Source organism: Amblyomma maculatum, unplaced genomic scaffold (assembly GCF_055883805.1).
Source record: "Amblyomma maculatum isolate TAMU_Amacu unplaced genomic scaffold, ASM5588380v1 scaffold_13, whole genome shotgun sequence".
NCBI classification, from domain to species: domain Eukaryota; kingdom Metazoa; phylum Arthropoda; class Arachnida; order Ixodida; family Ixodidae; genus Amblyomma; species Amblyomma maculatum.
Window position 1 is genome coordinate 22300735 of NW_028146738.1, and position 286547 is coordinate 22587281.

General features: G+C 49.7%; 1 protein-coding gene across 3 annotated transcripts; it reads left to right on the forward strand.

The window, feature by feature from the left end:
• The first annotated feature begins 16181 nt into the window (after window positions 1-16181).
• On the forward strand, window positions 16182-232099 carry pan (transcription factor pangolin). 3 transcript variants are annotated; one of them, XM_084585841.1, is made up of 10 exons: window positions 16183-16493; window positions 16638-16725; window positions 44739-44830; window positions 176054-176189; window positions 179541-179631; window positions 209282-209479; window positions 215117-215495; window positions 217714-217873; window positions 222100-222172; window positions 227646-232099. In XM_084585841.1, the coding sequence occupies exons 1-10, from the start codon at window positions 16356-16358 to the stop codon at window positions 228013-228015; spliced, it is 1725 nt and encodes a 574-aa protein (XP_084441967.1). In that variant the 5' UTR covers window positions 16183-16355; the 3' UTR covers window positions 228016-232099. The 3 variants fall into 3 exon arrangements, with proteins under 3 accessions (XP_084441965.1, XP_084441966.1, XP_084441967.1); XM_084585839.1 differs by having other exon boundaries at window positions 16182-16725; XM_084585840.1 differs by having other exon boundaries at window positions 16182-16725; window positions 215138-215495.
• Window positions 232100-286547: the final 54448 nt, after the last annotated feature.

Consider the following 286547-nt stretch of genomic DNA (forward strand, 5'->3'; position numbering starts at 1 on the left):
CGCCCGCTTCTTTTGTCGGTGTTTTGAGCCTAGAAATAAACGCCCAGCAGGCAGCCAGGGCTCGTCCGTGCCTCTCCGGCTTGTGTCGTGTGGCTCCCGCGTTGTTTATGCTTCCCTACATCACTCCAGCTGGCCGAAACTGCCACCACTGCCCAAGCCCAGGGGGCCAAGCCTGCCACTACAAAAATCCTCCGGCGCCCACTCGTGGCGCGGCCTGTTCGCCGCGAGTGCTGCCCCGGGGTTTCTGCACGGGGCCCACTCTAAATTTGATATTGAGGGCGAAGAGACGTGCCCCACTGCGGTGGTGCAGTGGTTAAGAGGCCCGACTATACTGTGCCGGAGTACCCGGCTCGATTCCGACCGCCGGCGGCTGCGTTTCGATGCAGGCGAAATGAAGAGGCGTCCGTGTGCTGTGCGATGTCAGCGTATGCTACATATCCCCAGGTGGTCGAAATTACTCTGTAGTCCTCCACTACCGGCTCCTCTTTCTCTCTTAGCACTTTCACTTTTACCTTCTTCCCTTTCCATACGGCGCAGTTCAGGTGTCCACAGAAACAAGTGGGACAGATACCGCGCCTTTCCCTTCCTGTGAACCAATTATTATTATTATTATTATTATTATTATTATTATTATTATTATTATTATTATTATTATTATTATTAGTAGTAGTAGTAGTAGTAGTAGTAGTAGTAGTAGTAGTAGTAGTAGTAGCAGTAGTAGTAGTAGTAGTAGTAGTAGTAGTGGTAGTAGTAGCAGCAGCAGCAGTAGTAGTAGTATAACTAACGCTCTGGCGTGAAAACACATTAGGAATCTTAGTACGGCGGCTGCGCCCAAACTGCGCATCCTGATATTAAAAAAAAAAAAAAAAAGCAGCAAGCTAACAGCCGATTAGAACAGACAGACGACGTGCCGATCTCCGAGACGATGCGGCGCTGACAGGCGCATTTCACTCTGCACGTCATGATTCTTCGCTCCGGCAATGCGAGAATGGAATTCCAAGCACAGCCTCGGCATTGCAGAACTCCGGTATAATTTACGCCAGCGGGTAACGCGACACCGCAGCAACGACATCGTTGGAATGCCATTATGTTCGAAGCGTACCACACGACCCTCGTTGTCCGATAGGCTGATTGGACAGCGGCGCCGGAAAGTGCTGTTGCCTGGGCAGTAGTCGCTACGCGCTGCAGCACGTTCGCGCGTAAAGCAACCCACGCAGTGACATCGGTGCCGTTTTGCCGTCTTATAGAAAACAACATCCGAAGCCGCTCACTAATTCGTCGCTGACAGGGCTCTCGTCAGTCAGCGTCACTGGCTCAACGCAGTGAGGTATGCAAGCACTAGCTCAAGGTTAAATCCATTCTACACAAACGCGAGCTATACATGCTACGTCGAGGAATCTCGAGGACTTGGCGTTGGATGGGCGCGAATGACGGTGGTCACTATTTGGAGACACGAGAAAAAAAAGCAGGGCTGCATTAAGAAGGGCGCAGGGAGGGACATTAGTCAAAAATATTCATCCCATAAGAGTTGCGCATCCACAGCGTTCGCAGTCTCGCAGGCGACGAGGTGTAGGATACTGTCATGAACATAACGATGCGAATGCTCAAACCCTCCAAATAGTAAATCTTGATTTCGAATTTCGTCTTGCGATTGCGCAGAATAGTTAAGACGGTCACTGAAAATCAAGAGGATGAGTTTTCGCACTTACTCTGAGGAAACTACGGCATACTTGTAAGGGGCGCTCATGTATTTCTCATGTTGAGATCTTTAAAAAAGGAAAAGATAAAATTGCCTCCGCTCGCAGCAAGTCTGTAGGTACAAAATGATCACCACATCCAAACAGCAATCACAATAGAGAAACTTGGCTTTATTTTTTTTTTTCTTGAAATGAGGAGGGGAGAGGGGAGGGCGTATTGCTGTGCCGCCGCACAGTGGGCCACCGACTCAAAAGCGACGCCACTGCTGAGATAACGGTTGAAAATTGCGATAGTTTAAGAAATAATGAGATTTATCATCATCATCATCATCATCAGCCTGACTATACCCACTGCAGGGCGAAGGCCTCTCCCATATCTCTCCAATTAACCCGGTTCTGTGCTAGCGTCATCCACTTGGCCCCTGCCATAGCCTCCTCTATAAAGGAGGTTATATGCCCCTGCGAACTTCTTATCTCATCCGCCCACCTAACTTTCTGCCGCCCCCTGCTACGCTTTGCCCCCTGCTACGAGTGGGTCAGAGAAATAACTCAAGTTACCGACATTCTAGTGGAAATTAAGAAGAAGAAATGGACATGGGCAGGACATGTAGTGCGAACAGAGGATAACCGATGGTCGCTTAGGGTAACAAAATGAGATTTATACTTCAAACAAAAGCTCCAAAAGTCGTTCGGCTTGGAAAAAAAAAAAGTACTATATGGCGGAATGTACCACCGCCTTGCTTCAATATAGAGGCACGCGGACAATAATTGATCCAGTTTCCTTCATAACAAAATTTGTGATGCATGGATTTAGGAATGAACACTTGTGATATTCAGCATCTGGGCTGGTAAACAGGACCAGGTTATCTCCGGCGTCTGCTGAAAGAATGCACTTCCTCCCATTTCTGGGGCTGGAGAAAACACGAGCCCACCGATCGATTCCAGTTCAGCTGCATCTTGCCGTCATCGGCTGCGTGTCAGTCGAGCTCAGCTGTGCCTCGTTTTGGCGTCCTTACTGCTGCAGACAAACAGCATAACTGCCCAGCAATGCCTTGTCATGGCTTATCTTTGTAAATGCCTGTCTGTATATACCGAAACCATGCACTTGTTTGTCAAGCACTCGCCTTTAGACATTTCCTTTTCATCTCAGCACTTGAAATCTGTGGCCGAGCAGCACAACTGTTCACAGCGCCACAAGAATTCACACCTTCCTAGGGCGATGCACAGTACACGAGACATTAAATCTGTTCAGGTGGCATTCATTCTTAAAATGTTGGTACGCAAACACGGCAAGCAATACAGGAAGCTGGTGCATACTCGAAAGAAAAGATATGAAGCAAGCACTTGAATAACACATTGCGGGCTAGTTGGTTGATCACCACAAGGTAAAATAGCGCAGAAACCACACACAGGACGCAGAAAGGTGAGACGAACTCAGGCGCTGACTATATAGCTTCTGTAGGTTCAGGCTTTGACAAAATTTTTTGGCCCTGTTCTTTACCTTGTTTAAGGACACGTTGCTGCATTCATCGAAGGATGAACCGATGGCTTGAACGGCTGTGGGCACGTCGCAAGCACGTCGCATTTCATACATTGTGATTGAAGAGCAATTGATTGTTTTGTTTTTTGTGTGTGTGTGTGTATGTGTGTCTAGTTTCTACAGCAATTATGTAGAGTCCATTGAAACACGAGAGAATATGGAGTGAAATTCATGCACCACATGGCAATAAGAAAGGTGCGATGAAAACGAAGATCACCTATCTTAACTAAATCTGTATTTATGTCGTACGGGTCTATCCGTTACTAACCTCTATGAGTCTTGTGGAGAAATTGAATCCATAGACCATTTTTTTCCTCTTCTGCCGACGGTTCACATCTCCGTAAAATTTACTTAGCGACTCCCCATTTCTAGATTAGGGCTTCCTTTAACCATACCAGCTCTCTCCTTCGGGGCAAGCGTCACGGGATATGGCTTGAAATCAATGTGCAATTCTGTTCATGATTACATAACTTCTTCAGGTAGGTTCCTATGCTAGGTGAGATTTCATTGTTTTTTCTTTTCCCTTTTTTTTCCAAATTCTAGTTAAACACACACATTTATCTAAATACTTCACTCCTTGAATGTATCTTGAATGTATTAATATCTGAAATGTAGCCTGGACAATCCGCCGCTGTGGCTATGTGCCATTTTGACTGAGGTCATCATCATCATCAAACCCAGGGCGTGCCAAGCGACCTACGGCAAAGAAGCCTGGAATGTTTCTAGAGAGCACGTACACACACCTTTCACGGCAATATGAGCGGCTGAAGGGCATGCCGGTGAGCGTCTACCACAAATATGTATTCATCAAGTGTTCGCAGTGGCATGGCCATGCTACAGTGAACTACGCCTATCTCTGAAACAATCTGAATGGCCTCCATGACCGTGCCATATCTTTTATCGCTTCCGACACCGGTACCACGACATAGAGCCGTCTTAAAGTGTCCAGCCAATGTCCAGCGCGGCGGATCAGCTATACGGCGTGCGGAGGGCCATCGGATGTACATACATGGCAAATATCCTGTCGGCACCACTCCACAGACGGGCATGCACTTTCTGGACCTGGAGAACCTGCAGTGGCTTCACGTTGACTCAACTGACGAGAATCCCCAAAAGCATGTGTGCTATTCGGGAGCTGCCATCGGACTCGCATGTACAGTAGGGCTGCTGGTTCGTGGAGCCTCATCAAGGTGATCCCAGTGTCAAAAATTCGCTCTTCTTTGGACACGGCCACGTCAACCTGTGCCCGCCTGCGGGTGGATGGCGTGCCAATCGAGGAGCGTGAACACTCAGCCTTCGTGTACAACGAGGAACTATATTTGGAGGTTCGAAGTACGGTCACTGGACATGCTCGGGTAACATAGTACAAGCACAGCCCCGCAAAGTCATGATGAAGCCACCTGAAGGTAACACGGTCAGCCTTTCCCTGGAGGCGCTCAGTGTCATTGACTAAATTTCTGGCCTGAGCCTTCATTGCAACCCGCAGTACATGCAAGAGATGGAGCAGGAGTCCAGAAGGAGCGTATCAGGATCGAGCGAACTAGACTTTGCTCCAAAGCTGAAGACCATGTGCCTGCTGGCTGTCACTGCAATATGCTCGCGTGCATGCAGACTGTCTACCGCCGGCCATCAGGAGCGAGGTTGTTGCCACGGACCACTAAAAGCAACGTTTTGCACTGTCATTGGTCTGACGTCGCACACATCAGTGACAGAATGTGTTCAGTGGAACAATGCGGGATAGTTATGGTACATGACAGCTGTCGTCACTCCTGTAGACAACAAATGTTAACTCGAATAAACCACGCGCCCCATTTGGGGGCGGTTTGCGTTGAAAAGCGGCAGGTGTGCGTGTGTTTGGTTCGATCTTATAGCTTAACTCCTTTCCCGATGACAGTAATATCAAAATGTTACTTAAATTATAGTATATCCCCTCTTCTTAGCTCCGTTTTCGCGTCCAGCTTCTGCCACTGCAGTAAAATATATATCTCGCGCCCCTTCATTAATCACTATATCTCGCAAAGTCACCCGTAATCTGCTAGTGATGTTTAGCTCGGCTGTTTGAACGGCCTCGATTTTGGAGTCATAGCATGTTTCATCTCTGGAAAAATGTCAAATACGAAAACATCTGGAAGCAACAGCGTGTCCAGTTCATAGCTTATAGTTGCTGTGAATAGGGCGGGTTTTGAAGCGAAAGCTTCACTACCCGTGTCAGACCGAACTTCGCGTGGCTCCACATAGCCTAGTTCTGCGCATGTGCGTGACGTCATAGCCAAGGCCAGCAGCGCAGGCCCCTCGCCAAGCTGGCATAAGGCATTTTTGCCATCTTATAGATGGCATAAGGCATCTTTGAAAAATGCCCCATCTTCGAACCTTGCCCTGCACTACAGGGACTGCCCTTTAAATAATGACCCGAGATATCCTGATAAAAAACTATGCACACCTCTTTTTAATAACACTAATGTAATCTACAGGCATAAGGATCAACTAACCAGGGAGTTATCGGAAGCCTATCACATTCATAGAAAAGGGGATAGTTGCGTGAGCACGCCATCGGTGCTTCTGCATGACACTCAGATTGTATATTTGGATTCCCATGATTAGACTGATGCTTGTTTGGGAGCGCATGCGTCCTGCTTCTTGAGAAAAAAGTGTATATTACCTGTGCCTTTTTCGAATAAACTTCAGTTGTTAGTCAGCGCTTGTCCGTTATTCTCCTCTCTGTTTGTCCCAAGTAGCCGCGCTGTTTTTTGATCTCGCCAAGCTCTGCCAGCGTTGCCTAGCAACGCTTAAGAGGTGTGCGACTACTCCTCAAAAAAAAAATATATATTAGACTCCACAGGGAATCGAACCTTCATCCCCCTGATCCCAAGCCTAGCGCTTTAATCAACTGCGCCACACCCGTATTTTTGTTGATTATTATTATTATTATTATTATTATTATTATTATTATTATTATTATTATTATTATTATTATTATTATTATTATTATTATTATTATTATTATTATTATTATTATTATTATTATTATTATTATTATTATTATTATTATTATTATTATTATTATTATTATTATTATTATTGCCGGCCAACAATTTATACACAGGCAGAGAAATCACTAGCCTACCTTTGACTTAAGCGATGTATTAAAGCTTTTTCATTTTGATCAATGCGTCAATCACATTCATCCACTGAGGCTGACTGCGGAGAACATCTCTGAGAAATATGACACTTTAAATGAAGTTGTCCCAGACCGATCGCACATTTTCTTCAGCATGGCAATGCCATCCGCGTTTTCCAAATGCTGTGGAGGCCCAGCACCATAATCATGTCGTATGGGACCTCGTCACTTTGTACGGGTAAAAACCGTATGCCGTAAGGAATAATGGGTATGTTCTTTTTTAAAGTTCGTATCCCAGTGAAAAACGGGATCCCAGCAGTCTATAAAAACGTGATCGATGTTCTCTGGTTTTTTACAGATTGTGCAGGTGAGGGTTCAAGGTACAGATATACCTTTATCATTAATCCACGTTTTTACGGGAAGGGTACCGGAGTGAAGCTTGAAGAAAAACGATTTGACGGTTGGTTTTACCGGCATCTTCCTAACTCCTTTTAGGACATCTTGTCGGCCTCCTCAATATATGGATCGGTATAGAGGTACGGGTACAAATAGGTTAAGCAAGTCCTTATACAATCTTTTCCTGCATACAGCACTAAGATACTCAACCGAAAAATGAGCACGCAAAATTTGTAAGGCAAAAACAGCTTCTCTTGAAAATCCATTGACAGCGCGATTTCTGGCCGGATAACTAGACACAACAAAGTCCGGTATCACGTTACCTAAGCACATCTGCATCATTGTGCGCAGCAAAGGGTCTGTTTGATTGCGCAAAAAAAAAAAAAAAAAAGAAAGAAAACGTGATACTTCTTGTCGCAGAAACAAGTTCGAAAGACCAAGGCCACCCCTTTTCGTGGGAAGAAACAAATTAGTGCGGCTAGTTCGCTCCCAATTTGAGCTCCAAATAAAAACTGCCAATACTCTATGCAGTTTCTGCACATTTAAGCGGGAGATACATAAAGATTGCAGCAAATACGAAATTTGGGTAATCAAAAACCAATTACAGACACTTGCACGTCCTATCACTGAGAGGTCGCGCCCTTTCCACCCATCCGCTTTTTGCTTAGTCTTTTGCGTTGTGTCGTTCCACAACTCTCTGCTGCTCTTATAATGCTCTAATTGTACACCCAAGTACTTCGCTGGAACAGTCGTCCACCGCATATTAGCAAACATTGCCGGTTTATTATCCCATTCACCGTGCCAGCAATCAATGCTCTTCTCCCAATTGATTTCACACCCTGTGATCGTGACCAGCCGATAGAGACGAAGAAGCGGGCAGTGGCGTGGCTAGGAGCGCTAGCGCTAGGCCCAGTCCGGTAGAGGTTAATGAGTGGTGTCAATCGAGAGAGGGTGACGTAATGTTGTATCCGAAAAAATAATTAGGCCAATAAGTTATTTAGGTAATGAATTAAATGCAAAAATGTAAAAGTAAAGGCAAAAATGGTCTCATTAGCCAATGGCTTGACGCCACATTTGAATGTATCAAATAATTAAGTCAATAGTTAAATCAGTCAATTAGGGTGACGTGGAGATATGTATCAAATACTAAATAGTTAATTAAATTAGTCAATTGAGCTCACGTCACGCAACCAGAAGCCGAGCCAAAAAAGGGCATAGGAAAGAATTGGCGCGCAATTTGAAAGTACTAAAGACTAAAATAGTTAATTAGGTCAGTCAATTAGGGTGACGCCAAGGATGTGACGTCACGCAACCAGAAGTAGAGCCGAAAAAGGGCATAGGAAGGGATTGTCGCGCAATTTGAAAGTAGCAAAGACTAAAATGGATAAACAAGAAGTGAATTAATGTGACGTAGAGGATGTGACGTCACGCAAGCGGAAGTAGAGCCGAAAAAGGGCTTAGGAAGGGATTGGCGCGCAATTTGAAAGTAGCTAAGACTACAATGGGTAAACAAGAAGCGAATTAAGCTACTAGAAGCAACCACAAGCAAACAGCAGCATCCGTGCTTTTGCCTTATTCCAATGCACATTCTACACTGCTCTTTAATTTTTTAAAAATGAATTTCGCTGACGAGCAATCCCCTTGTTCTCTATATTATCGACGAATTGTGTTTATATAGACACGAAGTTAATGGTGTTTCTCTAGCTCTACGTGTTCGTGTACTTATTCATTACATATACATCTAGTTACATACGCTCGCAAGCATAAGTTATCTAAACGGTGTAATGCAGTGCAATTAAATGAAACCTCAAGGCCTCTTAAGTAGCTTGCTGCTCATGCGGCAAGCCTCATCGCCCGCCATTTTCATCTCTCATTCGCGGCGGGGCAGTTCGTTGTACGTGTTTTTTACTGTATGCATCCAACCGCCGGACGAGCAACAGGACAATAATCTGTATGGCGCTCTCCACGGAGGTCAGTGCGTCTAAATATTTATTCATTGTTAATAACTGGCGACAAAATTACATTAATTAATGTACTGGAAGTTCGAAAGAAGGTTGCTATCGAGTTTATTTTTTCTTTTTTTCAAGATTTCCCTCTGATATCCAACTTTGTTCCAGTGAATATTCTGCAGCCGTTTCTGGGATGATGCGTCTGTTTATTGCAGTAATTGAGCTTGAGACCACCCATCGTCTTTTGAGGCTAAAATTTTTTAGGAATACATCAAGTAGCTGTTCCCTAGTCAGTTGTTTTACATTGTTCCTTTGCCAGTTTTAGAACGGAGCCGGCGAGGAAAGGAATGCACCTAACTACACACGGCTCATCGGGCATCATGAGCTCTGCGCATGTATATGCACTGGCGCTCCACTATGCTTACACGCCTTGATAGCTGCCCACCTTTTTTTTTTTTCTTCTTCTTTTTTTTTCTTTCTTTTTTTTTTTTTTTTTTTTTTAACGCAGAAATGCCGCTGAGTTTACCGCACGTTTCCCTCCCGCCTTTCCCCGAGGAATGCTCAGTCTGCTTCCCTTCCACAGTTCACGAGCATGCTCAATTGCTGAATGCTAAGCGCGGGAAGACAGGACAACAGGAACACTGTAAACTGGACAGGACACAGCCCTGTGTCCTGTCTTGTTTTCAGTTTTCCTGTTGTCCTGTCTTCCCGCGCTTAGCATCCAGCAAAATCCATGCACCAACTAGCCTTCATGATCAATTGGCGCTCCCATAAAAGTATTTCCGCATTCAGCTCTAGAAAAGAGGAGGGAACAAGGTTTCTGGGCACGCCAACTTGATCAAGTGGACAGTGATTGCCCGTCCTCTTTGTGTTTGCAACACTAGTCACGGTTGTAGTCAGGAATCATGTCTTCCTTGTACTCGGCCTTTGAGTGCGCTTTATGCTCGTTTTTCGACTGAGTCCATGCGCGGCATGCTCATGGACTCAGTCGAAAAACGAGCATATTCATATTATATGACAATAGCCACGGCCAGTCATATTCTTTTTATTCGCAACTTTCACGGGCTATAGGCGGCGCCACTGGAAATCCAATATGGCTGCCCTTAAGGTGATCCGGCTGTCACGCTTCAAGTGCGTTGTGCTGGGACGCTGGGCTACGTTTCCTGAAGCTGCATTAAAATATTCGCGCGAGTGTTCTGTGGAGCGAACGTATGCACGGCGTTGTCAGTCAGCGTATGCAAGCCCTTTGTGAGCATGCGTTGCAGGGGTGCGATACAAAGGACCCCTCGAGTGTGGCGGGTCAGGTATGTGAAACATCCTACTGCTGACTGTGTTGTGCGCAAGTACAACAGGTTCCCAGGCGACTCTAATCGCGCCACAAAGTGCTACAGAGAAACGTTCGACAATAAACATGCATATAGATAAAACTTTCCACTTTTATCCAGGGATCACGGGCACTCGCGAACTGCAGCATTTCAAGAAGTCGTGCTGTGCATTCACGCGCGTAGCACAGGCATGCCGAGCAGCCAACCCCGAATTTTATGTGGCCAAAGTTTTTCCTTGACTTCAAAATATACGCCGTCGCATCGAAGTACCTACTACCCTGTTTGGGCACAAGAAAACATCACTACAAGGTAATAATGATGGTCTACTATGATGACCTTAACCGCCCGTGTGCTGTGCGTTGTCAGTGCACGTTAAAGAACCCCAGGTGGTCGAAATTTCCGGAATCCTCCACTACGGCGTCTCTCATAGCCTGAGTTGCTTTGGGACGTTAAACCCCACAAACCAACCAACCAACCAACCTGTTTTACTTTTCTTTCTTTTTTTTTTTTGCTGCACCTCTGATAGGCAGTGATTTTGACTTTCGCAAGTGATGACCCAGTGCTGACACAGACAGTTTTTCAGGAACAGTTACTTGAAAAGCAAGACAGCTAGAGCGCCGGCTTTGAGAACAGTCTAAATGTGGAGTGCGAGTGTATGTTCCGTAACGTTCAATACATGCTCCTAATCTAGCGTTCATATGGCAGGTGCTGATTGCAAACACTGCATTCACTCAACCGGGTAGGAAACAAACATTCTTAATTTCTCAAACATGTGTGGGCCATGAATTGGTCGGCATCAAAAATGATATCAGGCAGGTATGGCTCGCAACTTACGCCAGTCTAACTTTTCACATCAAAAATGCGCACCGAAAACCGTCATAGCTTTAGTCGCAGTTTTTTTTTTTTTTTTTGCGAAACTTGGTTGTGCTCAGAATTTATAGCGGCAATGAAAAACGAGACCCATGCATAACCCCAGAAATGAGATAGCTACGCCGCTCATACTGTCACTAAGGGGGTGTTTCTTTGTCGACCAGGATTTATCACAATGCTTTTCACGATAAAGTAACCGACTTGATCTTACCGAAATCTTAATTAACTTAATTATCCTCTCCTTCCGGGGCATATAATCTGGAGGTAACATGTGAAAGTTTATCCCGCCTTTGACCGTGCAGTCAGAACACATCGGTGTATGGAAGATTCGACTGCTTTTATGTTTTCCCCTCATACTACGCGTGCCCCACATACCAAAATAGAAGTTATATTATTAATCTATTGTCATGGCTGCGAGCCAAAGTCAACTCGAAAAGCAGTTACACACTACAGGAGCTGCAGTACCGAGCTCCACGTAAAGAATTTTCGCGGGAGACGCAGCAGCAAGCTGGAGGAGCACGAGCCGTTTTCCGAGTATCCCCTTAAGGGCGGTACCGGAAGCGGCCGCGTGGCGGCGGCACTGTACGTGAAAGTTGCGAATATTTTATTAAACCACTAGCACCACCACCTTTCCGGCTGAAGCTCACACTAGGAGGCTAGAACCACGCTACTCGCATTGCAGAGCGGCGCCATCACATGCACTTTTTGGCAGCAAAGTGGAGCAAGTGTGCGAAAAATAAATCATGAGGCAGAGGTGCAATAGCATTTTTTTTTCTTCAGAACACGCGTTACGTAAAGTTTTGCGACCGATAGAATAAAAGAGCAGAAACCAGCCCTCGAAAAAAAGAACTGAACAAATCCCACGAGCACGAAAGAAATCAGCCTTCATAGCATCTGCCCGTTTCACATAAAGGTTATTAAAGATTGCCTGAGAGGGGCGCATACGAAACGGGGAAAAAAAAAAAAAAAAAAAAAACTGGTTTAGAGGGCAGTGGTGAATTTTGAGAGGGGTATCTTGACTGTTGTCTCCTTCGGTGCCATTTTTGCGTTTTACATCTTTACACTTTATATATTGTAAATTTCATTAGTAATCATTAGCTGTTTTGTTTTCTTGTTGGTTCTTTAGGTTTGTGTTCTGGAACATTTCGTTTTATATATTTTTGAGTTTACTCGGCGGGCTTCTCATTTACCGCAGGCTTTTGTTGTTTTTGTCCTCAACACTCTCATCATGCTTCTATTGCCCGGCCACGGTGGCTCAGTGGTTCGGCGTTCCACTACCAAGGGCGCAGAATCATGGACCCTTTGCAAAACTCTGGAAGTCAGCTTCTCTGCTTTGCAAAAACCCCTCACCATGGCGGCCAAACCTGTTTTGGGGGCAGAAATTAGGTGCAGTGCAGGAGACGTCTATTGTGGCAATAATGACCACGTCCATTTCCTGCACCCCTCTTGTTGTCGCGATTATGGGACTAAGAACCCCTCCGTTTGCAAGTGCCATTCATGACGCCTCCCCCGCGTCTACCTCCTCTAGGCTCTCAATAGTGAAGGAATTCTGCTCAACAGGTTTGTGCATGACATCAGGCTGGACATAGAAGTGTTCTGCGCTGCACCCAGCTTCTGTCCTCAGAACAGGTTTGACCGCCATGGTGAAGGGGTTTTTGCTCTGCAGAGAAGCTGACTTCTAGGTCTCTGCAACCCACCTATTGGTTGCAGCGGCCGCTTTCCGACAGAGGCGAAAAGCAAGACGCCCGAGTACTGTACAATGTCAGTGCACGTTAAACAACCCTAGGTGGTTGAAATTTCCGGAGCCCTCCACTACGGCGTCCCTCATAGCCTGAGTCGGTTTGAGAGGGCTAAACTCTTAATCCAGGCGTCTCGAGCACGTATCGCTATGCGGGCTGCACTAAGAAAATTTTATCCATTGCGGGCCAGGAGCCAGAAAGTAGCAGCATAAAAAATTGTAAAAAACAAAAAACAAAATCAATAGTTAAAACAATAACAATAAAAAAAAAACTGAAATCAGCCAAAGCGTCTAGTTCTCAGACCACACTCTCCCATTCTCAGTAAAAGGTGTGCGTGAACGATTCTGGCACGTGCTTTCAGAACAGGGGCTAACATTTTTGGAGCTGGTGGGCCGCGTGTTTGAGATCCCTGCTTTAACCGAACCAAAAACTGCTTGTGTCGTTTCGTACAACAAACGGTTTGATCCGCGTTTCCGGCTTCTGCTGCGTGCAGCAGTTTATATTTTTCATCTGCGATCATAGATTTCAGTCTTGCTAGACGCAAATTAACTATATAGGAATCTGGGCTCTGTTTACACGTGTGCATGCTTTTGAACAAAAGGAGGGTCGTGCTGAGGGGTGGCTTCGCTTGTATCGCACCTGGCTTACAAGCGTTCTGAATAATTTTGATTTTCGCATTGTGGTATTTCTTCGCGGCTTTATGTAGTAAGTTAAAATTCTCCACTCCATGCAAGGAGCCTTTATGTCGGAAGTTCTTCACTCCGCCTCTTTTCCCACTGAAGGCTAAGCAGAAGGCTTGCACGTGGCCAATAGATAGTCGGCCGAAGAGTTCAGAAGAAGACATGCGTTTCTCAGAACACGGGTAAAAGAGAGACCGGTGGGCGAAGAGAAGGTTCAGTGGTGAAGGACATTCAAGTGACCACTCGTCTACTGTTTGGCTGTAGACTCAGGGGTACGCCAGCGACAGGCAGCCATTGTACTAAAATTGGCGGAAGGCTTGACTTCCTTTCTTTTTTTCCTTCAAATTCTTCATACCCATCCTTTATATTTCCTTCGCGCACGTTGAGAGTTTTACGGCCGGCACCCTTCTCTCTTTCCGCCCTTTTGTTACTCTACCCCATGTGCTGCAGCATAGCCATGACCTTTTTTGACCTGAAACATGGAATGTTGCCCTCTGGACCCGTAAGAATGAAAACAGGGTGCTTTGCGGTGTAAGCGGCACAAGTCTATCCGTAAATAGGATCTACGTACCCGCTCATACTCACGTACGCCAGAACGAAGGACGCGCAAGTGGCAAGAATGGTGGTGGCCAAAATGCGGTGCCTCACTCTTTCCTCAAGTTCACTGAGCGAATGGGGATGCAAGGCGCATTCGATGTTCGTTTTCGTGTTGAATATCGGAGACACACTGTAGAAAAGCCTGTGTTTTACGAACTTTCTGGAGAGCAAGGAAAAAGCGTTAAAAGAATGGTATTTTTCCGTGATGAACCCTATCGCTGGTTTATTTCGCCGGCCTGCAACTTTCTAACTACACTCGTATCGTAGCTGATGTGGTTTAAACCTCAGTAACTATTTATTTCGAACAGCGCAAAATCACGCACGATCCTCTTTACTTTGGGCGAAGGAAGGATTTCTGTCTCCATTTTGCAGAGAACTGCAGCTGAGGATTGAAAGCCTTTCCACGGAATAAGCGTCGCCACTTTCTCGAGCCAAAATTGCTCAATGAATCACGGTACTAAACTTCGCCTTCAGGACTCAGCAACCTCGCCACCATGGCTCAGTGGTTAGGGCACCGATCCCGGCCTTGGCTTTTCGAGGAGGGCGAAACTCATAGCATCCGTCTACTGTACAGTGTGGGAGCACATTAAAGAACCCTGGATGGCCGAAATTGTTCTGGAGCCCTCCCCTAGCCCTGTGCCTCGACTCGATAGTGTTTACATGCCTCCTGAAGCGGGGTCGAGTCCAGCCAATCCACCCCCTGCGGCGGAGTTGACTCGACCCAACCCAACAGCGTTTACATCAACCATGTAACCGGTTTCAACTCGATAACTCAATTCATTCCGCTGCTGTCGGGTCCATGTAAACACCGCTACTATTGCGTCCCGCATAGACTGAGCCGCTTTGGGACGTTGAACACTGAAACCATGGAATCAAAATAGGCGACCTAAGTAACGTCCAGCATGCCGCAGTTTTCAGTGGACAGCGCTAAGGCGGCGTGCGTTTCAGGCCTTGCACAGTGCAGTCTTCGTTATATAGTCACGAAACCAGCAAACCCGCATTCGCGCAAGCGTACCTGTAAACATCGAAGACTGCAAAAAAAATATAGAAGTAAAAGAGTAAAATTTTGTAAATTGGTTTAGATGAAAGAGTGCTTCTGCTGTGATTGGAGTGCACGCGAAGCTTCTTGTGGCCATGGTATATTATCTTGGAGCCAAATTCACGATGTTGCGCAACTTGCCGTTTTGTGGCCATGTGGGACATTAATTTCTTGCATGGAGAGCGAGCGCTGACCGTTTGGAGACGCTCTCCAGTTTTCGCTCGAAGTCTGATGAGTATAAGTATAGTTCGCTGCATGTTGATACCAGTACAGAATGGTCCAGGGCCGCCATCAGCGCGCACTGCGTTAAGAGCTGACGTCAAACAGTCAATGGCATTCAGAAAAGTTGAATTTTCTTTTAGAGCCGATTCCACGTAGCCCTGCGGCGCCGTCACCGCTCGTCTTCAAGAGAGGGCAGCACTGCGGCGGCGCGCTGCCACGCGTAAAGAAAGCGCGACCACGGGAAGCTAGAGTTGATTCGCGGTGTCTCGCGGGCGGGAGGTTTTGAAACACTCAGCGGTCTTCGAAGCTATTGCTGCGAGAATAGTTGTTTTGAAGCAACTATTTTTACAGGGCAAGAAGAGTAAACGAGTTCCTTGCTTGCGAGCAGCAAGTAAGCTGCTTGTCTGGAATGTTTACACGGCGTTAAATGACTACTGTGCCGGTGGCACGAGTATTGAAAATGTGTTAAAATATTTTAGTGTAACCCTGTAAAAAGCAGCCGGTCCGGCATTTGCCACTCCGGTGTATCAGATTACCTAAGCATGTGCGAATGAGCGGCTGTTTGATCATCCGCGCCGCATTCGTGAACCCACCAAAAGCGAACGTGGAGAAAGTGACTACGGAAGCGTGTCCGTGGCAGCGCGCGAGCGCGCGTCGAGTGGTCGCGCAGCGAGGCGGAGACAGACGCCGCACCTCTGGCCGCACCATCTCGTTAGCGTTTTCACGGGCCCGTGCGGGGCGAGGGAGAGCGGCCGTCGCGCGGTCACGCTGCTCCGGAATGTTTACCCTTTTGGCGCGCCTCCTCGCCCCCAGCGCGGACAAAGGCGCCCTCTCCAGCCCAGCACTATACCAGCACCAACACGTGTTGTTGTTTATTTTGCCGAGGCGGGCGCGCGAAGCAGGCGCCGGAATTTCGGCAGCAGCGGCGCGCAGATCGCCTGCAGCCCGATTCCGAGGCTCCCTACCGGTGCCCCCGCGTCTCCATTGGCTGTGGCTGGCGGTGCTCGCAGCACACGTGCTCTCTGATTTGTCCCAGCCACAAGTAGCGCGAGCGAAGCGGACCGGCGATGTCGCGTTGCTGTGGTGGTGGCGACGAGCGCTGCCGTTGAAGGCGGGCCAGCTTCGCGTGTAGCGCGGCCGTGTCTGTGTGCGCGTGCGGTGCAGTGGCGTGTGTGCGGGCACGATGCCGCATGGCAGCGGCGGAGACGACTTGGCCTCCTCGGACGAAATCAAAGTGTTCAAAGATGAAGGCGAAGAAGAGAAGCGATCATCGGAGAACTTGACGGACCTGAAGTCCAGCTTGGTAACTGAAGGCGAGGAGGTAAGTGCCGCCGTCGCCGCTGCCAGGACCTCAGCTTGCCTCGCCGCGTCGTGCCACGCTGACTTTGGAGTATCTCGGCTGCAGCAAGACGCGTCGACCGCGAGGGGTTTGACGCCGACCTCGGGTTTGTGCCGGTTTTTGCAGGAGAAGATAGTGGGCCTACCGGGGCAAGCGACCGCCGGCTACGCTTCACCAAAACCCACGCGACCGGACGCCTTCGGATCTCTATTCGGTGAGTGGTGATGGATGTCCTGACGGCTTCATTAACTTTCCACTAATCGCCGAGATCGATCGAATGGGCAGAATTAATGCCGCAGCCGATGCCTGACATTATTCGGGCTGGCTTGGTCTGGCCTCGCTGTCATCGCCCTCTCATTTCATGCGCTTCCACGGCGCATTACGTGAGAAAGCGATGGCACCTGTAGTACCTGTGTACAATACGCATGTGTGTTTGTTGTGCTAAGTTACCGCGCCATGAATTTTTCTTGTATGAATCCTGCGTAGCGGTGCTTTATTGCGTTCGTACTGGAGGATTGTTAATTCGTAGTGTTAGGTAAGCTCTCTGCACTCTGGTGAATTAACTCTGCCTCATTAGTTGTGGAGTGCGGTGTTCCCTCGTACTGAGCGTTCTCCGTATTGCGTTTCCCGCACTTCTAGCTCGAAGTTTCCGTTGCCATTTTGTGCAGATCAGTTGTACTATTTTAGTTGGATCAAATATTATGGTCACTCCCTTCGAGTCGGGGTCGTCTCTTTCGTGCAAAATATTCTTGTTTGCTTATCGCTACAGGCGTTAAGAAAATACCTCTGGTCTGCCAGTGTAAGGTGCCCATTCGGGAGCATATGTCATGTCGGAGAAGCTGCCAGCAGTGTTGTGCTTTCGCTGCCCTACGGTAGATGTTTCTGCGCAAGATGTCTATTGTCCTGCACAAGAATGCTGAATTGGGCGAGTTGGTGCGTTTGCATTTTGGGAAACGTAGCGCTACGTTTCCTAAAATGTCTATTGTCTTGCCCAGTAGCGCGGATGGTTCAAATTGTAACGCCTTTCTTTGTGGCCAGGTTCATAGGTGTTCATGTATTAACTGTTGTGCAAAGTGTGTGAATGAGTTCCGTCCATTATTTTGCTCTCTTGGGTTTTAGCCTCTGTGCTACTGTTTCCCTTGCCATTGCCGCTTAGCGCGTATCTCTCGCTCTCTTATACTTTCGATTGTAAAACTTGATAAGAGCGGCTGTAAGCGTGGCGTTTGGTCCTAGTTGAACCGCTGACAAAAGGCAGGGCGGGCTATACAGATAAGATAAGCCGGGTGCGTGATACGCGAACTACCGAGGGCCCTGACGGAACGGTCGCCGGTGGAACCCAAAGTGGGGGGTGCGGCCCTGTCTTGAGCGGGCGCCCGGAGGGACAGCGGAGAACGCGGGAGGGGGGAAGGCCCTCTGTCGGAATGCGGTTTCTTCTCCTGCGGCTGGTGCTAGTGACGTGTTCTGCTTTCTCGTCCCTCTGTTCTGCTGAGAAACGGCGGGTGCTTCCGAGGATATCTTTGGTTTGCCTTTACATTCATTGTCGACTGAAAAGAGGGGACCACGCCACGGATCCTTCTTGTCTTCGCTTGACACGATGGCGGGGCGCAGCCGGGAGCTTTGTCTGGTGACCAGCGCTAGAGTTTCAGGATCTTCCACGCCGTAATGTAAGAACGGCCATGGAGCGAGTCGGTTGCTGGTTGGGATAAAAGCCAAGAGCGACGTCTAAAACGATTCAAGGAACAGGCCTGGCACTTATACGAACTGTGCTCCTTAGGTCAAGTAGCGACAAGCTGCGGCTCGATTGTTCGGGCCTGTTCGTTTCACTTCGCGCAAGGCGCGCTATTGTGGCCGCTGCGGGATGTAATCCATTGTCTCAAGTGTGGCGGCACCTAGCATTCTGAAGATCCGTTGCTGTTGCCCTCTCCGGGGCACTGACGCAGTTGGTCATGACAGGTTCGCGCCACCTTATTATCAGGAGTGTGCTCTGTCAAACTTCTTTTCGCATTCAGGCACTTTTTGTAAGCCAGATAACCATTAGCCTCGATACATCTCCAGGTTGGTTTCGTACGCTGCTAACCACGCTGTAAAAGCGCAGTTTTATTCCTGCCAGCAATTTTCTTCAGCCACTGCTTTCGTATTTGCCGGCGCCGTGCGTTGTGAACGGCGAAACTGTGGAACGTTTTCGTCTGATACACGTTCACAGTTTTGTAGTGTATTACGTCCCGAAGCAGTTGATGCTGTGAATCACGCCGTTGTCGATGCCTCCAGGTTATACTGACTTCCTGGTGGTTCTTCGACGTCCACTGCCACCACACACTACTGGGGAGTGCAACGCGGCAGGGTCTCTCGGCTTGGTAGTCTACTGCCATAACTACTGACCGTTCATGGTTCGTCGTTAAACAGGCGGCCGCAGCTAATGATGTGCTGTAGTACTTTCGAGCACCTGGAGGCTGCGCGAAGAGGCAGATAACAAAACGAGTCAAGAGTGAGGCGTCTACAGGAATTGGCAAGCCCGTTAGAAGCGCGTACCTACCGTAATGCACGTGCAGTGACAGTGTCATTTAAGAAGCGTCTCCGAAGTGCTGTGTAAGCACCAGCTAGCCTGATCTGTCATACTTGGGGACAAAATGCGTTTTTTTTTCTTTTTTTTTTTTTTCTGGCTACACCGCAATTGTCATTGTAGGTTCATTTTGCTGCCGCGAAGTGATCGTGAGAGCTAGCTCCAGTGGGCGCAAATCGGGACCACTAGCATATATGCTAATAGTACAGGAGTTTTGCTATGGCAGCCAGTGCAATTTTTCTTCGTTCTTGTATTTGTTTACGAGGGCATACAAATCGCGATTATACACGAGAAACTAACGCTGCGCGATGCTTTCCAAGCAGTAAACGCGCGCTCTGAAGTGGTGCTCAGTCATTGTCTTCCTCCTCTGCCTGCGATCGCATTGCAGCATGCGACTGTCGGCGAGATTCATCGGCGTTGACATGAACAAGACGGGCTGGCACGTCTTTGAAGCAGCACTTCGCAACTAGCCGCGCTGCTCTCGTTGGCGTATTGGTCACGTTATCTTTTCCAACTTTATAAAATTATTTTAGCCCCCTGACTTGCGGCCCGAGCGGTGCATGTCTGGCTGCACATGACAAACGAGGTGCCATCTGCGTGAGCTGCCGTCCTTACAAAATGTGCGAGCGCTTGTGGAAGCTATGGGTATTAGTGGTCATTCCCTTTATAGCGGGCGGGCGTCTTGGTTCCGCAGTCGGAAAAGTAGGCGTAAAAAAAGGGGCGGGAAAGGAAAGCATGAGATCCCCAGCGCACCTGCGCGCGTAATATTCAGGCAGGCGTAGCCCACCAGCTTGGTCGGCCGTCGCTTGATCGTAGACACATCCCCAGACCGCGGTATTTGTGGAGCAACTTCGGTTTTCGGCCATGGTAGGGGAAGGGCTAAACCGAGCGCCTGTGGCAAGGAGGCGGTGTGCGGGAACAGCTTTACACCCAGGAGTGCCAGGTCATCAACGCCTTTATCAGATTTGCCCCCCAGAGCCGCTTGGACGTCGGGAGAAAAGTCTGGTACACAAGTGTGCGCCGATGCCGTTGTCGCATAGTTGCTGATCCACGGTACCCTTCATGTGTCGGCGGTATATAGCATGCGTAGATATGCCTTGCACCCGCTTCGGCCAGTCGGTGTATTCCACACTGGGACGCGCCTCCGCGGTCCATCCAGTGCAGAGTTTGCACCTATCGGGGTATCAAAGAGGCCATATTTGCTTTCGATGCGGTAGATTCGGTACACTCAATTTGATAAAAAAAAAAAAAAAAAAGAAAGCGTTCTCGAGGCGTAAATTGAGAGTCCATCGGCTTCCAGGCGGCGTCTTGTCGTTTACACCACATTCTTGCATGGCCTTGCGCACCAGCGGTATTGCAAGATTTTTCATGGGCGTCACAAGGTGGATTATAATGCACGTTTCACGATCCCGGCCGTGGCGTAGTTCGTTCGGCTGGGTATCCGGGGGATGGAGGTTCGATTCCCGATGGAGACCGAATTTTAAGTTGTACTTGACGTTAGTTTCGGGTGATGACGTCATTTGAATGATAGCTATAGTGTGACCGGACGAACAAACACCGACAGTATGAGCCATTAAAGGTCTGCCGCCTGCGCTATAGTAATGCGATGGGCTCTTGTAGATTTTTATGATGCGGGTAGGCGCTGTGGCAAGGAGCTGCGTAAGATGTTGACGAGTTCTTTTGTTTTCTGCGGAACCCGTACGATTGAACAGGGCAGTTTCGTTTTGAGTTTAGACTTTTCATTTTCCCGCCCTGCTGGTGCAGTGTTGGGGTGCTCGATTGAATCCCTGCCGCGGTGGCCGCTTTTCGATGGAGGCGAAAAGCAAAGCGTCCGTGCGATGTAAGTGCACTTTAAAGAATCCCAGGGGGTCAAAATTTCCGGAGCCCTCCACTGCGGCGTCTCCCTTAGCCCAGCTGAATCGCTTTATTTAGGACGTTAAACCCCATAAACCAAACCAACCTCCTCTTTTTGTTTTCGCGACGTGGACAAGACGGCAGGATTTAAATTAGCTATAGGAGGTATTCACGTGACGTCATCCGCTAGGGGCGCTAGCGGCCAGCGCAGAATTCGCCATACGCGTGGTCGTGCATGGGTCGTGTGTGTGGCCGCCGCACCCAGCCGCAGTATTCAACTCGTTCTTATCCGTGGGGTAAGCCTTTCGCGCCTTTACAGAATTTCTGCGTGCGCCAGCGAAAACCATGCGAGCGAGTGGATACACCCGTGGACTTCGTGGAACAAGAAAAACGACTGTCTGGACAAAATGTTTGACTTCGTGAAAACACCGGCTCGTACGACCGCGGTAACTTCGTCGAGGTGTGTCGTGTACTACAAGACCACTGCTTCGCGTTGAATTCCCTGACATCGGTGCCTGTGAAGTACGGTCTGAAGTTTTGCGACAGGTGAAGAAATTAAAACGTACTAAGCCACGAATGTGTTTTAATTTTTGGCAAGAAAGCGAGGCCAAGAGCCACATGTGCGTGAGGGTGTCGATGACCGGCGTGTCGTTTTTAGAGGTGAGCACATTGCGACGTGTCTGTCCTCCTCAAACTTGCAAGTAACAAGTTACAACTTTATCAAGCGTTATCGCTGTACATCGCGTTGTTGCGAACCTAGGTTCCATGGGTTACGTGCATTTCGAGCAGAGCTACGTAGCCGATACTACATTTGTAAAACATGCTCTCTGGGATCCTGCGAGGACATGACAGTACTTTTTTTTTTCTCGACCTTCTGTCACCCAAATTAAGCAACTGCATTGATTCGCTTTACTGCTGGAACAGCGCCTGTGGAAGCTTCGGTAGTTTGCCGACTACCGCCACTAAAAGTGTATGTTTCGCTGCCATGCCAGCTTTGGAATTGGAGAATTTAATGCGCTCGCTGTCTTTTCACGATGTGTTCTGCCTCAGTGGCAGCCAACGACGGGTTTAACGAGCTGCAAGTCGTTTTTCGCTAAATGGGTAACCGGCCACTTTTGCTGTCGAGCTGTTGCACGGGTGCTGCCTGGTGCAACACTGAACGGCGTGTTATGTCCCGGAGCATCAAAATATCGCTGCAAACTCCGTGCCCATAAAGGGCTCAACAAAGAAAAGTTTATGTGGACGTATTTACCAGCTTGATAAAACTTTGCGGATCACTTCCAATATACGGCGGGCACCTGACAGCGAACCTGAAACAGCGCGAGCCGACGCGCGCCGATGCCACCGGCGACCTCCGACATGGCGGACGAGGCGGGACGATGCTTGCGCCTTCTGGTAGTACGACCTCAGTGAATACCTCCTATACGCGCCAAAGTTGAGCATTCCATTCCGTACTGCTAGTTGGGCTGCGGATTTCGGGCAGCTGCAAGTGATTCGGCGTTTTCGGGCTGTCGTTTTCGAGAGGATCGATTCACTTGTGGTTACCTTTGATGGCGTGCTAGGCGGCGCTTCACCCACATGGCGCGGATTCGGGCCAGCTGAGGGCACAACCTCCCGACAGGCGCATGAACAGCTACATAACGACATGTCCATTTTCCCCTCCTCTTGACGTGCTTGCAGAATGCAGCCGGCACAGCCTCGAAGTCGCGGAAGCGTTTTGATTTATTACAATCCGCCTTTTTCGCAAAATGTGGCGCCCTCTGGGAATGGTTGAAGATTCGTCTGCTACTGGTTGAAAACTGCCTTGGCGCCAGCTAAATGACGGTGTGTGTTCTTGACACGCCATCTATCGCATACACCTGTCACTACACATGGCTTCCGAGATCAGCTGCGCCGATCGCGGAGGCCAAGACTGGGGTTGGTGGTTTGTTTTCAACCAGGGGAGAGGCGCGCAGAGCGGCCTTGTGAAAAAGGCGGATTGTAATTAGAACGGCGCCGGTGATTTTCAGCTCGACGCTTAATTTTTAAATAAAGCGCACTGTAATGGTCGTCTCTACTACCTAAGCAAGGTGACAAGCTCTTAAGTATCTGCATTAAGCGGTAGGACATACCGGGGGGCCAGATTTTAAGTGATCTGAAAAACTCAAGTCCAGGTTTTGGCCACTGCATTATCAATAAGCGTGTATGGAATAATGAACACGCAGCGTTTACTCGTCAGTTGCAGCTACGACTGCGTCATTGATAATTATTGAATGCCCGTTGCGGTTTCCTTTACGTTCTCATGCCGCGCTCTGTTGAGTCTGGGTGTATGCAGCGTCACCAGCTCTTGTCTTTGGTTGTAGCCACTGTTATAGTACCACTGTCGCGTAGCGGAAGAGCGAAAGGAAACAGCACCTCTTGGAAAGGAAACGAGTGCTAATAACCACCCTTCTGTTTTGTGTGTGAACTACCAGGCCAGCAGGTCTAATAACGACATCGAGTGCCCAAATCACCTGACTATAGTAGTGATCCGCGTTGCGTCAGCTGCTACTAATAGTTTACTCGGCTGCAAGCGTCGCTGACGCCGTTGCGTCTGAGGCCTCCAGCGGCGTTTGGCGTCGATGAGTAGGGAGGATTGATTGTCTGTCTGCCCGAGCAGCTTAGCACGGTAGCTCGCCGTCTTCTTTTGCCAGTTTGCAGACACACTTAGTGGTCGGGCTGCATTTTAACTCGGCGTAGGCGTGCCGGATTAGTCTGGTGCATGCTGCTCACGTGCAGAGCTAGGGCTCACCTCATCACTGCGCATCTGGCAACCTTTTCAACACCAGCGGTCCTTACCCGTTTGAATGCTTCGTTGGTTTTCCTTGTAGGGTGCTGTGAAAGACGCCACAGTGGAGGGCTCCGAATAGTCTCGACCACTTGGATGTTCTTTGGCGTGCACTGAACAGCCGGGTTAGTTTGAATGGGGGACAGAGGTTGGAGACCGCTGATATTGCGTGTTTGGAAAATTTCGTCAGGTTTAACTCGGCGTTGTCCAAGCGATGTTTTCTTCGTTCACGTCACTGTGGCATGCACTCACTGACAGACATGTTGGGCAATAACTCACGAATTGCCTTGTGTGTTCGTGCCTCCGGAGAATCCCAGTGTGCGCGGGGTGGTGATGTTTGTCATGTTTTTGAATAAATAGTTTGAAGGCAGCGTCCCACACTATCATTCGCCATATAATTCGTCGAAGTGGAGCTCGTACGTATCCACACCAGTAATACATGCTTGATTTGACTGCGAATAAGTTTTTTTAAAGAAAGGTCACTGTGACAGCTACAGGCAGACGTTATTCCCTCTGTATCGGGGCGATAGCGAGTGGTCTTTTCCCCGAGTTCGCGCCCATGCCGTGTACGGCATCCGGGGGTTATTTCAGGTTCGGTCAACCGAATTTGTGACGTCGCAAACATGGCCGTACGTTTATGCCTGTTTCCAGTTTGTCGAGAGATAAGTTGAACGCTTGCGTCCGATGACCGTGGTAGTTGCTTTTTCATAGATTTAATGCTGGTATGAAATTTTTGCAGCCTTGTGACGGTCATCGCGGAAAGACTCCCCTCTTACCGTGCAGCGAAGTCAGCTTTCAGTTTTGGCTGTTTTACTGCATTCTGTTATTTTATTCTAGCAGAAGAATAGATCCTCTGACTGTATATGACTAAGGAGTTATATGAATCCACTGTAACTCCAAATGCTCAATTAAAAAGAAAAAGTAATACCGCCGGAGTTGGCTTTTATATATACGGCTTATCCCATATTCCGCGATATATTTTCCTTCGCTTTGTGCTATTTTACGGCTCGTCATTCTTCCGAAGGGGAACCGAGCGAGAAGCTTTCTCTCCCTGAATCGGAATAGCGTTCACTTTTCTCCCCACAGGGGTGTAACTTCCAGAGAGGATCGGTGGCACCTTTTCGGGCGAACAGCCCCGAGGCTTCGGACAGCTGTCGCGAGCTTCCGAGCTGATCGCTACCGGCGCGCTTGCGTCGTGGCCTCTTGCCGCCACTCCTGGCCTGCCGGCGGAGAGGGCAACGTGTTGGCGACATGGCTGCCCAGCATTCTAAATGATGGGGCGCCACGGCGGTTATCACTCATCCGAATCATCGCGCCGCCCAACCCTGCCGTTACTTGCGCTGGATGCGCTCCGGGGCAGGCCCGGCCGCTGAGCAAAGTTCACCGGGCGACCCCCCCTCGCCTCCTCACCCGCGGCGGGGCTCGTTGAGGGTCGTCTTTCGAGATCGGACAAGGTAGTGATTAAGCCGGTCATCCCGTGACTGACGATGAGAATTCGCTCGAGCCCCTAATTGTGGATGCTAATGGCCAGTGTCCCCCAAGTGGCCAATTTTACGGCAGTGAGTGTGTGTGCCAACACACTGCGTATAGGCTGTCGCCTGGACTCCGCCCTCCTGTCTGCTGTTTTATTTGTCCTTCGTGCCATCAACTCGGTAAATTTGGACGGCCAGCGGCGTCGGGACATTCCCCATGGACCCAGGCTGTCGTCGCGCTGATTCCGGAGCGCTCGGGGTCCTCCGACAGCGAAGTGCTGCTCCCCCAAACTGACACCGCGTTGTCTCGCACCCGTGTTTGTCAAGTTCCACCCTCTTGGTCATCGTCAGCCGCCATGTTCCGTGCTAGCGTGGGCGCTCTTGGATGTCTGCGCGTTCCATGCGATCGTCTCTAAGGGCGCCCCACGGGGGACGACTTCAGAATGTGCTGCCAGGAGACGGTGAACAAGGCTGGGCGGAGCCTGCCCGCGGGAGCCCCGTTCGTCTAATGAGATTGCCGCCCTGTCAGGTTCGTTGCCCCTGTCAGGCGCGTTCGTGGCAGCCGCAACCTGGGGCATGTTTCGCCTCAAAACGAGCCTGTCACTCTGGAGCAGCGTCGTGACCCGGTGCCCCGCGCGTTGTGCGCTAATCGGCCCCTCTCGCGGAAGTGGCGTCCGAAAGGCATGCGCCACGTCCCTCTGCCGAGGATGCTCGCATCGCGCCCGAGTTACGTATCAGTTCCCAATGCCTGTCGCTGGCCGTTCTTCTGCCCAGGCGCGTCTCGACGGCTCATTTCTGGTTCTGTCGCGCAGGGCTTTGCGTGGTGTGACCGGCTGGGTGCCCCAACACGTGTTCAGGTATTAGCACGAGCGTATGTATGCAGTGCACCCGAGAACGGTAGTGTCAGCTGTTAACTGGTGCTGTTACTGGCGAAAAGGTACTGCCGCAAGTGGACAGTATACTGACGGAATTTAATACAGACCGCGCCTTGGCGTTCGAGGGCAGTCGTGCGGCGGAAACCAGCCGCATACCGTTCGCGACCGCTTCACAACGCAAAGTGCCAAGGCTCACTTTTTTTTTCGTTCGAGCAGCGCTCGACAGCGGGGGGTGAAACCCGAATCGGCCTGAGTGGGACAGCGCGCCGCGTTCAGGACGCGTTCGTGAAGGGGAAGGCGCTGTGTGGCGGCCCTTTCCGCCGCATGTGGAATGCGCACTCATTAAGCCCTCCGGGGCCCACAATGACCACGCTGATTAGCCGCAGCTGCTGCGACACCGGCTCGGCGCGCCCCGGTCAACCGAAAGAACGATAGCCGAGACGAAACGCTTTTCGTGAGTGTCGGATATGTAGAGAGGCTCCCGGGCACTGAGAGACAGCGACGCCAGGAAGGTTCTCGATACGCCGCATAAAAACCTTCTCTTGCGTGTTTAAGGATTTCTCTACTCTGACGGATTTTGGGGGGGATAAGTTTGTTTCTCTCGTGGCTGCAACAACGGTACAGTCGCACCTTAAGCGGGTTCAGGAAAGATGGGTTGCGACCCCTCGAACATGGCTGGTAGCACGCCGTCACGTTCGAGCACGGCGTTTGAGCACACGCAAAGAAAGTCGTGAATGACGAAGGGTTGAAGGGCGCGGTGATAGCTGCCGCAGTGGGGCCGCCTCTCTTTCGATTGCGGAGTATCGGCCCACGCTGCTGAGCGCCCATTTCAGTGACCTCTTCAAGTGCGAGCTCGTATCAGGCTGCGTGTGACAGCGCCGGAGACTGTCTCCTTGTTTGTCCTTTCTTGCAGCTGATACGGAAACGCCGGCCCGTTGCGAGTGGGGCAGGCGTCGCTCATTAGTTGGGGCAGCTTGTTTCTGCCGCTGCGCGGAACACTTCTTTTGCGCGTTGGCAAGCGAATGTCGAACTGTGGCTACCCAGCTCTTCCGTGGTTTTTCTCTGGTCGCAGTCTTGTAATCTGAGCTCGCCGATGTCATGATTTCAACTGCGATTTGCTTTTGTTATCCCGCGATTCGTGGCTCAGAAAGGGTTTTCAAACCTAGACGTTTAACCTGCTGCTGCATACCGCGCCCTTTCTAGATCCGGGATGCTGCTGTCCGGCATGCAAAAGCAATTTTTCTTTTTGTTCGTGGTTTGTAAACCTTTGTTTATAGGCGGCTTTTCAATATATTGGCAGGAGTTCACTTGCTTAGGTTCCTTGTCCCGCAGTTGAGCTTTACATATCTACTTTAATGTTTTGAGATAATTTACAGCGTGGTACTGCTCCGCCAGATCAGCTTGTCCTGTCCCATATATACGGCTATGTCCTCTCCGTGCGGGAAAACGCTCAGACATCAGTCTGTCGCATATGTAGGCACTGTGTTGGTGAGCGCTGCGGTTTCAGTTCGCAGAGAGCAGTAGTTAAGCGAGTTGTTGCGACAAATTGTTGATGCAGCCGCGGTGTACGATAACTTAGGTGATAGTGCGAATTGATGCCGAGGTTACGTTCGCGTTTCCGTTTTTGGTAGAGCTATTTTCGGCTGGAGATGTCTTCCCTTTTGGTATTTTCTGATCACGAATGAAATTCGAGCACTTCTACCGAGTGGCAGCGAGTTCTGCTAGCCAAGCGCGTGAAAATTCAAGCAGGGCGCTGAGTCGGGCTTGTTGGCGTTTGTTGACGGAAACAACTCAATTGCGCGCTAACAAACACGTGTCTGTGTTCTCTCCCGTCTGTTAGCAAAGTTCACTTGTTTCCGTTGCGCGAAAATGTTTCCAGTATTTTCGGCAGGCGTATTCGTAGCAGCCTAGGCCGCGCCGCTAAAGCTGCCACGGGTGTAGGTAAAAAAGTCCCCGGAAGATACGTCCCCGGAAGAAACGGCCCCTGAAGAAGCGGCAACTACGAAAAAACGTCCCCAAGGCAAAAACCGGCCCTAAAAATGATTTCTTCCGATACCCACATGAAAAAAAAAAAAATATGCCAGCATTTCTTAGCTTTGAGTTAAATGCAATCATCATTTGGAACCTGCGTCCTCCGGGCGCCCGAAATGTTTACAAGAACTGCGTAAAAGCATGGTGAAAGAGCCATCTGGCTTTTTATACATTGCGAGGTTCCGAGCTCCGCAGCTCGTTAAGCAATCATATGTCTAATAAGCTTGATAATACTGCCCACTGAGAAAGGTGCAAGCTGATCGGCGTATGGTAGTCTCGGGGAAGCGCCCAAAAAAGGCGTCACTAGAATTACTTTTCAGTCCTTTTAGCGATGAGGTTCAACCGTTCTTCTGATGATCGCATACAATTGTGATAAGGGTGTAAGCAGGACGAGGCTTAACTGGTCGTACGTCATGGCCATACTAAAGCATTGCTCCAAGTTTCTCTGGTAAAGCCGGTGGTCAGCTCGCCTTTTCCCGCAAACAAAGCGAAGACGAGGCTATGTCACTGTATTACCGCTGCCATTATTTTTTTTTTTCTTCTTATGAATGCCCGCATCAGTTCGATGTTCGTGGCAAATTCCAATCCGACAGGTGAAACTGTTGTAATAAAGTTAACATGCATCATTCATCACTGCAGCTCGCCACGGGGAAACGTAGTCTACGTCCTATAGCCCAAGACTTCAGTCTCCTTTTGGGGACATTTTTTCCTACTTCGCAAATAGGGACATTTTTTCCGGGGACATTTTTACCGGATCCCAGCTGCCACGCGTGGCAGCTGGAACCAGTTGGTCGTGTCGAGCTCAGCGAGGGAGCTTGGGTAATCTGTAGCTTGGAGATTAGAGCATGTTGGTTTGAGAGTGGATCAACCACCTCAACTTCCGGGCCGCGGGGCTGTTAAGCTCAGGTACTGTCAGGCATTGGCAGGCGGGAGTGTCTGATAACGAGAGCGGCGATAAAGGAGAGCGACCGCTCTCTCTCTTCCTTTAGTTCGGCGCGAACGCGACAGTGCAGTTTGCGATAAGCCCGCGAGCTTTCGCGGTAATGTCTGCGTATTTTTACTTTTTTTTTTTTTTTTTTTTTTTTTTCAGCGAGAGCACAGAAGGCTCCGCGCATTCGACAGATCTCGTTCTTTCTGTGGAGTATCTGCTGGATATCGCGAGTTTTTGATCATGGGGACGTTATCAGTTAAGTAACTCGTGGAACAGCGGTGCGCGAAGGCGCTGATGAGTGCTGCCCGTCAAGGGCGAATGATGCAGCTTTCGTTATGGGTATCATCATCATCAGCCTGATTATACCCACTGCAGGGCGAAGGCCTCTCCCATATTTCTCCACTTAACCCGGTTCTGTGCTAGCTACATCCACTTGACCCCTGCGAACTTCTTAATCTCATCCGCCCACTTAACTTTCTGCCGCCCCCTGCTACGCTTTCCTTCCCTTGGAATCCAGTTTGTTACCCTCAGCGACCATCGGTTATCCTCTCTTCGCACTACATGTCCTGCCCATGTCCATTTCTTCTTAATTTCTACTAGAATGTCGGTAACTTGAGTTATTTCTCTGACCCACTCTGCACGCTTTCTATCTCTTAATGTTACCCCTACCATTTTTCGTTCCATAGCCCTCTGGGTTGTCCTCAACTTAAGTAGAACTCTCTTGGTTAGCCTCCACGTTTCAGCCCCATAGGTGAGTACAGGCAAGATGCAACTGTTGTATACTTTCCTCTTGAGCGATACCGGTAAGCTGCTAGTCATAATCTGCGAGTGCTTGCCAAATGCGCTCCATCCCAATCGTATTCTTCTCGTTATTTCCTTTTCATGGTCCGGATCTGCGGTTACTACCTGTAAGACATGATCGCCTACTACGTCCAGTACTTCGCTACCTAATGTAAACTGCTGTTCCTTCTCGAGGCTGTTGAACATTAACTTAGTCTTCTGCATATTGATTTTCAAGCCTACTTTTCTACTTTTCCTGTCTAGGTCATCAATCATTATTTGCAGTTCATCCCCCGAGTTGCTTAGCAAGGCAATGCCATCAGCAAATCGCAGATTACTGAGGTATTCTGCATCTACCCTTATCCCTAACTACTCAGATTCCAAGTCTCTGAATATCTCCCCTAAGCAAGGGTATTCTGCATCTACCCTTATCCCTAACTACTCAGATTCCAAGTCTCTGAATATCTCCCCTAAGCAAGCTGTGAATATTACTGGGGAGATCGTGTCTCCTTGCCTAACACCTTTCTTTATGGGAATTTTGTTACTTTCTTTATGCAGAACTATGGGTATGTGCCCCTCTATCCGCCTGTCCTCCTGAAGATAGAAACACGCTGTTCTAAAACTGACTTATATGACGTTAAAGTCTGAATGTAAGCAGATGCAGTGTAGAGCCATGTATTGAGTCGATGTGGTGCCATTTGAGGCACATCACGGGGCGAATCAGGTGCGTGAGTGAAAGCGATTCGAGGAGCACGACAAATACGTCGACGCCGGCAGCATCTGCTTGCCTTTTCGGGACTTGTAGCTCACGAGAGGAGTGTCCACTCTTGAGTGCCCTTGGCGGCCTCGGCAGTACGCGGGGTGCAGGCGTCGTGCTGAGGGGAGAGGCGGGCTGTAATCGGATACGTGTGTCCGAGCAGGCGAATCCGGATGTGCGGTGACCCCTGCTCAGTATTAAGAGCCGACCGGCGAGTGCTCATCGCAGCCTTTCTGGAGGGAAGTGGCAGCAAACACCCAAGTTTTGCCCTCCCCGCCGCGCTACTCGGCGGCTTGTTTGTTTGGCTTGGCTCGTGTAAACGCGCGCCAGGCGGCGCCGCCAGGCTCTCGGGCGTGTGAGGTGCAACGCTGCTTTGTTCTTGCCTACATAGTTAGTATTATTAATACAGTTGTTGCCGAAGGCTGCTGTCTATCCTGCCGGGAGGAAGATACCGGAATGCCGCGACTTGGTTTCTTCCGACGGCAAGCGAAGCGCCACGTATTGCGATGCGAGTGAATTTCCGGGTTCCTCCAACTCCTCGGATAATTTGAACAGCGTTGGTTTCCACGGTACGCTCCGAGGGCCCTTTAGTCTCTTTGAAAGGAGTGACGCTGTAAAACCCATGTTTGCAAATCGCGGTGGTTTTAAACGCGTGCTCACAAGTATAGTGTTGCTACGCGGTATTGTCGAGCTACCAGATCATTGCTAATGGGTGGACGCCAAAAGCGGTCCAACAAGAGTGCTGGCTTACATCCCATCTGCTTTAGTGTGGCGCCAAGCTATAAGGCAACTTGTTTGCTGTACGCAACAAGGGCTTTTAGAATGTGTCTGCTCACGACTGGCATCCTGGACCCTCGGTCTGGAAGCGCAAGAACGTAGTCTCGGTGCCTTGCTAGCGTAGGTGACTCATGGATGGGGCGTGTATTGACAGTGAAAGTGACAACCTCTAGCCTACTCCTCTATGTGAGCAAGCAGTTGGGGAAGGATGTGATGGGCTGTAATGGGTGAGAGCGAGTATGTAAAAGTTAGAACACAGACTGACTACTGGTGGACCTACAAGCAGGCATGTGACACTGAAGATTGGAACATGATATGTACTGCGGAAAGTCCTACTTCCTGCTTGCTTAGTCGCCAGGACATAGACTTCTACTCCTCAGCATGAGAAAATTCCCACCAAGCGTATTACGTAATCTGCTTCAAGTCGATTGGCGTCCGGGACAGCTGTGGCCAAATCTCCACCGATAAGTTCGCTCGCTGCTACTTCGCCAGCAGTTCTTGCACCGTCGCCTGCTGGCACTCGTCATTGTGGGCCTGTTTACAGGCGTTTTTTAAGGCTACACAAATTTGTTTCTTTGTGTTGGGATCTTTCAGGCAACGTTGACATTTGTCCATTTTCCCGCCTTTAGACTCGGCTTGTGACGTCGAGACGGAAAATAATTATATGGTCGTCGTTAGAGAGGGAATGGCGATTTAGCTAGCTTCAAGGATTGGTTAAAAAAAAAAAAAAGCTTGAAACATTGTCAGCGTAACGGGCCGATACCGTTACTTCATTTTATATGCCCCTTATAGCTTATGACTGCTTCGCAAGTCCGGGATTTTTGGATATCTCTTCATATCGAGGAAACTGGGGGATATTGCAAGAAGCTGCTTTGCACATGCGCAGCTTCCAATGCGTAGCTACAACTTTCTTTTGAAGCTTTTCCCGCGCCCTACTGCAATTTAGGTTGTTATAGAAAACTAATGGGGTGCGTTTTTTGTTTTTGGAAATGCGCAATAAACTACAATCTTGCCGATGGAGCATCTGCGAATATATTGACTGCCGTGACGCAGTTATACAACATGTAACGAAAATTGCGTTCAAGTGCTTGTGGGTGTGGTCTTCAGTGAAGATGAGCTCTTGGTGCGGCACCGTGTCGATACAGGCCTACATCAGCATGTCCTCCGAGACCATGTGAAGTTGTCGCATGACCAGGTTGTAGAGCGCCGCTCTTATGCGCCAGATCATCGGTTGAACCGCGTCTCCATTGTTGCACGCGTAACGGAGCGTGCCACCAGCCAAAGAAAATTTCTCTGGGAAGGACGAGCTTCCCGCTGCTCACTCGTGGCTCTTCTCTCTGGCTGAGAAAACCTGTTTTGCTTAGTAACTGCACCTCGGTGCGTACAAGCCTCTCTCAAAATGATTGCCTCAGTATAATCGCATAGCAGTATAATTTGGCATAGCGGCGCCGAAATTTCGCATTAGGGAGGAATTCTTTTTTTTCTTGCTGTTAGACGTCTCTTTGGAAGGAAAATGAGAGGAATGTGTTAAACGCCTGCATCCAGGAGCTGCTGAGCCTCGTTCCAGAAGGCGCTAAAGTGAATGAAATGATCACGTTTATCGCAGTGCAGTGAACGGACTGGAAATAAGTAGCAACAGCTCGAGCTATGCAAAGTCCTGTTCTGGCTCGCGCGAAGGTTAATCGGCAGTTCCATCGCTTCATATACCACGCGAGCAGGCCCCATTCTCTCGTTCGGCACATCACAGCCTAGCGGAAACATAGCAGCTCACCAACATAGCAGCTCACCTTTTTGGCAATCGACGTTTGTCTGACGGTTCCACATTGATTAATTTTTTAAATGACAGTTTTCGCCGCATACTAATGCTGCCTATAAATACCGAAAATAAACGGTTAGTCTATTAGTCGAAACGAGCATTCGCCGAAAAATGACACTCCCATTCCCCCCCTCCCCCCTCCCTCCCTGAAAACTGCGTTCTTATATCAAAGCAAAGTCCCGCGAATTCTAATATATATATATATATATATATATATATATATATATATATATACTTGCATTCCTAAGACACGATTACACTAGTACAGACACATAATTCGGGTTAGTTTTGAGCGGATGGCTGTATTTTTGACGTTTTCTGAGCGACCGCCGGGTCAGAGGCAGCGCGCTCCCGACTGCGAGCAACTGCGAGCCGGCAGGTGTGACGTCACAACTACCCTCAGCAACGTCATGACCCCGCGATCCCGCCGCCGCCGCTCCCGCACCTGAAGTTGGTTGATCAGCTACACGCAGTGTCGGTTCCCCCGCGTCGCGCCTGTGCACAATGCTGCGAAGTGTGGAATGCTGCATAGGAGGGAGGTCGAGGGGGACGCGTACGAAGGGCGCGTATTCGGACAATTGTTTGCGCGCTGGGACGGAACGTTAAATTGTTTGCAGGAACACGAGCAGGAAAAAAAAAAAAAAAAAAAAAAAAAAAAAAAAAAAAAAAAACTGCGTTTTGTGAGCGCCACGGGGAAAAGGAAAAATGAACAGGTGCGACCGGCTGCGATGGGAGTAGTTGTGACGTGATATCCGGTTTTGTCAGAGCTTTCACAAGAGCCCGCTAGGTGCGGCGATTTGAGATATTAACTAAAATACTTACTTTCCGCTAATTTCTGTTCATAAAGTAGATTGTTTTGGTCACTCCTAATGCGATAGCTGCCATCACTTGCGCGGGCAGGCGATTTTTTTTTCGAGGGAGCTTCACGACACCACTCGCTTTTTAACAGCGACCATTGCAATGACACGCGGTCCTTAAAGTGGAGTCGTATTGATATTCCGCCCAGCGGCTTATTTTAAGTGTTCTGAAACGTGTGAGAGCATTGTTGTCACCACGCAGAAAAAAAACAAAAACAAGAAAACCTCTTGTGGATAGCGACAGGAAGGCTGCTTGAGCGTGACCAGTGTGCTTTGCTGTTGGACACTTCCTGCCCTGTCGTTAGTGTTTCATAGGTGGACGCACGCCATAATATTGCGTTACAGACTCTTGAACGCTGAATCAAGGGCCGTATTTCATAAGATTCTATTTTGCACGTGATTTGGGTGCTGGCGCTAATAGATCAGTGGTCCTGTCAGTAACAGGCTCTGCAAGTAACAACTGTCTCCGTAACAACTGCAGCGTGGTTGTGCGGTTGCAGTGCTATTAAACCGAGTGTAGTACGTCGGACATTCCGGTTGCTACTCGCTGTTTCATGAGCGCGTGCCGTCCTGCTTTTTTCTTCGTCGAAATCCTTTTGCACTGTTTCATCGACCGTTGTATCGGTGGCATGTTGAGGTTCTGGTGATCGCGTGAAGCCCGCAAATAGGTGAAGAACGGTAGATTGTTATGGAGAGTTCTTGCAGTCACGTCTGCAGTATGAGCACAGACTTCATTGCCTTCGATAGAACACTGTAAACAGTCGTAGGATGAATGTTTGTCTGTGCCGATGCCACTAGTGCGTTTCAAGGAAACAAACTATTGATTCTTTGTGCGAAGCATTGCTTCGTACGGTCAAACCTAACCGAGAATGCTGGCATCTGCCGAGCTCTTGCGAAAACAACCAGTCGGAGCGGATTAGAAAGAACGTAAGGTTTTCTCGTCTCGTGGGAAGCGAGCTCGGAACCTTGTAACGATCGCCGCAGCGATAACCCGTCGTTCCCCATCAACTCCCATCTCTGCGCAGAAGCATTCGCACGTGCTATTAGGTTGAGCCTATGGTAAATTCATACGATTTTTTTTTTTTTTCATCCCTGGAAATGACTTGAGCACTGTGCCAGACGTGGTCAGAAAAGCTGCAGCGCGAACACCGCCTCCGTCCAAAGGCGAACGCTTCAAAGCGGCGTTATCTCTCTTCCCGTCATGCCGCAGTCTCACTATCGCCGTAGGAAAGTGCCGAGTGCAAGGTTCCCGATTCGATACTGGGTATGGCGGCCGCATTTTGTCTGAGGCGAGATGCAGAAACATTTTGGGTTTCTTTAGACTTCCTTGATTTGAAGTTCCACAGTTCGTAGAAACTGATGATATGGCTGCAGTTGGAGCTACTACATCCGTTTCTGTCCCCATCTTTGTTGTCGTAGCTGGGACTGAGGAAGCTTGACTGAGCAGGGCGGGCAGGGGCAGTGCTGAGAAGTGGAAAATGGTTGTGGTTTGTGGGGTTTAACGTCCCAAGAAATGAAAAATGTTCCACCTTGCATTCTTCCCCAGCTCTTGGAAATCTCTTCCGAGAAATGCTGCTGTTAATTTCCATGCACAGTCACAGCTGACTTTGCATGAAGGTGCACTCACTATACTTGGTCTCGCAAGATGTTTGTAGCACTGGGAAAGGCAGAGGAGCCCTTGCAATTGTGCTCTTAAGTGCCTCTCGCCTAGAGAATTGTGCTCCTACTGTCACCCCCGCCAATTTGGGGGACGAGAGGCCGGTAGGTGCACAATTGCCTATTGTAGGGCGCGTGGTCCTGATGGGACCAGGGTACTTCTCTGCCTTTTGTAGTGCTGCAGACATCTTGTGAGACGAAGTAGTACCATCCTTTCGCTTGCTGCTAACGTTCGCTTATTTGTCACTGGACGCCGCCGCGAGTCTGTTTTCTCATGCTGTTTTTTTTTTTTTTTTTTTTTTTTGGCCGCCGCAAATAATTTCGGGTGGTTTACGGAGTGGATGAAAATATATTGTATTGATCGGTATATTGTCACCGACACAGTCCAGAGAGATTTAACAATTTATCGGTGAGAAGGACGGCAAGGCGCCTTCCCTGTGTATGGGCAAAATGTAGAGCATTCATATCGGTTGATACCGCTGTGGAGGCATACTTCCACCCAGTGCAGGCAAAGCGAGCCAGCGCTGCTATCGACATTGCACAAAAGCCCCCTCCCTTCATTCCAAAAGAAACGACTCCTTCGAGCATTTCTTCAGGTATACTGTTGATTATCGCGGAACTCTCCGAGCATGAAGGCCAGGTTGCGGAGAGCTTTCATCGTGGTGCGTCTTACGAGGGACTGCGTTGGGGCTCCGTTGAACGTGGATGACGAGGCCTTGCCCCGATAGCGGGAGCCTTACACCGTCGACGCCAATGACGGTCGAAGGCTCAGCGGGACCATGAACCTTGCTCCCGCAGGATGTGGGCTGCGGTCAGCTGATCGCGGTCAACCGCATCTCTCTCACGCTGCGCGGTTTGTCGAGAGTGCTGCGCCGATCGGAGATCGATTTCTCCCTCCTTTGCGCGCGCATTGTAAGGCAGGACCGCTTTTGAGACTTGATGTCCCAGTGTCATGGCGTCTCCCCGGGGCTCCGAAACGCGTGCAGTTGCAACGCAGCGAAGCCATATTTGTGTCAGATGTGCCAAACGACAGCAGCTGGCGCTATTCTGATAAAATGGGGCGGCACCAAACTGCTCCACACTCGCGGGGCTTGAATCGGGTGCCGCCGTACTTCGGAAGTGCACGGATCCGTAACCCTGGTTCTCGCAGCAACGCGGGCTAACAAGTTGGAATTTTCAAGATATGCCCTCACGCTACCTTCTTCTCTGTCGCTTAAGTGACACGATTGGCGCCCGCATCGAGTTTGAGGCCGATGACAGCCTCCGGTTTGCGTGTGTTATAGAATCGACGCGATTCCGATTGGCCCCTGCCGATTAGGCTTAGCGTGAGTTGAACCGATCGAAGGTTTCGCTACTTATAACGCAGCAGCAGTTTGCTGGTGCGATTGACATGCGCAAATACGCCGATTTCTGCGAATAATCGCATTAAATCGGTCTGCATATTGTTCCTCCTGGGCGCTGACGAACGCCATCTGTTCGAGTAGTGCACACGCCGACGTCACGCCTGGCTACGGCCTGTAAGTGAGGAAGGCGTTCCATGTTATGTAATTAAATGCTTGGACCGAGTGAAGGGCAGTTACTCTAGTTAAGGCAGTTCTTGTATATGTATGGCAGTGTGGCGAAAGTAACGATCCAAATGGAGGTCCACTGGTTGGTTCCGCTGTGTTTGCAATTTGCCATTTGTTTCAATTGTGCAGCTTGGTTTCCTCGGCGCTCCGTCGTTTGTTTTGAAAATCGAGGATCAGATAGACTAGGCGCACGCTTTGTGCGCACTGCAGGCAGCGAAAAGGTTTGGTATTATTGCGCTGATTTACCAGCGTCTGCGTGAGGGAAGCACGAACGAGCGTAATATGTGGCGGAGCTGGGTGACATAAATAAAGAATCGGAGGTTTTGGTTCGCGCAAGGTCTAATGGAGTCTGATAACTGCGAATGAAAGTGAAAAGTCGCATATTGGTACATTTGAGTGCTTGCGAGTACATCGAAAGTGCGGGTTCTTCGGGGGAACATTGTTTGGCGTATTTCCCGAGGGTGCGTTTGTATTTAATTACGCAGCATAAAACACAAGCAAAAAAATGTCGGGCGGTTTTGGCTGATAGTGACAACTTTCATGGTTCGACACTTTTCGCATCACGCTAGCTTCCCAGCATTGTTTGCCGACATAAGGGATTTAGTAAGTACAAGCTTCGAGAACCAGATTGCTTCTAAATTGGTTGTTTATTCCTCCAAAAGTATTCGTGTTTGACGTTAAAGTGCTCCTAAATTGGCGTTCCTTTGCTGGGCTCCATATTCGAAATTCTGGTTCTGCCTGTAGGATCACTGGCAACGGTGTGTTTTTATTGGCCGGGTCTTGTTTTATATTTTTCTCTGCGTGTCAGCAAGAATTTCTTCGGTGGTTCGTGTATCAGTGATACTTTTTTATGAGTGCAGAAGCCCACATCTCTTTCAGGCCGCTTGCTAATTAACACGTAGTAATGGCTGCTGCCATTAAGAAAGGGACCCAGGAGGGAGGGAGAGAGTAGTGGGAAGCGCCCCTCCTTATACCCTGTTTTCGCTTATTCTTTTGCGGACAAAACAGGCAAGTGCTGTGGTGGGAAGTCATTTTAATCAGGCATGTGAAATGTAGAATGCTCTTTTCTCGATACATGCAATCATCACTGACGTAGCCACAGAGCCCAGAATTTCGAAATGGATTATCATCAGCATGGTCACACCTTGATACAAGCAGTCTTTGACTGCGGTTTGCTTGTTGGTGTTCGCTGTCGAAATGAGAGGTCCGGTCTGTGGATTACATGCGTTATCTCGTCGGAGACTGTTTTTCTTATTTTACCCGAAGTAGCGTCGAGTCCCGCTTGCTGTAGCGTCCGTCTTGACGACACTCCCTTGATTTTCCTTTCCGTCGCTCGCCGCCCCGTCCTTGCATCGGTCCCGTGGGTGCTAAGGGGAAACGTGCACCTTTGCTTTAGTCCGTAGCTCGGTAGCGACTTAACGGGACAGGATAAACAAAAGCTCTGAAAAGAAAAAAAAAAACATCGATTTTTTTTTTCTAATAATGAAAGGACATTTTTTTGTGCATCTTTTCCAGTATTACAGTTAATCCTGCACAAATTTTAGCGACATCAAAAAGCGATCTGGAAGCAAAGCGACCAGCGACACGCATCCGTTTTTGCAGTTTTTTTTTTCTTAACTTTCTTACAGCGTAAATCTACAGAAAACAGAACTTTCCTGATTTTAGCTAAAAGAGGCCGTCTGGCAACAGTGTTCAAGTTGTTAGCCAAAAGAATCCTCGAACGCTGTCTCGCTCCTGTCACGTGTCTTTCACCGGTTGAGCGGTGGTAGCGTTGCCTCTGGCGAATGTGCCGCGTCTTCTGCGACGGGCTATTTACTGAATGTGTTTGAGTTTTTTTTTTTTTTTTGACGTGTGCCAAGATGGGGAGGCAAAAAGTATTTCAAAAGCGCCGGTTTCACGGAAAACAATATACTTAGGATTCTGCACGAAAGCTTTAGCCGGGAGACCTATCAAGGGACCTACCAAGGAACCAGTGGTGGCATAAAAGTTTCGGGTGAACTGCAAATTTTTGGCAGAAGTGGGAACGCCGTGGAGTGCAATACATAAAAGTATCATGGAGGTGGTGACAGTAAGGTGTTTCTGGCGGCGACAGAATGCTGCCCCCAATGCTGCCCCCAAATGGTTATTTGGGGGCAGCATTGAAGTTACAAAGATGAATGTATTGAACACGTTCAGAAGAGAATGGGCACGATATTGAGATGGCTAAAAAAAAAAAAAAATAGAGAGAGAGAAGACAGAAAAATTCTCTGATGGAAATCGGGCAGAGGACAACTTGCGGACGCAGCCATATACAAACTTCACAAACTTACTACGGCTTGACAATAAGGAGAAACCGTTGGAAGCTTAGAAGAGATGCGGAAGGCCGTTTGGGCAACCTATTTTCACGTGGCATCATTTGCACGGGCCCATGTCACGGTCCGTGTCCAAAGCGGCCCGGCTCCTGGTGTGTAGAAAGGCAAGCCGTGCGTGCACGAAGAGAGTCTTCCGCCACCAGTCCGGGACGCGTTGAAGCCCATTTATCGGCAGCTTTCACATCCAGAACTTCTGTCCAAATGTCTGCACGGACGAACCCAGAAACGAAATGAGTCGTTAAATAGCGTAGTGTGGTAGCGTGCTCCAATAAATGTCTTTGTGGGCCTAAAGACATTGAAGGTTGCTACATTCGATTCGATCCTAACATTCAAAGATGGCAACACAGCAAGAACTGGGGTTTTTGAGGCATGCGGTGTACAAACTCTCCGCTGGCTAAAAGAAGTCGATCGGCGTTGAGCTCACTTCGCTGACAGAGCAACCACAGGACCGGGAAGCTAAAGCACAGGAATAGAAGCGCGAAGCTGGTCAAGATGATCACTATGCAGCTGGCTCATACTGAATAATTGCGTCAAAAATTGTTGGCTGTGTAAAAGACGTGGGATGAAAGTTACTGCTTACGTTAAACTAAGTTTTCTTAAAAGTTTTCGTTACATCGGTACCGCTATTTTCAATATTACAAAAGATACCACGCTGATTGTTTAGGTACACGGACTACATGGCAATATAATGAACCAAATTTAAAACTGCAGAGTGAATAGTGTTTGTTTAATGATAAGAAAATGTCCAAAACGTCGTTTAAAATTAAGTCTCAAAAAAAAAAAAGAAAAACGATAATAATTCGCTTTTTTTTTTTTGCATAACAAAATACTTTTGGTTTAGCAGACAGACGACAAAGTACTGAACAGAATCAAAGCAACCCCTTGGCGATATCTGTAATAGTTTTTGGAAAAAGTAACCACAATATGCCCAAATGTACAAGGGAAGTATGGGGCTTACCCGGTCCCGTTAAAAAAGCCGCAACTATTTATTCTATTTATTCTATTGGCCCGCTCATTTCTTCCTTGCTATATTTGCACCCGGTTGCAAGCGTCAGCCCGTGTGACGTCAGTGGCGATGCGGGGGCGCTGGCGACAGCAGTGACTTTTGTGGTGTAGGCAAAAGCCCCGGGCCACCTGCCTGCATTGGGTGCGCAGCACTTGCTGTGTATTTGAGCTTATATAATTCCCGATATTCCAGCAAGTTGTGGTGCGGTAGGTTGGGCCGCGAGGCACGTGAAAGAAAACGGCACCTCTTAACACAAATTCCCTGCGGTTGGACAAAGATGTAAGCGAAGGGCAGCGGAGTGGAGCGCGACAAGTATAGGCCCTTCGGCAACGGTTCGCCTTCGCGGCTAACGAGCATTGCGCTTCTGCATTGACATTTTATCAGTTCGTTTGCGGCTCTTAATCCTAATGGTTGATCGATGTTCAGTCGCGCGGTCAAATAGCGCAAGAACGAACGCCTGCAGGTTGAACGCAGGGAGCCACGATGTCAGATCCCACTCGTCTGTTCGTACAGAAGTGGACGCGAAAGGTGCTGCCAGTTACATTGAGCTGTCTCACTTGAGCACTAAGCGCGATGTTGCTCGAATAGCACGTGCCGGACTCGTGAAAGTAGCGCGCTTTTCTGCTTTCACTTTCGCGAGTTTCAGTAAGCCACTCTTTCGTGATTGGTTCTAGAAAGAGGGTAAACGCAGCAGGGATTAATTTACGCCGTTATTTACTTGAATGCCTGAATTTTCTTATTGCTGGTCGTTATAAGAACCTGACGAACACGCGATATATGTGCTACACAATCTGATCAAGCAGGAGAAGTATGATAATAAGGTATATGGAGTTTAAATAAAGCCCCAAAGTGAAATCTGCTAAGAGGGATGCCTTTTCGCACATGCACCTCTTCTGTGAAGCCAACATAGCGAAAGGAGAACGTTCTTACGGACCTCCATGTATGCATTAAGCTGTCAATGACCTTGAGTAGTGCCTCACAGCTTTCTTTCATATCGAGGGGAGTAAAACAACGCGCTAGGTGAGGTTACAAATAACTAAAGGATCGAGTTCTTACGCTAAGAAACTCCTATGACTAGCTAAGTTGCCTGCAATTTGCTTAAATTCTCTCGAGTGAATGTGTTTGGAGGAAAAAGACAAAAAAGATCGTCGTATGAAAGAAAAAAAAAAAAAGGATGGTGCAATCGTTCATGGCGTCGTCCCCCTTTCGGCATGCGCTAGCAATAGGCCCGGAAGTTGGAGTGTAGACGGCTAATATTTCTTATACCTTACACTTTATTATTTTCAGTTAATTTCATCAGTCATTGTACAGTCGCCTACCGTAGCCTTACCATACCGTTGGTGCCACGGAAGGAATCTGGTATAACACTCTGCCTGGTAATTTCGCCTAAGGAATTGGCTGAAAAATTTCAGTATTACTATCCAGGTATAAAACGAAACATTTAGTAGCAGAAGAGACGTACACGCTTTGAAATATTAGCATGCGCGAGCTCGTTTCAAAGGCAGGGTCGCTTGGTGCCGTACAGCACGCTGCGTTTTTGCCTGCACCCCCAAGTCGCTGCCAATCTCGCAGCGCCGCCTTTGTTTACAAACATGACGCTGTTTTATCGGCTGCCCGTTGACCGCCTGTTTATTTTGAAGTGGGCGAGATACTGCAGTATTATCAACTTGCGTGATCTACAGGACGCGTGTGCCGATTCATAGTCGGGAGCAGTGTTCTGGCCCGGTGTTCGCGCCCAGCGAGGATGTTCGTGTTCGGTGGCGACGAGCAGCAGCGGTGGAACAAAAGGCAAACGCGCCTTGTACGTGCGAGGAGGCCGCTCAAGGATCTGTGAAGCGTGGTGCTAGCTGAGCGCCCGGCGCCGCCGGTTGGGCCGGAGGAGAAGACAGTTGTGGCAGTGTGTTGCTCGGGAGGCAACGGCCGAGGGGGGGAGGTGGCGGGGCAGCACGCCGCGGGACTCAAGATGGCCCCGGCGCTGCTCTTTATCGCGGCCGGGTTCAGAGGTGGCCTGCGTGACTGGGGCCCGCTCCCCTCTCTTCCCCCCGCTGCCCCTCCTTTCTGTTTCGATCTTTGGCGCAGCGAGGGCATTTGTTTTTATAAAGGTAATGGGATTTTGGTCGGAAGGTGGGGGGGTGCGCTAACGCGTAACCTTCTTTCTCAGATGCGCGCCTTCGCGGCTCGCTGTTATGTTTTTGCCTGACTGCGAAGGGATGTTTTTTTTTTTTCTTTTCTTTCTTTCTGCCCTCTCGTTGAGTAACGGAGGATCGTGCCTCGCTCCTGGCGGCGGAACCCGCGAGGCTGCACCGAAACGAGCGCGTCTCGTCTGCTGCGCTCTCCCCTCGCTTCCTTCCTCGCGTCACGTGCCACATTTGCCCTCGTGGTGACGTCCCGTCTTCTTCCCGCCGGTCCGCGGCGACGCCGTCAACTTTCTCGCCGTGCAGTGTTCACCTCCGGCCATGTGTGGTCTCCCGAATGGACCTAGTTTTTGCTCCTCCTTTTACTACCAGTGTGCTGTCGTTGGGTTCTGCTCCGCCAGAGCCCCCGTTCGAGAGGGTTTTCCGCTGTGCCGGCGTGGCTTGCCGACCCCGGCCGTATTGGATTAGCATCGGCCGCACCTGTGGCCGTCTGCGTGATGGATGAAACGCCGCCAGCGGAGGCGTGCGCCGGGGGTATCCTGCGGGCGGCCCTCCGCTGGCTGCGCGCTCTCTTCTCGACGTTTCCCCTCCACTGCTTCGTCGGTGCTGGATGAAACTGGCGAAGCCCGTGCGTGGGGACGCTCTCGATGCACGCCCGGAACATGCGCCAAAGTTAGTCCTCTCGCCTGCCGCATTTCAGCGCAGATTCGCTCCGCGGCATTTTGAGCGAAGAAACGCTCCTCTTCTGACGTCTTGCGTGCGACCAGTGGCTCTTTTAATTATCCGTGTTTTCCATGCTCGTTTCATTCCGGAGCACGAAGCTGGGAAAAGGCGCTGCAGCTCTGCCAACGCCAGCTGCTCTCTTGCAAGTTAAGGCGCGGAAATTTTATTTACGGAAGGAAGAAAGCGAACCAGCTGGGCTGTGCTGCGGGGCGTAATCTGATGGTCGTTTCACCGTGCACTTTATTTTGCCGTCAGGCAGAGAATGTCGGCGCCACTTCACCGTTCGATAAGCACTTTCTTCAGTTGGCGCGCATTCGAGCGCTGGAAAATCGATGGTGCAATTCGCGGTTTGTTCTCCTGGCATTAGCTGGTTGGCTTCTCACGAAGAGGATCTGCTCGGCCTGGAGTATAGCGGACAAATGTCATTTAGAGCAGTTTATTTATGCTCAGAGAAAGTGTTTTTACTACTACTACTACTACTATTTACCAAAAATAAATATGCCTAAACTTCGTTCCGGTGAATTATTAGAGAAGCAGAATTTTATCGAAATGAACTGTGTTTACGTAATGATTTTGACGAAGGATCATTTTACGTAGGGGGCAGACTGACCAGCAGAAAGCGTGGCTAGGCTGGGATTCGAGGTTAACACAACAGCGTGAACATCTCTGAGCTGGCAAGGGCTAAGAGCGCCGTGGCCTCTCCACTAACAGTGCAGAGACACAGTGTCTAGATCGGTTTACTGAAAACTGTGGGGCAATTGGCGCAGTGTTTCTTCCAGTATCGATGTTTGTGCCGCTGCCACTTGGGATTGGACACCACGCGAGTGTGCTGCACGTGTACCGAAATGGCGACCGCTGTGGCATCGCTAAGCTCCCCCTAGCGTCTCGAGCGTAACGCTGTTTCTAACGCGCTAGCGGAGATCCGCCCTGTCGTCCTAACTAACGCAGTGTGCTCGACAACCACTGGCCAAATTCACGAGTGGGAGCGCTCCAACGAGCCCACCGCGCAGTTACGGTGACTGTCGAGCATTCGGAAAGCACAGCTACGTGAGCGTTTTGAGAATTCGAGCACGTTTGTCGACTGCATGCGTAGATCTCGCTGAACGTTGCCGGTATTCGGCGTCGGGCGGTCGTGCCTCGTAAACAGGGCAGTACGAGAAGTGCCCCGCGTCATGCGATGGCCGCAGTAAACGGCGGCGGTGCCTTATCTTGCATGCGATGCTGGCGCCGGTGGCTGTCCCAACAGTATCCTGTGCTTTTTCATTTTTCCAGGAAAGCCTTCTTTCGAACCCATTCCGGGGCCGTTTGGATATGTCGTTCCCAATCCGTACCACAACGGAGCCCTCGGCGCCGCCGTCTCAATGGTGAGTCAGAGCACGTTTTTATAGCGCACATTTCTTTTTGTTTTCTTTGGGCCGATGTGCGGCAGTTAGCGGCCGTGTTTGGAGGCTCGCTGGAGGTCCCCGCGGCGCGACCTGTTGCCGAGGGGGCGCGACGAAAGGGAAAGGTGACCGCCGCGTTTGCGGCAGTCCCGCCGCCGCCGGGCGTGTCCGCCAATGACGTCACGGCTGCGGCGAGTCTGCCCCGGGCGCGCTTGTCGCGGGTGCGCGCGCTCCTGGCTTGCGTCTGCGTTTCTTTCCAGGAGAGGTCGCTTGGTATGGTCCACCAAGAGGCCATGCATGCGCTTACATTGTTGTTCCCGATTTCTCTGCCGACACGCGTTTTGTGTGCATTGCACGGAACGTCGGAGTTGCGTTACGGCGGGAAAAGGGGTGACGAGTTGTGTGTGGATATGCTGGCGTTTCACAGGTGTGTTACCCTCCCAGGAACGTTGCGTGAGCACGAAAGCGGTCCCATGACTGCGCGTTCTTTTTTTTTTTTTTTTTTTGTAAGGCGTGTCACTTGATTCTTGTGCGTGCGTGTGTGCGTGTGCAATCATGATCGGCTAAGGTAGACGCTCGCCCTTTGTGTGCAATACATCTGACACCCGTGTTATGTCACTTGTACTACTGGGGCTCTCGATCAACGAGTCTAGCGGTCATTCGCAGTCTTTCATAACTCTTGTTTGGGCTAGTTGCTTTGGGGTTCACAGTAGGATGCAGTGCGTGCAGTCTTTAACCACGTTAATGAAACTCGCGTTGCTGTGTACAACGGTTGTCATTACGATATCGATGCCCAGAATGAGGTTTCGCAATTGCATTCAACTGCTGCGCTTCCATGCCTGGTAGTTGCGTGCAATCTGTTGTGCTCGTTGGGATGTCGTGTCGCGCGAGAAATACTGGCAGCGGTTGTCCATGTACAGTATTAGCCAAAAATATACGTATAGGCCAAGTTGTTTGCTTCTAAGCTCTGTAACTGGGCTCGTTGCGCGACTCCAGCGTTTGCAATCTCCCAGGTGACGAAGGATCTCGTCCTGCACCTTTTCAAGCTTAGATATTCTAACAGTGCTTCCAGGAGTCCCGTTATAGGGCTTATAATCAAATACCTTGGGCTATTATACAGTTTGTCAAAGGCTACATTGATTCATTTCTTTTCCCGCCATCGTTAAGCTGGTCGATTTTTGATGGCGGCGGAGAGCTTGCGCCGGACTTAATTGCATGCCAATATGCTACCAAGAGCGTAACCATTTGTGTAACTATTTGTGACGCGTTCTGTAGCGAGCAGATGACAGAGGTGAACATGCGTCTATATATGTCCGCTTCCACGAGAACCTCTCATGATCAATAGCTTTCTGGCGTCGGTTGTTGTTGCGACTGTAAGAAGGAGGAAAAGAAAATGCACGGGCCTGCAAACTGGCTCTTTAGCTGAGCCACCTCCGCTGCCTCGTGCGGACATAAGAGGAAATAGAGTAGAAAGAAAAAGAAGGGGGAGAGAAAGACGCGCGTCCCTACAGCCGTCGTCCACCACCGAAACGGTAGCGGGTGCAGTGACGGCCAACATAGAAATCCAGTGGCAGGCTAGCCCCCGCCGCAAGCAGCGGTGACCTACCAGTGCTACCAGTCCCAGCCCCGCAGGGCCAGGAGCAGCCACCCCTTCTGGGGTCTCTGGCTTTGGGACGTTAAATTAAACCCCATACACCAAACCAAAACACCATAGCTTCTGTCCAGGTCGCGGTGGTTTCTGGGCGGAGCGCTAGTGCAGGTTCGCTCGCTGACATTCTCCATCGCTTTGCAAGAGACTGCTATTTCACGTAGGAGCTTGCGGCTGGTGATGACTACTTGTTCGGGGCGATTACGTTGTCGTGTCGAGAACCTTTTGAACAGTTGCTGACAGGGTTCCCATGTGGGCGTGCACCGCATCTTGTAGCGTTTCTGAAGTCTCCCATTGACGCTGTGACGAATTGTGGAGGCAGGTAACGTCTTTACTGGCATCGTGTAGGCGGGACACCTTGCGTCTGTTGTGGGAGCGTACCTTCGAGTGCCAGCCAGTTCAATTGTGTAAAGCGAAAGGTAGCTCTCCTAAATGGGCAGTCGCTCTACGAATTGAGCTAACCAGGAAGTCTAGCGGATGGTGGGGCGAGAGCGAATTGATGAATAAACTCGAATCGGGAGCGGTGTCGGTTCAATGTTGTTAAGGGGGCCGGGACGACTGTGTTTAAATCTGCGAAGTATCTGATAAAGCTGTATAGTTTTCCTTTGTAGCCGCGCGGGTGCAGTCCGATAGATGCTTATGAGTAGTCTCCTGTTAGTCAACCGATTAACTGCAGTAAGCAATTCACGATCACAATAGCGAACAAATCGCGCTCAGCCAGGTGGAAGCGAGGAAGTGGTGCTCTCCAGTGTACAGGTGTGTGCTAGGTACTGGTGTAGCCGTACCTAATAGTACAAATTCGTTTCTTATCGATTCAAACTGAAAAGTTCTGTTGCGAGAAGAATACATATAAGGCCTCTGACCTTGCTCAAGTGTTGCATAGTTTTTGAAATCTATCAAAAATGCTCTCTCGCCAGGTTGCCCAATTTCAAATGTGTTTTTCTTCTTTTGCAAAGCAAGCAAAATGTTAAAAAAAAAGCCTCTGAATCGCGCTGCTTTCCGCCATACGACACACACACACACACACACACACACACACACACACACACACACACACACACACACACACACACACACACACACACACACACACACACACACACACACACACACACACACACACACACACACACACACACACACACACACACACACACACACACACACGTGTCAGAAGGTTATAAAATAGGTGTCGCTTTTTGACTATATACCGACATACTCCGTAACGCACGAAATGGTGCGATTTGTGTGTTCCTATCACATTTAAAAGCTATGTTCAGTGTAGGCGTATACACCAGCTATAGTAGTAGATCGTATTGTTAGAATCATCTCAATTCGAAATAGCGATTTTCGCGAGGTTCCTTTTCTCGCTCATCAAAAATGGTCGCATGGGCCCATTCATGAAGTCGGCGCTTTCTATGGCACGAACGCCGCTGTGCGTAACACTGTGTCCGTACTTGACTGCGGGATGATTATCGCATTGATCCCACGGCGGCCTGGGAGTGTCGTTTCGCAGTCGTCGCCGGCTGGCCCAGCACCACGCGCGTCGGGACCTCCGCGGGAGCTTCGTCCCTCCGCGTTCCAAGTGGGGGAGGGTTCTGAATTCTTTCCCCCGCTGATGCCTCTGGGCGTGGTTTGTTTGGGCTCGCTGCTGGTCAAATACGTTTCCCGGGAGGACGCGCTTCCTGCGGCCGTCCATCTTCGGCGGGGCCTGTTTTCTGCCGCAGAGGCGCCTCTCGCGAGCCGCGCTCGCCCGCTGGGCGCTTTCTCTCCCGCTGCTGCTGGCTGAGTCAGCCGGAGGCGCCAGATACAATGTAGACTGCCCTGCCCCGCTTCTTACCTGGCCTGACCCCACGGTACCGTCAGATGGCGTGGATTGTAAGCCTGCTTTCTGGCTGATCGTTATAAAATTATTTAATCGCAGTTACTGACCGAAGGTGAGGGACTAGGTAGCGGGTGCCGAAGAACGCTTCACAGTAATGTCCTGAAAGACGTTCCGACTGTTTGTTACCCGAGTAAGCTAGCTTTATTTCTATCGCCAGGTGCTCACCACGCAGGTAATGAAAGCTTACGCAATCACAACGCTATTGTTACAGTAATTTGGGCGCCTGTTACCCGTATTAATACGCGAGGAAAGTAACATATTTTGCTGCAATATAATATGTCTAGTTTCTTCGTCTTGTGCCGGTCGTCTGTACTGCAAAGTGAATGTTGATAGGTCAGATGAACAGAGGTGTTTGTTGGCTCTGACCTTTGCTCAGCATCTCCCTTGCAGGCAAATGTCGTAATTATTCTTGAAATTGATTGATCTATCTTGCTCGCTGTCGAGTCTCGAAATTCTTGAAATCTGGCACCGCGAACGGGTTGTAAATTCTCGAAGCGCCCGGGATATGTTATTCCCTCGAAATCGTTGCGTGCTGCCTGCCTCACGTTACCGCAGACGGGAGGCGGAGTAAAAAGTCTAGAAAACTACTGCTCTCGCAATATTAGCGTGCGCATGGCCACGTCAGGCGGCTGAGTACCACGGGACATAATCGTTGCACGGCTGAGCCTTGTCCTTGCTCGTGTCATTCCTGTCGGTATGCGGCTCGTGCTGTTTGCGTCCCCGTGCGCGACGTCGCCGTGGCAAGGAAGGCGAGCTGCGTCGCCCTAGCGCTTCTCTTCGGCCATTGTTTCACTGACGCGGGTGTTAGGTATCTGCGACGGACGACAGTAGTCAAAGGCTCCACCGGGTCAAACGGCGGTCGTTTCCACGCGCTCCCCCACCCTCTGCATCGATGATGCGCGCGAGTGGCGCGCCGGACGCGAAATGCAACGCCGGTTTGTCGCCTGGCCCATAGAAATATAGCGTTTAGGCGAAAAATGGTCGCGCGGTGCGCCTATTTATTTCTTTCTCTCGCGCTCCTCTTTGTGTGGCGGCCGGTCCTTGTGGCGAGGCACCTGTAACGGAAGCGGGGACCGCGTGGCGGCCAGCCCACGAGCAAGGTCACGAGCGACGTTGCGTATGCTCCTCGCAGCGCGTTTCTGGAGAAAACGGGAGGCGCGCGCTCCGAGGAGGAAGAGGAGGAAAAGATAAAGTCCGCCGTAGTGTTCCCGCCTCGGGACCGCGCTCCGTAAAGAAAAAAAAAAAAAAAAAAAGCGCATTGCCGGCTTCTCGCGAAAAGCAATTACGCTACCGGCGCCAGGTTGCGCGCTGTGCTAACACACTGGCCTCATGCTTTGCCCGCAGCATCGTCGTGCGTGCTCTGCGTTTGACGTGGTTCTCCCCCTGTCGTCGTTTCCGAAACCTGCGCATGACGGCGCTGATTGCTATGCGGAGAAATTCGCGGTGCTTTCCGGCCACCCTCTTCGGAGGCCTAACCGCATCTCCAAGCAACCCGCAACCTTCTGCCGAAGAGGCGTTATCCCAAGCCGTGCTAGTATTGTGCGGCACTGTATTCCTTGTGCGACCTGCAAATATGTCAAGATTTTTCACGACCGAGGGCTTTTTAATTGTCTGCCATTAAGGCTGTGACGCGCGTCTCTGCGCGGTAGGCGGGCCGCGATCGTAGCACAGGTTCTTGGAGCTGCAGCCTTTCCGGCCGCGTGCTGCAGAGTCGGTCACGGTGCAATCAAGCCCGGCGGAGCGTTCGCATAAACACGTCCGTATGCGGCTAGCAATTAGCCCAAGCTGGGAACACAGGTGTTCATGATTATGAAACGCGACTGGCAGAACTTTGGCGCGGAGGAAGCTGCGAAGCGAAGCCATTGCTTCTCCGGCCGCCTTTCTTTAACCGGATTACACGCGGGGCTCGAGTCCCCGCGATTGCGTTTGTTTTCTCGGCCCTCGCGGTTTGGATTCCCTCGGGAGGGGGAGGGGCGCTTGCCTTGAAGTGCGTCGCGGCATTCCCCTCCTCGCCGTGGCGCCTTCTTCGTCTTTTGTTTCTCACTTTGCGCGGAACCTGTTCTGCTCTCTCCGCTCCCTTCCTGGGCTCCCGTGGCGCGCTCCGGAGCACGGCGACATGCCGTCGATGAGGAAGGAACGCATCATGCTGTCATGGGACGTGCCTGGGCGTACGCTACCGGCTACTGCACGCTATTCGCCCGATTGTGCGTTTTCCTTTTTCTGCTGCTTTGCTCTCGCGCGTGGCGTGAGAACTACGGGGACCGCGAGCCAGCGTGCTCTGGTCAACTGCGCGCCGCCTTCCTTTTGTCGGCCGGAACGGGCGTCGTAGGGGGCTTGTTTGGCGCGAGGGCCATCGCGCCAGAACGAGGTTTCGCTGCTGTCATTCGTGGAGTCTCCGCCGGCCTCAGCGCGCGTCTGCAGGGTGCGTTGTTCGTCGGTCGTGCGACGGCGGTTTATCGGCCTCCCTGGATGTTTTCAAGCCTTTCTGTGGTTCCTGATTGGTGGCGTGTTCGCACGCACGCCCTTCGCGTGTAGAGTGTATCCAGCCAGGGATGATCTCCTGCTTGCACGGGATGAGGATGGGCGCACGCAGCATATCGAGCACCGCGGTTTTGATGGCGACACTGTTGGCGCACCGCGTGATGGCCGGAAGCTGTGCCTCATTCTGGGTGACGTGGTATGAGGAGCGCTGACTTGCAAGCGACGCGTTTTTTTTTTTTTTTCCTTTTCTTGCCGTGCGTGCTTTTCAGGGCGCCGTGCTTTTTTGCCGAATGCGTCTGCGCATTGCACACCCACATTCTTGGCATGATAGTATTTCGATGTTGTGTGACTGCATTTACCGTGGCGAGGTAACGCTAAGTATAGCAAGTTTAAGTTGCAATAATTTACAACTAAAACCAACCAGTTGGTAAGAATGGGCTATGCCTCTGTTAGTCTCTTGAGCAACCGCAAGAGGCCACGAAATAAATTTTGTAATGCTTGGTTATATCAGATAAGCGGGAGGATTAAAACAAAAATTATTGAGATTATAATTTAATCTTAGCTTACCTTTAGATAACAAACAAAGCTTGAACAGTGGACTCATTTTTCTTTTATCACGGAGGAATTCTGAGCAGCAGCCACCCACGGTAGCAGCAGTCGAGAGCATTCATGGCTTTTGACCTCTGCGACGCGGCTCCAACTGCGGCCGTGATGACAATGGTGAACAAGAAAGCGGAGGAATTTTCGCTGTGCGGAATTAAGCGGCTGGAGCGGAAAGCGTCACTTCTCGTCACGTGGTCGCCGAAGACAGTCGGCTTCTGGGACGAAAGACGTGGCGCAGCCACCGCACATGGCGCAACGTGCCGATTGCTTGATTTGTGCAGACCTAATGAAACTTGCGAGATGTGCAGTGGAGCGCAGCCTGGAGTCCTGTAAGCTCCGAGTTGCGAGTGGTCCTTCGGGAAGATTATGAATACCGACGATTTTAAGCGAGCTACGCTACATTGGAGTAGGAGTAGACCCCGTGATACGTGTATTTTCGACGAAGGCGAGGAATGAAAGCGGTTGCTGAAGCGCACTAGTGTCTTCTTCCCCGAAGGATTACGCAGCGTCGTGCACGAGCAGCGCACGCGCCGGAAAATCACGCCTTCCTTCACGCTTCGCCTCCTCTGCATCTCCCGCCTGGTCGCCAAGTGGGATGCGAAAACCGGCAGGCTCTTACATTTGGCAGTATGGTCGGGGCTGTGAACGTCCGTATAAAGGTCGTTGACCGCGAAGTCACTGCGGGAGTTGTCATCAGGTGAGGGATATTGGCCACAAGCTCAACTCAGAAGCAGGGCCGCGATTCTTGAATGGGGATAGAGCCTCGTGGGCCTGTTTCTCTCTCGACGCAGTGCAATCTAAGCAGCCTGCAGCTGCGCACTTGGGCCCCGTGCCCCTCTCACTCTGAAAGGCACACCACCGATGGTGTCTCATGCGTGGAGAAAAGAAACGCAGGCTGACTCCGGGGCCGCTCTGCTGTCTCTTTTCGTGGAAAGACGTCTCCCGCCTTCCAGCCCCCCCTTGCTGCCCAGCGCTACGCTTCTTTTTTCTTTTTTTTCTTCTTCTTTTTCGGGCCGTGTGGCTGCTTTGAGAGAAGCGAGCCTCGGCTTGAATTTTTTCTTTTTATTTGTGTACGAAGAAAACTGCTGTCCCTGCACGGAGAGAGTGGCTCGGGTGTGCGCTGTCTTCTTCGCCCTCCTGCGTGTGGAGCCTCCGATTGTGCTCGGATTCCGTCGCCGGTTGTGGGTTATTGCTTACAGTAACAACGCCCGCGCACATACAAGCAAGAGAGAACGTGCGACGCTGTTACTCTCCTTAATTGTCGGCGACTGGTACTGCTAGGCAAGGAAGTGAAAGCAATCTCAAAGACGGCTTTGCCCATCTCGGAAACAAGAGGAAACCGTGGTCAGGCAAGAGAGGGGGCGTAAATGACGTCGTCGTCGGAAAGGGGAGTGAACGTGCTCGCGGGATTTTCGAAATGCATGGGAGGGGCCGGGAAGAGGTGGCTTTATTTGGCTTTGCCCCCTAGCCCCAGTCTAGCAAAATGGACGGAACAACGCAGCCTCGAAGAAAACGCGCTCTCCCCCCGCTCGGGGAAAAAGCGCGCCGGGTGGAGGGGGACATGGCTCGTCGACGGCGGATTACCGACGAGCCCTTCCCAGGCTCTCTCCGGAGAGCTCTTTCTGGCTTCTTCAGGGGGGGCACAGTTTGTAATTTGAGGATAGGGAGGAGCGCCCCTGTCTATTTATTTGGGGTCCCGTCGTGCTCTGCGCCGGGAGAGTACCACGAGGCGACGGGGGGAGCATTCGCACGGAGCGCCAAGTTGGCGTGACGCTTCAAGGACGTTCGAGGAGACCTGCTGCCGGTGGGCAGTCGGCCGCAGTGCTTGTCGGCCCACCGACGGTTTTTTCTTTTTTCTCCCTCCGCGCGGACTTTTCGCACTGCGTCGCGGGGACTGCATCGCGTGCTGCGAGGGCCGGTTCTGCTTTGTGCCACCATTTGCTTGTGTGGTCAGCGGAAGAACCATGCCAAAAGTGACCGGCGGTGATTGGCGGTCCGGGATCGCATGCGGCTCTGCTTTTCTCTCGCAGTGCGGCATGCGCCTTCCAAGTCACCGTGTATCAATACACGAGAGGGAATCAACTTCGTTTTCGACCCTTTGCCGCCGCACGTCTTCTCACTTTTTAAGCTGGGGTGCACGAAAAAGACTGTGGTAAAAGGTGCGTCGCATTCCTAGTGCCGCGGTTTTTGCGCCACACATGGCTACGCTGTTGTTTTTATTTTTTTTTTCGCTCATTTTTTTGAACCATGCCTGTTTCTAAGTCTGGTGTTTACCTTGCTCCTGCAGCCTTCGTTGCGTTTTAATGCGTAGAGTATCCAACGAAGGACTACGGAAGTAGCAGGCCGCAATATCTAAGGCTGGATAATGAACTGGGCGTTGAAATGGCGCTGCGCGTTTTGTCCCAGGGGTAAAAACCGTGCGAGAGAGCCACTTGACACGGTCCTTTTAGTTCGAAGAACGTGCCTACTGAAAGAAAGAGAGGTGAATGCACCCCCCCCTTTCCCTCGCGACTTTTCGGTGAACATTTTTGCGCCTCCCGGGAACCAAAGATCCACTGTAGCGACGACGTGTCTTTTCTTTTCTTTTTTTTTTTTTTTTCCGCATCGTAGATCCGTGCCGAAAGTTTTTCTTGCCACGTGGCATTGGTTTTGAGCAGTGTCCTCTCTTCGGCACGCAACATTCCACGCAAGGCGTAAGCAGACGTTTCCATCACAGGCGCATCTTGGGAGGTGTGAAATCTGAGAAAACATCGAGTGTGGGGCTGCCGGCTCTCCATCGGAATATGGCGACTTGGGTCGGGGAAGGTGCGCAGGCGCCATTGAAAAGGCAGAGCTTTCAGGGGCGCGTCTCCGTTTATGACCCGATGCTCGTTTCCTTGGGCTTCGAGATTGATGCGGCCATTTGGGAGAAACGATGCGCGATTCGATTGGCTGGTCCCGGCAGCGCAGTGCTGCAAAACCGGGCGGCAGCCGCTATCTCGGCGAAGGAGCCGATGAGGTGCGGCTGCCTGCGCGTTCGCTCACCTCGGCCGCCTTTCTGCCTACGTATTCCGTCCTCGTGCGCTGCGCGTTGACAAGCGCCCGGCTGACCGTCCGTCCCGTTCTCTCCGCTGGATGGGATGGATGGTTCGTCCGGCTCCGCGACTGCTCTGGCGGGCCCCACCAGGAGACACGCGCGATAAATGTAGACTGCTGCAACTCCGTCTCACCGAGTGCACGCAAAAGTGTCTATTGTGGCTGTCTCCGTATTCCTAGCTTCCCGAGTTTACAGAAGCACAGGTGATCTCACAGGACTGTTGTCGAGGTTAGTGTCGCATTTCGAGCGCGCATGTGAAAATCTGGCCTGAAGGCCCAAGACGGCATTTCTGTGTAATAAAAAGGAAAGGTGGCGCGTTTCTTAGCACCGTGTTGTGACGCCGAGGGTGGGCGCGTTGCGCCATTTCTTCACCGGTGAGTGTTGCTCAACAGGTTTAGTTCATTTCCATGACTTGAGTTTGCGAAGCGGTTAAGAGTTGAGGTATGGTGAGCAGGCTGTCTCCTTTTCCTCCTTTCGCAGAATAACGGGTTTCTCGTGTGCTTCTAAATTGCATGTAATGTGGAGTGCGAGATTTTTCACTGGTGTTCCTATTTGGTCTAGGTGGGGCGATTCCAACCGCGATAACATACTCTATAGTGTAGCTGAGTGTTTCCTCAGGCTTTTTTTTTTTCTACTTCTTTTCGCCACCCGTGCAAACGAGTGCGGTAGCAGCGATGATTAACGCCGGCTGTCTTGCAGATCGCCTGGCGCACTCCAAAACAACTGCACACGTCGTGTGCTGTGCGATGTCAGCGCACGTTAAAGATCCCCAGGTGGTCGAAATTACTCCGTAGCCCTCCACTACGGCTCCTCTTTCTCTCTTTACACTTTCATTCCCACCTTCCTCCCTTCCCTTACGGCGCGGTTCGGGTGTCCACAGAGCAAGTGTGACAGTTACTGCGCCTTTCCCTTCCTGTGAACCAATTTAACTTTAACTTAACGCCATAAGTCTGCTTCGGCACCTGCGTTCCGCGGCGATCAGCATCAAATGTGTGTTTTGGCTTCTTAACTCGAATTCAGCCGTATTCCTCAATAGCTTCAGAAGGCGCTGTAATTCCACTAGAGTTACTATATACTGGGCTTTTCTAGAGTTCCGCGTTCCTTTTCTTTCGCCGCCAAGCAACCGCGCAGCACCGTGAAGCCAGCTACGGGCACCCCGACTTCATTGCATCATTCGTCGTGGGTGCGACGTGCCGTGCTGTGTGCGAGCTGTAGTGACGGTGACTTATTTTCGATTAGGAAAGTTATCCTTCTCGACTGCTTTCCAGTATGGCTGTTTGGCTTCTGAGGTAAGACTCGCGTTAACAGCCTAGTTCTAATCGCGTCATACAGGTTCGCTGTATTCAAAAACGAGACAAGCGATTGCCCGCTGTGAAAGCGGGATTGAACAGCTGCATGCTTCGCGTTCCTTCGCTCGACCGGCGGGCTCAGTGGTGGAGAGCGGGAGGCGGGGTCCTGCGTTTTTTCTTCTGAAGGTTCGCCGAAGCCTGAGCCGGCGGTGGTGAGGCCGTGGTGTCCCGGACTAGCTGAGTGAGACGTCTCACCCAGTTTGTCGACCACGTAATCCCGCGTAGTCTAGTCGGGATGATGATAATGGATTCGCGGCGCCGGGGCTTAAAACGCAAACCTGTTTGCAGTGCTAACGCGGCGTCGAGAGCGCGCGTGCGTCGCCCGGCGTGCCCCGAAAAACCGGCACCGCCTCGCTCATCCGCTGGTCGGTCCCCTCCGCCCGCGGCATGTAATGCGGGCCCTTGGTGCGCGAGCCCTTTCCGGCGAGAGTCCGACTGTGGGCTTGAGAAGGGCTGCTTCTCGGAAGTCGTCAAGCTCCCTCCCTTCGTTCTCCTGGTGGGGGCCTTCGGAGACAAAGAACGGCCGTGTTTTCTTTGGCTGCGCTTACGTGGGTGGTGGGGTGTTTCCTGCCGCGGAGGCCCGTGCCAGATGAGAGGAGGGGGGGGGGGGGTTGACTCTAATTCGAGTGGCGTCCGCAGACAGCTGGGCGCGAACCTCTCCGCTGCCGGCGGAGTCCGCGTACCCTGTTCTCGCGCGCACCGGGATGAAGACGGATTAAGCGCCGAGGGGGGCGGAGGGTACTTCTTCTCGCCGGCGAGAGAGGGCGGCCTCCGCTGCACGGTGGCCCGTAAAAAGCCGTAAAGGCGACGACGATGTAGCCACGCCGGCGCGGCAAAGTTCAAAGGAGCAGTTACGCGGCCGACCTGGCTAGGACAGCGGAGGGGGCAGTTCGGCCACTGGCGCCTTGTTCCCGGGGGCGGTCGCAGGGACCCCCTCACGCTAACGGGGCTTCGTTGAGAGAAACAATTAGGAACTCATCCGTGGCCGTGTCCCGCCCTCGTTGTATGTCGTTCGGCTTCTCGTTTCGCGCCGCACGGCCTGGTAACTGTCATGATTTGCGGCCTTCGCTGTCGGCGAGCGTCGCCCGGTTGTCGTCGCCGGGCCACGTGGCTGGGCGCGCGCCTTTCTTGAAAAGCTGCTGCGGAGCGGGTCAGGGATGCTGTGCACCCATGCGCCGAGGTCATCGTTTCCGTTTTCATATGCGACATTCCTCTTCGAAGATACCACCGACCGACTGGAACAGTGAGAACCGAAACGTTTGGAACGAAAGTGGAGGGAAAAAAAAAAAATAAAAAGTACGTGTGTGAGACAGGTACCCTGGGTTGTTTTCTTTGCGGCTGAAGTTGAGGCCACTGCTGGCACTAACCGCAGCGCAGCGACCGTGGTATAATAGCCGACAGGAAATGATACTCTGGCTGTACGTTTACCTCTCTTTGGAGTAAATGGAAGAAAAAGTACAGTTTGCTTTCTGTTTCTTCGTGTGAAGCGCACAGCTAATAGAAAAACAAAAGAAAAAAACCGAGGCAGCGGTCGGGGGTCGCAGCCGTTCCGTGTAGGCTGGAGTGCGTGGTAATAAGCACAGTGGCGTTTCGGCGTCTGCAGAATGGTCATGGTAGGCAGGGAGGGACGGGAGAGGGGGCGATCCGCAACGAGATGATTTTTTTTTCTCCGTTTCGCCGGCGGCAGGCTATGCTGGGCGCGCTAATGGAATCTGAACGACGGCCGCTCGCGCCCAGGCCGCCTCCGAACGTCTATGTCACTAGAGCGTTCGTTGTTAAGGTCTCGGGCGAGCCGTCTCGTCTACGCAGCCAGAAACAAGGAACAAAAGAGATTTGCGAGTCGTGGGAAAACTGAACGACGCTAGCGGGGAAAGTGGGGGTTACCCGCGAAGTCGTGCGGCCGCTGCCGTCGGGGCAGATTTCTCCGCTGCCCTGCCCCCAAACCCGGAGGTGGTGCGGGTTGCCTTTCTGCACAACCGGAGCACTCCATGAGCGTCTCATCGCCCCCGCTTGCGGTGGCTCCTTTTCAAGGCGCATCGCTGTCGGTTTGGATCGCTTTGGTGCCATTGTGGTTTTGTTGCCCCACTCCTCTGTGTTTTGTTTGTTTGTTTTCATTCACGGAAGGCCGTGTCTCATTTGCTGCATTACGCGGCGCGTTTCCCTCCTCAGATGGAGAGGAATGTGAATTCCGAATGACAGACACGGTACAGCACCTCGGCAGTACTTGGAACGGGTCGAAGGATCGTTCCTTGACAGGCGCAGCGCATTGGCGGTTAACGTGGACGCTCTTCAGCTTGTGCCGGAACGGGGCGTTCGGGCTGTGCGCGGCGCCTCCTCGGTCAAGGTGCGCTGTGCAGCGAGTGCTCGTTGCCGCGCGGAGGTGTTGGGCATTCCGGCCGGCTGTCGCCGGGCGGCAGCAGGCATCCGCGGCGCTCTCCGTGCTCCTCGCTGTTGCAGCGTGCGGTGACGGGCGCCCCTCCTCTACGGCTGAGAAACAGGTTTTGCGCCACCGCTTTCGCCCCCCCCCCACCCCGCCCCCTGCTTTCTCCGGCTTGTTGCTGTGCCTCGCACTTCGCTCGCGATGTTTGCTTGGCATTCAGAGGAGCGCGCGGCGGGAAAAGTCAAAACAAACCTAAAAGAAGGAGTTATTGCTGAAGCGCCGCGCGAGGATGTGATGGCCAGAAATGCTCGCCTCCTCGTCCGAGCAATTTGTCAGCGCTTTGCGCCCGAGCCCCCTTTGTGTTTGTGTCCGTGATTAACGCCGCGGGCTGCTTGCCGTCTGTGTAGCCCGGCCGTTCTGTCCGCGACACGACTTGCTTGGTGGCTGTCGCAGAGGCCGCTTTCGGATGGCCCCCACGCTACTGAGCGGCTGCGGTTTCCTCTTTCGTTGTTGCCCACTTTCTGCTTCCGAGGTGTACAACCGTTGAGCTGGTCATAAGGGGCCGCGTAGGTCCTTCAGCTCGCATGGTACTGCAGCTAGCGCTGGCAATCACAATTACTTGGCTCATGTAATACGTCTAGTGTGGAAACCTCTGTGGAGCGCGCGGACTTTAGAGCGTTCGCCCGGCGCGTCGATCTCGGGAGGTTTTATTTTTTTTTTCCGTGCAGTTTTTTTTGCTGAAAGACGTCCGCGGATGATTTATTTGTCGAGCTCGTCTTGTCGCCGTTTGCATTTCGGAGCGGCAGTCAGTGCGATGAATGGTGGCTTGTTTAGTCCCATGCACACAATACTAGGCTGTAGATTCCCGCGCGTGCGCGTCGTTTCTCCTCGCCTCCCGCAACGCATCGGTTTTTCGGCGACCGTTACACTTTCGGTGCCAAGTGATGCCGAGGAGCTGGTGGTGCCGCCGCGGCCCGCGCTGTCTCCGCCCGAGACGGAAGCGACGCTGCGCGATTGTCAGCCGGGCGGCGGGGAGGGGGCAGGCAGCAAGTTCAAGGACTCCGGCGAGGGAGAGCCACTTTCCTGCGCACGATGTGGGCGCAGTCCTCCTCGCGCCGAGGCCCGGCTGCGTGGCTGATGAATGGTTGTTTCGCAGTTGGCGCTGTCTGGCCGCTTGGCCGGGCCACGCTGCAGCGCCTATCGGCCAGATAGGGTGAGCCACCCTCCCTGACGCCAAATAGCGGCTGTTATTTATATCCGCCTTATTTATTCTCGATCTCGCCTCCTGATCGGGCCCGTCTCGTTTCGGGCACCCCTCCCCGTTCTCCGTCCATCCAGTTTATTATAATCTTTCTGTATCGCCTCCACTGTTGCCGTCCGTTGTATTCGCCCAACTCTCCTCCGGCGAATGCGCTCCACCTGCCGTCGGCGCTGCGCGTTCGGGGCTCGGCATGAAATTCCTCTGTTGGAATTGCAACTGTTTGACGCGGGTGCGTTACTCGCTTTTTAAAGTTTCCGAAGCGTGTGCGCGCGCAGTTCGCGTAAAAAGGCTTTTGTCTGTTTCTTCAAAACAAACTATTCGCTATCCCGCGTCGTTGAACCCCAGAGCGAGCTTCCCACATTCTTGCGTGCCGTGGGTCTTGCCCGCGGGAGGAGCGCGTGTCGGGATCGATTGCGCACCGGCGTCACGCAAAGGGGGTGGTAGGACAGTGGTTGCTGCCGCTCCTCCGGGCCACGGGGCGAGGACGCGTGCACACTGGCGCGGTCACGTTTTCTCTTCCGGCCGCTGTCGGAACGTGGCAGCTTATCGGCGTTCACAGCGCTCTGCTCGGCACACCGCAGGGGGCGCTTTTCCCCTCGCCTGCCCACGGGGGAAGCTTGGGACGCCACGGGGCAAGGTGTGCGTTCGGCGTCCTCGTGAGCCACTGACTTTCTTCCATTTTATGCAGCTTTCTTTTCTCACACGTTTTGGTGAGGAGCTCGAGCGACGAATGGACTGCGAGCCCCTGTGCGCGCACTCAGTATTGCATAAGCTGTGACGTTCATTTGCTGTCATCCGCACGAGACAGCTTTAGTGGTTAGGTCAGCGCAGAATTTGCCGTCCGTGACAGGTTGCTAAACTGCCTGAGAAAATTCTTCGAGCCAACCGTTCATTCTAAGTACGTCTAGGCGCAGCTGTCAACGATTCTTTTAAAGGCCCAGCCACGTGGTAGCGTTTCTTCGACGTCGCGTCACCGTCTTGTCTTTGAGCGTCGTCCTCGGCGCGCGCCAGAGAGGGTGACCAAACACACGACGGCGTACGAAGTGGCGTCTACAAGCCAAGCCATTGAGGAATCCTGGAAGTTCGAACAACTTTCCCCCGTCCAAAGCTAAAATCATCCTATTCAGCGACAGCAAGATCTTACTGGGGAGGGTGGGGGAGGCAGGAGGAACAAAGGCGCAGGCATGCGCGCGCACAAAAGAGGAACCCTTGCTTCCGCGTAAACGAGTTGCGCCTGTGGCGGTGGGTGCTGCAGCTGCCCATGCGTGGCTTGTCATTTGTCCCCACCTGCGAATCATTTCCGGCGTCGACGCTGAGATCTGGCACCGCCAGATACCTGCGTCTTTCAGCGTCGCCTCGCTTCCAGGGCCAGAATTGCGCCTCCGGCGACGCCGATAGCCGAGACGCTGACGCGGCGCCGAAGAAACGCTGCCATGTGGTTCGGCCTTTAGACGCTAAGATGGTGGACAGACGCGACACACAGCGCAAATGTCTGTCTCGCTCTCTTGTCCAGTCTCTCTCTTAGCTCTCTTAGTGTCAACAGGGCCGTTTTTGTTTTGTTTTTTTAACCTACACCACCTACACTAGTGTAGCAAATCTCCTATATCTCCAATGGTTTGTCATTACACCAGTATAGCTGGTGTAGGTTAAAAAAAAAAAAAAATGGCCCTAATATTTAGCAACCAAGCCCGTATTCCCGATCTTAGAATGCATTTTAACGTGTACGACCTGCATGCACTATGTTGTCCAGTCCATCGACTTGCGAGAGACAAGCACAGATGACTGCTGTATAACCACTGCGGCTTGGATGCACACAAATTGATTGAAATATTCCCCCCCCCCCCCCCCCAAAAAAAAAAGAAACTTTGGCTGTTCCTTTTTCTCTCAAACGAGGCTCGCACTGACCCTGTACGTTAATGAAACTCGTGGACTGCCAGCAAAACAAGGACGCATATTTGTAGACGTAACTCTTCGCTTAAAAAGAAAAAAATCTTTTCACGCATAAACGACGGGAAGAAAGCTTTTTGGATGTGTAAGGTTTGCACCTTTAAATCGAGGACACAGCGTGGCTGAATGGCGAAGGGGACAGAGGCAGGCTACTGAGGTTCTAATAGAAATCAAGACAAAGAAAAGGATACACAATGCGAAGACAACAAGGTAGCATGCAGGTAGTTTCCAAGGGTGACAGACTGGACTCCGAGTGAAGGCAAGCGTAGTTAGGTGGCGCAGAAGATTAGGTGGGAGGATGAGATTGGGAAGTTTGCATATGAGCTGGCACAAGACAGGAGTAATTGGAAGAATATGCTTAATGGTCATTTGCCCTGCAGTGGACATAGTGAAGCTGGTGATGATGACGACACAGGAATCACGCGTATAGGCATCCTTTGCGTCGAACAACTACCCCTTACATGTGGAAGGAACGTAAACACGAAGAAATATCCCATTGTTACGTACAAAGTGACCGTCTAGAAGAACACCGTTCCACAAGAAACCCCAAGGGTTCACACAACTCCCCTTCCTCATTTGAAGAAGACATGCTGCCAAGAATTCTGCGCACAGGGCCCAATATTTCCACGAAACGAGACCCACTGCGACTGTGGTACATCTTTACGTGCTGCGATTCTAAAACAGCAGCTTTCTACGTTGGCAGTACAGTAATACATCGGAAATTGAGGAAGATAGGCAGGCTGCTGCCTAAATACGGAATGTTACGCATTTGCCGTCTCTGTAAAAATGTTAATAACGGAAATTATTGAAAGCTGTATTTGCAGCACTACACCCGGAAAACTGCAGGTAACCATTAACAGGAGACATACATAATGTATTGGCGGTTAGAAGACAAGAGCATGTAATTGTAAATTCTGCTGGGGCTCTTGCCTCGTGGGCACGAAAGGGCTGAGCCCTATGCTGCACGCGCTCTAAACACCAAAGTAAAAAAAAAGAAAAAAAGAAAGACGTAAAAGTTGCACAAATTTTATGCCGAGTCATCAAGCATGCTTTATTGACGGAGGCAATATTTTGCCGGCCTTGTGTTGGACTCGCATACAACTCGATACTGTTGAACAAGACAAAGCCTGAATGTGAAACATTTAAGCTGACAATCAAACTCATCCTACTATTGTGCTCTGAAGTAGAGAAACTAATAAAAAAAATGTTAAGTGATTTTATAATGAACAGCTTCCATTGTTTTCTAGCTTGCTGCCAAGAGGAAATGCCTTCGATCAGCTTTTGTGTGTTTGCGCACTTAATATATGCCGCGCGATTGCCTTAGTTGCTTATGCGCCACTAGACCCAACAAGCTTGACGCGAAAGGTGCGGTTTGGGACGTCAAACTGCTAGGTTCACAACGGAAGTCCAGCGGTAGCATGAAAACAAACAAACTTGTGCGCGTTTGTTTTGTGACGCCTGCGGCCGAGTAACATGCTCGCATTGGAGGAAATTCCTTAGCGATTCTCGTAGGGGTGATATTTTCACGACACTCGCTGTCTTGAGAAAGGCAAGCCCATCTTGAGTTTTGTTGCAGGTTTGCGACTGTTGTGGCCTGTATGTCACCGCGGGAGGCGGAAGAGGGCTGCGTTTGAAGAAGCTAGGCTGTGATGGAGACTGACAACTAAAGCAGTGGATAAATTGCCTCCAGCGGAACGATCGATAACGTCAGTTGCATTTACCCACATCACCATACTGGTGGCGGACGCTCCATTGCCGGAGGTGGAAGTGCGGCCGGTCTTCCTGTCGTCGTGTTGATGGGCATTCCCCGTCGCGAGAGGGTGCAGCAGTGCAGAGAAATGCACGAGCGAGAGATAGGAGAGAAGAAATGTCGGTTGGGGATTGCGGAGCTCTCTCTGTTGGAGCGGTGGTCGCTAATGGATCGCCGTTTCCGCGTGCACCGGCGTACCAACTTTTTTTTTGCTGGCGACGCGGACCTGGGGGACCATTTCGAAGCCAGCCTTCCTGAGCATCGTCCCCTACTCGAGGAGAGTGCGCAGGTGGTTCGCTATTCATGGTGGCTGTGCGGTCAAGAACTTTTGCCATCGTCTATTTTCCTGCTTCTATTGCTGCCCTTTGCAGCTGCTGGCGCGATTATTTTGTTTTCCTGTTAGATATGTTTCTTTTGTTTTCTCTGCGTTGAATTGTGAATTGCAATGAATTGTAACAGTCTGTTGGCCTTGTCAATCAGGGGTGGGAGCCTCGTCAAGCTACTGCGTTTGTGGCTTTTTGCTCCTACCCTAGCATTTCTTTTCTGTTCCTCAGGACAAAAATGCTGAATAAAGTTGATTTGATTTAATTTGTTCGGGTTGGTTGTGGCGAATGCAGGGAGGGCTTAAAAGAATACGCAATGTGGGCGAGAACCGCTGTTGTACCTAAGGTAAAGTTGAGTTGTCTTCTGTAGCAGGGAAGCTCTGAAGACGCAGCCTCTGGGCCCTCTTCGCGCCACACGAGCCCTCCGTGCCTACCTGCGAGGGAGCGGGTTTCCCTGTTCGGCCTGGCTCCAGCCCGAGCGTGTTGAGCTCGGAGGCTAGTCGGCAGCGTCGTTAAAGAGGCTCGCGAGTGCGACACGTACGTGAAAAGCAGCAGCAGTATCGCCAGCCGCGAGTGACAGCTTTTCTCTCTCTTTTTTTTTTTTTTTTTTCTTTCCGGCCGGGGGAGCGAATGATTTAGCAGCCACCTGTGCCGAGACGTAAAGCAGTGGACGGAGCGGGGCTCTGCGTAATTGCCGCCGCCATGGCGGTCTCGTCGCAGGCCCCCGGTCGGTCCTCTGGCCGTTGGTCGGCTGCGCGTAATCGCCTCGGCCATTACGAAAAGAAGCTGGCCCTGAACGCGCGCGCCTCGTGAATGTGGTAGACCAGGGGAGGTCGAGCTTGACGCTTTTCCGGACGAGCAGTGGTAATATATGCGCGCCGCGTGCGAGAACTGCCCGGTCGCACTGGCGCTGCCCCATGTCTGTCCCAGCGTCTTCCAGTCATATTCGTTTCCACGTTGTACCCACGCGTTCTGTCGCCAGGGCCTTTCTTTTCTGCCGTTCTTCGGTGAGGAGTCTGTGAAAACCTGCCCACTCCAGATTTGCACTTGATACTGGGGGACGCAGTGAAAAATAAAATTCTTCCTTCGTGTAGATTTAAGTAGTAAATGCATCGCGCTCACCAGGATGTTCTTCTCGCCGCATTCTCTAAATAGCCCTAGTCCAGGTTATGCCTGGCCATATCACGGTGTGCAAAGCCATGGTGACAGGGAACGGAATAGCTTTACCTTGCAGTGTTACGGAGCTACAGCTGGCAAGCCGATATTCGCCCTGATAGCATGATCCCTGAAAGACGGCGTATTTCCGGTCTCTGCGCGCTGATAACCGTTCGGGCGAAGTTTTGGCAGGTTAGCTTCAGGTTCGGCGTGATCTTCTCGCACCGGATCTTAGCGGTCCCTTCGCTCCCGCCTAATAGCTCCGGCCTTGTAGATATTGCTTACTAGGCTGTGTAGATCAAACAGTGATGCGCGCCGGTATCGCAAATGTACATAAAACAGTGAAATTATTGTGATGCGAAAGCTTTCCCCCCTGGAAGGTGACGAGTGTCGCCTTTCACCTGCCACTGCTGGCGATTTGAAGAATGAAAATTGAGGCACGTCCCCCCCTCCCCCCTTTTGTTAATCCTCTCAGAATGACAAAAAAAAAAAAAAAATTGAAAGAACGAGCCTGGAGCAGCAAAGCTTCGCCAGGCTTAATCCAGTTTAAAATAAAAGAGGAGCTAAAAAACAAAAAGACACTTCCCCTGGTATAAGACTGGGATAAAAAGGGGAATTCGGATGTAACAACAATTTGAATAATACAACGAAATACTCCGATTTAACGATGACCCGAATATAGTGAAATTTTTTGTGTTGCTCATTACTCCATAAACGGTTGGTACTCATTACTTCATAGCGGAGTCGCATTTTTCGCACCAGCCAAATTGATCGCTTTTTGTCCACCTTTGCGTGGCTACTTTGTTGCATCGTTCGAGGCTCTGGCGTCTTCATTGTGCCACCGTTACGCTGCTTGGTGACCGAATTGCGTGGAAGGCTGTCAGCAGGTGACCATGCGGGCAGACGTCCCGCGGTCATCTGCGCCCTCCTCGCAGATGAAGGCGCCGCTGTGTGCGCGGACAGACAGATTTCGTTTGCCCCAGGGAGATGGGTGCAAACACCGACCGCAACCCAGCTCCCGCCCTCGCCCCTTCCGGACCAGGCACAGTCCTGAGCAACGTTTCTTGCCATCCGCACTCTGGCTCCAGCAGAGAGAAGGAACTGTGTCGAGACAGGGCGCCTGGCTCGTGCTTGGGAGTGCCGTTGCTTTTCCTCTTGCGCGCGTCCTCCTCGCGTGCGAACACTCGCCTTGACGGGGCCCAACTCTCGCTGACGAATCTGGCGCGGCGTTTCGGCAGTGGCGGGCTGCAGGCGTTGGTGCCGAGGTTGTCACCCTGAGCCGCGGCGCTGCATCCAAAGCGTGCTGTCGACGGCACGCGTGGCGCGTGCGGTTCCCCAGACTTTGTTGCTATCGCTAAGGTCGCTGCTTTCCATTTCCAGGCATTTGCGCTGTTGCTTGGGCGCGACCGAATCTGCCTTGCTGGTGTGCTATCTTATCCGTTCTGGAACTTGTCACTCCGACTCTGGCGGCGCGGAGATTGATCGCGCGCGCGGCGACGCACAGCGCCGGCGGCTGCGTGCACGGCCGGCGTCAAGTGGAGCCCTCCGCCATTTTCTCCGCACGGAAGAGATACCAGCCCCCGTCTGGATTGAATCCGGCAACGGAGTGGCCACGCGCTGTCTCGGGGGCCTCCCTTGCGCCGCCACTGGGCCGGCCTGTCGAATCTGCCGTGCCCGGAGCTGGCGGAACCGGTTTTGCTGTTTCCACGGCCACTATCACTTCGCTTCGGCTGATCGCTACGCGATGTCATCGCCGGCGCAGCTTTTTACCGCGCTCTTTATCGGCTTTGTTGGTTTTAAGAAATCAAGTGGGGGGAGACCGGCGTACGGTGCCCGCTGGCGGAACTCTCCGACAGATGCCGGCAGGTGCTCTGCCGTGGTGCGCGGTTTGTCCGACCTGGGGTGGGCGCTGCGGCGCGTTAGGGTTGTAATGTAACTCAGCTGGTAAAGGCATCGAGCATGCTATACACCGTGGCCGCAAGCCACACGTGCGGAACGGAGGGAGGCGTTAGAGACCACTGACATATTTCTTTTTCATTCGTTCGCGGAAACCGGCGTCGCTTACGCGTTTTTAAATCCTACAGAAAGCATTAAAGGCGATGGACTACTGGCGGTTGTAGGAGCTCCTGTTTCTAGAAAATCCAGTGGTTGGTTATTCGTTCCACCCAATTTTCCGCACAAATCCTCGTTCGTGTCGTGCTGAAGGGGCAGCGAAAACCGCCGATTCTCGAATGCGAGCCTCACACGATCAGCGCGCGCTGCTGCGAAATGCGCCGGGCGCGTCGGGCTTTGCTTCGATTCGGTCCATTGTCGCCGTGAATACGCTTGCGTCAGCCCCGTGGCGACGTGCGTGTAACAAGTGTAAGGAACCTCTGGGACGACTCAATTCCTCGGGGGAGGACCTCGTTGGCACGCTTGTCCCGCAGGCGGCGACGCCCAGTGTTTTGTGGCAGTGCTCCGGTACGATTCGGGCGCGCGCTGCCGCGGAAGAACGCGCGGGCTGCGTCGCATCCGCCCCCATTGTGCACCCGCGTTCTTCACACTCCCCCCCCACCGGTCTTGCGGGGAGGGAGTGGCTGTGCCTCCGCATTGTCGTCCACGCGTTGTGCGGAGGATGAAGGGGGCCTCCTTTCCCAGCCTCCCCGGACTTTTCCTTCGACGGCGTTCAATATCGGACGGCGCGTTGGACAGATCGTCGATGGAATGCCGTTCCACTTCAAAGGGGAATCGCGGAGGGGGTGGCGTTCTTCCTTGCAGTCTGGCCGGCTCTTTCTCTTCCTAATACAATTTCTCCGTCTTTTGGAAAACGTGGAAGGTGCGTTCCTTTCGCTCTCTTTGTTTCGCTATTTCGTTGGATCGGCGGCCATCGCGTACGCCTGTGCGTGATAGCGCCGGGTGTGTTGCGCGCTTCTCGAAGGCGCAGGCGGTGAACTGGCCCCCTGAATTCATCCCTGCTGCTCCGGAATTTCCACTCTTCGGGTTATTGGTTTCCAAGGCTCCGGTTGGGTATTCTTTCTTTTTCCACCCCCCACTAGCGCCTCACCGTCTTGTCTCTCTTGCAGGAGGAGATAAATTGGAGAAGTTCGGAGTTCATTGTTCAGAGACCCTGCTTGCGCCGGTCTTCGTCGGCGCTGCTGGCTGTACCGACTCTATTTTAGGAGCTTTTTATTCCGATAGTTTTTTTTCCTTGTCCTCGCGGAATAAACAGGTGATTTTTTGGTGGGTTGCTGCGGCAAGAAAGAAAAATGAAATCAGCTTAGCTTACCTGACCGGGAAGGAGGAACGGCTCGTTTGTGCTGCTTAGCCGGAACGTGTGTTGGGAATGCTCAAGATTGGTTTTTTTTTTTTTTTTTTTTTTTTTTTTTTTTTTTTTTTTTTTTTTTGCTGTTGTGCCCGGCGTGAGGGGTTCGTGTTCGGCCTGTTTATGCGGGCGTTGCGGAGCCCGCTGTTTGGACCCGGTGTGCAAAGATAGCAAGGAGGAATCCGTCCAGATACGCTCGGCCCGCATGAAGAGATCTCAGCCGCGTGCGCTCTTTTTGCTTCGCGGTGCGAGCCGTGCTCAGTGGAGCGGCCGAACCTCGCCGGATGCCTGGGATGCTTCCGAGCGAGTTGCGCCGGTCCCTGTTGGACCGAAACGTCGCCACCAGAAACGCGTGCACTGGGACGTGCTGCGTGCAAGCGCGAGTGGTTCGTTGCTCGGTGCTATCCCGCAGTGTTAGCATGGCGCGGTATACCCACGTACGCTTGAAGTCAGTCGCTCATCAGTGGCTCATCAATCGATGATGGGCCCGGCTGTATAACAGAAGTAAATTTGTGCACTGATTGCGGACTTAAAACAACACCATTCGATTATTTGTCTCCAACATAATCCTGTTGTCGGCCGTTTTAGGCTCTGTTGTTTTTTCGGTAGCGAAAGACAAATTTTGCGTTTTGGATATATTATCCCGCCACTTGATTCGAGCCCTCTGGCAATGACATCGAGCGATGTACGGATTCCGTGATCGTTGGTGAAAGTGGGTTTTTGGTCTTACATGCCAGCACCATCATCATATGTACGCTCTGTATGGCTGCGAAGGTGTAGAACTGCTCGGCGTGGACGCCGTTACCTCGATGAACCGGCCTGTGACGTCAATACGGGTATTTCATTTCTTCACCTTTCCTAGCGTGGGAAGCTCCGATTTCAGTGCAGGTAGCGTCATGCTGTAACGCAGTAATCGATCAATGGTGGCCAACTTAAGTTTACGTCCACTGAAACGAAAAACGTCTTTTTTTTTTTTGGCATTTGAGTTTGGGGACTGTGACAGTGAAGCTTGACCGCGGATACTGCTGTTGATTAGGCTGCCGAAATTACACGCAACACGCTTACGTCGCCCCAACTCGCGCTGTGAGAGCCAAGGGTAGCTAGGAGCCGTGGTGGTTCTGCCGCTTTATATGCGCTTACACTGTTTACTACTTAGTGTGGATTGCGTTTTGCGAACGAGTAAGGTTTTATCCGGCATGTAGGTGGGAAGGACTACCCCTTTCCGCACTTGGCAGTATTCCTCGCGAGTATTTTCCATCTGTTTGGATTATTAATAACGATGGCAGCTGATGCTATGCAGAAAAAATAAGTTGTGAAATTTAAAAACGAAATCGGGACGGCCAGGTATGATGTAGTGGATGGGGAGAGAGTAATTGACGCCTTTTGTACTATAGTCACACACCACTGCGTACAACTGAAGGAGTGACATCCTCTTTCTCGGTTTGCGGCCGCCGCTTCTTTTCTCTCGCGATGTTGCTGTAGGAAGGCGTGCATTCCAAAGCGGATGTAGGCGTCGAACCTTTGTGGTGGAGGAGGCGCACATGTCTGGCAAAGACGGTCAGCCGCGGCGGCACCACTGCTCGGCGACGACTGCGGCTCGAGTGGCGGCATCCGCGACCCCGACAGCGTGTCGCGCTGATCGCTGGCGCGCACACTGGCCTCGCTTTGTGCGCCAGACAGATGGCGACGGTGTCTCGCAATTTGAGCAGCTCGCCCCTCCACTCGTCTCTGGGCAGCAGCGACCTCAGTGTGCGCGATGGGCGCCTCTACCCCCTTCCCGATGACGAATGTCCGTGCAGTTGATTCCCGCCTGGAGACAGAAAGCAGAGCGGCAAAAAGAGGGTGCGTGGCTGTTGCCCATGGTCGCGGGGCGACTGCGGATGGCTGTAAAAGCTGATCGCCGGCCGCGCATGAGTGCATTTTCCCGTTAGATGGTCGAGGGGGGGGGGGGGGGGGGGTTGCGGTGCGCGCAGAATGTCCTAGGTAACGCTGTGCCCAGGCGTGATACTGCGGCGGTGGTCGGAATAAGTTGCGAGGTAATAAGTTGCAAGGCTGCGTAGCATGACCCCGTGCACGTTGATCTCTACGATTAACACGATCGTTGGGTGAGAGAGAAAGACGCATCAGCGCCGTCGAGAGCGGCATCACCACCCTCAATGACTGCAGAACGACGACAGCCTGCCTACGCCGACGAGGAAGGATGGAGAGCAGTTGCCATAGCGGTACACGACTGCGGTTGGTTGGTGATGGGGAACGCCGCTCTGGTTGCAGCCGTATGTGGTCCCACTTGGATTTCGGCGAAAAGCAGAAACGCCCGTAAGCTGTTTGGGTAACTGAGTTGAGGCCTGGTATGGCTCAGCGAAAGGGAACAGCGTAGCGTAAATGCGCAAAGGCTGTTCTCTTTAGAAATTGATGCAGGCAGAATAGGGGAATTGGGCGACATTATCCACGCAACTACCTCGCTTGTCAAAGGAAATAGCTAGTCTGTGTGAAGTGCAGGGGTGGAAGTGCTGCTCCACTTGCTCCTTTCTGCTCCAGAGTGCTTTCCCTGCTCCATCCTGCTCCAAAATGCAATTTTGCTCCAAAACTGCTCCAAACTGGCTGCCTTGATTAGAAAAACACAGGGAACAATGTCACAGCACCGGGGGCATTACGCATCTTGCACTGAGCACAAATGAAGCTTTTGTAAGCGAGGGAAGCACAGAGTATAATAAATATTTGTTCGCGAGCAAATTTAGTGTGAGCCACAGGCAATTGAAGGAAATAATTGCAATAAAATGCAGTGTGTGTGACATAGCACCTCCTCTCAGCCTTTTGAATCACCGGTGGAGAGAGAAGCGAGAGCAGCAAGTGAAGTAGATAGCGCAAACTACTGTGAGCCGTTAGGAAACTTGTCAGACTGCAAAAACTTCATGAGTTTTCTTATGGTTCTGCTGTGAGAACAAGCAGGCATTTCACCATCGAACCTCTTAGTCAGTGGCAAGCTTGTCAGGCCTATGGCAGACAAAATCATACTTGAAGCGTTATGGGTTGGTATGCCAAAAGTGTCAATCACTAGGAAGCCTTGCAAGAGTGTTAGAAAGCCATACTGGGCCTATCGCCGAGATGTTAAAAATGAGCCCCCAGCATTACTCAAGCAAAGAATGATAGAACTATTGGCAGGAGACAGTGAAGTAAAAATTCTGAAGGATGAAAAGGTTGCCCTTCAGTGCCATCTATATTTCTTGAAGGCACTACTGGTCAGTGTTCAGGAATTCATCAGCATAGGCGTAGGATCAAAAAAGATATGCACAAGATAGAGAGCGGAAATGTCGTGCTCATTAACTTGAGCTCCAAATTAGTGGTGCTGCTCGAGCGCATCAATGTGGTAGACTCAGCATTTTAATCCGTGAATAGGGAAATGCTTTAGGTCACACTAGGTGTTCAGTGATGAGAAGCGTCCCTTTTGCTGCGGTTCTGTTCCAAGTTGTTAGCCGTTTGTCTTGTCAGAGATGAGTGCAAAGTTAAAAAGGCATTGAAACTTGCATAAAAAGGAATCAGATTGGAGGTTTTGTATATCAGGAAGAGAAAACTGCAATTATCAGAGGCGTTTAACCTTAGAAACCTGCTCCAAAACATCATTCAATTGCTCCAAAACTCTTTTCATTGCTCCAAATCTGCTCCAAAATGGCTTTATTACTGCTCCCAAAGCTGCACCAAAATTCTCAAGCCTGCTTCCACCCCTCGAAGTGGTTTGCTCGCAAATGTAACGCGCATACTTGGGGACGGCCTGTGAGGACATTACTCGTGCCTTGAGTAAGGAGGCGCGACTTTAGGATAGGAGCAACTAAAATGCCGCCTCGTTTGCCGAGAGCGTACCCGGTGAGGCGCGGACCAGCTGAGCCTGTAGCAACAACGGTGCCTACGTACCTACGTTGCGGATGTAGTTGCTCATTCCATCCGTGGTTCCCCATTTCCATCGCATACCGCCGGCTCTCAGGTTTCGCGCTGCGGCGACGGTGCCAGGAGCCTCCGCTCCGGCGCCGGTCCCGTTGGGCGGCGGAATCGTCGGATGGCGCGCAGTTCGGATGACCGGCCCTCTCCCACGGGCCGTAGCCGGTACACCCGATGCCGTGGCGACTGCGGACATAGTTCCCATCGCCGCGCCCCGCCTGCGCGGCTCCGCTCGAGCAGGTAGCATTGTCTTCCCTTTGGACTCGCTCCAAGATCCGAGGTATCCGCTGCGGTCTCTGCGCTTCTGAAGGACAGAACGCCGCCGCTTTGCTGTTGTGGCAGTACGGGCCCTAGTGCACAGCGTGCTCATTGAACGAATTACTATGTTTAGCATGGTTGAGGAGAATACTCAAGTCCTAGTTAAGGTTTTTTTTTTTTCTTTTTTTTTTTCTCATCATTCTCGTTGATAGGTGCTGAACATGTCCTGTCTGATGTTCATATCTTGTGACGTGAACTTCGGGAAGCTGGCCCATGGCGCTCCCGCTGTACTTGTTCGGAACTGAAGGGTAACCATAAAGAGTGCGTCGCGAAGGGTTGCCCAACGCTCTTATCAGTGGCAAACGGAATTGTCTGGTGGGTCTGAACGTTGCTGGGAATGTAGGCATTTTTTTTTTTTTTTTTTTTTTCATGGTTCGATGTGTACGAGGAGGGCAGGGTGAGGAGGGGGCGGGGGTGATGTGATTGCGAGTTCGCTTTCTCGGTGAGCTTCTAGCGCCTTCTTAGTACGGCGTAGCCATTGTTCCATGTGGAGCTTTCCGTTGCCAAGATATTGTGGGAACCCGCCTGCCCAGTGCCGCTATGGCGGCCAGTGCACCACGTCACGAGGAAGATGGCGTGGGCCTCGTGTGCGATTTGTGCGCGAGATGTGCGATTTTCGCGTATGCCCTTGGGTTCTTGACTGCCGAATTCACACACACCTCCACTCCACTGGATGGATGGGTAGCGTTTTGAACGCCGGCCACTGTTCCTTCCGATGGGGGGCGTTTCGGGAACCGTGTCTGCTTCGAGGAAGCATGGATGGCAGATGGAGACTAGAGTAAGGCGGGAAGTTCTTCGTACAACGTCATATTCCTGTCTATTGCATGCACATTTTGTCGCGTTGTATCTGAAGAACCTTCACAAAGAACTTACACGTTCTTTGAAGGAAGTTTGTTTAGCTTTGTAACTTATCTTTCGTGATCTGTATACGAACGAAGCAGCAGTCGGAAACGGCCTGGAATATCCTCATGTCTAGCTGCCTTCGCCGTTAATGGCATGCTGCGGGTGCGTTCAGTTATGGAGTGAGAAAACAATTCGGCATTTGTACGAAATTTTTCTCGCCCGCGGCGTGGTTGCTGGTGCGTTGCAACACCCAAGTCCGAAGTAACGAAACGATTCTGCAGAAAACCAACACCGCTTGTCTATTGGGATCCAGCTGGGAGCCGTAATTGTAAACGCTCTTTGAAGGAGCCGTGCACGCCGTACGAAGCTGTTACGCAATACTACGCCGTTCTCCACAGGCGCACAGCTGCCTGCCGAAGCTTCACAACGCGGGCAAAGAGCGAGCTCGCAATTAGCTCCGCAATTCAGCTCGTGGCGGAGTGTGAAACATAGGTCTTGAGTGTCGTATTGAAGCCTGCCCTTCCTTACCTTATAAGCCTGGTATGATGGAACAACTACCGTACTGGAGGTCGCGACTATCCGCGCGCTCAGTCGGCGACAGGCACGCGTACCTGAGGGAGGTTAGCCGCTGTTGTCTTCGCACGAAGGTGACGTGTACCGTCAGTCAGCTGATACTTCGGCACAGGACACCCACAGATCGAGCAAACAAGCGATGCTATGCGTTCGAGGAGTTCTCGAAATGTAGTTGTTATTAGTTATTAGTATGGTTCGCAGAACGAAATTTAATGGATCGTGAACGCCTTCCACAAACCAGAGAAACAGAAATGGACGTGGAATAGCCCGAATGCAGAAATGACGTCCCAGGTGTCCCAGCTTACTTGAGGGAAACCTTGCAGGACGTGTTCGGTAAGATCAGAATGGTAACCACTGTCACCATTTAGCCGAATAGGGAAGAGAGGGAGCTGCTTACGGAGAATCACCATCAAGGATTCAGCGGTAAGCTGGAAAGTAGAGGAATTTGGGACCTCGCTGGAAAGCAGGTACTGCGCGTCTACGACCTCAGTGTTCCATCAATGGCTGCTAGTCTTTGAAAGGTCGTTACACAGTTGCACAAAGGAAGTAAGGATAACTATAGATAAGACACTGCTAAGCTCTTTCTGCAGTTTCGAGGGAACTCGAAACTGCAGGTGTATGACGTTTACAGAACTCGGGAAAAAAAAAAACAAAAAAAAAAAAAACGGAGGGATCAGATGTTTGCTCAAAGAGACAAATTATTTACCGCTATATATTGTATCAGGCGGTTTCGCGCTGATAAGCGACTGGCGACGCAGTGGGCGACGCGTGCCCTTGCGTATTTTTGGTGCCGGCTGTAGTGGTAGGAGGCGCTCACTAAAGGTTCTCAGGGTTGCTCGGTACGTTTCCCCGCTCTTCGGCAACCGCGTCGTCGTTGGTGCCGTACAGTGAGCATATGCGAGTAGCTTAGAGCGCTGCATAGTGCCCAATTAAGCCGCGAGAAGTGTGGCTTTCGCTGGTGCATCAGCACTGTGCCGTAGTCGTTTCTGCCGCGTTCTCGGGACGCATCCTTTTAGACTGTTCCCGTGCTAGTTGGCATGATCTTTGTACAAAACAAAAATAATAAAAAAAAGCGCAACCAGTAATCACGCTACATTCATTTGTTTTTATGAGCACCTAGTGCAAGCTTATATATTTTGAAAGATCGCGTTGGTGCAGTGGGCAGCTAACTGAAAGACGGCGATGAAATCCCACGCCCTCTGTGTCTTAAGATGCTGCGGTTGTGCATCTGTGCTGTCTTGCTCATTAGTTGCTAGCATCGATTTTCTGCTTGTGCAGAAAGTATTTGACTGTTGCACGAGTATATATATATCCTTGCTTCGCGGACACCGCGAGAGTGATTCTCGCTGAAAAAAAAAAAAAAAAAAATCACGAGTTGTCGCGGAAAATTCTAGCTCGGGCCGGTTCACTCGATGGCCTTGGCTTGTGTGTCCTGGTCCTCGATGGTCCCTAGCAGGCCCCTTCCTCTGAGGGATCTGGCAGGATGACCTCTAGAGGTCTATGACGCCGACAGGACCGCGCCATGATGTACTCAGTTGTCCCCGCATCACTGGCGAATATCATTTATTCCGTTCATAAAATTTAACAAAGCAGTTCGGATTAGGGTAAGTGTCTGCATTTATCTCCTGGGTTGGTGCCTCGTCAGCGATTTATGTAATGGTGGGAGAGTTCTGGTTCGCTTCCTGTGATTTCATAGTATACTTGGTGGATGGGTTTTCGGGGGCATCCTGGTTGTTAGGGGTGTCACCTGCGCTGCCGGCTAGTACACGCGCATGCCGGTGTGCTGCCTCATTATCGCGGTTATTCGCGTGACCCGAGGTTCGAATCATTCTCTTTGCCGAAGATTCTCTTTTCGTGTGCCTTCTAGAGCTAGGCCGCTTCTCTAGAGAGCCACGAAGAATGGCGTTTCTCTCTCTGCGCGTAAAGAATTCTCTTCATCGGCGCATCCTTGTTTCGCTGTAATGAAGTCCGACGTCGAGGGGCGGCTTTGTTTCCGTTTGCCGTGGGCGTCGGGGAGGCTGCGCCTTGGCAGTGCGGCTGGGGCTAGCACGGTCAGCGCCGGAAGGGCCGTCCTTTCTGCGGGCAAGCTCATTTCGCACTGTTTGTTGATCAGGCTGTGATAGGGTTTTATCTTGCGTACACCCGCGGGAGGATGCTTGTCGGCGCCCCGCGTGACAGCTGGACGTCCCGGCCCGAGGGAAGGGTGCGCGCGAGTTGCGTGAGGTCTGGTCGCCTCGAAACGGGCGCACCCACCGCGCCCGTGGGAGGAGGATGTGGGGGGTGATAAGAAGGGGAAGCGTGATTTACGGACACCAAGCGTGCCGGACCGCGCCGCGGTTCTGCATTGTGCGCCTACCGGCTCTTGCAGCAACGCGAGTTCTGCCGGCTTTTTCGTACGTGTATCCCCTTCCTTCTCCTCCTTGTTTCGACGGCGCTGCGGCGATTCCGCGGACTAACGAGTAGAAGACGTCGCCTGGTGTTGTCTGGATATCGCTGCCTTGTGGAGCTAAACCTTGCCTTCTTAACCCATTTTCAGTCTGTGGCGTGTTGCGCACCCGTTGCTTTCCTTATTGCCGGGATCGTATAAAGTGCAGGCGCAGCAGCAACCTTTCGGGCCGCGAGAGGCGACGCTGGGCTTGTGACACTATACGATGGCTTCGCTGATGTTCGAAAGGGTGCGCCGACCGTGGCGTAATTTACGGAGATGTCATGGCGTTCTATGTTTGACGCAAATTGTAATCACTGAAAAAACTTTCCTCCCTCTTGTTTCTCGTCGTGATCATGGCATCATATTCGCCGAGTGATATTCTTTCTCGAGCCTCCTTTTGAGCACTCGGAGGAGACTTCAGTGGCGCTTCCCCAGAGACGCCCCTTGGCACGCGCGAGCAGCAGCGGGGAGTCTGCGCCACCCAGGCAGCCGCGACTCCCAAAGGGTGGCTCGTCGTCCCCCTGCGAGACAGCGGCGGACGTGTTTCTTTTCTGGAAAACGTGTCGCCCGACCGGGGCGGCTGACGCGGGGTCGGTGGGGGTCACCACCCACGTGCTTCCATCTTTCTTTTCTGCCCCACCTTCCCGCCCCTTCCAGGGCGCCCGATGGGCAGCCTCGAATATTTGTCCCATCCGCTCATCATTCTTCTCCGGAGGCTGCACTTTCCCGCCACTCGCAGCGCGCATGTGTCGCCGATGCACCACGCTTGGGAGGCCCGCTTACAACCGGCGTCTCGTCGTTGCAGGATTGGTTTGTATTTCGCAGTGGACTGTTTGGCCTTCTCGGCCCGCTTTCTCGGTGTACGATCACCCAGGCGCGTACCGCGGATTATCGGCCATTCCAGGGTGCTCGAGGGTAATTTGCTGCCGCCGCGGACAGTTATCCGCCCCGCGTGGCGATGAATTCACGCGTCTGTTCGAGCTGGTTCCCCTGGCGGCCAGGCCACTGCGCGGCTCTTAATTGCGGCTTTCCCCGGACCACTATTAACGGGTCAGCAAAGCGTGACTGTGTGCCCGTCTCCCGCGCCGGCTGTGCACGTAACGAGATACGCGGTCGTGAGGTTGCCAGGCGTTCACGCGCAATCGTGAACAGCCGCGGCGCTGAAGGGCGCCCCTCTGCCGGCGAAGGGCCTTCGGCTGTTTCTTTGTTCTTCGGCCTGCCTTGGGGGCGTACGCCGGGAATTCCACCAATGCGAGCACCTTTTTGCGCTCCGGTCTAAGGGTTAAAAGTTATAAGGAACGAATTTGTGAAAGCCCTTTCCCAAACCAGTTGCTTTTAGTGCGAATAACTGCAGTGAGGCGCCAAGTTACATCGTTGTTTATCCACCGATAGCAATCGCAAAAGCCTCCTATTGCGGTTTCTGCGCCCCGTGTTCTCTGCAAGTGAAAGCTTCGTTTCCTGGCCAAACCTTCTTAGCGGGAGCAGTCCCTCCGCATGGAGATGTTGCGCGGTGTGCTTTGCACCTGATGCGGCGGAAAGGGCGGCCGTGATTGGCTGCCGCGGCCTCTTCAAAGGAAGCCGCTCGCAGCGCCCCGCGTTGTTTCTGCGCGGCCGATGCCGCCACCGCCCCGGGTCGCAATTAAAGGACCATCGCTGCTCTCGTTGCCGGCTGATCGGAGCGAATGGATTGATCGCGGTGCATGGCCCCCTTGTTAGCGCGCTGTCCTCGCTCCCGAGAAAGTGGCTAATCTGGTCATTGGCCGCGCGCTCAACGTGGCGGCTCGTTAAGGCAGCTGTACTGATCGAAACCTCCTTTGTCCCAGTCTGTCTGCTGCCTGGATGTCTCGCACTTGTTCGCTTACGGAGGTGTGAAACCCGTGGCACTGCTCTCGTTGCGAACTTCCGAGGAGCTCTTGGCATATCGGTACCACCAGACTGGCAGCCGCTGCCTGTTGTGCTGAACAAAAACTCCCCCTCTCCCGTTGGCTAATAATTTTCAATGAGTACACACGCACATAGAAGGAAGGAGAAACTGATGGGCGAGTTTAAAGTAACCGCACGGTAGTAAGGGAAGGAAATGGCTCCCAGTTAGCATACCTACACTAAATGCGACACAGGACCGCTAGCACGCTTTGTCCTTATTTGGCTTTGTTTATCTTTTGCGTTTGTGGCTCCTCTTGTGGATCGTCTTTCGCGTACAGAGTCGATCACGCTTAACTAGTGGCGCTCCAGCGGCGTTGTGCGGAAGATGTAAAGTGAAATTGTCAAGCAGGTACTGATATTTACTAGTAATGCCCGCTTTAAAATGTTGCTGCAAAGTCGTACTAACAGCGCAGACACAAGAGCATTGACCCTGACATTGCAGCTGCGTTAAGATTTGATTTAATCGGCTCCGCATCACCGTTCGAGCGCTCTAGACAAGTGTGATCGACGGTATGTACATGCACTCTGCGAGTCGCTTCATCACTAACCCGTTACCATTCCGTAATGTTGATTTTCTGCAACGCGTATGGTTGCGTTGCAGAAGGTAGGGAAATTATAGCCTTTCTGTCTGGATTGTAGTGTCGTTACCTCTAAAACATTTGTTATGCATATTTTTTTTTTTAACTGCCGGACGACCGGGGCCGTATAGTAGAGGCAGCTAGGCGAGCGCTTGCCCTTACGGAAAAACAAACGAAAAGGACCCAGTCGACGGCGTGGACGATTCAAGAAGCCAATGGGCCCACTGTTCGACGGCCCGCAAACTTTGTGCCTCTGTACTTGAGCATACAGTCGTTACGCTACCACATTGGATGGAAGGCCACCCGATATGTTCTCGGGGCCCGATTCCCATCTCAGAGGAGCTACCCGAGTTGCCAGCTCGGCCATTTCATGTGGTCGCGTGACCCGCCGACCAATTAGTGACCGCCCATTTGCCGACTGTCACCTGCCAGAGGCTTCACTAGGACACGGCCTTTTTTCGTTGGTGATCCATTTAGTGCTAGCGCAGTAATATAGGCGAAACTTTTAAAACGACGAAAATAAAAGTAAGTTAAAATAAATGTGGCAATATACGGAAGGCCTTTTTTACAGAGGGTAATCCTCAAGTCGAACTGTCACGGTGAACCTCGAACGGCCGCCTTTAGGCGAGAAAATACGGTGCCGTCTTTTTATTTCCTTTCCCATTCGCCTGAGCGTATTACAGCCGGTGGGAAGCAGCTTCTCGCTTCGGCGCCTTGTCTTCCCTCCGAGGTGGACTCCTGCACGGGGCTCTCGAATGACGCGCTGCCCAGCGCGCGGATTTCTCCTGAGAACGCGGTCTTCGTGAACGCCACGGCGGATCGGATTGCGTATTGCTATCACGCCTGCATCGCGCTCCTCCCTCGGCTGAACGTCGGAGCGGTGAAGCAGACACAACAGGGTTGATATCGCTATTGTTATTCCACCCGTACGTGCGTACCCTTCCTTCCGTATTATTGCGTAAGACTTGGACCTCGCTGCGACGAGCCTGATCCAACGAAAAACCACGTTCGTCGAGGAGGAGGAGGAGGAAAAACTTTATTTAGTCCTATATTATTTGGCGGTTTTTGGACGTCTTCAGAGATGTCTGCTTGTTGTATCCACAAGAGTCTTCTCCGTCGACTTCGTCCACTTTTTACAATGGTCGGTTGCCCTCAGTCCAGGGCTCCGCTGGCTGCTGCCGCCCGTTGGGCTCGCTGTACCAGACCTTTCTGGTCTTCGCAGCGGTCGCTGGACAGCAGAGTCTCCCATTGCTCCGCTCTCGGGTTTCGAATTTTGGGGACCACATCTATGTTTTGACATGCCCATGTGATGTGATATAGTGTTGGTTTTTCATAGCACCACGGACATCTGTCAGCGTATATGGTAGGGTGCATTTTGTTTAGTATGTGTAGGTTTCGGTATGAACCCGTCTGTAATTGTCTCCATATGACAGTTTCCTCTCTGGTGAGAGAACTGTGCGGTGGGGGATATCGCATTCTTCTTCCTCTATAGTTTTCTAGTATGGCCGAGTATGCCTTCGGTGCTGGCAAAAGTTCCGCGGACCAGTCGGATGCTCGGAAAGTAGTGTATGCTCGAGCTATCCTGTCAGCCTCTTGGTTCCCTGCCACCCCCATGTGCCCCGGTACCCATATAATTTTGTGTCTGGTCTTGTTTTCTTCGTGGTTTTTAAATCTGTCGCTCGCTTCGAGGAGTATACGAAGCGCGTGACGACCAATCCTACCATTCATGAAATTTCGACAGGCTGTTTGAGAGTCCGTGAGTATCGTTAGCGACCGCCCAGCTCTATAGACCGTTTACAGCGAGTAGTTCAACTCTTCCCTAACAGGTGGCGCCACTAGGACGGCCGTCATTGCTGGCCTTCGGAACGCATAGGCGCGCAGTGCTAACTGCTGCTGTGTATCTTGTGTAAGAATACCAGCTGACTTTTAAACAGCGCTGCCTTGATACAGGTGTCATCTGTATTATCGAAGTATTCCGCGAGGAAGTAGAGCTAATGACCCTGTTGTTTATTGGCGGAAGAACAGAAGACGATAAGGTGCACAATATGGCCTAGGCAACCGTTTTTCTGGGAGATGTATCACGAGTTCATGTTCCTTTCTGGGACAAGAAAGCGCCTGTGAATTGAAGAGAATGGCTATACCTCACGCCCCAGCTTGTTTTAGCGCCGGCAGTAGCCATGGCAATGCGAGAACGACCCTGACGTTTTCTCAGGAATTGGATATATTGAGTCTTTGCACTGCTGCCGAGTTTTTTTCGGAGGGCGTTAAGGTACCTTGACGTTGCTATTAATGTCTATGCAGTTATACGAATTGAATGCGCAGAGAAGGAAAGTTAGTGTGGCCATGTAAGTGAATCTGTTTACTTTAATTAGGTACTATTCCCTAGGATATGCGGGATCGAATCTCGGCCTCGGCGGCTGCTTTTCGCTGGAGCCAAAAACCCAGGCGACCGTGTTTTGTGCGATATCAGTGCACATTAAAGAACCCCAAGGGATGGGAATTTCCGCAGTCCTCCACTCATAGCCTGAGTCGCTTTGGGACGTAACACCGCACAAACAAAACCAAACTTTAATTAGACAAGTACTGCTGAAATACATGTAATAACTGCTGCTTTTATGAAACTAATGCACGGGCCAATGATGAAATTTACCATGATAAGATTTTTTTATATCCCCGCTTGCTTGGGCTGCGTACTGTGCGTTCTGAATTCCGGTGCAGTTTCCAGTCACCTTCGCCCGAGCGCAGGTGAACGCCGCTGAGCGCCTGATGCGGCCTTCAAGCAGCGTAATAGTCTTTTGAAGCCAGGACGTTTACAGGAGATACAATTATATCTTATCAATTGTCGGGGATTACACGCGCGTCCATATTGAGCAGTAAGTATTGTGCACAATGTTAAATGAATATTCATAATGCGTCTCAGCCAGCATAGTCTGAGCATGCGTTCGCTCTTTGCGCAAGAAAATTAAAAAAAAAAAAGTTTGAGGGGACAATCAGTTTGTAATCTTTTCAGTTTTACAGAAAATGTTTTCCACTGAGAGCGCTAGAGAGGGTATTGGTGAAAAAAAAGTTAAAAAAAAATGAGTCGACGGCTGACGGTTTGTCGAAACGTCTAGCCAATGCAGATAGTTAGGAGGATGCAATAAATGAAATACATGGTTAAATTAAACCTTTTTTAGCACCTACAAACACACTATGAGCATTCACAGGAAGTTTTTCGGCTGTCTACAAGCTGGTTGTCCCCAGCGATAGCGGGTACGCCGCACCGTGCAGCCGAGTACTAGCGCGCCGAAAGCCGTCAAACCAGAAGGCCCGAAGGCCAGCGATGGCGGAAGGGTCACATGATCAAATATGGCAGCGCCCATGCGCTCGCGCTGTAAAGGGTCTATAGCCCTCCGCCACCGCTAGAGAAATGGCTACTTCCTCGGCCTCTGCTGCTGTGCAGTGTCGGATAGAGGCGCTGGTCACTTCGCGTAGAGACGAATTGACCACCGTGGCCACTGCAATTTTGTTCTGTCCTCCTCTCGAGGACGCGTCTGCATACATAGTCGTGTCTTCAGGAGCGTATGTTTTTTGAATAAAATTGGCCCTTGCTTCTCTTCTACCTTGGTGGAGGTTAGGGTCCATGTTTCTCGGGATTGGAGCTACCTTGAGGGACTTGCGAAGTTCGTCGGGGATCGTTACCGTCCTCGCTATTTCTCGCATCTGCTCACAGTATCCGAGTCTCTGTAAAAGCGCTCTTCCAGTCGTTGTCTGCAGCAGCCTCAGAAGATGTTGCTTTCGCTGGGCGATTTATTGAGGGCGCGCGTCATTTCCCCGTGTAGTCCGAAACCGAAATCGCTCAACCGGAGGAGACCACACGCAAAAACTGACACCGAAAACGATGGCGCGCGTTTGATTGGAGGCCTTGAGCTCTTTTCTCTCTTTTTTTTTTTTTTTAAGTTGCGCGTGTTATCCGCCTGAGCGGCGCGACGACTCAAGTGGCAACCGCTCTTTGTGGCGCCTACCTGTGCGTCATGCGATCCTGCCACGGAGCCGGAAGGCGCGGCCAACAGAGAGTGGGATGGCGCCTTGCAACCGGAGTCCCGGGCAAAGCTCGTGAGCACTTGGCCAGATTGCCCCGGCACTCGGCGCGACCGCTGTGTGCAGCAACGAGGCGTGCACCAGCGAAACAAGCGAGCCATAAACAAAGCCGGACGAGGATGGTGGCGACCGGGCAGCGTGGCGCCCGCCGCTGTCGACTGCCGAGCAGCCGGGGTCTTATTACTGGCGCCGCAGGTCCGCTTGCGCGGCGAGCCGCAGTTCAGTCTCGCCTGGGCAGTCGACTGACTCGACTTGCGGCCGCGGATAGCTGCGCGGGCTGTTCAAGTGCGCGCAGGAATGCGGGGATGCTGTCGGCCCCGGCTCGCAGACCCAGACGGTGAGGCGTGCGTTGCTGTGGACGGGAACGCAGCAGCACGCTCTGGTTTCGCTTCTTGTTGAGAGCTTTCTTGTGCGTGTGAACAGACCGTTTTGCCAGTTGGGGCTCTTGGGAGCTGTTGAGGATGTCTGATTGCCCCCCCTAGTGACCACGTGAGAAAGCGCGGGCCCACTTCTAAACAGAGCATGGCAGAATCGTAAAGTGCGGAATTTGCTCATAATCTGAGATTTTTCACGACCACATAAGAATTCCACAGCGTGTTATGCTATCTTTGCCTCTGTAGAGGAAATTATAGAAGACAACATAGGAAAAAATTACTGTTTACGCAAATTATTTACGTAATTCCACTCAAGAAATGCAGTTATATCGCGACTGGGATGCACCATACACAATATAGCAACACTTAGGATAGATGACGAAACTTGAAAGTCTACTGGGTCCCCCCAGTCATGTTGGAATCGAGGGTAGTGAGAGAGCGGACGTATACGCTGCTGAGACTCGAGACAAGAAAGTAAAGTACCATCGAAAGATTTTATGGAATTGGTGCATAGTATATAGATGCGAAAATGGCAGTTAATTAATGATTAAGTAACTAATGACTAATTAATTACTAATTAGTGCCAGTTGCGTAGCAGAATGCGGCACTCAGGCTTTCGTCTTTCATTACTTTAGTCGCTAAAGTCCCTCGTAATATTTCTCATAATAATAATAATAATAATAATAATAATAATAATAATAATAATAATAATAATAATAATAATAATAATTGGCCCTAGGAAAAGGAATTTCAAAAATGAATGCTTTTCTTGAGAAATGCTGTCCCATACGGTGGGTGTTTTTACTGACAGCCTCATAGCAGCTGGCTTCCGCCGGTGCGGTGCCCGTGTTCTATACCCTGCACGCTAGCTCCGCTGCTAAGGCATCACCGAAAATAATCATTTTATTTCCTACGAAACATGGCGGGTTGAGAGTAAGGAATGTTCATGATCGAGGGGTCCATTTGCTGAAACGCCTCGCTGATCACTTACAAAGCGCCGTCCGCTGTGGCTTCGATAAGAAAGTAATCGGCATCGTTGCGGTAAGCTTGCGGCATCCGGTTCTCGTGCGCCTTTCGTACTCAGGTGCCGACGTGTACATGAATCCCAGACGGCTCTCTTTCTTAGGTCAAGAACGGTAACAGCGATCGAAATGTTCAGCTTGCAAGAACAGCGGGTAGCGGCATGACTGCTGTTTGATCCACCGCGTCGGCCTATCGCGGTTTCGCTAACCGCGGTTGACGCTGTTCGTGCACAGAACATGCGGCAGACGAGGCGGCGTCGGATTTGTCGGCACCGGCTGCGCCGGTTACCGGATCAGCAAGCTGTTCACGAAGAAACGAAAATAACAGTTTAAACTGAAACTTTTGGGTTCAGTTGCTTGGCACATCAGGAACAAGATGCAATAAACAGTTTGTATTCCAAAATTGATTTCATAACCCCTTTAAATGAAAATACTCTTGTTGAGTTCTCCTGTATTTTTAGATTTTTTTTTAAAGGGAAGCAGACGTCCTAAACAAAATGTAGCTTTTAATAACTACCATCTATAATTGTAACATACTTGTGCTTAACCTTACGGTTGCTTTGTGATAGCCTGAGTGCTTATGTGCCATCAAACCCAACACAGCACCTAAAAAAAAAAGGGGGGGGGGGGGGGAAGAAAGCAGGCGCTGCCACCACCACCACTGGCCGGTCTGGCAATTACGACGATTTGTGTTTTCGGATGCCAAGACGTTGTTGGTGTCCCAGCGCCATTCACTCAATAAGAAGAAGAAAAAAAAAAAAAAGCTTTAACTAGACCTCTTCGGTGGTGTGGGCGTCGCACGACGACCTAAAATTGAGCGGAAGCGCAAATGTACGTTTTTAGCCATAGATGGATGTTCTTTTACGGCTGGAGAAGCTAGAGAATCTATGTTCGCCGGTAACGGTAATACGATGGAGATGTCTCTTTAGTGCCTCCTGGTTGTGATGGCGGAACTGTATTCGGCGATATGAACAACGTGAAGGAAGCGCCTATGCGGCGTTCGCAAGGGAGGAGGACTGCTGCCGCGGTTCCGCCTGTGTAGTATGGCACTTCTTTCAAAATTGCACTAACGCTTCCATGGCGTAATGTCGTGTGGGACAAACAGTCGTTAGAGAGAAAAAAAAAATATGAACGTAACAACAAAAATATCCCTTTATCGTAGGGGAAAGGCCGACGTGAATGTGGGGTGACTGGTGATCGCTAGCATTGGTGGGGATCTAAAATTCGTGACATCGGTGATGAAGACTCCTGTACAGAAACGAAATATCCTTTAAGCAATACCCGGAAATGGCCATCTTGTAATGCTGCATCGCACAAACGAGCGATACTGATTTCCTTAACTGCACGCGCTCCCTTTGCCCAGTTCCGTGGTCATAAATTTTTTTAACCATGTGCTACATTAAATATGTACGCAGATTTGCAATTGCGCGAATTGGCACGCTTTCATTATGACTCACAACAAAGACCCCCAGGCAGGACACTGTGAGCCAATATGAACACTGGATGGAAGGCATGCATTGAAAACGAAGCTACTCGAGGATTCTAGGAAAAAGCACAAACATGAGGAAGGGACATGACACTCTGAATGGGTGCGAATCCGCTTTATCGTTTTCCTATCGTTCCCTCCTCTGTCAGTGTACTGGACAATTAAAGTGCAAAAGGGATTTGAATGAAATGGGATTCAGGCGAAGTCGTTATACCGTCCCTTCCTTTAGAATAGGGGAATTCTATCGGTTCGGATAGGGTAGTAGCGGGGTACGAGTGCGCATGCCCAAATTGATTACCTCACCCCTGTTACGACCGTGCATCATCCGCACTTGCGCACTCTATTGTTCGCCTGTGGGCATAGGATAAGTGCTGTGGATATGTGCTGTTGGTACAAGGGCGCTAAGTGAGCCTGTTTCCAGGAATCCTTTTGTGTAAGCCTGTTTTGCTTTGTGGACACCCTGCAAATGCCAAATTGACCCTGTCAAGAGAACGTCTAGAAAAACACAAAGAAATGTCTCCCTGCGGGAAATAGCCGGAAGTGCTTTGGTTCAATTGTTCACCCTTCCCGTCGAGAAGCCCTATCGTCCAGTGAGGAATGCCTACTGTCCAAAGGAGACCACAGAGTGACACGTCCGCTGACGTGCAGGACAAGAAAGGAGCATGACGCATACGGCCATTAAATGATTTCCCGGGAATGCAGGAAAGATTTGCAATTGTCGAAAAGGGACAATGCTGGGAGCAGTATGTGGCGCGCACGTGCTTGGGTTTCTGAGAAGGAAATCCACTTGCCGGAACCAGCCTATCGTTTCTTTGCTGAAGAATAGAAATGTACCTCCTCTCCTCGCCGTTCCCAAGCTTTTCCCGCCAACTAGTGATCACGCCCAACGAATCAATGCCGGACCAGTCAGTGCCTCAGACCATCAGTGCAGTGACGTGTTCGATTGGATGCCGATATCTGAGGGGCGTGCCCTGGAACTGGTTGGTCAGCATCTTCAAAGGGGGGCTGGACATAGGGGTTTTTAAGGACATTGCAGAGCACGAAAAGACGCTCTGAGCCCTGGGTAAATGGCTCATCCAGTCGCTTCTCGCTATGAACTCTTAACGCTTGCCAGTTTGCTGATGTACCCTTCTTTTTCATGTAAATAATCATGTAAATAAGTTTTCTCAAAGTGCCATTAAACCTGCTTGTATATATTTTACCAACTTCGAAGATTCAATCCTTCATGAACCCGGAGTCTCTGCACGCTACCAAGTGAAGGCCGGGTCGACTTAGCCCCAGCGTCACGACACCCCCCGCCGCCCATTCATCGCAGCATTCCGCGAGAGCGCATTGTCGCCCCCGTAATTACCCTATCCTTCTAACCGGGAGACTTTCTCTAAAATCTCTACCATCATATAAATAAATTTGCACTGCTCCTCGCTTCCGTGGTGCCTCGTCGCCTCGCCTCGCTGGCCTTGACTACCTTCGGCTTCGGCCCTGCCGGCGTTGCAATAGTATGCGTTCGCGAAGGCAGCCCGTGTGTTAGCGTGTCGACGATGATCGCGACCCCCTGCAGTCGGCTATGCCTAGCGTCTGACCTGGAGTCTGGCCTTGTGGACTGTACGGGGTCTTGGCGAAGGGACAGAAATGAAGTTCGAGTGCTGCTTGCGTCTTGCGATTTTCCTTAATCGGATACATGGAACCCTTGCGATATGTCTTTTTTCGTAGACACGCGTTTCCTAATTGTTTTATAGCACCACCCTGCGTTAAGTGTGATAACTACGGTAACTGTTCCTGTGTACGGTAAATCTGGCTTGACAAGGTTGGCAGCTGTAGCAACGACAGCGCGTTGCCGCATTTGCCGTACGGTAGTGCTAAAACTTTCTAATATTTTGATTTAGCAATTGAGCCCCGTCACGCGCTGGGAGCCGCATCAGGGCAGAGAGAGAGAGAGGGGGGGGGGGGTTCGTTGCCAAATCTCGCTACATGGTGCTACCGTAATCGATTGGGAAGTATCAGGTTCACCCTCAAGGGAGTGAAGCTTGAAGCTTGAAAATTAAGTTCTGCCGATAATCAGTGACACCATTAAAGGATTCTTGATACTAAAGGTGCCGGTATTATCGCGCAGTTACTTTCAGACGCAAACACCGATTCAGTACTATACATTACATAAGTCATTAGACACATTATACACGCACGTAATTATTACACACAGCTCTTTTCTTCACCCTTGAGATACGCACCTAATTTACGCGCCGCGTATTTTCCTCTTCGATACCGTGCGTTTCTGCGCATCACAGCTGGAGCGCAGCTCTTCTCCTGACTACCGGAGGCTCTTTGAAGTTGCTCTTCGTATTATGCAAGAGATTTGGGGCGCACCCCATTTAGGTTCGCGCTGTGAACGCCGTTCAAGGATGGCGAAATGTTTTGACACTGTTACTCTTTTGGCCCATTTATGGTGGCGTTGGCACAGCGTAGTAATCGGAATAATAATATTAACAACTAACTTTCTGTTCCTGGTCGTTGTCATCCTGTCTCATTTCATTCTTAGTCGGCGAAAACGTGAGAAAGTATCGTTCCGAGATCAACCGGTAGCTGCAGCCCAGTGGTAAATCGACAACTGTGCTTTTCTTGCGATAAGCGACGCGAGACAAGTCCAAGCATAGCGAGCGCGTCGACGACGTTCTTTTCGCTCTCTGGTACGTTTGTCAGGCCGCGGGGTGGTGGCAGGTGACCGCCGTAATTACGGTAACCAGCCAGTCGGGACACCCCCTCTTGCCTTCGCTGTCGTGATGTCTCTGCGCTCTGACGGCCTCGACGTGGCGCCGCTTGAACGTGTTTTCTCTTCTGTTTGCCTTCCGTCGGTTTCTCCGCGTCGCGTCTCGAGGCAATTCAAATCTCGGGCGGGCATCGCGTGTCGCGATCGCTGTCGCCGCCAGTGTAAGGAGCGCGCGACTTGGACGCGTGCCACGTGCCCTGTTTTCTGATGCGGCCTCCGAGACGGATAAGCGCGCTGCCTTCGGTGGGCGGAGGTGACGCGCCGGCGGCGACCGCGCAGAACACATTAATCTGCGCGCACGCTGTCTCGCCAGTTGGAGCCTGGTCCCAGCTGCTATGGGCGGAGGGGCGACTGCTGAGTGCTGTTGTAGGAACCTCCGCCGGGATATATCTCCCTTGTTTGTTTGTTTGCTTGCTCTGCTGCGATTAATAGGGAAGTTAAAGCTACTTTAATAGTGAATTTCCTTTGGCCTTTCACGCCTCTAGGCTTACCTACTGTGCGCATCTATCCTCGTTGTGCTTTGGTTCGAACAGGCACAATGGTGTTAGTGGAGAAGAGAGAGAGAACAGCGCGGAGAAGAAAATCGGCCTCTTCTGAGGAGGCCCCGCGAATGGATCGGTTCTGGAAGGCACGGAGTCGTTCCGGCGCGGCTTCCGATGCGCCCGGAGGAGCTGCTCCGGCCGGCGGCGCTTTCCGCAGCTAATTGCGGCCCGTTCTATCTCCGCCTCGGGCCCTGCTCCGTTTCCTCCCTTCCCCCTTTTCCATTCTGCTGTCTTCGCGTCCCGGCCTGGCGAATAAAACGCGCCCCGGTGGCCATCTGAGTCCCGTGCGTCTTCGGCGCGCATTAGGTGGCGACGGCCTCTGGTTCCCGCTGCATTTCTGCAGCCTATTGCACAGGCATTGCCCCCGGGCTTTGTCTGCGCGCTTTGGTGGGGGCTAACCGCAGTGTTTTTGGAAGGGCTGCAATTGTCGGCGCGCTGGATCGGCTTTCTGAGGCCGGCAGTGCATTCGAATGGCTGCTATTGCGGGCCGGCCGACGTTGCAGCACGGCGTTTTTTTTTTTCTTTTTTTTCGGAGTGGATCTTTATTTTTATTTGTAGCCGTCTTGCAAAGTTGGTCTTAGATGACAGGGCAAAAGTCAGATGCTCTTTCGGCAAGTGCAAGTGATGAATTAAATTGCTATACAAGTGCTAATGAAAACACACAACGCAATTACACAAGTGTTCTCTCATCTATACATTTTTTGCATGCAAGAAGATGGAAAATACTTGTGGCATTGAAAGCGACAGCATATAAGTTTTGAAGGACTGCATGGTATCGAGGAAATATCGTCTGGAATGTCTGCACTGTGGACGGAAGGTTCTAAGGATGCAGCAGAAAGTCAGCAGACACATCTGAAATGAAAGCACGACCTTGTGTTTAGAGCTTGTCCGGACAAAGTTCTAGGGAAAAAAAGCTCATACATTTGTGGGAGTCAGCTGCTAGTCTCTTCGACGATGCATTTACATCACTTGTCTGGGCTAACAGCCTCCGTCAAAAGGACAGAGAAAGGAAAGCAAAGGTAGAAATCGGAGCCGAGCAACGTTTTGTGGAAAATACTTTTCTCATTATTCCTTTTTTTGTAGCCTTATATTCCTTGAAATTTAGGCTAGATATTATGTGCGAACCCTGGTGCGATGACCGTGGTCCTGCTGGAGATAAGTTGTGCTTGTCATTCGAAGGACTTCGTGCATTGTGGGCATATGCAGTAAACAATTGCCAGTTTTGCTTCGTAGTTGCGCAGTTAGGAGCGTTTTTTTGTTTGTTTGTTTATCGCGCCAGAAATGCTCCTGTAGGCTGCGAGCTCGGAGGATGTGCAGTGCGGTTATGGCGTTAATTTTGGAGATTCATAGAATGTGAGTGTGGCCAGCTGCATATATATATTATTCAGTAAAACATGATGCTTTGCGTCATGTTTTACAACAGAACATTTTTTTACATACTTTGATTCTCCCGCCGCAAGCCGATTAGATATTAAAATGTTTTTGAAGGATTATCTCAGTAATATACTTGGGACAGCTGCATAGGATACCAGAAAAGAGATAGAGAGGAAGTCAAGTGAAGCAAAGGCGATCAAGTTAACCAAGCGCTTCGACTGGTGTGGAGGATTTATAAATTGGACGGGGAAGGGAAGGGCATGATCGAGGTTAGGCGGAAGTACAGTCTTTGTCAAAAGTGTAGAGTCCAAGGGGTCTGCTTCTGAGCCACTTCGTGCAGCTTGTAATGCATTTCCAATGTTCCGAACCTCTTAAAGGTAAAATGAGTTTTTGTCCTACCCTCTCCAATGGGAAAGACCTCCACTAATACTAAATCAGCGCCACTACACGGCTCATCGCATTTCCCGCAATTCTTATCCTAACGCCTTCTATCCAGTGAAAGCCCGCACCGAAACATGTTATCAGTCGTTTTTTTTTTTTATTATTATTATTTCTTGAAAATAGCCCGAGATTGGAATGGTCTGCCATCCGAAGTGGCAACCATCATCAAGTTCAACAACTACAAAACCGCCTTCGAAGGTCTTCTGTATTCATGTTAATTGCATTTCACAGCCCACCCCTCATGTAATGTCTCAGGACTTTGAGGAATAAATAAATAAATAATAAACAGTCGTCAGAAGGCGAGAGTCTGCACGGTCCAGTGAACGTGCCTCGGCACTGTGTGCCGCACATGCGCAGAGGAGCGACTTTTGAAGTAATGTACAACCCGCTCAGTTTGCAGTCCAAAACCCGCATGTTTTGTGCTCCCCATTGCTCAGACACCGGCTGCATGAAGTTTGGGCGTTAACACCACTCCTCCGAGCTGGGCACCCCCAGAAAGTGCGCGTGCCGGCCCTCCCCGTTCCGAGCTTTTATCACGTGGAGCTCTCCGCAGTTTCCTTCGTAGACTTTCTCTCCACCTTTGCCCCCTCTCGAGGCCAACTATCTTGCTCCTCGCTCGGCGTCGTCCTCCGTTTGTGAGGAATCGATTCTTGCCCGTCGTGCATCCAGCGCGCTTCAATCCGAGGATTCTTTTTAACTCCGCGCCCCACGTGCCGTCTTGTTCCCCCCTCCCGTGCTTAGCAAATAGCAGGCCCGTCGCTGCGATCCGGGCTGGCCGGGTCCGCTCTCTTAATTTCACGGGTCACTAGTGTTGGAAATGGAAAATAAGCTTACCGGCGTGTCCCCCTTGCCGAGGAGGAAGACAGAGCGCGCTGAATGCCAATCAGAAGGCCGCCCCGCGTCTTGTTTGCTGCAGCGGGCTCCGGAAAGTATTGCACTGGCGTGCTATGAAATGATCAAGAGCCTTCCTTCTCCCGCTGTCAGGGCTGTGCTTGCTGCGCGAATTTGTAACAGCGCCGCTTTTGCTGCTTTCTCCTGCGGATGTTTCCGTCGGATCTTTCTGTTTGAGAGAGAATGCCAGAGGGAGGGAGCAAATAAGGCACTACTGAATGGAGAACTCGCTAGTACAGGGGCCGCTGCTACTGACAGGTTTTCTCTAAGCCGTATCGTGGCGCATTTTTACGAGCGCAGCATTTCGACCGCACGATTCTGAAGTAAAACTCGCGCTCCCATGATAACTTTCAACTCGCATAGCGCGCGGGCTCACGATGTTGGCACGAGACTGTGCAACAGCGCGGCATCCAAAGGGGGTGCGTAGATTCGAAAGAGGGAATAGGGTTCGTTTGAGCTAACCGCAGCTGATTTTATGTACCAGTGCTAAATAAAAAGGCCCCGAAACGCCATCCAGTGTTGATGTAGCTTTTTAAGTGCGAAGGTCACACTTGACCAAGCATGTCGTGGCTTGCATCCGCAGAGCTCGGACGAAAAAAAAAAAAAAATACTGGGAGCGGATTTGAACGTAGAAATTTCTCATGGAAAGCGTGTACGGAACGTCGTAGGTATCGCCACTGCACATGGTCCTCTTTTTATCTTTATTGCTGTAGGGCTGTAGGGTACAATATAACAAAATGCAATACTATACAATGCAATATAATACAATACATGTATTATAAATTGCAATATATGCATGCCATGTTTTCACACACCTATAGCGTTCCTAACTGGCAGTGGATAATGGAACTTTTTTTAGTTGCTTCAGTTTTTCAAACAGTGTGGCAGTTTCTTCGCTGCAGTCTCTGTCGATCAGGTCTTGATGGGTTTTTCTAACGTTCTCCACAAAATGTTCGTGTACAGATCAGGGTCCCAGTGCCGGAAAACCATTACTCTGTGCCACACTGTGCCACACTTGCACGCTGTGTGGCGCATTGTAATGGCTCTCCGGCACTGCGACCGTGGGACCCGATCTGTAATATGCGTTAAACGTCGTCATCCCCATCAATTGCCGTATGTGAGCAAACTCTTTCGCGCGTCCTACTCGGCTGAACTGCTTTAAAGCCTACCATGTTTTGTTCGAGTTTCTCGGCCTTGATATCCCGCATGAAGACACAGGGCAGACAGATCCGGCGTGGTAATGTTGATGTACGCATTCGTCGGTTAATAGCCAGTTTTAGCTTGGAGAGGCGTATAGCGTCGACGTACCCGAGGTACTTGCTGCGCGCGCCGTGAAGTGGCAGGTGTACCCTGGCCGTGCACCTGCCGCCACGCGCGCCGAACAGTCCGCTTATACATCAACGTGCAGTACGTCTCGCCTGTGTCCCCATCGAAATAGAGAGAGCGATCCGGCATACCGGAGACGCACGCCTCCGCTCCGATAAACCTCTGATAAATGGCGAGATCCTCTCAACTCCGCTACACCAACCGAAAGGATGATGAAGCTCGGGAACCGATTGATGGTCGTGGCAGTGTTGTTGTGCACCACGAGCAAGCTGATATCGGAATGATGCCGCTCTGCCGGGAGGAAGCGTGCAGCTCTGACGGTATAAGCGCTTCCGAAAGGCTGTTCGCGTTTCTCAGCCGTTCGCGGAGGCAGAGCTGCGAATTTCGGCCTATTCTGAGCTGGCTTTCTTGCACTCTCCGCTTGCTCAATGGGCGCAATAGTTCCTTTGTCGGGCCGGCCTCTTATCGGCGCGATAACGGCGCCCTATCATCTCGGAGTCGCTGGCGCCTCCACGGAGCGAGGGCCGTGCGTGCAGCGCAGGCGTCGGCCGGCAGTACCTTTTGTTCCTCCCATTTGATTCGCGAGGGTTATTATCTGTGCAGGCCCTGTTTCCGATCGAGTGTTCCTTCGAGGAACTGCGCATGCTGCGAAGCGTATCGATCTCTCGGGCGCTGCGGGTCTTACGAAGAGACCTTGCCTTCCCTCGCCGTGGATAAGCCTCTTCTTCCCGTGACACTTGTCTCGCTCTTCTTGTCCTTTTTGTTCCCAGCGCGGCCGAGTGGGAGACCGTGCATTTCAGCGTGTCCCTGAAACGACGCGCGGCCACTCGAGAGCAGCTGGTCCACTCGTCCGACGCCCGCTATCGGGGCCGCACAAAGAAGATGGTTGTTCTTGCACCTACGGTGAAAACTGCTTCTTCGCAGCTTGCCTGATAGGCCGCGGATATCGTGGTTTTGCCCGCGTTCAGGTCGGGTGGGGGAACCTTGCACGCTCATCGTTCTTGGCGGATGCCCATGCTAAGGCGCATGCTTCGAGGTCGGTGTGGCTTCTCGTAAACACTGCTCGGCCAACGTGTGTTGTCAGACCGTGTCAGTTGTCTCGTTGAAAGCGATGACGCAAAGTGATGTCGTGCAGTGCGACTGCAAACATGCCTTTAGAACGTAGGCTAGCGCTATAGTTTTGTGCATTAGGCGTCGTTGAAGGGTGTTAAATGACGGTCACAATCGTCCTGCTCTTGAGTAGAGCCGCGATAAGGCAACCTCAATGAGGTTTTCCATGCTAACCAATGACGGCAGTCTGGTTTTTGTTTTCATATGAATGCCCCAGAGCAGACTCAGGCTATTTGGGGGGGGGGTCGTAGTGGAATGCTCCGGAAATTTCTACCACCTGGGGTCCTTTAACATGCACTGACATGGCACAGCACACGGGCGCCTTGCTTTTCGCTTCCATCGATCCGGCAGTGAGCCGTCGCGGCGGGGCACGCTGTATGAACTCGGTTGTGCACCTACTCCTATAAATTTCATTTCGGCGCTGTGAGCTGCTGTCCAGGGAGCGAGGCGGGCATTGAGCTAGTCATGTGACGAAGACTGGTTATCGTTTCTGTCGGCGGTAAAGCCGTTCAACATAACTTAGACATACCCGTGCGAGTGGAAATAGGGTGACACCACGAGATGGTTTAAGGGACCTTATAACCGCGTGGCTGGCTCACGATGTCCCTCAGCCTTACGGCTTGCACCTGTCGCAGCGTCAAGGGTTTGGTGAATTCTTCTTTGCATGTGTGGGAACAATCGCTCTTATTTTTGCTTGAGTTTGTCGTGGTGTAGTTTTTTTTTTTTTAATCAGTTCATGGTTGTATTAGTGCTAGAGATATTTTCTGTTTCATCCAATATCACCTCGGCCTGCCTCAGCTTTATCGATTTTAATCACATCAGCGCATTTTGTAAACGTGACGTTTTTAGGTAGCATTTTTATCACATTTGACGCGACTGCAACCGAAGGCGGCACCAGCGGATAAAGTTAAGGAGGAAGAAGGAAAAAACAGTGTATAAATGGGTGCTTTCCGGAGTAAAATTCAGCGTGTGTCCTGTCCCCCTACCTTCTGTGCGTGTCTTTCTTGTGCGCTAGCACCACGTCTGAATTTTGAAACCCACCGTGAGGCAAGGGATGAGGTGAACAGCCATCGACGTAGCGAGGAGCTCGTGGTTGCTGTGCTTAGCCGCGGGTAGGACGACCTATTTCTTTTCTCCAAATCGGGCTCTTTTGAACATGAGAGGTAGACCAGGGGCCGAATTACGTAACCACCACATCAGAAACACTCACAAATCTGCCATTACCAGAACCCCCTTTCTTGGTCTGCCATTACCAGAACCCCCTTTCTTGGTCGATGCGCGCCGGTCAGAATTGGTGAATAGGAGCGAGGCTAATTGGCCGTTTTTTGACAGATTTGTAACATGCGTGTGATATGATAGTTGCTTAATTACTTAACCATTACTCTAATTGTGGCCAGTAAAAGGCTCATACCCGACCATAAACGCAAAAAAAAAAAAAAAAAAAGGAAGGCAACAGCAGGAGCTGAGCTCAGAAAGAAGCGCCGAAATTTCTCCCTTTGCATGGCTTTAGAAAATGAGTTTTTTTTTTCTCGTTTCAAAAACTTATATGTCATCATCTTTTCCACTGTTTCAAACTTCCGATTGGCATTAACAACCGGCCTGCGTTGATTAAAAAGATTATTAGAGCGTTTTAGTTAATTATGTTAGACCTCAATCATGACGGCCAAGCTGAAAGTGTTATTGCTTAGTCAATTCAGTTCAGTTCAGGCGTTCAGTCGTGTCCGACTCTTCGTGACCCTATGGACCATGTCACGCCACGCTTTCCGGTCTCTCACTATCTTCTTAACATCACATAGCTTCATCTGCAATGCCTCGAGAATGCCATCTAACCATCGCGTTCGCTGCCTACCCCTTCTCCGGCGACCCTCAACCTTTCCCAACATCAAATCTTTCTCAAGCGACTCCTCTCTTCTCATCAGATGACCAAAGTAGCTGAGCTTTAACTTTAGAATTTGACCCTCCAATGAGCAGTCAGGGTTTATGGTCGACAATATCGACTGATTTGACCTTCTGGCAGTCCAAGGAACTCTTAAGAGTCTTCGCCAGCAATTAGTCAATTAGTTGTATAGCTAATCTGTGTCTGCGGAGCTGGAAGGTTATTGGATTTTTTTCTATTTTGAACTCCTATATATTGCGGAAACACCCGGTATAGAAGAATGTACGGGATGCAGGCATTACTAGACCAACAATACTTACAGGAGGCTGAATCAATTACAGGGCGATCGAATCTCCCTTCAGCCTGCGTTTTTCAAAGACTTGCAAGCCCACTTTATCCTATTTACTTACTTTGTGGCAATGTGACAGTAGTTCCTTGTGCCCCCATTTTCCTTCTCTCTCTCTCTCTCTCTCTCTCTCTCACACACACACACACGCACACACACACACACACACACACACACACACACACACACACACACACACACACACACACACACACACACACACACACACACACACACACACACACACACACACACACACACACACACACACACACACACACACACACACTTTCGCATGCCTGCTCGATTCCGCTACGTTAAAAACCTACACTTTTCCCTCATCAGTTTATTAGTATTAGTATTAGTATTAGTTGCTGTGCGGCTTTAATACTGGCATAATGATTTCAGGGCTATGCAGTTTTACTACTTCTGTTCACTAGTTTCATTCTTTTTTTTTTTTTTTATGATTGGGGGGGGGGGGGGGGGGGGGGTCACTGAGTGTTTGTTGTCTGGCTTCAGACTTTTGACCCGTTCGCGGCGTTGTAAAATGACCAGTGTGTCGGGGCCCTCCTGCCTCGCCAAGCGGTCTTCGCGCTGCCTTTTCTGCGGGTCTCCAGCAGCCTGTATGTTGTGCTTTATGCATATGTAGATAGTCGCTCCAAATTGACTTCCGCTCTCATCGCTTTATGCGAATTTATGTGTCAGTTTCAATCACCTGTGATTCTTTAATGTGCACCACATCTCCTAATACATGGGCGCCTTTAGTGCGCATATCTCTAGTCGAAGTGCTGCCGCCGCGGACTGGATCAGACTCCGCGATCCCGTGTTTTTTGTTTGTTTGCGTGAAAAAAAAAGGAAGTGAAACGAAAAATGGCGGAGCCTGCGCGCAGCGCCGACAAAATTTTTGTGGAACGGTAAAAGCTCTAGTTGCGCACTGACATTCGCAGTGCGCGTTGTTTTTCCAGTGAGAACTCGGGACTGTGGCACGGAGAGTGTTGCATGTTGGATGTGTCTCTACTGTGTTCTTTTTTTTCTTTTTGCCGTTCCCTGTGTGCAGCTCCTGTCGTTCTTTATCTCTGTCACACCAGGCAGGGTACACATTGGCCGATTTATTCGCATTCGGAGGGCCTCCGTGTCTCGAGTGTTGCAGCGACGCTCCGGGAATTTTCTCCGCAACCCAAGGTCGCCGGAAGAAGAGGCGTCGGTGATGTTACGACGAGTGCGTCCCTCCCTCACCATTTTTGGTTTCCAAATGGCGTGCAGCGAGGGACGTCGCGTTCTGCCGCGTAATCCTGACAAATTTTCCCCGGCTCGCCACCGCCGCTGCTGTCGGCAGTCTCCTCGATGCGCCTGGCCGATAACGATCAGCCGCAAATCAACGAAGAGCAAAGGACTGCCCGATGAGGAGTCGCACTAAAAGAGGAGCTGGGAGAGAAAACCTACATAGGTCGCTACGAGTGTGACGCCAGGTTCTGTTAATTTTCCGTCCGCGGACCAACCTCGCTCGTCGCGAGTGCGTTGGTCGAGCCGCCCTTGCTCTGGATCCCCGGGCGCTCCGCGCGAGCTGCGGCGACGCGGGCTCGTCAGGCCGCGGGACGGCCCTTTGATCACGCCGCCCGTGTATCAACCCGTTCTCTTTCACCTGGCTGATGCCAGTTCGGTGCCTCCTGTCCGCGCGCGCGCTCGTGCACCCGATCGAACTCCCTGGCCTCCTCAGCGCTGCCGCTTTGCACTGGGCGCTGTTCATTGGCAGGTTCGACCCGAATTGCTCATCTTCCTCTCGCATCCGTGCGCTCTTTGCGTGCTTATATTGCGACGTGCTTCAGCCGTTGCGTGCTCCTGCGTGGAACCATAATGGACGCTTGGCGCATTCTGTCCTCGGACCGCCATCTTTCGAGAGCAACTTGTAAACCTCTCTCCACGCTCCGCTGCGTAGTGAAGCCTCTTCTCCGGCCACACTGTTTCTTTGCGGAAAGAAGCGGGCGCTTCTCGGCAGGCGAGCGATGCGCGGCGAGCTTTTCTTGCCCCCTCTGGAATCTCATCGGTGTCGCGGAAGGAGGAGGGGGCAGCCATTGACCGCGACTCGGGCCCCGAGCGCATCCGTCACGTCTCCCCCATCTCCGAGAGCGGAAGTGCGCCGCCGCCTCGCTCGGGACGCAGCCGACGCCGCAATTGATATTAATGACCGAGTTGTCTCGCGGCATTTGCGGCGGCGTCGAAATTCGCGATACTTTTCGAGCTCGGGCGGTGGCGACGGCCGTCGGTGAGCTGGCGCCCTCGGTTGGTAGGGGGAGGGGATGGAGTTTGGTCGCTCGACTGGAAGCCTGTGCCCGAGGCGAGGAATTCCGGCACATACGCGCCGCATGTCGACAAGTCCTCGGCACGCTGCCGCCGGGTCCCCTTGTTTTCTGTCGGGCGCAAACACCACTCTGCATGTCGTGCCCATTGCTGTTGGCGGCTTTTTTTTTTTTCTTTTATCCCATTACGTGGTATGCATACGGACTTGTTCTCGACGCTGAACTGTTCGTGAGTGCAGCTTCGTGCGGTGTGATATATATATATATATATATATATATATATATATATATATATATATATATATATATATATATATATATATATATATATATATATATATATATATATATACACACACGCACACACTCGAGTACACACAGGAAGTATATTCTGGAATGCTTTGCCTTGAGAGGTTGCTGCGCCTGGAAGTGGGTTTTGCGTGCACTTTCTTTTGGACATTTTAATTTACTACACTTCCATATTCGACATAGCGACAGCACTAAAGATCTCTTATCTATTACCGACTGACTGAAATAAAATTGCTCTCGATCCCTTGTGAGAAAAAAAGAAACGCCAAAGAACACTGTGGTGTCCGGACGGAGAGAACGAACAGGCGCAGCTCAGGGTAGACTCTTTATTTACGTCAAAGTGTGAGCTCGAGAGAAGAGAGAAAATGTGCTGATGATGATAGCACTGGTGTATGGAAACGAAACCGAAACTTGTGCGGGATACAACAAAAACCTTTCGCAAATTGGGCTAGTTAGTACTGGTTTCTTGGCGAGCGCGGTTGTCTGTAGTAACATTCTCTCTTCCATCAATGACCGGATGGACTAAGTTGTGTTTTTTTCGATCCTCGCCGTGGCGTAACCCAGATTACTCTTAGAAATCACTTGCTGTGGTCTCGATAGAGGCGAATTATGGCCGCATAGAACCTGTGGGTTATTCTTAAACTATAGTTTGCCTTCATAAAATGTCTCCGGACATACACGCGCGCACACGCAACTCTATTTGCAGGCAGTGTGACGATGACTGCGTATATAAAGCCCTTCACTGTGGGGCTTTAGGCGCATTCGGTCATCGCGGCTGCCTCTTGTTCAGTCAGTCAGTTCAGTCGTGTCCGACTCTTCGTGACCATATGGACCATATCACGCCACGCTTTCCGGTCTCTCACTATCTTCCTAACATCACGTAACTTCATCTGCAGCGCCTCGAGGATGCCATCTAACCATCGCGTTCGCTGCCTACCCCTTCTCCGGCGACCCTCAACCTTTCCCAACATCAAATCTTTCTCCAGCGACTCCTCTCTTCTCATCAGGTGACCAAAGTAGCTGAGCTTTAACTTTAGAATTTGACCCTCCAATGAGCAGTCAGGGTTTATGGCCGACAATATCGACTGATTTGATCTTCTGGCAGTCCAAGGAACTCTCAAGAGTCTCCGCCAGCACCACAATTCAAACGCGTCAATTCTTCGGCGGTCAGCTTTCTTCACAGTCCAACTCTCGCATGCATACATCACAACGGGAAAGACCATAGCACGGGTTATACGGATCTTGGTTGGCAGACTAATGTCTCTGCTCTTTAGCTAGGCGGTCAAGGCTAACCATGGCTGTCTTTCCCAGAAGCAGGCGTCTCCTAATTTCATGGCTGCAGTCTCCTTCCGGGGTAATCTTGGAGCCCAAGAAGAGAACATTTGTCACAGCTTCCACTTCTTGTCCCTTGATGCTCCAGGAATTGATAGGGCAAGACGCCATGATCTTTGTCTTTTTAATGTTGTGGTTTCTACTTGGACATAGGCCACGAACCACCGCGGGTTCGAGCGTCGCGCGAGCCGAAGCCCCGATCAGCCGTCACCACGCGCACACTGAAACACTGCAGCGCGCACTCAACCTCCATCGGGAGGAGAGCACTTCGCTGCAAGGACACAAACCTCCGAGTTCACAAAGGAGACGTTTATTGAAACGCCATCCTCCAGCGGCACACACACACATACGCACACACATACACATATTTACAAACGCACATACGCACACATATACACATATTTACAAACGCACATACACACACATACGCAGTCACCGTGTCAAGGGAGCGCGCGAGGAGCTAGGCTCCCCTGCGCGCACGAAGTGACACGGAGTGCGCGCCGCAAGCACGCAAGGGCGTGCTGTGATCTCTCTCGCAGTGACCAAAGGGTTCCTTTGAGAGAGTGTGGGCAACCACCGCAAGGTACGCCTGTCGCGGATCGTTGGATCACCATCGACAGGCTCGAGCTTCGCTCTCAGGTAAGACCCGGAGCAGACGAACTCGAGTACACACTGGTCTGCGCGGACAAAGGCCGGCAGACAAAAACAGTAGCGTACGCACCTTGCGATGTCTCGGAGGAGTCTCTCTTTGGGCTCCGCTCGGACAGTCGCGCGAGCGCGGCTGTCGAAGCGGTGCCGTGTTCCCGCCAAAAGGCGCCAATGAGAACAGTCACTGGGACGCCAGGGCGGAGCTGTGGCCCGAACGACAGTGACAAGTCGCTCGAGCCCCTCTCCGCCGCCTCAGGCGGGAGAAAGGGAACGGGGAGAACAACTGGGAAGCGGGCGGCGGCCGCGCAAAGGGCAGCCGCAGCAAGCCCGAATCCCACATCCTCCTCTCCTTAATTGCCCTCCTACCCATCAGTGAAAGCACGCGGCAGGTCCCCAGCATGAGGAAAAGAATGCTATCCTCACGCAACAAGTCAACTACACTTCAGTTCCAGCAAGAAAGATCTCGAAAAGACAGACACTCAAGAAAGACAAACATTAGCAAGGCGCACAAAAAAAAATGAACAAGATGACATGAAGAATAATGTACAAAGTTCCGGAGGCTAAGTAACAACGACTATGTACAGAACAGAATCATGTACAGAACACAACTATGTACAGAACAACTATGTACAGAACAGAATCATGTACAAACACAACTTTGTACTGAAGTTCCAAAGTTCGTAGGTGCAGCTCAGGGAGCCTGCGGTAACTCACCGCTCGTTGACTTCTGGGTGGCCAACGTTCATCCTTGGCTGCAAACGATCTCGGTCGGTGGTGGTACAGGTTAGGTGCAGGAGCAGCGAACACGCCGAAGGGGCCCCAGGCGTTGAAAGTCCGTGACTCCGTGGCGATCCAAGGCGCACATGGGAAGACCGCGCGGGGCTTCCTTTCCACCGCGCTCCGCACACGCCGGCAAACACACATGGCGCGACGTCGTCGCCTCCACGCCCAGGCACGCACACGCACAGCCACTCACACACCAAACAAAGGGTGATGCCGACCTTCAGCGGCGAACCTGTCCCGAGCACCTTCGCAACCGCGGCTGCCTTGGGTGAAAGGGGCATCGCATGCTCCCCGTCCCCAAACGGCCCCAACTTCATTTCCACACACACCGAAAAAAACCGCGCGTCGGGGCTGCCTAATGAGCAGCCCTCGCAATTTCAAGAAGAAAGAGGAGAGAAGACGCGCTGTACAAAAGAAGGCACTCACTGTACGATATTTACAAGATAAGAAGCAAGAATAGAAACAGAAGAAAGCGAAAAATGGGAACAGAGGCACACAAAACAAAACAAAAAAATAATAAAGCACACAGGCTGGAACTGAGCGAGCCAGAAAAGGGAGAGGCCAACCTTGCTTCCGGGTAGGGTTAAACGAGCAAGCTCGCTCGGTGAGGCGGTATGCCTTCGGTTGCGGAAAAGGCCCGTCGTCCGGCATCAATCACATAGGTGACCGTCGCCTCACCTTGTACCGGTGCGGGGCACGGCTGCGTTCCACCGCATCGGGTGTGCCTCGGCGCTTGCCTGTGGTGACAATGGGCACCAGCGCAAGCTTGTCAGACCGTTACGCATAGGCCTTCAGGTCTGCAATGTAGGCACGGCTGGCTTTCCCCATAGGGGGATTCTCCAGCAATGAGCCCCTGCTTGTTACTGGGGAAATGCCCCATGAAATCGCAGGTGGCCATCTGCCACGGACGCACACTGTCAGTTGGTTTCGTCATGCCCGGTGGCTTGCCACCCCTCGACTTCTCCATTTGACAGACATGGCAGGAACGGCAACAGCGGAAAATGTCGCGCTTCATGCCGGGCTGTAGTCACCGATTGACTCAGTTTCTTGAAACCTTGGAGCCATTCAGATGACCAGCCAATGGTTTGTCGTGAGAGAAACGCAACAGAGCGCCGCTCAGACATTGGGGAATAGCCACTTCAAATGGTTCATGGACTCATCATCCGTGGCTATGTATTTCAGCGCGAGCCCGTCATGGCCCAGCAAATATGAGTCCCCGGGGCACGCCGCGACACACGCTGGCTCGTGCCCCCCTGCGCCCGCTCAATACAAGTAGCGTAACGGCGCTGCGCCCGCTGCAATACAAGCAGCGTAACGGCGCTTCGTCTCCCAGAGACCGTCGCTGACATCGCGACAAAACGGGTCATTCTGCTGGACCGTCGTAGCTCTTCATGGCTGAAAACGATCCCAGTCATCTCAAAGGAGAGCCTGGTTTCGTCCCCCCGCAGGTTCGCAGCAAAACTTCCGCTGGCATCGGCGTCTCAGATGTGCTCACAAAGAGCTTTCACCCTCGCCTGCTTTGCGAAGCGCTGCTTACCCGGATAGCGGAATGGGGAACCCGTCTGCGGGCGTCCCCTCCGTGCCGATCTGCGGCTCGTCCGCTGTTTCGCCCCCTTCGCCCGCCGTCCGTAAAGACGCCGCCGCGGGCGAGTGGGGCACGGGATAGCGCGTCAGCTACCACGTTCGTTCTCCCCTGTAGATACTGCACCGAAAAGTCGAAATGCTGTACCAAGAGAGAATGGCGCGCCAGCCGGCTCGCAAGTTCAAGGAGCCGCATCAGCCAACTGAGCGCGCTGTCGGTCCGGTTTCCAGAGGGAGCCCGGCCGACGCCTCGCCGTTCCCCGAGCAGAAATGTCTGCAAGTGGGGTACGGGTGCTGTTGTGCGAAGATGCCGGCAGCGGCGGCGTCGCGCACATTGCTTCCGCAACGGCGTAAAGCTGAAACAGCGGAGGCATATGGTCAACGGTCGCACCGCAGGGTGGTCCGAAGAACCATGTAGCGTGTTTCAGTGCCTTTGCCGAGTGCCGCGCAGGGGGCGGCAGGCATGGCGCATGAGCTTGATCGTCAAGGCGACCGGCTCGGCCGATGTGCTGTCCAACGACTCATGGAGCCAGGGACAATTCACGTTGGGCGCCAGTTGTGGTTTCTACTTGGACATAGGCCACGAACCACCGCGGGTTCGAGCGTCGCGCGAGCCGAAGCCCCGATCAGCCGTCACCACGCGCACACTGAAACACTGCAGCGCGCACTCAACCTCCATCGGGAGGAGAGCACTTCGCTGCAAGGACACAAACCTCCGAGTTCACAAAGGAGACGTTTATTGAAACGCCATCCTCCAGCGGCACACACACACATACGCACACACATACACATATTTACAAACGCACATACGCACACATATACACATATTTACAAACGCACATACACACACATACGCAGTCACCGTGTCAAGGGAGCGCGCGAGGAGCTAGGCTCCCCTGCGCGCACGAAGTGACACGGAGTGCGCGCCGCAAGCACGCAAGGGCGTGCTGTGATCTCTCTCGCAGTGACCAAAGGGTTCCTTTGAGAGAGTGTGGGCAACCACCGCAAGGTACGCCTGTCGCGGATCGTTGGATCACCATCGACAGGCTCGAGCTTCGCTCTCAGGTAAGACCCGGAGCAGACGAACTCGAGTACACACTGGTCTGCGCGGACAAAGGCCGGCAGACAAAAACAGTAGCGTACGCACCTTGCGATGTCTCGGAGGAGTCTCTCTTTGGGCTCCGCTCGGACAGTCGCGCGAGCGCGGCTGTCGAAGCGGTGCCGTGTTCCCGCCAAAAGGCGCCAATGAGAACAGTCACTGGGACGCCAGGGCGGAGCTGTGGCCCGAACGACAGTGACAAGTCGCTCGAGCCCCTCTCCGCCGCCTCAGGCGGGAGAAAGGGAACGGGGAGAACAACTGGGAAGCGGGCGGCGGCCGCGCAAAGGGCAGCCGCAGCAAGCCCGAATCCCACAATGTTCAGTTTAAGCCCAAACTTCTCACTCTCTTCTTGTACGCGCATCAGAAGTCTCTTGAGTTCTACTTCACTTTCTGCCATTAAAGTGGTATCATCCGCATATCTAATGTTGTTGATACGTTTACCAGCAATCTTCACTTCAGCTGAAGACTCGTCCAGACCGGCCTTCCTCATGATGCACTCTGCATATAGGTTAAATAGGCAGGGCGACAGTATGCAACCTTGTCTCACTCCTTTCTCAATCGGAAACCAATCAGTAAGACCATGCCCAGTTCTGACTGTGGCCTCTTGCCCTTCATACAGGTTCCTGAGGAGACAGATGCGGTGAATTGGAACTCCCATCTCTTGGAGAGCTTGCCACAATCTGATGTGATCTACGCAGTCAAACGCTCTCGCATAATCAATAAAGCAGAAGTAGGTGGGTTTCTGGAAATCTCTTGTTTTTTCCATGATCCAGCGAAGGTTGGCAATCTGGTCTCTAGTTCCTCTGCCCTTGCGAAACCCAGCTTGCGCGTCCGGAAGCTCCCGATACACATACTGCTGCAGCCTACCTTGGAGGATTTTCAGCATCATCTTGCTAGCATGCGAAATAAGCGCTATCGTGTGGTAGTTGGAACAATCTTTGGCACTGCCTTTCTTTGGAATGGGGATGTAAACCGACCTCCTCCAATCCTGTGGCCACTGCAGGGTTGTCCAAATTTTCTTACATAATGCATACAGAACGTTAACAGTGTCGTCATGGTTGAGGTTTTGAAGCAACTCAGCTGGAATGCCATCAATTCCGCTAGCTTTGTTCTTAGCAAGGCTGGCTAAGGCCCATTCAACTTCACTCTTCAGGATGCCCGGCTCGAGATCAGTAATCGCAACCGTCTTATGTTGGGTTTGCACATTCGGGTCCTTCTTGTACAGTTCTTCTGTGTATTCCTGCCACCTCTTCTTTATCTCTGAGGCTTCAGTGACGTCCTTGCCTCGTTTGTCCTTTATCACACCCAGCTTAGCACAGCCTCCTTTGATATCTTTGATTGTCTTATACAGAGCTCTTGTGTTCCTTAATTGGCTGTTGTCCTCAACTGCAAGGCACTGTATGTTCAGGAAGGCATTCTTATCTCTCCTTGCTATTTTCTGAAAATCCTCATTGAGAACCTTGTATCTTTCTCTTTCCCCCATAACTTTTGCCATCCTCCTCTTGTTATTGAGGTATTATTATGATGTACGGAGTGGCGTAACGGAATTAAAAAGATAACGAACGTGCAGGAGCCGTTTATTTTAACTCAACCGAGTCGCGTGGATAGCCGCCGTTTGCACCGAAAAGCAGTCCGTACCACGCGGTAGCACCGCGCATCGAAACTTGCTCTTTTGTGCCCCTAGTCTGGCGTACTGCCGCGTCTGAAGCACAGTCGCCAGCTTGCCTGTCCACGTCAAAGCTCAAAACCTACGCGCGCCCGTACCGGCGGGCTGCATCGGTAGCAGTTGGCACGCGAAGAGCACGTCTGCTCACTGGGCCGCCGAAGGGGGACGCGAGGCACCGCAAGACGGGGACTGGTGAGCAAGAAAGCGCGGCTCTTTGCTGTTCGAGTGGCGCGCGCATCTGCATGGCCGCCAGCTGGAGTGGTCCTCGGGCCCCTCATCCAGCGTCTTGTTGAACTTGCCCGCCAGCTTCTTCCTGCTTTCGCGCGGCCGGACAAATATTGGCTTTTCTCTCCTTTATGCGTGGCCATGCTGAGCGCGCTGTTATGAAGCGGAACTGGTCGCCCACTGTGTGCGCGGGCACACGCGCCCCCGCTGCTGCGCTCGCCAGCAAATCTTTCCAGCAGGGCGCGCGCTCTCCGTTCACCGCTCCGCGGACCTTTTTGCCCCTAGCGTACCTACCACTGAGCGGCGGCGCGTACGTTATCGCATCCAGTAGAGCTCGCTCTGACTCCCGAAAGGGGCTTTCACCTCGCGGCCGCTCGGAGGCGTGCTGTTTGTTTCCGATTCTTCGGAAAGCCTCAGTTGGAACCTGCATATCCCGAGGCCAAATGCGAAGACTTCGCGGCCGCTTGATCTCACCAGGTTAACTGGGCATTAATTATAATTCCGAGGTAATTGTAATGTTGTAAAGTACTGTTGAAGAAAAGGTTCAAAAGAAATCTTACGAGCCCCCGAGCAGAGACCTGCAGAATATGTTGATTTCGGTTTTAATGCTACAATATATATAAATATATAGTTACCGGGAAACGCGTAATTTTGCTCGCTCCAACTACGACTGAGAGCAGCACAATCGTTGCGCTTTTATGCGCTACAATAATATATATATATATATATATATATATATATATATATATATATATATATATATATATATATATATATATATATATATATATATATATATATATACTGAGACCACCATACTCAGACTGAGAGCACCACAATCGTGGCGCTCAAATGCGCTGGCGAAATACAAATGCGTATTATTTGTATTTCGCGGGTTTTCTTCTGAGCTCGGAAAAAAAGATATGCGTGATGCTTTCGTTACCTCAATTACTGGTATGTGGGTTTCTGAAGGCGCCGTCCAACTTTCCCATTCACATTTTTTATCTAAAGTCGATATATAATAAATTAAAAACATTAACATAATTAGCCAACTAAGCAATTGCAAAACAGAAAATTGCCTGTAGTGCGCAAGGAGGCTGGCAGTTGTATGCAACTAGTTTTGCGACATACCTCAAATATATTATTTTTTAACCCTTGGTTCAAGTTAGCTGGGACATCCGGTGTATATATACATGCGCTTATAGAGCTTGCCTTTGAAAATTACGCTTGACTAGAATCTGCTGTGTTCTAGTGCGGCGGGGTTGAGGCCAAGCAGGAGCTGATAGGTGTAGCATAAACGGTCTGCGATGAGACCGGGTTAAGTGAGGACAATCAGTGAGCCTGACGATGAACAAGTCTCCAGTTTTCGGTCGCTGAAAAGCTCCCATTTTCAAGAAGCACCTATTCCGGCCGCAGTCGACCACAGACCACCGTTGCTAAGCGTACTGGCCTAGGGGAGACTCCGCTAGCAGCAGAAGCGGTGAAACGTGCCGAAGAGATGACTGTTTCATCGCGGACGTGGCTTCGGACGCACTCGTGCTGCGCTTCTCTGATTTTGTTTCTCGGAATGATTTTTTGTCGCGATCGGCTGGGAATAGAATTTTGAGATGCATGACTTGGTCGATGCCGTGCGACAAAAAAAAAAAAAAAATGGAAACGTCTTAACGTCTTTTTTCGCCTCTCGACCGAGTTCACCTTTCCGCGAATGTCTCCGTTGTTCGTTTCGGTATGTCTATCCGAAGTAATGCTCCCCCCAGCTCTGTTCTCTGCCGCATCAGGCGTGCGCCCGGGATTGGGCTGGCTTTCGAGTCCCCCGAGCGGCTCTCTTCTCGGAAAGCCGGCCGCGTGGCAGTAAGCCTGTTGGATGCCCCTCCACATAGACTCCCACTTCACCAGGAGGAAGGAAGGAGGGGTGTCAGCCTGCCCGCGTAGTACCAGCCTCATCTCCCGCGACGCCCCGCGCTTTCTTGGCAGAGCGGTCTTTTGGCGCTGTTGTTTTTCCCTCTCGACCCTCTTCGCTCCGGCCGGATTTTTCTTTGCGCCGCAGTTGCCGGACGGACGGTCGTTTTCTTCGAGTCGGGAGATGCAGATCCGCCGTCGCTTCCATCGTTCTCATTGGGGTTGTGGCAGGGAGTGTGGGTTAGGGTGATCGGAAGGCGTTAAGCTTTCCGCGTTATCTCTCTTCGCTGAAATTAGCACCTGAAACGGAGGAGTTCGGGTTTACGTAATTGAAACCTGAGCCTAAGCCTTGAATGACTCGACCCAGGTGCGCCTCTTAGGCACTCTTCTCAGACAACAATTATCTGCTCGAAGTAACGTAGCCGTTGATGGGGAAGGGGGTAAATGAAGTGCGAACGGGAAATGAACAGCAAAACGAAAATGTTCAGGTAGGCGAAGTACTTACCTGACTTATTACTTCTAAAAAACGCTAATCGCTCTTTAAAAATCGATAACAAAAGATCTTGTTCTTATTATTTTTTTTTTTTTTTTGTTCAGATTGTATTTTACGGCAGCTATCTTTATTGGCGAGGCAACTCGGCGGACGCGCTTGTTCGCGCTGTCTCATTTGGCGCTCTTAAGGGGGAGGAGTGTCCTAAAATAGTGGGGCTGAGAGAGTTGTTGCTTACGACGAAATGGTGCAGTAATTGAGTAATCGCATTTCTGTTATGAATTTACTGTAATTTATAATGTGATGAATTTCTCAATTTTTGTATTCGTGAAAACCCAAAAGTAATAAGCCCCGCCGTGGTGGTTCGCTGGTTAGGGCGCTCGACCACTGTGCCAAAGGGTGCGGGAGTGAATCCCGGCCGCGGCGGCCGCTTTTCAATGGAGGCGAAAGGCAAGGATGCTTGACCTATGTGCAAACTCGGGTATTGTGATGCGTTGGCGAGGTTGTACCGAATGTTGATCGTATAAGTACTTGTGCAAGGACATCTACTCCACCTTGGGGGATTCCCCTCAATATTTGACCAATGTTGGTCATACAACTTTTTTCATTGGTGGGCTAGTTGTATTCTGGCACAAACCGACCTGCCTGTATAGGAAGTCAGTTCGTACTCTGGCATCGGGGGACGCGTGTACTGAGCTTTTCAAGAGTTACCAGGCGGTTTCGCTTGTGGCCGGGGTGGTCGTCGAGCCGTGCGGTGCCACCGCACACACGTGTCTCATTTCCGCGCATGTTGTGCCCCTTCCGGTTCAGCGGGGGTCCTTGCTCGAAATTACGGTTTGGGATGCTAGAAACCTGTTTGGAATTCTAGCGACTGCTTGAGAACGCACGTGCTCCGGAGGGAACGTATATACGCATGCGGGGCATTCAATGTGGTGTCCTTGCTCAAGAGAATTGTGCTTGCCGCGGCGTCTTGGGCAAATAACGCGTGCTATCGCTCGCAGCCTTCCTCTTCGCTTTTCGAGCGATTTCTGCAGGGGAATGTCGTGCCCCTTCGGCCGTTCCATACGGACCAGAACTGCCATCCGCAGCGCGTCCGCCTTTTAGTTGAAAACGCACCTTCATACACGCTCTACCCGCTTCCGCTCATTCCGTTGTAGTTTCATTGGATGCTGGCTTAAATTGCCTCCGGCGGATCCGCGTGAGAATGACCGTGCCTTACTTGCGCCGATTAGGGCCGCTTGTTGTTCTGCTCTGTTCTTGTCTCATTTCCGCGAGAGTACGAAACAACAGCATGACTGCAATTCCGCTGGCGTTTTCCCGCTCCACCTTGCGCGACCGAACGGGTGGTGGTGCATTGCGCACTCGAAATTGTTGTAGGTATAAGAGAACGACCACTTGTTCACGGTCGGTGCTTGTCTTGGCCGGTTGCCACTTCGGTTCGCGCGTATTCGCCGCGTATAGCGCCCTCGTCGTGCGGCTATCGACTTCTATCGAGCTCCGCGAGGCGGTAGAACGCCGGCTGTGACGCGGACCTGTCTTCTTTCCGACTGGCGAGAGAGGGAAGGGTTTTAGCGCGACATGCGTGCGCCGTGCATGGCCGCGCGAGGATTCGCGTGCTAGCGTCGCGCTTGGGTGGCCGTGCGGCTCGCCGCCCCCTCGTTGCCTCAGCGAGAGCAGGTAATCTCCGGCCCAGATTGGCCGATGCACGTCGCCGCCGCTTCTCCCATGCATGCCTGCCAGCTTTGGTTTGTTGATCTAACTGCTCGCGAGGCGCGCGCTCGTTAAGGATGCTGATATGGGCCGCTGATCTCGTGCGGCCGGGCTTCGTCTTGGGCAGGCTGCTTCCGCTTGCTTTCACGGGCGCCGTGTGTGCGTGCGCACTCGCGAACAGTGTCTGGGGCCACGCTTTTCCCGCCTGATGGGAACCGCTGCAACAATACGAGGCGTGATGCTCCTCCTTCCGGAGAGTGCGCGGTTGTTGCCTTGCTGAGGCCGCTTTTGAAGCGTCGTCTTTATGGAAGCCAGGTTTTCAGCCGAGGGGAATAAAACTTGTTAAAAGCTTCTCTTTCCTCTGTTTGCACCCCCGTCTTCGTTGCTGTAGGCTGGGCTGCGTGTATTTCCGCGCTTCAAACGACGACACCCTTTGGACGTGAATGACAGGTGCTTCACGTTGTCCAGCGAGTAGTATGCCTTGCAGCTTTCGGTAATGAGGCCCTCGCCGCACATTTCAGGCGCGGACAGAGGCTGCTGCGCTCATTAGACGGGGGGCGCACCTCGCGCAGGAACCTCGGGGCAGCCCATTATGTTCTCGTTCCCCGTACGCCACCGATGAGCCATAAAGTGCCTGGCGATGTAAATGGTTCCCGACGGCTGGTGAGCAAAGCGCCATGATATACAGGTTTGCCTGTCGTCTCGGGCGCCGCAGCTGCTTCTGCGTGCGCCAAGTGGCGCGCCCGTGGCGCTCGGAGACCGCGGCCCGCTGACCACTTGCCGCCTTCGTCACGGGTCAGGCTTTGGCGGGACTCGGGTTCTGGGGTGCCGGGGAGAGGCGGCGTACGCGCGCGCTTTCTCCCCGCGACGCCGCCTCGTTGGCGTCCTTTGTTTGTCCTCGGCGTTTTGGATTTACGAGGGCAAGGGCTGCCCGGACGGCGTCTGCGCAGCCCGCGCGGCTGACGCGCGAAGGCGTTTTGTCATCGGCGGCCGGGTCGTCGTTCCGCTTTGCGCGCTCTGGGCCCGCCCCTCCTTTGGGGGAGCCATTTCTCATCCCGCGAACGCGTGGGCGGGTGTCGCCGCGGCATCCAGGCGCCTGCAGCTGGAACAGGTTGCAGCTGCCGCCCTGGCGACCGCGGAGCGCGCCGCTGGTGGATATGGCGACTACAGCTCCAGCTGTCGGCCCAGCGTTGAGCTGTCGTCTTTCGGCCGGACTCTCGAGGTGCCTGCGCTCGTCCTACTCTTTGCCCTCAAGACCTGCAAGCGCAGGCGCCGGTCTGGGGAAGCTGGGATCGGCAGGGATTCCAGGGTGACTCGATGCGCGGCTGGTAATTTGACTGTGCAGCACGCGTACCGCTGGACAAGTTTGCCTCCGATGTTGGCGCGACAACACTCAAAACCGATCTTCAGAGGCGAGCAGAAATCTTGCGTGTGCCTCGCAGGCTGCCATAGCAAACGTGACGCCCGTCATTGGCCATCGAAGGGACGAGTGGGATGGCGGCATGCACAGCGAATATCCGTATCCTCGTCAAGATGCTTCACGACCGTCCTATCTCCAACATTTCATGACGTGACACCTTTGCCTTAGAACTGCAGTTCTGCAACTCTTCCGCACTATGCAGATTGAGGCATTTCTAGGTGCATCATTGCTTAACTAATTTTCGGTAGCTTTTAGGCTGTTGCTGTTCGTGATTCTGCTTGCACTTCAACATATCTGCCCTTGCGTGCCGCTCTAAACGATTTCCCATTCGCCTCTCTCTCTATATATTTTTTCGGTTTATCTATTGAAAGATTTAGCTTCCGTCTCCGTTACCTGCTACCGCGCGCCGCCGGTGTGTGCGTGCTAGTTGTCCGAGTTTCAGCATGTGGCGCCACCTAGGCGATGTGGGCATGTGCAGTCGAACGCGTGGTGGCTGGTCACGGTAAACGGATCGAGCGATGATGCTACACTAAATCTCTTTTAACGCGTTTTTCTGCTGAACATAGAAAAAATCGCGGCAACAACTCAGGACACAGCGAGCCACTGATTGGTGTTTGTGTACGTCATGCGACCGCGTGACATGGCAGATTGCCAGGAGCGGCTGTACAGTTTAAGGGGTGAGTGGCTAAGCGAGTGACAAAGTTATGTCCTTAAACGCGGTGCGCAGATGGTTCCGTTCAGCTAGCTGCCAGTAAAACAAACTGTCAAACAGCAAAATTTCGCATTAGCAGTTTACTCGCGATGATGACGTCATTCATTCGTCGACCGCAAAACGAATCGCAGGGCATCTTCATTCGTCGTCACTGCAGCTGAACTATGAATTCGGGTATTCCATTTTGCTTAGCGCCGATCGTCACTGACGCTGAACTGAAGGTTTGGATAGGCCTGCGCCTCGCACTGCGCCGTGAATTTGTGTAGGGTTGTAGACTTACATATAGACTTACATTCCCGGAACGAACGTAACGCATGCTCTGACCGAACCATTAGCTGGCAAATTCTCGCCGCTTTCGGATTTAGCCCTGTTCACGTGTCAGTAGAGGCGTTTTTCTATCTCCATCGGTCGGCGGCGCGAAGTCAGGTGCCCGTTTGACCGACGGAAGTTTTGGGGTTTGGCCAAAGACGACGCTGCTGTCTAGCAACGCGACATGTCGTGCACCTGACCCGCGTTCGATGCCCCGGCGGTGGCTGAGACAAGTGCGGGGCAGCGGAACCCTGTGCAGGCGCGCGAGGGGCCGAAAGACGGCCGCCGTGCGGAGCGCTCCGATCTCTCCTGGTCGGGCATAAGAGAAGGAGGAGGCTCCGCTGGGCGGTTTCGTCTGGCGCCTCGCGCAGCGCTGGCGTCGCGAATTGCAAATGTTTGAGCTGGCAGGCCGGATCGGGACGGGCTCCTAACAACGTGTTGCTGCTCCACCGGAGGGGGGGCATCCCTGCAGAACCTGTTTGGGGCTTCGGGGGCCGTGGGCCCCGCTGCCGTGCGCGGGGCTGCCGCCGACGGACGCCGTTCCGGGTCGTCCGTCAGAGAGCGCGGCCATGATGCTGGCTGCTCCTCGGCGCCGCGGGTGCTGCGGTGAACCCGCGTCCAGTCCACCCGTGGGACGGAGAAAGAACGGTCCCAAATGCCTTCGTTGCAGTCGGGTAGCATGGGCATGCACTGGGCCTTGTCCCTTCGCTGTCTGGATCTGCTTGTTGTTGTTGTTTTGTGTACTTGTGGCATCAGGTTACGTGATTTATAATTTGCGTTTTATTAGAATATACCTTGGCAACCTTGAAGCGTTACGAACGAGTCTAACTAGTATGTAGCCAAATATGCAGCTTCCAGAATCACACGATTGATTGTGTCTTCTTGTGTGTGTGTTTATGCGAGTATACTGCGCAACGCGGCTTCTGCAGTAGGAATTTTCACCTTCGTCCGGCATTTTCTGAGGCTGTAGTACGTTCGGATATGTTCGACGAAGTTGTCGACCCACTTCCAAGTTCAGACTTAAATGACGAGAGCTATCGCCGTCCCAGCAGCTGGGCACCGTCTCGCGCGCTTCTACTGCATTGGTCGTACGTTGCTGGCGGGGTGCTTCGTGCCAACCTTCGCTTTTTCTGCTGGGCCAGTCGAGGGCGCGCCAGTGCTGGCCATCCCAGCCGAGGATGGCTGCGCGCGCATTGCCGGCCTCCAGCGGGGCATGTAGCCCCCTTTGTTCGCGGACGCCCGAGCACTTGTCGGCGCTCGCGCGCTCCCTCGCCGCAGATTTACGGCCGTACGGGATTCAAGTCCGCGTGTGCGCCGAGTTGTTTATGATGCCCGCTCCCAGAATTGGTCACTGCGGCTCCTGCTGCTGTTGCCGGCGCATCTCGCGCCGCTGGTGTCCAGATTGGCCCCGAGAGCGTGCCTTCTTGCCGCTGCGCCGGACTGGGTTTTTAGTGGTCGTGCTTTGGCCCCGCTATTATATGTTTTACTATAATCTTTCCGTTTTCACCTGTCGCGCTATAGAGCCAGAAACATCGCAGCGTCGCATATTGGAAGCAGTATCCGATCCTGCCACAATGATTTCAGGAAAACGAACTGCGAATTGTTCCTGCTTGTGGCAAAAAGTGAGGCTTGGTGCCTGAGGACCTTTATTGCCTCGACGTTCGGTTGGGTCACGAACTGTAAAAAATGGGACAAAGGGCATGGTATGCACATAATTCGTGGCCCGGCGGATAGAGTCTGCACTTGTGAAGCAATATGAGTGCTCAGTTCAATATTCGAAGATGGGTCCGGGCGGGGGGTTGCAGATGAAGCCACATAGTGTTCCCGGAGTGGTTATCCTTGTGGCCTCTCAGTTAAGGTCCTATCCTGACGAGGGCTCTTCCGACCCGATTCCCCATGCCGTCACGGAGTGCGGCGATCTTTTCGCTCGGGCGGCTAACGTTGCAGTGCTTAGCGAAGTTGCTTCGCGGCTTCTAAATATGTCGCTTTTATTTTCTTGCCTCTCGAAGAGTGAGAAAAAAAAATCGTTGGTGGCCCGCGGGTCAAAACCGCGGCTAGGAAGCTCCGCTTATAGTAGACCCTTCTCGGAATGTCGGAAGCGAGGCTGTCGCCGCCGAGCGTGCCCACGGCCCTCTCCCGGTGGCTTCTTCGTCTTGGCGTCGGGGTATTTATAGCTGTTCTGTTCTCAGCCAAGCCGGCTGAGCGGCGCCGCCGTCGGGCACACTCGGATCTACGCGGGTTCGCGTCGCGCGACCAGCAGCGCAGCAGTCACGCGTGCACGCCCGCGCTTTGCGTGCTGCGCGCACGTGCCCCCCTCCTCTCTTTCTTTGTTTCGCAGCTGCGGCGCGGCGTGCGCACGTGCTCCGGCCGGCGCGGGGCGTACTGTGGCGCCATCTACAGCCACTTGGTTGTCCCGCTTGTGGTCGCGTCGCTCTAGGTGATTGTGCACGAGACTACTTCCAAGTCTCCGAGAATATCGTAACTGTCTGTTGGATATCCCTGTTCACGGGAATTGTTCGATTGTTTATGGGAATGTTTGGCCTCCCTCATGTAATTCACGCCGAGTATTTTGGAAATTATGCAAATTCGGTAGAACTAGCCAGGTGGCTCCTGTGGACATACCAAATAGTACTTTGGGTGTCTGTCTAATGCAGTTCAACAGTACGCTGTATTGGACGAATTGGAACACAGCGCCCGTGTCGTCTTCTCTTTGCTCGGTCCTTTGTCTCGTTCGCGCCATTCTGCAGTTGAGCCACTATCGTCAGGTGGTCGCTTTGTGGGGGCTTTGAGCAGGCAGGCGCCTTTCAGGTTTCGCGGGATGAGGCGGATGCATCATAATCAGCGCTTGCCCACTGTAGGGCAACTGTCATGTCTCTGCCATAAACCCCGTCGTGTACCAGCATAGCCTCCTTTGTGGTACCAGCTATGGCGCACGTTAAGCCTCCTCCAGTCATTCTGCCACCGCCTGACAAGAAAAGTTTTAACAAAAGAGTATTTTCGGTCCCTGACTGTATCGGAGGTCCCGATACAGTCACTGACTCTGGGACCTCCTTCTGTATGTATAAGCTGGAATATACTAAACGGATATAATAAAATTGAATTGAATTGAATTGAAGGAATTCTGCGGCGACTTAAGTTGCATAGGACTTTAGGTGCACCCGAGTTACATGCCTGCTTCAGTTGTAGTGATAAGAAGGCATACATCACTCTGGAAAAAAACCAACACTGGAACAGACAATTAACACAAGAGAAGGCATCGGTTGCGTAAAAATCCTGTCACACTAACACGACACGACGTCGATTCGGTCTGCCAACATCGTGTCTTCCTGACGTCTATGTCGCACTGTGCCATCGGAAACAGTCGCCAGACAGTCGCGTCGCTCGCAAGACGGCTGTCCGCCGGCGGTCGCCCAACTCCTATGTCACGCTAGCAAGACAGCGTGCGAAACCTCCCACTGACTCTCATTCTCACTCTCTCCTTGTTCCATTGTAATGTTCCTTTTCATAAGCATTTTATCTGTTTTTCTGCCATGCGAAATTCTCCTTTTCATAGCCACTCCTTTTTTTTTTTTTTTTTTACTTGGTTTAATCTCATATTTTTGAAGTAGTATAGACAGAGAAGCTTTCTTTTTTTAATTCTGTTTCATACCAAAACAAGCGCCTCGTCAGTAGTGATTATGGGCCGAGGCTAATTACTGCCCACTATTTCACGTTAGTGGTTGTCAGGTAAGCTGTGGTTGAAGAATAAAAGTAATCCGCGGCAAACATGGGCTAGTAGACAAAAAATTGAACTAAAACGGAAGTGTATTGGGGGGGATCGAACTTGCAGCCTCCTGCTTTATAGCATTGTGTGGTAACCACTGCACCACGAAAGCTTTTTCTTTTTTAAACATGATATTTATTCATCATCATCATCATCATCAGCCTGACTATACAGGCCTCTCCCATATTTCTCCAATTAATCCAGTCCTGTGCTAGCTGCATCCACTTGACCCCTGCGAACTCCTTAACCTCATCCGCCCACCTAACTTTCTGCCACCTCCTGCTACGCTTTCCTTCCCTTGGAATCCAGTTTGTTACCCTAAGCGACCATCGGTTATCCTCTCTTCGCACTACATGTCCTGCCCATGTCCATTTCTTCTTCTTAATTTCTACTAGAATGTCGGTAACTTGAGTTATTTCTCTGACCCACTCTGCACGCTTTCTATCTCTTAATGTTACCCCTACCATTTTTCGTTCCATAGCCCTCTGGGTTGTCCTCAACTTACGTAGAACTCTCTTGGTTAGCCTCCACGTTTCAGCCCCATAGGTGAGTACAGGCAAGATGCAACTGTTGTATACTTTCCTCTTGAGCGATACCGGTAAGCTGCTAGTCATAATCTGCGAGTGCTTGCCAAATGCACTCCATCCCAATCTTATTCGTCTTGTTATTTCCTTTTCATGGTCCGGATCTGCGGTTACTAAAAGTCTGAGCGTAGCGCTGTAGAGTCGGCACACGGTCATTCCAGCAAGGCGCACTATTCTCATAGGCACTCAAAGGGACTCCGAGGTACTTGGGTGGCCTAGATGACCATGCCACACCAGCATATTCAGCAGGCATCGATTCCCACATTCCAAACCATAGACTGCAACTCTTAGATCATTTGATTCGAGCACCTGACACTGAAGTCTTCCGTTAAACGAATAACCTCGTCAATGATTGGGTTGTCAGCGCAGAAAAATGCGAGGTCATCTGCATAAGCTAAAACTTTCAATTCGTGACCTACAATTAGCGGCTCCAAGTATAGAGCGAACAAGAGCGGTGGGCTAGACAGCCATTTACAATCAATCGTGCGGAACATTCTTTGTAACAAAGGCGTATCCCAGTAGAAACAATTGAACCGAAATTGGCGCGATCTAAGCGAAAAAAAAAGAAAGAAAAAGAAATGAATGAGACACGGTCGAACGCCTTTGCCAGGTGAATTTAAAGCACCGCCAACTGCTCGTGAGCTTCACTACAATAGGTATTGCAAAACGGTATGCGCCACATGTAGAATAGATTGTATTGACCGGCCTCTCGAGCCACATATTCGATGAGGTGAGTCATATTGTGAATACCAAAAATTGATGATAAACGAAAACTCCGATTTGGGTGGACGGGCGGCTACAGGCCTATCGCGTTTTCAGATGTTGACTAAGATTTTCGCTAAAATCCTCTCAAATCGGCTGCAGATTGTAATGTCTACTTTGCACCTCGAAAGCTAAGCGTAACCTTCTTTTTGAGGCGTCGAGATATGGTTTCACCTGATATAATTTTTTTTGTATGAAAATCTTGAAGGCAATTTAGTGATAGCGTTGAACTGTTTAGTTTAGTTTAGCGCTTAACTGTAAAATGTCCGATATTTTGAATCATGCCGTGCAGTGCAGTAGCAGGTAAAAAGCTTCGGCGGACTGAACAGGGCCGGCCTTGGGACCGAACGGCTGCTGTTCGTTTTGCAAGTTCTGCTCTGTTCTTGAAACGCCTTACATTCTGCCATAAAAAAATTCTTACTTGATGCGCAGCGTAGCGTTGAGGTTGGCCTGTGCAGTAGCGCAACGCATATATAATCCCCCAGCGACTATCGCTGTTATGACTGTAGACATACTCCGATCGAAGTTCAGGAGCATCGGCAGCACTAGGCTGGCTCCAGGAACATAATCGCTTCGTCATTTATTTACCACCTATCTAGTTCATTTTTGCACTGTTCCGTGCACTTCGGAAATGCGGAATGGCAGCTCGTGTTGGTCGCGTCTTCGACGCCCAATGCAAATCTAGTTTACTCGCCCCGACTGGAAAATGTTGTCGTTGACATCCCGCACGTATTCGGCGGCCCTTTGTTGGCGGCTCGCGCTCACGTGTAGGCCTGCGATTATGCACCAGTTATATATTTTTTATATATATTTCTGGTTTTCAGTCGTGTAGGTGTCGTCGGCCTAGTGTGATTGCTTGGTCTGCCGCAGACACGAGTCTGCCGACGGGTTGGCCGACCGTGTCTGCGTCGGTGTCTGTCTTGCTAGTGTTACCAGAAATTTTGGCTGGACATCTAGAGAATTCACGTGAAGAAAACTAACGCTAAACATCGGGGCTATTTACTATGTATCAGTGCAGTTGTCGAGTGAAACAATGTGGCGGGAGTTCGCAAAACAGGCCCCCCCCCAAAAAAAAAAAAATAATAATAATAATAAATAAAGAAAGCGAAGGATGCTGCTTCTCTTGCTAGACTGTACCATCCCTGAGCTACGAAGCCAAACTGATGCTGCCTTAGGCTAAGCTTCTCGGTACCTTCTGAGGGCAGTTTTGCCCGGCTGGAAGTACGCACGAATGAGGCATCGTGTAAAGACAGTGAGGAATGCTTCGTGTTTGCCACCTTTGACAAAGGAGTGGGCAAAATAATATTTGTGGCGAGGCACTCGTGATGCTACGCCGAAACCATTATTCTACTTGACAGGCACAACGTGCAAGAATTGCAACTGTGCATTGTATGTTGCTCGCGGGATGCGCAGTGACAGAAACGCTCGGAAGCGGCTAGGTAACGGTGTTAGTTAGACAAAACCAGAAGCAGCCGCTGGTAGTGTAGCAAGCAACTTGCGCATATGCTCACGGCCTAAGCTTGTCTATGAATGGTCTGATAATGCGAAATTCATTACTGATGTTTCTCCCTTTAACGAATAAATCCACGCTGTTGCAGCCACTTGTTTCGTTGTTTTTTTTCCCCCGAGATCCTAATTTTTTATGAAAAAGAATAGACGAAAACAACCTTTTTTTTTGTGTGTGTTTTTTTACCCATTCTAATTTTCTGGAAATTTCGCATTATGGCGGCCCTCATCCCGGCGCCTTTAGGCAGCCTACACGTACATGCCACGATGTTGTCAATGCTTGAGAACGGGGCAGTTGAATTGGCCGTCAACCGAACATGCCTTTGTGGCTCTTAGTACCGTCCCAGGGAGAAAACCACATGGAAATCCTTGACAGCCTGGAGGAGCAGTATCGTTGGTCGGGGAGGAAAAAGAAATGCCTTGCAAACACTTACGCGGCGTAGTGCGTAGTTGCAGGTTGTCGTCTTTGCCAGCGTCCTAAAAGCACCCATCCGAGGTTGTTGCTCTTTTTGGAGCTTGTGGCCGTTTTTTCCCAAGCAGGTGTCTCTACGGGGCGTCTTTCTTTCTTTCATGAAAGCGCCTCGGAGAAGTGTAAAATATATCGCACAGTATAAACTTCTGGCAGCAGGCGTACGTCGTAGCGCATGCCCAAGTTTCTGCCCCAAGGCGTTCTTGAATAATGCATTGGAGGGAGAGCACAGGGCGTGTTCGGGGGTGTTGTGGGGTTGGGCTCTCGAAGAGTGTCTATACTTTTACTGGTGCGAATTTTGCGTGTGCCTGTCCGGGAGTAGTTGTTTCCAGTTGAATCCGGTGAAGGTGCTGTCTCCATCAGCGAAACTTCAGAGATACGGCCGCTGCATCCTGCTCCGAAAAGCAGTGGGAGCCGAGTAAAATTAGTGCGCCTGGGTAGGGCTTTCTGCTGCGTTGTTCGTATAGTACGACGTGCTTGTCTGTGTGAATCGCAAACTGCATCGCATTGGGCAGAAACGTGCGGTAGGCTGTAATCAGCGCGGACACAATAATATCCACCATAGTTTGATCGTCTTCTGAAAAATTGTATAAAAAAAATTAACGCGTATTGCATTCTTATGCAAATAAATGCGAATCGCGCTTGCGCGTGAGGGATTTCCGTTGCGCAATGCAACGGAACGCCGAAGCGTGGTCCGTATTATTTTGTCCGCCACTATACACGAGCAGCCGGGTTTGTTTCGGCAGGGGGGTGTCACGGCTTCGTTAGACATTGCCCGCACGACGAAGGGACCAAGTGTATGGTGCATGGCAGGGGTCGTAGGATCCTTAAATAGCTGATGACGCCCTAGTTTTGATGCAGAAATGCTTTCTCTAGATCCACTGCGCGTTTTCGGCGTCCGACCGGTGCGTCAGTTCGAGAAAGCGAGCCGACGGTGCTGCAGTCACGTCGCTATCGCCGCCGTCGAGGTCGAAGGAGTAGAAGTAGAGAGGAGAGGCCTCTCGACTTTCGCTACAGCAACAGACGCCCGCACTTGGCATGAGGGTGTTAGAAGTATACGCAAATTGCGCCTGCCTACGTAACGTCGGCGGCTTACGATTGGTGCGACACTAGCTACTGTGTTGCTAAAAACTAGCGCTAAACCCATACGCAGAGAAGTCTAGCACCACGAAGAAACCAAATATTGCATTCACGATATCTTGACGAAGTGGCCAAGGAGAGATTGCTCGAAAACCCTGCAGCTTTTTATTATTATTTTTTTTTAACGTGCAGAAACAGTGTGGTCTCTGTTGCGGTCCGAGGGCGCGTTCGTGTGGCCTCCCTCCCTCTTGTCCGCTTTCTCCGTGTGTGACAGTTGCGTGGTAAACGCTTCGAAAGACAAATATTCCCGGGGCTCTATAGATAAATCGGAGGCGTAGGCGTTTACGAGCACTGTCATACAACAGCCCAGCGAGACATAAATGCACGTTTTGCGGCCGGACCAAGCCACATACCCCTTAATGAAAACCCATCTTGGGCGGATTGGGAGGCGACCCTGTCCTACTCCGGCCCGCGTGGCACAGAGGCCTAGGGCAGCGGATTCAGCCAGCTGAGTCCCGGGCTGAAGATCCGACCAACTCCGCCTCATACACCAAAATTGTTTTCCTTATGCTGCTACTATATGCCTGGCTAGCTCGTCGCGTGCATGAAAGCGTCCTCGAATGCGCTTGTATCAGCACTGGTGTCTTCGTTCTCGGCATCCCGGATGACTGGCCGACCTCACCAGTGAGCGTTTTTTTTTTTTTCTTTCTTTCTTTCTTTCTTTCTTTCTTTCTTTCTTTCTTTCTTTCTTTCTTTCTTTCTTTCTTTCTTTCTTTCTTTCTTTCTTTCTTTCTTTCTTTCTTTTTTTTTTTTTTTTCAAAGAAGTAGCAAAAAGTAGCGGTGAGATTTTACCGACGCAGGGAAGGCGTTATTGCGCCGGTAGATTGGTGGGCATGACTCTGCACGAGGTATGCAGGAGACTCGGCACTTATTGCTGACAAGTGTCGTAAGTCAGTGCTTGCATCAATTAAGAAATGCGCCAAGGTTCACACGAAGCGCGCCCTTTCGCGCTGCATGGGCGAATCTGGCGCGAAATGTCACCACACTGGATTTCTGTATCAGTAGTGCCTTCGGCGGGCTATCTCTTGTTTTTGGCGGGAAAGCACTGCTTCATCAGGTCTAACCAGCCCACCGTTTCGGTCGCTAAATTGGCAGGCGCTGCCAACTCCGGCTTTGCCTTTGGGACGGGAGGGTGCGATCCAGCCTTCCGGGACCCTCGGATCCCAACGCGGGAGCGAGACTATCTTATGTGGCAACCGCTAACTCTTGCAACATACATTATGCTCCTCTTCGCGAACGTGCCTCTGGCAGGTGGTGGCGAAAAGACAGCGAAAACGCTAAATTCATCTACCAAGAATTGCGCAAAACTAGTACATTCGAGCGTTATGCTTAGTCTAGCCACGTTGAACCTCGGCACTTTCTCTCTCTCTCTCTCTCTCTCTCTCTCTCTCTCTCTCTCTCTCTCTCTCTCCATATATATATATATATATATATATATGTTGCGCCCAACTTCTCGTCCCCGCCATGAGTGTGTGTAATGGCTGGCGGAATGCGATTCGAGCTGATGGTGGGCAGTAGAGTGGTATGTGTGGCTCTGATTGAAGTCTGCGCGGTGAATTTGGCGCAACAGTGACTTGGAATATGACCATCATGCGCGCTTGGTACGGGCCTAAACATGCACACCGTTTCCTCCCTGCTCGTTCATTCCTCGACTGCTGCGTAATATGGAGCCTGCAGGGTTGTGCAGAGCCCCCCTCCCCTCTTTTTTTTTTCCTTTTCTGTGCGTGTGTGTCGTGGTCTCAGCGCTCCGCTTGCGAGCACTCCTCCGTGAAATGCTGAACAGTTCTGTACGATGCGCGTGAATTTAATCATGTGCTGCGGTTGTAAAAAGTAGATGATATGCTGTTTGGCTCCTTGGATGATCTTCTCAGTATGGTTATCCAGGTGAGCTTCGCAGCGGGTCGTGCGCGCTATCAGGTTCACGCTCGCTTTTATATTTGCAGTGTACTGTACTTGCATTGCAATCGAATGTATAGCTGCTGGCCTTTTCGGCGACTACTGGTACACTGACCTGAAATGTTCAATGCCGAACGCGTTACTCATGGCGCTCTTTGCCCAAGCTGCCTTTGCACCTTGAAAATCAATCAATCAATCAATCAATCAATCAATCAATCAATCAATCAATCAATCAATCAATCAATCAATCGGTGTGTATGATGCACTAAACCTGTTCTATTTTTTTCTGTTTCCTTTTCCTGCAGGTGAGTAGTCTATCGCCTCAACCATGACTCTTTCGTTGCGGCTGGACTCGGCCCGCGCTCGTGAACTCGGTAAGATCAGAGCCGGCCCTTGCTTCGCTTTGTCAGCAGCGGTACGCATAGTTGTTTCCACGCGTGGTACAGTTCAAATTGTCCCTGTGCTGTGCTGTTCGAGCGGTTCTTTACAGCGAGTAAACGTTACACGATCATTTCCGAGCGGATGTCGTGTAACCTCTGGGTTCGAGACGAGAAACAAAGACAGCGCAAGGAGGACTTGCGCTCTTTTTGGTTCTCAGCCCTAGCGTGTGCTTCGTCTCTAGCTTTCAAGTTTTGCTTTTGGTCGGTAACCGTCATTGTTCCCAGTTCGTGTCTTGCTTTCTTTCTTTCTTTTACGATTTCGAGGGGATGGAAGATGGATATACGTTTTGTGCACTGATAGGTGCGGTTATATTTTGGAAGATGTAGGTTTCTGTAAGCACAATTGGTGATGCCTTAAGGAGGTATTCGCAATATCTCCTGCATAATTTTATTCTGAAACGTATCCTTTTAGTGCTCCCTTTCTACGTTTTCAGTATATGAGCATTACATTTTGTGCCGAGTTATAAAGTAAACTGTACCTTTTCTCAGTAGCAAGAAACTGTAGGCACATTGTACTTTGCACACAAATTTCGCACAGCAGTGGCTTTGAATTGAGCATAAAAGAGAAAGGCGGGTGTCCCTCCTATGATGTAGACAGTTACTCTCGCTTGTCACTACCCTAAACAGTAGGCTTTCAACGCATATTTTTTTTTTTCGCAAATCAGTTTCATTGAATCAGGATTAAAATACATCACATGATATGCATACAGAATGAGGTCCTAGAGCCAGTGACTGTATCTGGACCTCCTTTAAATCACGCACCAAAATCAATGTACAAAGCAGGAATGACTCTTAGTAGGATAAATTGAACGTACCTTATACGTAGATAATGCATAGATAATAAAAATAACATTATTTTGCAAAAGGAAACGAACCGAGCAGATAAATTGAACACCATATCAAGCAGTAACAAAAAAGAAAAATCTGCACAAAAGGGCATAACAGAGCATATTTCTAACATCTGAAGGCAGGGGAATTTATAGTATGCAGAGCTGATAAGCAGACATTCGTCATCAAGTATCAGCTGTTTTCTGTAACATAAACACTTTCAAAATTGTTTTGTTCCTATTGTTGTCAAGACATACAGTATTCTGAGAAAATTTGAGCATAATTGGTGAATAGGGTCCGAGAAAAATAAGGTACATCAAAGTTTTAAAAATGTCATTTGAGAGGAACAGTTCTAAGAATCCACACTTCCTTCCTCATTTCTTTTTTTTATTTCTTATATATTTTTATATATTTCTTATATATTTTTTATTATGTATATATTTTTTTTCTAACAGCGTTACACAACGAGGACAAGAAACGAGAGGGACTTAACTTACAACTGATTTTGATATATGACCCTACGAGAGTCAGACACAGATGTGCTACGTTCCAAGGGGTTTGCTCCTGAGTCCTTGCTCCGCTTTGCATCCTCTGCGGCGGTAATCTCTCGCAAACGGAAGGGCCTCGTCTCTTCCGCCCTCACATGTTTTGGCCAGCCAGATATGCTACGGCATCCCGCTGACGCACAAGCAGACCCCCTTGGGCTGTGTGCTTTTCAGCGGAAGCTTTAATTGTAATAGCAAAGCTCCTTAAGCATGCGGCCCAGTGGATAGCCAGTCGGCGATGCCTTCACGCGCATTTTAAAGTAGTTTACAACTACATCTGCGTTTCACTATGCGCATGTGCACAGGTTTAGTATATTGTAAGTTTAGTGCCATGTTTGTGTCCACGCTTGTTCCCTGACCTAGATCCATAGCGCTAAAAAAAAAAAAAAAAAAAAAAGTAGAGCACCAATCGCCCAACCTGGCGTGTTCTTATCCAGCGTGTTAGGAGCAGTTTGCCAGTATGCAAGCGGTGTGATGCCAGGTCAACCAGATCAGAATTTCGTGCTTCCTTTTCATTATTGTAGGAAGCAACCGTATAAATTGGAAGCTTCATGCTGTCGACCTCTAGTGTGTTTGTTGCAACACTATCAGGCAGTCGGCTCAGTCACTCTCAAGTGTTCTGCGTCCTACCATGAAGACACTTGTCAGAAAGTATGGCGACAACAAGGCAGAAATACTTTTGTAGCAGCAGTTTGCGAGTCTGTTTTTGTAGGAGTATGCAACCAATTCGTCTTACTGGGGGTTTGTTTGTGCCCGTATCGCGATGACACTTCCATAGGTCACATGGCATGGTTTGCATCTTGTTTGAATTTTCTGCCAAAAAAATTAGCTTCTCCGTAGCTTTCGGTTTCCTGTGGACTTGGTATAGCCTTCCTTACCAAAGTGGCGCTCAGTAACGTGAAGGACAGCCTTTCACAAGATAACACTGTGGCTGTGCGGTCTGATAACGGAAGCGAATGTCGCTGTATGTTTCAATGCTCCGCAAGAACTGCCATACTGGGTAATGCTTGCGGCTAAAACTAATAAACTTGCCAGAAAATGAGTAAAGTTTAGACGTCTTGACCTAAAAATCCGCACGCTCCCAAAGCGCGCGCAGTGGCCGCAACTTGACGCACCTGTGCGGGTGAGCATGCGCGGAAGCTAGGCGTACGGTAAAACGGCATGCGTATACTCCAGTATACGCAAATCTGAGAGGGGAAAGAAAAAAGAAAGAAAACTTTTTGCCTAATAACCTGCTGCGTGCTAATTGTTACGTAAACCTTCTCGTGGTCTACACCGCTGTATGGAAAAAAAAAGTTGAATGCGACTGTGCTGCCATGCGGTCGTAGTATGCGCTTTTCATTCGGCATGTCCAAAAATATGTCGCGACTTCGGCCGGCTTTCATCGACGCCGCTGGTCAGAGGAAGCAAAAAACAATATAAGTGGCATTATGCAACGCAACGAGGTTAACGGTCAGGTTGGTCGCAGATTCGTCACGTCGTTTGTCGCTGACGTGTGATGAGGTGAATGTCGAAGTAGGACCTGGGTAGAGCGGAAGTTGTCAGCTTCTGTCGGCTCGCAGGGTGCCGGCGGGCTCGCTATCGTGCGAGGCGCGCTGGAGTGCGTCTGCAGTGCGCTATAGAAGGGTCAGATTGATGCAAATGCGGCGGAGACACTCCCCGTCGCCTGCGCTGCATCGGGCCGCCAGCAAGCATGAATTTTGTATCGCATGCGTCATTACTTTTCAACGTGCCGTTGTACGCTCTAAACGTCTCGCTTCACGTTATGGCGTGTAAAAATGTCGTGGTATCGCGTTGAGCGAATGCGAGTCCGCGACATTAACCGATGAGCTTGGGCGGTGGCGCCAAGTGCAGGCGTGGCGTGGTAAAACCCTCTTTGCCTTTTTGTACCCCCCCTCCCACTGCTTTCTGCGTGGCTGCGGTGGCATTAGTATTTTTGCTTTCGGGTTCTGTTCACCACTGCCATTGGTTTCGAAGCCCTGTCTTTAATTCGACCTCGCTCCGGTAAACTGATGCCTTGCTTGTCTTCAATAGTCAGTACAACTCAAGTCTGCTGTAACCGCCGCACGCAAGTCCTTCGTGGAAGAGAGTGTAGTGCGCTGTTCAAGCTACCATGTCTCTGGCTTGTTTGGTGCGGTCAAATTTGGAAGAAACTATTTTTCGTTTACTGGCCAGCGGGCTATAGACACATCGCGTAACTGGCTACACCCAGGCCATTTCCTTTCAATTCGCCTAGCAGCTTTATCTTTCCTTTTGTTTTTATCCGTGGGTAAGGAACAAAGTGTATGCTACTATAACCGAGGGAAGCTTTGGCGATACGCCGTGCGATGAGATGGGGAGAAAGTACTGTCGCTTATCGCGCCGCTCGGGTTTTGGGTTTGCAGAAAATTTCGTTCATCGACCGGAAGCAACTCGCGACCACTCGAAGAGGGCTTCTAAACAGGGGAGTTCCGATCGGGGTATTTAATGGGCGGAGTTTGCTTCTTCAGCGCAGTTTTGTCGAAGGAGCCGGCGACGCTCGCTTCTTTATAGAACCATATACTCCACCCGGTGAAAGCTGGAAAAGTTGTTTCGGCTATGTTAATTACAGTGTGTGGCATAGAAAAGACAGTTGTTTCTGCGCCGCAAAATGTAGTCTGGCACCGCTGCACTGTGTGGCTGAGAAATGCAACACCAGGGAAGGTTTCGTCAGTACTGTTGTTATCGTACCTTGTGCTAACGTTTAATCTTATTAATGGGTCACTAGCGATGTTATACTTCTCCGAGGCCGCGAAGTGGCTGAACGACGAAGTGCCGATAACAGAGCGGCGCTGAAGACGCTCCGCTTGATCGCCGACTGTCAGCGCTTCGTGCGGGTGCGCTGCAGAGCCGGCCATATGTGATGGTGATGCAAAACTATCGGTAAATTGACTATCGATAGTATCGATCGATAGTGTAAAAATACCATCGATAGTACTATCGATAATGATAGTGTTACTTTACAGCGGGGTCTAAAAATGATGTCATTTGTCTCGTCGTTCCTCTCCTTGGCCTGGTATTACTTCTTGAGATCTGAAAATCGATGCCTCGTCCCACATTTATCGATTAATGTCATTAACGGTCGTCGTCGCTCCTACAGTTTCTGCATGATTGTCACTGGCCAGGGGCGATATATATAAATGACAGATTCCCCTCGTAAATGTAGTCGCAAAGGGGATGAAGGGTCATTGAGCACGGGCTTCGTCACTGACCATGGCAAAGTCGGCGCGGGCCGAGATTCGTTAACGAGAGAGAGAGGGAGTCTTATATTTTAACTCATAGCAAAGTTACAAAGAGAGGTATACTATACTACACTAAATACAGAACACCTGATCAGAGGTTCACGAAAAGTACTAAAAACGACGATGTTTTGGTTTGGTTTGGTGGGTTTAACGTCCCAAAGCGACTCGGGCTATGAGAGACGCCGTAGTGGAGAACTTCAGAAATTTCGACCGGCTGGGGTTCTTTAGCGTGCACTGACATCGCCCAGCACACGGGTGCCTTGCTTTTCGCCTCCATCGAAAAGCGGCCTCCGAGGCTGGGATTCGACCCCGCATCCTTTGGGAACAGTAGTCGAGCGCCGTAACCACTGAGCCACCCCGGCGGGGCAATACGATGTTATTCTCAAGAATAAAATACTATACAAACAAACAATCGTTGGCATACCTCACTCGGCGAGTGGATGACAGTTTGTGTCATGACGCAGAGGTGCTTCGGAGCAGTTCCCAAACTGTGTGTCCAGAATCCGTTGCGACAGCCTGACGCGGCCAAGCCAGCCAAGTTGCCAGCAGGTGGGCCGATGAGTGTAGTGGACACCGCTACGCCGCCACATCACATGCTAGGGTCGCGGATATGTACGCAGTACGGCGAGATAGCGGACTTCCGTCTCTTGTTTAACGCATTAAATTTGACATTTTCTATAGTTTTCTCAGTATCCCTTTCAACTCTTGGCGAACGTCAACGTATTCCTGACATAACAGCCAGGACGTGCTTGCGAGTGAGTTTGCTTGCAAGTTTCGTTTCCATGTTGAAAAGGCAGCGCCCGCTGTTGAAATAATGAAGTATTGCAGCATGTCACAAACCTGCGTCACGGCTTTCTTGTTAGATGAGGCGTCGAAGTCCCCTAGTTGATCGGTAGCGGCGGCCGTACAGATGAGGAGAACGATGCGTTGATCGCGGGCTCTGTGAAAAACGAGACACTTTCCCAGCGCGAGAGTGTGTCTCGTTTTTCACCGAGCCCGCGATCGACACATCGTTCTCCTCGTCTGTATACGGCCGCCGCTACCGATTAACTCGACGACTTCGATGCCTCATGTAACAAGAAAGCCGTGAGAATTCCTTTTCGCCACAGACTGTTGGTTAATGGAATATTGTTTTCGCCTTTGTTTAACCTTGATCTGACTTAGTATTTTACGCTGTGTTTTCTATATAACCCTCACCCATACTTAGTATATCTGTAATACTTGCTTTGTTATCTTTATCGTATTCTTTTTATCACAGTGTTTTGTTCATTGTCTGGTTTTTCCTCTTGTTAATTACCGAGTCGTCTTTTATATCACTATCGTGTCGTGGCGTTTTATTTTTTATTTTTTTTTGTTGCACTCTATTATTTTAGAGTGTAATTTGGACTACTATCTATAAATATTCAATTGTTTGTAAAAGACAGTGACTTTCTTGAACTTGTTCCTCAATCACACACCGACACACGTACTGCGCGGGTTGACCGGCCTAACTTTTAACTGTGTTCTTATAGAGGGACGGCGGGTAACCGTGAAGGGGATCCCGCGCCTCTGTTGACCCAAAAGCGGGGGTTTGTGACTTGCGCCACCCATGTTCAGAGCGCGCCCTCGGAGTGGCGACGGCGCCAGTTGTAGACGCGTGTTTCTGTCGCGGCTTTCGCTTGTCGGTAATCCGACTCCCAGGAATGAAACAGGTGAAGCGCAATTTACCGACTGGGTCTATCGTGTAAGCCTGCATGCTCCTTGCCGGCGTGTTAATTCGACATGGGTCGGTGCAATTCTTTCGTTTCCTTGTCCACCCGCTCCTACTTTCTCAAATGTGCTCGTCTCTCGCCACTCCGGTCTCTTCCCTATGATATTTTACTTTTCCTACCGCGAAGCACTCCCGTTCGGGTTGCACTTGATGCTGATGTGACACGCAGTGTGGCGTAATCCGGATGCTTTGGTTCCCTCCGAGAAGGCGTGCCTCATCATGCGACTGTGTTTTGTTACGCCATATCGCGTGCAAGTCCCACCTACTATTACGATGATATCAATTCGTATTACGAATGTACACAACAAAATGCAGCTGACACTTGTTTATTTTTCAGAGCGCTAATAACTGCTGTTTTGCATTTGATACATCGAAAAATGTCAGCATTATGCGATAGAAACAAAAAACAAAGAAAACGATTTGTTGCGAGCTCTTAGCAGAGTTGTCAGTAATCATGCTCGTGGAACGCGACCGCGGTGTGTCTCAACGTGTATATATGCTTTCACGACGTTTCTTTCAGATAGACCACAAGACAAAGTAGAATTAGAGAGGTCTCCCCCGCGCTGAGGCTCCAAGACGAAATTTAAAAAAAAAAAAAAAAAAAGCATATCGCGTACCGTCACTATATCCTACGACAATTTTCCTGTCAACATATTTTCTTACTTTTTTACTTAATCTGAGTCGAAGTGGCACGTGTTGGCTCTTCGCCAGCCTCATCCAGCGAAAAAATTACTCTAACTGCATTCTGAGTATCGATTACTTATTTTTGAGAAATCTCGTAATGTTAAACGCCCCAGAACAACACGGGCTAAAATGTCGGCTAAGAAACTAGAATCGGTTTTTAACAACGCTGCTCTTACGAGTTCCGAAGGGTTGGAAATCATTAGACTACCGTGATAGGCATAGTCTGCGTCCAGACGTTGAACGTTTTGTACACCTGGGACAACCGGCAGTTGCTACTGTTTTCAAAGTAGCATCTATACTACAGAGAGCATGGATCTCTGCAATTAGTTTTTCATCAACGGCAAGCATACCCACTGAATTGTTAATTCCAATCGATTTCGGCTCAGAAGCAGACACGTCAAACTGTGCGTCTCTGGTCGTTGCTGCCAGCACAACTAGGAAATTTGCCACACTTCACACGGTCCAGCTACTCTACCTAGGGTACATTTGAGTTTAAAAAACATTAACAAAATGACATCACCATGGCGGGGAAAATTGCATCGCGCGGCTGGCGCCGCACCTTGCTTTACGAGCAGAATCGGCATTTCTGTTATCGGCGCGTTCTTAACCGCTGCGCCGAGCGTTGTTATCGGCCGCTCCGGAAACACGTCACTAGTGCTAATCTTTTTTTTTTTTTTCCCTAATCGATTGCACACCTGCAGGTCTCGATGACCCGTAGACTGCGGTAATGGAGACTCCTGTCATAATTACCACCAACGCCATACCGTGCACTCAGGGAACGAAGTTTCGCTTAGAATGAGTTCGCGCGGCTGGTTTTTTTTTTTTTCTTCTATCGATAGCACTAACAGCGATAGTACTATAGATAGCGCTATCGATAGACTGTCGGTATTACTATGTTCTGTCGATAGCACTACAAAGATTACCAGCGATAGTACTATCGATAGCGCTATCGGTAGACTGTCGGTATTACTATCGATAGTTGTTTTTTTTTTATTTTTTTCATAGACAATTGATCGTAACCCAACTATCGGTAGTTCTGCATCACTATGATGGCGTCGCAATCGTGCGACGTATCGCCAAGGAACGTCGCATCATGCGGTTATCGCTTTATACCCAGAAGTCGTTCTTAGCACCAAGCAGCGAAACATGGTTACTTTACGATATTTATTTTTTTTATTCATTGTCGCTTTTAGCAAGAGTGTAAAGCAGGGATAATTCCCCTTAGAAGACTGCGTTCACTGACCTAGCATAAAATGTGTGTGTGTGTGTGTGTGTGTGTGTGTGTGTGTTGTCGTGACGCTGGGACTAAGTCGACCCGGCCTTCACTTGGTAGCGTGCAGAGACTCGGGGTTGAAGTAGGATTGAATCTTCGAAGTTGGTGAAATATGTACAAGCAGGTTTAATGGCACTTTGAGAAACTTATTTACAAGATTATTTACATGAAAAAGAAGGGTATATTAACAAAATGGCAAACGTAAAGAGTTCATAGCGAGAAGCGACGGGATGAGCCGTTTACCCAGGGCCCAGAGCGACATTTCGTGCTCTGCAGCGTCCTTAAAACCCCCCCTATGTCCAGCCCCTCTCTGAAGATGCTGACCAACCAAATCCAGGGCACGCCCCTCAGATATCGGCATCCAATCGAACACATCACTGCACTGATGGTCTGAAGCACTGACTGGTCCGGCATTGTTTCGTTGGGCGTGATCACTTGTTGGCGGGAAAAGCTTGGGAACGGCGAGGAGAGGAGGTACATTTCTATTCTTCAGCCAAGAATCGATAGGCAGCTGGTTCCGGCAAGAGGATTTACTTCTCAGAAACCCAAGTACACGTGCGCGCCGCATAGGGCTCCCAACATTGTCCCTTTTCGACAATTGCAAATCTTTCCTGCATTCCCGGGAAATCACTTAATGGCTGTATGCGTCATGCTCCTTTCTTGTCCTGCACGTCAGCGGACATGTCACTCTGTCGTCTCCTTTGGAAAGTAGACATTCCTCACTGGACGATAGGGCTTATCGACTGGAAGGGTGAACAAAAGAAAGAAAGCACTTCCTGCATTTCCCGCAGGGGGACGTTTCTTTGTGTTTTTCCAGACGTTCTCTTGGCAGGGTCAATTTGGCATTTGCAGAGTGTCCACAAAGCAAAACAGGCTTACAAAACAGGATTCCTGGAAACAGGCTCACTTAGAGCCATTGGACCATCACCACATATTCACAGCACTTATCCATGCCCACAGGCGAACAATAGAGCGCGCAAATGCGGATGCTTGGTCGTAACAGCCTCCTCCCCCGCCAGAAGAGTCACGGAGGGCAGCAGTCGCCGCTGCTGCATGAAGAGACGACTTAATGGCCTGCACGTGAACGCTTGAAGCTCGCTGTTGCTTGTCGCGTTGTCTTGATTGTTGTAGGCCAAATTGCTCGAGCTGTCTGAAACTCAACCACATGTCGAAGCAAGCACTCGGCTCCCGTCTGAAGAGACCAGGTTAAAAGAAAACTGCCATTGTTGTTCGAGAAAAGCCCACTCTCAAGACGTTCAGGACCCACGTATTCCTAGAAAACCAAACGTGCTGCTTTACATAGCCACACATATACAAGCGCACGAAAAAAAAAAAAAAAACCTGATTATCAATTTGGATACATGGTGAGGAACATCTCGGACCGCTTAGAAAGAGCGGCTAAGCGCGTCCGCATTCCCATTTAACTTCCCCTTTTTGTATCTTATTTCAAAATTGTACTGCTGTAAAATCAAGCTCCACCTAAGAAGGCGACTGTTCTTCGATGTCGCAGTTTGCAGCCAAGCCAGGGGACAATGGTCCGTCTCTACGGTGAATTTGGCCCCTCCAAGATAGCACTGCAATTTTTGAATGGCCCATACAATGCAAGCGCATTCTTTCTCTGACGCGCAATAAGCCCTCTCTCTAGAACTCAGTTTTCTGCTCAGGTAGAGCACCGGGTGCTCATCACCGTCGTCATCTCTCTGGCAGAGAACAGCACCCAGCCCTCGATCACTGGCATCACACTGGACCGTGAATTCTCGGTCATAGTCTGGAGCTCGCAATACCGGACGGCTAATCAGCACAGCCTTCAGGTTTACGAAGGAGGCTTCCTTTTGTTCGTCCCAGACTACATTTGTCGGTTCTGTCTTGCGGAGAGCGTCGGTCAGAGGGCTGGCCAAAGCTGAATAGTTAGGGATGTAGTGATTGTAGTACCCAGTCAGACCTAGGAATGCTCGAATTTCCGTCTTCGTGCTCGGCCGCGGGTAGTCTGCTACCGCAGAAATCTTAATCTCGCTGGGTTTCCTGAAACCTTGACCTACATTGTGACCCAAGTAGTCCACGGTCGCCCTTGCCAGGCAACATTTCTCGGCCTTTACGGTTAGTCCAGCTTGACGCAAAAGGCTCAGTACAGCTCTTAGATGTACCATATGGTCCGCCCATGAGTCGGAAAAAACCGCAATGTCATCTAAGTAAGGCACTGCGAATGTTTCACACCCCTTTAAAACCCTATCCATGAGTCGGGAAAAACAAAATGGAGCATTTTTGAGCCCGAAACTCATCACTGTTGGCTGGTAGCTGCCCGTCGGAGTGACGAAAGCCGCGTATCTGCTGGCGCGTTCAGTGAGCGGTACTTGCCAGTATCCTCGAGTAAGGTCCAGCGTAGTCACATATGCCGCTCTCTGACCTGTTCCACTCTCTCCTCAATATTCGGAATAGGATACACGTGATCCCTGGCGAGAGAATTTAGCTTTCGGTAGTCTACCACAGGCCTAGGGTCTTTACCTGGAGCTTCTACTAAGATCATAGGCGAAGCATAATCGCTTTCCGAGGGTTTTATTACTCCCAATTCCTGCATGCGAGTTACTTCCCTATCCAGAATTTCTCTTTGCCTTGGAGAGAATCGGTAGCACCTTGATCGCACTGGCACGTCTGAAGTCAGCTCAATATCGTGCTCAGTCAAATCAGTCCTGCCTGGCCTGTCCACGAAGCAGGCCTCAAACTCTGTTATTATCTCGCCCAGATCGGACAGCTGAGATTTCTTTAGTTCTCCTATCTGCTCTGTCTTTCTGAGAAGCTCCTGAGCGTTGCTTCCTTTTCCGCTGAGGCAAATCAAGTTATCCCCCATCTCCTCGGGAAGGTTTAACGTTAGATTTACCACGGTTTGCTCCATAGCTAAGTCCTCTCGGTTTTCACTTAAAAGTCTCGTTAGATTACTAGACGCTGGCGGCAAGAGGTTACTCCCAAGGACGTCCTCATTCCGTGTCTCATCAAGCTCACTTTCAAGTTGACTTATTTGAGATGCCTTGCTCTCAAAGTTTTCTGACCCACTGTCTTCCGCATCGACCACTGTTTTAGCTGTCGTTTCCTCCACGGTGGATTTTTCTGGAATTAGCAGTGTAGCTAGTTCTCGCGCCTTTGAACGTGTTAAGGCTGGCACAACTCTGTCTCCGAAAAGGATGCCCCTCTTTCGCAGTAGCATATCCGATTTGTTGGAGAACAAATACGGATAGCACTTAGGAAGCTTTCCTGAAACGGCAGCCTCGGTTGTCAACTTGCCGAAAGGGCCCTCGATGACCACGTTCGCGATTGGCAAGCACACACTCTGTTCCTCCACTACCTGGCGGATCCACGCACACTGTCCTGTATAGTCGGAAGGCGACACATACACCGGATGGACAACATCCATCGTTGCGGCCGAATCGCGCAGTACCTTGCAAGGCTTCCCGTTGACTACTAGGTCATGCATGTAAGGTTCCAAAAGCTGCATATTTTCATCGCAGTCACTGACATACGAGAAAACAAACTTTTCTTTCCGGCAGTTGACGGCAATGTGACCCTGCTCATTACACTTAAAGCATGTGAGCGGCTTCCTAGCCCCAAGCTTGATCTTTGTGTTCTGCGCGTTGGTCACTTCCCCACTTTTCTCACTGCCGTCCTTTCTAGGGCGTTTGCCTGAAGAAGCCTTCCTTTCTTCGTTTGCAAATCTAGCAAAGTGCCTTTTCTGACGGTTATTTACACTCAACTTGGGATTGCGGAGCCTATCCACTGCTGGGTTGCTGAATTGTCGGCGCGAAGCGTACTCCTCAATGACTTCGGCAGCTTCAGTTGCCGACTTAATGTCGCCTCGGTCCTGTAACCAATTTCTTTCTTTTTCTGGGAGGCAGCTATAAAACTGCTCCAAAAGAATTCGCTCGACTACAGCGTCCCTATCACTGTAGGAATCAGTGCTCTTTAGCCACTCGCCCAAATTAACTCTTAAATTGTATAGGAATTCAGGGTAACTCTCGTCTCTGGACTTAGTAGCGTTCCGAAAACGTTGTCTGAACGCCTCGGCGCTAAGCCTATACTTTCTCAGAAGGCAAGCTTTGACCTTCTCGTAGTTGTCCGCGTCCTCCTTGCTTAGCCGCGCGACAACCTCCGCTGCCTCGCAGGGCAGAACCGTCAATAATCTCTGAGACCACGTGTCTCGCTGGAAGGACAGTTTTTCGCAGGTTCGCTCAAAGTTAACCAGATACAGACCGATATCCCCTGATATCACATATGGCTGCATGTACTTTGACATCTTGAAATCTGTCTCCTTGTTGAGAAGAGGTACCGCTAGCTGGGGACAATCGCCCGACCTCTTGCTCAACTCTAGTTCTAATTTCCGGAGCTCAATTTCTAGCTTCTGCCTTTTTGCTTCTCTCTCAATTTCACGCTTCTTTTCCTCTTTTTCCCTCTCAAGTTTACGCTCTTTCTGCTGTCTGAGCTGTTCCTCCTTTTTTTGTCCGATGAGGTTCCATGCTTCACTGAGCTCCTCATCATCGGCTCCCAAATCAGTGATTGCTTTTATAATCAAGGGTTTTCGTGCCAAACCACTTGTATCAATTCCCAATTCCTCACACAATTGCAACAGTTCCGGTTTCTGCAGCTTTTGTAGGTCCATGATCGCTCCGAGTGTCGGCTACTTCCAAACAACAGTGCAAACTACCAAACCTAAAGGCGTTTCAACACTTTTTACCAGTTCTAAAATCTAACCCTGTTCTAGAACCTGGTCCACATCAGACGAAAAGCCAAGCACTCACCCACACATGCGATCGATGTTCCGAGCTGCTCTCTTGTTGGCCGATTGTTGCTCCTGCTTGTTGCTTGAGATGCCACCTCCGATCACCAGACGTTGTAGCTTGTAGATCCAGATCCCACCTCCAGTCATCAGATGTTGTGGCTTGTAGATTCAGATCCCAACGCTGGTCACCAGTCGTTGTGCTTGTAGATTCAGATCCCACCGCTGATCACCAGTTGTCGGGGCTTTATCCCACCGCTGGACACCAGTTGTCGTGACGCTGGGACTAAGTCGACCCGGCCTTCACTTGGTAGCGTGCAGAGACTCGGGGTTGAAGTAGGATTGAATCTTCGAAGTTGGTGAAATATGTACAAGCAGGTTTAATGGCACTTTGAGAAACTTATTTACAAGATTATTTACATGAAAAAGAAGGGTATATTAACAAAATGGCAAACGTAAAGAGTTCATAGCGAGAAGCGACGGGATGAGCCGTTTACCCAGGGCCCAGAGCGACATTTCGTGCTCTGCAGCGTCCTTAAAACCCCCCCTATGTCCAGCCCCTCTCTGAAGATGCTGACCAACCAAATCCAGGGCACGCCCCTCAGATATCGGCATCCAATCGAACACATCACTGCACTGATGGTCTGAAGCACTGACTGGTCCGGCATTGTTTCGTTGGGCGTGATCACTTGTTGGCGGGAAAAGCTTGGGAACGGCGAGGAGAGGAGGTACATTTCTATTCTTCAGCCAAGAATCGATAGGCAGCTGGTTCCGGCAAGAGGATTTACTTCTCAGAAACCCAAGTACACGTGCGCGCCGCATAGGGCTCCCAACATTGTCCCTTTTCGACAATTGCAAATCTTTCCTGCATTCCCGGGAAATCACTTAATGGCTGTATGCGTCATGCTCCTTTCTTGTCCTGCACGTCAGCGGACATGTCACTCTGTCGTCTCCTTTGGAAAGTAGACATTCCTCACTGGACGATAGGGCTTATCGACTGGAAGGGTGAACAAAAGAAAGAAAGCACTTCCTGCATTTCCCGCAGGGGGACGTTTCTTTGTGTTTTTCCAGACGTTCTCTTGGCAGGGTCAATTTGGCATTTGCAGAGTGTCCACAAAGCAAAACAGGCTTACAAAACAGGATTCCTGGAAACAGGCTCACTTAGAGCCATTGGACCATCACCACATATTCACAGCACTTATCCATGCCCACAGGCGAACAATAGAGCGCGCAAATGCGGATGCTTGGTCGTAACAGTGTGTGTGTGTGTGTGTGTGTGTGTGTGTGTGTGTGTGTGCGTGCGCGTGCGCGTGCGCGTGCGCGTGCGTGTGCGTGCGCGCCACGCTCACCGGTGCGTGAAAAGTAGATTGTTGGATTGCTCTAACGGTAGCAATTAACGGACACTGTTCTTTGTTGTGTTCGAGTGCCGTGCTGCGTAGCTTGGACATCAGAGGCCGGCTTGCGATAGATGGCGATCGACAGAGCTCGGCCCCAGACTCCCGTGTTCGGTATCTGGCTGTGTTAGTGCTAGTGCAGGTTGTGAATGTAAGTCCGTCAGAGAGTGTTCTGGTGGTTTGGTACCGCGGCTGAAATGCGCAGTGCGTCGCTGCTTCGTTTTCGGTGCGCTGTGGCGTTAAGAGGCGACGCAGGGGAGCATGATTTTATATCACTCGCAATATTAATACTCTCACGCTTTATTGGTTGCTGTTTCAGTGGCGACTTACTTTGAGCCGCGGTAGCAGTATCAGAATCACGGTGCCACTTGTTCATGTCCATCCGCACGAATACGGAGCGGTGATATTTCCATTCTCGGTACCATGCCACGGTGTCCAAGCAGTGATCACCGGCGTAAAAGGTCGTGGGCCGGCGGCTGCCGGGCGTGCAGCCCAGACCCTCGCTGAGCACGTGCTCATCGCGGTCTGCGGCCGGAACAGCTCTTCCGTGAAGCGCGGGCTACAGAAAGAGCCCGCGATTTTGGACATTCACTCCCTTCACGCTGTTTTCTTTTTTTGTCCCCGCCCTTCGACGCAACACGTTGAGGGTCTGCGTGTCGGGCGGCGGGGAAAACGGTCGCGGTGATGGACGAGCCTAGTTTGCGGGGGCTGGTGACAGCGTGAAGGCCGCCCACAATGGGCCCGTGCGAAACGCTTGGACACGGCATGCTTCCGACCGGTCGGCGCGGCCGCCTGGTTTCGCGGACACTCCGCTGCGGTTTTGTGCGCTCGCCTGTGTTGGAGTGGCCGACGGGGAAGCGGCGACGCGCCCGCATTTTTCCCGCTTTTTTGAGCCTCCGCGATGCTCCGCGGGTACGCGTGCAGCTCAGGCACAAGCACACCCTCTCCCTCGCCTTTCCATCCAGTGTGAAAGGGGTGTATAGGCGCGGGGGGTCAACACCCACAGCATGGGGCTCGCATTCTTGGCTGCTGTGGATCGCTGCGTGCGCAGTGTTTGGCGAGGGGAAAAAAAAAAAAAAGGAAAAAGGTGCACTTCACTGTGTGGGAGGATTTATGCACACCGCAGTCCGTCCTTTAGGACTCCCGACGGGCGGGCAAATGGACAGCCCGATTAAAGGAGCTGCTCTGCTCTGAGGTGGCGCATAGTCCGCCCCAGCGGTTTACCGAGCAGGCTCAACTTCTCCCACGTTCCTTTATCGTTGAATTCGATTGCTCGCTCACCCTGCCTGGAACCCTCGCATCTTGGCAAAGGGTGAAAGACGCCACGAGTTTGTGCTTAGCGCTGCAACTTCAGCACATTTCCACACCCGTTCCGGTCATCCGAACTGGTCAACGAAATGGACGAAGCGTTGACTCTGAAAGCTGGACAAGAATTTCTTCCTCACCGCAGTTCGGGAGGGGGGAGCCTTCGCTCCTACCCGCGCACCGCGTACGGGGCAGCCGCCGGCCTTTATCGAATGGAGGCGGTGAGCGTGCATTGCTTGGCTCGTATCGCCTATTTTAACTCTTGTATTTTTTATTATTTTTTTTGTGTGTGTGGGAGCCTATCGTTTCTTGCAGTAGGAAGGCGCTACGGAGTGGTTCTTTCGGTTGAGTTTGCTGCCTTTTCTGGCTCACTGGACCGCTTCGAAGCGGAAGTGGAGCCGACGTCGCGCTGATCACAAATGGAGTTTGCCACCGCTTCTTTGCCTGCGCGTGGCAGGGAAGCTTGGCTGAGGTTCTTCCGCTTTAGCCTGTCCATAATTAGGGCTTCTCCGGAGGCGCGAGGCGTCTGCTCCGTGCGTCTCGATTCCGCTCAAGTTTTGTGGGGCTTGTTTCTATTTCATCTATTTCATGAAGTTGCATTACCTTGAGTTCTGCGAAATCATGACCCGTGTCGGGGTAAAATAGGATACTGACAATTGGCCGCCCTTTCTAGTGCTCACTTAGTATCGATCTGGTAAGATTTCCACTTTCGCGGGATTCACCAGCGGGTAGGAACTTGCCAGTACCTAAGGTCTTGCCGTGTCCCTGCGCCCCAATGCTTCGTGGTCGCGTCTGTTCGCGGCTGTGTTATAGCTCCACTTAGTGGGCTGTTGAATTTGACGAGCAGCTCGACGCCATTTTCGAAGCTGTAGTCTTCCGCGCTGCATTTTTCGAGTCTCCCCTCACGGATTGTAACCGAATCCCGGACGGGAGGAGAGGGCAATAACCTACCAGTAAGGCTTGTCACAGGCGTCGGTTTTACCTCAGGACGTGTGCTGTCACCTGCTATCAGTGACGTCATCTTTTAGGTCAAACTCGTCTCCGTTTTAACTATTCGGGTTTTCTCGGCACTAGTCACACCTCCATTTCGCCCCATCCTCTGCCTCGTGGGCAGTATCGATGCCTTCGGAAACAGCGTGGCTGGAAAGGAGCGTTTCTCCCTTTCGCGGGCACGCTTCTCATTCATCGGCTCCCCTGTAGCAGTCTCCTGCGGACGTGCCCCTCATATGCATGCTCGTCTCGCTCTGGTCGTCCTTCATCCTGCCGCCGCCTTGCCAGCGCTAACTTGACGAGAGGGGTCGTCGAGATTTGTGTGTTGCCTCGAGATAGGATTGGGGAGGAACCGGCGGGGATGAGCTGCAACTTCCTTCGCGGCGGAAACTGCGAGATCGCTCCGCGGTAACGGTGCTAGAGGCAGAAAGAGAAATCGGCTGGTAGGCGTGGAGTGACACAGGAATAAAAAGAAGCAAAAGCGCGCGTTCGGCCGAGTGGGAGGTTGAGCAGGGTTTTGGCAACGCGAATCGGCGTCTTCTCTGGGAGGAGACGCAGCACTTACGGCAGCCACCCTTATTTCTTTCTTCTTAGGCAATCCTTACCCCGGTCGGCTTGGCGTTTTATCCGTTACTTTTCGTCTCGCCCTTTCTTCCCTTTTCTTCTATTCTTCCCCGCACTCTCCGGTGCCCGTTTTGTTTGCGTGCGTGGTGTTTGTCGCTGCGGGAAGCCCGCATCGGAGGTGGTGATGGGCGGCGTTGTGTACATGTAGCCACGCACCTGCTGAATTGGAAATGCGCGCGAAACCGTTCGCGCTGCCGTGCTGCGAGCGGCTGCTCCCATCGTTCTCGCGTAACCTTAGCGCTCGCGTGTGTGTAGATTGGTCGAGCTGCAGTTTCTTATGCGCATATCGACGTGTTTACCAAATTCTCGCGTACGCCGAGAGGGGCGCTTGCGCGCGTATAGACGTTGCCGCCTTGGGTGGTGCATCTGCTCATGTTTTTCGCGCGCATCCCTTGTTCGAGAGAAGCGCTCGTCTGACCTGTATTCCCAGGGGCCCACTGCGCCGCTGCTGGCGCCAGCCGAGTTCCGAAGGAAGCTCGCCCCTTGATGCCGTTCTCGCATTTGGGCACCAGCTAGCGTGCTGCCTATCGGAGCGTGCTGCCTCCAATAATGTAACGTGCGGAGAAAATCCGCCATAGGTTTATCGAGCTCTTGGTCGGCGGTGAACGGTACCGGAGCGCTCCCAGACAAGTAGAGCATCCTTCTGAGCAAGATCGCAGAAATGCTCTTTTCGTGAACGGCTCAGTGTTCATTTGTTTATTGCAGCTCTTTGACGACTCGTGGTCTTCATCGGTCCCTTGTATACCCTTCTTATTTTCGTTTTGGTTGGCAAACTGCCTCGCCATGCATGACTGACTCTCTAGGATCCTGTGGTTCTATGGATGTCCCACCTTTTGCTTGGCCGCTGAGATCAAGGTCACAGGTTCGATCCTCTCAGCGACGGCTTTCCGTAGTCACGAGGCCTTAAAACGCCCGTGTACGTGAGTTTGAGTGGTCGAGACCCCGTTTCGCCTAAATTTGCCGCAAGCTGCGGTCTTGCTCATGTTGTTGCTTGACTCGCGAAAATCCACGAATCTCTTGCAGGACATTACCTCACATCGACAGATCTGGTCTTCTTCCGAACCAGAACTGCGTTTGACTATTATGCACGGTAGGAATGGCGGCGTCCCGAGCAGCCTCGCCTGCGCAACTTGGCCGCTGAAGAACGGATGCGTTAATCCCACACAGCACATGCGATTGAGTCGCCTCTTGGGGTCAGTAACTGCAGCTTCTTTTGCTGTCTCGGGGAACTTGGGTTACGCTGACCACGTGATCGCATTGCGCACTTGCTTTTTGAAACTGTCGTCGCTGCGTTCATGTGGCCGTCTATTTCGGTGTGGCGGAGGCTGTGGCGGAAGTGCCTCTGGCGGGGTGTCCTTCCGGTGGCAGCAGCGCCTCCGCGCGCTTCATCGCTTCGTGGGAAAGCGTGGCTGGCGAACTCTGCTCCCCCCGTCTTCTTCGGTGACAGCCGCGGCAGATGACGATCTCGGAAAGAGAACCCTGCGCTTCCCGGAACCCGTGGGTCCGGAAACGCCGCGCTTGGCGCCTTTATGGGGCATTAAACGGGCTGGGCTCGACTTTCCCCTTGTTCTTCGCGCTGCTCCTGCACAGTGGTGCTTGTCTCTGGTTCGACGTCACATTAAATGCGCGCTGCTCCCAACTGAGGTAGCTGCCGGTCGCATTTTTGCGCCCTCTTTGGCCGTTCAGTTTCGAGTCTCGCGCGTCGCGTGATCCCCCGCGAACAGCCTTCCCGCGGTTTAGTCTCGCCTCCTTTCCGTGGTCGTCAGTAGTGCGCAATAGGGTCTTTTTGCCTTTTTTTTTTCCTTGGAAGGGGGGGGGGGGGGGCGTAGTTGGAGAGCGAGTATGTGTGTGTTTGTGTGCACGGGGACGGGGATATGTTTTTGTGAGAACGCCTGCTTTTAATGGAGCGGAATCGAATACTTGCCTCTGTACTGGCGCATATATTGGTTTACCAGTCCCCGACTGCGCACTCGCAGCCAGCGTTCCGGTGAACCGATATAAGTCTCCGCTATGCTCAATATTTCTCTAATACTGTCTTATGGTAAAACCAGCCTTTGGGCGTGTCTGTGGTGGATGGCGTCGTGATCGTCATCGCCAGCCATTCTACATCCTCTGGAGAACGAAGTATTTTACCCGCCGTGGTGATGCAGTGGTTGCGGTACTAGACCACTGTGTCCAAAGGATGCGGGATTGAATTCTGGCCGTTGCGGCCGCTTTTCGATGGAGGCGACAAGCAAGGCGTCCGTGTGCTGTGCGTTGCCTGTGCACTTTAAAGAACCCCAGGCGGTCGAAATTTCCGAAGTCCTTAAGTGTAACGGTAAACGGGCTCGGTCGCCTAGCTTCGGCTTTTTTTTTCTTTCGCGGGCTCACTTACGCATTGCGCCCTGCACGTTTTTCTTTTTTTTTTCTTTTTGTGGTGGGTGTCTTATCACACATTGCGAAGTAAATACATATTGTGCGTCAGGTACTGGCACGAAGTCTTGCACCATTATCGATGGACAAGGCTATATGTATTTTGTTTTAGCGGCTTTACGCGCGCTGCACGAGTTGCTGTTCAGCATCCCTCTCGTGTGTGGCACTGTTTGGACGCGGCACGGCAATTGAAAGTGGTTCTGATGGGGTTCGTATCTACTCCACTCCTACCTCGTCCTTTATGTTACTGATGCCATGGCGGCTGTTCTGATCATCCTAAGAGGCCAGAGCGGCATAATGCTGCTCCCTTTGTTTGCTTCGCAGCGTTCTGTCGACTTAGGGTCGCAGAAGAGAACACTTCCGCTTAATTTTTATTAACGTTACTGATATCGCTCAAGAGGAAAGTATACAACAGTTGCATCTTACCTGGGCTCACCTGTGGGGCTGAAACGTGGAGGCTAACCAAGAGGGTTCTACTTAAGTTGAGGACAACTCAGGGGGCTATGGAACGTAAAATGGTAGGGATAACATTAAGAGATGGGAAGCGTGCAGAGTGGATCAGAGAAATAACTCAAGTTACTGACTTTCTAGTGGAAATCAAGAAGAAGAAATGGACATGGGCAGGACATGTAGTGCGAAGAGAGGATAACCGATGGTCGCTTAGGGTAACAAACTGGATTCCAAGGGAAGGAAAGCGTAGCAGAGGGCGGCAGAAAGTTAGGTGTGCGGATGAGGTTAAGAAGTTGGCAGGGGTCAAGTGGATGCAGCTAGCACAGAACCGGGTTAATTGGAGAAATATGGGAGAGGCCTTCGCCCTGCAGTGGGTATGGTCGGGCTGATGGTGATGATAATTATAAACACGTGTTTATTTCCTGAGTAGCCGCTAGAGGACGGTTTCCTATCAACGGACACATGCGTACATGGAAATTTGGTGGCCCAGAAGTCTTGTATTCGCCTTCCAGCTGGCGCGAAAGAGCCCGAATATTGCATGTAGCAAATAATTCTTGTACTGTAATTTGGAAAACGGTGTACCTTGTCCACCGACGGAGTAAAAATAAGTTGAAAGTAGCTGGCCCGCAAATCATTGCATGCCCGACGGCTTGGTTGCCGTCATAAAGTACGCTGAGCCGCGCGTTATAATCTTCTTGGGTCACGCATGCAAGAGTGCTGCGCTCTGAATTTTTTGCGGCCCATAATGGACAGCCACGCAGTTTGAAGGCGCTAGAACGGCATTTGGTGCACTGAATGACAGACCAAATGCCTCAACGCACTTGTTCATTGTGAACCGAGCACCAGTTAAGCGGTATCTTACGCTTTTCAGTTCCTCACAGCACAAAGTGAAGATCCAGATTAGAGCGCGCTCTCACGATGCCGTACTCCTTGCTTGCCGCGAGTGCACCGGCCTTATTCGCGCTTGATAAGTGTGGTGAAACGCTGGACTGCACGGTCGAGCCAGTTCTTTTCGGGTGGCGGAGGAGAATAAAAATGAAAAGAAAGTGGGCAAAGTGTAGTTCGAGAAGCATCCGGCGCTTCGTCCGGCGGACCGTTTTTGCGCTGCGTACGGAAGCCCTTCGTGTCGGGCGCATGAATGGCGCACAGGTGCGGCGCATGAATGCGCCGCGCCGGTCGATGGCGGGGCCGGACTGTCGCTGTGGGGCCGCGGGGCGGGGGGCGACCGGTCGATGCGGCCAATGGCGGCTCCGCAGGGTCGGAGCCCCGGAGTGTAACTCGGGCGGCGGACGGCAGGGGGACGGCCACCCGCCACGCCCACCGTCACAGGGACACGCGACACCCCCCGCCAACAACTTGCGCGAGCGGCGCTGATCACCCGCAGCTCTCTTCGCGACCGTTGTTTCCGCCTTTGCGCGTCGCGTGTTCGGCCGTGCTGGCACTGCGTGTCACTCTCGCCAAAAAGCGCCGCTTTCTGACAGCGCTAAAGCCCACGCACGTCGGGCGGGCGAAGCTGGTTGGGAAAAAAAGAAAGTTATTGTCTCAACATTTTTACAATGGCAATCTGGGCGGAAATTTTGAGGGGACGCCTTCTGTTGCTCCTTCAGCTGAGTCTATGCAAGGTTTGGAAGTGAAGACTTTGTTCAGGCGCACCTGGCTCATGTCATGCCCAACTGAAAAAGGGGGGGGGGGGGGGGGGGGGGAGAGATTATAGGTTAAACACCGTTTGGGGGTTACGGGATCGTGGTCAAAAATCATAGCCTGGCAGACCACGCGGTAAATATCTGTGTCCCTCAGATGCCTCATGCAAGCTCAATTCGCCGGCAGCTTTCGGAACGGCTCATTTGCCGCTACGTAAATTTCAGCCAAGTTCGCAGTGTCATTTTGGGCCATTTCGAAGGCTTTGAAGTTCTAGCCACAGGACTGAGTGCTTGCGGAGCCCGTCAGCTGTGCATGCTTCCGCCCATTGAAGGATGAGCTGAGGTGGAATAATATAGCGATTCTATTTCACCGAGAACGATTCCATGTCGTTACTCTCTCCGCTATTGGTCGGCCAAATTTTGAATTGTGCATAACGAGGTTGCGTTGCACAACGTCACCGGAATTTATTATACATCTCACTGCTACTACCTTCTTAGAAAATGATTTTTTTTTTCAATAAGCTCGTTTTATGGGCATTTATTAAAAAAAAGTCCGGAAAGTAAGTAAGGCTGGCTGCATCGTTCCTGTTCGATATATCAAAGCCAGTAATGATTTATACTGCGTCATCAGGAGTTCGCTGTTTTGCTTTCTCAATAATCTGGACAGCAGTGTAGTATTGCGCCTGCCCTATTTTCACCCCTTGCTCTGTTTTCACCGCTGAAGAAGAAAAAAAATTTTTTTTTTTTTGCTTTTTTATTGGGGAGGGCTGCTACGCCTTGCTCTGTTCATCAGGACATATGTGCGTTCTCGTGAGAAAAAAAAAAGTCCAATTTTGTTCAGCATGATGTGGGTCAGGAAAAAAATAAAAATCTGAGAGCACTGTGGAATTTACACTGCAGAAATGCGAAACCCGGAGCGTTGCTGGTGCAGAGGGGGCATCAAGTTTTCTCTCATTATCAACTCATTGCACCGTCATTGTCATCGCTACTATCATCCTCACGGTAGACAAGGAGAATTATGAAGTGCGTCTTACGATCCCCATGGCAACCAAACGAGGCGAACTTGCTAAGCCTAACAGCTCAGTAAATCCGGAAGCAATCAGAAAATATCGTGCGTTTTATTGCTAAAATTTGGTGGTGCGGGCATCATGAGACATAGCATAAGCTTCGTGAGCCTTTCGTTTGCTGTGAACGCGTGACACCATGGAGCGGTAACGACGAATATGTGCCGGGGCGAGCGGCCGCCGCTTGGCCGGACGCCGCCATGTTGCCGTAAAAATAGGGGCCGCGCCAAGCATTAACCCAAAACCCCAAGCATGTTCATGCATGGCTTACGTTCTGCGCATGCGCATTTCGACGCTCTAGCCCCAAGGCTTGGGGCCCCCTATTCTAAAACTTCCTAATTGCATTAACTGGTTCCGGATACCTATCTGTTGGAAGTCACGAGGGTCCCAGTTGGTGGTCAAGTGGAATCGACGTGTTCTAGCTAGCTTTAAGTTGATAGTCAGCTCGTACCCACTGGTAAACCAATAGACCTCTGTCATTACTGGTCTTGAGATCAATCGTGTGTTTTATTAATCTGGGCGTAAGCAGTGCTGTGACAAAAGCAATAAATTATTACTGCTCATAGCTGGCAGTCGCCTCAAAAATTTGTCGCTGCTGTGAATGGAAACGCGAGATTCTCAGACGGTTCAACGTTGAAGATCTCATCATTCAACTCTCCCAGCTAATATCTCGAAAACGCTTATGGAAACGTAAATACCTTTAATCACTGGCTTAAAAACGGAACACGTAAAATAGCAGACATGTTATACAAATGCACGCGACTGCGCTTAAAGCTGCTCTGGAGCGGAAATGGCGAAAAACGACTTCACAGACCTGTTTCATTACATGCATCGTCATTGCCATCACTACTACCATTATCTTTAGCTTCATCGTCATTGTCATTGCGCCTATCTTCGCTATTATCATCATCACCAACTAAATGCACCAGCACTGTGATCGCTAGTATCATCGTTATCATTATCACTAACTGCAGCGTCATTGTCACAGCTGCTATCATCTTTACGCTAGATAAGAATTACGATCCGTTTCTCACGTGCCCGGCGTGGAGTCGGGGTCTGTGCGCTCCTCTAGGGTTCAGTGGGATAGTGGAGGTTTTTTTTATCACACTTTCTGTATACGGTGCGCATGAGCAAAGAAAGGTTTTCGCCTTAAACGTTGAGTTCCTGCGAAATATTTAGATTTATATGTTCTTCATTGTGTAAGCATGTAACGTTCCTGTAAAAAAAAAAAAAAAAAGAAAGGAAGACGCTTCGCCTTAAGAATAGACTCGATAGCACGGCTTAAGTGTTCACCCTATTTTAGAGGAAAATGCATGTAAGCGAACGAGGAACAACATTGGGGGCCGACGGATAGGAGCCATTAACGCTATCATATATTCATTAAAGGCGGTACTTAAGTGTCCTTTTAAGCGTCCACCCCTAGGGGCTCTCGGTGATTTTGAAACGGGCCCTAATCACTGTTAATCCGCCCCTGGACGCAGTGGGTTAAAATGCTCGGCTGGAGATCCAAGGGATAGAGATTGGATTCCCGGTGGAGAGAGGATTTTTATTTCTCTGATGACGTCGTCATGACGTCATTAGAAAACTACGAACGAACGCCGACAGTAGGAGCCGCTAAATGCTTTCGCCTTAAAAATTGGATTCAACAATCCTTTCGTAGCAGTGCCTAAAGCAGAGAGCAAAACAACGACTGTTTCGTCGTTGAAGTTCGTTTTAGGGCGAACTTTAGGTAAAACATTTTCTTTGCTTTTTGTTTTGTGTGGTTAATGCTTTCAGAATATCTATCCGATAGTGGTGCGGCCTGTGTTGACCCGCGGGCTTGAAATTCCGACAAAGGAATTGGCAGGGTTAATTAAGCACGGTTGCACGTATGGTTAAGTCGGTAGATGGTCATCGTGACCGACTTGCAGTTACCGTCTTTACGCACTCTTGTTCGTACCGCCGTTTCTTCGTAGCGTCCCGTCATCCTCTTTCGCGCGGTATTACCAGAAATCGAGGGGGGCGATAATGGCGCGGTATAATGGGGACGCTTTCAGGTGGCCTATCCGTAGCAGCAGCGAACCGTGGGAGTGTTGCGCCTGGCCGTTCATTTGCATGCGGCGGCCGCCAAGTTTCGTGTCGGTCGCTTCTCGGGCGCGCGCGCGTGTCGGTGCAGTTCAAAGGATGTTCGCTGGCTCGCAATGATCTGTCTCGCTTTATGCACCCCGTGGCTCCTGTCGCGTTCCGTACCGGGGGTGGACAAAGCGGAAGCACCCGAATGCGCTCCGCAATGCCGCTCGCCCCCAGCGCGTGCGCCCACCGCAGAACCCTGTCCTCTTTCTTTTGTTTGACCGTGTCGTTTCCCCACTCCCCTTTCTCCCACTGTGTGCACTTATTCCCAATATTTAGTTTTATCTCGCTCATCCCAGCTCGTTCAGATCGCACTCCAAGGATTGAACCGTGCGCGGCGAGGGGAAAATGCGCGGCAGAAAAGCCCGCTCTCGGGGCTGCTGGCAAACAGAGATGTGTGCGCGCCTGGCCGCATTCGGCAGATTTAATACGTTTTACATCCGTTTTAGCACTCAGCGGTGCGGGGAATATGGGGTGCGGAGACGTAATAGCGACTGTAAAAAAAGGACACGGTCCGGAGAGATGTCAGGGACGAGGGAGCGCTTTCTGGGAAGGAAATGGGGTGACGAGAGGGGGGGGGGGGGGGGGGAATGTTTCTTTTTCCGCGGCCGCTGCTGCTTAGCTCCCGGGAGCCATTGAAATTCGATCGGGCATCTCCTAATGCGCTTCGTGGACGGAGGATGACGCCAGAGGCTTCGGTGGCGGCAATTGTGGTGCTGGGAGGTGCGGGCACGATAAAAAAGAGAGAGAACTTACATGGGGAGAGGAAGGTCGAGCGCTGAAACGCTGCTTCTTCTCTTGTGCTCTATTTTTTTTTCTTTCTCCCTTTGAGACTTCTGCGTGTGTCCGGGGTGATCTGCTCGCTCCGGAAAAATAACAAAGGAAGCCAGTGCAACTGTGCGCGACTGTTGGTCGGTTGCGGGCTCCGCCCATCGCGCCCCGCGTCGCGGCGTTGAGCTCGCGTGAATGGGCTGTTTTCGCGCAGTTTCGGACGCCTGGACAAGTTTTTATGCGCGCGGTCGACCATCTCGTGCTCGCGTATTTACACGGGTCGCTGGTGAGCGCGCTGTATTTGTTCACTGCCGGAAGGCGTGAGAGTAACTTATTTGGCAGTGAGTGCTTCTATCTCCCCTCTCTTCCTTTTCTTTCTTTTTTCGTTTTTGTGGTCTTGGATGAGTTTTGCTGAGTTTCACATTTGTGTACCGCAAACACATACGTGCATTGGTTTTCGTCTGCTTTCTGCGCAGGCGCGCTCCGCTCCATCTAAAAGAGGAAACGATGGGTGGTCACTTGGTCATTATCGACCGCGGACGGCGGCTTTTGCACGTTGGCATGCAGGGTCCGGCCTGCTTTACGAGACTGGCCTAGTACCGCACCGGCATTTTGTGGGTCCACACTACTGCTGGGATAGGTGCAACATTGCGCAATGTGCATGACGTCACTCATGCCCAGTGCATTACCCCCTCCGCCACGCACGCACGCACGCACGCACGCACGCGGGCGGGCACGAAACGAGTATGGTTTGAAACGAGTGTGGTTTGAAACCCCGTCGTCCAAAGTGAACCGTGTACCCACAGCATACTATTATAGGCCGCATATTCGTTTGTTCTGCAGGAATATTCTCTTCGCGCATAGTGCGTGCCATATGTGGCGTGGCAGAGCTGTGCAGCGTGCGTCCATTAGTTTGGGAAGGTGAGGCAGCAGCGTTTTAGAGCACAGCTCTTTGGTGCCCGTTCCTGCGTTTCGCGTCGTCATCGGCGTCGTACCTTGTAACCAGCTCGTGGGGTACCTGTCAGATCAGAAGGGAATCGCTTTTATTTTCTCCATGAATTAAACGCTTTTGGATAATGAAGTGGAAGGACTCGAGCCAGACGCACCATGCGAATGCTGGCGGGTATGGTCAGAGAGTGGATTGAAGCGGCCGGAAGAGCTGCAGGTTCGCGCAGAGCTTGGATGTCCGCGTTCGCTCTTTGCGCGTCGAGAAGGGCCTTTCGCGATGAGCCCGGCCGCCCGCGCACTGCAAATCAACGCTTCGCTCCGCGGTGTTTCTTCGCCCGGCTGCGGACAGAGCGGCGACTATGCTAAAGGCGGCTGCTCTCTCTTGGCGGAGAAGGAGCGGCGCAAATGGACTCTCGCGGCGGGTCTCTCTATTTCGGGAGGGCCCCCTAGCCGCAGCCGTCGGCCCCAGCCGAGCGCTCGCGTACACACCACGTGTCTTGTCAAGCGGCTGCCTCGCGGTGAACTCAGCAGCGCGCGGTTGGCCCCACGATAGCCGCGAGAACTGTTGGCGCTATGGGTCCAGTGGAGAGACCCGAAGGTGCTCTGGGAAAAGGCGATGTGGGGGCTCACTTCTCTCGTGGACGGTCCTTGTTTTGCGCGCAGACGTTCGCCGGCTTCGTCTCACCCGAGCGTTTTGTTCACTCTAAATAAAAGCGCTCAATTGATAGTCGCTGGAACTCCGAGGAAGCTTCCTTCTGCGCGGCCACCATCATGCCCTGGAAGAAACGATATTCTTTTCCTGGTTGTGGTGCCGCCTATCCCTCGCTATTCCTCTGGTCGAACTCGAGCTTTCTAGGAAGAGCAAGGGCTCAAGTCCATATGGGCATCTGCCGGTGAACGGCCGAGCTCGTCGGAAGTGGTGCTTCCGGAGAAACTGCGATCATTGGCCGCTTCTCGGCTTGCGCTAACTCGATTCCGTTCGTCACGTGTGTGGCCACACGGGCTGCCAGAGCACCAGTGTCCGGGATTTCTGCGCCAGCCAGGAGCTGCTGGCGCAGGGTTTTGCGTGCCTGTTGGGGGATAATCTTTCTCCTTGCTCTGCGATGGCTTCACAGAAAGGCGGCCGCTCCGCGCACCTCCTACACTTGCGGCACATATCTCCTTGCACCTCCTGGGCGTAGCGCGTTCTCTTCTTGGCCGTGTTTGCCTTCCGTGCTCCCGCGAACTTCCCCCCGTACGCCCCTTGCCTCTTCAGGCTCCCTTTGGGGTGCGCTCTGTGTTTTTGTTTTCCCTTCTTTCGAGGCGGAGGCCAGCAGCCGTGTTTTCCAGCTTTATTGCGGCCACTTCCTTTCTTTATGGCGCCAGTCACGGGGCGGCTTACAGTTTCCGGCGACCGTCTTGTGGAGAGCATCCAGTGGCAAGGATGGCGTAAAAGCGGCGTCGCCAGGGCAGGAAGGCCTCTACAGAGAGTAAAAAGTCTACCGGAGAGTGCGTACGGCTGCCGCTGCTATTGATCAAACGGGCCATTAAAGTGTTCTTTATCGCGCGCTCACTTAGCGCCCCTGGCCGGCCGCATTTGTCTCTCTCCTCAAGGGCAACGCCGGGGGGTCAACTGTTCCGCCGCACTTTCTCGCCGCGCGGGGTGCACGTGCTGGCACGCAGCGCATGCGCCGTATTTATAGTTGCACCCCCCATCTGTGCTGCGCGGACGGCGTGGGGTCATTCGCGGCTTCACGGTCGCCACGCGGACGAGGTCCGAGCGGTGCCGCCGCAAGTTGGCCGCAAGCGCGTAAAGTGCCTGCCGGAGTCGCTTTGCGCGCGGAAGTGCCACTTTGTAATGCTCCTCCGTCGTTGACTGCGGTTATGTAGCGAGAGGTGGATTTATTTGAAAGCTAAAGCTCACAGCGTGGTTCATTCCGCCGCGGCTTTCGGTGTGTTGCTTAGATGTGTGTCGTATGCTTCGTTCGTTGTGGGTTCGCGTTCAAGTGACGAAAACTGTTGTGCTTTGATGGGCAATTTCCAGACAGGAACTCTGCACGAAGTTTTGAAATGCCTTTTGTGTAGGCCTATGTCGGCACAGTCACTCGCTTGTAGTGCATTGTCTTCGGGTCTGGGATTTATGCAAACCAATCTGGCGTGCAAAATCACTAAACGTTATTTTCGGCATTGAGAAAAAGTTACATCTACTCCATATATAGTTTCGGATTATGACTACATTATGAATCATAAAAGCCTCTCAATAAAGTTCCATAATTTCAATACCAATCTGCTGCTATTTTCCTAGGTGTCACGGCTAAACTTTTTCGCTTTCGTTGTCCCCCCTCCCCCCCTCCCCCTCCTCCTGCTCCCATTCAAACCCTCTAGGGGCCTTGGCAGTGATCGCGAGCAGAAGGATGAGTTCGCTTTGCAACCAGTTTGGAACGTCAACACATGACCGACGTCAGCTCTTTCGCATGCACTTAAAACTAGCGTATAGCGTTAATGATTGAAAAACAAATCGCGAGTCACTTGCTTTCTGGACTAAAAAGAAACCTTTCTTTTTTTTTTTTTTTTCGAAACTTTAATCTGTGGCAGCTTTTAATTCGCTTTACGCCAAGGAGGCGGCTGCGCCCTCGCGACTGGTGCTATTTCCCAATAAAAATAAACCGGCGCTTACGCACTCCGTTTTCCGAATTTATTGTCTCCGCGATTGTGCCTGTTGTTGCCGCCAAAGCGCAAGCTCGAAGGCAAGTAATTCGAACAACGGAACTCGAGGGCCGCGTTTTATTCGCGTTTCATTTTAGTCAGTTACACCCTTGAGTTGTGCCTTAAACGCACACGGCAACTACCACCAGAGTGACTGAACTTTCCCAGCCATGCCAGCGCGGCTCTCGGAACCACAGCAACAGTGTAGCATCTGGAGTCTTATATGTAGAACGGTATCACTTTAGTAAGATTAATCATTCTTCTCGGAAGACCACACTCGTAAAAAAAAAATAATAATAAGCAGTGCTATTGCACAAACGCAGCCATCTTTTAAACTCTCGTTGGTGATGTGTTGACATTGCGATAACCCGCTTCGAGTAGTAGATGTCTCCTTTTGAAGCCCGCAACACTGTAAGAGGGAAAATTAGGACTATTAAGCTTCGCCTTAACAGTAGATGCGATAGGTCTATTAGCACCGTTTTTTTTTCTCTTCTCATTCCGCGAATTGTCGCCATTTCGAGACTGCCAGAGAGATTGGCAAAGTGTTAAATGCCAATAGCTTGGTTTGGTCTTCGGGAAAAGGAAGGCGCGCTATCTGTCTAGCTTCTCTGTGGACGCCTGCACTTACAATGAGTGGCATTCAGTCGGAGGCACATATGTCATCGATTCGAATCCCAGTCGAGCCTCTAATTTGACTAGCTCAGTGGGAAGCGGAATGGTGTGACGCCACCCTGAACGCTGCGCAGAGAACGGTCCGTGCTATAAGATCCGCGCTGCGAATATGTCCAGGCACGCGAAGCAAGTTGTTGCAAACGTGTATGCTCGGAATAGAGCCCGTTTCCGCATAAACCACTCTGCCTCAAAACGAGCGCGTAGTGATACGCCTCCATTTTTTTTTTTCTTTTCGCGGACTACTTGCGTAGCTTTCGCTGCTTTGCACCTGATGTATGAAACATAGTTAGTGTGCGACGCGTCGTTTGCAAGTACGGCTATCCCATAGTGAACACTAATGCGGTACGTGGCGGCGCTTCGTGACAACTGGTGGTGGTGCATGGCGGATGGGGGTTGCCTTGGAGGCTGCTGCAAAATGAAGTGGTCATCTTGCTATTCTCGGAGTTCGAAATGTCAGCGGAGGTGAACGAAGCCGATCACCAAAAAGAAGGCGCATGTACTACACACGCGAGTGTATAGAGGAACAGGGGCGCCCTAATCCTGCGAAATGCCGAATAAAGGCTGCCGCCGCTGTACCCCTTGACCACCCGTTAATGCAAATCAGCTTTCGCTGCATAATTAGATCAGCCGGTAACCTTAGCTCTGCCATATCCGAAAGCGTTGCGGGGTTTCAATGAGAGATTCGGTTAAGATTTACCTGCGTCGTCCCTTGAACGTCTACGTGATGTCTCACATTAAAGTGGCACTGAGTGCGAACTTACGTACGTACGCGTGACATTTACCACGTTCCGACGACAAGGCACTGCTGGAAAAAAAAAAAAAAAAACCGTCCATCTTTGATTTCGCGAGCAATGCACATGCGCCAGCAGCGAATCTTCTTGCGCGGACCCCAGAGAACAGCGCCTTGTAGACGTTAAAGGCTTGATTCGTATGGCAGGAGAAAGTTTCACTTCAAATTTCTCACCGTTTGGAAGGGTCTTTTCCTTCCAGGCCTACGTGAACATGGCCAGAAAGCACCAGGGAATCAGATTTTACTGAAACTGAAAGCAGTAAAGCCTTTCCTTTTTCAGAACCCTGCTGTTAATTCTTCTCTGGCGGAAAGTCTTTACTGACTGTAATAGCTCTTTAAAGCACCAACGAAAATAAAAATCACGTCGACGAAAGCATACGTGACATGCGACCTCGGAATAGATGAGTCGGCGCGCGCGTAGTCAATTAACCGTGTGCTGTTTTTTTTTTTGTTTTTTTTTGTGTGTGTGTGTGGGAGTGACCGCATGTTTTATTTTTTTTTTATTTCGCGGTCGTTTTATGCTCGACTTTTTTTTAATGTCTTGATAAATTGGTACCTTATGTCGTCATTTAAGTGACTGAATTTTTATTTCTACACTTCTACATAATTTTCGTCGAGCTCCCCCTTCCTCTTTCTCGAACCTTCCCGGAGTACGGGCGTAATACTAGATCAGTTTTTTTTTTTTTTTTTTTTTTTTTTTTTTATCATGCGTGGATTTTGCGAATCGGTGCCTTCGCTTCGCGGCCGTCGCAATGAAGTCATTACGGTGGCGCTGCTTGTAGACGCGCTCTGGCGAACAGCGGAGCCGGGGCTCGCGTGTTGCGTTTCCGAGGAAGCGAGGATCGTGGTGGCCGACCGGCGCGGACGCGGCCGATCCGTCTCCATCAGCCGCTCTCGCATGAGGTCTGGCCGACGTGACTGCAGGCATTGTGGCGTCTTTCCGCTCGCACGCAGGCCGCCCTGACCGTAGCTGCGGCCGCCGCTCCGTGCGTGACACGGCTAGCCTGCCAGGGCCATGGTGCCAAGGAACCGAGGTGGCGGTGTTCACGCTCGCAAGCCGTCTCGTGGCGGGGCTGACGAGGTCTGACGCGGTTTTATCGGCGCATCCTGGCGTAACTGCGACACTGCGCTGGACACTAGCTCGTTGCGTGCTGGCTCCTTTTCAAAAGTATGACACGTTATCGAGGTGCGACTCGTTCTTGTGCCCAGAGGGAGGAATCTTGGGAGAAAATAAGCCACTGCGCGACTGACGTCGCCGCTGCTGTAACGCGAGTTGTTTGGCTCGCATAGTAGCCCTATTCCGTATCTCTCCATTGCACCGCAGCGTTTATGGGCACCCATAAGGTCGAGGATGCCAGAGCGTGTGCCGCACCGAGGGCGCCTTCTGACCGTTGAGTGGGTTGCAGCGGGGGTTCAGAGCTCTTGCTTGACATCGCTCTCGGCGAGTCCGCCAAAGCTCCTCACTTTTCGGCCCACTCTAGATGACCGATTTTGCCGTCGGCATTTCGGTCCTTGACCTTGAATGAGCGTGCTTTTCTTGCAGGTGCTTGTTGGCAGGTTTAATGGCCAAGCACAGATTGACCAGCGGTTGACGTCACAAGAAGATAACAACCTCACGACGTTTCACCCCATCGCCTTATGGGAACTTGTCCTGTTCGATGGAGACCCTTGAATATGGAATAAGCGGCGCTACATACACTTGGGCCATGCTGTCACGAATAAGGGGGCAGAGCAGCTTTCGTCGGAGCCGGAAGGGGGGGGGGGGGGGGGGGGCAGTGCAGGTCATAGCTATCAGTTACAAGAAGTGGATGTGCTTTACCAAAACAAATTTGAGTCCACAAGAATGCTGTCGCGCGATACGTTGTTAAAAACCGGTAAAACAATGGCTTTAAATGCTGGCGCACTTAATTCGCGTTTGACCTGACCGTGCTAAATCGCCCCCCTTTTTTTTTTTCATGCTGGCATTATTGCTTTTGTCCATAGAGTGCCAGCATCATTCACTCAGTCAGCAGAACGCGGCAATCATTACCCGGGAAGTTATTCGCCCTGCCGTCTTGGCGAAGCTCCGCGTCCGACCGTCCGAGACACCAGGAGAAGACGCCTAGACGCGGTTCGAGTGCCGAACCCAGGCCTGCGCGTGCCGTGGGCCCGAGCGGGTCGCCCCGTTCCGGCCTCTGGCGCGGCTGAAAGGGGGCCCCTGCGAGGCCAATTGCGCTTCCTTTGTTCCGGCCGCCGGTCATTGCGCGGGGGGCGCCGCAATTAGCTGGCACGGCCACGCGTTTCCTCGGCGCGCGCTTCCGTAACGGCCGGATGGGAATCGCGCGCCGTGATCTGTTTTTAATTACTCCGCAGGTGTGGAACCCGAGCGTCGTCCCTGGGAGGAATAATCACTTTGCAGCAGCGCCCATTCTTCCCCTGAATGCACTGGTGCATCCCCTATTGAGTGCGGCAGCAGCTGCGCCGGGAGTCGTCGCCTGATCGCCGTGCAGCTGTTGTTCCTCACCAGGTATAATCGTCGCCGGGCAGTCCACATTCAGAGCGCTCGTCGTTCTTGTCATTGTGCGGAATTGAGTGCGTCTCACCGACGCCTTCATTCTGTCTCGTTCCAGTCGGCTTGCGTGCCCCGTCGGCACCTTGCGCGCGGCGGAAGCGACCCCGCGCCCACCCCCCTCACGCGCGGTTCCCATATTTCATAACGGCACGCGCCGCCGAACTGTGATTGACGCTCCCGTGCGCGTTCATGTTGTCATGGAAATGGGGGAGCTCTCGAGGCCCCGCAGCGCGCTATGTTTTGACAGGGGTGTCGGCGGGAGTCCCCCGAGCCCGAACACGAGCCGCGTGTTCTTTCACTGATGCGGAACTTTAGTGGTGCTGCGTTCCGACGCTGGTGGCCATGCCGACACTGCATGAGGTGGCTGCCTTTTTTTTTAATTTTAAACCTCGCCTGTGTATCGCTTTTGAAATTGCGAAGCTGGGGATGAAGTGTCCCCTCTTCTGCCTCTTCGGTGTGCCCATAATGCAGGTGTAAAGTTCGCGTTTCGTAGTGGCGATGTAGGTGGCTTAATTCGACCACGTGGGAAACATTATATCAGCGGTGTCTTGAACGACAACGTTGCATGAAATACGTCACTAAAGGGCTGGTCCAGCAGCGTGCACCTTTAAGAATGGTGAAGAAGCTCTTTCAGACTACTGTGGCGATAGGTGTGTGTTTGTATTCCCGCAGTAGTTTCTACACTCCCTCACAAGACGCCTGGGAGCCCCAGAAGCTGCGTATGGAATTACCCACTATTCTACTCTAAGCGAAAGCAACATACTCGGCTCTTTCGTTGCAGTGGACCACTCTCTTCCGCTTTTTTCATTCTTGCCGACTTTCACCATGGCTGACTCACACGCTTGCTAGCTCACAGACTCTTCCTCTCTCACTCCGTGTCTCACGCACGCACGTTCGTTTTAGCATCATTTATAGCGGCGTGACGCGCACATCTCCGTTCTTTGAAGCCACTGTGCGACGGTGGCACCATCATCGTAGCCCGCTTTTGTTAGGCCATTTATTTCTTAGGCGGCAGTTGCGTCTGAAGGAGACGGTCGTCTTTCTGGACGCGGCGTCAGTGCGGCGAAACTTGTTTAACCTTTCATTAGCGCAATTGAAGCTTTACCAGATAAGTCCGCTCCCGTTTCCTGACGGGGGGCCTCACATATGTACACTGAAATCGACATTCGAAAAGGCAGTGAGCGCTTTCGATGTCTAGTACAAGCCCTCGCTCACGGCTGGAGGAGGGCCAATTAACAAAGAAGACCAACCCTCCCCTCATCTTCGAGTGCGCGCCCTTCATAGCTCGGCACAGCCTCGGACGACAGTGCGTTGAAAAGAGGAGCGGTATGGCCAGCAGTGACTCTAGCTCCGCAGATGCAAATTGGCCCGATGACCGGGGGCACGCGCTTTCCGGAAGGTCCGCCGCTAACAAGCTCGGCCCCGAGGCACGAGCGCGCGCCGCCACTCCAGGACCCCGCGGGGCAGCTTTAACCGGCAATGAGATTAATTGAGTCGGCGAGTCAGCGTTTTCTGATCCTTTCCCGCAAAGCCACCGCACACCGCTGCGTCCTCCTTCTCGTGCTCTTCTGCGCCGCGCACGTCCATCTTGCACAGCGGTGCTTTTTATTATTCTACCATCTTCACTTCTCTCTCGGTGGGCACACTTTGTATTCATTTTTTTTTTTTTTCGTGCGCTCTGGGTTCGCCTCCGTTTCTAAAGTGATTTATTTTTGGACTCCGTGGCAAAGGCAACTGCGCGTACCACTTCAACTTTGAGTGGGCCTCCCAGTTTTGGATTGCGAGCCAGCAAGGACAGGTTGCCTTTCCGGCTTCGCGCTGCCGTTCCGGTGAACGTTTTCGTGCGCTTATTATGCTTTTTTTTTTTCTAGTACCCGCTCGAAACGACGCGGGGAAAGTCATTCTTGGCCCTCGGTTTTAAAGTGGCGTCGCAGCGGCATCGGTGCTCGAAGAAATCGCGTGGCTTGCGTCGTGAATTATGTATCGGCATTCCGCCCTCCGCTTTCGCTTTCAAATGCCAGAGGGCCAACCTGACTCTTTATGCTCAAGAGTTCGCGGTAATTGCCAAGTAGTGTACTTGCACGTGCCCTTATGGGGATAGCTCGCAGCGGCCCGATAAGTAGTGGTTGCATTGAAGATTTATTTAAATCCACGTTCGAAATTGCGATTTCTTCGTGAGCCGAGCTTCGGAGAAAAAAAAATTAAAAAAGTACACGGGGTGGTCTCGGAAAGTTATTGGAACAGAGGAGACGGCACCAGAGAGGAAAGCAAATTGAAGGCCTTTGCAAAGGAGGCATTCACATTGAGCCGAAAATGTGACAGAGGCGCATTGGTCTTAACGGTTTCGCGTCTCGCTGCCGTGACCGGAACCTGCGGTTGCTCTGAACCACCTCAACCATGAAGCTAGCGGGTGACGAGCTCTGCCCCGAAAGCCAGTCGCTCGTGAGTATCACACGCTCATTTGCGCAAATAAGACAGGATTTATACTATATAAAAAAAAAAAACGAACAAAGACGGCTTAATCGAAGTATATTTATCGAACACCGTTTACACGAACCGCTGCGTCCGCTTGATCGGAAGTGGAGGTGTCTCCAGCAGGCCTGCAGTATTCTCAGGTAGCGTTTGTTATAGCTCCGTTATATGAGCGATTGGGGCCGATTTCAAGAAGGAAGGTTAATCGGCTCTGTGTAATGAGCGCGAAGAGGTAAAATTGCAGCACGACAGTTGTCTCACTACTGCGGAGGCGCGTGTGTCAACAGCGGTCGCATCTTATACCCCCTGTCACGCGTCCAATATGTATTTACTACGAGCCAGGTCGTTCCTTTGTGGCGTGAACGTTCCCCGGCCACTGTCTTTGCCGCCTAGGGCCGCGAGGAGGAAAACTGCCGAGATTATGCGACCTCATTGCCACGCTGCGTTGGAAACTGAAGACAAGTTAGGGAAGTTTAGGTCGCCGAACGGCGCCCTCTGGATATGGGGCAATCTCCAAACAGTGGACAGATGTTTTTCGCTTGCCTAGGATGACTGCTCGTAAATAGCTACGCAAAAGCAACAAATTAAGGGCAGCGAAATATGTGGCTGCTGACCAGATGATCGCCCCGCGGCAATTCTGAAATTTATTTGAAAATTTACAAACTCTGTGACCACCTGCTGTATATTGGATGGCTATATATTCCCGTTAGCTCGAATCTATATTTTACCGAGGGAGCCATATTCTCTGTCCCACTTTATTCTCTCTGTCTGACGATCGAAGACATTTTCAATGTCTCCGATTATGAAACAGCTGTGCCTCCCGTCGCGAGGCAAGGTGGGGAGTCGCGTAAATCCTGACCGTCGGCTAGAGTAGCGTGGCAGCGCTGATGTTTCTGTCGTCTTGGCACCGCGGTGTGCTTGACCGGAGTCCGGACAGGAGTCGGTCGTATCTGCCTAACAGCTGCAGCTGACCTCAACGTTAGACACAAGTACCCGGGCGTCGTGCATAGGGGTTATCAATGCACTCCGGTGTGCTGAGGGAGGCACGATAAGGAGAGAACAAGGTGATGCTGCTGCTGTGCCCCGCACGAAGCGCGGCGGGGACGTCTGTTGTCGTCGCTGGATGCACTCTTGACGCGACGGGCGCAGAGAGAGAGCGGGCATCGTCGTCTAATTAATGGCTGCTCCCCGGCTAATGAACGCCCGTCCTCGCGCTGGCTCGAGCACTCCGGCCTGTCTCGGGGCTACGAATTAATAGGGTGCTCTGGCGCCACCCCTGACAGAAGGCATCGCGCGGAAGTTTTGATCTCGATAATAGCTGCTGCTTGCTTTTCAGCGGGGGATTTCTGTGGCAGCGCCGATTCACTTTGGCATTTCCGCAATCAGGTTCTTGCCACTGTTCAGAACGAAAGCAAAGCAGAGTTCAAATTTACTGGCTGTGTTTTGGCTAAAGTACTCATTCCGGACGGCGTTTCCCTCGCCTTCCCCCGCCTTCTTCCTGCGCCCTCAAAAGACGTGACTCAACGCTCCGCAGTTTACTTGCGGATTGAATACTGTTGCCGACACCCATACTCCCGTTTTTATTTTGCCTGTAATCGTTGTTTTCAGTGAAATAGTATTATTTGCCGTTAAAGGGCCTCTAACCATAGTTGAACCGCGAAATTCCTTTGCCGCAAATGGCCACAAGTTCCAGCGGGGAAGAGTCTCAAGCCCAGTTGTCAAATACTGTGCAGCGAGTTGCACCTGTGAGACGCCAGTGCCAGCCTGGTAATTTGCATCGAAGTGCAGCCGCCCGCGGCAGTGATCGTGTTCGCGTGCTCAGGGCCGACAATGCACAAAAATCGGCGTCTGTGTGGGGACGCTAAGTGACTTGTTCTCTTTTATATCACTCACCGCACGCGAAGAGCCTTGCTCCGTGGAGATGCGAGCCATTTTCGACAACCGCATTCTATCTGGCCACTTTTTGTCGCAAAGCAGTCGCAGACAGAGGGTTGCTTTCTATATTATTTTGCCAATTTGAAAAGAAAAAAAAAAAAAAACGTTATGGAGCAAGAACGGCGTTGTTTCGAGCCTGCATTGTACTGTTTCTCTTCTAACCGTTACGCGTGGTTAACCTAACGTTTACTAATTAATTTGCAGCCAGGTAGCTTTGTGCGTCTACGCTTTTCGCCTTGGGTTTCGCTCCAGAGGCGAACACTGTATATCTCCGGGAGCTTCGGGGGCTTGCTTGCACCTGTAGAAGGTAGAACCACTTTGCAAGTTAGTGGCACTGAATGAAGTCCCACAAATTGCGCGCATGGAATCAGCTGTGTTGAAAGTGGTGGCTGTGGTCGTCCCGATTTCAGTGAACACAGTTTTATTTGTGAAAATTGCACTTATCCGTTTTTGATTCCGATTCCCACAGCGGTGAATGGGAGGAAAACGAAATGGATTGTTCAACAGAGGGGAACAGAAGGGGGGAGCTGGGTTCCGCTGTTCTTAAGCTCTCTGAATTTATTACTCCGGCATTCATTTCGTGTTATTCTGTTCAGCGCGTTTTCGCTGGAGAAGAGTTCGCGGTAGAATAGTTGGCCTTTGCTCCGGCTTTCACTAACCCATGCCCTATCCACACTCCGTCTTGTTTCTACCGACTCGGCCTCCGCCTGTCGTGGGTACCGCAACATAGTCCGTATACAACACAGCCGATACAGTTTAGGACATTTGACTGCTCCCGGCCCACCGACCACGCTCGTCTGGACCCCTGGTCACGACGTTCTCGACGGCAATCAACGGGCACATGCCTGGGCTCGCGCTCTTTCCTATCGATATGATTCGCCGCCGGGTTCGTCGGGCACTCCTCCGGCAGCTTTTAACCCTGTACTTCCTGTGTACCGGCCGATCTTTGAAATTTACCGCGCGACGCGCTGCACGTTTCCACCACTTCACCACCGCCTCTCTCGGGCCGAGGCGGTCTCTCTCCGAAAGCTCCAAACTCAACACTTTCACCTGCCTCTCTCGTCTCTACCGTATTCGTCCAACCCTCTACCGTCCTGAATTCCACTCTGTGGGTCTCTAGCAACCCTCTACCACACTGTCTGGGCCTATCGTGCTATTCAAGCGGCCCCTCGTATACTCATGCCAAGTGAGGCGGACTGGGATAACGCCCCTGGAGCACCAGCGCCTGCTCGTTCGCCGGGCTGAAGCAGCCTCGAGGGCTATTGAGGCGCTGGACTGAGGGTCCCACTCCCAGTCCCACAGCACGTACTCCCCATGTCAGGAAATGAACGTTTTTTCACTCGCTCGGTCGGCGCTCTTTCTAGGAGGTCACGGCAGGGCCCTATATAACTGATGTCAACGCGGAGTGGTTGCGCATTCACGATGCGTTGTCCCAGACTCGGCATTGTTTTTATCGGGCATCAATGTTGATCGTTTTTCACGCACGGTGCAGCCGCGAGGCCGCGCTGCCTGACTGCTAAAATTATCTCTGCAGCTCCGTGTCCGTCTGCACGAGCGGTTGAGGTGAGCTGTCGCCCGCCACTGGCCGGGACGTTTTACGAAGAAAAGAAGACAGACGAGAAGGCAGATGAGCGATGCTGGCAGCAAGTGCTCCAGAAAGGAATTCTATCGGGCTGCTGCAGCATTCTTTTTGTCTTCATTTTTTCCCCACCCTTTGCAAGCTTACATGGAAACCATTCGTACTTATCCGCCAACCTCTGCGGCCGTAACGTACTTCTGATAATACGGGCGGTCACTAAGCAGTAATCTCGTGAAGCGATGTTCGCTGGCGACGCGATGCAGTCGGAATAAGTATGAATGGGAACACGCGAGCCCGTGGTACCAGTGGCAGTGCGAGTCAGTGACGCGAGAAGATCGCGCTCTTGTGGCTGTTTTAAACCTTGGAGACACTGCTTGTCACGCTTTCGTGTCGCCTACCTCAGAGCTTGTTCGGTGGCTATATACCGGTTTTGCCACCAGTCGCTGTTCTTGAAATTTTTAGATGCTCGAAGGATTGCTCGCGCGCATCATCTCGCTTGCGACGGGGCAATCTTCCAGTTTAGCCACTGGCACTCGTTCGGCCCGCAGGAATCAGCAGGCGTTGATGAGCAGCATTCATTGAGCTTAATTTATTAGAGATAGGTTCGAAGCGTTAGTTAAACTGAACAAGTGGTCTAATTCCAAGTAGCAAAACTCCGTCATACCAAGGGGAGAGCGACACGTTTGGAGCAGACCTCACGCGTAGCAACCGGATGGTGTTCGCCGCTGTCTCGAGTCTCCCTCTTGGCACTAAAACATTCTTTTTTTTTTCTTTTACACTTCCCCGGCATTGTTGGGACAATATTTGGAACCAGTCGCAAAGTACGTTACTAAAACCAGTGCGACAGTTTCGCTTAAATCGGAAGAACCAACGAGATTGTTTTACTCGCGACCACCGCGTGTGTTCCACGAAGTCGTGCATGCTTTTCCACAAACTCTCAAAATAACAGCGACAGGGCAGTAAAACACACACAAGCAAGCACCATTTCGACCAGCCGTGGCTCAAAGCACCAATACGGCGTCCGAGCTCCGCTGTGCAGAGCATGGAGGGAAACTCATTAACCACGTCCGAGAAACGCGACCGTTCGCACGTGTTCCCAGCTGGGCGGTACACCAGCAAGCAGCCTTCCCGCTAGCTTCAGCCGAGAGGTCCGCAACGCTTTTTTCCGCGGCGCCTCACCCGAAAAAAGAAAAAAGAAAAAAAAAAGCCATAAACTTTATCCTAGGCAGTGTATTGGGGCTCACGATGCGCATGTACTGTCCGGAGAGCGGGCCCCAACCCGAGACGCCCCTTGCTGCGCCGGTTCTGCTTTTACTTTATGACCTTGTGAGCAGCGTTTGCTCTGTTCCAGGACGACTGGGGTTGGGCGGAAGGAAGAATCTTACAAGAAACTAAAGAAAACATTTAAGTTCACGGTGTCTAGTTGTGAGCTTCCCGGCTCCTTGCAGGCGGGCTGAGATAGGGGGGAAAGGGGGGAGACGCAAGCTTAACCATTCCGCGCCTGGATTGGTGGTTGTAAAAAGTGACGCGCGTAAAAAATCTGTGAAAGTGGCTACGCGACATCCGCACCGAGTGACGAGGCTTTAAAGACGGCGATGCGTTTTCACTGAAGGGGAAAATCTCTAAATAAAGACGATTTAGAAGGATGAATATATAAAACGCTAACTTCCAACAGCTAGTTTTTGTACAAAGGAAAGGGAAGCGGGCGTGCTGGATGTTCAGACTTCAATCAGTCTCTCAATACTTCTGAAAATATGTATTGATCACCTTTCATTTCATGATGCCCTCGAGAAATCGCGCTCGCACCTTGTGCATGAAAGGTTTTCACAGCAGTGTGTACCGGCTGGGAAAAGCTGAATACCCTTCCCATATTCTTGTATTCGTCGCGGAAGGCATTTTGAAGAAGGTATGCTCCCGTAAGCTTTTAAAAAAAAAAAAAATGACGCAGAGCAAGTCGGGGACGTGCGTTTGATCCCGGCCACGGCGGCCGCTTTTCGATGGAGGCACCCGTGTGCTGTGCGATGCCAGCGCACGTTAGAGAGCCCCAGGTGGTAGAAATTATCTACATCCGTCCACTACGGCTTCCCTCATTTCCCTTGTGTGTGTACTCCTTTGATGCAGCTACTTTCTTCCTACTCGCTACCCCCTGGCTACACAGAATACCGCGTAGTCCCGTTACGTGAGTGGTGATAAACTGTCGCAGGCCACAGCTGTGTCCCTTCACACCTCACTGTGAACCATCAGTGCTGTCACTGCAGAGAAAGGAATTTAGAGTGTGCAGTGGCCAATAATTATTGCGAATCACTCTTTGGCGCTCACCAAGAAAGCAGTAGTTCGCCTGGCTCGGGAAGTAGTACATTGGGTTTGCTGCCTTCCGCATAGAAAGGTAGCTCTCGCTTGTCGGAAGCGCTGCATTGACTTGAAGATGCCCCTTTGTTTGCTACCGTCAGGCGCGCGAATATTTTCATTTTAGAAATCGTTGTGGGCTTTCCTTCTTACCCGAACTCCAAAGTGAAACTTTATACCTTCCTCCTCGTCCTCCCGTTCGTAATAAATGCCATAGCTTATTTCGGGAAAGATTCCTCTGAAGCACAAATATTTCTTTTTTTCAGTGGCGGCAAACTGGAACGTCCGGAGTGCTTGTCGTTGGCACCCAACCTGGTGCCATCTGGTGTTTGAGGTGGCAACAAGCGAAAGCATCCCCTCCAATCCCGGCCCACTCTCTTCATGTATTGGCGTCGCTCAGAAAGAGGCAGGCGGCTTCTTCGCCGCGCTTGCTGATATTTCGCTGCAATCTATTCAGCGCGCGCTCTTTTCGTCCGAGGTTCGAGCCGGCTAATTGCAGTTGCATAATGAAGTGGGCGCCCCGCACTACTCCCATGCAGTCACACAATCCGAGGGTGCTTTAGCCGGCCTGCCGCCACCCGGAACTGTGGCGTGCTCGGGCCCCGGGCTTAGCTTGCGGACGCCGCCTCGCGGCTGGCGCTTGTCGCTAATCGCGGTGGCTGTTGGCAGCGAGAGAAGCAACAGATAATGGCACACAGGTGCCCACGCGCTCTGGATTCCGCGTACCAGAAACGCCCGGCGTAGCTGGAGGCGCGGGGGGGTCGGCGAGATCAAAGCGCCTCTTTCCCCGATCCTCCTCCAGCGTGCCTAAGCAAATAGCATTTTCGCTCCTCTCCTATCCATCAGCGCACTAAATGAGATGAATAGTGCAGTTGTCGAAGCAGCGGCGCTGCCTTTTCTGTCTTTTTTCTTTCTGCCGTTACGCGATGATCACTCCTCTCGCGCACCGGGGGTTTCTTGTTGTCGACTGTTTTGATCCAGGCAGGATGATGATGAGGGACCGTGTTTTGGGGAAGGCTGGCGTGAGTCAGCCTCGTGCTCCGGTAGCGGCCCAATTTGGCCGCTTGCGCGAACGCGCGCCGAGGTGCGAGCCGCCGACCCCGCCCCCGCCCCGAGTGCGTTCTCACCCCGGTGTCGGGTGTCGGGCGCCATCGGCACGCCGTCGAATCGCCGTAACGGATTCGCGCGTTGGGCGCGCCACCCACGGTCGCGCTAATGCACCTCTCAGCAGGCCGTGACGGGCGGCCGCGCGGAAACACCCCTGCTGCACGCGCGCTTTTCAGACAGGTCGCAGATGGCTGCGGATCCCTGCGCTCTTGTTCGCTCTTCGGGAGCAGCGGCGGCTCAGCGTTAGGGATGTCGAAAGCCGCCAGGCAATCGTGTTGCGACTGCTGCTGCCTGCCCCTTGGCATTCATTTCACCCAGAAGAAAATTAACCTCGCTGGCTTGGGCTAGCCCAGGCACCCTAACCGGCCTCTGCCTGTTGACTAGCGGAATCATTTTATTATTATTATTATTATTATTATTATTATTATTATTATTATTATTATTATTATTATTATTCCCTTTACAGTGTGGCTAGACTTGTATCAGGAATGTTCGGCGCGGGCTCATTCCTCTCGCAGCACTGCTTTAACTTTTTCGGGGCCTCGATTTTTTTTTTTTTTTTTTTTGCGCGTCTCCTTTTTTCCCACTGTGATGCTCTCTTTGTGGAGCCCCGCGAGAGGCCATTGCCGCATTCTTCGCTTCAGCGCAGAAGCCTCTGTTCGGCTGGATCATCGCAGTGTAGATCGTTTTTCCCTGCGAGGCGATAGCGGAGCTGCCGCCCTAATCGTTTCCATATTTTCGCCGTCCCAGCGATATCGTTTGGGCCTCGGTTCTTGTGGCGGAAGATAGAACGCGGGCCGTGGCCTTTGACCTTGTCGTTTTTCGATTACCCCTCGTATCGACCGATGTGCGCGCGATGGCCGGTTCGCCGTGCCGGGATCCCGCGACTGCGATTAGGGCACGGTATCCATATCGCTTTGCCGAGAACGTTACTGAGCAAGCGTGGTGAAAAAAGGGCGAGCTGATTTCGGATGGCGCGCGCTCGTGTGTGTGGGATTCCTTTTGATCCTGCTGGCGGCTCGCCCGATTCAGCGTCGCCATTACCGCGACCGAAAAAAGAAGGGTAACGAGCCGCTCGATTTGCTTCCGAGGTCTTTGCGCGTTCCGAGTCGCAGGAAGGCGCACAAAGGGAGGGTCCGAGGTCTGTGACCGCTGATTCCGCGGGAATCGATCGAGTGCCTTTATGGGGGTCGAATTTCTGTGCCGCGCGGTCTCCACGCGGATGACCCTTTCATTTTGGCCCGGTACTTGTTTGCTCTCAGTGACCCGCGTGGCGAGCGCCGCTTGTCAGCGTCGAAATGATCTGGCGGGGGTGAGCTGTGCGCGTCCGGAGATGTGAACGCGAGTGCAATTCGTGATCTGCCGTCCGCAGTGGGTATTGCAGCTCATAACGGGGGCCCGTGGCGAGCTTCGTGCGTTCGTTTTTGGGATGCACGCTGTCGATGCACGGAGGAATGGTGGAGCCTGAAAGTTTTCCGTTGCTTTCCTGGCCGGAAAAAAAAAAAAAAAGTAGTGTAACGCGGTTTGCGGGTTATCCCCGTTGTTTTGTCCGGACGGAACAAGTTGAGCTTTTCTTTCTGCGACGCTCACTTGCCCCCCCAATCAAATGGCGTTGTAAAATGGCCAAACCAAGCGGACAACTGAGCTCGTTTGTTTCGCTCAGGCCTTTTTACGAAACTGCGCTGCCTCTGCTCCTGATAGATCCGGCCGCACAACGAAGCAAGCCAGTAGCGAGTGGTGAGAAGGTGCGCTTCTGAGGGCGTGAATGCAATAAAAAAATAAATAAATGGAGCGTTGCTTACTGTAGTTTGCATCTGCTTGCGAATGACAGGTACAAAGTCTACGAGCTCCCGCTGCCCCCCCCCCCCCCCCTCCCTTTTTTTTTCCTGTACGCGCGAAGATCGATTGCTTAATTAATTAAAAAATTCGCTTGCATCGGATCGACCTACGAAGCAAATGAATTAAGTATTTCCAGTTGCCGTTTAATTTGCAAGACATTCCTCAGTGCGAGCGGGGCGTGGAGGTATGAAGCGTGGCTTGGCGGAACTAGAGCCGCCGCAGTTACATGCCTACCCGGACCTGCGAGGAGTGTGGCTCAGACCGTTCGCGTAATAGGCGAGAGCGGCTTATACGTTTGCGTTTCTTTGGTAGGGTTCGTATTTAGAGGGAACACTTATGGCGCATTGTTTTACTCCTCCTCTCCCCCCCTTTCCGCTTTTTTTTCTGTTGATTTTTTTTTTCTTTTCTACGCGAAACCAGACTGCAGCGCCCAGATCACGCTTCACGAGGAAGAGCGAGAGAGGGAAAAAAGAAAAAAAAAAAAACGCGGGCCAGGCGAAATCACCGGTGTTTGTAACGGTGCCCCTACAACGGGCCACGTCCGCGCAGCGAACGTTGCGACGCGAAGCCATGTCGTGTCTGCCCTTTCTTTGGAGGCGGAATTAAAAGTTTCGCCCCGCTTCATTGGATTGTTCGGGCCGGAGAGAAGAAATCCGCGCTGCTTTTCATCGGGCTCCCTCCTCTTTCATTCTTGTCCAGGGACACAAAGAAGGCGACGTTCCCGGGACTCAGCGGATCGGGGACCGCGACGTCACAAAGGGATGAGTTTCTCCGCTATCAGTAATGGCGCTCTGATGGATATACACGCGTCGCGAGCGGCCTTGCTTCTCGCTTACTGTTTTCTCGTTTTTTCTATTTTTACTCGGCGGTTGCCAGTTTGCATGCGGCGTGTCCCCCCTGCTCTGCGGTGCGTGTAAAAGCTGCTGACGTTTCTCGTGCTGCAGTTTCCATTTGATGGCGTCATCGCGCTTGCATCCGTTCTGGCGTATGTGTGTGCATGTGTTCATCTGCGCACGCTCTCTCTCTCCCTCTCTCACGCTGAACCCCGCGTCCTTTCTGCTTCTCTCAAGGGACCTTTCCCGTGCCATGTCTCTATGGGTCAGATTTGGAATCGGCGACTGTGTCTGTGCTTCGTCCATTGTGTCGCACGGGGCATGCACTCACCGGGAACCATTGTCGGGATGGTTTTCCGGTACGCACTGCTAAGTGGAGCGCTGTGCGACTTTTGTTGCTTATTCTCGGGCGCTTGCTGCTGGGTCTAATCGAACTCGTTTACCACCGCATCTCGGGTTTTGTATATTCTTCCTCACCGCGTGCTTGCGTCACGGGGTGAGTTGCGGGTGCGTAGCGTATCCGCGGCGGTCTGTATATTTCTTTTCATCAAATTTGCAATTTGCATTGAGCAAGCAAGCGGACGCGTATAACAACGGAGCGACGTCTTCCTTCGTCCCGTTTCTTTTGCCTACCGTGCGTGATCTGTTCTTGTCTAGCTCGCGAACATGCGAATCTCTTTGGGTGTTTGCATGTTTATCGCGTGTCTGCTTTCTTTTTCCTTTTTTTTTTTCAGCCTTTCGGGGCGTAGCAGTTTGGCGAATCTCCGACCTGATTTTCGTCAGATGTGTGCCAATAGTTTCGCTCAACAGAGCACGGCAGAGTAAGCGGGCTTCCTGACAGCGTGACTGAAACTGAGGCGTGCCCTTTCGGCGCACACTTGTTGCGTACCAAGCGCCGTCGCATTAGGGAGTTTAATAAGCAACGACTGAACTCTGGAACGCCTGTGACGTTACGGAGTAGCCAAACACTTCCCTCGTTTGCTTCACTTTATAAGTGTGGCGATACTGTCTGCAACGAACGGGTTGACTGAAGTCGGATTCGTTCATCCAGCGTGAAGAAAATGCTTCGCGCACTTGAACGGGAGTTTCCCCGGAAATTATTGCATTGCACATCCGTTACGCCAGAGGTGTCAAAAGAGCCCCGTAGGACTGGTAGGCTTTCTCACCCACTTGGGGATGGGCTACTAAGTGACGTCACCGAAAGCCGCCGGAACACGCGGTGGGCGTATACACGAGGCCGGCCCTCGCAGCCCATGAGCCCGAGAACAAACAGCGAAAGCTGCGAAGAACCTTCGTCTCGTGGGGATGCCGAGACGTTCGCGAGCAGCGCCTCCGAGTCGCGCACCAACTGGCTATAACGACGTCGCATGAAGTGGATATCGGCACGCAGCGCGAGACGACCCGCTGATGCCTGTGGGGGGCCACACAAACGGCCGGCCGCTTCCTGCGCGCGTTCCACGAAGCGCTCCACTGCCTTGGCGCGTGGCGTGCGGGAATGGCTGCAGGCTCGTTTTCGGCCCGCGGCGGAAGGCGAGCACTCGTCAGGTGCGGCCAGCCGGCGTCGTTCTCGTTAAAAAAGAAAAAAGGAAAAGAAAGAAAAAGATGGGGGCGAGGGCGCGGTCTCCGGAAACGTGCCGCCCCCGTGGCCGTTTAGGCGCTGACGGCAGCCGGACACTGGTCGCAGCGGCAGCCTCTCGTTTGGCCCCCCTCCCAAAGTAACCCCTAATGATTCGTATTTAGAGCATCCGCCGACGGCGGCGCGAGACCGCTGTCTTAATGCGTCTGAGGGGAGGAGGGCTAGCTGTGAAGCGCCGCGCCAACAGCTTGATTACAAGGCGGCGGGCGACCTGCTCGCCGTGTGCGGCTTTGTCCGCGCCTTGCCCGCCGAAAAGTGCGTTTGTTTTCCCCCGCCACGGGCTCGTTACGCGCGCCCGTACTCGTCGGCCATTGACGGCGCTACTCGTGGCTCTGTCGCCGGGGGCGGGAGGCTGCTGCCTGCGGTTGGGTGCTACCGGACTGCTTTCACTCAGTCAGCGCGCCCGGGTCCGCCGCTGATAGACGCAAGCGCTCCGTTTTGAATGCGCGTCGAGGTGCTTTCTCCGTCTTAGCTGCATTGTTTGGAATGGCTGGTCAACAGACGTCGGTGTGGACGCACCGGAGAGTACACACCGGGCTCGTTCCCGTTTTCTCCCCGCTTTGCGTTTGTGTGCTCGCGGGTTAAAAGTGCGCGGCTGCGTTCTCTGCGCACTGTTTGTTTCTGTGCCTTGTAAGCAAGGTTTATGACCTTCGGTGTGGCAGGCACTGACGGAGAATGAAAATGCCGCGAGGGAGCCACTCGTTTTGAGCGCCGGGTTGCCTCTGAATCTCGGGTGTTCGCGCACCGCGGCCCCGCGGCGTCGCTACCGCGTGCTGGCGAGTCTGCGAGGGCCGAAAGGGCGCGGCGAGGCAGAAACCGCCTTTGCGCACGCGGAGAGCCCCCCCCGTGCGTTCACCCGGCCTGAGTAAACGCGCGCTGTTTGACTTGTGAATCGGCGATCGGCCGTTCGTTTCTGCTGGCCTCCTCCGATTGCCGCCCCACCACAGTTTTGTGCTCCACGCCTGCGGGACTTTGATACTCCCGCGCTGATTCCCACGTTGTACGAGGATTGATGGCATGCGTTTGCGAGGCGCCGAATTTCTCTCTCTCTCTCTCTCTCTCTCTCTCTCTCTCTCTCTCTCTCTCTCTCTCTCTCTCTCTCTCTCTCTCTCTCTCTCTCTCTTTTTTTTTTTTTTTAATCTCCCGAGTGCTTTTTCCTAGCTTATTTCGCTTCAAGCGATGACCCGTTCTCGTACATAGCCGGGACTCGAGGGATTGTGGCTTGGGGTTTGTATCTGGTCGGGTGTGTGAAAAAATTGATCGCGCTGGCACAATTTGTACACCTCGAGGCTGACATGGGGATGCGCTGAGAGATGAAATTGCAGGCGCGCGCGGGACGGAGCAGCGGGTAAGTGGGCGCCCGAGAGGCTACCGACGGGATAAAATATGCATTCGCTCGAAGGTGGGCAGGACATATCCAGACACCATAACCTTTTATAATAATTTTAGTCTTTTTTTTTTTTTTTTTTTTTACATAATTTGGTCTGGAACTTGAGCGGCGCATGCACGCAGTCCATTGGTTCAGAACAGTTTTATGTTGTGCGGACGTTGCGCACTTTATTCTAACCTATATATATATATATATATATATATATATATATATATATATATATATATATATATATATATATATATATATATATATATATATATATATATATATATATATATATATATTCTCAGAAAATATTACTCGTGTGACGGGGGCAATGCTCGCAGCCACGCTTGTAGTGAAACCAAGTGCTTCGCTGGTTACACTTTTTCAGTTTTCGTGTTAACCAATGATAGAGTGAAGAGCGAATACCTTTAGTTTACGATGGGGCTCCAGATAAGTTGTTGGCATCGAGGGAAAGCAGTGCCGTAGCGGGACGTTTCTAAATTCACCGTGGCGGAGGAGCAAGGCCTTGGCGACAGCAAACTGCGCAGTGGTCATCACCCCGCGGGGCTAGGACAGGAACGAATTTTTCGATGCTCGGGGACTGGCTTAGTAATTGATATGTTCTTGCTTGCCAAGGACGAGGAACACGCCGCTTGGATGAGTGTCGACTCTTTTGCATTCTTAATGAAAAAGCATGCGCCTAAATGTCGGTGGAGGTGCGTTTCTTTCTCCCCGTTCTCCAGACAATCCGGCATCGCCGTTGGCAGCGAACGAGCATGCCTCTGGCGCATATGGCGTTGTCGGGTTGTTTGAGATCACGTGACGTGGCCGAGTTAGCTGGCACATCGCGGAGCTGCTTTGACATCGAGCCCTCCAGTGCCCCCGACCGTTCGTACTGCTTGCTCAAAAGCGGGGCTTTGTAGCTATGTCGGGTGACATTTCGCATAATGTGGTAGTCTACGACTGCATGCTAATGAGTACGGGCAAGAAAATGCTGCCACAAATTAAAGGATTAGTGATTAAACTAGAGCATGTATACGCGAACGGGGACGTGCTATTGGAGGCATCAAATGGCAGCTGCTAACTCCGTCGGGTCACGCCGCTGAAGGCAGAGCGTAAGTTCCCCCCCCCCCCCCCCCCTTTTTTTTTTTGCGCGTTTTCCGTTTGTTGGGACGCGGCCGCGACAGTCCAGGACCGTTCCCTATAGAAGCCGTGCTCAATTCCAGCATGCCGGAGGCACTGGACACTGCGGCGCGTTGACGCTTCCAACATGATCGGCTGTCGGGCTCAGGCGGAACAGTCGGCAGGCGGGCTGTCACCATCTTCCACGGATACGTTTGGTCTGCGGGATACTGCTTGACAGTAAGGGTCTAGTCGGGAGCATGTCTAATTAGACGCCGGTCGAGGCGGAAAGCCAACGGTCGTCCGAATGGGGCGGTCTCCTCTTCATTTATGACATGTTCGGGCTTCTCCTGCTGATCCGCGCTTGTAAATCGATACAAGTCAAAAACGAAACCACGTGAGCATGCAAAGTGGATATCTCCGGCACACCGAAACATACCAAACCAAACTAGCAGCCTCTGGCGCCACCAAGCGCAGGTTTTTTCCAACATTAAAGCTGTTGTTCTCTCGTCTTCTTTTCATGACAAAAACCAAAACGACATTCCAGACATGTAACCGTAATGCGTATTAGTGAGCCTCCTGGATCCACTGGACGTCATGGCGCTTGCACTCGCCAGAATGGGCTGTGGTGGCAATATCTCGTGAGTTTTGTTTTCTGTAAGAGTAGCGGTTTTGTGATTGGGAGCTGGTAATCTTCCGGTACTAGCCACCTTCATCGTTTTTCCTTTAAATGTCCCTTTAACTTGCGCTTCCAGAAATATCGAAATGTCTTCAAAGGTGTGTGCAACTCTTCTTCTTGCCTTAGAAGCGTTCAAAGCTTGAGGGATGACCGAAGTGCTTCACCGATTAGAAGCAAATTATGCTGCCTGGTTGCTTCTGGCAACGACTGTAACTGCACCGCTCGGGACCCACATCCGAAAGCAGATATTGAACAACTAGTGCACATTCGAAGACGGTCGGTGATCATTATTACAATTTCCGAAATGGCTCTTTTCGTTTACGTCAGTTATTGGAGTGACCGTTACTGGGAAAAAAAACGGCGCAAATATTCGAGGCACCCTCTTTATATTTTATGTCGCGTTAAATGGCAGAAAGGTTAGTGAAAAAGCACAATGCATGCATTGACCAAGCTACTTTTCCCAGCGCACTAATAAATTAGGGCGCGAGAACAAGTGCCGAATTGAAGATATTCAGGTAAAGTTGTTGTTGCTGTTGTTGTTTTGTTTTTTTCCCAGGGATACTACGTGACCGGAGGGACTCTGAGTGCAAATTGCTGCCGCCTCTCCTACTTCCTTTTCCGTTTCTTTGCAAAATTAACATCCCTTTAAAATGACTTCTGTGTTTGCTGTTCGGTATTCCCAGGTGCGCTTCGCGCTAGTTCGCGGGATTTTGCCTATAAGTCTCTCTCCCTCTCTCTTCTACGTGCGTGAAGTTGGTGTCTATGCCTGCAGTTTCTAGTTTTCTTTGTGTCCCGTTCTTATTTTTGCATAGCGATTTGCTTTAATTCTTATTATTGAATAGTCTGCCAAATCTAATATTTATTATGTACCCTTTTTTGTGATATTCGACGTGCAACAATCCCCCTGTGTGGGGGTAGGCCCTTAAAAATAAAATAAAATAGCACAGTCACTCGCTCGACTTCTATGCGTCGTATTTTAAAGAGGCACGTCTGCAAAATTCGGACAAGGCCAGTGATGAGCACAGAACGCTTGGAGACACGAGACAGGGCAGGCGTTTATTGACTTCACAAGAGGTTGTAATAAGCGAGTGATCACTCATTGACATACACCTAAGCACACGCATATACGGCTACAAAGGAAGGCTACACAGCCTTCTCAGAAACTTCGTAGTTAAAAAATTTGTCCTGCTCCCCGGTTCGACCCCGGGGCCACCGCCTTTCCGTGGCAGTCTCTCTAGTAACTAGTTAACCAGGAATGCTATCAAATGGTTTGGCGAGAGCGTGTTGACTGATAACAATCAGTTATATAATATTTAGCCTGGGTAGGGGAATTCCACGTCATGCCTCATTTGCACCATTATCTTGCACTGTTCCAAAGAGAGAAAAAAATTATTCGGTATATCTGGTCCTTTAAACCTCCAGGTGCGAGCTAGCGCGTGTGGTGCCTTCCCCCCTTTCTTGTTTATCTCATAGAGCTTGCACTGTTTTCCACCATGGGTCCTATGAAGCGTGGCCCTGCGATATGTTATACGGGGACTGTAGAGAACACATTTACATGAGGGGAGCCCACGCTCCATCGTATATATTCGCCATTCGCTTACAATTGCCTGATTGTGTGTGAGCTACTTTGTTTCCAATGCATGCTCCCGCTCACCGCGTGTCGCAAGCAGCTGATGCTTTCACTCATAGTGACTGTGGCCAGGGCGCAGCCGTTGACTGAGCAGTGTACTTGGCTACGCCCTGGCAATCTCTGGAAATATCTTCGCGATTTTGTGCATTTGAAGCTTCAGGGATGCTGTAAGTCTTCCACTCCACTGCACGACTCGTGGATGAACAATGCGCGCTAGGGCTTTCGACCTAGTGTATGTATACGTACAGGTATACAGGTATACGCCGCTCCTCAGAGATGGCCGCCACCTCATTCGGTGCAAACAGACAGGGATGCGGTTGTGTTCTTTATCTGTTTTTAACGTCGGTTTTGATTTCGCTGTTTTGGCGAGAATGCGGCTGTTGGCTGCAGCGCTTGATTTGCACTTTTTTACCTCGTAATTTAACGTCTTTGAACGCTGTTTACAGGCTGTGTGTGTGTGTGTGTGTGTGTGTGTGTGTGTGTGTGTGTGTGTGTGTGTGTGTGTGTGTGTGTGTGTGTGTGTGTGTGTGTGTGTGTGTGTGTGTGTGTGTGTGCGCGTGTGTGTGTGCGTGTGTGCGCGCGCGCGCGCGAATTGTGCTGATGCATATCGGCAGTGTGATTGTAGAGAACATTTTTTTTTTTTTTTCTGTCGATGTTGAGAGCCTGCGTACGCTGGTTTTTGCGACGCTCTGTGACCCCCGCCTTCTTGTGTTCGCAGGCGAGCAAGGGGCCGATGGTGGCCCCGCCCCACCACCCAGGCTCCCCGCTCAACTTCGTGGTGTACAACGAGCCCTTTTCGCAGCCGCCACCCGCGCACATGGGCATCCCGCCGGTCCATATCGACCCCAAGACGGGTAAGTGGCCTGCTCATTGGTCGCGCGCATCTTGTCAGCAGCAGGAGAAAGTGCGAACATAGAAATATTACCTCCTTCGGATAGCCCGTGTCGCAGGCACCCTTCGCGGTCGGATCGCCCGGGGGCCGGTCGAGACGATCGCGTTGTCGTGGCTGGCGACTCGCGCTGCCTCCCGGGTTACAGCGTTAGGGTAAAGGGGTGCACCCCGAGTGCGCGCGCTCTTCCATCTTTTGGGGCTGAAATGCAATTTTCTGCCGCGCGCGGTGCTCGAGGCGGGGTAATTTTCCAACTCCGCGGTGGGGGCAGGCAGAACGCGAGGAGCCCAAATAGGCGCCGGGATCGAAGAGGATCCGGCGTCTTATTTCGGCCGGCGCAAACGGGAAAACGTCGTTAGGGGCGCGCAAAAGCCCTCCTCCGCTGCGGCGGCATTCGGTCGGGCCCCGTTATCGTATCGACGTGGCTCGAGAAGAAACTTTGGCCGCAATGCGGAGCAAAGCGAGCGGCCCTGTTCGCCGCTGTCGCGCAATCTGATTTCGCCGCCGCTGATCCGATCCCGCGCGGTACCCTTGGCGTCTTGTTGGCTCGCGCTAACCGCATTGGGCACCGACGCCCGTCTTTTCGCTTGGCGTGTTTTCGTTGTGCGCCGTATACGGAAAGGGGCTCTAGTTCCGGAGGTTTTCTTGATTCTTCGAGCGCCGCGTAACCGCGGTGGACGGCCGCACGCAAGAAGACTGTGCGGGACGCGCCCTTTGCTCGAAGACTGGTTGCAAGCCGCTGCTACGCCTTGAAGAAGAACCCGAGCGGGAGAGGGGGCGCCGCCGCTGGTTGCTGCGCCCACTCTGCAGAGTTTCCGGCGGCCGGTCGAGCGTCTTCTACGGGATCATGTCTGGGCCCGGTCGTATCAGCACACCTGCCCCGTATCTGGGGACATTTGCGAGGGCGTCATGATCCAGTGACTGTCGTCCTTTCGCAACTGGGCGCCTGAGAACAAGCGGGCCTGTGCACGGCAGACCGTCCGTCGCTATGGTCGGCGGGGAGGCATTAGTTGAGCTCGCCGCTCGATAACGGTGGACACTGCCTGTATAACGGCGCGCACGCGGAGCTGCCCGATAGGGGCTGCGCGCGCAGATAGCGGTCTCTCGCGGCAGCAGCGGGGCCCTCCAGACGCGGCATAACGGTCTTGCGAACGGAGGGGGATACCCAATGAGGTCCGGTTTCCTCTAAGATAAGCGCATTAAAGTCGCTTACGTATCTGCGATGGCCGGCCGCCTGCCGTCGCACTGGTCTCTAGGCTGTGCCCGGAAGGCCGCTCCGAGGAGAACGGTTGCTGATCCCAGTGACAGATCTGCGCCGGCGAGGCGCCGACGGGATGTCGGTGCAGTTTCTTGCAGCATTCCGCGCGTACGGGTTGACGCACGTCGGCGATTTCGTCTGGACTCCCGTTGTCCGTCTACATGCAGGCCCCTTGTGTGTGCATGTGGAACGTCGGTAGACATGGTCGCTGTGAAGGCCCTAGCCGTGCTCTCGCTAGAAAAGGAAGGAAACGCGTACACTGCTGGGGATTTGGCTGTCTTTGGATAGCTAGTTACCCGCGCTACAGTGGGAGAGGTTTTGCCTCTTTCTTGTGCCTCGAAGCGCTGCCTATCTTGGGATTAGTGTCCCCAGTGTCTGCCGTTCGCCGCTGGCCCAGTGACATTTCTGCGATCGTAGCACGTCCACATTCTCCCTGCGTCGAGAATTTGAATGATTTTCGCGTAGCAAGGAGGGATCCGGAAAATTTGTTGCAACCCAAACCCCGCCTTGCAGTGAGCAGCAAACAGGGCGCGGCGCGTTTGGTTGGCGAACTATCGCCCAACACGCCAGCAGTGACTTGTTTCGATACACCGAGAAAGAGCGACACGGATGGCAGCATACATTTAAGTGCAATTAGGTAACGAGGACAGCGGGTACCTGAAATGACGGAGCAGGCTCCTTGATCGGCCACTGCTGATCACTTGCTTGTCACCTGTTTCTACTCACTGTTCCAAGGTTTGACGGAATCCTGCCTGGCTGACCCGACATACAGTGCACACTCGCCAAAACACCTTTCGTCGAGTGTATGTCTTTTTTCAAGTTGCTGCGTCCTCCGCTGTCTGCTGGCGTACCTGGATGGGTGCGTGTTTAAGATTCCGGCATCAGCACATGGGGCATGGAGGGGGGCAGAAACTGTGCAGCTTGGGCATCGTCCCCCGCTTTCATATGCGCAATAAAAAGGGGAAGGCGCACACCGGCAGAGTGGCTCCTTTCGACCGCGTCTCTTTTCCTCGCCGCCATGGGTCGGCGCCTGTACGGCGGTGCTTGGCTTGTTTTGCCGCGAACCCCGGCGTTTGTTGTGTGCCCCTCGCGAGTGCGCCCGGGCTGGCTGCTGCAAATATTTACGCCTTGGCTGGAGGCCCGCGGGGTCCCTTCTGGCCCTTGGGGGGCGGCCGCCGTTCGGCCTTGCAAACGGCCGCTTCCGGCACGCCTCCTCTCGGACCCGGGCTCGCCTGCTTTCCTTTCCACCAGAGCGGAGTGTAAATATTTTTGGCCCGCTTGCCCCCGCTGCATCTGAGCTCGCCGTCGGCGCCATTTCTGCGGTGCTCGGCGTCACCGCCGGGAACACGTGCCGAATGCAAATGCCTCGTGGCGAAAATAAAGGCGCGTTCTCGGTGCGTCGTGAGCGACTCAAAGGAGGCAGGCGGGTGGCTGCGAGTTAATTTCGACAGCGTGGGATTATTCAGTGGACATTATCACTCTGCATTTTGCCACCACTGCCATGCGTCGCAAACGTTCATGTCATGACAGTGGCGAACGTGTATCTCTTAAGGCCCGTTCACAGTTGCGACTCGCAGTCGCAAATGGTCGCATCGGTCGAAAAGCGACTGCCGCGGGCCGTTCGGGCACTGCTCGATTTCCATTCGCGCGACTGCTGGTCGCAAACCGTTAAACCAATCAGCGGCTCAGCTGACATGAACGTAAGTTAGCTTTACTCTATGTGGTGAACAGTCAAGGCAGACACGATGTGGAAAGCAACCCGCAAGTCGCATTCGCAAGTGTGAACATCGGTTGCTCTCTGGTCGCATGCGACTGCTGGTCGCGCGTCCTTCGCGAGTCGCAAGTGTGAATAGACCTTTAGGGAGAGTCTATGTTTGGAGGCTGTTCGCTCCAGACACCGCGAGTGGCGGTTGTTTCCTTGGGACTCGCACTTTGTGTCGTCATGCAGAGAGCTGGTTTCTTTGGGAGCTAAGTCCATGCAGTAACGCCGAGTGTACCACGATGCGTCATTGTACCCGCGGTCTGTCAGTGTGGTGATTCTTCTTCCGTGTCTTGCAGGTATCCCGAGGCCGTCCGTGTACCCCCTCACCTCGCCGGGCCAGTACTCGCATAGTGTGTTTTCCCAGGAGTTTGCGCAACAACTGCACTGGTGAGTACGGCTCTGCCGCCTGCTCTTCGATGGGGAGGGGGTTGCGAGTGTGTTTGTGAGTGTGCTGTGCGGTGGGCCCAGCAAGTAGGCCTTCGTGCCCTAACTCTGTTGTCGGCGCAATGTTCATCACTTGACTCTGATCATTCTCATCATCGTGAGCGTAGTCTTCGTTCTGGTGGTATGTCGAGAGTATTGGATGATGGAACCCCATGCCCCTATAGTATACGTTGTGCAGTCCCCTTCCTTTTCACGCACGCCGCTATGCGAGACTTGCAGAGCTGCGCACGACGACCACCCTTTATTGCACTTGCTATATCACGTAGAGCCACGAACAGTAGCTTACGGGATGTGGGTTTGGATCAGGGAAGCGATGTCGGCGAAACTGTCCTTCTAGTGAGCTCTTCCGCGATGCTGCATTCATGCAACTTTTGTTCGTGAGTAGACAAGGCAGACTTTAAAAATGAATCGCGAACGAAATGGGAATAGTTTCCGTTTATGCTCGCGTGTGTATATCAGTTGCTGACGTTGTTTTAGAAGCAAGCAGCTTGTCCATCGTATTTATCAGGGCGCAGGCAAAATGCCCCCCCCCCCCCCCCCCCCCCCCGAGGCGTTTGAGGCCTATTGGAAGCAAACTCGCTCAGAATACTAACCCTAATGGCAACCCCCCCCCCCCCCCCCCCCCCCCCCCCAAATATCATTGGTCGTACCGACTGCACTGTCAGGGCGTAGAATAGTGCTGAATTTTGCTGTCGATAAATGCCCGCGCCGTAGTATTTTTGCGCGGTTTTAATGTTCTTTGGCACTCTGAAATGTGAAATCGCAAATTCGAATTGTTTTTCAGAACGAATCCACTTTGTTTCTTTTTGCAGGGTTATTTGGTGTGCAGGGACCGCTAGGGGCGAAATACTTGTAGTTTGGGGGAAGCAACAGTGCTAGAAAGGATATGTACGTTTTCCTTTTTCTTCTCCTTTTCAGTTTGCGCCGACGGTGTTGTTTGCCATGAGGCGTTCTTTCGAGCCCTATCTTTGTCGATAGCATTTCGCATCAAGCTTGTATACCCGGTAGTGCGCGCGCGCTGCTTATTCCGCCCATGCAAAGTTGACGGCCACTTCCTCGTCATGGTCAGCGCCGGCGAGTACGGCTCATATCGCGGCGGCCCCGAGCGGAAGTTAGCCGCGAGACGGCCATGCGAACGCTGCGCGGTGGGCAGTGTGCCGGAGACGATCGCGGCAGCTTCCCACGTACGCTCGAAAGCCGAGGCCGCGAGTGGAGGAGAGAAGGTGGCTCTCTCCTGAGTGCTGCGTGCTATTTATGCGCTGGCATGAATACCGGCGTCGGCATAAAAAAAGAGGACAGAAAGAGAGAAATGGGGAACGAAGGAGGGGGTCACGGGAGCCCCCACAGCATAGAGCCCGTTTTCGCCTCTGGGTGTAAATCTCGAGCCTGATACTCGGGGGTGACAGTGCGCCACCTACATCAACGGCAGTGCCCAGATACGCGTATCGATTTCCACAGAGCACGAGTAACGTCACTGTGGGGGCCGCGACGTTAGAAAGTGCGAACCTGGGTGTTTTTTGTCACCGTCATTGCCCAGGTCGATAAGAAAGAGCCCGTTTTCATTATCCCGTGCCATTCCGAGCGAACTGCTCTCCAGCTCGCACTAATCGTGAGAGGCGTGAAATGCGCCGAAGGAACACTTGCATGCCCATCGCAGCTGCGCTGCTGATTTGAGATGGTGGCGCTCCGAAGTCCGCCGACGAACTCCGGTGTCTGAGTCCGTGCGAGGCGTGCGCGGATTGCGCAGCACCCCCGTTTCTTCTCCCTTGACACTTTCGTCTTCATCGCTAGGCACTCACGTTTTTCGCTGTAATTCCCGAGACGAAGGCCTGCTCCTCGAGGGAGAAAACCTAATTACCAAGCGAGGGCCGGGAGGTTGCCGGGCTCACGGGTCGAGGATTGAATTGCAAATGGAGAGGAATCTCGGAGGAGCATGAATTAACGATTAATCTCCGCCAAGAGTCTTCTCCGAGACCGCCTTTCTCTTCTTTTCGCCTTTGTTAGTTCTTGCAATTTCGGGTTCTTCTTGTGCCGCCTTCCTTGTTCCCCGCTTCGCAGTGCTCTTCCCGGTCTCTTGGTTAACATTTCTGTGTTGGGCGCTCTCTTCCGCTGCCTTACTTCTGATTCTGGTGCACTTCTCAGTAATCGAATCCGTTTTCTTTTCGTCCTCTGAGCGCTTCCTTCGCAGTACTCTCAATTCGGTGCCAAGATAATGGCATGTCGAAAGAAGGGCACTAAAAAGAGAGACATGTCCACGTACAGCCTTTAGAGGGCGGAGTCTGCGCGCGAGCGGTGAAAGGGTCGCGGCAGCCTCGGAAGGACGGCGTTGCTGCGCAGTTGTAATGTCGGCGGCGTCTGTGTGCTAGGTAGCGTGGGAAACGCGCTGCCCTAATTGGCGGTGGGGCGCACCCTTCGCTTTTGTTCGGTTGCTACTGTTTCCAAAAGTAATGAAATCGCATCACCCAGATACCGGCGTGGTGCGGAGATGCAGCGCGCCGACGCGAAGCGCGGCTGGCGGTGGTAACGGAACAGATACACGAGTCGTTTACGTGAGCGGGACTTGTGCTGCGCCTGCGGAAGCCGGTTAGGGGAATGCATGTTTCTCGTACTCCGACAGTGTTGCTGGGGGTGTGACGCTCATACCGGAGTAATCTCTGGGCATTTAATTGCTCACACTCTTGTCATTCTTGAGTGCAGTTTTTACAGTTGGAGCAGCCGACGATTCTAACCCCCGAAGAAAAAACAAAAATGAAAACGCGCGTGTTGTAAGGTCGCCTCACATTTCCCGATGTCTCATAGTTATGCCAGCCGGGTTCCGTTAAATGTTTGCGGCATTTTTTTTTTTTTCCTGTCATTTCTTTAGGGTGTGCGTGGGCAGAATAGAATGAGGACCGGGTGTTTCAGTTTCAGCCGCTAGCGCCTTCGTTTTGTTCTTGTGTTGGCTGCTTGTGTAGAGAAGCGAGGAAATCAGATGTACCGGTGCTCTTACCCGTTGTGAGTGCATTAGTGCATTGCTTCTGAACGGGAAAGTTCCTGTATGTCCTTTAGGAGTGACGCAAAACATGGGAGACACAGCTGTCAGCCGCTTTTCCCTGGTCTTTGCTAGACCTAATTCAGCCCTGATTCAATTCTCACTTCCAGCAAAAAAAAAAAAAAAGTGTAAAACTTACTAGAGCCGCCTTGTTTGCCTTCCTAGAGGAGTAAAAACGGGAGTCCTAAAGTGATCCCTTTCTCAGGTTCGCATAGTTTTTATTATGGATCAGGACCTCTTGGATTACCGTGGAGCGTTTCAGCATATCGGATACCGTGTACCGTCATCGCTTACCTCGACCGCCAGTAGTCGAGACACACTAGCGTTCCTTTACAACCGCCGCTGTAAAGAGGTTTGTCCGGAAGGACTGGGGGCCACGTTTGTATGGAGCTAGGATTTCGCTTATTACACGCGTAACTGGCCGAGCCGAGTTTGACGTCAGTCATTTGTTTCCTTTCGTAAGGCTTAAAAACTGTTCACCCACTCAGATCGTGCACGGAGTGCGCCAGAGAAAGTGCCGAAGAGAGACCTGGGCTGGAGGGGGATGTCGCGCGCGTATATATATAAAGTCTAGGCAGCCCTGGAAGACGGCGGTGGGAAAAGTGTGCATGCTCGGGAGAGGGGCGGAATCCACTCGAAGCCGCTGTCGTTCAATTTGCCCGCGGGCGGAATATCCTATGCGGGCACACCGAGCACTCAACCCTAAGCGAGTGGCGGGGAGGCTCCTCTTCCCGACCCGGGAACACGAATGCACTTGCCGCGATCGAGCGGCCGGCCCTCCTCTCGTTTCCCCGACCGCGTTTGCCGTTGACGAAAAACGCGCGCAGTGAAAGCGGGGCACCGCGTCGCCGCGCCTGGCAACGTGTTTTGCGATGCGTCCGAGGTTTACTTTTGCAACTCTCGCATCTGTGCGCGCCTCGTTTGCATCCTTCTCCCCTAGTAAAAAGCCGCAGCTCTGGGAGGGGTGAGAGAGCTGTCTTTTTTCGTGTTGTCTCTGCCTGCGCCGCGGTACGCTGCTGCGATTTTCTTTCTCACGGCTGCCCTTATTAGACATTTGTTGCCCGTCTTGGATCCTCGCCGCGTTTGTACCGGCTTAGGAGGTTCGTGAGATTGGCGGCTGGTCCGTCCCTTTATATTACGCACGACGCCCCCTCGATTTTGTCGAGCCAGTTTCGTTCCTTGAGCGGCCCAGGCGAAGACGCCTATCTTCCTGGCTGTGCACGCGTCTCCCTCTCCAACCCGTTCCATTTCCTTCCACGCACCTAATTTAGCTGGGCGAGCACACCCTGCCGCCGGTGGCTGCCGAAGCGCCGTATCGATCGGAGCATCCTGAAATTCCTGAGCACCCGGCGACCCGTGCGCGTGCGCCGGCGGCGGCGATGCATGAACTCCGGGCACTCGCGCGGGCTTGTTAGGGTAATTGGCGGACGAAGAGCGCTTCTCCGCGAGCGTCGCGGTGCTGCAACGAAGCCCCGCTCGCCGGAGGCGATCGGAAACCGCGCGGGCATCGGCCTCCCTCTCGAGCCTCGCGAAGCCCGCACCTGCGCGTACAGCGGACCCTGCCCTCTCCCCGTGCCTTTCTCTCTCCACGCCGTGCATCTAAATGGGAGCACCTTGCCGACAGGAGGGCGCGCGTCGAGTCGCTGCGGACCTGCCGTGATGACTGCGCAGTGCCCAAGGCGGCTCTCTCTTTCGTAACGATTAGGCGCTGCTTTCGCGGAGGCTCCGCACTCCACGACGCCCGCATGCCCCCCTCCTTCTCCCAGTGCGTCGTCATGGCGAGGAAACAACGCTGTTCTCCCCTGTGCTTCGTCATGGCAAACGCGGTCTTTTCATATGGGTGCGCTCGTCGTTGCGCCCTTGAACTAAAACGGAACTCAGTTGCGGGCGCTTTCGGTGCTAAGACCGTTTTCGCGTGGGAATCCGCTCTCGCTGCGTGCCCAAGGCCTTGTATGCTGGTAGTCTGAAAACGCTGCAACGGTTCGGCATTTGTCCCATTGGGGCGGCGTAGGTGACACTTGAAAAAGTTGCGGCCACCTGAAAAAAACAAACAAATAATAAGTATGTTTTTTAATCGAACGTGTTCACGAACTGTGCCTTGTGAGAGCAATGAAGAATGGTCCACACGGCGCTGAAGTGTTTTTCTGCGAGTGCCGATGGAGACACGCCGACGGTTGGCGGTTGACGCGGAATGCAGGTGCTGTGGCGTAATGTGATTGGCTGTGTGTTCCTCGTCTTTCAGTAAAGCGTATCTCATATATGTTCACCGCCGCCGTTCCCGGAACCAAATTCACTATGTTGTGGACTTAGTTATCGAGGTTTAAAATCTCTAAAGGCGAACTTGAGATACCGCTGTAGCTGACACCGGAAGAAATGTGTACTACACCAAACGAAGCGCGGCAGGACGGTCATGAGATTTCGCCGGCAGCTTCTTAGCAGATAGCTGCTGAGTAATTGCGCTTGAGAGGCTGTGGGCACGTTGCCCCAAGACGGAAAATTAAGATCCACTGAAATGACGAGCTCTGACTCTAGACAGCTTCTGCAATGTCCAGGATTGTATTTAGCGTTTCAGGCACGTCATGCAGTAAGTTCGCCGTAGCCTTCAACGACAGTTGAGTGGATGTGCTGGTATTGCTGCCGCTGAGTTGTCAGTTGTCGGCAGTCTCAAGCTCTTTCCATGAACAGCTTGCTATTGCGTCAGCTTGTCCCCTTTTGCCAGGGTGCAGTCGTCGCTAACCGACAGTGGTCAGCTTTTTGTCGCTTCCGACCGCGTCTAGTTCTGTGCTTCGCTTCTCTTGACTTTCGCATCCTGGGGCATCTTGCTCCCCATCTTTCATCTCCCCTCTTTTTAAGGCCGTGGCCAGTGCCGTCGCCTATGGCAACCCGGCTCCTCCTACAAAGGGTGTTCAATAGGTTCCGCCTCTAGGGCTGCGCCTTTTTCTTTTTATGTGAAGGAATTGGATGAGTTTAGAGTCGAGTTAAAGTGTGCAATTGTCCTGTCGCATCGCTTTTCCACATAGCCTCCCACCAGCAGCGGCTCACCTGTGCGCTACCGCGGTGCACTGTTTGACAGTGGTGGCAACTCCGTCTGTTCAACTCTGAATGAAATCGGCCAGAAGCCCGGTGGGTGGCGCGAGAACCGCCAGCCACCCTCATTCTTCTAATGCGGCAGCATGCTGAGAAACCCGTTGCCGACGGACCTCGATGCCCAATATAGTGCTACTGCCTGCTAACATTGCAAACGTTTTCTTCGGCAACGCCTTTCAGCTTCACCAGGAACAAAAAAAGAAAAAGAAAGTCCCCCTCTTCGCCTGCGCTGCTCGCGTGGTGCTCTACGGGCATTATTAGTGCTCGTGTGGCCGACCGTGTGTGCGCCACGGCAATACGCGTGTTATTTCCTGGTTTATGACATGGGACTGCGCTTTTTCGCGTTCTCTCGATCTAATTCTCACTTCAATTATTATTATTATTAACCGTCTCCTCGCACACCGTACACTTTGCGTTCCGCTTTCCTTGCCCAAATGCGCAGACACGTATAAGCCTACCAGCGTGGAGGAGAGGCACATTGCTGCGCTGAGAGAAAGAGGCGCTTGACAAAGCCGGCTCCAGTTTTCCTTTTGCTGCCTTAAAGAAAGTGGGGAAGAAGGCCAACACACAATGGTTTTTGCTTTTAGAGCGTCGCCGTTGCAGGTGGATCCGAGCGAGAGAGTGCCACGAGCCAACAATAATTTCTCAGAAAAAGAGAAAATGCGAGAGCGCTAGTAATCCCATGTCGGGAAAAAAAAAAAAAAATATGTCCGTCGGTGTCGACTGTTTCAAGCGTCGAAAGTCATGAACCTGCCTCTGGCAGGTGATGCAACCGGCCACTGATAGGTCGGGGGTGCATGGCGCTCATTCCCCCGGACATGCGATTGGTCGGCGGGTTCTGTGACGTCACGAGACCGGATGGCATGGTCGAGTTGGAAGGAAGGCGGCTACTTTCGGAAGGGTGTGATGGAAACTTGCACCCCCGTTTTGAACCCTCACCGCCCCCAAAACTTCACGAGAACACATCTGTGAGCTGACACGGAAGTGCCCACTTCTTTGACCGCGAGAACTTAATTACTTGAAAGTATAATGTCGGCGGCTACAGGACACCCAGTAGGTCATATAATGGGAAATTATGCACCGCATAATAAATGATACATTTTACGGTAATCGGTTACTGGTGACCAGCCTTTCTTTTTTTTTTAAATTTTTGAAAACAAGTTGTAACCAACAGTGTAACTTTAGGAGTGTAAACTTTGCGAACACTTCTGCTAGAGCGGGGATGTTTCCTCGTGACACAACGACGACAGTGGACCAGCTTCGGCGAAACATATCGCCCGCCACCATGTTGGGCCACGGCAGGCCCACAGCTTACCGCCATTTCTTCCAGGAGTGCCCATGCAGAGAAATGTATAATTGGTTCACAGGAAGAGAAATGCGCAGTATCTGTCACACATTTTCCCGAGGACACCTGAATCGCGTCGTAAGAAAGGGGGGGGGGGGGACTGAAAGTGGGAAGAGAGAAAGGAGTGTCCGTAGGGAGGACTAGGGAGTAATTTAGACCACCTGGGGATCTCTAACGTGCACTGACATCGCACAGCACACGGAAGCCTCTCCTTTTCGCCTCCATCGAAAGCAGCCGCCGGCAGTCGGGTTCGAACCCGGATACTCCGCATCTTAACCACTGCTCCGGCGCGGCGGGACCCCGAGAAATATCACGCGTCCGTTTTGTTGGAATCCCCTCGTCGTGTGAGGTGAGTTCGTAAGTTAACTCCCTCCACACCCAACTGGGCAACTTTCGCGCAGAATATGAAGAGACGGCGCGCGAAGCAAGGATTCCATTGAAACCAGCACTACAACTAGTGTGTTTTGTAGTATCAGATGTAAAATTCTGTTCACCATGCGGGGATTTTTTTTTTACAGTAAAAAAAAAAAAAAAAAAAAGGAACAGCGTAGGAAAGATGAGGACGAAAATGTACATACACGTGCTGTGTATGTATTTTAACCTTGCCTTACTAGATTAAATTTAGGCGTCTGGGGATTTTTTTCTGTTGTAGAAGCGCTTAACAAAAGAACAGCAATAAAAAATGGAGCACGGAAAGGCCCATGCACACACACACACACACACACACACACACACACACACGCACGCACACGCACACGCACACACACACACGCACACGCACACGCACACACGCGCGCGCGCAGTGAACTTGCCCTGCAATTCCAGTAGCAAGGAACAAAATTTTTAACCCGGTGCCTGTACTACTATTCGTGTCGTTAGTATTCGCTGATATGGGGAAGGAACGTTAATTGAAGCAATTTGAGAGTATCTTCTAAATATGATTAAGCGTGGCGCACTCACGGTTGTGCCTCCGTCCCATGCAGCCAGATATCATTAATAGATTTCCGCCGGTGAGTGCGAGTCGTCGGTACGACTTGGCGGTGAGACGTGAAAGAAATAATAAAGTTGACATTACTGTCTATAGAGTGGAAAGCAGTAGCAAAAGAATCGCGTTTGACGAAACTTTTCATTGCAAGCTCCTTCCCGAGTTAGCGCACTGGCCGCAGTTCATAGCACTGAGACACGTGGCATCGAAGCATTTTTAGCTAATGCGAGGCGTTCACGCGTTGCTCTTCCCTCCAGCGCATATGACGGGTGTTCGGTGCATCTTTCCGCGAAGAAACGCGGGGAAATTACTGGCTTCGAAATACAACTATTCAAAGTGAGCGTGTAACAGAATGTCCAGCAATCCGCATATAGTTCTGATACATTCTGGCCCCAGCTAATCGTTGTGGCAGTAAAGTTGGAACGACAGTAACGCGGTAGTAATCGATTACTTTCAGGTACTTTTATTGCGAAAGCAATACTGCTCGCACTTTCAAGCCTTCGCGTGACCGGGCCGCAGTTACGTCTTACCCACGTGACGCTGTGACGTCACACCCCACGTGACACACGAGCTGGCAGGAGCTGCCAACTTGGGTTTCTCGTTTTACATGGGACGGTTATGTCAGAATCAGCCTGCTAGGTCCCTGGCATTCACGTTACCCCTATAGGCCACTAAGACACGTTTATATGGGTTGGTTAAAGCGGGGCTTTATATGTGGGCTGAGGAAGAAGAAAAAGAGGAGTATGCTCGGTCACCCGCAACCAATGCTTTCGCTCAATATTTGGTTCAGCAGCGTTGAACCCTTGTAATTTTTTTTTTTTTAGACGATTCAGTTGACCGCTGTATCAGTAGCATTGCAGATTGACTGAACTCAAAGCAGTAAAGATTAGCGAATAGCGGAGTTGGTGTACGCGAAAGAGGACCAGCAGACGGGAGCCACTAACATTGTCGCGTCAACGCTTAAAGGCGGGGCGCGTAAGTGTCTGTCTCCCCCTTCCCCATTTTTTTTTTTTTTTTCTGTAGCATGTACAAGACCGGAGTAGCGGCACCAAAATGTCGGCCGCGCTATATATATATATATATATATATATATATATATATATATATATATATATATATATATATATATATATATATATATATATATATATATAATATATATATATATATATATATATATATGGCAGTTGCAGCGTAGGCTGGCTCCATAATTTATTTCTGTTTTGTTTTATCGCGTGTTGGGTTGGTACGGTTTGAACCTCCCAGCGTTGACTGTGATATGTCACAGAAGAGTTGAGATAACGTTGAGGTCATAGGGGGCGGAATACAGACGCTGGGGTTACCCAAAGAGGCGGCAGGACTGCAAATGAACAAGCTTCGATTACAGCGCTGTTTTGTGCGCCTTACATATGCGCTCAGCGTTGTTAAACTCCTCCCTGACGACACGCTCTACTTTAGGGTGTTGAAACCGAAACGAAACTAGAGAAAAAGTTGAAAATATTTACCTTGTTTTTCAAGTTAACTAGTGTTTTGCGAAGCATTCCGAAAGAAAGGGCACACAACCAAAAGTATTGTGTCATTACGTCTCTCGTAGGAGTCGCGAATTATCAGGCTTTTCCCTCGATTTTCTTCCCCCGGTCTTCCGTCACATGGTGACGACACCAGGCAGCGGGAAGCCATCAGACAGGCTGAAACAAGAAAAAAAAAAAAAAAAAAGGCTCATGCTTCAGGTATATTTGACATCGTATTGTGACATCGTACTAAAGCTGTGGCGGGCATCGAAAGCGGTGTTCAAACTCACTCCACTCGAACGAGCAGTGCGCATTTGCTTGATATTCAGGAGCCACTTCGTTCATTAGATCCGAACGGCAATGAAATGAATCGTGCGTAAGGTTTTAGCATTTGTGGCTTTCCTGTTAACCTGAATTACCATTCTTTGGGGGCGCTTTCGAACTTATCCAAACTATGGAAAGAATCTCGCCGTAATAATCAGAGCAACGAAGGTGAGATAGGTTGATACGCGAGAGCAAGGGGTCTCGGGGGACACGTAACTTCGCGTGAAATTTCCCCGGCGTGGTTTGAATGAGAGTCGTCGTTATATACACGGCAGCTCAGGCGTTACATGCGCTAACGTTGCAGGAACATCGGCTATTCCCAAACGACGAATGGTAGGCAGTTCCTTCTTTGCGGCGCTAAATGACAACAAACTGAGCGGACTTGTCCCAATAACCTTGAGCGACGAAATGGAGCTTTTTATTTTGTGACTGCAATCAAATCCGCACCCTAATACTCAGCAGAAGAATACTACAATCAGTGAGCGACCATGGCTCAAAACATTTTTACTCGTTAAATGCACGGACTCCAGCTCCCAAGGAACAAAGCGGGACTTTCTGGAAGGATTTTCGTCGCTCAAGAAAGCTTTCGAATGCCATGTGTGGAGACCGTTTGCTTATTTTCTTCTTTTTCGGCACATTTTGCGTAAGGCGTTCTTGAACGGTAATGGAGTGGAGTTGTTCTGTCTCGGCGGAATTCCGGTACGGCAATTTAAGAAAAAAAAAAATAAAAAAATAAATGAACCGGGCGCTTATGAATTTCGTTTCCGCACTTTTGGGACACCCTTTTTTTTGCCATAAAATGTGTGCTTCGCGCGCCGGTCTCGGTTGTTTATGCGTTCGCACTGAGGGCGTCAACCCACCTAATTTTTGCAGCTTCCCACTGTAAGGCCATATCTGCTGCGTTGATTTTTTTTTTTTTTTTTCGTTTTAAGAAGGAGTGCGGAATGAGGAAGTTGGTCAGAATTTTAGATTGCTCAGTTAACTTCTTTCTTGACCCTCGCGTGTTTATCCGTATCGTGACGAAATATTATGGCGAAATGTGCTTTACAAGAAAAGACGTTATTTTCTTCCCGGTTTGATCGTCAAAAAAAATTTTGACCTAATCGCGCCTCTGATGGTTTCACGGTGCATCGCAAGTTTCGCGGGCTTGAGAGCGCGATCCACCTTACTATCACCGTGAAGAGGGATTAGATGAGAGCTTCCTTTACCTGTAGTGCCGCATTTATCCGAGCAAAAGCATTCGGGGTGTTAAACGCGGGAAATCGCTTCGCTTTTTCGAGTGCTGTGCGTTTTGACGTTGATAAACGAGTCGATTTTCTCAGATCTCATTTTTCGTGCATTCTCTGTAAACTGTTCTGGCGGTGTTCCGTAACCAACGGCAGTGGAACGATTCTTGTTTCACACGTCTTTTAAGATACTGAAGAGTGCAATACTTTTGACATTCAAGTTTTGGTACAACTTTTCTGCGTAAATATATGCGTGATGACACATATCAACCTTTATTTGCTACTGCAGGCCTTTGTTCAAACCTAGTGCACTTTCTGCTTAAATGGCTTTACGGGGGAGTTAATTTCAATCAATAAGCATCTCTACCATCTTGCTTCAAGTAAAATGCACCTCTGAGACCAACGCAGAAGTTACATTTGCTTACTTTTCGCACATAAATAACGAAAATTGATTTAATTGCTTTGACCTTCACCGAGTGTGAATAAAGGCGTTCTACTACTATTCGTGGGACTGCGTGTCCGTGCTTATGGCTGCTTTCAACCAGGCCCTAATCAACGCTGGTCCCGATCTCTGTGCGGATCCCATTGAGGCACGGCTGGCAGCTTTTCTCGGCTCGCGTTCTAATGAACCCCTTATCTCGCTCGCAGGACGTGTTTTCTTGTCTCGGCCTTAAAAGCCGTGTGGTTCAGCTGCCGCCCACCGAAGCGACGCTAAAGAAGTGCGAGAGAGCGATCGTGATAGCCGAGGGGGCTTTTCTAAACGGTGCGGGAAGAAAGGGCGCACCTGTTTTGTCGCCCGTGGTGGACTCCCTCCCGTGTTGTACTACGGGCCAGTTTCTTAGCGCAGTCTTAAGCGCTGTCCTCACACGCCACAATTTCATCGTTCCCGCTTCCATGCTTGCTTCCCCCACTTCCGAGGTGGGGCAGAAACGAGAAGCCATGCTGTAAACCATGCACAGAGAAGGGTTGCACGACCAAAGGTGGTGCTACCTTTCTCCGTTGCGCCGTGGTTGTGCGAGTACAACGGCGCGTTCACATAGAATCCAGTACCTGCTCTCGACAAGCGCTTCGGCCGGGGTGCGATGTCGACGAAAGGGCGCTACCGCAGCAGCCTTCGGCGTGCGAACCGGAAGCGGGAGCGTCTCCTCTGGCGGAAGTGATTCGCCGGGAGACCGCTATCGATTGGTTCTTTGGTCTGATGAGCTGGAAGGCTGGGCTTGTCCGCGTCGACCAATGGGCGCCACGCCCGGCGTACCACGTGATGGATCGACGTGGAAGGAGGGGCCTGCGCACTCGGCCTGAACCCCCGGCTGGGATTTGCATGCGTTGCAACCCCCCCCCCCCCTCCCTCCCTCCCCCCTCGTGTCGGGTACCGCTGCCGGCGTTGTTAAACGTTAGCCGATCCGCTTATATTTCCCGATGTCATTACGCTACTTTTTGCTTCTCGCCTGCCTCCCGCGCTTGTTATTGAAGAGGCCTCTCCCTTTCCCCACCCTGGCGGGCGCAGCGTGGCTTATGTCTCCTCTTGAGCGATTGCGTCTCGGCCGTCACCGGGCTGGGGTTTAATCCGTTTCTGGATTGTGTATGGACTGGCTTCAATGCATTTGCGTTGTGGGGCGCCGTGCGAGCTTCGTGCTCGACTTGAAGCTCGTAGTTTACCGAGCCTGGTGAGCATAGTTAAAATAATACTGGCGTTCCATTGCTATATTTCTGAGAAACCGCTTATAGCTTATTTGCCCTCAGTTTTGTGTGCTGGCTGTGTCCCTAACCTACCACCCTCGTTTTGTCCGCTCTTTCCCTTCACCATGTTCTTTCTAGCGGATCCCTCCTCAGGTCTCTGTCACTCTGTTCATTTTCCTACTGTGGCGCGCCTAGTATCCACATACCGCAGGCGGCAATGCTCGCGATTGTAGTTTTCTCGACGATTTAATTTTGCGTGAGCTTTAGGAAGCGCACCGTACATGTTTTTGCGTGCCCTCCTGTTGCCCTCTGCGGCAGCAAATAATGCGTTGGAGAGGTAGCGACTGCGTTCTTTTTTCGGCGTTTAAATTCCTCTGACTTGGTGTCGTGCTGCTGGGGCTATGTCGACCCGGCCTTCACTTGGTAGCGTGCAGAGACTCGGGGTTGAAGAAGGACTGAATCTTCGAAGTTGGTAAAATATGTACAAGCAGGTTTACTGGCACTTTGAGAAAACGTATTTACAAGAATATTTACATGAAAAAGAAGGGTACATCAGCAAAAGGACAAGCGTTAAGAGTTCATAGCGAGAAGCGACTGGATGAGCCGTTTACCCAGGGCCCAGAGCGACATTTCGTGCTCTGCAGCGTCCTTAAAAACCCCCCTATGTCCAGCCCCTCTCTGAAGATGTTGACCAACCAAATCCAGGGCACGCCCCTCAGGTATCGGCATCCAATCGAACACATCACTGCACTGATGGTCTGAAGCACTGACTGGTCCGGCATTCATTCGTTGGGCGTGATCACTTGTTGGCGGGAAAAGCTTGGGAACGGCGAGGAGAGGAGGTACATTTCTATTCTTCAGCAAAGAAACCACAGGCTGGTTCTGAAAAGGGGTTTTACTTCTCAGAAACCCGAGTGCACGTGGCGCCGCATAGGGCTCCCAACATGGTCCCTTTTCGACAATTGCAAATCTTTCCTGCATTCCCGGGAAATCACTTAATGGCCGTATGAGTCATGCTCCTTTCTTGTCCTGCACGTCAGCGGACATGTCACTCTGTCGTCTCCTTTGGATAGGAGGCATTCATCACTGGAGGATAGCACTTCTCGACTGGAAGGGTGAACAAAAGAAAGAAAGCACTTCCTGCTATTTCCCGCAGGGGGACGTTTCTTTGTGTTTTTCCAGACGTTCTCTTGACAGGGCCAATTTGGCATTTGCAGGTTGTCCACAAAGCAAAACATGCTTACAAAACAGGATTCCTGGAAACAGGCTCACTTAGAGCCATTGGACCATCACCACATTTCCAAAGCACTTATTCATGCCCACAGGCGAACAATAGAGCGCGCAAATGCGGATGCTTGGTCGTAACAGCCTCCTCCCCCGCCAGAAGAGACTCGGAGGGCAGCAGTCCCAGCTGCTGCATGAAGAGACGACTTAATGGCCTGCACGTGAACGCTTGAAGCTCGCTGTTGCTTGTCGCGTTGTCTTGATTGTTGTAGGCCAAATTGCTCGAGCTGTCTGAAACTCAACCACATGTCGAAGCAAGCACTCGGCTCCCGTCTGAAGAGACCAGGTCAAAAGAAAACTGCCATTGTTGTTCGAGAAAAGCCCACTCTCAAGACGTTCAGGACCCACGTATTCCTAGAAAACCAAACGTGCTGCTTTACATAGTCACACATATACAAGCGCACGGAAAAAAAAAACCTGATTATCAATTTGGATACATGGTGAGGAACATCTCGGACCGCTTAGAAAGAGCGGCTAAGCGCGTCCGCATTCCCATTTAACTTCCCCTTTTTGTATCTTATTTCAAAATTGTACTGCTGTAAAATCAAGCTCCACCTAAGAAGGCGGACTGTTTCTTCGATGTCGCAGTTTGCAGCCAAGCCAGGGGACAATGGTCCGTCTCTACGGTGAATTTGGCCCCCTCCAAGATAGCACTGCAATTTTTGAATGGCCCATACAATGCAAGCGCACTCTTTCTCTGACGCGCAATAAGCCCTCTCTCTAGAACTCAGCTTTCTGCTCAAGTAGAGCACGGGGTGCTCATTACCGTCGTCATCTCTCTGGCAGAGAACAGCACCTAACCCTCGATCACTGGCATCACACTGGACCGTGAATTCTCGGCCATAGTCTGGAGCTCGCAATACCGGACGGCTAATCAGCACAGCCTTCAGGTTTACGAAGGAGGCTTCCTTTTGTTCGTCCCAGACTACATTTGTCGGTTCTGTCTTGCGGAGAGCGTCGGTCAGAGGGCTAGCCAAAGATGAATAGTGAGGGATGTAGTGGTGTAGTATCCCGTCAGCCCTAAGAATGCCCGAATTCCGTCTTCGCGCTCGGCCGCGGGTAGTCTGCTACCGCAGAAATCTTAATCTCGCTGGGTTTCCTGAAACCTTGACCTACATTGTGACCCAAGTAGTCCACGGTCGCCCTTGCCAGGCAACATTTCTCGGCCTTTACGGTTAGTCCAGTTTGACGCAAAAGGCTCAGTACAGCTCTTAGATGTACCATATGGTCCGCCCATGAGTCGGAAAAAACCGCAATGTCATCTAAATAAGGCACCGCGAATGTTTCACACCCATTTAAAACCCTATCCATGAGTCGGGAAAAACAAAATGGAGCATTTTTGAGCCCGAAACTCATCATTGTTGGCTGGTAGCTGCCCGTCGGAGTGACGAAAGCCGCGTATCTGCTGGCGCGTTCAGTGAGCGGTACTTGCCAGTATCCTCGAGTAAGGTCCAGCGTAGTCACATATGCCGCTCTACTGACCTGTTCTACTCTCTCCTCAATATTCGGAATAGGATACACTTGATCCCTGGTGAGAGAATTTAGCTTTCGGTAGTCTACCACAGGCCTAGGGTCTTTACCTGGAGCTTCTACTAAGATCATAGGCGAAGCATAATCGCTTTCCGAGGGTTTTATTACTCCCAATTCCAGCATGCGAGTTACTTCCCTATCCAGAATTTCTCTTTGCCTTGGAGAAAATCGGTAGCACCTTGATCGCACTGGCACGTCTGAAGTCAGCTCAATATCGTGCTCAGTCAAATCAGTTCTGCCTGGCCTGTCCACGAAGCAGGCCTCAAACTCTGTTATTATCTCGCCCAGATCGGACAGCTGGGATTTCTTTAGTTCTCCTCTCTGCTCCGTCTTTTTGAGAAGCTCCTGAGCGTTGCTTCCTTTTCCGCTGAGGCAAATCAAGTTGTCCCCCATCTCCTCGGGAAGGTTTAACGTTAGATTTACCACGGTTTGCTCCATAGCTAAGTCCTCTCGGTTTTCACTTAAAAGTCTCGTTAGATTACTAGACGCTGGCGGCAAGAGGTTACTCCCAAGGACGTCCTCATTCCGTGTCTTATCAAGCTCACTTTCTAGTTGACTTATCTGAGATGCCTCGCTCTCCAAGTTTTCTGACCCGCTATCTTCCGCATCGACCACTGTTTTAACTGCCGTTTCCTCCGCTGTGGATTTTTCTGGTATGAGCAGCGTAGCTGGTTCTCGCGCCTTTGAACGTGTTAATGCTTGCACAACACTGTCTCCGAAAAGGATGCCCCTCTTTCGCAGTAGCATGTCCGATTTGTTGGAAAACAAATACGGATAGCACTTAGGCAGCTTTTCTGAAACGGCAGCCTCGGTTGTTAACTCGCCGAAAGGGCCCTCGATGACCACGTTCGCGATTGGCAAGCACACACTCTGTTCCTCCACTACCTGGCGGATCCACGCACACTGTCCTGTATAGTCGGAAGGCGACACATACGCCGGATGGACAACATCCATCGTTGCGGCCGAATCGCGCAGTACCTTGCAAGGCTTCCCGTTGACTACTAGGTCATGCAGGTAGGGTTCCAAAAGCTGCATATTTTCATCGCAGTCACTGACATACGAGAAAGCAAACTTTTCTTTCCGGCAGTTGACGGCAATGTGACCCTGCTCATGACACCTAAAGCATGTGAGCGGCTTCCTAGCCTCAAACTTGTTCTTTGTGTTCTGCGCGTTGGTCACTTCCCCACTTTTCTCATTGCCGTCCTTTCTAGGGCGTTTGCCTGAAGAAGCCTTCCTTTCTTCGTTTGCAAATTTAGCAAAGTGCCTTTTCTGACGGTTATTTACACTGAACTTGGGATTGCGGGGTCTATCCACTGCTGTGTTGCTGAATTGTCGGCGTGAAGCATACTCCTCAATAAGTTCGGCAGCTTCAGTTGCCGACTTAATTTCGCCTCGGTCCTGTAACCAATTTCTTTCTTTTTCTGGGAGGCAGTTATAAAACTGCTCCAAAAGAATTCGCTCGACTACAGCGTCCCTATCACTGTAGGAATCAGTGCTCTTTAGCCACTCGCCCAAATTAACTCTTAAATTGTACAGGAATTCAGGGTAACTCTCGTCCCTGGACTTAGTAGCGTTCCGAAAACGTTGTCTGAACGCCTCGGCGCTAAGCCTATACTTTCTCAGAAGGCAAGCTTTGACCTTCTCGTAGTTGTCCGCGTCCTCCTTGCTTAGCCGCGCGACAACCTCCGCTGCCTCGCAGGGCAGAACCGTCAATAATCTCTGAGACCAAGTGTCTCGCTGGAAGGACAGTTTTTCGCAAGTTCGCTCAAAGTTAGCCAGATACAGACCGATATCCCCTGATATCACATATGGCTGCATGTACTTTGACATCTTGAAATCTGTCTCCTTGTTGAGAAGAGGTACCGCTAGCTGGGGACAATCGCCCGACCTCTTGCTCAACTCTAGTTCTAATTTCCGGAGCTCAATTTCTTGGTCCAGCTTTTTTGCTTCTCTTTCACGCTTCTTTTCCTCTTTTTCCCACTCTTTCTGCTGTCTGAGCTGTTCCTTTTTTTGACCGATGAGGTTCCATGCTTCACTGAGCTCCTCATCATCGGTTCCCAGATCAGTGATTGCCTTTATAATCAAGGGTTTTCGTGCCAAACCACTTGTATCAATTCCCAATTCCTCACACAATAGCAACAGGTCCGGTTTCTGCAGCTTTTGTAGGTCCATGATCGTTCCGAGTGTTGGCTACTTCCAAAACAACTGTGCAAACTACCAAACCTAAAGGCGTTTCAACACTTTTTACCAGTTCTAAAATCTAACCCTGTTCTAGAACCTGGTCCACATCAGAAGAAAAGCCAAGCACTCACCCACACATGCGATCGATGTTCCGAGCTGCTTTCTTGTTGGCCGATTGTTGCGCCTGCTTGTTGCTTGAGATGCCACCTCCGATCACCAGATGTTGTGGCTTGTAGCTTCAGATCCACCTCCAATCACCAGATGTTGTGGCTTGTAGATTCAGATCCCAACGCTGGTCACCAGTGTTGGGGCTTGTAGATTCAGATCCTACCGCTGATCACCAGTTGTTGTGGAAGTAGCCAACACTCGGAACGATCATGGACCTACAAAAGCTGCAGAAACCGGACCTGTTGCTATTGTGTGAGGAATTGGGAATTGATACAAGTGGTTTGGCACGAAAACCCTTGATTATTCAGATCCCAACGCTGGTCACCAGTGTTGGGGCTTGTAGATTCAGATCCCACCGCTGCCACCAGTTGTCGTGCTGCTGGGGCTATGTCGACCCGGCCTTCACTTGGTAGCGTGCAGAGACTCGGGGTTGAAGAAGGACTGAATCTTCGAAGTTGGTAAAATATGTACAAGCAGGTTTACTGGCACTTTGAGAAAACGTATTTACAAGAATATTTACATGAAAAAGAAGGGTACATCAGCAAAAGGACAAGCGTTAAGAGTTCATAGCGAGAAGCGACTGGATGAGCCGTTTACCCAGGGCCCAGAGCGACATTTCGTGCTCTGCAGCGTCCTTAAAAACCCCCCTATGTCCAGCCCCTCTCTGAAGATGTTGACCAACCAAATCCAGGGCACGCCCCTCAGGTATCGGCATCCAATCGAACACATCACTGCACTGATGGTCTGAAGCACTGACTGGTCCGGCATTCATTCGTTGGGCGTGATCACTTGTTGGCGGGAAAAGCTTGGGAACGGCGAGGAGAGGAGGTACATTTCTATTCTTCAGCAAAGAAACCACAGGCTGGTTCTGAAAAGGGGTTTTACTTCTCAGAAACCCGAGTGCACGTGGCGCCGCATAGGGCTCCCAACATGGTCCCTTTTCGACAATTGCAAATCTTTCCTGCATTCCCGGGAAATCACTTAATGGCCGTATGAGTCATGCTCCTTTCTTGTCCTGCACGTCAGCGGACATGTCACTCTGTCGTCTCCTTTGGATAGGAGGCATTCATCACTGGAGGATAGCACTTCTCGACTGGAAGGGTGAACAAAAGAAAGAAAGCACTTCCTGCTATTTCCCGCAGGGGGACGTTTCTTTGTGTTTTTCCAGACGTTCTCTTGACAGGGCCAATTTGGCATTTGCAGGTTGTCCACAAAGCAAAACATGCTTACAAAACAGGATTCCTGGAAACAGGCTCACTTAGAGCCATTGGACCATCACCACATTTCCAAAGCACTTATTCATGCCCACAGGCGAACAATAGAGCGCGCAAATGCGGATGCTTGGTCGTAACACTTGGTTTTTTCCGACGAAGGCTTCTCTAGAGAAAGCAAACTTGAACACAGCCCCGAGCAGCAAGAAATTGCAGTCCCATGCATCGGTTATCTTTATTCTTGGTTTCCAGTTTTGCATACTTTTCGAGCAATGATCAAACTGCTGCACTGTGTGGGCGCGCGGCAAACGATGAGAAAGTGCGTATTTCACCAGCCGTTCAATTTCGCCTGTCCACTTGTATAAGTGCTACGAAATTGCCTCCCGATATATGGTGCGGCACTTCTGAGCTGTCATCTGTTTATGGTGTTATGTCTTCTTTCGCAATCCCATGGTTTGCATCCGCCGTGCGCCATCTCGTAATATAAATCTGAGCGCAGCCAACCTGACACCTGTATGATGACTGTGCGCTTGCCCTTGTCTGTCGTTATCGCAGCTGCTTCGCCTCAGTTTTGTATTTTTGGTAAACTGCAGCTTTTTGGGAACTGCCGTTGTCTGGTGCGTTCATTCTCGCCTGCGGTGCCGTTCTGTGAGGTGCGGATGTCGATTCGGCATGCAGCGCCCAAGGTATCTCGCTTCGGGCGAACCATAAGTATGCTTTGCGTTCCTTGTCGTGGGAAAATATGCTTTAATTAAACCCACTGTTTGGGACTATTTAGCTTAGTTTCTAAGGATTGCGGTGGTACGTGTGGACCCTTAAAGGGTTGGGCGAAGCGGGCGGTTGAAGGATCGATTGGCAGGGGGTTTAGGGTTGAAACGAGGAGCAGATGAAATGTTTTTTTTTTTTTTCGTGGCGTGTTGCTCGAGCGCTATGAGCCACCAACCAGTGAGTCAGCCGCCAGGAAGAGGTGCTAGCTTCGCACCATCAAAGTAATGGCTGAAGAGCCGCTGTCAATGGGTGTCGATGGAGGCCAAGAGGGCATAGGCTCTCTGCCGATGCATTTCGGCACCTAGGCGGTGTTGACTGGTGGCGACCATTGACGTGTACTCATGGAGGCGGCGTTTCTGAGAAACGAGAAAGTTTAAACGTGTTGCCACATAGCTGGGCCCTTTGTATGGCGCCTGCTTATTGCTCCGAAAATAGCGTGACCAGAGCTCTGCTGCTGCTCCCGGACTCTCCCAGAGCAAATAGTGGGTGTTCGAAGGGCGTTTCCTGAGTTGCGTTCGCAGGTCGTGTCGCTGCCGACTCGCCTCGCGCAACAGCTGGTCCGAAGCACGCGCGCGGGAGCGAATCGCGCATTCGAACGAGCCCACTGTGCCACTCGGAAGCAGACGCGGCGCTCCCGGCAAGACGTAAAACGAACAGCTGCTTGCGTCAAGAACAAAGCAGCTCGCCGTGCGCCTGCCCCGGGCGCAAGAGAGTACGGCCTGTTTAAAGGCTTTAATTAGCAGTCAGTGCCAGAAGCTGCGTGAAAAAAAAAAAAAAAAAAAAAGTATGTGTGTGTGTGTGGGGGGGGGGGGTAGCGTTCGACGGCACTACTGCTGGGCTAAGTAGAGCACATACACGACGTAATCCAATGCGCCCCCCCTCCCCCCCCCCCCCTTTTTTTTTTCTTTCTCTTTTTCTGTTCTGGGCCGCCTGTATACGCAGTGTGGCTGCAGCTCGCTTTACCTTGGAAGCGTGCTGGGATCGAAGGGTGGTGCTTTCTTTCATGAGAGCCTTTAGCGGTGCTCGTCACCAAGGCCTTCTGTGCCCGTGCAAGACAAAAGAAACGGCGGTCGCGTGTTCTATCTTTCTCTCTTTCTTGTTCCCTTATTTCCGTACTTCAAGAAAAGACCTAAACGAACAGCTGAAGTTCGACAAAGCTCCAAATTCACATCCCCTGGCGTCCTCTACTTCTGGAGAACAAACTTGTAATTGGGCGAGTAGCCTATACCAAAACACACGATACAGAGCCCCCCCCCCCCCCCCCCCCCCCTCCCTCCCTCCCGCAATGTGATGTAGCTTGCTTATACATTTATGTAGCTGTTAGTGTCCTTGAGAGAAAAAGAAAATTGCCCTCTCTTCTCTGTAAAAGCAGTTCGATATGTTTACTACTGTAGCAAAATCCTGGCCATTGTGACCTTGTCCGAAAACATTGGTTGTTTTCCATAAAAGTAATTTCCACAAGGTGAACGAAAGGTTACTGTGAGCAACGGCGTGTGTCGGTTTGACATCAATCAAGCTCTTTTTGTGAGTAGACAAAACTCTATTTGCACACCTTCCTGCTCGGTGGAGTTCCACATATCTTCTATCATGCAGCACCGTTTCTGATGCCTAGTACTTTTTTGTTTACTTTGGCTGGTCGTGCGCCGTTCGCGCCATCTGTGGACATATTCTCCAACTCTCTGGCGCCTTGCTGTCGGGCGGTCTCGGGGATACCGGAATCCGGGCGCGTGCTGCATCGACAGTATCGCTGGTCGCTGCATGCTCGTATGACCATTTCTTGTCTTTCCCTGTGAATTTCAAAATAATTAATTATCAGCGATGGCATTAAAAAACAAATACAACAAAACTCGTACTCTCCGCTGTTTTGCCTGCTTTGGTTTTGCTCCGTTCCTTTACTTTTGTGCCCTAGCGCCACCTATGAACGCAATTTGTAACATTCACAACTATTGTGGCGGCCAAATCCAACTTCAAACATAAAAAATTGAAATGTGCAGCGAGTTGTTACTGTGGTAATTAACTGATCTTCACCATATCATGTTCTTCTGTGACCAAATGATGTTAAAGTAGTATGGAAGCTAAATTTTTGGTTTCGTATTAATTTTGCTTTCTGTCGTATAGAGTCGTAGGCAAATCCCGTGGTGTTTGTTCCCCTATGACACCATAATAATTTATAGTTGAATATCTGCTTGATGCTGTTCCGATTTCATTAGCTGAAAGGTATAGTAGTTTAGGTCACCTGATGCACGGAAAAAAAAAAAAAGGAACACCATAGCTGCTGATATATCATTTACTCATTCCACCTCTTGAATCAGCCCGGCTTAGTTGTAGTGAATTAAAACTACGTATGAAAAATGATATTGCGTTTTTTTTTTGTCCCCCCCCCCCCCCCCCCCCATCGCATGACCTTAAAGTGATCTGAACATGCACTGTTTGATTGATGGAACCGGAACATGAAAAGATGGAAGTCAATGCGAGCACATTTTTCACACGGCGAGTTGAAAAAAAGCAAGCAGAAACACGCGTATTCAAAGGGCTTAAGGTGGGTTGAAGCTTTGCTGGTGGTTTTCCAACATTGGCTGTACACTAGTTAATACAAAAGGCATGGATTGCAAATTTTGTAGCAAACTCCTAAATGCAATAAAGTACGGAGAGCTGGACAGCACAGAAAAACGAGGACAGCTGACAGCAAAACAGGGCATGCGCTAACTTTCAGCTAAAGGTTTATTCAGTCATAGGTAATGGATGCATGCGCCCCTGCAGCGCAAAACAGGATTGAAAATGTCGTCTACATCAAATATTTTTGTCGTTATACACCTTTTGATTAAAATGTACTGAATGAAGGGCCTTGAAAATTTGTATGAGGGGGAGAAATTGTTATGTTACACAACCGGGACTAAAATTTTGTGCTTTGAGCAGAATTTGCACCCGTGAATGTTTTTTCTCGTAAATGCAAAAACTGACTTAAGCTTTTGATTATTATATACTGGTTGTTTTAGCGAGCTGTCAAAAAATTTTAAATATAGCCCTCACAAGATCAGAAAAGTTTTTACAGGAAGAGACTCTGTCGTGTCGGACACAATATACTGAAGAACTATTCTAATTAGTCGGATAATTAATCAAAACGCACTAATTAACTTTCTTAATTATCGCTTTTGGGTATAGTCTCAATGGGGAGTCTAAAGCTGTGACCAAGACGATGCCATACCAGTTTTTGAAACGAAGAAAATGTCATTTTCAAAAGCTGTCAGCGCGAGCACAGCTTTTTTTTTTTTTTTTCCCTTCGTATGAAACCGAAACTAAGCGCAAGAGGCGCGCATGAAGATCGGTGCAGAAGCGACATCTGGTGATGACGTGTACAGTTAAAACGGTGCCAGATTTGAACTCCCTGATTTACTGTGACTTGTTCTACCCTTTATTTTGCACCCTCGCCCTTGAAGATGAAGATCACGCAGTTGCCAGTGGCTGGCCTTTCCCGTTCACTCAAGGTGCGAAGCAAAAAAATAATTAATAAAAAAAAAATCAGCGTGACGTTGCGCAATAGCGGTTGCGGATCTGTGTGCTGTAGTCACTTCATATGTTATCGCCGGACATCGCTTCTGTGCCTAGCTTCCTGCGTATCTCTTGCGCACATTTTCGGTTTCATTCAGGAAAAAAATACGTGGCATTTCCTCGCGCTGTAGGGCGTGAGAAAATGAGCTTTTCTTTGTTTCAGAAACTGATATGGCATTTTTTTTTTTCATGGCTTCAAACTCCCCTGGAAACTAACCTCTCAACTTTGACCATTAGATAGTAGATTAGTGGGTGTTAGTTAATTAGCTAGATATTTAGAGAAATCTTGCTGCATATTTTTTCTGCTGCAGTAGAGAATTTTTCTTCAAACTTTTTTTTTTAATTTTGAACCTACCGCTTTCAGGAATTTTTAAAAGTATTAATTTGCCGAAACACTTAGCATATTATTGATGTTATTGATTCTAGTTCGAAACATGCTAAATGCATTGCTCTAAAGTAGGAAAAAAAATACTTCTTGAGGAAAAGTACATAAACCTCCAAAAATGCTATTTTGAGAAAAATGGAGTTAAGCCTGCATTTTTCCTGAATACCCTTGTGTAATAAATGTGATCTAAAAGTTAGAAACTGTACCAGTGAGTCACCAAGTTTAAGAATACATTTTTTTCTACGAAGTAAGAAAAATGCATATGTAAACCTCCCACCTTCCCTCTCAACCACATGAAAACATAGTATAAGGCATTTTTGTATGTCGAAGTTTCAAATACCAAAGTGTAATATATGCTCTAACTTGTGATTTCAAAATATAACTAAGGATATTTTTTTGGAGGGGGCAAAACTATGTCTCTCTCCTCCTCAGTAGCACTTGTAACAGTAAAGCCAGTCTGCATAAAAAGACACCCACAGGAACAAAGAGGGGCCACTGCTTCAGAAGTGCGAAAAGCTTAAAATTTTCTGGAGTCTAAATTTTCTTATCTTACATGTTTGTGAAAATCAGAGGCACATTTTGCACAACTATCTGGAAACCTGTCTGGCTCAAATGGTAAATATATCCACAGATTGCAAAAAGGAATCATGAGCTAATCATGGACACCATTATTATGAAATGGGCTAGCATTTTTACGGACTATTGAAAGGGTTTTAGCTGGTGCTTTCATATATAAAAAAAAAGTTATCTTTTCTGGAGGCACCTTTTCTCATGCTTGTGAGTTCTCTGGCATTCATTTGTGCTGAGCTATCTAAAAATGTATGCTTTGTTTTTTAAGATAATATTTACCGTGAAACCAAATGGTATACCTATGGGGGCGTATATCAAGCTTTCTTAAAACTGTAACATAATAGTAAACTTTTCACGTAGCTATCACATTCAACTGCATATTTGAAAGGAAGGAAGGAAGGAGAACTTGTAGTAACGATGGGAACTTGGTACGCCTTAGCTCCTTACACCTAGTTTTTCAAATTTTTGGCACACTAAATACACGGTTGCCAAATACCACAGATACCAAATACATGATATGTCTGTGCACTCCTCACACATACCAGTTTGACGCATACTGTTATGGTCATGTATTCTCAGCGAGCAGAACTTTCTGATGAAAATGCACAGGGCGTGCATTATGACATCGACCCAGTGTTCTGTGAATCACCATTTCTCAACTTTTCCAAAAATCGCTGCGGGAAGAACAGGGCAAAATTATTGGCATAAAAGTTATTTGTACCAAATTCTCCAAAAGCATTTGTATGTGCATGCATATCCACGTGTGTGCACACACCCATGAACACATGAATACCCTGGTTCTCTGAAAGTTTGCATTAAAAGGCACTTACACCGTTTATTATGTTTCTGCAGATATATTGCAATTCATTATAGATTCTCTCTCAAAGAGCTTGTACCACAAACCGATGGGAGTCATTCGAAAAAACAAAACAACAAAACGCATGTTCCAACGGAAAATAGGATCACGACTACGTTCCATGTGATAGCAGGGAGACGTTTGTTTAGGCATGATGATCATGTGAATGAATTAGTAAAGCAGAGTGCTGCATTACTAACTTGATTTCATAAGCAAACTAGAACATACTGCTCTGAAAACATTACCACTGTAACAAGATGAAAGTGTCTGCTGCAATTGACAGAATTGGTTTTTGATTGCCACAATTACAATCTGCACTGCTGTCAAAGCAAGAACAACTGCTGTTTGTATGTATTCCATTAAAAACACACCCTTCTGACTTGGTCTCTTTAACAATTTGTGCTTGTTGCACAACATGACCTGAATTCCTGGTGTTGCAAGTTTCCAACACATTGGTTTTTGTACATTGAAGCAATACTAGCAAATTTATAAACTTGATTTCTCTATGTAGGTGCATGAGCTTTCAATAATGTATTTATTACTTTCTCAATTTCTATCCTTCGCGATTTGAACGTTGGAAGGTAAATAATTTTGATATTAAATTTTGTATGTTTGGCACATGTCACAACTGATTGTAAAACTGATTGTGAAAAACTTAGCGAACATCTAGGCACATTGGTGTTCTCCAGTGCGAAGAAATGATGATTGTAGCTATGTTGCCATCCCCCATCTCATGATAAGAGCCCACTCCCATGGCCAGGTCCAACTGGCTTACCTGACAACCCTTGAGGCATGATAAGTTACACATGAAGGTGACAAAAGACGGCCAAACAGTACATGGCTATGTCCTCTGCCTCTGTTCTGTTCACTTTTTGAGGTACTTGCTCGTCCTTGAGCATCATTCCACCTACTGGTCACACTCAGTATGTCAGCAGCTATTCCTTGAGGTGCAGTTTATTGAGGGACTCTTCCACTCAGCCCACCTGCATAGTGTGCTCACTGATTGGTAGGCAGAGGCAGGCATGGTTTTGGTTGTGACATAGTGTGCTGCCCCAGCCATGTGTGTGCATGTGTATCTGTGCACGCATGCACTGCAGGCAGAGGGGTTGTTGGGCCTTGGTGAGAAATGCTATGGTCAGTCACTCCTTTTTTTTTGTGCATTTATATACATGGGCTCAACTTCAGTGACACATCTTGCCACTGAGGAAATATTTTTTGTGTGCCCTCACATGCTTAGAAGTCTGAACGAATATTTTTCCTTAAAATTCGGCATGCTTTCTATGTCTTGTCGGATGACAGGAAGCTGTCACGTTATCAAAAGTCGTGGCCAGAGAAATCTGCTCCCAGTGCTTTATTGTACTCGAGGACTTCGCAGCACTGATAACGTTTTAGTCTACAGAATTAATAGAATTTTGTGTACCACAATTTCATCTCGGCTGCGCAACTTGCAGCACTGGAGGGAGAGTATGATTAATTTATAGCTAATCTCTAATTTCTGGCTTCCAGGAATTCATTATCTGCTTGCTTCGGTCATTTATTGCACAGTGCTTTAAACTGGCTTTTTTACAAGCTCTCCAACTCTTACTAAACTGAAGCTACACTGCTTACTGAGGAAGGAAATATAAAGTGTACATTGCTTTCACTAGATATGACACTGTAGTAACACTTGGTGATGGCACAAACTGGACACAACCTACAATGTTATGTCTTCATTATCCCCTTCAGGCGCGAAAAAAATCATTGCAATACAAAAAATATCTGAGGGCCATTTTCAATTTTCCACGCTTAAAATGACGTGTCCTGAAGAAACTGAAAGAAAATTGTTTTATTGGCTTTTGCAATGTCCCCTTTCGGGGACAGGGCGCCTCAATACAGAAAAAGTAATGCATGGTGTTCTTTATGAGACCTCAGGCATAAAAGAGGGTTAACTTCACTTCAGAGTATACTTGGGGTAAAAAAAGTAAGAGCAATTGCTCTGAGTAGGCATTCACGAAAAGATGTGGCACTTTCGGCAGCGAATCCGACATTTCGCTGTGCATCCTTCACAGCGACAGCGCTGCAAGTTCGGTATGTTAGCATGCGCTGGCTTAATGTTGTAGCCATCGTACCTAATAGTAGCTGTCAGTAGCAAATGTGGTCTAGCCTTCATCGCAACAGGCTCTGGCCAACAGCGCTATTTTTGAGGTATTGTGCTGTACGCGATTAGGTTGTTCGCAGCTTCAATCTGGAAGGCCGCCATCTCCAAAATATGTTTCTGTTCAAGCTTCTAGGCACTTGCATCTATTCAGCTGTTGCACAGCAGAAAAGATAGAAAGTGAGAAATTACCCTCACCGGTGATTTTCTGGTTCTTGACCTAAAAGGGTACAGTGACACATGGAATTTAAGTTTGTCAACTTATTGAGTTTGGCGCATTTTGAAACATCCAAAACAGTGCTTTTATTTGCGTTTTTGCACAGCAGGGCGCACAAAGCAAGAAAGTGACTCCAAGCACTCAGAAAAGAAGTGTGCCGGAGAGACAGCTTTCAGGTGCCCTGTCCCCGAACAGGAATGCTAATATTCAGAAAGGCATGCAAGGCTGGATACACTCGTAGCAAGAATGATAGCCATTATATCACAGTCTCGGGCCCTTCCTTCAATAAATAAATGCTAATATTTCGGTCAGCACGGATTCCTAACAGTCTGAAGTGTCAAAAACAAGAAGCAATTACTGTTAGCTTCATAGAACACAGCTGTGTTCATTTTTGCCGGGCTTTTGAGGCAGGATTTCTTTTACTTCACGTAAGATGGTGCCAGTTGTCCAACAAAGTAGTTCAGGGTGCATGCTTAAAAAAAAAAAGTGTTTTACATTGCCTTTTTGAACAGCAGGCCACACAAAGTTCACGTCCCCATATAGGGACACAGCACCCGTAGGGGCTATGTTCGTATCCAGTATCACTGGGCTGCTGTGCACAGTCCTGTCACATTAACTTACCCAAAAGCAGGGTTTGATTCTTCTCTTGTCATGGATCCCTCATGCCTCCCTTGAATTGAATTTCCATTGGTGTGCACCTACTTGCTGTGTGTGCCCAAAGTTTGAAAATTTCAAACTGCTGCAGCTAGGCTGCAATTTGCTGTGTTTTTCATTTTACAAAACTGGAAGAAAAATGTGGTGGGAGCTGCACCCACAGGCATTGCATGGCATTGTGAATTTTATTCATTTTAAGTGATGATCTGTCACTACTAGACATTACTTTGACTACTAAACAATGTTGAATTGTTTGCTATATCTGCAAGACTTTAATATAAGTGCAATCATGGGTATTTTAATGAACATAAGCTGCATAAACTTTTTCTTTAATAGATGAATTTTTGCAGTCTAAAGCAAAACCAACTGACTTGAGAATGAGAATATTGGGTTAAATGAGGCATTGCTTCAAGAGCATGGAGACAAAAAATCAAAACTCGGCTTGTGTTTGCATTTCATTGGAGGCAAAGTACAAAAACAGCTCAGTGCTATGCGATGTCTGTGCATGTTAGAGTCAAAAGTGGCCTGAATTAGTTTAGAGCCTTCTACTACGCCATCCCTCACAGCACAAGTGTCACTTCACAGGTTATTAAACCCCATTGAATACTACCATTGCTTTAAATACTTCTTGCTTTCACTTTGTGGTTATACTTATTTTGCCCTTGCCCCAAGATTAGCAGTGGAAGTTGAGTATTCGGTATTCATTTGTTATTTCCAGACTATAAATTAGTCATCTGGACACCTTGCCAAAGTTGATTAACACCTTGCCAAAGTTGATTACTGACAACCCTTACCATTACGCCACAGTTGAATGTAGGCATTGAGTGTATTATAATTAATTAGGACTGTCTCATGTGGATGCAACATGACGAACCTTCACGTACCATTTTCTCACAGGCACTCAGCAGCTGCTAGCATGTACCCAATGCCCCCGATGGCTTCCGGGGGCTTCAGGGGAGGCAGCAGCTACGCACCAACTTTGCCAAGGCTGAACCCTCCTCTGTTGCCTCCAAGCATCATGCCACATGGCCTACACCCGGCTCTAGTCACTCCGGGCCCCAAGCAAGAACTCTCTTCCCCTCTCCCTGACACAAGGTATGGATACACGGACATGTATGTGGTAGCCAGACAGACTTTTACTTGTCAAAAACGTGCAAAGCCACATTATTAAGGGCTGAGTACTGTTGCAGGGATGAATCTACACCCTAAAATGCTTCTCTCGGTTAAATCACTCCGTCGTTAGTACTGAAATTTGATGCAGAGATGTGGCATACGGCAGTCTTTGTATTTTTGTCTTTGCTGCTTTTGGATTACATATTTTTTTGATCAGATAAGAGTTATTTCGAAATTCACGTCATCTGCACCGTCGACAGCCCAAAACAAGCATCTTCCACTGATACTGGTGGTGTCATTTGGTGCCTATGCAAGGAAGGAGTCTGTAATTGTCCGTTAAAAAAAAAGTGACAGAAATTGTTCAAATTATCGATTGCCTTGAAGAAAGTGCCAAAAATCGTTTGCACCACAGTAGTTTGATATAAAAGCACTTGTATGATGGCTGTTTACATATGAGATGAAACCTTGCAAGAACAACTTTTTTCTGGTTTAGTCAAGTGCTTTACTTTACATACACTGTCTGGAACATTGAAGAAAAAGTGCTCTAAAATCGTTAGCACCTCCACTACCCTTTTTTGCTGTGAGATGCAGTAGCAGTGATGCCTCTTCACAAAAAACAGCCTAGTCACATTTTGGCTTGTGTGAAATTCTTGAAAGGGTAGCTATAGAAAGTACTTTGTTGCATGTTTTATTTTGATGGAATAGGTGTATGCATTTTGAAATGAGATAAGCACGCATAATTGTTCAAGAAAAAAAAACTATTTGCTTAACTTGTTCTCAAGTGCCTTCGAAATAGAGTTCCAAACATACTTGTTAAGCATTTAAAGCAGTTGTCTCGGGAATGGATCATTTGTAGTATCAAGTCCTGAGACAAGAGCTTGTTTTTTTCTCTTTTCTTTGTTACTGAGCTTGCAGAAAAGGTAGTAGTTAGTAATACATGAGAGTGCCATAGACGGCGCATGTGAGAAATATGTTTTTTCAGTTTGTTTTTTTTTTGCCCCATACAAAAAGAGCAGAACTGCTGTCATGCCTGCTATCAGAAATGGAAGTGCTGCACCAATTGCGCCATTCTGTACCTGCTGCGATCTGACCTGTTGCTCCAAGCTGCTCCAAAACGGCAATTTACGCAATTATTGACCATCACAAGTGTACAACACCAAATTTAACTGATTATTATCGTTGGTTGAGCAACATTGGGTGCTTGCTATAGAAGAGCACCAACGTTCTTAGATAGAGCCAGTTGGAAAACTGGGGTGGCACGCAGTGCTGTGGAGTGGCAAGGTTCCTCTATTTTTTTAGGTAGCAAAAGGTCTTGGATCTAGCTATATGCCGGTTAGCAGCACGTGACCTCTTTGCCGCCAAGCTCCATTCAAAGGATCGAGCAGTGCTCGCTGTGCTGGTGAAATGCACGGCGTTCTGTGTTTGCGACCGTCATATTGGCCGATTAGGCAAGCAAAAAGTACTTCACACGCCTCAATTGCAGTTTTAGGAATGTATATGCAGTACTTGACGCTGTGCCTTCGGCTGCCGGAACTGTGCGGAAAACGGGAGAAAATTCTTTTCCGTATCTCACTGCGATGATAGCAGCAACAAATTTTGTAATATTGGTGCCTCATGGATGCTAGTAGGTACCCTTTATTAAGCAATACCTTATACATCTCGCTTAGCCGAAAAGCGGTCGATGTCGTGGTAGGTAGTTGTTGCCGGCACTGCGTCTCGGAAATAGTTGAGGACGGCGTAAGAAAAATCTTATGGCAATTAGTACCTCTCAATGTAGAGGTAAAGAAATCAATGATTAATGAAGTAAAAAAATAAAAAAAATGCAGAAAAGGCGTCTTCAAAGGTGTCAGAATGAAGTGCTATTGCTTGATGATGTTATTTAAAATTTCGAGCATCCATTTGATAAATTCATTGAAGTAATCGAAAAAAAAAAATGAAAAAAGTGAGCTTCAAAGGTGTCAGAATGCTCAGAATGAAAATTCAATGCTGGCTGATGGTGATAAAGGAAATTTTGAGTGTTATTGACCAAATAAAGTGATAATAAAACTAAAAAAGTGCAATAAAGGTGTCAAAATTCTCAAAATGAAAAGCCAATGCTTGATGAGATTTTTTATGAAAATTAAGTGAGTGCAATTCATCAGTTAATTGATATAATTGAAAAAGAAAACATTGGATAAAGAGCACAACTGTGTCAAAATGCTCAGAATGAAAAGCCAGTGTTTACTTATGCTAAGCATCGGTGTCTGGAAAAAAATAATTAAACCATAAATAAATTTGAAAAAAAAAAAAAATGAAAGTCCCTGTGTGTGAAATTTAATTGCATCATTATTCTAATGGAATAGTCCCCCGGGCCGGTATTACAGAAAGTGAACACAAACTGAATGATTTTACGTCAGCTAATACGCACTTCTGGTGTAGAGATTTGCTTGAGCTCTTTCCCTTGGTGAAACTCCACACCGGAAGTGCATGTGAGCTGACGTAAAAGGGTTGAGTTTGCGTTATACTAGCCAAAGCCTTTCGTGTCATTTGCTTTTAGCCAACCACAGAGCGTTCCGAACTGAACGCAAGCTGAACAAGCTGAACGCAGTTTTGTAATACCGCTCCCGGCAAGCTATAAGAAAACAAAAATATAAAGCAAATAAAGAATATAAAAGTGAGGATATATAATTGATTGGCTTTGTTATCGCGTCATACCGTTTTTTTTTTTCTTTTTTTCTTTTTTTTTGTAGTTCTTGGAAGGTATGCATGGGTTCGTAATCCACAGATGCAGGGAAACCGACTTTCTCCAAAATAAAGCTATAGGAATACTGTGTAAACGAAATAAACTCGAGCCAAGAAAAGTGTAGAACGGAGTACTGCCTAATGCTTACAAACGCAATGACGCCCATTGCATTAGAGCTCTGTGCGCAACGACTTTTCCAAGATTTGCAGAGCACTTGGAATCTACTTATTCTTTATTTAGAAAGTTTACTGAAATATTGTTTCTATTTGTTTGCTATTAATTTCAAAGCACAATTAGCAGTTTCCTAGCCGCTGTACTCAGTCAATGGCTCAGAAGAATGGGCTGGCTCGTTTGACTCACGCGTTTTATTTCGACGATTATGTGGCACAGGCATGTGTAAGTTACTGTCCCTGTCTTTTGAAGTTTCCTGAGCAGCATAGGACACAAATCTGTTTAATTAACCGGTTTATGTGTGCACCGAGTGCGGCTTCATGAGTACATGGCATGCACGAAAGAGAGCGGCGCATCGTCTGCTACCGCTGCCCCTTGGACCTCTCGAATGGGCACTCGTGTAGTTGTCGCTACCTTTAAAAAAAAAAAGAATTCTTTATGGAATGCGACCAAACGATCGCCAGCCAATCTCAAAGCGACTGCAGCGCCCCTCCCCCTCCACTGCGGTGGATGGGTAAGACGGAAATTTTAAATGCTATTAACCCCCTTTTTACGGCAACGAAACAGATAATAAAGCTTTTGTGTTTTTCAACACACTTTTGTATACATGTGAAAGCCACCGCATTTGCAGACGTGGTTCAAGCAGGCAGGCAGCCGACACGCTTGAACTTGAGCCGCGTCTCCAACCTCCTTGCTTCAAACGCGTCTCTAGACGCGGTGGCTTTCATATGCATACAAAAATGTGTTTAAAAATGCGAACACAGTCTTAATTTTTGTTGTGTTGCAGAAAGAAGAGGGTTAGAAGCATTTAAAATTTACGCCTTACCCATCCACTGCAGTGAAGGGGGAAGGGGCGCTGCGCTCAGCCATTGAGATATGGCTAGCGTCATATAAGTGATCGTGTGGGCCCACGCCCGCACTGTTTTCCAACTGTCTCATATCTCATTCACAACAGTTGGGGCACTCGAGCTGTTTGTCATAACTCTGTTATAGCCGCGGCTTTCACGAAAGGCAGCTGGCAAGAACTTTTCTGAATTGAAATTAATAGCAGCTAATCGATTCCACTGCTGTTTGCAGTTGTCATTTGTCTATTTTTCTTTCATGAGCTCGAGCAAAAATATTCGGAATCATTGCACTCCTAAATAATTCTGTAAATGGGATACAGAATAAATTTTCATGCAGTTTTTGGACTAAAGTAAATTGTTTTTGTTTTGACCTTCGTTAATTCGAAAGTTCAGATAATTTGAATTAGGAGCGCGGTCGCGGCCGATGTCCATTTAAAGGGGACATACATGCGAAAAGCGAGTGTAATTAGCCGCGGCGCGACGGCCGATCACATCTCTTTGCCTGCGTCCAGCAGGGTAGATGTCAACGATGGGTGGCGAGCGGCAAACGCACTGATGTCCAGTGACATATTGGGGTACGATACTTTCCGCCAGCAATCGCAGAAATGGCCTCCGCGAACCTGAATTGCATGCAACTTTTATGCTCACGCACATTGTGTGCGCTGTGGTAGGTATGACGATGATCGGAAGTTCGCAAGTTCTGAAATAAAGCTCAATCGCATCGTTTTGGATTTGCTTTCATGCCAATCCGCGGCTGCCAAAAGGTGCACGCATCGGAAGCTGCTCGGGGCATCACCGCTCTTTTTTACTTTTGTTTTGGGATGACATCACGCTGTTCTAACGCATAACGCATACGTCCCGCGCATGCGTCCACATTTTGGTTCGCCTCGCCTTGGTGGTGCAGTGGTTAGGGAGCTCGACTACTGTGCCCAAGGATGCGAGATGGAATCCCGGTTGCGGCGGCCGCTTTTCGATAGAGGCGAAAAGCTAGGCGCCTGTGTGCTGTGCGATGTCAGTGCACGTTAAAGAACCACAGGATTTAGAAATTTCCGGAGCCCTCCACTAGGCGTCTCTCATAGCCTGAGTCACTTTGGGACGTTAAACCCCACAAAACAAACAAAACAAAACTTTCTGCTTCCTGTTGATCACATGCAGTTTCACCGCACAGCGCGCTTCGCCATGTGACTGTGCAGTGAAGCATCCTCAAAATGCAAAGGGGCCGCTTTGTGCAGCGGTATCGATACAACTGAGTAGCACTGCGAAAGGGTTAGAGAGGCTTTTAAGATTTTGAAGCAATCCTTCGACCTTCCCGGCAGTGTGCGTACCCAAAGCAAAGCACTTGACGAAACCAGGAATAATTGTTGTTTTTACTTGCGTTTCATCTCAAATGCAGACACCTGTCATGTAGGTAAAATTGCTGTAACGCAAACAGTTTTTGACATTTTTTTTTCTATTCCATTCAATAAATCTAACTTTAGTCCGATTTTAACATATTTTCTGCTCTGTTGGAGGCCAAATTAAAAAGAGCTCTTTTTAGGCGTGGAGAAAATGCGCTTAGTAGCAATTTAACGCCATCTGCCTGTTCCAAAGCTGCTCCAAAATAAGACTTTTTCTGCTCCTATGCCTGCTCCAAATGGCTAGAGCCTGCTTCCACCCCTGTGCTATGAATTCTAAGAAGGTTGCATTTAATTTCATAATTAGAAGTTGTGTTCTAGAATTGGAATTAGGGTCTGTTTGTTAACATATTATCTAGGCATAGAGAAATTGTATCACCTATTAGTGTTTTTTTTTAAAGGCTGCCAAAAACTCGCCATGTTCGTTTATTGACTGTGGTATTCTGCTGCTGAGTATTAGGATGTGGATTTGCTTCTGCCAATGCAGTGTGGCCCCTCCATTTCCCAGGCATCCTCTGGCCATGTACCACGCGTTGGACTCCTCCAAGTGTAACCAGGGGCGACCAAGCTCACGTGGTGACCTTGTGAATGGTGCAACTGCGGGTCTCAATGGTCATGGCGGGGGGCCACCTCCCTCTCAACCAGCAGGTCACCCACCCAGTAACGGCAGTAGCAGCAGCAGCCAACCGCACCAACCACAGCAGCAGCAGCATAACGGCACGGAGAAGAAGCCCCAAAAGCCGACTAACCATGTCAAGAAGCCCCTCAATGCCTTCATGCTGTACATGAAGGAAATGCGTGCCAAGGTAGTCGCTGAGTGCACCCTCAAGGAGAGTGCGGCCATCAACCAGATACTTGGGAGAAGGGTGAGGAAGCTCTTTTATTTTCCTTGCTTGCTTAATGATGGTATAGCACTCTTGTCTCCAAACTTCAAGTTTCTCTCTTTAGCAAAAATGCCAAGACTTGAATTGCAGCTGCTATTTGGCTGATGAAACTGAAATATGCTGTGCATGCTCATATTCATATATGTATGCTGCGATTTGTGTTTTTTGATCATTAAAAAAAAGAAGCACTACGAAAATTTATGTACTCGCTTAACAACGACACTTCTTTTTTATAACCCAGCCTACAAGCCACTTTTTACAGATGGTGCCTGAAATTGAAATAAAACCTCTAGTGGAAAGATACACTGTTGTGTGTCAGATATTTTGTCAGTTGTTAGATAAAGAGGCAAGAAATGTACAACTCTTATCTTTTTTCTTCTTGTTTTTTGTTTTTGTTCTGTCGAAATTCGTAAGCTCATGCATATCGGAGGCATTCATACTCGAGAATTTTGTGAGATATGCTGTCTCACATCTGCACACAGACTGTGAGTTAACTAACAGTGGTGACTAACAGGTTGCCTTTGACCACTTGAGGCAAAAATGCACTGGCTAACAGCCCTCAAAGGAGGCCCTTCAACCAATAACGTCAACTTTTTGTCTTGATGCCACAGTAGGGCATTCCATTTCTGTGGCACGTCATTCGCCTGCGATTCTTTTAAGTTCTATCCGGTGGTCTTTCACAGTTCATTTACAGGGCTCCAGCTGCAGCCTGATTTCACACTTGTGATATTGGTCTTAGCAGGTTTACTTGGAGGCCTTACAAGATGCTTGGGACAGGTTCAAGGTTCCCTTCATATTTTTTTCTTTCCACTGAGGGTACACATTAGTCACAGTGTTCACATTGTTTGTGGGTGTTGCTGGTCCGGTGTAATCCAAACCCATTGTGGTTGCAGTGCCATATTCATTATTCTTAGACAAGCACCTATGCTGGTACTTGGTGGTGCATTGGAGAGTCATTTTTGTATATTGTACTGGGACAACTTGCATAGGCAGTTTAATTCACAGCGTTGCATTTCAGTGCACTGGATATGATTTATTGCGGTGGCGGGACTGTTGCAATTTTTTTCTAGCCAGTTTTAGCTGACTAGAAATTCATAATTTCTGATTGTTTAGGAGGTTCGCAGGCTTCATTTTCACTATTCGAACTGTTTGCAAATAGTTTGAGTAAGGAAAGTCTTGTGTGAATCGGATAACAAATACTGTTCAAACCTGTGTTAAAAAAAAAAATCCATACCTCCATTTTTGCAGTGAAAACTGCGTAGCAGCGGCAATATTTTGCCGCTCCATCTTGCTGTACTGTGTGCCCATTATTGAAGATATCAAAGCAGAACTGCTCCAGTATAGTAAGCAGCCTCCTTTTGGTGGCATCCACATGAGGAGGCTTTACCGTGCTAACTACGTGCAGGTCATGATAACTACTTATTTTCAGCATGGGGAGTGCACATCTGGGCCAAAATGGCAAGCCATCTTGTAAAAGGCTCTGGGGATGGTCACAAATGGGTGATGCGAATATTTGAGCGTTAGCTGTGGCATGCGACAGCAAAGAGTTTTTCGAAAAGCTGGGCTGTCTTCATAGCTTGTTGGCATGCTACCTAGTTTAGCAGGAAAGTCAGAGCAATCACAGTTTGGCATGGTGCAGAGGTCACCTGTTTTAGCTGCTGGTGCATTAATTAACACTCAAAGAACAAACAAACGATAAAAAAAACTGTCAGTATGCCAATCAGTGCCTGAAACAGCGTGCATGTAGTCTTGTATTGTGGCCAATAGCTGCTATCACCGCTGTCTAGTAGTAAACCTCATAAAACGAAACTAAGTAGCTATAGGGCACCTCCAGTCAATTGTGATGTTGCCAGGGCCAGGACACTACGCTACCCAGGACCAGTTTGAGTTAACTGGTTGAAGGGGCCAAATTTTCAATACACAGTACTATGAAACTGACGTATCTGACTTCAGCCACCACTGATTGACACACTAGGAGCAAGACAAAAATTTTGTATTATTCGAAACCAAGGAACAAATTAGAATGCATCGAAGATATAGCTGGCCAACCAAAGTTCTGAAATTTGTTTGAATTATTGTGAGCCTGATGTAGGTAGCTCTTTTGTCTATAAATGGAAGTACAGTTTTTTTTTTCTAGGCTGCTGGCTCCAGTGTATTTGTATGCAGTGCTCACATTTATGTGCTTCTCCCTTTACAACAGTGGCACAGCCTTTCCCGGGAGGAGCAGTCAAAATACTATGAGATGGCACGCAAGGAGCGGCAGATCCATATGCAGCTGTACCCGGGCTGGACAGCAAGGGATAATTATGCCATCAACAGCAAAAAGAAGAAACGCAAGAAGGACAAGAGCCAGGATGGAGGTGAGTGACTGTCTAGAGCTTCTTTTGCTAAATTAACCCATTGTACATTGATGGTCTAATGCTTACATTAAAGGGGAAGCCCCCAAGTTTAAGTTAGGTTTATAATAAAGGATTAATTACTCGTTCGCATCCACAGAAGTGCAGCCGTACGACTACAAAGGAAAGGTATACAGCTTTTACAGAAACTTCCAATCCAGTTTCAGAGGGAGAGGTGGTGGCGGCGTTCAACAGTCTTAATAATTGCAAATCTGAGGATAGCGTGGGTGTTCAGTTAATGCCAGTAAAATTTGTTATCCTTGATATATCGAACTGCCTGACACATATTTTCAACTTATGTTTATCAAAAGGCGTGTTCCTACATAACATGCAGTCGGCGGTAGTCACAGTATTATACAAAAAAGGTGATAGAAACGACCTTTCCAACTATCGCCCAATATCTATCCTGCCTACCTTCTCAAAAGGATTTGAAAAGTTAATTCTTGATTGTCTTACGTCTTTTATTAATCATCATAATATTTTAAACCCCGCTCAATTCGGGTTTCGGAAAAACATCTACTGAGCTTGCCCTTCTCGTTCAACAAGAGTGTATATACTAAATAGTTTTGAAGAAAAGAAAAACGTCTTAGGCATATTTTTAGATTTCTCGAAAGCTTTCGACTGCATCAACCACAAAACTTTAGTCAGTAAACTAGACAGGTATGGCATACGTGACACAGCCTACTCTTTAATATCTTCCTACATAGCCAATAGGACACAATATGTTGAAATAAACGGTTTCTCCTCTGCAGTCAAGCCAGTCATCTTGGGAGTTCCACTAGGCAGTCTCTTAGGCCCCCTTCTTTCTATTCTCTACATTAATGATCTTGTTTCCATAGATTCATCTGCAAAACAAATTATTTACGCTGATGATACAAGTCTGTTTTTCTCTGGTCACTCAGGCATAGAGCTATCCAGTCGGGCTAACATAACCTTGGAAAAGATTGAACACTGGGCGTGTCAAAACAGTCTAAAACTCAATGTCAATAAAACAAAAGCTGTTCTCTTCCATCCCAGAAATAAAGCATTTGAGCTGCCTTCTCTTGTACTCAGTGTCACTAAAATAGAAATTGCTCACTCTGTGAAAACGTTAGGCGTGTACTTTTCAGAGCACACGACATGGGATGTTCACATAGAATATTAAGTCAACAAGCTATCATGCACAATAGGTTCTCTACGCCGACATTTCCCAGTATTTCCACTTACCATTAACATTATGCTTTATAATTCACTCTTTTTGTCTATTCTGAACTACTCCTTGCTAGTATGGGCAACAACAACAGCAGAAAACATTACAAAGTTACTACTCCTTCAAAAACGTGCAATAAGAAATATTGCTAAAGCTTCTTACCTCGAACATACAGGACCAATATTTCAGCAGCTAAAAATGGTTAAAGTAACATCTATGTATAACTACGAGTTTTTGCGATTATATAAACAAGGCATCACTAAAGAGGACAACATACTAACACTCATAGCAGCGCTTCAAGACAACATAAACACATACAACACCCGTAACCCGGAGCATTGGCACGTTACAGCGTGCCCGACGAACTATGGCAGGCAGATGCTTCGCTTCAGGCTTCCTACCATATTACATCAATACTTTCCTAATAGTGGTCGAGATTTCTCTCTTCCTCCCATTAAATTAATCCGCAAAATGTTTCTATGAATACATATTTTTAAATTAAGTGTTCTATCTTGCGGCGTGTCTGTATTATTTTCATGTATTTTTCCTGATTTACCTTGTGCTTTTTTGTAATCTAATTATTTCTCCATTCATTATTTATTCATTGTGTAAGCTTGCCTTCTCTGCTGTGAAAAAAGTCTCTAATGTGACTAGTGTGGCTATGTGCAGTTTCCATGTCACACATGGAAAGACAGTAAACATAACATCGTCCTTAACATCTCTTCTACCAGTGAGACATAATTATATGGAGGTTATGTCTAATAAGGACGTGGCAAAAGGTAAGTTAATGGGGGCGACAGGAATGTAGGAACACAAATCATGTAATGCTCACAATCTTGATTCGGGTTGCGTTTACCTTTCATAATGCTGCTAACATCTTGTGAGAATGCAGTGTAGTGTTCTTTTCTAGATAGCCTGCCAAAGCATCGTGATGAGTTGGTATATCATGTCATTGTGCATTGGCACTGTAACGCAATGCCTTTAAGCCTTTTGAAGTTACATTTCAGTTACATTTAACCTTGAAAGGCCATGATTAGTCAATCTTTGGCAAGAAAAAAATGGCACCATACTATGGCCAAATCTGTGTGCACCTTAAGAGTGCAGTTTTTCTAATCTCAGCTATTGGTTCACAAGTTGCTAAGGTACTTAGGTGTCACATTGGCATTTGGCAATGCAACACATGGTAAAGCTACTGCTCTTTTTAGGTCACCATTTTGAGATACTTGCAGTAAAGGAATGAAATAATGGACCTAGATTTTGGACTTCCCTGCTCTTTCCTTTGTTAGTCATTATCATTTTTTCAGGATATTAATGTGCAAGCTAGAAATGGGTTGTAGAGGTTGCATAGGTGTGGGTCTAAGGGCACTGGTCTAAGGGCACTGTCATTTTGCCAAATAAAGAGAAGTCATAAATGCCACAATTAAATAGCAACATGTTTTGTATGTGTTTTTTTTTTTTTTTTAAACGTTTGAGGTGTCGTGCACATGTGCAAGTAGATTCGTGTTGGGGAACAGTTGCTTTCTATTTACACTGAGGTGTTTTGAGTAACATGAAAGTCTGCAATGTGTATTAATTAGAAAATTGCTTTGTTGATATTAATTTTAACAGGTTGTAATTGTGTTTCAATCAGATGTCCACAAAGTTTCACTGCTGAGGTTTATATGCACGGTAGTACATGACACTTGTGTAAATATTATTTTTTTCAGAAGTTTTTTGTTTTAGTTCTACAAGTGCACTTTTTGTCAGTTTTGCTTTGTCATAATATGTTTTAGCTGCCTCCCATATCTCTGCAAAAATCCCTTGCACTTGGCCCCTCATGTGTTTGCTTTGAAACTCGTTTTCATGAATCCTTTGCAGTTTTGGCTACAGTATTGCCACAATGTTTTCATTTACTATTGTCCATAGTGGCCACCACTCTGTGCTTGGTTTATGATTTAGCAGTGTGTCTTTATGTGTGTGTGCGTGCTTGTGTGAAGTTTTACACTTGCGTGTGTGTGTCTTGCTGCTTTCTTCTTTCGCACATTCCACACTAGTCTCTCATCTCTTCTCTTTTTTGATTGTGACTTGACTATGCATGATCCACACGCCAGGGCTCCTTTCACTGAATGGCTCGTTCGTTTGTTACACTTCTGACATGCAGCTGTGGCTAGGTCAATGGCAGTGTAAGTAAGATTTTGCTGAAAACTCTCACCCCCCTTTTTCAGTTTGCTTCAAGCCCCTCTACTTGTCCCTTTTCTTTCATACCCCTGGGTTACTTTTGCACTTTCCTGCATGTATGACTCCCTGCCTGGCCATTGACATGCTGCATGGTTCACCATCTCTGACACACCTCCTCCTCATGTGTCTGGTGCACCACCATAATTTTTGGCCAGAAAATGTGCTCTGATCAACTTCCTGCTTGTGTTTTTTCATGGGCGGTTCATTATGCCTGGCTAATGCTCCAAGAATGTGACATGCCCTGCTAAGTTTCTTATGTTCCTATCATTCTGTCGTATGCAGACCTCTTGTTTGCTGACAATTACTTTTCTTTAATTTTTGTACGGGCAATAATGTTTTTGTTATTTTATGTCGCAAGTAATTTACGTTCTGCAAATTTAATTTTGTGTCAAGAATGTAAGCCCTGAGGTTTTTGTAACAAAAACTCGGCATCCATTACCTTTATCAATGAGTGCGCTTGGCATACTTCAGCACAACGGGTAATTTAGCGCGCATGTCATGACTTGTTCCTCCTTTTTGGATGGTTATGAAGCAGATATTATAAAGTTCCACATATATGATGGGACATGACATATGTGTGTTGCTTTGGTTTTATTTGGTATGGGCTTTGAACAGGCAATGATGTTTTCGCATGTCGTATGTTTATTCCAGATGAGAGTTATGTTCCAGTGAAGTTCAATTTGGTTTTTTTGCACCTTGTTGTTAGCTGTATGTGTGTGTTTAAATGTGCCAACATGTGACTGACTGCATGAAACATTTGCCTCTAACCCTTTGAATGTTGCAGATCTAAACAATCCCAAGAAGTGCCGAGCAAGGTATGGCTTGGACCAACAGAGTGACTGGTGCAAGCCTTGTCGGTAAGAAATCATATTAATGCACATTACTTGCCCTTGGAAAAAGTATTGCACAAGTTCATGAATAGGTTAGCCTGGTCTTTTTTTTGCAAGTAGTTCTTCTTAATGGAGACAGTTTTGGGAGGCATTTGAAAACTGTCAAGTTTCTTTTTTTTTTTTTCCCCTTTAACTTGTGTTTTTACCTAAAAATTTGGACATCATTAATTTAACCAAGTCAGATGTTTATTGTCAAAACACTTCATCTTGCCTTGAGGTGCAGTGGCTGTCAATTTTGAACTAAGAACCAGACTGTATGATGAGCTCAGGACATTTGCTGGGATGACATGGGTATAGCTTGTGTGGTATGGAAACAGTCGGGGATCAATGGTCATTGTCCTTCAGTGGGCACAACTCAGTTTGTGGTGGTGATGTTAGGGGTGCATCCAAAAAACCTTGGACTGGCTTGACAAAGGGATGTACCCCTACATACAGGAAAAGCGGCAGCAACTGAGCACGTGCGGAAAGAAGAGAAACGTAACAGTAATTAAAATAATTATACATGGCTAAGCATTATCAAAAAAAGAAATCCCTTTGCCAGAAAAATACACAAGTGATAGCTGTAAAAACCTTCCGGCCAGGTGAGTTACTATCTGAGTTACCATCGCCACCGAGTGATGAGGCAAAGGGTGATGCCGATGCTTGCAAGTCGACTGGCTCACCTTGCACGGAGAAGATGTTTCTCCAACATTCTCGAACTCTCTATGCGACACCACGCTGACACAACAGAAAGGTTCGCCAATTTCGTGACGCCAGGCGTCTAAAAGAGAGGCGCATTGGGCACACCCCCCACTAGGATACCTAGAAGGAGTGGTGTTAACAACACGGCATGCCGCCCATAGAGAAGAGCAGCCCCTGTACACTTAAATGCCGCTAGGGCAAAGCAGAGTGCTATAGTCAGGGTGCTGTCAACGTTTCTGAGGGGATTGTGGAGATAAGCCAGTCAGCACGTGATTTGGCATGATTTGTCACTGTGTGATTTTGTGTTGCTGCGGGTGCTACTTGTTTACTCTTGCTGTGTGCCACAAAGATACCATTAACATCAAAGAAAACAAATCTCGGAAATAGTGTTTCGTTCCTGGATGCACCTCTGGATTCAAACAGAGTTTGGAAAAGAGTCCCTTTTCCGTATGCCGGCTTGCAGAGAATAGTTTGTGATGTAGACGCTTATCGTTGCAAGTGCCGACAAACCAGTTCAGGACAATTGAGCTGTTTGCAAAAGATACTTTGATGCAGGGTATGCAAGTTCCTGCTTACCTTATTGCTTTTAAAACAACAAAAGCTCATGTAACAAGAAACAATGGCCTAGAGTTGAAGTAGGGCTTCTGCAGAGAATAGCGTTCCAGCATTCTGCACATCTCTCACCTGTTTATTTACATTTTCATGGTCACAGTCTCCCAAACGCTGTTTTTTCTCACTTACTCTCTAGTCTCTGACCAAGTTATGCAGTAGTGCTTTTTGTCTTTGTTTGTTGGTAGGTGTATCCAATGTGAAATCAAGCACATTGTAAATGGCAGTGAGGTCATAATACTGTGCGACACTCTGGTATTAAAAGAGGGTATTGTTTCCTAACCTTCCTTTCTCAAAGGAAAAAAATAGGCAAACAAACATGAGAGCTGTGTTCCTTCGAAGAGGACACAAACAGAACCAAAAACATATTCACAGGAAGAAGGACTGCCAAAAATTATGACACTTTAGCTTCACTCCTTTAGCACCACTTTTGTAAATTGAATTACTAGAAAGGAGAGACATAGTATCAGTAGTACTTCTTGGCAGGCACCTGAGCCACACCATAATGGAAGGGAGGAAGATGGCGGTGAGAGAAGATAGAAGTGCTTTAATGGAGGGCTACGGAATAATTTTGACCACTTGGGGATCTAAGGTCCGCCTTTTCATTCCGCCAATTTTTGGTATTCAGAGACTGGCACAGAGTTTGGCAGTGTCAGGGGTGCAACAGCTGAGCCATAAGCGTGAAATTTGTTAAATTTGCGCCATGCTGCATCAGAATGCCCTGGCTATCCGCAAAACTTGTCCATACTCGTGGACAACTTTCTGCGGCCCTGATATGGCCAGCCACGATGTTTCAGACACTGCAGCATGCATCACTTTGCCTTTTAGTTTTATCGAACGCCTACTCATATTTTTCTCTCTGCATCCACATACTTTCTCTACTTTTGAATTAGCATAACCGTTGCGGTTTGAGGATGATTCACCGCACGAGTCACTGTCTATGCAGTGAAGCATCCCCATAACGCAAGAGGTGCATCAGTTATGGCTTTTGTGTTTGTGCTAATATAACTGGAGGTGGTACATGTCAAATTTATTTCGGGCGTCAGCAAGTTGGGAAACGCACAGCAGCCCTACCTATTAAATTCCATAATATCACAACGGAGCCCAAGGGTGCCAAAATTAACGTTTATGGATGCTGGAACATCGAAATACTATAAAGTCTGCTCTGTGCACGGAATACATAACCTAATATCCCGAGCCATTGCCTCCCCCCCCTCCCTCCTCTTAATAAAAGATAGTCAAAACCACTGAGTCATCGCCAGCCCATAGGAAGCATAATTCATGGGCCGGAGATGCGCTCGTTCATCAGTTTGCTTTGCTTACAGCCCTTTTTTACCTGCTTTCGGCATTTGCCTTTTCACCTTTTGGCCACTGTTTTTTTTTTCTTCTTCTTCTTTTTGTCTTTGTTTCTGTGTCTGCTTTTTAGTCAACATTTTGTTTTTGTACTGCGGTCACTTAAATACAGGCTGATCGCAGTCACGGCTTCAAATTAAACTCTTTTGGAGCTACCCTCGCACGACACAAGTTGCGGATTTCGCAGATAGTAAAACATTGTTTTATGAGCCTTGCAAGCAACATAAGATCCCGTCAAACCAAGATTGTCAAACCAAGCTAGATGAAAAAAAAAAAAAAATAAATAAGAAAAAAAGCATATTCTTTAGCTTTTTCTCGTTTTTATTCGGTCTCCGAAGTTTGAAAAATTAGCCTCCTGAATGTTATGACTCACATTATTATTTTTTTTATTGCGATAGCATGTCTTGCAGTACAAAATGCTTATTTACCATTACGCAGCACTGGTAATAGGCAGCCCTTGCTAAATTTCCTTTGGATCACGTTCATACGGTCCGATAGTCATCTTTTGTGCCGAAAGTAAGAATTCTTTCCTGATTATTGGCTCCAAAATTTGAATACGTGCTGCAAAGTGCAGTTTTTTTTTCTTCCCCCCCCCCCCCCCCCCTTCCCCCTCCTTGTGAGCTGCTTCGAATATGGATTTTACTGCTCCGAAACGGCTGCTCCAAAAATTTCTATAAATCCTATTTAAGCTGTTGCACTCCTGCAGTGTTAAACATCTTTGTTTGGTTTTGGGAGAAAGGAAGGCGCTCTATTTGCCTCACTTCTCGGTGGACATCTACGCTTAAAGAGCAAAATACAATGGAAGGCACATACATTGTCAGTGCAAATCCTTATCATAAAATAGCCTCCAGTGTCACTGTCAGATGGATGCAAAGTGGGAAGCAAAATGGTATGGCGCCACCCTGAACGCAGCACATAGATTGGTTGCATCACAACCTTGATACAAACTCGTGCATTTTTGCTGATGCTTTTCTCAAAACTATTGTTTATTGGGCACAGCTATCCAATATGCTATTGCGTAATAAGTGTGGAGGAAACAAATTGTCAGAACACTGTCTTGTGACTGTATTGCCAACAAGCTCATTTCACTTGCATAGGTTTCATGAGGCCAACAGGGACAGCGTATATTTGTTCGAGGGACAGGTGGCCGAAGTAACTCTGAAAGCTCTCACTCAAACGTGTGTAATGGTTTAGTGCTGCTTTGTTAGGCAGAAATGCATAGGACTGCTTTTGGACGTGGTAACATCTGCCACTAAAAAGGGGTGTAAGCATAAACTACTTGTGTATCTTGGCAATAACTAGCACATTCCTGTTGAAGGAAGAGAAAATATTGCATGTACAGTTGTAAAATAAAAACATTCTGGGTATCAGAAAAGCTTCAAAGCTTCATAAAAATTGTCTGCAAAACAGCATGATGCCATCCAAAAATAGAAATAAAAGAACAGTGACATGCCAAGCAGTGTCCAAAGAGGTGTGACTGTCCAGTGCGTGCACCCAGTCGCAGCCGTGGGATGGCAGGAAGTAAAAGGAAAGCAAAACCAAAGCTATGCATTTTAGCTATATTTTGGAAATGAGGAACTTCCATGGGTGCCATTGTTCATGCAATTCAAGTTTGAGGGAGATGGGTTCTGTTTTAGTGATCACTGGCTGCGTGTGTCGTACCTCAACGCAATCCCCTTCCGGATTAACTGGAACAAGCCCACCCATGTCCAAAATAATAAGCGCCCCATGCTGTAGACTTACATGGGCATTAACCGGGACAACGCTCATAATTCGAATTATCCCAACAAGATTTTATGTATCAAATGTTCCCCTAACAGAAGTTTAGTTTTTGTATGGGATTTTCAAGCGGATGCTCCGCCAGTTTGATATAGGAAATAATTTGATATAGCCGGGATCGACTGTATTCTTATTGCACTTCCTCTGTTTGGCCTATTCCAATTTACTAAACATTCAGAAACTATGGATTTCTTGTTTATCTGAGCCTGTGATGAAACGTCACGATATTTTGCTATGACTATGTCCTGCACTTGTCACATGAGTTAACTTGCATTTTCCTCATGGAATCAATTGCTGAATAGCTGCACAGGCTTAGCTACTGGCTTGCTCACAGGTTGGAAAATGAAGTGCTGAGCATGTCGCCATCATGTCACCATGTTGTGCCTTAATACAGTTGACAACTGCACGTGATCCTAACTGGCTGTGATATTCCCATTTTGGATCACTACGATGAGAGAGGGGCACATGTGGAAGTCGCTGGCTTGTTGAAAATAGTGGAAAGGGCAAAGTTTTTATCCACTTGCGCTGGTGCGGTTGTTGGTCCCACATTATTATTGTTAATTAAAATGTAAAAACTGTATCTTAGACTGTCTTAGACAATAGAGGACATGATAAAAAAAAAAAAAAAAACTTGGTAGAACTCTGACCTATTGATTATATAGTTCATTTCTTTCTTTCTCATTTTCTTTTTGTCTGTTTTTGCACATCATGTCTACTGTCTCATGGCGGAAAGGAGACATAAGCACAAAATGCTTTGCATACCATTGTAGCACTTTCCGGAGACTGAATGTTGTTGAAAGGTTTTGCCTGGACCAAACAACCATCCATATACAATTTTACTCCGACAGCAGAGTTCATTGTTCACAAATGCTGCCTTCAGCCACCTTCGCTGTGTGCAATAGAGTCTGTGCTTTGATGAAGGATGGCATCATGGCTCTGCATGGAGCCAATTACTGGCAGTCGTGTGGATTGCGCATCATGTGCGGCATAACTGAGCATTGTGTTTCTCTTTGCACAGCCGGAAGAAGAAATGCATCAGGTACCAAGAGGGGCTTGACGGCAATGCGAACGAGAGCGAGGACAACATTGGGTCAGTGGAAGCCCCTACACCTGAGTCGCACACCAGCCACGGGGGTGGGGACACAACCACCACAACGAGCACAGGTAGCCCCTGCACCAGCTTGGGCACGCCTGAGCCAAGCCCTGGGCCACCCGTGCGACGGCCTGACTGCTACAGCCTCAACAAGCACCACCCACTGAGCGTGCACCACCTGACGGGCCAGCCACTTGTCAAAAGGGAGCCGGATGACCCCGTCGACATCTTGACTCCTCCATCTACAGATTCCTCCACAACGCCTTCTTCCCTGCCCCTACTGACGGTCACATAGCATGAGCTGCCAATGGGGCCTGGCCTCATGCCCACAGGACAGGGCTGGGTGGCTCCCTACTTGCACATGTGCACAGGACTCCTTCTCCACTCCTCCCACAATCGTTGAGGCATTTGTGTGTTGTGGGTGCACTGACTGGAGTAATGCGAGTCTTGGAGACTGGCGTCTGCAGCATGGTCTATGATGACCAGTGTCCCCGTTCGCTGCAGGCTGTGTCATGTCCAAAAGCTCTCGAGTTGCTTAGCTGCCAGGACGCTCAATGTCTGCAGTCTTTGTCACAGCAGAGGTGAGATCTTGCATTGCATAGTTCTGCAGAATGTGTCAATGTGTAGTAGAGTACACTTGGCCTTGTGACATTTTGCCCTAACTTGAGTGTGATTTCTCACTCTTGCACGTTCACTGCATGGCAGTGTGTGGCCAGGCAACTGCTGCAATGCACCCATCTAGGTGTAACATCATGGGGACATTGAGGATTCCTATCCATTGTTCTTGACTGTGGAAACACGTAAATGCACAATTTTGAGTGGCACATGCAGTGCGTCTGACAGCACTTGATGCATGATTTCCACTTGCGGATTCACTGTGGGCAGTCTGGAGGAAGAGGCAGCAAGTGGCTCTGTTCATAGTGTATGCAGCATGTTTAAAAGCAGCTGGCTGGATACACTCCCAGTCAAAGCAAGGCAATGCAATTTTCTTTTTTTTTCTTTTTTGCAGTTTCATTTTGTTAGAGACTCGTGTCTTTTCTTCTTTCATCAAAATGTTCTTGCAAAAGCTGCTGTAGCTTTGAAATATGCCTTCTGTGTTATTGAAATGAAAGCTCTTGGCACTAAGCTATAGGACGTTTTTTAGCATCTGCTATCTTCCAGTGCTAGCGGCTACTGCATGTTTCATTGGGATTACCTGTTTGAGCAACAAGTGCCTTGGCTCTGAACTTTTGATAATCTCTCTTGTTCTATCATTTTTAAATTGGTTGCTTTGGGTGGCAGCGCTTATTTTAGGCTATAAACTGGACAGAACAGAACATTTTATAAAGATATTCACTAGGCATCTGCTCATTTAGCTGGTTATAATTTGAGTTTTTGTTCAACCTAATATGCTGCCAGGGCTTAGTCTTATAAGTCAGTCTTTGAATCTATAAGCTTGTTTTCTTTTCTTTTTTTTTTTCTTTTTGGCTCATTATAACCGAATTCATAGGTTAGGTCATTCAGCAGCAGCATATGTAACCTATGTCTGAAGAATAGTTTTGCCTTTAATTTGGTTCTTAAATGTTTGAAACTGACCTAGTGTATAAAGAGGTGAAACTACAATTTTCTTATACTTGTGTGCTTGAATGATTTGTATAGCGGCCAATGTATGGCATCAACAAAATAATTTACTATGTTCCTAGCGCAAGCTGTTACCAGAAAACATTCTTATCAGTTACATTTGTAATGAATCATGCATAATATTGGCTTCATGATTTGAATTCATAAATTAATATGTAATTGCTTGCAGATGTACACATTTTTAAAAGAAATGATATGGTGATGTACATCTGCAGCAGTAATTGCTTGGCAGGGACCCCGGGAACCTTGTGCTGAACTTGGCAGATAGTCAAAACAGAAGAGGAGCGAGAGAGGAATATCCAAGGAACAAAAGAAGTCGTTTCGAAGCACATTACAGTTGCCCGCTGAAGTGAGGTACTAGCAGCAAGGGACTGTTTGCACTTCTTCTGCTGCTCTCTCTGTATACTCCTCAGTATGTATACTCCTCAGTGTGCCACCTGCTGCCTCCTCTGCAGCCTGCCCTAGAGAAACGTTCCAGTGTGAATCCTTTTCCCCTTCCTTGTACATAGCTTTGACTCAAGACGGGAGAGAACGCAGGGAGCTGGATATACTCCCACCTGTACAGTGATCAACATTGCGCCTTCTGCCCGTCTTGTTTACTCATATGCCATGCTGGAGAGAAAGCATAAAAATGATATGTGCCAACATTGGGAAGGGGGGCTTGTTTCATACTACAACATAAATGCAGTATTCTTCCCTTCCCCCGCATCCCAAGATGAAGAGAAAGTGTTAGCGGGGCCATGTACATATATCCTTGTCACTGTGAAGGCTCTTCGATATAATTGTGCAGTTTTCTTTCAACTCTCCAGTCTCGTCTCAGTACGCCAGAGTCAGCATAGTGTTAAAACTGTCTGGAACAGGATCATTTTTCTCTTGCCAACCTCATTGTAAACAGTCACCTTCACCTGTTTTTGATCTCAGCTATGAGGCGAGAGATGTTTGAAAGTACATGCTCAGAGAAAGGTTAACTTGAAGAAGGCTGCATTCTTGTACCAAAAATATATATATATATATATTTTTTTTTCTTCACTTGTGGCAGCCTGTGTCACTGGTTTTCTATTTGCAAGGATCAATGGGGGTAGTAAGCTGTTTTACAGCTCTTTCTATTACTTGTTGTTTTTGTTATTTTCCTTTTACACTCGTGCTTTTAATGGTATGTTTGAGCTTTTAATTTATGTGTTAAAGGAAAATGTCACCAAGCGGCATTTTATTGAGCATGCCACCAAAATGTAATGATATTATGTGACTTATGTGACAGGGCTTTCTTCACTTTGATAAAAGCTGTGCTTAGGAAAACAGACTGAAGAAGCTATTACGTGCAGAAGTGGTTTTGAACATGTTCTGCCCATCAATTTGCTAGTGCATTTTAGAAAATTTTGTAATGTTTTTATTCAACGACTGAAAAGCTGTAATGTCACCACATTAGATATTCAAACCGTGTGCTCTTTAACAGGGTTTTGGTTCAAAATACTGTTTCTGCAGTTAGTGCAAGAAGATCAGGCTAGTAGGCTTCGTAAGATGGAGTTGAGTTGCCTGTGAGCATGCTGGTGACCAGAAAGTTTACTAGCAATTAACATACTATACTTGCCCCCTTTGGCATCCTGGTTAACATGTATTCGGTGTCTCTAAATGTTGTGGTGCACATCAAATTTATTTTGAAGTGTTGCACAACAGAGTGTGAACTCTGTGTAGTCATAACACACAGGTAAAATGTGGGCGACGAGGTAAAAAGAAACATACTCAGGTACTAATCTGTGCGACTCCGGTTTTATCATCAGCGTTTAAACTGCAGTGGTAAATTGGTAGATTTTATACATTTGGTGACATCAACCACATCCTAGCTAAACTGCAGGTCTAAAACTAGTTATTTCCATCATTTTCCGTCATACAATAAAAAACCAACGTTGTGCATGCAAGCATTGTGCATACACATATGGCTCCTTTAAATAAGCTGTAAGAACGCTCCCCGAGTAGGTGGCAACTGCATTTTTTTTTTTTTATCTTGCTTTCATGAAAAAAGCCTTGTGTATATTAAATGCAAGTGAAGTGATAGTGTTCGGGGGAAAGTGCTTTTAGAAGGTTTTATGTGTTTACAGCACTGCTGAAGAAGTGAGTCATTTTTAGTTGCATTGGTGCGCGTGTGGAACTTGCTGTTTCCTGGTGTCACAATATGTTTGAGCATTTCTTGGGAAGTTTGAGAAGTCTGTGTGGTCATACATCACCCATCTACTGTCCAGTCATAAGAATCAAAACTTTCGGAAATACTGCTGTCAGGAATGATGTGCTTAGTTTGTTGTTCCTAATAGGGCAGACACAAGAGTGCATGCTTGCATTTTAGCTATGTGCAATGAATCCTGCCTGAGGTAATGTGCATTAGGTTTTTTTTTTTTTTCTCATAATAAAGAAACAAGAATGAGGAAAAACTGTAATCACCATGCCTGCCATTTCTCATTTGTTTCCAGAGGTTGTGTGCAATTTTTGAAGAAAATGAAAATGTGTACTTGCACATGTTGTCATGATCACAAGTCTGTCTGTTGCATTATCCCATATTCAAAGATTGATGTGTTCACTTTGATGCTATGTGTTTGTATCAACCGTTCTTTTTTTTTTTTCATTAAGAGTGTATTGTGAGTGGGCAGCTTTGGAGAATGAGGAAACTGAGCTGAAAAGTTTTTGGCTGTAATGATAAAGGATGTTGCATTTTTCATTGAGTTCATGGCTGGAGGAGTGCTGTAATGATTAAAAACAAATGAAACTATGTTTGTGACTGTTTCTATTTCTATTACGCTGGGCCATAAAAATTGTTTACAAGATGAAATTTATTGGCAAAATCATAGAAGCTAGTGAATCACTTTAAAAGCGAGCTATGTGTCTGTGACGCCCAAATATTAAAGAGAAGGTAGCGGGCTTATCATTCTCGCAGCGGCATGTGTAAGGGTGCATGCAAGCCTGCATCTCTTCATATTTTTTTATTCAGTTCATTAGTTTCAGTAGCATCTGGCTTATATTCGGAACCAAGGTTTGAGTATGCTAACGAGGTTATTTTTTTCTTGCTCTGTTCAAGACTGGTACAGTGACCTTCATCACAGGGCATGTGAGGTGCAAGAAAAGGCAACTTTTTGACCACCGTGGGGGGTCCGCATGAGAAGCACGGGGAAAGTAGGAGGTAGTTGTGGACGTGAAAGGTAGGCAATAGGTTCACAGAGAAGGAGAAGACTCTGAAAGAGTTGGCGTAAAGAAATAAAAGAGGAGTGAACAGACGCAGGACTAGGCAACACTAAGCTGCGGTGGTATGGCGATGCCAGTGGCAGCTGCTGTGTTGCAGACTCAGTGCAGTAACGCATCTGAGGCTCTGACGCGCTTGATGTCACATGCATTCCTGTCCTGAAGTGTTACCTCTTGTGTAACTCCAACGTAATTGTTGCTTCGAGTGCTTGAGGTCTGGCTTCATAGAAGGGGGGGGGGTCTCGTGATTCGAGCTCAGTTAGAGAAATAAATGGAGAGGGAGTGGCTGGTGGCCTGCTTCGTACATCGTTTTGTACGAAAGGGAAAAATCGCTATTTTTCTCCTTGTAGGGTTTTAGAAAACATGAAATTTCATGGTTACTTATTAAGATTCGCTGTGATGGAGAAAAGATATTCTACCAGTGACAAGAATAAAAAATATAGCTGCCTGTTTCATATTCATGCATTCCTTGTACAATCGTATGCGGGGGATCTCGGACCCCTCCTAATACTGGAGGGGTGGCCTCGCATCTCCCCTGATTTTAAGCCCTGGTTGCTTCAATGTTTTTGCGTGTCGCCATGTTTGCAATGGCTGTAGTTAGCTTGAAGACCCTGAAATTGTCTTTTAATATATGCGGTGTTTCTGCTAAGTAACCACAGTCTTAACGAGTGTCCCGAACATAGTTCAACCAATTGAGAATTGTGGAGTCGTGCATTTTAGGCTGCAGTGCATTTTTTAGTTCAAAGTGCATTAGGATAATTGGCTGTTGGACCTCATTACAATGAAGTGAGATAACAAGAACTAACAAATGTAATGAAGTAATCAGGATTATCCTTGTAGTTCTTTTTTAAATCAGTATATGTGAAAATCTGTTCTAACAGCGAGAATTTTCTTCAAATGAATCTGTTTTACTTGAGAATGAGTTCTAGTGATAACATGGCGACAAAGTCCTCAGAACTACTGGCCACGCAATCGCTAGGTCAGTTCAACACACCCGCTTTGGAGAGGCTTGCTCCTTGTCTTTTTTTTTTTTTTTTTTTTTAAATTTTCAGTGCTCTGAGAAGTGCACTCTAAAGGAAACCCAAGCTGACCATCAAAATTGTGTGTGCCATCACCGTGATTGGATAAGCTGTTTCGTGGCATCATTAGCCATTGCCATAGCAATCACAGGGACCTTAGCAATCCCATTTTGAAGCTCGTTGCCTTGAAAAAATTGTGGAGGGCATGGCTTGAACCTAGTGATAGAGCAAAAGTTGCGAGTAGTGCAGCGATAGCCTTTTTAACACTCTCTTTTCAATCCACGGTTGTTTTTTTTCATAATTTTTATTGAAATCATGTTTTGGGGAAAGGAAGGAGCCTTATACTTTTAGTGGACGACATGGAATTGTGGGCACCTACACCTAACGAGGTCAAGATCACAGGGGTGGAAGTGCTGCTCCAATTGCTCCATTCTGCTCCAAACTGCTTTCCCTGCTCCATCCTGCTCCAAAATGCAATATTTCTCCAAAACTGCTCCAAACTGGCTGTTTTGATGTTTTGCCATCAAATTTAACAGAACACTGGAACCATGTCATTGCATCAGTGGTAAAGATATAACGCATCTTGCACTGGTCTTAATACAAATCAAATTTTTGTAAGGGAAGGAAGCATGGAGTATAATAGATATTTGTTCACTAGTAAATTTAGTATGAGCCACCGGCGGTTGGAGATAATTGCGAAAAAAAAATGCACTGTGCATATGACGTAGCACCTCCTCTCAGCCTTTTGAATCTCCGATGGAGAGAAGCGAGATCAGCAAGCAAAGCAGGTAGCACAAACTATTGTGAGCCGTTAGGAAGAAAGCTTGTTCGACTGCAAAAACTGCATGTGTTATTCTAATGGTTCTGCTGTGAAAACAAGCTGGTACTTCATCATTGAGCCTCTTTGTCAGTGGCAAGCTTGCCAGGCCTATGGCAGACAAAAAGACAAAACCAAGTGTTATGGGTTCGTACGCCAAAGCTGTCACTCACTAAGGAGCTTCTCAAGAGTGTTGGAAGGGCATACGGGGCCTATCATCAAAATATTAAAAATGAGCCCAAGCATTGCTCAAGCAAAGAATGATAAACTATTGGCAGGAGGCAGTGAAGTAAAAAAGCTGTAGGATGGAAAGGCTACCCCTCAATGCCATCTATCTGTAGCCCAAAGCTGCTCCAAAATGCCCGAGCCTGCTTCCACTCCTGTAGACCTCCATCATATTTACAAACGGACAAGACGATCGAGGTTGCGCTGCAATTGTCGGCAATCCCGTGGTAGCCAAGCAGTACTGGAGCGACACTGGTGCCAAGCTTGTCAAGGCGCGTTATAGTGGCCTGAAGGTGCCTTTTTGGCAGACGAAATATCCATGTGGACAAATTTATCAATCTAGGCATAGGATCAAAAGGGATCATGTAATACTCCATGTCTGGGGGCTTTGAGGTGTATTCTAAATAAATAAAATAAAATATATATGCACAAGATAGGGAGCAGAAATGTCATGCCCATAAATCTGAATTGCAAGTTAGTATCGCTGCTACAGTGCATTGAAGTGGTAAACTCGACATTTGAATCTATCAAGTCAAAATAGGTAAACGCATTAGGTCAGGCTAGATATTATGAAGCGCGCCAGCAAGTGTTACGTTTGCTGCTAGTCTGTTCTAAGTTTTTTGCAAAAGTTGGCCTGTGTTATATTATACATCTTTACATGCTTTGGCTGTTTGTCATATCAGAGATGAGTGCGAAATTGGAAAGGCATTAAACTTGCATAAAAAGGAATCAGATTGGAGATTTTGTACTTCAGAAAACGAAAACTGCAATTATCAAAGGCATTTGACCCTGGAAACGTGCTCCAAAACATAAATCAAATGCTCCGAAACGCTCATTTCGTTGCTCCAAAATGGCTTCGCTACTGCTCCCAAAGCTGCTCCAAAATGCTCGAGCCTGCTTCCACCCCCGAGATCATGTTTTCATATTTTTTCTTGTATATTGCACATTGGTTTATAAGAAAGGAAAGGCGTATCTGCCGCACTGAGAGTGGAAGCGGAAAGAAAGAACCCATAGTGGAAGGCTACCACCTCTGGGCCTCCTCTAACGTGCGTGGACATCGCACAACCCAGGGTTGCCTCTCCTCTATATCTAATAATAAGTTGGTTCACGCTTGTATTGCGGGCACCTGAACCGCGCCGTAAGAGAAGGGAGAGAAAGTGGAGCCGTAGTGGAGGGCTGCGGAATAATTTCAACCACCTGAGGATTTTTAACGTATGCTGACATCATACAGCACACGGACGCCTATTCGTTTCGCCTCCATCGAAACGAAAAAGCGTCCGTGGGCTGTGCGCGTTTAAAGGGACAGACAACTGCACCCTAAACGTCCAATTTTTTTCAGTGCATTGTAAACCTACCTGTCTGGAGAGGTCGATTCCGTAACGGTTTTGCAAGAAACAAAAAAATTTTCGGTCAGTGCATGCGTCCATATTTATGTAGTCCGATGCTGGAAACCACGAGTAGCGACCGCAATGGCGACTGCTCGTCGGCAAATAATTATGTACTGAAAACTAATATAATTTCACCCGCCAGACAGTAATTAGAAATAATGTAACGCTCTTGTCTCTATGTAATCAACCTTTCTGAGCCCAAGAAATGATACACACGAAACAGGCGGCACGTACACTCCCACTCCCTTCTTCGTCCAACGTTCCTCATCTTCATTTATCATATGGACTGTAACATTTGCCCCCCTTTTGAAAACGAAGCCCTCCGGGTGAGTCAGGTGCTGTCATGAGAGTGCCACTTCTTCAAACGGGCGACATGTGTAACCTCCGTTTTTGCCAAACGTCGTCCACTGGCCGTAAGGCGTGCAATCCGGTAGTTGAGTTCGCCGAAGTCGTTCTAAGGTCACGTATGGCCCAGTGTAGCTTGCCATCATATACTGGTGTAAGCCGCGCTTTCTCATTGGTTTCCAAAGCCAGACTCGGTCACCGGGGAAGTAGATGACCTAGCGATGGTGGTCGTCATAGCGAGCTTTCGATCGCTCTTGTGTTGCCATAGTCCTCAGTCGCCGCGCTTCTTCGGCTATAAGCAAAGGGTTTCGGCGAAGCACGGGTCGTCTTCAGTGGAAAATGGGAGGATGGTGTCGAGGGTGTGTCGAGGGGAGCGGGTATACAGGAGGAAGAATGGACTGTATCCTACCTGGCAGTGGTGAAGGCGTATATGATGAACGGAAGAACACAGTCCCAATTTTTATGGTCCGATGCGACGTACATAGAAAGTATATTCGTGAAAGTTCTGTTGGTGCGTTCAGTTAAACCATTTATCTGAGGGTGGTAATTAAGGTGCCGAATGTCTGAAATCAGATGCACATAAACGGAGAAGTTCTTCAATTACATTGGCAGCAAACTGGCGACCTCTGTCACTAACTACAACTCTCGGAGGACCATGTCGCAAGATGACTGAATGCAGCATAAACAGGGAAACTTAGTACGCTGTAGCGGCGGGAAGAGCGGCTGTCTCACAGTAGCGAGTAAGATGGTCCACACATACAACAATCCAACGATTGCCCCCCTTGCGACTTTGGAAAGGGACCCAAAAGGTCGACTCCAACTTTCTCAAAATGAGCCTTGGGCGGCGCTACAGGGTGAAGCATTCCGGGTGCAACACCAAGGACCTTGTGACTCTGGCACTGAGGGCAGCTGGCAACATACTGGTCAGTCATTTGGCGCATCCGCGGCCAGTAGTAAGGAGCCTTGGGCTACAGCTTGGGCGGCGCTACAGGGCGAAGCATTCCGGGTGCAACACCAGTAGGACCTTTGTCACTCTGGCACTGAGGACAGCTGGCAATATAGTCAATCGTGTGGTGTATCCACGGCCAGTAGAATTGCTTCTGAGTGCGGTGCAAAGTTCTCGAAGATGCAGGTGTCCCGAAGCTGGATCATCATGCATGACGCGTAAAATAGAAAGACGGAGGCTTTCAGGTATTACCAGAAGGAACCGATGGCTAGTGTCTGAGTAAACTTTCTTGTATAGCAGCCAATCACGGAGGCAAAACTGGCTGTTCGAGGCTGGGTTCTGAGCAGCATTCAAGGTGCTGATCGTTGTGTTGTTCTGTTCTAAAGGTGCGAGTATCAGGAAATTTCGGACATAAAGCAGCGACGTAAGGGTCGAAGTTGTCCGCGTCGCATTCCGTCGTGGCAAGTGGCAACCGGGAGAGGCAGTCCGCATCTGCGTGCCGTCGGCCACTTTTGTATGAAATGCTGTAGTTTTATTCTTGCAAGCGAAGTGCCCAGTGGGCCAGGCGACCAAACGGATCACGGAGATTGAGTAGCCAGCATAGCGAATGGTGAAAGGCCGTCCGAATAGGGAAAGGCCGTCCGTACAGGTAGCAGCGAAACCGCTGCACGGCGAAAACAACCACGAGGCATTCCTGCTCGGTGATGGTGTAGTTGCGCTCCGTCTCGCTGAGAGTCCGACTGGTGTAAGCAATCACATGTTCACGATCGTCATAGCGCTGAACGAGGACAGCACCGAGGCCTATGCCATTTGCGTCCGTATGTACTTCAGTTGGAGCAGAAGGGTTGAAGTGCCGTTGATGTTAGGAGGAACTTCAGTTGTCGGAAAGATGAGTCGCATTCAGATGTCCACTGGAATGGAGCGTCTTTATGTAGTAGGCACGTGAGCGGGTAGGCGACATATCTAAGTCGACGAGTTTTGAAGTAAAAAAAAAAATATCACCTTTTTAAACGCATTTCCAAGGGACGAACGAAAGAAGCCAAACTGCGGCGATGGAGAGAGAAGCAACCGCATGACTGATCCCAAATGCGTATGACCACTCCGAGGTCTATGACCTAATTACATTCACGTTCTTAACATGGCACGCGAACATGGTTCACTTTGCGCTTAATTCAACTCCAGCCACCGGCACCAATTAAATGCATGCGCGGAAATGAAAGAAAAACAAGCGCCCTGTACCGCAACGTGCAGCCCTACGAGACTATGTCGTCGCGAGTCACGACTTGGGTCTTCATAAAACGCACACAAACAAAAAACACAACCTGTTTTTTTTTTTTTTTTTTTTTTTTTTTTTTTTTTTTTTTTTTTTTTTTTTCTCCCACGAGATACATTATAGCTGTTTGAGTAAGGAGAAAATTGCCCATGCCGCGGTCACGGCCTCGTCCAGAATGGCCCAAGTGGTAATTCTCCCTATACCCCTTCGCTTAAACGAGATCCGACGAGTTTGGAAGAAAAAAAAATCTTTTTAAACACGTAGTACAACGTTATACAACAAGATGACGCTGAGTGCTCAAAAGCAAATAAAAAGAAATAAAATTATACGGTCACGCCTCGGGAAACCGGTTCAGGTGCCCAAAGGCGACTCTGTTGTGCTTGTAGATTCAGATCCCACCGCTGATCACCAGTTGTCGTGACGCTGGGGCTATGGCGACCCGGCCTTCACTTGGTAGCGTGCAGAGACTCCGGGTTGAAGAAGGACTGAATCTTCGAAGTTGGTAAAATATGTACAAGCAGGTTTACTGGCACTTTGAGAAAACGTATTTACAAGAATATTTACATGAAGAAGAAGGGTACATCAGCAAAATAACAAGCGTAAAGAGTTCATAGCGAGAAGCGACTGGATGAGCCGTTTACCCAGGGCCCAGAGCGACATTTCGTGCTCTGCAGCGTCCTTAAAAACCCCCTATGTCCAGCCCCTCTCTGAAGATGCTGACCAACCAAATCCAGGGCACGCCCCTCAGGTATCGGCATCCAATCGAACACATCACTGCACTGATGGTCTGAAGCACTGACTGGTCCGGCATTCATTCGTTGGGCGTGATCACTTGTTGGCGGGAAAAGCTTGGGAACGGCGAGGAGAGGAGGTACATTTCTATTCTTCAGCAAAGAAACCACAGGCTGGTTCTGGGGGTTTTACTTCTCAGAAACCCGAGTGCACGTGGCGCCGCATAGGGCTCCCAACATGGTCCCTTTTCGACAATTGCAAATCTTTCCTGCATTCCCGGGAAATCACTTAATGGCCGTATGAGTCATGCTCTTCTCTTGTCCTGCACGTCAGCGGACATGTCACTCTGTCGTCTCCTTTGGATAGGAGGCATTCATCACTGGAGGATAGCACTTCTCGACTGGAAGGGTAAACAAAAGAAAGCACTTCCTGCTATTTCCCGCAGGGGGACGTTTCTTTGTGTTTTTCCAGACGTTCTCTTGACAGGGCCAATTTGGCATTTGCAGGTTGTCCACAAAGCAAAACATGCTTACAAAACAGGATTCCTGGAAACAGGCTCACTTAGAGCCAATGGACCATCACCACATATTCACAAAACTTTTCCATGCCCACAGGCGAACAATAGAGCGCGCAAATGCGGATGCTTGGTCGTAACAGCCTCCTCCCCCGCCAGAAGAGACTCGGAGGGCAGCAGCCGCAGCTGCTGCATGAAGAGACGACTTAATGGCCTGCACGTGAACGCTTGAAGCTCGCTGTTGCTTGTCGCGTTGTCTTGATTGTTGTAGGCCAAATTGCTTGAGCTATCTGAAACTCAACCACATGTCGAAGCAAGCACTCGGCTCCCGTCTGAAGAGACCAGGTCAAAAGAAAACTGCCATTGTTGTTCGAGAAAAGCCCACTCTCAAGACGTTCAGGACCCACGTATGCCTCGAAAACCAAACGTGCTGCTTTACATAGTCATCTATATTCAAGCGCACGAAAAAAAAAAAAAAAACCTGATTATCAATTTGGATACATGGTGAGGAACATCTCGGACCGCTTAGAAAGAGCGGCTAAGCGCGTCCGCATTCCCATTTAACTTCCCCTTTTTGTATCTTATTTCAAAATTGTACTGCTGTAAAATCAAGCTCCACCTAAGAAGGCGACTGTTCTTCGATGTCGCAGTTTGCAGCCAAGCCAGGGGACAATGGTCCGTCTCTACGGTGAATTTGGCCCCTCCAAGATAGCACTGCAATTTTTGAATGGCCCATACAATGCAAGCGCATTCCTTCTCTGACGCGCAATAAGCCCTCTCTCTAGAACTCAGTTTTCTGCTCAAGTAGAGCACGGGGTGCTCATTACCGTCGTCATCTCTCTGGCAGAGAACAGCACCTAACCCTCGATCACTGGCATCACACTGGACCGTGAATTCTCGGCCATAGTCTGGAGCTCGCAATACCGGACGGCTAATCAGCACAGCCTTCAGGTTTACGAAGGAGGCTTCCTTTTGTTCGTCCCAGACTACATTTGTCGGTTCTGTCTTGCGGAGAGCGTCGGTCAGAGGGCTAGCCAAAGCTGAATAGTTAGGGATGTAGTGATTGTAGTACCCAGTCAGACCCAGGAATGCTCGAATTTCCGTCTTCGTGCTCGGCCGCGGGTAGTCTGCTACCGCAGAAATCTTAATCTCGCTGGGTTTCCTGAAACCTTGACCTACATTGTGACCCAAGTAGTCCACGGTCGCCCTTGCCAGGCAACATTTCTCGGCCTTTACGGTTAGTCCAGCTTGACGCAAAAGGCTCAGTACAGCTCTTAGATGTACCATATGGTCCGCCCATGAGTCGGAAAAAACCGCAATGTCGTCTAAATAAGGCACCGCGAATGTTTCACACCCCTTTAAAACCCTATCCATGAGTCGGGAAAAACAAAATGGAGCATTTTTGAGCCCGAAACTCATCATTGTTGGCTGGTAGCTGCCCGTCGGAGTGACGAAAGCCGCGTATCTGCTGGCGCGTTCAGTGAGCGGTACTTGCCAGTATCCTCGAGTAAGGTCCAGCGTAGTCACATATGCCGCTCTACTGACCTGTTCTACTCTCTCCTCAATATTCGGAATAGGATACACTTGATCCCTGGTGAGAGAATTTAGCTTTCGGTAGTCTACCACAGGCCTAGGGTCTTTACCTGGAGCTTCTACTAAGATCATAGGCGAAGCATAATCGCTTTCCGAGGGTTTTATTACTCCCAATTCCAGCATGCGAGTTACTTCCCTATCCAGAATTTCTCTTTGCCTTGGAGAAAATCGGTAGCACCTTGATCGCACTGGCACGTCTGAAGTCAGCTCAATATCGTGCTCAGTCAAATCAGTTCTGCCTGGCCTGTCCACGAAGCAGGCCTCAAACTCTGTTATTATCTCGCCCAGATCGGACAGCTGGGATTTCTTTAGTTCTCCTCTCTGCTCCGTCTTTTTGAGAAGCTCCTGAGCGTTGCTTCCTTTTCCGCTGAGGCAAATCAAGTTGTCCCCCATCTCCTCGGGAAGGTTTAACGTTAGATTTACCACGGCTTCCCTCTGCACATAAGGCTTCATAAGATTGCAATGATAAATGCGCACTTCTTTACGCCTACCGGGAATTTTCACTGCGTAGTTAGTGTTAGAAAGCTTTGCAACGACTTCAGCCGGTCCTTCCCACTGTACTTCGAGCTTATTCTGCCTTGAACTTCTCAGCAACATCACCTGGTCCCCGATACAAAACGTCCTTTGACGGGCTGACTTATCATAGTACACCTTGGAACGAGCCTGGGCTGACTTCATGCTGGCCTCAACGAGTTCCTTAGTGTTATGTAAGCGATTCAAGAGGTTCAGAATGAATTCTACTACTGTTGGGTCTTCTCCGCGCCCCTCCCAGGCTTCGCGCACCATTCGCAAAGGTGAGCGCAGTGACCTTCCGTACACCAACTCGGCTGGGCTAAATCCAGTGGATTCGTGCGGCACTGACCGCAAAGCGAAAAGCGCTGCAGGCAGGCAGGTATCCCATTCGCGCTTGTTTTCATAGCACAGTCCCCTCAGGACTCGTTTGAGAACAGAGTGCCATCTTTCTACGCTGTTGCTCTGCGGATGATGGATCGAGCTATGCACTACCTTAATGCCGCATCGCTCGAGAAATGAGGTGGTGAGGACACTCGTGAAAACGCTACCCTGATCACTTTGTACCTCGGAAGGGAATCCAACTCGTGCAAACACTGACAGCAGCGAATCCACTACACTCTCGGACGTCACCTCGCGCAGCGGAACAGCCTCTGGAAACTTTGTGGCTGGGCATAACATAGTGAGGATATAACGGTACCCTGACTCGGTCACAGGAAGTGGCCCAACTATATCTATTACTAACCGGTGAAACGGCTCGGTAATGATTGGTATTAACACCATCGGAGCTTTCCACTTATCTTGCGCCTTTCCAACCCGCTGGCACGTGTCGCATGACCGTACAAAATTTTCCGTGTCCTTAAAACATCCAGGCCAATAGTATACTTGCAACAGCCTCTGCTTTGTTTTCTTTATTCCAAGGTGACATGACCACGAGCTGCCATGGGAAAGTCGCAGTAAGTCTCCGCGGTACTTTTGGGGAACGACTAATTGGTCCCGCTCTACTCCGCGCTTATCCTTGAATAAGCGATACAGCACTCCCTTTCTCATCTCGAAAGAAATATTGTTTGCTGTCTTAGTGGCGCGGTGGCGCTCCCTTATCTCCTGTATATTGGGATCATTGGCTTGCTCTATAGCTAAGTCCTCTCGGGTTCCACTTAAAAGTCTCGTGAGATTACTAGACACTGGCGGCAAGAGGTTACTCTCAAGAACGTCCTCATTCCGCGTCTCATCAAGCTCACTTTCAAGTTGACTTATCTGAGATGCCTCGCTCTCAAAGTTTTCTGACCAGCTATCTTCCGCATTTACCATTGTTTTAACTGCCGTTTCCTCCGCTGTGGATTTTTCTGGAATGAGCAGTGTAGCTAGTTCTCGCGCCTTTGAACGTGTTAAGGCTTGCACAACTCTGTCTCCGAAAAGGATGCCCCTCTTTCGCAGCAGCATGTCCGATTTGTTGGAGAACAAATACGGATAGCACTTAGGAAGCTTTCCTGAAACGGCAGCCTCGGTTGTTAATTCGCCGAAAGGGCCCTCGATGACCACGTTCGCGATCGGCAAGCACACACTCTGTTCCTCAACTACCTGTCGGATCCATGCACACTGTCCTGTATAGTCGGAAGGCGATACATACGCCGGATGGACAACATCCATCGTTGCGGCCGAATCGCGCAGTACCTTGCAAGGCTTCCCGTTGACTACTAGGTCATGCAGGTAGGGTTCTAAAAGCTGCATATTTTCATCGCAGTCCCTGACATACGAGAAAGCAATCTTTTCTTTCCGGCAGTTGACGGCAATGTGACCCTGCTCATTACACCTAAAGCATGTGAGCGGCTTCCTAGCCTCAAGCTTATTCTTTGTGTTCTGCACGTTGGTCACTTCCCCACTTTTCTCACTGCCGTCCTTTCTAGGGAATTTGCCTGAAGAAACCTTCATTTCTTCGTTTCCAACTCTAGCAAAGTGCCTTTCCTGACGGTTTTTCACACTGAACTTGGGATTGCGGGGCCTATCCACTGCTGGGTTGCTGAATTGTCGGCGCGAAGCATACTCCTCAATAAGTTCGGCAGCTTCAGTTGCCGACTTAATTTCGCCTCGGTCCTGTAACCAATTTCTTTCTTTTTCTGGGAGGCAGTTATAAAACTGCTCCAAAAGAATTTGCTCGACTACAGCGTCCCTATCACTGTAGGAATCTGTGCTCTTTAGCCACTCGCCCAAATTAACTCTTAAATTGTACAGGAATTCAGGGTAACTCTCGTCCCTGGACTTAGTAGCTTTCCGAAAACGTTGTCTGAACGCCTCGGCGCTAAGCCTATACTTTCTCAGAAGGCAAGCTTTGACCTTCTCGTAGTTGTCCGCGTCCTCCTTGCTTAGCCGCGCGACAACCTCCGCTGCCTCGCAGGGCAGAACCGTCAATAATCTCTGAGACCAAGTGTCTCGCTGGAAGGACAGTTTTTCGCAGGTTCGCTCAAAGTTAGCCAGATACAGACCGATATCCCCTGATATCACATATGGCTGCATGTACTTTGACATCTTGAAATCTGCCTCCTTGTTGAGAAGAGGTACCGCTAGCTGGGGACAATTGCCCGACCTCTTGCTCAACTCTAGTTCTAATTTCCGGAGCTCAATTTCTTGGTCCAGCTTTTTTGCTTCTCTTTCACGCTTCTTTTCCTCTTTTTCCCACTCACGTTCGCGCTCCCTTTCCTCTTTTTCCCTCTCAAGTTCACGCTCACGCCTCTTTTCCTCTTTTTCCCGCTCTTTCTGCTCTTTTTCCCGCTCCTTTTCCTCTTTTTCCCGCTCTTTCTGCTGTCTGAGCTGTTCCTTTTTTTGACCGATGAGGTTCCATGCTTCACTGAGCTCCTCATCATCGGCTCCCAAATCTGTGATTGCCTTTATAATCAAAGGTTTTCGTGCCAAACCACTTGTATCAATTCCCAATTCCTCACACAATTGCAACAGTTCCGGTTTCTGCAGCTTTTGTAGGTCCATGATCGCTCCGAGTGTCGGCTACTTCCAAAACAACAGTGCAAACTACCAAACCTAAAGGCGTTTCCACACTCTCTTTACCAGTTCTAAAATCTAACCCTGTTCTAGAACCTGGTCCACATCAGAAGAAAAGCCAAGCACTCACCCACACATGCGATCGATGTTCCGAGCTGCCCTCTTGTTGGCCGATTGTTGCTCCTGCTTGTTGCTTGAGATGCCACCTCCGATCACAAGGTGTTGTGGCTTGTAGCTTCAGATCCACCTCCAATCACCAGATGTTGTGGCTTGTAGATTCAGATCCCACCGCTGGTCACCAGTTGTTGTGCTTGTAGATTCAGATCCCACCGCTGATCACCAGTTGTCGTGACGCTGGGGCTATGGCGACCCGGCCTTCACTTGGTAGCGTGCAGAGACTCCGGGTTGAAGAAGGACTGAATCTTCGAAGTTGGTAAAATATGTACAAGCAGGTTTACTGGCACTTTGAGAAAACGTATTTACAAGAATATTTACATGAAGAAGAAGGGTACATCAGCAAAATAACAAGCGTAAAGAGTTCATAGCGAGAAGCGACTGGATGAGCCGTTTACCCAGGGCCCAGAGCGACATTTCGTGCTCTGCAGCGTCCTTAAAAACCCCCTATGTCCAGCCCCTCTCTGAAGATGCTGACCAACCAAATCCAGGGCACGCCCCTCAGGTATCGGCATCCAATCGAACACATCACTGCACTGATGGTCTGAAGCACTGACTGGTCCGGCATTCATTCGTTGGGCGTGATCACTTGTTGGCGGGAAAAGCTTGGGAACGGCGAGGAGAGGAGGTACATTTCTATTCTTCAGCAAAGAAACCACAGGCTGGTTCTGGGGGTTTTACTTCTCAGAAACCCGAGTGCACGTGGCGCCGCATAGGGCTCCCAACATGGTCCCTTTTCGACAATTGCAAATCTTTCCTGCATTCCCGGGAAATCACTTAATGGCCGTATGAGTCATGCTCTTCTCTTGTCCTGCACGTCAGCGGACATGTCACTCTGTCGTCTCCTTTGGATAGGAGGCATTCATCACTGGAGGATAGCACTTCTCGACTGGAAGGGTAAACAAAAGAAAGCACTTCCTGCTATTTCCCGCAGGGGGACGTTTCTTTGTGTTTTTCCAGACGTTCTCTTGACAGGGCCAATTTGGCATTTGCAGGTTGTCCACAAAGCAAAACATGCTTACAAAACAGGATTCCTGGAAACAGGCTCACTTAGAGCCAATGGACCATCACCACATATTCACAAAACTTTTCCATGCCCACAGGCGAACAATAGAGCGCGCAAATGCGGATGCTTGGTCGTAACAACTCGTTTTCACAACATCCTGGTGCATAGGGGTTGGTTTCTCCCCCGTGTGTGAATACCCAGGGCCGATGGGGAGCTTTTGTGTTCAAGGTGAGGGCCCTGTCCGGGCGCGGGGGCTGTCATGCGGTGACGCGCTCGAGGCGGTTGCACCATTCACAGAAACAGCCTATCACCAAAGCCACCTTGGCTTTACTATCACAGCCAACAGGGTGACTGGACCTTCATCGCACCTGCAGTGCCTCGAAGGGCGACCGTGCAATCCCTGCAGCCATCATGTTAGACAACTGGCCACCAGAAACCGAAAAAACCACAGGCGGCTGACACCAAGTGGTCGTGAACCCCAACTCACTGTGAAGAACCGAACCTCTTTCCACACTTTTGCAAGCGCTTCATGAAGGCCCAGGACTTTCCTGCCGTATGCGGCCGCACGGCACTCCACGAGAAGGAGGGTGAACTGATTTACTGCATGCTTGGGTAGCGGGTTTAGGTATCGCAGGGAGGGCGCTCGCAGTGCTCTCAGCGCTTGAGGTGAACGGACGCACTGGCATGAGCTCCGTGTTTCGACACCGATATCAGCGATAAATTGTGCCATCGACCTCGAATCTTTGATGTATTGAACTGCGGAAGTCACCAGGATCACGAAGACACCAAGTTTCTGGGCAAGTGAACATTTTTCCGCCTTTTTTTGGAAAGATTGTAGCTTCCAACTACGGGGGAGGCTAAACCTAACGAGGCATATTGAGCCGGCAGCAGCCAGCGCTGCTGTGCAGGCGAAGCGCGCACAACACCTGGAGCCACAATATTAAAATGAAAATCGTCGTAAAAGGAGAAAGTATAAAACTCGAGGCGCCAAACCAATGGTTCGTCAACTATAAGGCTCGTAACATGCGCTTGGAGGAAGCGCGTCGACAAGAAGAAAAAGAGAAAGTGCGAACCAAGCAGAAGGGAATGAAGATGGCCGTGAACTCGGTGGAAAAACAGTACGTTCGGATTCCAATAGGAACGGAAAAGATCATTATAAGGCCGTGTGGAGGCCTGAGCTCATGACGCACGGTACGCTGGCGTTGGGTGACATAATCAAGCTGGCGGCGGGTATAAATCCGAAAGAGGAAGGAGACAAGGACTTTGTCTCGCCAAACCTGAAGCAACAGACGATTCTTATAGCAACGACAAGCGAAAGCCGAAGATTGAAATATCTAAGCCTGAAGTAACTGAAGGTCAATGGGGAGGACACGGAGGTTACGGCGTATCCCGCAACACCGGAGAAATGCGGCAAGGGAGTCATATACGATGTCCCGTTATTCTACACGGAAGAAGATATGATGATAAGACTGAAGAAGAAGATAACCCGGAAATCTACGGAGTCAGAAGACTAGGGAAAGAATCTAAGGTTGTGATGATAATGTTCGTCCAGGAAGAGGTTCCAAGATGGATCATTTTTAGGGGAGTTCCAGTAAAATGCTGGCTGTACAAGAAAAAGTACGAGGTATGTTATGCATGCGGAAGAATGGGACACAGAGCGGACGTATGCCCGGATCCGAAGAACATCAAATGTAGGGGATGCGGAAAGGAAAACCCACCGGATGACCACAGGTGCGAATCAGTATGCCAAATGTGCGGCAAGGGACACATCCTAGGAGACAGCAAATGCAATTCCATCTACCGCACGTCATACATCGTTAAGAAGCGGCGCTGGGAGAAAATCATGGAGATGGAAGAACGAATGAGGCAAGAACAAGAATGGAGCCAAGAGCCGATCCACAAAAACGGATCCGAGTACAGATTCAGAGAGGATTCTTTCCCAAGACTCGGGGAGGGAAGTGGAGCACACAACTCGAGGGGAACCGCAAGGGGAGGAGATCAAGCGAGAGGGAGAAGCAAGTCAAGAGACAATAGTCAACCGAGTGGGAGAAGCAGTTCCAGTTGCCGACAACAAACCAAAGAAAAGACCGAGGACGGAGCCAACCCCAAGCAAACCAGCAACCCATGGGGAAGGTACAAGACGCCGGGAGAGAAAAGCATCAGCTTCGCAGAAGGATCGCAACCAAGTAAGGGGAATAGTCAGGATGAGAAAATAGGTTAATGAGGCAAATCGAGGAAATGCAAAAGATAATAGAAAAACAAAACGAAACCATACGTAAACTTGAAAAACAGCAGAATCCAACGCAGGCACAAGCACAGACGCAACAACCCACAGCTGTAGCAGGAAAAGTAGCAGGAAACGAGGCGGGAGCTAATAGTGACAAGGATATGAGACCTATACAACCGCCGGCGGCAAAACGCAAAAACAATAACACGGGGTCTTCGCAAAACCTGGAAACTAGGGTCACAAGATTGGAAAATGGCTTCACGAAGCTAGAGAGTGTGATCACAAACTTCACAAATTTTATGAAACAAATGAATGCACAAATAAATGCACACATTCAGAAGATAAATGAAGGGATGCAAAAACAGGCAGAGAATATTAGCCTAATACAGGTGGAGTTGGCAGCCAACAAAGGGTGGCAGCAAAAAGCAGAGGAAGCGATACTTCAGCTTCAAGATGGACAGAACGAAGAATATTAACAATCAAATCTGTCAATGGAATTGCAGAGGTTTTAGGAGAAAGAGGCCAGTGCTACAGCAGCATCTTAAACAATTAAAAAACCAACCTCTCGCAATAGCGCTGCAGGAAACAGGGGGTCCTGCAAAATTGGCAGGATACCAAGCTTTCCATAGTAACAAGGGAGACATAACGAGGGTGACAACGTTAGTAAACAGAAATGTGAGAACACGTGTTCGTGGAGGTATTAGCCGGGAGCATCACAGAGCCTAATATTTTCATACTCAACATCTACAGCTCGCCAAAGCAGAAAAAGATCAGATTCCGTGCATTAATAAAAATTGGTTGAAGACTTAGCTTGGTTAAGCTTGATGATTGCGAAAGCAACACCGTAGCTACTCTTAGTTCAGCTGGTAGTGTTGCCGGTGGTGGTGCTTGTGATTGGACTTGCGGTTATGCAGTGATATTACCTGGTTATTCTGTGTACAACTACCAGTGACCAGGCATACTGGGCACGCCGCTTAGAAAGTCTGTTCACGCTCTTCTTCGGTCTCCGTAGCTCGCCGTTCTTTTCTCTTCGCATTCTGCCGAACGGCTTTCGTGGTAGGCTGCATCGCAACGTCTGGCCGGCGGCGCGCCGCGCGCCCGGTTTTACTAGAATCACTGGAAAATTTTCAGAGTACCGCATTCGTATTCCCCGCGCCGCCGCTCGCCTACTGGCTGATCCGCGTCACGTGACTTTGCGTCGCCATATCCCTTCCAAGCGCATGCGCGGAATACGTGTCTTGCGCGCATAGCTTGCGCGGGAGTTCCTCTTTTTCCGATCGTTTCTCGCAGTGTACACGTGAGAAATTCCGCTGTGCCTTTGGTGCGGCACCAGGCCTGAGACTAGAAATGCGTTTTCTCTGTGCCTGAACGAAAAGAGTGATCTGCACCAGTGGTAGGTGTAACTTCACAGAACCGACCAGGAAAAATTCGTGCCATCAAGGAACATCTTGTGCGAAATACGCTGGTTCATTGGTTTGAAATTGTGTTCGTTTAGCTGCGAAAGAAGCGTACGAAGTATTCAACGTGAATATGGTTCGCCTAATAGCAACATGTATTTACCTTCCAACGCTGTGTGCGCACGTGAGCAGCAATATGCAGCGTCCATTTTACTTGCGGAAGTTTGCAAAAGCTACCCTCAAATTAAGCTAATTATCCAGCCAGCCGGCATCAGATACATCTATATTCAGTTCTGCGAAATCACACATACTCTGCATGTTCGTGTGCGGATCGATGACCGCCCGCAGCTCTTCCTTTTTTATTTGTATTGTTAATATAAATGTACATAAAGCTCTATTCACAGATTTATTATTTATTTCTAGTTGTACGTGAAAGAAACCCAGGTGTTGGAAATTTCCGGAGCTCTCCACTACGGTGCCTCATTGTATGAGCCGCATCGGGTTGTTAAACATCATAAACTAAACCAACCAGCCATAGTTGTGTGTTCGCAGGTGGAAATTTTTGGCAAATGTGTGTCAATCAGAGATGCCATCAATGTGCAATGTCATTTTAATTTTTGACGGCAGTTAATGAGTAACGTTCTAGCAAATTGGCGGCACGAGGCGTATGCCGATGAAACAACATGAAGAGAAACAATTACACAATGAAAAGTACAATATAGTCACAGCCGCGCGGCGATAGCAATGATATAGTAGGCCATGTTTTTTTTTTTTTTCTGGGTGAAAATGGGTGCTACCGCCGACCAGCGCGTTACTTTTCCTTCACTTAATGACGGCGCCGCAAAAGAATTGAGTTCACGCAAAACAATATGCTTCAACAAAGCCTGCTTGGCGTTCTTGGAGCAGCGACGGCGATACTATATTGTATGTTAGTCTGTTTACGCTGTCTAGGCGAGCCTGCTGCTTCACTTTGTGTTGCTTATACAAAGCGATTCATCGTGTCAGAGCGCAATAAACTCTACACCTCGCCCTCCGTGTCTTTACCGCGTCTGGCACAGAGGCGCCAGTGGACGGCATTCTTAAAATGTACGCACATGTTCCTGCGATCTTCGCAGACATGCTATTTCACACTTCGTCACTTTATAATGCTGTAATACATGTAACACCGCTGCACTGCGCGTACAACACGAGCTGATCCAAATAGCCGGCGATTTACAAGAGCAGGCGCCCTGAAGTGTTCGCCGGTTCACCCACACACTTCATATTTTCCCATCGATTGTGGACTAAAGTAATAAAGTTAGTGACCACATATTCACTGGTCGTACTGTTCTGAATAAACATACCAAAACCTTTCAGTTTTGCTACCTTCAAAACATGTGAGAAGACTACGAATGCGGTCACTCGCCGTTCAGACGGCGGCTGGGTCCGGCGGTCTGGAAGGAAAATGGCGCCCGCGGGCACCTTTAAGGCACTCTAAAATTTCCCAGTGACTCTATGCGAGCAAAACTGGGGAGACAGGTGCAATCAAATGGAAAACGAAATGGGCATGGCTAAGACATGGAGTATATTGCGACACCTGCTAGACCCAGAGAAAACTAAAACGCAAACTTCCATTAAGTTGATAAAGGCTAGGCACCATCATGGAGGCAGTGATGATGACTTCCTTAAAGAACTTAAAGACAAATACATCGGAGAAGTAAGGAAAGATAAATTAGAAACCTACAAGGGACACCCAAACCAGCGACTAGATGCCCCCATAACGGTAGCTGAAGTGGTAGCAGAAATCCGTAGACTGAAGACAAAATCGGCCCCAGAGCCGGATGGGATAACAAACAAGATGCTAAAACTTGGATAACGACTCGGTAGTGGAGATAAATAATTTCATGCAGAGATGCTGGGAAACAGGGGAAATCCCAGAGCAATGGAAATTTGCTGAGATAGTGCTAATACCCAAACCCGGAAAACCTCCGACGGTCGATAATTTGAGACCATCACTCATATCATGTGTAGGTAAACTATCCGAACATGTGATTCAGAGAAGACTGATGAGATACATGGAGGAGAATGAGCTATGGCCCTGGAAGGTGATAGGGTTTAGGCAACATCTTAGTACGCAAGATATTATGCTCAGGATACACCATGATATAGTAAAACCAAGATCAAAAGATGGTAAAGTTATCTTAGGATTGGACCTGAAGAAGGCATTTGACAGTGTAAAACACGATGCTATTCTGCAGGGCCTCACGGAACTAAACGTAGTGGAAAGGATGTATGAATATATAAGAAATTTTCTAACAGACAGAAAAGCAAAAATAAGATACCAGGGGATAGAATCTCAGATATTCGAACTGGGGAGCAGGGGCACACCACAAGGAGCGGTGCTATCGCCCACACTTTTCAACATAGCCATGCGTGGACTTCCAGAAAAGCTAAAGAAAATAAAAGACATAAAATTCAGCCTATATGCGGATGACAACCATTTGGACAAACAAAGGCAGCGATGCTGAAATCGAGCAAAAATTGCAAGAGGCGGCAAACAACACTGTACAATATGCAAAAGAGAGGGGCACGAAATGTTCCTCAGAAAAATCGGAGTTGTTCATATACAATCCGAAACACCTAAGCCAAAAAGAACAAGTGGACGTAAATATAGAAGTGGAGGGACAAGGAGTCCCGAAAGTCGAGCAAATGAGGGTGCCAGGAATGGTACTCCAAACGAACAGGTACAACGGAGAAACGATAAAGAAACTGGAAGGACAGGTCATACAAATGACAAACCTTATAAGAATAGCTAATAAAAAAGGAGGTCTTAAGGAAAGTAACCTATTAAGGCTCATACAAGCTTTCGTAATAAGCAGGGTCGGGTATGCCACGCCATACTTAGACCTGAAAAAGGCCGAAAAAGACAGGATCGATTGCATTATCAGAAAATGCATTAAAAGAGCACTACACCTCCCGGCAGGTACCTCTACGGACAGGCTAATGATGCTGAGAATACACACCTTAGATGAAATAATTGAGGCAACACTAGCTACACAACAAAGAAGGCTAGAGAAAACTGGGTGGAAGGAACATATTGAGGGCAATAGGTATACAACCGAAGGAATACTGGGACACGACAGAGGAAATGAGAGTGGAGGTCCGGAAACGGATCCGTATCCTCCCATTACCAAAAAAACATGCACCCTGGATATAATAAGCAAAGACGAGAGAAAAGGGCCAAAACACAGACAGGGAGATTCGAGACGGAAAATTCAGGTAGAATTGCATATGTAGACGCTGCATACTGCGGCAAATGACAAATGAATGCAGTCGTACTCAACAGCAAGCGAGAAATGGTTACAGCAGTGTCTATAAAAACAAAATCGATGCAGACAGCGGAAGAGGCTGCAATAGCACTAGCTCTTGCTCAGCCTGAGGCAAAATACATAGTCAGTGACAGCAGAAGCGCAATCAGGAGCTACACCGCTGGAGTAATAGCAAGAATCGCGGGTAGAATCCTTGATCAAAAGCGAATAGAAAGAGACGTCACCCTTGTTTGGACGCCAGCCCACGCAGGCGTGCCCGGAAACGAGGCGGCACACAAACTAGCCCGAGGTCTCACACACCGGGCTGGAGGAGTGCCACCGGAGCAAGGCAAACAAGAGGACCTGATTAACTACAGCGAAATAACAATGCACTACAGACTGAGCAGGAGCGTCCTACCACCACCAGACCCCATGTTAGGCAAAGAGGAAGCAGTAGCATGGAGACAGCTGCAGACAAATACATACCCGAACCCAGTTCTTGTCAACAATATATGACCAGAAATACGATCAGACCTATGTTCATTATGTAAGGAAAGGGGATCTCTAGATCACATAATATGGGAATGTGCAAAGTCACCAGGCAGGGCTAAAAATATAACTAAATACACCTGGGAGACCCTTCTGCAAAGCTCAGACCAAGAGCCCAAAGAGAAATTGTTCGACTGGTCGAAGATGCCGCCGGAGTCCAAGAACTACCGGCCTGCAACTAAGGCGACTGTCCACCTTCCGAGTCTAACCCCCGAAGAGCGGGATAGTTACTCTGTTGGACGAATAAAAGTTCTCTCTCTCTTAGGTATCGAATTGTCTGAAATTGCACACCTGGAATCTGGAAAAGGTCAGCTACACGACGCAGTAAAGCTGCAGGGAGAAGACACTGCGTGAAGGTATGCAATGAGGCTCTGCTCGCTTCAGTCCGCAGTGACATACTTCGAACTAGGACGGACATTAAGCAAGTTCGTAATGACGGACATGAGGCGGAGATCTGGGAATAAGAAGCCTGACGAGAACTTTCAGGGGAGCTGACACGACATTGATGTCTGCCTGCTCCTTGCGGAGACGCTCAAGGCTGTTTGCCTCCTGAGTGTAGAATGGAGACGGAGAGCCAGACGCAGTGTGAGTACGTGCTCTGAGCGAATATTTTAAGTCAATTGCTCTAGAAGTAGGAAACCAGACTACGGGTGAGGGACATAGGTTCGAGTCCAATGCTACTTTGATCCACCTCACATGCAGAGCTGCGGCTACAATGCTCAGATCTGCAATGCCAAGGCATCCTTTGTCTCTGGGCAGTTTCACCACAGCTCTTACAATTGCATCCGTAGACCCGTGCCATAGGAAACGAAAAAGGATTCGTTCCAGGCGAAGCTTGGTACGCACCGACAAAGGTGGTATGCCGGCTACGTAGGACAAAACGAGTTCAGGAAAGACCTCGTAATCGTAGCTCGGGCTGTGAGCGGACACGAAAGTTTCCCAGGCTCTTGCGCCCTGGCCTGAACCTTTTCTCGTTCGCGTCTGTCCACCCTTTCGAGTTAAGGCTGGTTCCCGTGACTCGCGCTCGTCGTCTCCGCCTGGTAGCACTGGCTGCATGTTTCGCGTCACTCAGGGAGCACAATCCCTACAAACTATGACTCCCCTTTGGACATCGTTATACAGGAACGAAGTCTGGGACGGGGGTAAGGGGGCAGTTGCACCATTTTGACAGTGTGGTAGACGTAGCCGGTATAACAAGCAAAACCGCGTTTATTTATACATCAGGTAATGGCGCCCGTTTTCGCTCTGCTTGGCGCGGTCGCCCATGCAGGGGGTCTCCCGGCGGTCCGCCTGGTTAGTTTTCCGCTTGGGGCGCTGTCGTCAGTGGCGCCCACAACACCCCCCTCTCTTGAAAGGTTTGATCCCAGCAGGTATTTGCGGAAATGTTCGCAAGCCCATGTGATTGCCAGTGCCTCCTTTTAGATTTGGGCATATCGTTGTTCTGTATCCGTAAGGGAGCGTGATGCATATGCCACAGGTAGAAGCTTTTCGTGCGACTGCTGTAGAAGTACAGCCCCAAGACCGCATGAGGAAGCATCCACAGACACTGTGTGAGGCGACTGAGCATCGTAGTGAGCGGCGTTCTGCTTAAAGTTTGTCAAAACTCTGCTGTTGAGCTGGGCTCCAGTGCCAGTCGGCGTCTTGGTGGAGCAAGTCTCTGAGAGACTTCATAAAGTCTGCTAGCTCTGGAAGAAATTTCGCTAGGTGGTTTGCAGAGCCCAGCAAAGACCTGACGTCTGACACATCACATGGTGGGTCGAGCTGGACCATGGCCCTGACCTTTTCCGGGTCGGCGCTGACTCCTGTTGAGTTTACGACGTGTCCTAAGCATGTTACTTCTGTTTGTCGAAAGGAGCACTTGTCGATGTTGAGGGTAACACCTGCATATCTTCCAGCTTCCTCAGCACCAGCAGCAGGTTGGTGTCGCGTTCCTCAGTTGTCTTCCCTGAGACAATGTCATCTTGTAGACAACTCACACCATCTAGTCCTTCGAGCACACGAAGCATTTCTTGTTGGTAGAACTCTGGTGCCGTGGAGATTCCGAAGGGAAGCCTCAGGAACTGGAACCTGCCAACTGGTGTGATGAAGGTTGTGTATTCGCGAGAGTCCTTGGACAGTGGCACCTGCCAGTACCCTGCTCGTGCATCTAGGCGGCTTAAAACTGTTGCACCTGCTAATTTTGCAAGACACTCGTTCACCGTAGGCATGAGCACACGTTCGCGTATTATTTGTTGGTTGAGTTGACCATAGTCCACACAGATGCGCAGCTCATTGTTCTTTTTTCGTGCGACAACCATTGGAAAACACCACTCGGTTGCTCGCTCGATCTTCTGGATGACTCCCAAGGCTTCCATCCTTTCTAGTTCTTTCTTCACAAGTGTAAGAGGCACGCGCCTAAGGTAACTGACTGCGTATGGCTCAGCATCCTTTTTACTTTGATGCGGTACTCAGTCTTCATGACTCCAAGCCCAGACGTTAGCTTTGGGTATCACGCCAAGAAGTTGGGGACATCAGTTCATTGTGCGAGGGTTTCGTCTAGCTCAAGAGGGCGCTGTAGAATTCCAAGTGATTCTATAGCTGGTCGACTGAGCAGCGGTTCTTTTAATCCTTTGATGATGAAGACTGCTTCTTGGACTTAAGTGTTGCGCCAGGTGACTGTTGCATCGATGTAGCCAACAGTGGTTATCGCTGTCTGGCCTGGGCCTATCAACAGCTGTTGCATTGACTTGATGGGTCCCATAACGGTTCTGTCGTACTGGTCGTGTGCGATTGCAGTCACATCCGCGCCGGTGTCGACCTTGAAGGTAAAAGGCAAGTTGTTCACGGTAGCAGTAATCCCCCACGGCGTGTTCACTCCCACTTTGATTTCGCCTAGATATAGCTCTCCGAGATCTTTTGGTCGTTGTCGGATACTCGAGGTCTCGTCCTTCGGCTTAGACATGCAGACGCGGGCGTAGTGTCCTTTTTTCCCACACTGGTTGCACGTCTTGTCTATCGCGGGACACTGTGTCTTCGTGTGGTCACGCACACCACCACACCACTTGCAGCGTTCGTCTCCAGTCTTGTGTGTACGTTGAGGGCGCGACTTGAAAGGCACTTTCGCTTCGTTCCGGCGAGTTTTGACGTTTGTCTGGCCGCGAACTTCTCCCATGTCGAGAGCTGGCTGTTCGATGGAGCGAATTTCCTTGTGTTGAAGTTTCACGCTCTCTGAATTGCGGGCAGCTGTGATTGCTTTTTCGAGAGTGAGTTCTGCGTCAAGCTGCAGGCTCTCGCTGAGTTCTACGTCTCGCAAGCCGACCACGAGCCTGTCCCGAATCAGTTCGTCTTTGAGAGTTCCGTAATCGCATCTTTCGGCCATCTTGAACAGTTCAGTCGCAAATGCGTCGACGTTTTCATGCTGCTCATGTTTCCGAGAGTTAAATCGCGCTCTCTCATAGATGACATTCTTTCGAGGTAGGAAATGCTTTTCAAAAGCACTCACCACGGCGGAGTATGATGCCATCTGTTCGTCTGTCAGTTTCAAAGCAGCGAGCACGTCCTCCGCTTCTTCGCCCACGGCGTAGAGTAATGTGTTGATTTGCGTCGTCCCGTCCTGTCCTGTCAGACCGGAGATGAGTCGGTAGAGTTCCCACCTGCGGTGCCATCGTGTCCAATCTTCGGGCTTGCGGAAATCGAGCTTTGTCGGCAGTTCCACGGCGAGCGGGTTGAACGTCATTCTCGGAGTGCCGCTCGCGCGCTCTTCGTTCGCGCCGCGAGTGTCTGACATGACGCTTGGTTATCCCGCCGCTGCCACCATGTGGTAGACGTAGCCGGTATAACAAGAAAAACTGTTTATTTATACATCAGGTAATGGCGCCCGTTTTCGCTCTGCTTGGCGCGGTCGCCCATGCCGGGGTCTCCCGGTGGTCCGCCTGGTTAGCTTGCCTCTTGGGGCGCTGTCGTCAGTGGCGCCCACAGACAGAAACGAGATCTCCGGCGTCATGCTGCACGAATGCATTGATTAGACGAAATTGCGTCATGGGGCCGATTTTTCTCGGTATATATACGTTATGAATTTCTTGTACGTTCTCAGAATATTTCTTGTAGAGATAATATTTGAATAGCGCTCGGTATTAGGTCCAATTCTCACTCTAGCTTAACTTGTTTGAAGTATTTGTCGTCCCGTTCGAATATTTGGAAATCCCGAAATATCTTGCCCATTTCCACCAGCCATCAGCCGTCGCCATAGGGATCACTATGGTCGCAGCATCCCGCGCTAGTTGCAATATCGTTAACTTCCTTGTTTTTATTAGAACGGCATCCAGGTCACTAAAATAAAGCGCACGCGTGGTTATGATACGCTTTACCTAAGAACCAAAGTCATCGAAGGCCGTGCAGTCGATTATTGAGAGTCATGCAGCTGGCGTGGCCGTGCGCTTGCAGTGTGGCGCATTCAAGGAGAGCGTGAAAAATGACCGTGCTAGCGGTTGTATAGGGGAGAAAACCTGGGCCAGGGGGCGCTGCGCCGCTCTGTGCGCCAGGCGTAAGGAAGTGATCTAGCCTTACAGAATTTCGGTGTCGCCGTCTCCTTGAGCTTTAGGCTGGCTGGCGGTCCCTTGATGAGCCTCTGGTCTGTCGAAAAGACATCTTTATACTCAGCGAGCAGTCTGTTCACTATATGGTCGCTTGGCGCGTTTCTTGCCGAATCCGCCGCAGCGAATTCTATCATCGGAACGCCCGTCCTGCCAAGTGCCGCGCGGCCGCACAGGCATAGAGAAAGAGATTGGTAAAGAGCGGACACGGCGAAAACTGGCCCCAGGAAATGACGTGCGACTTGTTGCGCTGCCGCCGATTGATGGATGGCGGCGCCAGCGCGGACATGCGCGGACGCGCGCGCGACGGCACTCGCTGCAGCGATAACCCATAGAGAAAAAGATTGGGTAGCCCGCCGGAGCAGACGACAGAAAGTTTTCGAAGGGAGGTGGTGGTACAAACTTTATTTATGAGTCGACAAGGTGAAGCACTAGGTCTGGGCCGACTCTTGATCTCGGCAGGTGGCCGGCAGGTGGTGCCTGGCGGCGACCTTTCCCGCCCAGTCGACCAGCCTTTTTTGGCTAGCCGGGTCCGAGCTGGAGACCGCGATCTCCCATCCCCCGTGGTCCGTTAGGCCCCATTGTGCCGGTGGTTGAAATTCTCTACAGATAAACATGATGTGCTCGAATGTAGCCCTCGGGGCCCCGCAGAGGGAGCATTCGGGTTGATATTGTGTCGGGTGGAATAGGGCGAGTAGTGCTGGTGAGAGGAACGTGCGAGCCTGGAGTTGTCTCCATGTTAGCTGTTCTAATTTAGTAAGTGAGTGATGAGGTGGAGGATAGTACATTCTTTGGGCACGGTAGTGGAGCGTAATCTCGTTGTATGTGAGTAGTCTGTCCCTGGCACTGCCTGGGTCCACGATACCCGCCGCTCGGTTGACGTGTGCTCGAGCAGCAGCGTGGGCCGCCTCGTTACCGGGGTTACCCGAATGGGCAGGGACCCACATTAATTGTATGGGTCGGGGCGGTTGTGAGCTAGAGGTCAGGATGCGGTGGGCCACTGTGTGTAGCCGTCCCCGGGCAAAATTTTGAAAAGCGGTTTTCGAGTCAGTAAAGACGAGTGTGGCAGTGGAAGTTGCAACTGCTAGTGCCACAGCCGCCTCCTCCGCTTCCTCGGAGGTGCGAGCTCTGACTGAGCTAGAGGTGATTTGGTCAAAGCAGCTTGAGAGAACCGAGATTGCATACGCCTGTTCATTGCGGTACTCAGCCGCATCTACGTAAGCCGCGTCCGGGTCCCCTGCATGCGCTCTGTGCAGCGCCTTAGCTCTGGCTTCCCTTCGAGCTTGGTGGTGGATCGGGTGCATGTTTTTCGGCAAAGGGTGGAAATTGAGATTCTCCATAATCGATGCCGGTATGCGGTGAGTATTCTCGGGAGGAGTTCCAATTGGCCTAATTTGGAGGGAGGAGAGAATGTGTCTGCCAGTGGGTGTGATGGAGAGTCGATTAATCTGCGCGATTCGGTGCGCCTCCGCCAGTTCGCTGAGGGTGTTATGCACTCCCATGTTTAAGAGACGCAGTGTGGGCGTGCTCCTCGGTAGTCCCAGGGCGGTCTTGTAAGCTTGGCGGATAAGTGAGTCTACTTTCTCTGTTTCTCTTTTCGTAAGAAACAGGTAGGGTAGAGAGTATACTACTCGGCTAATAATAAACGCCTGTACTAGGCGTCGCAGGTCGTGCTCTCGCATACCGCGGTGTTTGTTGGCTATGCGTTTGATCAGTCTAATTGTTTGCTGCGTGGCTGTAGTGAGCTTGGACATGGTTTCTGTGTTAAGGCCATTGTCCTGTAAAAACATACCAAGCACACGGAGCCGATGCACTTCGCTTATCGGCTGTCCGCTCAGTGATACGGTCAACCGTGGTTGGTCTTGTCGCTTGGGGCCAGCATGCATGACCAGGAGCTCTGACTTGGCGGGGGAGCATACGAGGCCCACCGTGGCCGCATATTTCACCACCGTGTCAGCCCCTGCTTGTAGGGTCTCTTCTATGTCTCCGAGATTTCCTGTGGTGGACCACAGGGTGATATCGTCAGCATAGAGAGAGTGGGAGAGATGCGGTATTTGTGAAAGTTGTTTAGCCATAGGAATGAGAGTGATGTTGAACAAAAGCGGGGATAGCACGGAACCCTGCGGTGTACCCCTATTGCCCAGAGAGAAAGTTGGGGACTGCAGCGTTCCGAACCTGAGCTCGGCCGTGCGGTCTCGTAAGAAGGCCGTTACGTAGGAGTGCGTCCGGGCGCCTACTTCCAGGTTCGTGAGTGACTCCAATATGGCGGAGTGTAGGACATTGTCAAATGCCTTTTGCAGGTCAAGAGCCAGAAGAGCTCTGGTTCGTTTGCAATGTCTAGGGTGAAGTATGTCTTCTGAGATTTGGAGCATTACATCCTGGGTGGAAAGGTGGCTTCGGAAACCTAGCATAGTGTGGGGAAATAAGTCGCGGGCTCGCATGTGCTCGAGCAGGCGGTTGAGTACGACGTGTTCGAATAATTTACCCAAGCACGACGTGAGTGATATCGGGCGGAGGTTGCAGAGGGCCAAGGATTTTCCAGGTTTGGGAATGAAGGTAACCTGAGCGTGCGTCCACTCCGGGGGCAGCGTTCCTTCTCGCCAGTGTTCGTTAAACAGATCGGTGATGGCTTGGATGGAATTTTCGTCTAAGTTTCTGAGAGTTTTGTTCGTTACTTTATCCGCACCCGGCGCGGAGGTTGTGCGGAGTTGCAGCATGGCTGCCCTTACTTCCCATTGCTCGATCTTAGCTTCTAGATCCGGGTTGGGGGTACCTAAATATGGTGGGAGGGGCGTTTTTGGTGCTGTGTTAAGGTAGGTGTCCTTAAGAGTGGTGATTACTTCGTCGTTATCCATGTCAAGGCCATGAATAAGGCGGGCGACGTTTTTGTGTTGTATATTCTTTGTCTGCTCTGGCTCTAGCAGACATCGTAAGAAACGCCATGTATCCTTAAGGCCAAGGTTTCCCGCGAGGCGATCGCACACCTGGTTCCACTGTTGTTGTGTGAGCTGCCTTGCATAACTCTCCATCTCCCGTAAAAGGGCAGAGATTCGAAGCCTTAAGGACCGGTTTCATTTGCACTTCAGCCATCTTTTCTGCAGGCTAGAATGTGCTTCCCACATGTGGAGAAGCCGATTATCGGTAACCTCAGCATTTTGGACGTTAGGCATCTCTTTTGTGGTCGAAGGGAGCGAGCGGTTGTCTGCTCGTGCCTCGGCGCGCCTGTGCGGCACAGACCGCATATTTTTATCTCTCGTGGGCTGCTACGCGAAACGACTGCGGTTTGGAACGGCATCAATGTGAGCAACGTTTTTTGCTTAACTACGCTGCATTTGAAGCAGTTTACCATGGCCACGCCGGCCGGCGCCAATTAAGTTTCGCAGCTCGTAAACAAGCGCGCAAGTTCAGGCGCAGTTCGTGACGCTCCGGCAGTTTCCAACCGCGGCGAGGTTTAATATGTTGGGTTCCTGCGAAACAGAGCTGCATTTCGAACAGTTTATCTCAGCACGCTGGACAGAGTGGCATGTGAAGGCACCAAGGCACGCCGTTGCGCCAACATCGCGTATTAGCCGGCCTGTGCGGCCAGGCCTGACGCGCGGTTCGCCGAACGGTTAGTTTTCTTAAGTGTCGCGTTTAGCAGGGTAACAGTAAGGTGAGAAATGTTGCATTCTTGACGTTCCTGTCAAACTGTGCAGTATTTCAGGCAGTTTAGCTCAGTACGGCGGCGACTGCGCTTTACAAAGTCACGCGTGAAGGGCAAGCTAAAAGGCATAAGGTGGGCTGGCCGCCGTGGTGACGTGACATGGCGTGAGGCGGTTTTGCTAACGGCTAGTTTTGCGTGGTGTCGCGTTTAATAGGGCAACCGCAAGGTGAGAAATGTTTCATTCTTGTCAAACTGCGAGGCATTTCGGGCAGTTTAGCTCAGCACGGTCGTCTGCGCTTCACAAAGTCGCGTATGAAGGGCAAGCTAACATGGCGTGCTCGCCGGCCGCGGTGAGGCGAGGCCGCGGTTTTGTGAACGGCTAGTTTTGCGTGGTGTTGCGTTGCATTTAACGGGACAACGTTAAAGTGAGAAATGTTTTATTATGCTGCAAGCTTCATTGCTTCAGCTGTTCAGTGCTTTTGAGGAATATTATTAGTTTAGGGGCTGTTATTTCACTCACTGTAGAAATGCATTTTCAGATAGGTTCGGTTAGCCTGCATTTCCTGACCTCTACGTTGCAAGAGTAGCTTTTGTGTTAATTTTACGAGTGACAGCTTTTCTGTTCTGGACCATAACTGCTGCTCACCAAGTCTTCAGTACGCACCCACATGCACAGATGTGTGCGCGGTGCAGTGGCCTTACAGTTCATTGCAACCTTCTGCATCATGTTTATTCCTTTTCCAACAGCACTGCATGGACCCACGGACTGCAGCCGAAGCACGGCAGATGCGACGAGTGAACGGTGTGGCCTTCCCCCAAGCGTCAGTACTCCTCTCTGCCCTGAACAATACAATTGTTACCCTTGCTAAGGTAGCCGCTACTGGGACTGTGTAGTTTATGTATAATGCCTGTTTTGTTACATATCATTTACCATAATCCGGAAATCAACGTTACTCTACTTTTCGTCTCTACCTGAGTGCTCTTTCTCGCCTTGTGTATTTTTATTTTTCTGTACTGTGCACATCGCCTAATGTGTGCAAAGTTTTGTCAGTGCATTCGTCTACATTTGTTTCATCTCATGTGTTTTATATGCAGCAAAATAAATGTTCATTTCACAAAGCACTTGGCGTCTTTTCTGCAATACTGTTTTGCAAAGGCTGTGACGCAACTGCTTTGATGGCCAGTTTAGAGGACTGGAAATCTATTTTTCATGTTGTTATGCATGCTGAAAATAAACACTAGCAGACCATCTAAAACCAAAATAATGCTCCAAAAGGGCAGGGAAGGGCGAAGCGCATGCAGAAGTAGTTGCCGCCGGCCGCTTGGTACGCTACAGTCAAATGGGCCGCTGGGTCCTATTGGAGTGTCCGCTCTTTACCAATCTCTTTCTCTATGGCACAGGCTCGGTCCTGAACAGTCAAACACAATAAGTGGACAGGTTACCGACATATTTTTGTATCGCACAGGAAGTTCGAGTTCGCCAAGCACCGGCAGTTGTCCCAGTTGTCCGTCCCGCGTAGCATGACAACTTCGCATGTGGCGTTTTCAAGCGTGGCCACTGTGCTGTGTCGGTCGTAAACGTTCCGTGATATGACTCACACCGGGGATCCTGTGTCCATTTCCAGATCTATTTCCCCCCACCGAAATGTGCGGCGAAACGGTGGTTCCAACCTGTTTTTCCTTTCAGACGTCCAGACGTGTGCCTTATCCGTGCTCTCGTTGATAGACGCGGTTTTGAACTGTCAGGTGCCTTGACACTCGCGGTTCGCCTAGCAGCATTTTCATCTGTTCTGGCCCTGTAGCATTTCTTCGCCAAATGATGCAGCCCAGCGGCAGGTGTTATCGTGTTTCGCGCTTCCAAATCGTTTGCACTCTTGCGCTGCGCCGCTGGTATGGTTATCTCGCGACGAAGAGCGATGACTGGCTTGCATTCTTAGCACCGTTGGTGGTTCTCCACTAATATCGTTTGCATTGTTCTCGGTTGTTTCTGCTGCTATTGCCAGCGCTTCGGCCTCCTCCAACGTCGTCTTTCTTCGCCAGTAACTGCATGCTTGCGTAGGTTAGTTGAGCGTATACATTCGGTTTAGCGCAGTCCCAAAGTTGCAGCCGTCTGCTATGCGTCGTATTTCGACCAGAAATGCCTGCACTGCCTCACAGGCCTGTTGGTAACGGGTGAAAACTATAGTTCTCCGCTATCTCGTGACGCTTCAGGTCGTAGTAGCTGTTTAAAGCTGCGACTGCTTCGTCATAAGTGAGGGAATTCAACGTCCGAGGTGCAATCCGTCCCGCTAACACGTGCATCGTATGCGTGCTGAGTGCTGCCACAAGCAAGGCTCGCTGCCGTTTTGGGTCAGTAATAGCACTGACTTCAAAATATACTTCTGCCCTTGTAAGGTACGCCATAGAGAAAGATATTGGTACGCTTTCCTCTTATCTGAGGTGTCGTCGAAGGGCGGGAGCTGCAGGCTGGTCATAGCTCTCGTCGGTGCTTCACGTTGCGGCTGGCTGTCGGCTTCAACTTTTATCGCATGGGTGATTTTCGGACTCGTCGCCACTGTAGTAAAGCCAGCGCGTACCGCGCAGCAACACGGACGCTGGTCGGCAGTGAACAACCGCGTTTTTATTCCCCAGAACCGAGATTATAAACCCTCTCGTACTGAGAGGGTTACAGCAGAGGGAGAGAAGAGCGACAGGAACGCAGGCACGCGGCTGCCTTCTACACAAACCAACAAATACAACAGGTGACAAATATTAAGTTAGGAGTCTTTCCGCCATTCTGTAGAAGTTATTGCTGCCAAGAAAAAAATTCAACATGTACACTTATGAAAAGTCAGGCCTTATTTACGGATAATTTTCTCCGTGACTAGAAGCCGAACTGAAGTTTTCCGAATTGGTAGGCACTTACGCAATAATCAAGGTCACTAACTTTAATTCTTTTTAATCAAGGGTAAGCATAACAAATTTTTTGTCAATATTGCAATTTCAACCGTATGACTTGTCAAAAATGAACTATAAAAAAAAATAATTCCTTATTTTGCTCATAATTCTTTCCGCCATTCTGAAGAAGTTATTGCTGCCAAGAAAAAAATTCAACATGTACACTTATGAAAAGTCAGGCCTTATTTACGGATAATTTTCTCCGTGACTAGAAGCCGAACTGAAGTTTTCCGAATTGGTAGGCACTTACGCAATAATCAAGGTCACTAACTTTAATTCTTTTAAATCAAGGGTAAGCATAACAAATTTTTTGTCAATATTGCAATTTCAACCGTATGACTTGTCAAAAATGAACTATAAAAAAAAATAATTCCTTATTTTGCTCATAATTCTTCGAACAATGCTTAAGACGTACATGTAAAAATGGATATAAAAAGGCATGTTGCATTATTTTGCTTCTTATCAAGTTACGAGAGCTCAGACTTGTAACTTCTCTAGCATCGGCAAAAGCACCTCAATGGAGGTCGTGAAGTAGCTGCTACTCCGTCCGCAGCTGTAATAAATGCGCGAAATGTCATGTTTAAGACATAGTCGCGGCCCTGAGTGGATAACCAAAATGCGATTTTTTTTTTCGCTGCACATGATCAGAATATTGGTGTCCAAAACGAAATGACATGAAATCAAAGCACAAACACAAAACAGTTTCAATAAAAGAATGCGGACATTCTCCTAGTTGATTTTTCCTATCAATGAACGGATATCATAAATGCGCCATGATATGTTTTAGTGAATGCTTTCTAAATGTAAATTTTAATCTTTCGATGGTAGATACTCAACACCACTTGTGATGATGATGTTAAGGATGGCGACAATGAGTCGGGCGCGAGAGCCGCATCTTTCAACCATCAAGACAAGAATTCCCGATCGAAAGAGGTGGAGAGGTCAAGAACAGCGACAGCGAGCCTCGACTGTGAGTGGCCATCACAAAAGAAATCCGGAAAGGAACGCGGAGTAGTTCGGCCGGTCGGCGACAGCGGTCAAAGTCGCGCCATCAGGAACAAAAAAGGTTTAAGTGGATTCGCGGTGTCTCCCGCATGGGTCGGTACCCTCAAGGCGGCCACGCGGACATCTCCTGAGAAGTCGAACGTAGTCGGGGTTGACTCTGACTATGCTTCTCCAATTCGTCTGCCCCGGGCAGCCCTTGCGACGCAGGTGTGTGCCCAGACGATGAGGCGCCGGCAGACACCGAGCTCCTCTCGTGCCATCTACACTACGCTTCTCCAATTCGTCTTGCCGACGGCGCGCGGTGGCTCGTTCGACGCAGGTGTGCCCCCGACCATGAGACGCCGGCAGACAGCGAGCTCCTCGTGTGCTGCCGTCAACACTGCCACAACGGCTTCCTCTTTACCACCAAGTCTAAACTTTCGAGGGGGCGTGTCTGCGAGAGTGAAAGTGTGTCACTGTGAGTGACATTAAAGTGATAAGGACACTCCCTCGACAACGAGCCCGCCCTTCACCTAGGGAACCTGGGGAACACGAACCCTTTAAAACTGTGTGTGTGTTCGGGCTATCGCTACTCCTCCTAACCATGTAAATAAACCAAGTTTTTGTCGAACTCCTAACTCCTTCGCTCAGCGGCACTACTTCCTGGGTGGAGCGGGTGCCGATGCGGCCGAGGATCCGTCCAGCGACACCCGAGACCCACCTCTAACAATAATTTTTCCCTCTTGTTATTCATTTAATATCTATCGCCCGTGCTTTGGATCTGTAATTGTACTGTTGACATCCGTTGATAATTTCAGTATGCGCTTTTTGTACTTGCGTAAACCAGTCCAAATGAGTTCTGTCGCTGACTGCCAGTTTCAGACTTTCTTGGGCCCCTGTCAATCTGTTCGCAGCATCTTTTATCCCTTGAACATCTCCAGGGTGTAACTTCTTTTTTTCTGAAAAAATAAAGAATTAATTATTTCAAAAGAAATGCGAGCTGAGATGTATAAAGACTATTGGGACTACAGAAACCAATTCCTTTGTGGGTCAAAGATAAATCCTTCTTGGTATTTGTGATGCCTTGTGCACATCACTTATGAGTATGAATGTATTCTTGCAACCGGTCGCAAGTTTACACTCACTTTTTTTTCTGGTCAAGTAATTTTTGAAGTTTGTTCTCAAGCTCAAGGACCAGCTGCACGTTCTTCAGCGTTTCTGACAAGAGACCGTTTAAGGCGCTGATTGTATCATACTCGTGCTGCCTGTTGCCTGGTTGTTAAGGGATGACTGGCATTTTACTAATCCGCAAATGTCATTGCAGTTTGTCCCACCTCCTGCTGCAGAAAACAGCACTCTATAGACGCGTAGTTGTTCGGCCACACTCCGTGCAATCGATATTTGTTTTGAAATGACTTGCAGTCTGGTTGCTCACGCATGTGACATGATCTTAAAGAAGGAGGTCTTTGCTTTGGCAGATCGTGAATTTTGCCTAGCGTGAAGCAGATACGACGAGTGTTTTTCCATGAGGCGCATTTTGGGTCTTATAATCCTGAAACCACAGCGTATAAAATGCCTGCACTAGTCATCGCGCAAAAGGCCTACACGTGGAGCTCGTAGTCACCTGAATTAGCCGGAAGCCCTGACGACGTGATCTGCCACGATGTGCGGTTAGCCTATGAAGTCGGTTGGGAACTACCTTCGTTGGCTAGGCTGTCGAGTTTGTGCGGCTATATCTGCGATCAAATGTACAGGAAGCATCATGTAGGAATACATGAGACACTATTCCGATTCGGAGTAACACCCCCCTATATCAGTACACGTTATGAAGAGGAAGGGGTGGCATGAGTACACACATTTTTCATAATTTAAAATATTTTCATCTTGGATACTTTTTATAATGTTCTTAAACCTATTGTCCATAAAGCGATCAAAAGCTGGCTTCAGTGGTTGAATGTGGAAACATAACAATATGTTGGAAAGTATGTTAACATGCGTTTGCAATGGCCTACACTTCCGAGTGGAATACAAAATGGATGTTCTAGGAATGCATTTCCTCTTAAATCGTGCATTATATTGTGATGTTCACGGCCTTTATTAAGAAAGGACGACAGCACAGGTACATGCAGCAACTAAAAAGACAAACTTTTATCTGCATGAATTATTATGCCCCGTGCCCTCTACTATTACTTTCAATCGGCGACTGCAGCGCCACTTCATCGCGCTTAAGTCACAGATTGATGCTGCCTATTAAAAATAAATTTCTTTCTACCGCCCACTGAGGAAAAATGCTGTCATGGCAATTACGGGGAATTTGAAGCAAAGAACGGAGTAGCAGCTGATTCACGATCACCATTGAGGTGCTTTTGCCAATGCTGGAGAAGTTTGAGCTCTCGTAGCTTGATAAGGAACAAACTAATGCAACATGCCTTTTTATATTCTTTCTTACCTACGTCTTGAGCATTGTTTCAGGAATTTTGAGTGAAATTAAGGATGGGGTTATTTTATAATTTATTTTTGAAACGAACTAATACAGTGAAAAGTGCAAAATTTGGCGTAGGAATACTTATGGATCCCCTTGATTTATAAGAATTAAAGTTAGTGAGCTTGATTACTGCATAAGTGCCTATTAGTTCGGAAAACTTGAAGTAAGTGCGGCTTCTAGTCGCGGAGGAAGTAATTCGTAATCAAGGACTAATTTCTCATCAGTGTACTTTTTGAATTTCTTTCTTGGAAGCAAAAACTTCCTCAGAATGGCAGAAAGACGCCTACTTACTCTTTTCCACCTGTGGTTTGACTGCACAACATAAATTAATCAATCAATTTTTATCAACAAAACCAACACAAGCAACATTGCAACAAGCACCTGGATCCCTAGCTCGCAGGCTGGTTGGGATCCATGCACATAATGTTCCAAAACAATCAATTAGCAGACAGCACAGACATTTGGCAAAATTTCGAAAGAGTAAAAGAGTCATACCCTATTGTAATAGTACGACTTTAGCAGTGCAGAGAAGTTGGTATTTTGTTTTATTTCTATAGGGATTTCATTCCATATTGTAGTCCCCAGACTGAAGAGTTCTTTTGCCATGCACATTTGAGCTAATTGGGATGAGAAAATTGTTTTTCGCTGCGCTTCGTGATCTGTTATGTGGGGAGACGAAATGAGATGAGGGTAAAGGATAGTTGCTGGTGATCGAACGGTGCACCATTATCAGAATCAGAAGTTTATTTCAGCATCGCATACACAATGCTGCGGGTGTAGGCAAAAAAGCCTTCTGGAGGCTTGACGAGACCTACACCCTTATGCTTATCGCAGTTTTACGCTGAATGAAGGGGAAATATCTTTAAAGATTTGAAGAGAGGTATCGTATATTAACCGTGGCTTGAATAACTCCACTTGTTTACGTCAGTGCAAAATCCGGACAGAGCAATGTGTGGGAGAAGTCTGTCTGTGGCGTGCAATGGTTCACATTTTTTTCTCCCTTAATATGAAACGTCCGGAAAAAAGAAATAATTGCAATGTTGACATATTGAGTACTGGGTGCACAATATATATTAAACAAAATAAATTAAAAATATTAAATAATTAGGGAGTTTGATCTCTCGTATCACCCTATTATAACTTCATTATGTACGACTGCATTAATAGCCAATACTTCCTGCCTAATTTAGCAAATAGAGTAAACTGTAAATGAATAAATAAATAAATAAGATGTGTACTAAATAATCTCATCAATATAAATAAATAGTAGTAATGAATGGGTTGGTTTCTTTCGCATGAATAAGTCATGCCCGCCCAGGCACGCGCGCACCTGGATTCTCGACTTGCCGGCACCGACGGCTGCCTGTCCGATAGGAAGCGTGTTCTGAGCGGCATTCTCAGCGTCTGTCGTCGCGGCTTCGCGTGTTTTCGGCCGCGAGGGAAACGCGCGCCGATCGGTTGCGGGGAGAGAGGAAGGGTACCCAGCACTGTTCGTGCGCGTAACGCGAGTCCGCCGGAGGAAGAGCGCGATGCGTACTAGCTATCGGATCCCGTCCGTCGCCTGCACGCAGGCCCTCTACAGACGTCGCTCGGAAAGGTGTGGTTCCATACGATGTCTCGCTTCAACTCTACTGCTCGTTGGAGGTCTTCACGGCAGGGGTACAAGCCGTGGCCTAGCGATGATCATAAAGGCAATCGTCTTCCAATGCGCCGAAGCGACTCCTTCCATGGAGGCCTCGACGGCCCTAGCCCTTCTAGTCAACGGCGAGTCTGCTTCGTCATCTTACTGCCCCGCCTTGAACTTTACGGATCCTGCGGCGTGTCCGGAACCGCCAAGGCCATGCGGGTTTCTTCAGTTTTGCAAGACGAAACCGCTCGGGCACGAACACGCCAGTTGAGGAAAGGTAAAATTTTGCAGCATGCCTCATAGGCAGAATATACTGGCGCCAATAGCAACCCGTGCCTCGTGCAAAAGGCCCTAATTACGTCGAACTATCAGCAGACGCAAGATTCTTCTAGTCACGTGACAGCAATCGGGAGAACACACTACTTTCACCACCTCTCTGGCTTCTGTATGAAAATGCTGCAGTGAGCATCGCAATATGAGAAGTTATTAGCCTAATCCCATAGCGTTTCACCAGTGTGAGTGGTATTTCCATCGTCTCGAGGCCATGACCACGTATGACGCTGAGCCAGGTTGAGAGCAGCGGCACCGGGCGACTGGCCAGGCCAGTTTCCCGACGTGGTTCCCTGCGAGTGTGGACTTCGACGATGTCAATGACCGCTGCAAAGGGTAGGTATATTTGAATCTTAACTTTTTAAGTGAGCTTCATTCGGTGCGTTTGAGAAGCTGAACGGTACGTGAGGTGCTCTAACTATCCGGGGACTATTGGTCATGAGCTGTCCAACAAGGGCGAATAGGAGAGGCGATTGTAGTATGCATAGCTCTGCCCTCGTGTGCATCCTTTTTGCATGTATACGCCATCAAACCAAATATGTGCGGTTAAGATATACTTAGAAGCGTTAGTTACTGAGAAACGATAAATACAAAAGAGAAAAAAAAAGCTGACCCCAACGACAGAAACATATAGAGCATGTAAAACCAGAGAACTTTGATAAACGTGCCCCATAATACTGGTAGCACTATTTTCGCGCGCAGGATATGACCAAGCTGTCCCAACGCCTAACCATGTGAACCTAGGTGTAAATGTTCAAATGTAATTCTTAATTGTCCCAGTTCAAATGGTTAATTGGCCCATTCCTTGTAGCTGCAGCCTGCCGGAACCATCAGCTGTCAGACCATTAGCTGCTGGAATGAATCAGCTGTCCTTGCAGTAAGAACAGCATGTTTCATGCTTTTGGATAAACAATTTGCATCATGTCCGTTTCTTTTCAGCCTTTCTGAAAAGTTACAAAGAAGTCTAAAAAAATAATTTGTGAATGTTAAACCCTTTCAAAAATCAATGAAAACACGTGCAGCCTACGATGCAATGTAGCGCCCTGCAGGACCACGCAGTTGTCTAATTACATTTTGGCACTATTTACATTTAGCTGAAAACACACCCAGGATTTTTGTATAAGCTCTGGGAAAGATGTTTTTAGTGGTATTTTTTCACAGAAAGCAAAACTGCACTATAATGGCAAGGAATTTGCCTACAGATCGTCCCTAGGCAGGCTTTCAGCTTTTGCTATTTATTCAAGAACGCACAATTGATTTTCTATTAATACTCTTGAACGCAGGACAGATTTCAAAAGCTAAATTTTGCTACGCATAGGAAGCATAGACCATTCCTGTCAACATGTTCGTAAATGTGCCTTATGATATTCCATAGTTGCCTACAACTATTTTGAGAAACGCAGCCCGTTGATTTTCTATAGGGACAGAATACTGGAATTTAAATTTCAATTTTTTTTTGGCGCACTGGAAGGATTGGTGTCTAAAACGTTCAATTCTATAGCGGTTTTGGTAGAAACGCTGTAGAAAAGTTTTACCGAGAATTTTTTTATCAGTGTATGCGCCCGTTTTTATGTAGTCCGATGCTGGAAACCATGAGCAGCGAACGCGGTGGCGACTGGTGATGACAAAAAAGACGTACCGAAAACAAATATAAATTTCACTCCCCAGATAGTAATTAGACATTTTTTTTTTGCTTAGAATAACGTGCTTTTTAGTTTCACACTCAAAGCTGTTACGGAACAACAACGCACGCCTCGTCGACGAAAGTTCTTGTGGGCACTATCATCGCTTCATTCACAGAATTCCAAACAGTGTGGCGCCATCTAGTGGAAAAACCTAAAAGCATCCCTTTCGCGGTGCGAAAGGAGGGCTGGTTTTTATTTAAGGACGTAGTGTAGAGAGCGCAAAATATAATAAATAATGACAAGCACTCCTAGAAGAAAAAAGAACAGTGTGCACTTACGAAAATCTGCGATAGTTTGCTGACGTAGTCACGTGGAGTACTACACCGAAAGTAATAGGGTTTCTCCGCTAGACAGCGCCTCAGTTGTTTTTATACAATTTTCAATGGCAAATTAAAATTGTAAAGCCTCTTTTCTTTGAAACTGTAGTGCTCGATCTGTGCTAAATGAGGCAAGGTCTTTTCATCTCCACCATAATCGCATGACCTATTTTGGCCAGTGTTTTGTCCCTTTAACCAATTTGGACTACTCGGTGCGAGCGCAGGAAAAACAGCAAAAACAGATTTTTGTCACGCATGTGAAACTTGGACCATTCTCTCCAACATGTGCACAATAGGATCTAATATACACCGCATTTGCTCGGAATGAAAAGTGGTGTCCCAGAAAGATGGTCTTGATTCTGTTAGTTAAAAACACTACACAAGAAACGAAAAAAAAGCATATCAATTGAATAGCAAAAAAAAAAAAAAACATTCGTGGATACTTGAGCTCTCCTCTTGCGGATCCTCGTGCATAACAGACGTATTCGGTTTAATACATAGATAAACAACAACTTTTAATCATGGAAACGGGCATAAACAGTTAAGCAGAATCGAAAACAGCGGCAAACAATAAAAACATTGTCCTTCAAAGTTACACACTGCACTACATATTCATCAATTCATCAAAATGCGACCTGCGTCTAGAAAATTCAGTCTCAAAATCTTCCTGCACGGCTTGTGCACATAAGGAGTTGGCCTCTCAGTCTTCTCTGTCACTTTCCTGGTATAATTAATTGAGGAGAATTTTGAGAAATTTTTCAAATATCAAAGAAGCGGACCTAATAACATACTGTTGTAAATTCCTTTCGGGCAACTCAGAGTTGAATTCTGAAATGCTGACTGAATCAGGATCTTAAGTACTTCGAGAACATTTGTGTAACAGGTGCACGGCAGCTTTTTCCAAAAAAAGAAAAAAGCTGCTACAATAGGGCAACAAGCTCTGGTTTCGGATAATGCAGTCCGTTAAAATATTGCCCCCGTAGAAGAGTGTAGTACATGGGGCTGCTTGTTTCGCTAGTTTCAAGAAGAACAGCGCAAGCGTCCCACCCGAAGTTGATTACCTAACCGATATATCCAGCGACGTAAGGTAAACCGGAATATTTGATAGTGGGAAATGGAATGGTAGGAGATGCCATCACTTCCTTCAGTGCCTTGATTTTGCTCTCAGATGAAACGTCCGTCTTGACAATGTAGGCATGTGCCGCTAGCTGTTACGGCCCTCGCATCTAGCATATGTCGTTCCCTTCCGCATATTAACCTCACTTTCCCGAAGAGAGCCTCAATGGGTCACTATATAGGGCTCGAAATGAGTCTTCAGTGAGAGTGTTCTTCTTTAACGCTTTAGAAGTTTCTTGCATACTTGCGATATAGCAGGTGAACTCATTTGTAAGTGGCTGCATCGAGTATCACCTTCATCATTTATTGGCCTCTTTTTACCACTTCGAGCACAAGTGGTGTCATGAATATCAAACCATTTTTGATTGTTTTCATAATAAGCTTAATATCATGTAAAAATTTCACTAAAACAGTGCTTTGTTGGAAAATTAAAATAATGTTTATAATACCACACATTGGCTAATATATGAATTGTAATAACATTTAAAACTCAGCCTTACAACGTTTACTTTGACTGTTATACTAACACTTTATATCATGCAAGTATTTTGCAATTTACATTACATTTTTATGAAGTTATTTTCATCTTCGGTGCTACATAGATGGTTTCGCATCCAGCACTGAAGGACGGTTTTGCTGTTGCAGACGAGTTGCTGTCATGTTAGCCTTGAAGAAGCTTTGATGTGATCACTGCTCATTCAGTTTTTTGTTGTTGTTGTTCCTATTCCTGTACATGCTTGGGAAAAATTCGGATTAAAATGGACAAAAGTAGCTACCATGCCGCAATGTATGTCATGCTTGTCGAACGTTTGTTGAACGACAGTGTTTTCTATATCAGTTCACGTGTAGTGCGTTGACGACATGCCGCTGCAGCATCTACCTTCTGTATTCTTTCATTTCGGGGCTGCACTCACCACGAAACTCGCGAGCGACAGCGCGAAACCAGGCAAAAGCCACCCGCCGTCGCTGAAGCAGACGCGGAGCGAACAGTGAGCAGGTCGCGCCTTTTGCGGCGGCGGAGAGCGTAACTCAAGGAGAAACGTTCCCATTGTTCTCGCGGCGATTGGGAAGGCCCTCGAGACCGGCCGTGACTGATACGAGGGCAGAGATGCCGAAGTTGAGGACGCGTGAGCGACACGACTGCTCACTCCGGAGTAACGTGTACACGCTTGTGAAACGCTGCCCTAGTGACGGCCGCCACATCTGCAAATGACACGCCCCTCTCCCACTGTCTACTTTCTCATTGGGTGCATCTATGCGGTAGCTCCGCCCCCTCAGTGTTAAGTCGCGTGATGCAGGCGTCGCCACTTTCCCTTCCTCCTCTTCAAGTTCATGGAAAACAGATTGAGAGAGAGAGAGAGAGCGGCTACTGCTGTAGCTATGCGGCCGCTCCTCCTCCTCAATACTGAGCCTCGCGATGTGCGCGTCGCCACCTTTCTCCACTTCAAGTTCACGAGGAGAGAGTGAGCGGCTTCGGACAGACACCGGTGAAATCCGTGATTGCGGCTAGTAGTGCTACGCACCCAAAAAAAAATGGGAGCGAGTCGGTCCCCATGTGATAGCGTGCGGTGATGGGTGCGTTCCAATACTCCCTCTGCTAAGACGGCTAGCCGGGCTATCTAACCACCATAGCCGGGCAGCCGCCATTTTGGGACGCGTTCCAATTCTCACGAAGCAGTCTAACGAAGACGTCTTCGGTGAAGTCAACATCTATGCAGGCTACTTTACTGTCTAAAAATGCCGGACAGTGCACGGATAGCGCTGAGCGAGTTGTACTTTCGGTGGTTGTAGTAGCTGTACGGTGGTCGTGCTTTTTTGCGAGTATGCATATGCGCGATCTTTCAAATATGAGTTGTTACGTCAATGCGTACGTTAGCTAGAGGCTAATTATTCAGCTGCCTTCATGGTCGTGAGATTCATTGCAGATTCGTGAACCGCGCTCTAAGATGAAAGCGCGCGGTTGAGATTTTTGCTTGAGTTGGATGCATTTGTTCTTTTTTTTTTTTTTTACTTGACGATAAGTTTCTTGAGCCTTGATGTTATCGACGAATTTGTCGCTTTCTGGGCACCATGCGTACGGCACGCATGTGTTTTTCTCTTGCTGTAGAAGCCGTGGCAAACTTCTGTTAATTTTCAGTACCCTCGGAAGAACGAACTCGCCTGACGATGCCGGCATGTTGCGCATTGATTTTAGCGTGCCTGCATATTATTAAAACGAGTTGCTGTCTTTGGTATATGCCCCGAGAGTATACATGTGTGCCGCTATAAAGCGGGATGTAATTGGGCATTGGGAGTTTTATTTCTAACAGAATCAATGTGCTTTGAGATGTCAGTGCACTCGAAGACCCCCAGGTGGTAAAAGCTTGATTCGCCTCCAAACAGTTGGGGGGAAAAAAAAGCAACAGTTAGGTCAGTGGGCTTTTCCAATTGGTCTATATGACAGAATGGAAAGTTGGGCTAGTTGAAAGCTGTTCATGATGGATATTATTAGAAAAAGGCAGAACTGCGGATAGATTTAAATAAATTTTTAAGTCCCAATTAGCCACCCCATTCGGCTGCTCCATGTATCAGTTGGCGCTCTTTTAAATTCCGCGTGGCTTTGAAACTGCAGTTAGCATTCCCAGATGGAGTTAACTTTTCAATTGGAATTAGCATTCCCAATTGGAGCCCCAGTTCTAATTGGACCTTGATGTTCAAGTTGGTTTACCGTTTGGAATCTGTCGTTGCCGCGCGTATCTCGTTTTTCCGCGATAGTGTATACAGCTCGTTCGCTCAAAATTGACCTTTCCTCTAAAAACAAATGTGGGCCAGCTTGACTCTGCCAACTAACGTAGTATAGTGCGAAAGTGCATTTGAGAGCCGTGGAGCGTTTTCAGGACGCCAGGCCGCGGCACCTAATGATTAAGGGGCAGTGTAGCAATGGGAGCTGTACCATGCATCGTGCACGAATGGAGGCCACGACGTGCAATGTACAACTCGAATGAAAATTGACGAAGACAACGGTATGCAATGCACAGCTCGCTCGCGCAGCGATGCCCGATTTTTTTTTTTATTTCAAGGGAGACGGGTATTTGAACATATGAAACTTGTAGATTAATCTAAGTTGTTTTGCACTACCGTTTGAAGATGTCACCTAATCATCTCATAAAGTCGCGACAATCGCCGGGCTTCACCTCATAGCATCAAACCAACGGGGTGAGATTTTATAATGACGTCATTGTTTGTGACGTTTCAAATTTCAACCGCTTTCGCCCAGCCTCTTCTGTGAGTCGCCCGATGCCTCTAAAATACACCTTGCGACCTTTACCCTTTGTGTGCGTTCGTTTTCTTATGTTTATGCAGTGGAAATGCGCCGATTGATGGATTGAGTGATTGACTGATTAATTGATTGATATCAACTTTTTTGTTCCGCCTGGTAAAAAGGCCCCTAATCCCATCCCACCTTTTCATATGACGTCATCATCGGGGTCCCTGCCCGTTGCTTTGGCTGGGAAAAAGCCCCAACGCTGAAATAGCTTTGTTCAGCGATTGCATCATCGATGTAGACATTAGCTCCGAGCAACTCAGCATAATTTACCATCTGCCGTCCCACATTCGACTCTTAAATCGGTTGAGTTCTAAAACCGTTTCAGTTGCATTTTACGAGTAAATAGCGCACCAGAGGTGACAAGGGTAGGAGGAGGGGCCTGCCACAGGAATATCTGTTTTGCATTGCGTTGTCCCACTCGCCACGTCAGTGGCTCAACAACGGCTGGCGTTACAGTTGATATGGCAACTGTGGCCCGAGCGAATCACGATGGGTGTGGAGTGAGGCACGACGGGATATCCAGTCTTTATTAGCTCTCGGTACGGCCCTTATACATTTTATGCCTAATTAACATAATTAAATAAGCCTGAGTACTTTGTGTGGTCTCAAATATTTTCTGTGGTGCGTTTTATTTTTTGGTGTACTTTAGTAAAAGCTCAGATATATCTTTCTTCGCGCCGTGATAAAGTAAAAAAAAAAAAGAAAACTTGTATGTATTTGACCGATGCTAAATTAAATAGCTGTATTTCATTTACATTACAGCAGAATTATGTAAATATTTTATTTAATACATTTTTTTTCTTCAAAGTCGCCTATTTTATCACCAAAAAGAGAAGCCTAAACATACGCCAGCTACATTTTCAAAAGTAAGAAAAGTGGCATTGTGCCATATTTTGTACATTCTGAACATTTTTATGGTAGTTTTTTGTTCTTAAAGCCGCGCTTTACAACTTTGTAATTTTTTGTAAAAGTGACGTATAACGCTTAAGGAAACCAATGCGCAAATCTATCAAATTGTCTTGTATTCAGGGTGTTATACCAGGGTTGAATATTGCACATACCAGGTTTCTTTGCTAACTTGAGCCAAAGGTTAAAAAAATACGATAATCGAACTAAGCCAGGGAGCCCAGTTGCATACAGCTGCCAGCCGTCCATCGCACCGCAAACAATTTCTTTTTTTTTTTTTTGCAATTAATTGATTAGTTAACTAGGTTCATCTTGGTAAAATACAAAATATTGACTTCGAAATATAAACTGGATTTGCCCTTCAGAAACCTCATTCCATTATTTCTTTGAAGCAAATAAAGCATCACTTGTATATTTTTTCAGGCTTCAATGAAGCCTCGCGAAATATAAAAAATAAATCACTTGATTAGCGCATCCACGCTCGAAGAGTGTGCTGCTCTCAGTCGTGGTTTGAGCAAACGAAATCAGGTGCGGCCGTGACTTGACGGCTGCGTTGTTGCGGTAGGCTTATATTTATGTTAGGTATGGTTACAGCAACCTCGCTGCAACTTGCGCCGACCTGTGGCGACTGGCTGACGCCGTCGAAGAAACCATCGCAGACATCGGCCTGCCGCTGCAACGGGGCCGTGGAGGCATGGCCGAAGTTAATATCGTTCACTGAAACCAAGGTCGAGAGCAGCATAATAGTGGCGTCCGAATGCGCTAGTCACATGATTTTTTGTATTTCAGTGGCTTTCTTTCGAGCTCACAAAAAGCGATACACGTGAGGTTTCTCTTATCGCGAGTAATGGAAAGGGCGCTTCTGGAGATGTTCTTCAGCTTCGTAAATTCCATTTATAAAGTCAATATAGCTGAGGAAAATTAACTTTATGAAGTAATTGCCTGCAAAACGAAAACTGCCAGCGGTGCGCAAGGCGGCTGGCAGCTGTACGCAGCTGGTTTCCGTTATCTACCTCAAATATTTAAATTTAAATTTTAGATTTAAATATTAACTCGACTAAAATTAGCTCCAACACCCGGTATAGTTGTTTTCGCCAAGGCATTGGCAGTCCCGAAACAGTTAATTTTTAATATTCAAAAAATGCCAAGGAAGTATTAGTTTACTGCTTCAGGACGTTTTTCTGCTACCACAAAATGGCCCAAGAACCGCAAGTACAGCGGTGCCCACTGGCGTCCTTTTTCTTCTGTGAAGTGACATGAAGGAGCGAAGACCTTGTAAGTATACAGCAGGAAGGTTGCCTATTAATATCAAGGATTACCACGAACGGCTACCCTAAAAATTTTATCTGGGAAATCATTCGCCTCCAAAAACGCAACGACAGGCCCCGGGAAGAAAATAACCAACAGCAAGCTATGTCCGAGGCGCCAGCGACTCCCGAGTGGCGCACAAGCCTTCAAAACACTTTGGGGAGCATGCTACCTTTTCCCAAAGATCGACCGCCAAGAGAAAGAGCCCAAGGCATTGTTTACAAAATTCCCTGCGCCGACTGTGACGCTATAGCTACATTGACGAAACAAGAAACTAAAAGAAAGAATTCGACAACGCAAGAATGATGTACGGAACTTCTCAAGAGAACGCATCCCTGTAGCTGAACATTAAGAAGATTCCGACCACAGAATAAATTTATTCATTCTGGAGACCGAGACTAATTATCGGAAAAGACGCCTTCTCGAGTCATGGCATATACAGTCAACCGCAAGCAATATCAACCGGACAATAGGCAACCTTCCTGCTGTGTACTTACAAGGTCTTCGCTCCTACCTGGCCACTTCACAGAAGAAAAGAAAAAAGACGACAGCGGGCACCCCTGCACCTGCGGCACCGTGACTCATCTTAGGTCGTAGACCCCCCCCCCCCCCCCCCCCCTTTTTCTATCAAGCCCGCGTTACATTTTACCCGCGTTATGCATCCTTGAAGAAGGAGCCGAGCCAGCTCCGAAACGTCGGGTTTTGTAAAATAAAAAAAAGTGATGGTTGGAGAGGAGGAGGAAGAGTAAACTTTATTGAGGAGAAATTGATGTGTGCTTTGTTCGTGGGAGGACGCTTCTCCTCAAGCCAGGGGTGGTCGCCGCTCAATGGCGCTCAACGACCTCCTTGGCCCAGGCTATGCCCAGGCCGTGATGGCGTGTTGCCGGCCTGGATCAGAGCTAAGCAATGCGGCCTCCCACTGTTCCAAATTGGTAACCTGTAGGCCCTCCGGCGGTTGCATGTTTTTCACATTTAAACATGATGTGTTCTAGATCTGCCCTCTGATCCCCGCAAAGGAACAAGAGGGTCTGTATTCGCCTGGATACCATTGTCTGAAGTTTTCTGAGTAGTGTTGTAATTTGCTGAGTGTTGGGTGGGGAGGGGGGGGGGAGGGGTTCTGGATATTTCAGTCTGTAATTGTTCTTGTACCAATTTGTTATTCTTCTGTACGCGGGTACTCTCTCGCGAGCCAGTTTTAGTTCGGCGTAACGCCCCTCCAGGTCTACGACGAATCCTCGGGCATACTGGTGCGCCGCCTCATTCCCAGGATGAACCGTGTGAGCGGGGACCCACAAAATTTCAATCAAACGTGCATTTTTAGAATAATCAAAAGCCTTCAAAATTTCAGCTGCTGGCTGATGAATTCTATCTTTTGCGAAATTTCGAATCGCTACTTTCGAGTCGCTAAAAATTAATTTGGAGTTCGTCGAGACAAAAGCTACAGCCGCCTCTTCTGCCTCCTCTGGGGTTCGTGCTTTGTTTATCGTTCCTGAATTTTGTAAGCGATACGTGTGATCAACTAGTGACAGGGCATATAGGCTCTCTTATCCCCCTATTCTGCCGCGTCGACATACGTCGTTTGTGGTAGATTAGAATAGTGTTTCTCTAATGATTGGGCTCTTGCTACCCGACGCTGCAGGTGAAACACCGGTTGCATGTTTTTAGGTAGTAGAGGGACTTCCAGTATTTTGTGTATAGAACGGGGAACAGACGTTACCTGGTAGTGTCTATACCCTCATAGTGTATGTCGGTCTTTTGCTGTACCTGTCTTGCAGTCGATCTTGCGGTCAGCCGCTCGTACTGCGCCGTGAGGTGCGCGTCGGTCATTTCTTCTAGTGTATTATGTATTTCCAGTTGCATGAGTTTTTCGGTAGCCGTACTAATAGGAAGACCGAGTGCCGTTTTGAAGGACTGCCGAATAATGGAGTCGGTCGCTTCTCTTTCCTTGGCCTGTAGGAATAAGTAGGGCGTGGAGTATATGATGCGGCTGAGAACGAAGGCTTGCACAAGTTTTAGTGTCTTATTTTCTTTCATTCCTATTTCTTTGTTTGATGTCCTCCGTATAAGGCGATCGACGTTTGATTACTTATCGTTCGGAGTTTTTGGATTAAATCGGTGTTTTTGCCATTTGATTGAATGTACATGCCCAGTATGTGTTAACTATTCTACGCTCAGAATGGTGAAACCATCGATGTATATGTTAATGTTTGTGTTGATGTTTTTTGTATATTTATTTTGTTTAATTATTAAAAGTGCTGATTTTTGAGATGAGCATTCCAAGCCAATTTTGTTCGTCTCCACCACTATACCGCATCTGCTGCTGCTTTCTTTTTTTATTGTTCTTAGGTGCGCTACAGGAAAATAGGCAGACACTGCTTGGACCCATAGCTAGCGTCTAGTAAAGGGTCCAATGGAAAAAGTACACGAGTTGCAGGCACCCATTCGTCAACATTAGAGACATCAGAAGAAGGAACTTTACAAAGTTAGTTATCGCTTATACATTCGTAATACTAGCAATGAAGAGAAGAAAATATAAACTAAAACCTTACAAACCAAACAAAAGCGCGTAGAACTTATGCAAGAATTACAGCAACGAAAGATGAATGCATAATGTCACCTCACTATAACAATACATAATGTCACATGTCGCAAAGATAAAAAACGGGTATATGTAGGGGTGCGGCGTGTCCCCAATTGTGCCGGCGTGACCCTTGGTTGTCCATAGAGTAATATCGTCGGCATAGCAAGAGTGTTCTAGACCTGGAATTTGTTCTAATTTACGTGCCAATTTTATTAAAGTGATATTAAAGAGAAACGGGGACAGTACTGAGCCTTGCGGTATGCCCCTTTCTCTAAGTGGGAATTTGTTGGAGTGAATAGATCCCAACTGAATTTCTGCTGTCCTACCTGTTAAGAAGGCCTTGATGTATTTTGTACTGACGCCCACTTGCAAGTCGGATAGAGCACCCATGATAGCTTTATGGGTCACGTTATCAAAAGGTTTTGAGAGGTCGATAGCTAATATGGCTCTTAGACTATTATTCATCCCAGGTGCCAATATTTAGACGAAAAGGGTCTGAATCCCAACATAGTGTGAGGGTAAAGAACCCACTCGTCCATGTATAACTGAAGCCTGTGGTTTCTACGTGGATATAGACCACCAACCACTGCGGGTTCGAGCGTCGCGCGAGCCGAAGCCCCGACCAGCCGTCTCCACGCGCACACTGAAACACCGCAGCGCGCACTCAACCTCCACCGGGAGGAGAGCACTTAGCACTTCGCTGCAAGGACACAAGCCTCCAAGTTCACAAAGGAGATGTAACGCCATCCGCGCGCGCGCGCGCGCGCGCACACGCACGCACACACACACACACACACACACACACACACACACACACACACACACACACGCACGCACGCACGCACACACACACGCACACACACACGCACGCACGCGCGCGCACACACACACACACACACACACACACACACACACACACACACACACACACACACACACACACACACACACACACACACACACACACACACACACACACACACACACACACACACACACACACACACACACACACACACACACACACACACACACACACACACACACACACACACACACACACACACACACACACACACACACACACACACACACACACACACACACACACACACACACACACACACACACACACACACACACACACACACACACACACACACACACACACACACACACACACACACACACACACACACACACACACACACACACACACACACACACACACACACACACACACACACACACACACACACACACACACACACACACACACACACACACACACACACACACACACACACACACACACACACACACACACACACACACACACACACACACACACACACACACACACACACACACACACACACACACACACACACACACACACACACACACACACACACACACACACACACACACACACACAGTAACCGTGTCCCGGGAGCGCGCGAGGAGCAAGGCTCCTCTGCGCGCACGAAGTGACACGGAGTGCGCGCCGCAAGTGCCGCAAGCACGTGCTGTGATCTCTTTCTCGCGGTGACCAAAGGGTTCCTTTGAGAGAGAGTGGGCAACCACCGCAAGGTACGCCTGTCGCGGATCGTTGGATCACGAGCGACAGGCTCGAGCTGCGCTGTCAGGTACGACCCGGAGCGGACGAACTCGATTGGATTGGATTGGTAAAACGTTTATTCGGGGCCTGCAGTAGAACGCGCGCTCCGGACGGGGCCTACGTCGTCCTCTGGGCACAGGCCGCGCGGCCTGGGTCCCCGCTCGCCGTGGCCGGCTCGCTGGTTCCCTGCCGGGCCAGCGCCTTGATGACCTGCTGGACGGCCCAGAGTTGTTGCTCTTGATTGTCGCTCCCTGCGGCTGCTTCCAGTCGCGGCGGGATCCTCCCAGACTTAGCTTCTTCCTGGTACTTGGTACAATTCCACAGCATGTGTGCGAAGCCGGCCGTCTCCGTTCGGCAGACTCTGCATTTGTCTGTCGAGTGCGTCTCGTGATACATTCTATGCATCAGCGACAGGCTGGAGTGAGCCCGTCTGTAGCTGTCTGAATAAAACGGCTTGCTCTCGACTGAGCCCCGAGCAAGGGGGTGGAAGAGTTCTGCGAGCTAGGCGGAACACCTTGGTTATTTCGTTGTAGTCGGTCATTCGGTCTTTGGTGCTGAACCACATAGGCCAGTCGACCGAGGCGCGGTCAGTTAGCGCGCGCGCCTCGGCGTGTGCCGTCTCGTAGTGGTCTGCGGTCTGACGCGTTGCGGTCTGACGCCTCGCCCACGTGCGCCGGGAACCACTTGATTCTCACTTGTCTGCTGCCGTCGTTGTTTTTGGTTGCCTGCAGTATGCGCACAGCTTCTTTCGCTATCCTACCTTTGGCGTAATTTCTCACCGCCTGCCTCGAGTCGCATAGCACTGTGTGGCAGTCGCGGTCGTCGATGGCCACCTCCTCCGCTTGCTCTGCCTTGGTGCATCTCGTGCTGGCGGTCGTGCGAACGGTGCCGGTCGCGTCGACGACGACCGTCGTGAACCCGTGTATCTTGGCATACTCAGCCGCGTCAACGTAGCGTGCGTGTGTGTCGGCCGCGTGCTGGTCTATCAACGCCTTGGCTCTCGCTGCTTTCCTCCCTTTGTTATACTCCGGGTGCATGTTCTTCGGTACCGAGTCCACTCTGATGTTGCGCCTGATCTCATCGGGGATGGGGAGCTGCGTCTGCTCCCTGCCTTGATATCCAATTCCCAGGTTGTCCAGGATTTTCCGGCCGGCCTTGGTCGTAGACAGTCTTTCGAGTTGTGGGGCACGCTGGGCCTCCGCTATCTCCTCCAGTGTGTTGTGCACCCCTAGCTGCAAGAGGCGTTTGGTGCTCGTTGTTTCGAACAGTCCCAGTGCCGTCTTGTAGGCTCTGCGGATGAGTACATCTGTCTTGTTTCTCTCGCTCTTCTTCCACTTGTGGTAGGCCGCCACGTACGCTACGTGACATATGACGAATGAGTGGATCAGTCTGATCAGGCTCTCTTCCCTCATTCCACTTTTCTTGTTCGTGACTCGTTTGAGTAGTCTCGTGGCGTTCGCCGCTTTCGCAATGAGCCGGGTGACGGTCTCGCCGTTTCTGCCGTGCGTCTCGATCGTCATCCCAACACTCTGATCTTGTTGACTCTTGGGAACGCGTTTCCCTCTCTGGTCTTGACTTTGCCTCGTACTCTCTCGGGCTGCTCTTGGGTTTGCGGTGCTTGACGGGCGGGTAGACGAGGAGCTCCGACTTGCTCGGCGAGCATCTGAGCCCCGTTCCGTCGAGTTGGTCTTCGATCGCATCAACGGCCGCCTGTAGGGTGGATTCGATGTGGGCATCGCTGCCCCCTTCCACCCACAGCGTTATGTCGTCCGCGTATATCGTATGTCAGACTTCCTTGATGTTCCTGAGCCTTTCGGCCACTCCTATCATCACGAGATTGAAAAGCACCGACGAGATGACCGATCCCTGAGGTGTGCCTGCGCTTCCCAGCTTCTTCTCCTGTGCTTGGAGGTCCCCCGCTCTGAACTCGGCCGTTCTGTCCGTGAGGAAGTCTTTGATGTAATTGTATGATCTCTCTCCCATGTTGAGGACACACTGGTCTGCGCGGACAAAGGCCGACAGACAAGAACAGCGTACGCACCTTGCGATGTCTCGGAGGGGTCTCTCCCTGGGCCCCGATCGGAGGGTCACGCGAGCGCAACCGTCGAAGCGGTGCCGTGTTCCCGCCAAAAGGCGCCAATGAGAACAGCCACTGGGAAGCCAGGGCGGAGCTGTGGCCGAGCGACAGTGACAAGTTTATGTCGTCCAGACATCTCTCCGCCGCCTCAGGCGGGAGGAAGGGAAAGAGGAGAACAACAGGGAATCGGGCGGCGGCCGCGCAAAGGGCAGCCGCAGCAAGCCCGAATCCCACAATCCTTGCCAATGCTACGTGTTCGAATAATTTACCGAGACACGATCGAGGTGAGGGAGATCGGTCTCAAGTTTTGTATTGAAAGTTTTTATGCGAAGCATACTAGCCGCACAACCGAGCTCTTCCTTGCTGCGCCGCGCGCGGCCGCATAGCTACCACTTGACCTACATCGGCGCACCACGTGATATGACGTCACAACAGCTGTGAAAGCTGGGGCTCAACTCGTGCGCTCGCTTGCGGACGCGCAGCCTCCGCCGGCGGCCTAACTCCCGCTCCTACCGCTAGGAAATACTGACGTCACGCAATTGTATAAAAGGCGACGCACTCGTTGAGTTAGTTGAGCAGCGAGATGTCGGCCAGGGAGAGGGCAGCTCGCCAGACCGCGAAGCGCAAGTTACAAACAGCCACGGAACACGCTACAATATGATATAAGCGATGTTCAAACAAAGAGCCATTACTTTACTGATCATTATAGTGTATTTATTGGTTTGAGAAAAATAACGGAAGAAGCAGAGTAACACATGAGTTGTTCTTGTCTATGAAATGGCTAACCAGGTATAGCCTGGTAATGTTTAATTTTTTAGGCTAGTATGCTTCGCATCCTTAACCATAAGCTAAGCCAGACCAATTTTTTTTCCCCTGATTTCGTAATAAAAGTTACCTTGGCATGCTTCCACGTTTTCGGTAATGATCCTTTATTCCAACATTCGTTGGCGAATTTGATAAGTTGGGAGATGGAGTTTTGATCTAAGTTTCTCAGCATACTATATTGTGATCCCATCCGCGCCGGGTGTCGAGGGAGCGCGGATTTTATGAATTCCTGCTCGGACTTCCGCTATGTCAGAGTAGATGTGAGGGTTTGGATTGCTTTTATATTCCTGTAGGGGCTCTCTGTCACGAGAGGTGTTGAAATAACGAGTCTTAAGAGCATTAATGATTTCCTCAATCGTGAGGTCATTGACGTCAAGGATTATTTGGATTTCCTGCTTTAAAATTGGATGTCCATTCTTGGATGTCACTAATCGAATCCGAATCGTAGTTACTCCTATGTTCTCTTAATTTGTCCCAATTTGTTATCTTATGCTTTCTAGGTCGACCTTTGAAATTTCCAATCTCAATGTATGGTTGGAGAAATTTCAAGTTTCACTTGCTTTCAAAGCTACGCGCTCACATATGCGCTTTGCCACAGGCCGCATCAGTTTCGGTTTTTCTTTCCGCAGTCACCTGTCTTCCTCGTCCCCCCCCCCCCCCCCACCT

Excerpts from the sequence above, each read along its gene's own strand:
- pan (XM_084585839.1), top strand. The coding sequence starts at position 16,356 with ATGCCGCATGGCAGCGGCGGAGACGACTTGGCCTCCTCGGACGAAATC. Across the intron at positions 16,726-44,738 it reads CGCCTTCGGATCTCTATTCG|GAAAGCCTTCTTTCGAACCC; the intron begins GTGAGTGGTGAT and ends TCATTTTTCCAG. Across the intron at positions 176,190-179,540 it reads CCATATCGACCCCAAGACGG|GTATCCCGAGGCCGTCCGTG; the intron begins GTAAGTGGCCTG and ends CGTGTCTTGCAG.